We start from the raw sequence: 288358 nt of genomic DNA, 5'->3' as shown, positions 1-288358 counted from the left end.
CTCTTTCCAATCCTCCTGGCCCAGCTCTGACTTCTAAGGATCTTGCCTAAGGGCAAGCCCTTCCACATCCTCCCAAATCTGATAAGGGCTTCTTCATCTTGTCCTACTGGCCTGAGGAGCATGGCCATCCTTGCAGCCGAGGGAAGGTCTCCAGGGCAGAAAGCCCTCTGCAGCCTGATCCTGCCTATCTTCTTTAGGCCAAGGCATTGTGCCTCTGAGCCAAAACATTTCCCCCCTCAAAGTAGGAACAGAGTCACTGGCCCTGGAAACCAAAAAATACAGGTGCTCTGAACTTTGCTGAGAAGAAAGGCAGAGGGTACATTCCTTTCAGTGGGAATCTGGCAAGATAACACTTCAGCTGAGATGTCACAGATCTGTAGAGAAAGTGGCCCGCCCATCTATGTTCAAAAAAAGTCCCCACAACTTTTGTCCCAAACCACCCAGGAAAATCAATAGCTGCAGCCAGTGTTAGGGAATGCAGCCTCTCTTCTGGAGCCAACTTCAAGGATGGAACAGCATGTAAGAGGGCTCCCTCTAGGCTGAACACTCAAGTATTTCATAAACCCCTTAAGACCATTCTGCTCTTTAAACAGATGTTTTTGGGGTTGTTTTTTTTTTTCTTTTGTACTTTTAGGGCCCCCCCTTGGCATGGGGAGGTTCCCAGGCTAGGGGTCTAATAAGAGCTACAGCTGCCGGCCTACACCAAAGCCACAGCAATGACAGATCCGAGCTGCATCTACAACCTGCACCACACCTCATGGGACTAAATAGATCCTTAACCAGATCCTTAACCCACTGAGGGAGGCCAGGGATCAAACCCGCTACCTCATGGTTTCTAGTCAGATTCATTTCTGCTGTGCCACGATGGGAACTCCCTAAACAGATGTTCTTGGAAGGAAATGTGTGCATGTGTGTGTGTGTCATTTACATGGTTACCTTTAGATTATCAAAACACATTTGTATTATCTTTTCTGATTCAAGAACACTGTAAGGTAGCGTGAGGATTACCTGTCCCCTCCTGAGCTGGGGCTCAGAGAAACAAAGTGACTTCTCCAAAATTACACAACTGGCAAATGACAAGCCAGAGCTTGTGGCTCTGTGCTCCTGCCCTATCACTGAGCTGTTTCCAACACTTGTCATCACTTCCCCACTTGTAAATGTGCCATGAGGTGCCCAGCCCTTGGTGGATCCTATGTGGTCCTTTAAACTATGCCAACATGGGGAGAGCTGGCTGGCAACACAGCATAACTCAGCCCAGGAAATGGTGATCCTGAGTTCACTTACTCTCACAACAAATATTTATTGAGCCAGGTGCTAGGCAAGGAGAAATACTGGACAGAAGCACACAAGGAGACATGGGCCCACGGAGGTGGGACAATCAAGCAAATAATTATAATGTGATGAGTTTTTAAGAGGAAGTACATTGGGGAAAGAATACCATCTCCAAGTCCACCAGCAAGTCCACAGCAACCACTAGCATACAGGTGTCTGTATAAACCACCTTAACCTTGAAACAGCCCCCTAGTCACAGCTCATTTAACCTCCTGGCAGCTGTCCCTAGAAGGGTTAAAGCTTGAGGCAGAGAGCCAGCCTGCAATTCTGCCACTGCGAGATGCCTCTAACCCTTATTTCTTTACAAATGAGCATCTCAGCATCAGAAGTAAGATTCAAGGCTGGGGAAGAGGAGAGAGGAGGCTGGCAAAGAACCCTCTCCAGCCCCTTCTTGGCAGTATAACAGCAGTGAGGAGATAAGCTGGCTGGAGCCCAAGGAGCATCAAAGCGTACACTGGCCTTACTCACATTTGGCTGAGCACCGCAAACCCCTCCGCTGGGCCGCCTCATGATCGCAATGCAGCACCAAGAAAGGGGAGGTCTGCACACGCAGTCAGCTGATTGGCAACGAGGGAGGAAAAGGGAGACCACACAAGGAGGGCAAACCAGAGGGCGGACTAGAGGCAGCTGGCCCGATCCCACCCAGGCCGGGAGACTGAGGGGAAAGGACTGTCTCCACCCCCACTGTTCCTGGGCTCCTGGCTGGAACCCCAGCCTCCTCCCCTCTACTGCCTAATCCTAAAATCCCCTCCCTCCAAAGCCAGACTCCTCCGTGCAAGCTTCCCTCCGAGACTCCCAGCCCAGAGGAGCAGTTCATACCCTGAAGGAGAATCACCTGCTGGCCAGACAGATTTCCAGGCCACACCCCCTGTGATTCTGATGACGAAGTTCGGTGGGGGCCCTGGGAATTTGCCTCATAAATAAATTCCTCCCCCCACCACCCCATCCCCAACACACCCCTGCCTCCACCACAACCACAAGTGATGATGGGATGCAGGTGATACTCAGATCACATTTTGAGACATCCAGCCTTGGGGGTCACTCCTTCTCCTGAAATCCCAGAGCTTCTTTCTGTCTTTTATGTTTCTTTTTAGGGCCGCACCTGCAGCATATGGAGGTTCCCAGGCTAGGGGTCGAATCAGAGCTGCAGCTGCTGGCCTACACCACAGCCACAGCAATACCAGATCTGAGTTGCATGTGTGCCCTACACCACCGTTCTCAGCAACACCGGATCCTGAACCCACTAAGCAAGGCCAGGGATTAAACCCACATCCTCATGGATACTGGTCGAGTTCTTAACCTGCTGAGCCACCATGGGAACTCCTGGAACTCTTTCTGTTATTACATTATCATTTCTTCTTTGTGTGTACATCCTAACTACCCACCTCAACCATTAGGCCCTCAGAAGAGGAAGTAGCATCTCCTAATTCTTTGAGTCCCCTGCAAACAGCACTGAGCGCAGTGTTCTTGGCTGGGGAGCTCAGGAAATGCTGCAGGTGTAAAGTAGTCATGGTGATAAGAGGCCAGGGAAGAAAAACCGCAACACAGAAGGCAGAGCTGCCAGGCCCCGCTGGAGGGAACTGTGTTTAGTATGCCTACGTGTGCCAGGCTGGGACAATGGTTGGCTTTACCTTCTTTTCCTTTTTCGATAGTATTTGCACGACTCGCCTACCCTCCCTCCTGAAAGTCAAGTCTGAGCAACATACCTCCCATTGGAAACTGTGCCAAGAAATGCTGCCAAGAATCCTGGGTGTGATGTGGCTTAGAGGAATGGCCAGGAGTGCTTGAGGCCTGTGACCCATCAGGTCTCTGTGCCGGGCAAAGCACAGAGCAAAGCACGAAGCTGATGTAAAGCTTAGGCCCCTCCATCTACCCCGCTAAACACCAGCAAGTGTCATGGTCCTTCTGCATTCAGCACATCTTTCCTGAGTGTGTCTGCTCCAACCCAAGAGTGGTTCTGGGTGCTCATGGGTCTTAAGATACCATATGTAGGAGTTCCCACTGTGGTCCAACAGGATTTTGCAAAATCAAGATGCAGATTCAATCCCCAGCCTGGGCACAGTGGGTTAAAGATCTGGCATTGCCACAGCTGCGGTGTAGATTGAAAGAGGCTTGAATCAGATCCCTGGCCCAGGAACTTCATATGCTGTGGGGCAACCAAAAAAGAAAAAAAAAGATATGTCATCAGAAAGTATTTTATTGTATTTTATTATTATTATTATTTGTATTTTTAGGGCTGCACTCGAGGCATATGGCATTTCCCAGGCTAGGGGTCAACTCAGAGCTGTAGCTGCCAGCCTACACCATAGCCTACAGCACACCGGATCCTTAACCCACTGAGAGAGGCCAGGGAACAAACCCAAGTCCTCATGGACACCAGTCAGATTTGTTTCTGCTGAGCCACAATAGGAACTCCAGAAAGTATTTTATGGTGACTGGTCTTCAAAAATTTACTTTAAAAGTAAGACCCTACATAGTACTGGGCAGCAGAACCACACACACAAGCACCAAATGGACATTCTCAGGCAAACGTGGCCATAGGACGAAATAAAGGTCAACTCTCAGGCCCTGGCAGAGGGAAATTCTATTCTTACCAACATAAGCAATTCTTGGCAGCTCCAGAGTTCATTCTTCAATACTCAGACGCTCTGCTTTGTCCAAAAAAGCTAACTGCCACACCCAGTCTCTTTGAATAAATAACTCCTTAATTTTCAGATATCAGCTTAGAGGTCACTCCCTTCAGAAAGCTACCCCTGACTCACAGGCTAGACTAGGTGCTCCTGCTTCTAAGCCCACCTGTTTGATATTCCCCCTAGTAGAATACATCTCTACATTCTGCGACTGCCTGTTAAGCTTTCAGCTCCAGTAAGGCAGGAGGCCTCTAATCTGTCTTGCCCATCACTGCACCCCCAGCACACAGCACAGGGTCTGGAAGGATGCAGGTATTCAGGAAACACTGGCAGAATGATTACATGAATTGATGAGTGTCTCATCCTCTCCACCAGGATGGAAAGTGAACCAACCCTCCTGGACTCTTGCCTTAGCTTTATCCGCAATGCCACCAAGAAACACCCAAGGTGGAATAGCATCTTTCCTTCTACAGGACCAGCACCTTACGGACAGAGAATGGAGGCTCACGGGATCACCCCAATACAGATTCAAGGAGGCACTTCTCATGATCAGCAATGGACACAACCCTCCAAAGTCAATGTAATGTCACCAAGAGCCTGAGAGTTATACCAGCCAGAAGCCACGATGCCACCTGTCCCAGACTGGAGGGTAAGATCTCATTCAAGTCATTCAACTTCTCAGAGCTCAGAGTTTTCAGGAAGATATCAGGTCCTTCAGCAGCAGCCATTCTCTTTAGGTAAAGAAATGATGACAGTAAAAAGCTACCCACACCACGATGCTGCTGGGGGGCAGCATTGGAAAGGAGGCATCTCTGCGGTTAGGAAGGGGTTAAGCACACGTCTGTCTGGGATCTCCTCCCCTCCCCATAAATCAGCCTTGACTGCTGCTCAGGCTGAATGAAGCCCCACCAGGTTGGCCTGTCAGGAAGGAAGCCCATGCGTCCAGACTTTTGTTGTTCTAAGGATTTTTTTTTTTTTAATTTTACTGCTCAGGAAGGAAGCCGAAGCCTAGGCCCTGACTGCAGTCCTGCTGATTACTTACCCCGACTGCACTGCCGACTTTCCCTCCCTGTCCACCTCAGACCAACTCTCTGCTTTCCTAGAGCTCCTTCCTAACTCTGACTTTAGCATCTGGCCTAAATCCTAGACTTTCCACCCTTCTTTAAAAAATGAAAATGGGGAGTTCCCGTCGTGGTGCAGTGGTTAACGAATCCGACTAGGAACCATGAGGTTGCGGGTTCGGTCCCTGCCCTTGCTCAGTGGGTTAACAATCTGGCGTTGCCGTGAGCTGTGGTGTAGGTTGCAGAGGCGGCTCGATCCCACGTTGCTGTGGCTCTCGCGTAGGCTGGCAGCTACAGCTTCGATTAGACCCCTAGCCTGGGAACATCCCATATGCCGCGGGAGCGGCCCAAGAAATGGCAAAAAAAAAAAAAAAAATTAATTAAAAATAAATAAATAAAAAATAAAAAATGAAAATGAAGAATATTCTGCATTTCCCTTCTTGCCTCTCACACACCTCTTCATCCATGAGCGGGCAGGACTGCGGATGGGGAGAGAGGAGGGGTGGGTGCTCCGTGATCCACAGAGATATTCTGCCCCCTAAAGTGTCCCCAAGCGCTTCTCTTAAATGGAGAAACTGATGAAGGAAGGCATGGGGATTGAGGTATTGGATAACTGGCTTCCAATGCGCTATTTCTGCTATGTATGTATGCAAACAGGAGACCCTTCAAATACAAGCCTCTATATTTAAATAGCAGACTCAAATCCAAGGTCCTCAGGCAGAGGGACAGGCTTTCCCACTCCCATTCTCTGACTCCCCACCACTCCCACTGACGGGCGGTCATTCTCTGGTGTTCCTGAGACCCCTGGGGCTTGCTTTCTATGAAGAGAACAACACTGAGTTTATTTGTGTGCTCAGGGTAATGGACAGCCCTCTTGTACTCCTAGGAGAATGCACACAGATACAATGGAAGAGGCCTGTCCCTGCCCAGCCCTGCCCTCCCCTTCCCTGGCTAATCCCTCCCCAGCAGCAACCCCCCCAACTCAGTCCTGCTGCTGCATTTCTCTCCTGACCTACAAGGCCCCTTCAAACCCCGTCCTAAGCCTCCCCATAAGCAGGGACAAACCATCATGCTGTGGGACTGTGACACACAGATGGGGGAAGGTTCACAGATTTCTCTCACACAGACAAGAGGGGAAGAGTGCCTGTATAACTTAAAATCTGAGGACATACTAGAAACTCCATGACTCTGAATTCTAATACTAGTCAAATACCACTACAGCAAACCTGATTATATGTGGCCCAGATCTCTATCACACACAAATGCAAATGGCCCATTTATTTCAAATAATATCTGATAACGCAAAATTCCAGGATCAGAAAATATGATGAAATTCAGATTCTCTAACCTCGGTCAGGGCCTAGATAGCTAATGCTAGTCAAGTCCCTTTCTGATGCAGGGACTCAGCTTCTTTTACTCTGATATTACCTTGCTTCTCAATAAAATGAAGGTAGAAAGAGGTCAGAGGGCCACCAGGGCTAATCCTGGTGGATGGATAATAATGGACGGAGGTGAAGCAGCTGTGATTGCGATCACAGAAAAGGGCTCTGAGCCTTTCTCTCACCCCAAGTACCTGCTAGTTATTAATGACCCTGTGTTTGGCTACATCAGTGCCTCTAACAATGAAGATGGTACCACCAGATTTTCCTTGAAATAATAATAAGTCATCATGTAGTGAACACTTGGTATGTGTGAGGACCTGTTCTGAGCATGATCAGCATGCTGCATCTCATTCAGTCCTTCACAATAACCCTTTCAGGCTGTATAAGTCCCAAATAACAGGTGAGAATACTGAAGCCCAGAGGAGTTAAGCAATTTGCCCGGGGTCACAGAGCAAGTAACCAAAAAGTGTAATGAGTTTACTCCAGAGACCAAACTCTTAACTGTGATGTTACAGTGCCTTCCCATCTGTGATCTGAAATACCTTCCAGTGGAGGCTCAAAGGGGCAAACTCAGCATTTATTCCCCTAACAGGTATTTATTATGCCAGGCCACTCTGACTCAGTTTAAACCAAACCCTGAGAAAGTGAGGTCAAGTGAAAGCAATATCGGATTAGCTGACACCTAAATGGGAATCATATACCTGAAAATAAAGCAAAGATCTCTCCAGGGCTGGCCCTTGCCCCATCCCTGCAGCTCTCTGATGGTCTGCGGCTCTAAGATGGATGCAAAGCCATAAGTCTCAGCCAGCAAATGAATTTCAGTGGAAAAAGACAACCCTCATCTGGTGAGTCATACTCAGGCTTACCGGGCTTGATTTCTCAAGAGACTGGATCAAAAAGTTCCTTCTTCACACGTGCAGCTCTAGACTTTCCTTTCTGTCCTGAACAGAATGTACTGGACACAGCAGCATGTCTCCCCCTCAAAACACAACTTTCATTTCCTCTAGGTCATCTTCAATCAGAACACATTCCGCAGAGAAAATTCACGGTCAAATGTCTGAACTGCCAGATGGTTGTATGTGTCTACAGAACTCCGACATGACTTGTCTGTTTCCAGCTCCAACCAGGATTGAGGGAGAAACTTTTCTTCCTAAAACACACACTCAGAGAGATCTGTAGTTGTGGACTCCATGAGAGGGGATGTAATGGGGTGGGAAAACATGTGGGAAAGGGTTCGAATCCAGTCTTAGGTTTCTAGAGAGTGAGGAGAGAAAAGCAAATTTTAGATGATTTGTTGTTGTTGTTGTTATGAAATGTTTTTTAATCAAAATAAGCCACAAAATAAATCTATATTTGAGGAAGGTAATAGCACCTATCTCTTGAGAAACTCCCTACCTACCTTTGTCCTTTTCAAACCTCAAGACGCTGTAAATTCTTCCTTTCTTTCCTCAAACCTTTACACCTTTGGGATGGGGCAGAGTCTTACAACGAGTGCAAGACTGAAGAGTGGCAAATTGATGAAAATGTAAAGTACAAATTAGATTTTAATCACACTATCAATCTGTTCATTACTCAATTAACACTTTCTGAACCCTTTGCTGTGACGGGCACTGATTTAGTGCTAAAATTTTTTAACATTAAAACTAAAATGTGATTGAGATAACAGAAGAGTCTGAACTTCTGGGTAAGGTTGGAAGGGAATGAAATACTCCTGTGTACTTAGCATCTGCCAGTTTTACTGATTCACACCACAGTGTCTCATTTCTCCAGGCCCAAACCCTTCATCTCAGTTCAGGATCTTTTCCTGGAAAAGGCATAACAGAGAGACTGTAGGTGAAAGTTCTTTTGCAGAATCTTCTTCTCCTTGCCTCAAGAAAGAGAGAGTTAGAAATGTCCACCCTGCAGCAAACATCTTGAGGTTCCAAAGTATAAAAAACACACTCTGTTGAACCACAAATGCCACAACTTAAAGGGCATTTAAAAAATTTTTAAAGCATTTTAGCTGCTCCATAGCAATAAGTAACCCTTAGGTCTGCAGCTCACCCCTCTTTAAGAGGAATAAAATGGCATTAGGAAATGCTATCACACTGTCTGAAGAGAATATTTAAATTCAAAAATTATGTTATTTTGTTGTTAAAATCATGTGGGTTTTACAATAAAATGTATCATCACCCTGAATCTGAAGTATTTGTAAAGAGTACATTCAAACATGTGCTGATAGTTATTGACCAGATGGATGTGGTTAAAGAGTTAAAATATGAAAAACCATCATAAAAATATAACTATTAAATGTCTTGTCACTCCAAATCCCAAGTATTTACAAAGGCTATATTTCAACTTGTGACAACATTTATTAACCAGATGGATTAGTTAATAAGGGTTAAAAATAAGAAAAACCAATATAAAAATATAATTCTATTTTTCAGTTTCCTCTTCCCTACCTAATGAGGAAAGGGGGTGGGGAGGGAGAGCAACTTTTCTTATTTGGACACAATGTGTGTTTTTTGTTTTCAAACAAAAAAGGGCCACCAAATAATCAACCTGGGGCCGCTGACCGGAAGGCAGCCCCGGAAAACTTCCCGTGGGAAGAGTTCCAGAAATTGCCGAGACATTAACGAGTCCCGCTGTGCTGGTTGCAAGCCTCAGATGGTGGCTCAGAGGCGACCGTGACTCGCCTTGCCCAAATACCAGCCGTCCTGCCTATTCATGAACCCCAGGACTTGCGAGACATTCTCCGGACTTGAAAAGCAAGACGGGAAAACATTTCGAACCGACGTGAGAAACCTCAAAAGTCCTGGGTGCGGAGGGCGACGCTAGATCCAGATGCGCGTGTGCACACGTTCATCCTCCCTGTTCTCTGTGCGAGGCCCCCTCCGTGGTCCCGCGCAGGGTCCCCTCTCTCCTCACTCCACCGCCCGCCCATCTGTACCTCTCGCCAGGTCCCAGATCGCCCCGACCTCCGCGTGGGCGCGCCCCCACCTCGGTCACACCCCCTCCCACATCCTCACCCCATCCCACTCTCTCCGAGGCTCAGACGACATGTGGGAAACCCGCCCGGGGCTCAGTTCTCTGTGCAACTTGGGGATGCTGGGCGTGGAGGGTGGGGCGGGGTGGGGGTAGGGACCAGGCAGAGCTTGGGTCCGGGTCGCGAGCGGCTGCAGCGGCATTGGCGGTGCGGGGCTCGCTCCGCCCCGGGGCGGCCGCCCAGAGTTCTCCCACAGCTTCCGAGTCCAGCCCAGCGACAGCGAGGTCACCGGCATTTCTGAAACCAGTTGGACGCCATCTCCGTGGCGGAGGCTGGGGGGTCCTTTTCAAGGAAGCCAACGGGACCCGCTTGGTGGTCCTTCCTCGCCCCAGGGGTCCCCACGCCTCCTCCCCCAAATGATCAATTACCAGCCACCCTTCTGCCCAGAGCGGCGAGAGGCTGGCCGGCAGCTGCGAGGAAAGGGCTGGCAGCTGCGAGGAAAGGGCTGCCCGGATCACTTCTGCGTGACAATTGATGGGAGGGAGGGCACGAGGGGAGGAGGGAGGGCTGCTGTGGTTTTCTCACCGTGGTGATTAGGCATTCTGGCCCCTCGAGGAGGCAGCCAACCAGGGCGGTGCGGCGTGGAGCGAGGGCAGGAGAGGAGAGCAGGAGCGGGAGCGGCGAGCCAAGCCAAGCCAGGCCAGATGGCTCTGAAGCCATCAGGGACTGCTCTGGTCCTGCCCGGCCCCACTTTAGCTGTGTAAACATTTCTTTATCCCAACAAGACAATTAAACCCATTAGCATGAAAAGGAGTCTCCCTGGAGTTCCCGTCGTGGTGCAGTGGTTAACGAATCCGACTAGGAACCATGAGGTTGCGGGTTCGATCCCTGCTCTTGCTCAGTGGGTTAATGATCCGGCGTTGCCGTGAGCTGTGGTGTGGGTTGCAGACGCGGCTCGGATCCCGCGTTGCTGTGGCTCTGGCGTAGGCCGGTGGATACAGCTCCGATTCAACCCCTAGCCTGGGAACCTCCATATGCCGCGGGGAGCGGCCCAAGAAATGGCAAAAAGACAAAAAAAAAAAAAAAAAAGGAGTCTCCCTGACTGTGTGGGGAGTGGACAACCAGAAACAACCACACATACCACAGGAGTTCCCCCACCCACCCCAGAGGGGGAGGGAAAAGGGACTGCTGGAGCCGCTGAGCCCACAATCCTGCAAGGTCTGGGCAGTCAGTACAGTCAATACAGAGGGAACCATCTGACCCATCTCTCTGTTGATTTGCTCACCCTTTCAGAGCAGTCATCTGCTCCAGCTACAATCCAGAAGTTGAGCCCAGTGACCTGAGAACTGCCCCCAAACAGGCTCTCCAGCAAGACCAATTCTCCTACAAGCCCAGATCAGAGTCCCCACCCAGCCCAGTCCCAGAGCTCTTAGGAAGTAGCCCCCCTAACACCACCCCCAGGATGGAGCCAGCCTTTCTCACTCCAGACTGCCCTGGGCTCTATGTAGGCTCAGCTGATTTGATTCTCAGGACATAGGGTCTGCAGTGATAAGGGCCTTTGTAAAGACACATGCGAGAGTACAAAATACCATCTCCGACTTTCAAATTGGAATGACTTTTCAAATACATCAAAATTGAGAGCAACGCAGAACATCTGGGAACTGCTGTGAGCCACCTGCCTACCTGTGACTCTGCCTGACCACAGGGAAGGGGTCAGTGCCCAGTGCCCATCTCTGAAGTGAACCAGAAGGCAGGGCCCACCATCACTCTCCAGGGACAGTTCTGGTCCCTCTCAGCCCTCAGGGTGAGCAGGAATTCTGGCCAACTCCAATTTGGGCTGAGTGGATACACTGGTGGGCCAGCCAAAAACTGTCACCCGGACAAGAATTGGGCATAGGAGTGGTCTACAGAGAACAATCAGGAAATGTACATGATAAGAGCCAGGGTGCTAAGGGGGTAATAAATGTATATAGATTCTAGCACAAGGCAGCAGACAATACTTATTTTCTCTTTCATTGTAAAGTTTCCTTAATGAGGAAACGTTTATTTTTAAAAGCCCTGGGAAACATATCTGTAGACACTTCATATGTAAGACACACATGGACTATTTGTAATTGGTCCATAAATTTTCACGTCATTTCCCTGGACAAGGAGACTTGGAGAGGGTTCAGGGAATGACAATAAACATGAGTTACCTCAGTCCCTTTCCTGGGGAATTGTGCATCCTCCATGCATGGCTTCTCACAAAATACTTCTCCCCTTTTTCCAGGGCACATTTAAGTCAGTCCTCTTGAGTAAAGGCTTCTTTTTTTTTCCATAGAGCCCAACACCGACCTCAGGACTTACCTGGGATGCCAGGGACATGAGCAGGCAAGCAAACCGGAGTCATCCACTAGGAGAGATGATACTTTACCCGAGTAGCTACATTTCTTTCTACAAATATGCATATTTAATCACAAAAGAAATCCTGCCTCTGGGTACCCAGATTGAAGGAAAGAACACGTGTGCATTACACCACGAATGCAGGCCCCTCTTTCAAATGCTCTCAGATGTGGACGTATCTGCATATGGTCACAGTGTGTGAGCAGAGGGTGGCTGTACAGTAAAAACTGTCAGTGTTTCCACTGTAAAACTGATTTTTCATTGACCTAAAACTCAGTCATAAAACTTCTACTCTAAGCAAGGAACACACACACACACCCACACTCACCCCCATCCTCCAACAAAACCCTAAAGCTACATGCTTATTTAGGAGTTTTATTGTTGTATTTAATTACAACTTTTAAAATATATTTTATGAGAAAAATATTTTATTTATATAAGGAGACTGAAAAATGAGTCAACCATTTCAAAGATGAAATTTAAAGAATTACAAAGCCTAAGATATACACGGTTAATTGCGGCCATGTGGGGAAAAGCCTCTGTATGCTGTCACTTGGCTCTTCTGAACACTTTCTATCCTCTCTCTTCTCATCTCCCCACCCCCCACACTGGCCCCTCTGCCCCTTGAGCTCTCCCTTTGGAAGCAGGCTTGTATACTGCCACTCGATTATTTGAGAAATATTACTTATTTCAAAACAATTCTGTAGGGACAACCTGAAAGGCATCTAGTGGGAATAATCAGGCCTTCTAACCGCCCTTAAATATGTGTTTACATAAAACAGACCATAAATATTCTGACACACATCGGCATATGACAGGAGCCAAGAAAGCTGTGGCAGACTTTGTCGCAGTGCCTCTCTGACCCTTCCCCACAGAAAAATGTTTCGCCAGCCTTCCCCAAACTAAAAATCCACAGCACAAATGCAACCCAGTACAACCCTGCAAAGGCTGCTACACCACCCAAGTCCAGGAGAGGAGGAAGGAGCACAAATCCAGGCTTATCACAGGGTAACAGCCTCCTGTGCACTTTGTACCTTTTATTTCTCATTAAAGATCAGTCAGATAATAATGTGAGTGGACAAACATCCTACATGCACAGACACGCCCATGGCTCTAATGTTTGTGGGAGAGAAAAAAGAGAACACAAAATACACACGAAGGGAAGGATATTTTAAACAAATGAGAGGGGAAAGGGCTCCAATTTTTACAATGCTACATTTTGACATAAAGAAGTTTCTCCACCCTTCTGACCAGAATCTCATTAATTTCAAGGTCAGAATCCCATTTCACTTTGGGAGGCAGACTCATTTAATTTTTCTCCACCCAGGCATATTCCTGGGTGAGGGACCCATCTCCAAGGGGGATGACACCCCCACACAATGCACACCAGGCAAACAGTAGAGTTATGGCTTTGACACATGGAGGGGAATGGATATCCACATCTATGAGTTCTGACTCAACTAACAAGCTTTCTACCACTCTGGGAGGTCTGATAGGGGTTTGGGCTTTAAAAAAAAAAATTGGAAAAATGGAGACAAGCTGGATTTGTTAGGGGAAAATAAAGGAATCTTGATCTCCACGTGCTACTTGGTGGCATGTTAGTTTTGAGAGGGTTTCATTTTCAACTTTCATTTGGAGAAAAGAAAAGGAGCAGCATCTAACACACCCAAACCCCAGGCCATTTTGGCCAGAGGTCAAATTAAAGTTAGCCTTGATCCCCTGTACCCTGACAAACGAAAACTAAACCAAACTAAACCAGACCAATACAACACCAGTCCCTGTTCAGCAAGTATAACCCCCAAACAGGATCACCTCCCTCTCACTCTCTCTCAGACACACATACACACACACACACACACACACACACACACACACACCAGCTGAACAGACAGAGAAAAGGTGGAATAGGGGCTAAAGCAAGAGAGAGAGAACACCGGCAGTTGTGCTGTCAGATAGCAAAAGCAGCCTTCTCCCTTAAGTGGGGAGGTCTCAGGCTTATAGACGCTGACATAAAAGACACCCTCACAACATATTTCAAAACCAAAGAGTGATGCATTTACAAGGCAGGTTGATTTTATGATGACTTTTATTCAAAAGGTACGCTGGGTTTAGGCAGATGCCTTTTAGCACAGGAAAGTTAACACAGTGCCTAAGTCAAGGAGACAGCCTGAGGAAGCAGTGCCGACAGCGCAGAGAGCTGCAACTTCTCTATTACTCTCCTTGGCATCAAAAGGGAAGAGAAAAAAATGGCATTCGTGGTGGTGCTTATAGAGTGGATGGGAGCACAAAAAAATAGAGAGGAGAGTCAAGCAAACCAGGTATAGTTTGCTTAAGAAAATAAAATGAAGCAAATCTCAGAACAAAGGGTTGGGTGGAAAAACACTCTCAGTTCATAAATTCTCACCAGGCTTGAAGAAAACTGCTCAGCGGGGGGGGGGGGGGGGGGCATGTACCCAGAGTCCAAGAGCTGCAATTCTCATCTGATTACATTAGAGAGGATGGCAGAGGTCAACACTCCTAGTCTACAAGTTTCAAATTAAGGTTTAGCTCCAACTGTTAGTGAAGGGAGCCAGAACCTGACAAGGCATTTGGAGAACATGAGAAAGCTGGTCCAGGAGCAGAAATGAACGGTAGCTGTGAGCATCAAATATGGAGCAGACACACAGGCCAACCATGCTTAGTCCTGAACGCGAGCCCTGGGATAAGCACCCAGCAAACTTGTTAAATCCCCATAGAAGTTGGCTTTCCAGTCCTTATGACTGCAAGGAAATGCTTTATGGTGTTTGACGACATCTTCGTCCATCTCCGAAAAATAGCCTGATTTGGACAAGGGCTGAGAGTTGTGAAAATAAAATCACATGGAGTCTGTTGGCTGTGATACAATAGAAAAGCTAAAAAAATAATCCTGAGACCAGAGACACAAATGTAATGAGGCCAACAAAGAGAGGAGGCCTGTGCAGGCTTCTTCAGGCCCCCCAAATTCTTAGGAACCTACCCTTACTAATGAAGTGATATTCCCTCTGGTGCAGACACAGCACCCCTCTCCACCCCACAGTCCCCAGAGAGGAAGCCAATGGTGCACTGGAGGGAAGGGCAGTGCAGGCCAACATGCCTCTGGCTACCCTCAGAAAAACATTTCCTACAAGGACCATCAATGCTTATTGACAAGAGACAAGTAAATGTCAGCACTCCACAGCTACGGAATGGGACGGAGTCGGCCCTCCCCATTGCCAGGAGCAGGAAAAAACACCACGACCTGTTGAACACACTGCAAGGCAGGGCTTACTGGGGTTTGGGAAGGGTGGCACCAAAGTACTTAGATCTGTCATTCCAACCCTCTGGGCTAAATGAGGTTTCCCAATCCGAAATGAGGCCAGAGACAGCAAAAATCTTCCTCCCAGTGTCATCAACCTTAAGTGAACTGGGGGAGCTAGATGGCAGCTGTGTCCCAAAGTCATATTCCTTGACACCTGCATCTGAGACTCTGTGTCATGGCAGTTTTTAAGTCACCTAACTGATAACTCTCCTGGTCCTCAGCAGAAGCAAAGAGATGGAAAGCCCCCACTCCACTATGATTCAGCATACTGATTGGGGTGCAATCTAGATTGGAGGGAGCAAACTGTGAGTGGAGGTATAGTAAATAAGGGGGGAAATCACGGTTGGCAAAAGTGCCCGGCACCCCACCTTGCCGATGGTACATAGAGGCAAAGGTGTAGGAACCATTGGTGAATGGAATGTGCACGTCCTTGTCTACAGAGACAGGTACACCGAAGGGTCGTGGCTGCTGGCAAGGGATGGAAGCATCAAGGCTGGTCTTGGCCATGGACCCCAGGACCATCAGTGCTGGGGATGCCAGCGGGTTGGGGAGGCAGGATGAGTTCTCCATCTTGAAGGCTGCCTGGTGTAAGTCCATCGGAGTCTCTCTCTATGGCTGGTGTCACACAAGAAGCAGTCTTCTCTGGGAGGGAGTGGCACCTGGGATCAGGGCAGGGAATGTCACTGGGGAATCAACGTTGTCTAAGACCTGTAGAAACAGCAAAGAGAAAAAAAAGAGCAGAGGGGTGGGGAAGGTCAGGGGGAGGGAAAAAAAAAGAGAAACACCCAGTGATCAAACACTATTCTTCTGGCTTACGGATGCTCGGGCAAGAGACACTACAGGCTTTAGGAGCCAGTGGGCAGCAGCATCAGACCGTTTTCATTCAGGAAAATCAATAGACAACTTACTGTGATGTACGTGTAGCTGACTTTGGTCCCTACACATTCCAGGTGAACCGCTCCTGAGCCCAGCAATGGGAAAAAAAATCATAAAACCTCCCAATACAATATTCCCTGAGCAAATGAGCTTTGGAAGGCCAAGTCACCCAGTAGATTAGGTGGAACCTGTATTTTAAAGAGCCTGCACCTGCATGCCCCACTCATGGCAAGGCTGACGTTCACACAGAGGCCAGGTTCTACCCAGAGGACCCCCCCACATCCACATCCCCTCTCCATCATCCCTAACAATGCCCTGAGACAGAAACACCCCCTAAATCAAGCACTTCTAGACCCTGAACATCTCTGCGTGGTAGTTGGTACACACTGTACATGTAGATAAACTACACACATTGGCTGGCGCGCACACACACACACACACACACACACACACACATCATGAGTCATCTAAGACTGTTTCCAGAAAGAAGTGTGGTGCCGGAGGCCAGCTCCAGCGGCCAGGAAGTGTACACTTTTTCCCAAAGGAGAGATATAGACATCAGCCTTGGCAACAGAGACAGCCTCTTTGTCCCTTCTTTCAGGGCGCTGGACTGCTCAAATTTTATTGGCATAAGTGGTTGATTATATAGACAGCTTTTCACTACAGATTACATCATAGTGTTAAAAGTACATTGGTTAACTTTTACATGGTACAGCAGCTATACATCACGTTCTAACATCTTTGTCTTAACTAAATTTAGTGAGTACAGTTTAAGGGCAGTTAGGTACAATACATCATGTGGAAAGGAGGAGACTCAGTACAAATCATCCCATGGCCAGCAAGTCTCCACAAGTTGAAGAGGTCATGGACACAAGAATTTTGCATGTACAAATCTTGTTTTTAGACTGGTGCTTGTCTTTAAAGTGTTATAACAAGGAGACAGTGTAAGAAAATATAAACCAACTAAACTAGCTATCACTTAAAAGCTTCTATAACTCATAGCTAGGTGTCTTTTGGTCAAGAATAATATATGCCTAACTTCTATGAACTTCATTAAAATCCTAACTCTAAAGTTCACTGTAACTAGTTAGTAGATAAACACCATATATTAATTAATATGGATATGAATAGGGAAAAGTCCTTCAGGGTGAAATTTTTATTATATTATTGTTGTAATTTTGTTAAATCACAAATCACCACAGGAAAATAAGAATGGAAAATAAGAATAATAAGTAAATAATCAGGAAAGACTGAGGAAAACTGAATAACAAATAAAACAACAGGAAAGACTAGGTCACCCGAGAAACAATCCATGTTCTCCAGCGCAAACATGCAAACTGCTTTCCCAGGAAAGCCCCAATTCTTCCACATCAATATCAAAATGAGAGCTGTGTAACCAGGCAAGCTTTCATCCTGACCAGAGGCCCACCTTCGGCTTGTACCGTTCAGGTGAGCTCCCTTTCTTGGTTAGGAACCTGCCTTTAGGGGTTTTTTTGCCATCAGGTAAGGTCCTTGTTTTGAGTCACTGCATTTTCTTGGCTCCCCGCAGAAGTGCTCTGTGAAGAAACAACAGCAGCATTATTTTTGATCCACAGCCCTCTCAAACCACACAGGCATTCTCTCTTCTGAGAAGGAACAAAACCTGCATCAATAGTGTCTGGTGTCTCTGACAATGTTTAAAAACATTACGGGTGCCTTTGGCATATGTTCTCTAGAAGCATCTGTCTTCCTGGGGCAGCGAAGAATGCATAGGTCCCTTCAGTTACTGATGCACTCACTCTTTTTTTTTTTTTTTTTTTTTTGTCTTTTTGCTATTTCTTGGGCCGCTCCCTCGGCGCAACGTGGGATCCGAGCCGTGTCTGCAACCTACACCACAGCTCAGGGCAACGCCAGATCCTTTAACCCACTGAGCAAGGCCAGGGACCGCAACCTCATGGTTCCTAGTCGGATTCCTTAACCACTGCACCACGACGGGAACACCATGATGCACTCACTCTTAAGCAGATTTGTAAACCGCCTTGCATTTTGCCATTAACATTTAGAGCAAAATGTTAACAAAATTTCTGACTTATTTTCCTCCACTTATTGGCCCAGACAGAGTTGATGTCTGCTAAAGGCCGCTGGAAGAAATTGGAGTTCAGAAAGACTTCTTTCAATTTCCCTTTTAAATTTCACTTGTACATTTTCATAGCCACTGATGCTGTTTCAAAATGTATTTTGAGTTGGGGGTGGGGAGGAAGGGTTGTATGGGTAAGTCAGGATATCATGAGATGAATACTAGGACTCATTAGCTTAAAAATATGCACTAAATAAAAACAATGAAACGCAAAGTGTAACCCCAAAGCATCATCTGCTGCCAATTATACCCTCTAATTGTCTCAAATAAAATTTACCCCCTCTCTTAAAAAAAAGCACCCCACCCAGATGGGGTATCTTTGCTGTTCCTTCAAATAGGCCTCAGTTAAACAGTGGATGAATCCTCCCCACTTAATGCAGTGCCCAGAGTATTTCCTTCTCCCATCCTGTAGCCAACGTGTCAATGACTGTTATTAATTGGGAAGATGAGTGCACACCATCAGACTGCTTCCTCATTTGGCATTTTTCCTTATAGACGTCATTGCTAAATTACCAGATTATGTAGCTCACATTAAAGGATTTTTCTCTCCTCCAAATTTTAAATAACTTTCCTGTCAAGTTATAGCAGTGCAGGGAATGATCTGCCAAGGACAGCCAGTGAGCCTGACGAGTCTGGGAATCCTGTTCCTGGCTGTTTCCAAGTCAGATTAATGGTCGTGCCAACATGGATGCTCCAAAAGTGGGTCCAGGGCTGGTTCCAAGGCTCCTAAGCAGCTCCTCACTGACAGGCATAAAACAAGCAGGGCTACAGGAGGCAAGCTGGAGAAAGAGGTAAAGGTAATACAGGGGGGTGTGAGGGGAGGAATGTTTCCCCCCAAAATAACCATCACCCAAAGGATTCACTTTCTAGTTTTACTTCCTGGATCACCTCATTATGTTCAATGAGTTTCATAAATTAGTAATCTGGCGACAGCACCCGACACTCCAACATGGTGAATCGCTCAAACCTGGTTATTCATTTGAAACTTCATTATACTGAAAAGAAATCAGCAATATTTTCCCAGGCCACAACTCTTTTACTCCCCTGTGTGAGTGGTGGTCTCTGTGGGGGGGGGGGAGTGCTGTTTTTCTTTTCCCTTTTCTTTCTTACCCCCTCCTCACATTAACAACTTGTATAGAAGAAGCTTCAGCAGACCACAGTCATTATGAAAATCTATAGTTAATACACTCCCAATGTCAAAATGTCATGGGTTTAAACACAGAACCCAAAATAAGAAAACTAACTAATCCTCTTAATTAAAAAAATACGGATTGTAAGATAATCAGCTTGATGGATCATTTGGGTGAATGTAAAGAACTGGGCAAAGGGAAAGTGTTGCTTTTCTGCTTCTATGCTGATTTTTTTTTAATTTAGCACTTCATGCAAATCCAGATTAAAACAACTCCAGCTATTGATCCCAGCAGTGGACTTGACATTAATTTTAGTTCACTTCTCACATTGCAAAGGGATCAATAGGAAGTAATAACAGCTGACATCCCTGCTGAAAGGAGGAGAAAGAAGGACTGAAGACAGAAATCAAAAAGCAACCAAATAAATCATCAGCTACTTTTCCACGGCATCAGACAAACTCCAAACAGATTGCAAAAAGTCTTTGTTGAATTAACTAAACAAGGAGGAGGGATCAATCCACGAAGCTAAATAAATTGTCTGGCAGGCGGTGAGGTTAGATGGAGGAAACCAACAAATACTGAGTTTTTAAAAATTTCAAATCCTTGACGTGATGGGTTTGGTTCGGGGCTGTATGTGTGGGAGTTTGTTAAATCACACACCTGACCCTGGTTTAAAGTGATTACAAAATGCCAGCTAACTGAAAAATTAAGGAGATTACTAATCGCGTGGTTAAACTTGCCAGAACCAAGACAAATGGAATGAAGGAGCTAGTGTTTGGAAGGCGAACATGTCTGAAGCTGGGCTGATGCTCAGCGCTCCGCGCTCTCCGGCACGGACTAGCCACTTTCGCCCTGAAAAACCAAAAGCCAGAGAGACAGTTTCAGAGAGCGGGCAACCTCCCACCCCTGCCTCGGACCATCCCTGTCCAGGATCTGGACTTCCTGACCCTCGCCTAGGGATCTGAGTAGAAGGAAGCGGCGCCGCCGTTGCCCACCAAACTAAGATTCTGCTGGCAATTAAAACTCACGCACCACACTCCTCTGCTTATTACAACAGGTGACATTTTTGTGGTCTATGTACCGTTTCCAAAAGGCAAGAATTAAAATAATAGAACAAATGATTTTTTTTTTTTTTGTGGTATCTGGAAACTCTGCTCCAGCAGAAATTCTGAGCACCAGAAGCACGAGCTCAGGAAGCAGAAGGCTGGGGTCAACGCCAGCGATTTAGAAGTGGCCGGGGGCCGCTCCCAGGTTTGGATCCGGATTCAGGCCCGGCTTGGCCAGCGGATAAGAAGCCGAGACCAACCGGCCTGTCGGAGAGTGAGGGGCCGCAGGGCTGCAGCTCAGCGAGCGCGGGCACAATTCAGCCGCCAAGAGTATTCACCTGGAAAACCCAACTCTTTCAGGGAAAACAGAGGGAGAAGAAGTGAAGGCGAGACCTACATAAACTTAGGGCCAGTGCAGAGCTGTACCCATCAGTCCTCGGCCTGACCTCTCCCTCCAGCTCGCGGTGGCTTTGCATAAAGAATACTTTGGTTCCCAACGACCTCCACTTGGAACATCTGTTTGTAACTTTGGGGAACCAAGGCGCCGGCCGGGGAAGACCCGCTAAGTGTGACGCGCCCTGGTCGGCGGCCAGGCAGGACCCATGAGGCAGGGGCTCAGAAGAGGCTGCCTTCAATCAACGTCCACGGACCTCGTGCCCCTGAACAGCCCTGCCCTGAGGGTGACCCGGGGCCCGTCGCCGCGTGCAACCACTTCGGCGGGTAGCCACCCAGCTCCCAGATCGCAGGGTTCCTGCATGAGGGCCGGCGCGGGACAGCCAGGCCCTCCCGGTCCCAGGACAGCGGGCCTGGGGTTTGGGAGGGAGGGCTCTGCATCTCCAGTCGCAGCCGCTCGGCCGCCGCACACTACGCAACCTGCACAACAGGTGTGTGCCCTCGCTAGCTCGCTCGGCGCCCAGCCCCGTCTGTCACTGGCAGTGAGGCGCTGCCCCGACCTCGGCCTTCCCGCACTCCCCGGTGTACGGCAAGCGAACCCACGCCGCCTTCGCCAGGTTTGCACGGGTCGGAAAGGCCAGGCACGTAAGACGCTTGCATCCTTTTTCCTCCACGCTCTTTCTGCCTTTCCCCCTTTGGCTCCCTTTCCATTTGCAGGAAGAAGCCCGGAGCCGGGCAGAGGAGGAGACCCGCACCCCTGCCTGCTCTGTTCCCTCCAGCCTACACGCCGCTTCCCCCCAGCCCGCCCTTTTTTCTCTGTATTTTTCCTTTCTTTCCCCTTTCCCCTTCAAGCAGAGTCCGGAGCGGAAGCAAGAGGCGAGACTTGGTTGGTGGGCATCGTGGGCAGAGAGAGCCCATGGGCAGACAGCACCTCTGAGCTGCTCCTGGGCAGGAGGTGGCATAGGCCAGAGACCCCGGACTGACCGCCTGGCCCGGCAGGCCTGAGTGCCATTCCAAGCTTCCCCACTCTACGCTTCCGAGTGGTGTGACGCGTGGCTGGGTCAGGGCTCAGGCCCTGGTCCTCCCCTGGAACCGCGGCCAGGGCCCGAGTGAACATGTTCTGAACAGAAGCGAGAGCTCTTCCCCTGCCTCTGGGCAGCCAAAGCCCCAGCTACTTCGGGGTTCCCACGGGCGCTGGCTGGCCGGGGTCCACCCGGGACTGGAGCACTTGGAGGGTCTCCTGGAGTGGAGGAAGAGTCCGGGCATCCCCTCAGATGGCCTCATCGCCCCGGGCGGCCTCACTCGGGGGCCACACGGAAGCTCTCTGCCCAAGTTTGATGTGCCCTGGAAGAAAAGGCTTTCCATTATCAAGCACAAAGGCGAAACGCTCAGGATGAGCCCTGAAAAGCCCGGGGCTGGGGAGGGGGACGGCCAGAGCCTCGCGAGCGCGGTGGCGGGGCTGGTCTCCGGGCAGAAAGGGTCGCTCCGCCTGGGCTGACAAGCGCGGCGACGGTGGCCGCAGGACCTCAGCGCCCAGCGTGCTCGCTGAAAAGTTTTGTTCTCAGGTCGGAGAAAGAGAAATTGTTACTCAGTTTAAGGCTGATCTAAGCTAAAAACAAAACTACGAAAAGAGCCACGCGCTGCTGTCTGTACGGAGATCCTCACACCCTGCTCCGTAGAACCGCTGGGAGAGAGTCCCGGAGCTGAAAATCCCGGGAGACCCCCCCCCCCCCCACCGGCCGGCTGCTCTGAGGCCAGGCAGGCAGGCCCAGCGGAGCGGGGAGTTTATCCGCTTTGTTTGGAGCAGTCCACCTCCCGTCCAGCACCTGCCTCCTTCCTGCCCGCGGTGGCTTCTCCCATCCCACCCCCACCCCTCCACGCCTTTCACCCCCCATCCCCTCCAGGAAAGTAAGCCGAGCCCCGGCGGGCCCCTGGCTTCCAGCCTCTCTCAGGCACCCCGCCGGGCCAACCGGGTGTGGTGCGTAGGGGGTCCGGGTCCTTTCTCATTCGGATATCCCCTTCCCGGTCCCGCCAGCCACCTTGGGCTCCCCGCTGAGTACCACCCAGCCGGGGCCCCAATGGGTGGGATCCACAGGGGAGCTGGGCGAGGGGGCATTCTCGCATTGGACCCAAGCAAAGTGGTAATGCGGCTTATTAAAGGATGGAGAAAAGTTCCGCTTCCTTCCCCTGCTACCTCTGCCCCCTCGACCTCCCCACTTGCCCAATTCCCGCGTCTGGTCCCTCCCCCTCTCACCCCCCAAATAAAACACATTAAGGAAAACTCAAGAGGAAAGTTTGAGTGAGGCAGCGCAAGGAGTGCGCAGGGCACAGATGGCAGGAGGCACCGTCGCCAAGATCTGAGACGCACCTGTTCAGATCTCTGCTCCTGCTCCTGCCCCTGCCCCTGCGCCTGCCTGGGGGCAGCGGTGGGGGGAGCTGCCCGAATCCCCAGGAAACGGACCTGGAAAGTTAGCCAGGTTCCTGAGCAACCGGCCACACTCGCACCCACCCATCTGGCGTCCACACACACATCCACACCCCTTTCTGGTCTCTACTTTCCATGGAGATTCCTTCGGAGACCAGTCGCACTTTTCAGGACGCAGAGCGAAGGAGGCGGTGAGTGTGGTGCATAAAAAGTACTGGGCGCGCAGAGGCGGCGGCAGCAGGCAGCTGGCCCAGGCTTTGTGCTCCAGAGCTGCCTGGGATTGCACGTACAGATCAAGAGACTCGGTTGGTGTGAGAGAAGGAGCAGTGCTGCCTCTCAGCGCTGGCTCTAATCGGTGAAAGAGCCTCCACTCTCCCAGGGACACGCGTGCGCATGCACATATTCTCTCTCTCACACACACAGGCACTCTGAGCACTGAATACATTAGGGCACTAAGGGACTCTGGGAAACGGAGTCCAAACCCAGGACACTGCTGGAGAACAGACCTGCTGGTCTTCACAAAAGAGCTGGAAAGTCTTAGGGTCGCCAGACATTGTGGAAGCTGAAGAGAGCGCCTGCTTTTGTTTACATTTACCACCAACCCCCCCCCACACACACACAAGGACTCAATGGATGGTTTGCTGTTCTTTCTCTCTTGAACTAAAAGTGAAAAGAATAAATGGCTAAATCTCTAAGACTGACACCCACTGCCTCCCAAATGCTGGCTCCCTCATAAACTCTGTCTTTTTCCAGAAAAATCTGACCTATCACTTTGCTCTTGAAATGCTTCTCTGGAGCTTTGCCTATAATAAGATAATAAATGAATATAAATAAAACTATAATTTGCAGAGGGGATGGAGAGGGCCTCATTCAGCACTCAGTTTTGAGACTAAAAAAATTATATTGGTATGAATAGTTACAGTTCTTTCTTCTCAAATAGTTCAATATCATCCTTTAAGTTACCACACACAGAAAGATAAATAGGGAAATGGATGGAAAACTGGCATTCCCTGAGTGTCTTCTAGAATTACATGATCTCATTTAATCCTTAGATCAATTTTGGAGATAATATTATCACTAGTTTATACATAGAAGAGGAAACTGAAGTTGAAAGGGTTTTGTAATTTGCCCATGGGAACATGGTTAACTAGACTAGGATAGCAGGGAGTCCAAGCTCTGAAAGTGAAACTCAACTAAAATCTAATCCTGATTTAAGAAATCACTCCTTTCTTTCGTGGCTCAGTTTCTAAAACACAGATTTCTCATCTCAAAAACAAACAAAAAAAATGGGGGGGCTGAGGAGTATATACTGATAATTGGCCCCCAGAAGAACCACATGGGGTTACAAATTGTTTATCTAAAAACATAGAGTCCTCACGGTCTCAATCTTGCTCTAATTTTATGGTCCCTTTTTCCTTAAAGTTAACATAAAGCATCTAAATATGATGTATGCTTAGGTACACATGTGTTGTATGTGTTTGTATTTAAAATTTTTAGCTAGCAACTAAGGAAATAGTTAATTTGATCAACCCAGAGTTCTATGTTTATGACTCTGTCTCTGTAATTCATGGGATTGGGGTTGTTAAGGAACCTCGAAATCTTTATCCACATTTAGCCATGCATTCACACAGCAGCATTTATTGAATTAGGTACTATTCGTCCTGCTAGATTATTCTTTCCTGCTAAATTGTATGCTCTGTGAAGGCAAGAATCATCTTTGTTTTATTCAACATTATACCTTAGCATCTAAAAATGTCAGTCTCTTAGTTGAATGAATAAATGAGGATATAAAAGTAAAATGAACAAAATTTCTGTCCCCAAAGAGCTCATAGTCTAGTAGGTAAACCCAGAGTTAGAAAACAATTCAATGACTGCTGTAATTAGGGTGACCATGTATTTATTGGTCTGAGACAAACTGGGTAGTGAAAAGGAGCATTATTAACAATTATGCTGGGGTGGCAGAGGTAAACAGGGACCATTTGAGCCAAGCAGGTTGAATGGCCATTCTAACAACATAAGGTGTTGCATTCATTCATTCACTTAACAAGCATTTATTGTGAACTCTCTTGTGTGCTGAAGGAACTACAGCCACTTGATTTCCCTAGAAATTGAAGTGTGAGCATTGAGTAGCATGTGAAAATCAGGAGAAGTGAGGCAAGTCACAAGAAGGCTATGTATACTAATTTAAGGAAAGTGGACTTTATTCTATAGATGATAAGAAACCATTGGAGGGTTTTTCAGGAGTGTGAATGGTAGAATTTCTGTTTTAAAAACAGCACAAGTTATTGGGTGAGCAGGATGGAGTTTAGACTGGAGGCAGGGAGGCCAATCAAACAGTCTGTTACAAGCAATTCAGTTGGGATATGATAGAATCTGACCCAAGGTACTGAGGCAGTGGGAATGGAGAAGAGAGGGCATGTTACAGTGAAATCTAAAAGGTAGAATTAACAGGATTTAGCCACTTACTATAGTAGATAAAGGCAGAAGACCCCATATAAATCTTAAACAGGATTTTATTATTTATAGGACAAGATGCTGTCACTACTTTAATGTTCATTGGTAGTAAAAAGCTTCCTCAGATCAGTTTATAGAGTTCCCATAAATCCAGTGCACAGGTAGATGATGTAGATAAGAAGTCCCATGTCAATCACCAAGCCAAATATTTTAATTGCTACCATATGCAATGGTCTGTACTCACTATGATGCAAGTACTTAGGAATTAGAAAAAAATAATCACTTTCTATAAAGACACTGTAATTTGAAAATTAAAGGCAACCCCCCCCCAAAACCATAGCATAATCATATAATCAATCTAATATGCAATATCTCACTTAGTCACAGATCCTACGTCCAGGAACCTCAGCTGTCCAAAATGTAATGAACCAGGAAATAAGCAAAAAGAGTCCCAGAGTAGCCAAAATAAACATTACAAAGACCATGCACTAAAGTTAACACATTTTACTCCTAGGAGAATTCCTCGAGCCTTCACTCAGAGCCGATTTACTCTGTCTTAGGTACAATTCTAATAAGCTTGATTGTTTGGCTTTCCCATTCACAGCTGATTAAGATTGTCAAATTAAAAGGGGGCATCCATTAAAAAGAATAAGATGGACTTGGATGTACTGACATGCAAGTATACTTACTGTATATTGTCAAGTGGGAAGAAGACCCAGTCGTAAAGCAGTGTGCATATATGATTTGATGTCTGTATATACACAAGTGTACATCCACATTTACTGACAATGGCCCATGGGGGTATACATTAGCCTGCCGACAGTGGTTATGCCTAGAGAGTGGGCGCGTGGATATGGGAAGGGAACAAGAGAGACTTTGACTTTTTCCCTTGGAACGCTTCTGTTTGTGTGTCAGTGAGCATGTATTAGTCTTGTCGTTTTAATATCCATTAAAAGGTAAATTACAGGAGCAAAGGGTCTGTGTTGGACAGTGCTGTTAGAGTGGGCACACTGACACCAAGAAGGAGTGACCAAAATACAAGAAGAGAGCACAAGAGCTCGAAAACCAGGAGTTCCCATTGTGGCACAGTGGAAATGAATCTGGCTATCCATGAGCATGTGGGTTTCATCCCTGACCTTTCTCAGTGGCTTAAGGATCTGGTGTTGCTGTGAGCTGTGGTGTAGGTCACAGCCATGGCTCGGAGCCTGAGTTGCTGTGGTTGTGGTGCAGGCCATGGGTATGGCCCTAAAAAGCAAAAAAAAAAAAAAAAAAAAGGAAGAAACAGAAAACGACAGAAAGAAAAAAGAACTCAAAAACCAGAAGAGAATGGAGTTACTTGGTGTGGAGGCAAAAAGTCCCATCCCATCAGTGGCCCCAGAGGATGTCATGCATTCCAAGCCAGCCTAAAGCTGGTGCTTTCAGGGATAAATCAACAAGGAACATATTGCACTTAGTATATTTTACTTAGGAGAGGGAGCGTGTAAAAACTTAAAAAAATAAATACCCACCAAAAGCAGATTTTGATACTTTAGGAAGTAAATTTCAGGGGTCTGGAAAATAGATTTTTGTGGAAACTGTCACTCCCTCAAGATCAGAAGGAAAGGAGATAATAGTTTTTGTAAGAGCAGAAAGGATGCAGATTAGGGACCGTCTATAAACTCGACATTCAACAAACATTGATCGAGAGTCCACCAAGCGCCACTAAGTGTCCACCAAGTGTCACTAAGGATACAAATTTAAAAAATGGTCCCTGCTTCAGAGAAGCTTAAGTCCAGCAGCAGAGGCAGATAAGGAAACAGATCGTGAGCAACGCTGTACAAAGTGAGCAGAGCTGTAGTGGGAACACTGGATAAAGGTTGATGGGAGCCCAAAAGCAGGCAGCCCTAACTCTGTCTCACACTATCAGCAAAGGTGCAGAGACATAAGTGAATGTTCAAAAAATAACTGTTATAGGAGATGCCATTTATGTATTTATTTTGTCTTTTTGTCTTTTCTAGGGCCACTCCTATGGCATATGGAGGTTCCCAGGCTAGGGGTCTAATTGGAGCTGTAGCCTCCGGCCTACACCACAGCTCACGGCAATGCCAGATCCTTAACCCACTGAGCGAGGCCAGGGATCAAACCTGCAACCTCACGGCTCCCTGTCGGATTCGTTAACCACAATGGGAACTTCGGAGATGCCATTTAAACTGTGTTAAAGACAGCCCCTTGGGATGACACTTAAGTTGGGCTTTGAAGATAAGTAGAGTTTACCTAGGGAGACAGTGGGAACAGCGCTCCAGGATGAGGAATAGCCTATGCTGAGGCGCAGAGACCTGAAAATTCTTGGCTCATTCAGATCGCGCATTTCAAATTTTTTCATAAGAAAGGGGTGGTGGTAGACGGTGGTGTCTAAGGACTAGTCTGAAATGACTTGCCATTAGCTTGGAATTTATATATCCTCTTTTATCTTGAAAAAAATCAGTGGAAAATTTGTCTTCAAGTCCACAAATGGATGGTGCTTTAGTATAAAACAATATTCTAAATTGTTTATCATCTGGTAAAACATGCTCCAGGAAAATATATATTTTCACATTCCATGTATAACACTAAATGATCCCGGGTTCTCATTCCTGATTTGAAAAACACATAGAAGATTGTAAGGGTGCCCTGGGAAAGTAGAGCAATAGGCTGTGAAGGGTCTTGATTGTCACGCTAAGAAATTGGAAGCTTTCTCCATCAGGATTCGGGTTCAATCCCTGGCCTCGCTCAGTGGTTTAAGGATCCAGCATTGCCGTGAGCTCTGGTGTAGGTTGCAAATGCAGCTCAGATCCCGTGTTGCTGTGGCTGTGGGTTAGGCCGGCAGATGCAGCTCCGATTAGATGACCCCTAGCCTGGAAACTTTCATATGCTGCAGGTGCGGCCCTATAAAGCAAAAATATATAAATAAAAAGGTAAAAAAGAAATTGGATGCTGTAATGTCTAGCTAACTCCTATTCATACTTCAAGACTTGGCTTAGGCATGGTCTCCTCCAGGAGGCTTTGTTGCCTACCAGTCCTCTTTTCTCTTCAAGCTCTGTTATCTAACATCCTAGGCATTTATGTATCCACTTACCACACTGTGCTGGACTTAAGTTCTCAGCCTCCTCCACTAGACTTTGATCTGCTTAAAAGCAGTTGTTTTGCATAGTACTTAGCACAATAGATACTGGTATCTGTTGGACTGCATTGATTTAAATCTGAGGACCAGGAGTTCCCACCATGGTGCAGCGAAAATGAATCCAACTAGGATCCATGAGGTTGTGGGTTCGATCCCTGGCCTCGCTCAGTGGGTTAAGGATCCGGCGTTGCTCTGAGCTGTGGTGTAGGCTGCAGATGGAGGCTCAGATCTGGCATGGCTGTGGCTGTGGTGTAGGCTGGCAGCTACAGCTCCGATTTGACCCCCAGCCTAGGAACCGCCATATGCCATGGATGTGGCCCTAAAAAGACAAAAGGACAATAAATAAATAAATAAATCTGAGGACCAGATTCAGGAAGCACTACCTGATTCAAGACAAGACAAGGCGCTCCTTTGTACACACCCTCAGAATCGTGTGCTTTCTCTCTATAGTACGTAAAGCTAGTATGAAACTGTCTGTTTACTTGTTTGTCTAGACTATAAGCCTCTTGAAGGGTGGGACGGTTTCCTCGCCATTGTATCCCAAACATTTTGTATTTGCCTGAAACAGCCTTGTAGGTGATGGATGAATATATAGAATGACTGATGGGTAGCCATGAAAAATTCTCAAGACGGGGTCAGATCAGGGTTAAGAAAAATAACTTTGGAGGCAATTCTGAATGTCGACTGGGGAGTTCCCTTGTGGTGTAGTGGGTCAAGGATCCAGGGTTGTCACTGCAGCAACTCAGGCCACTGCTATGGCACAGGTTCGATCCCTGGCCTAGGAACTTCTGCATGCCACAGGCACAGACCCCCCAGAATAAAATATAAATAAATAAATAAGCACTAAAAACAAACAAATTAGGGAAAAAATACAAAAGAAACACCAGACGTGTGGGTAACAGAGTGTCTTGATAAATGGCCAACTTGATTGGATGTTTATATTTATTTTACTAGGCTGATCTCTTTATTCTCTAAGAATTTCTAGACAGAGGATATTCAGTTACCATATTCAGGAAGCCTTCCCTGACCCCAGCCCCCACCAAGCTGGTGCTTTCGTGTACATCTGGAGGTCACTGAGGGCAGTGACTACGTCTTATTCATCTTCATATCTCCAATGCCTAGGACATGCCTGCTCAATAAATGTTTGCTGAATGAATGAACACAGAAATTGATCTATTAGTATACTGTACTCCAGCTCCGACCAAGACACAGAGGACCTAACGATCCCCAGTGTGCAGCTTTCTGGATTCAGGAAACAGAGCAAATAAAGCAAGACTGGATACAGAGGTACACCGATTCCACAGGTAACACAGGGTAAATTTCTCTCTCTGACCCCTCCATCCTCATTCTGAAGAATAACTCTGAGTGAAAACCAATAAAAGTCATTTTAAGGGAAGTAGGTTTCGAAAAAGCCTCTGCAGGAAGAGAAAGGAGGAGGGGCCCTTCGAGTTTGACCAATTTGGACTTTTTTTTTTTTATGAGAACTTGTAAGCTTCAAAAAACCTTTATGAAATAAAAAGTCTGCTTTTTCCTACTCTCTCTTTCGAGAGGAACCCCCACCCCACCCCACGCATACATGCAGACCAATAGTCTTTTTTGAGATTCCCGGTTTTATAACCAAAGAGGAAAAACTAAATCCACAGTGGAAATAAGAGCTCCTCCATTTCTCAGACTGACAGCAATAGGAAACTTTCTGAAGTGGCTGCAGACAGCTCTCAGAGACATTCAGCCAGCATCGATGATGAGACTGGCCCAGCAATTGAGCAACACACATTTACTGACTACATGCTACAGACAAGGCACAAGGACAAAGTTTTAAAAGATACCCTTCCCTCCAAAAAAGACATAAGAAGCAGTTCCTATCCTCTAAGAAGCTTATGGATTTGTGATGTTAAGTCATAATCAGAAGAAAATTTAAATAATATCCAATTCAATTGTAGTGCAGATAAAATTTATCAAATGAGTAACACAGGCAGACGGTTACAGGATTTTACAGGCCAGAGAGATCATCAGTATTTGGGATGGCCCAAGTGTTTTAGCAGAAGGTAGGAGTTAAGTAGGACATTAAACATGTAAGATAGGATTTGAATATTAAAAAATGGAAAATCACCCATGATATGTCAGGAAACAATTTACTCTTGATTACACCATGAAGAGTATTTGCAGTGGTAAATAAGATTCATTAAAATTTGACATGGATATCATGTGGTATTTGTCTTTGTCTTTCTGGCTCATTTCACTCAGGATGAGAGTCTCTAGCTCCATCCATGTTGCTGCAAATGGCATTATGTCATTCTTTTTTATGGCTGAGTAGTATTCCATTGTGTATATAGACCACCTCTTCCGAATCCAATCATCTGTCGATGGACGTTTGGGTTGTTTCCATGTCCTGGCTATTGTGAATAGTGCTGCAATGAACATGCGGGTGCACATGTCTCTTTTAAGTAGAGTTTTGTCCGGATAGATGCCCAAGAGTGGGATTGCGGGGTCATATGGAAGTTCTATGTATAGATTTCTAAGGTATCTCCAAACTGTTCTCCATAGTGGCTGTAGCAGTTTACATTCCCACCAGCAGTGCAGGAGGGTTCCCTTTTCTCCACAGCCCTTCCAGCACTTGTTATTTGTGGATTTATTAATGATGGCCATTCTGACTGGTGTGAGGTGGTGAGGCTGCCTGATGGGAGGGGAAGGGAGTGGGAGGGATCGGGAGCTTGGGCTTATCAGACACAACTTAGAATAGATTTACAAGGAGATCCTGCTGAATAGCATTGAGAACTATGTCTAGATACTCATGTTGCAACAGAACAAAGGGTGGGGGAAAAATGTAATTGTAATGTATACATGTAAGGATAACCTGACCCCCTTGCTGTACAGTGGGAAAATAAAAAAAAATTAAAAAAATTGACATGGAAATACAGAATTGCAGTTAAAAATGCCTGAAGGCAGATCTGGGTTTGAATCCTGTTTCTACCACTTATTGGTTGAGTAACCCTGTCATAGTTATCTTCTCTGAAGCTCAGTTCCACAAGCTTAAAATAAAGATGGTATTAATTACACCTACCTCATAAAATTGAAATGAAGAGTAAATGAAAGTTACTCTCCACAGTTCTCAGCAAATAAATGCTCAGCAGGGAGTAGTTCCATGATCCTCTCTCAAGGTTAATGTCTGTAGCCTGAAACTTTTGGATATTGAAAAATGATTTTTTTAATTAAAAAGGTAAAACAAAATAGTCCTATATAGAACAGATAGCCAGGCCTTTCACTTTCACTTTGTCCAGTATAGTAGCCTTTTCCCTGCTGATTTCCACTTAGAGCAAGACTTTAGCATCCTTATTATTGATTTTGAAACATCCCTTCCAAAACATACTCTTCCTAAAGGTATTCTTCCTAAAAAGTGCTCTGAATTCCACTCACCTCCATTGTCATCCCTATGCTTTTCTAGACAATAGAATGCTTCTGGTGGAAAATAAGGAACAGTGCAGACTTCAGATTCATGTTGCTCACATTTATTCATTCATTGATTTAATAAATATTTATTGAGCACCTATTTTAAGCTATCAAGTGGAAACGGACTTCATTTCCCACATCCTACTTGCACCTGTACCTTTCTCTCTTTGTTCTCTCCTGTTGTAGAACAGGAAAGACAGGGGCTCCCCTCCCCTCCTTTTAAAGGCTGGACCTTCTTCACCTGTGCTTTGTAGCCCTGACCCTCTTTGAGGACCTTCACATTGCATGTCTCTTTCCTGTTTCCAGTCTTCCTCTTCAATAGTTCTTTTCTACTCTATTTAAACAGTCAAGTAGCTCTCATAGAAAAGGAAAGGAAGAGTTCCCTTGTGGTGCAGTGGCTTAAAGACTCAACATTTTTACTGTTGGGGCGCAGGTTCAATTCCTGGCCCAGGAACTTCAGCATGATACTTCCACAGGCTGGAAAGAAAAAAGAGGGAAGGAAGGGAGAGGAGAGAAAAGAGAAGAACAGACGCTTCTTAGTCCTTCATCCACATCTTTAGCTCTCACATGCTCCCTCCTCTCTCCTTCCCAAACTTATGGCAAGCGTTACCTACAAACTCTGCCTCTATTTTCTCACTTCCCACTTACTTGTAAACCTGTTATCTGGATTTGTGCCTGCCATTCCTCAAAAACTGTTCTCAGTAAGATCATCAGTTTTTATTTCTCATTTTATGTGATCATTCCCTCTTCAAAATAGATCCTTCCTTTGACTTCTGTGACATCACGTGTTGCTGATTTTTCTTTTTTCTCTTTGGCCATAGCAACACATGTAGAAGTTCCCTGGGCCAGAAATGGAACCTGAACTACAGCAGTGATATGGCCACTAGGCTGCCAGGGAACTCCTGATTTTATTCTTTCTTCTCTAGTTGCTCCTTCTTGACCATCTTTTACAGATCTCATTTTATGCAACCATTAAATGTTTTTCACTTTCTTTCTTTCTTTTTTTTTTCTTTTTTTTTTGGCCACACCCTGGCATGTAGAAGTTCCCAGGCCATAGATCAAATTCGAATGGCAGCTGAAACCTACACTGCCACTACGGATCCTTAACACACTGTGCCAGGCCAGGGATCCAGTCTGCACCTCAGCAGTGCCCTGAGCCATTGCAGGACAGCACTGGATCCTTAACCTGCTGCACCACAGCTAGAACTCCTCACATTCTGTTCTAATGCACAAGTTCTCATCCCACTTTGATTTTTTCCTAAGGTAAATGTACACATTCTCCTGACTTTATTACCATTGATGTACCTAAAACTGTCAGATCGATCCATCCAGACTCACACATCCAACTGCCTACATAAGCTCTCCACCTGAATATGTCTCTGGCACCTCAAGCTTAGCATGTCCAAACCTGAACTCATTATCTTCCTGCTCAAACCCCGTTCTTCTCTGATGTTCCTTAACTCAGGAAATAACAGTACCAGCTGTTTGGGGAATCATCCTTGTCCATTCGTTCCTCACCGTTCATCACCCATCAATTATTCATTTCATCATTGTATCTTCTAGATATTTCTAAATACTGTAATTTCCTCCATTTTACCATCATTATCTTTATCTAAGCTACTTGAACCACCCCCTTCTAAAAAGGGCAAGTCCATTTACATCACTTTCAATCTTTATACTATGACTGCTTGTTGACCTGGGGATAAAGTCCATGGTCCTTAATATGGTCTGCAAGGTCTTGTGTGTTCTGACCCCTGCCTACACTTCCAGCTTCTCTCCATGTCATGTCCCTTTCCCACTTTTCTCTCCTCTCCAGCCACATGGGCTACATCATGCTCTCTCCACCTCAAGATCTTGCTCTCTTTTGCTCTCCTGCCAATCTCTACCCTTTACCTAACTACTCCTATACATCCTTTCAGGTTTCAGCCTACCCGTTCTGGACTTGGAGGCGGAGTTGGTTTGGTCCCCCTTTCCATAGTCACATGATGCCCCTTTTGTAACAGTCTGCCTTCCCTAAGAGTCTATAAGCTCCAAGAGGACAGGCGCTATACCAGTCATGCTTATCAATGTATTCCCAGGGCAAGGCATAGTGTCTAGCAAATTGTAGGGGATAAAATATTTATTAATTAATTCATATAATAAGCAACAAGTCAACTTCATCTCTATTTCTGCAAAGCCTTCTTTGACCCATCCAATCAGATTTGATAATTTCCAAGTTACCATTATCACGTTATATTTTTGCACTTAACACAATATGTGGCAATTATTTACTTACATGTTTATTTGTTTATAAGCACATTGGGCTCCCTTTCTAAAATGTGAGCTAAAATTGTATGTCAGGATTGTATCTCATCTTTTTATCCTTAGGACTTCACTTGGTATCTGGAGCAAAGTACATTCTCAATAAATGTTTATAGAATTGAAAGACAAATTCTGCCAACAGGCTGCATGTGAAGGAATACGGAAAGCCAAAGATCAACTCTGAAGTGTGGTCTAGCCTTTCACAGAAATGGAGAAGTTGGTAAAGGAAAATGGTTTAGAAAATACGTATATGGCAGTTCTGAACATAGATATTGACAGCTGTGTTGACAGAGGGGAGAATTTACACTGAGTAAGGTCAGTGAAGCAATTGAGTCTTGAAAGAACAACATGAAGATAACTCTCAAGGTGAGAAGCAGTCTGCTGTAGCCAAGAGAGGGCTAATGAGTAGGAAACATTTTTTTTTGTCTTTTTAAGGCCGCACATGATGTTTCCCGGGCTAGGGGTTGGATCAGAGCTGTAGTCACTGGCCTTCGCCACAGCCACAGCAACGCCAGATCTGAGCCACATCTGCAACCTACACCACAGCTCACAGCAACAACAGATCCTTAACCCACTGAGTGAGGCCAGGGATCGAACCTGCCTCCTCATAGATACTACTCAGATTTGTTTCCACTGAGCTACAATGGAAACTTCTTTTTTTTTTTTCTTTTAAGATAACTTTTAATTTGCCTAGGACAGTCTGAGTTTATACCTGTAGACCTAGCATAATTGAAGGTTTCTGCCCCATTACATTCTCAAAAGTGTCGAAATGAATTAGATGGCTGGCCTACTAGAAGACCACATGAATTTGGAAAAGTTGAATGAGTTCTGGGCAAGAACATTTAGGACAAGAACATGGCAAGAAATTAGAGTGATTTCAAGTTGCACTGAACTGAGTGACATTTTCCAAAAAACTATGGCATTAAAGGGCTAGCCACTCTTAAGTAAGTGATGATACTTAACGCTTACAAACCCCTTGCTTATAGGCACTTTCATCTGTATTTTACAGATAAAATAATTGATACTCATATTAGGTAATTTTTGAGGTTTTTTTTTTTTTTTTTTTTTTTTAGTTTTCTACTCAAATAGTTAGAGTTAACTTCAAAAAGTTAGCTAAAACATAGCTAAACTGGCGCAGGTGAGTTAAGGATCTAGTGTTGTCACTGCAGCAGCTTGTGTTGCTGCTGTGGCACAGGTTCAGTCCCTGGCCCAGGAACTTCCATATGCCTAAGGCACAGCCAAAAAAAAAAAATTAGTTAAAAAGTAAAACTAAATATAAACAAATAATTTTAAAAATAATTCAAAGGGGAAGAAATATCCAGAAGTCATCCAAGGTCCCTTCTCTGATAATTCGCAAGCAGTTTGAGCAGAAAGAGAGAAATAAGGCATCAGTACATTACTTTCCCCATGATGCAAGACAGCCACCACTATCCAGATCCCTCACTGAAATTTGTAAAATCTGCCTCCTTTTTTCTGGAATAGTGATCATCATTGAAAGCCACTTTTATTTTCCCAAGAGAGAAATAATTCCAAGAAGTAAGTTCAGTGTAATTGGAAAATAGATACTTTCATAATGGGACACACTGGACTTTAAAACAAGTTTGTAGGTAAAGAAAATTCAAACATTCAGGGGCCAGAGGAAGTTAGTCGTGGCTAAAGTGGATGTCGGGGGAGTTCCCTCATGGCTCAGTGGGTAACAAATCTGACTAGTACCCATGAGGACACGGGTTTGATCCCTGGCCTTGCTTCAGTGGGTTAAGGATCCTATGTTTTTGTGGCTGTGGTGTAGGCCAGCAGGTGTAGCTCTGACTCAACCCCCTAGCCTGGGAACCTCCATATGCCACGGGTATGGCCCTAAAAAGACAAAAATATAAATTAAAAAAAAAAATGGATGTTAGGAGTTCCCCTCATGGCTCAGCAGTGATAAACCCAAGTAGTGTCCATGAGGGCTCGAGTTCGATCCCTGGCCCCACTTAGTGCGTTAAGGACCCAGTGTTGCCATGAGCTGTGGTCTCAGATGCAGCTTGGATCTGACCACTGTGGCTGATTAGACCCCTAGCCTGGGAACCTCCATATGCTGCTGGTGCAGCCCTAAAAGACCTAAATAAATAAATAAATAAATGGCTGTTAGATAGCATTGCAATGAAGCGAAGGCAGGAAAGGGATAACCTAAGGAGACCCAGACATGTATGTGTAGAGGTAAAAACTACGCAAAAGTCTAATAGAAGCTGAGCAGTGGGGTGACCTGCTAGAGGAGTGTGCAGAAGGGCCACCCGAGCCAAAGGAATATCAACACTTTAAAAGGATGACCTGAAGGTTCTAAGCTGGAAAGCGAGTTGACTCTTGGGATGATTCCTTCCAAATGAGTGAAAATGGCACCTCGGCAGTGAATCTCCTTCAGGCGCCCCCAGGAGCTAGACAAGGTGCTCTTTACCATGCAGTAATAGTAGTTCCACTTTTTACTGTTTCCCTCATTGAATGATGCCTCATAAGCAATTATGCTTGAGCTCTGCCTCATCTTTCCCCACCCTTTCCTCTTTACTCAGAAAGAGAAGGTAGCAGTATATATGCAGTTAGAATTTCACTTTATGGCAAAGCAATTTAAGAAGCTCTTTGCAAATGGTGGTCTGTGTTTAAGAACATTTTTGGTCCAGCTGTCTTTCCATGGAGCAAAACCAAGTACCATGTCTTAGTAAGCCAAGAACCTAAGACATTGATGAGTCGTGGAACTTGGGTAAATCATCGACTTTCTCTATTATTCACTTAGTCTTTTTTCTACCTTTTACAGCAGGTTGTTTCGTTTTTTTTTTTTTTTTTTTTTTTTTTGGAGTGCCAAGTTTTTCACAAAAGGTAGGGATTATTAAGTCTTTTAAGTATTAAATCTGTGTTAAAATCATTATCAGAGCTGTAACTAATTATACCTTCCCATTCCCTACCTCTATATTTGTAACAATCTAACATTTTATTCAATAAAATCTTAGGAACTTTTAAGAGTTTGAAGAAATGCTGGAGGTCAAGTTAAAGTTTGTGTTTAAGAAGAAATTCAAAGTATGTGGCTTCTTTTTAAATTACATATTAGTCAAACAATAAACAAACATATCTTCAGTGCTCCCTCTGTCCCAGGAATTATATTAGGTTGTGTGGGGGAGTGCTACAAAGTACTATATCTCATCTAATCAAAAACAGTTTGGGAGCTCCCGTCGTGGTGCAGGGAAACAAATCCAATTAGCATCCATGAGGACAGGTTCGATCCCTGGCCTCACTCAGTGGGTTAAGGATCCTGCGTTGCCATGAGCTGTGGTGTGGGTTGCAGATGCAACTTGGATCTGGCATTGCTGTGGCTGTGGTAAAGGCCAGCAGCTACAGCTCTGATTCAACCCCTTACCCGAAGCCTCCATATGCAACAGGTGTGACCATAAAAAGCAAAAACAAAAACAAAACAGTTTGGATTACAAGAAGCATCCAATGGAGTTCCCTGGTGGCCTAGTTGTTAAGAGTCCAGCATTGTCACTGCTGTGACTCAGGTTACTATTGTGGCTGGGGTTCACCCCATGGCCCGGGAACTTCAACACACCACTGGTGTAGTCAAAAAAAAAAAAGAAAAAAGAAGAAGAAAGCAGCTTCTAATTTCAGAGCTGTTAAAATGCGGAAAAATATGTGTCTAAGAAGTCATTTTATGTGGTAAAAACCAAAATGCTTCCACAGAAAATAGTGGAATATACCCATAAAATCTACAAGCATTAGAGACAAAAGTATCCCAGAAGTCCCCTGGAGCAGGAAGTCACAAGGGGCTGAGTGGTGAGGGAAGGCCCTGGGTATAATTCTGGCCTCGTTCTGCTAATGCATTTCCAATTGATTCGGTAAGGCATTGGCAAGAAAAGAACAAATTAAAAACTAAGCTTTAGACCTTCCCTTCTTACATGTGACAACTTTAAGTTTTGCTAAGACTTCTGAACCTTGTCATTATACCAACTGGAAACCATGATTTCTCACGTTGGATAATTTAACTTAAGAAAAAAGTTATGTAAGTTAAAAATTAAATCAATACATAATATGCTAAAATAAGAATGAAATTTGGGGGAAATGTCCCAAATCATTAAAAATTTGAGCCCTCAGCAGCGTGTGTAAATATTTTGAAATAATAGTTTAGATATCATTTCTATATATGGAGAATGAAAATAAAAATTGTGCTCCAGTGGAAGATCTAATCCTGGAGATCTAGGCTCCATTCCTGGGCCACTACTAAGTCCCTCCTTCCACACACCCCACACCAAGCTACAAGCACCAAGAACTCCAAACCCTGCTTAAGCAGGACACCAGTAGCTACTGAGGCTAAGAATTTAATCTTAGGACCACTGTTCATCCCTCCCCTCAAAGAACCTTGAACTTCAGGCTTCTTTGCTCCCAGTACTGTCCTCTGCCATATCTGTTTTGACTAATCATCCCTCTGCATGAAAACAAACACTATGGAACCTTCCAGACCACAACAACTTTTATTAAGCCCTGTGTCCACTGTTTTCCACAGGTCAGTTGGGACTGAACCTGCCAAGCTTCATTCCTATTTTCACAGGTCAAAGCCCACATGTAAGTATCTGCTCCCCTCCTAAATTTGTCCTCTATGGAATCATCATTCCACATCAAATCCCTTTCTTTTCTCTGCCAAAATTTTCCATTATCCCTCTGGACATTCCAGTTCCTCTGTGCCTTCAATCACTTCCCTGAACCTTCCTTCTGCATCTTGCCTTATCTAAACCTGGCTCTCTCTCGCGCTTTACAACTTTCCCTGCAGCTCCCTACAGTAAAGGCTGCTCATAGGGTCACATCCACATAGTATTGGGAGAAGAGGATACCCCCCTACCCCACCCCCACCAGTGGTACTCAGAGCCCAAAACTTCTCCACCCTTTTGTAAAAACCCCTACTACCCTCTCCCTGATTGGTCATTGTAATGTACCTCAAAGAATGAAAAATACTTTGAAGACACAAAGTAGGGGCTTTGAAAAAGTAACTAGAAAGTGGATAGCCTTAAAAAGAGTAGTCGGAGGAAACGTCTCTGAGGAGGTGACACTAGAACTTGGGTTTGTTTTTCCCTAAGAGCTACAGTTTAAGGATGGACTAGAATCACCCTTCTCTATATTTGTAGCCCGAGAACATACAGTGAGGATGAGGGATGCTTAGCTGCTATGATTGCTAACCCCAGAATTTCCCTTTTTTTCTTTATCTTTTATTGAGGCATAGTTGATATATAATGTTATATAAGTTTCAAGTATACAACATAGCAACTCACAGCTTTTAAAGATTATATTCCATTTATAATTATTATAGAATATTGGTTATTAACCTCAGTGTTTTATAAAATACTCTTCTGATAATTCAAACCAAAGCAATAAAATATAAAAAAAGAAGCAAGAGGCATCCCTTTATCAATTGTCTTAGAACTCTGATTGGCCTCGATTGTGTATTTGCCCACTACTTGAACTAAATAGTGTTGGGTAGGTATCATGAAGGAATTCCTCTACAACATTGGCATGGTAAATGTGTAATTATAACATGAAAAATAGAAAAGAAAAAGAAACAAAGAAATATGGTATGCAAAAAATAAAGAATGCACTGTTGGAGTTCCTGTTGTGGCTCAGCAGGTTAAGGACCAGATGTTGTCTCCATGAGTATGCAGGTTCAATCCCTGGCCTTACTCAGCCTGTTAAGGATCCAGTGGTGCCATAAGCTGAAGTGTAGGTTGCAGGTGTAGCTCAGATCTGTTGTTGCCATGGCTGTGACATAGGCCTCAACTGCAGCTCTGATTCAACCCCTAGCCCTGGAACTTTGACATGCCACAGGTGCAGCCATAAAAATAAAAAGGGGGGGTGCACTGCTGAAAAAAAAATAACCAGAGGAAAAGAACATTGTAAATTGTCCGTGAATGGCTATAGAATAATTTTTTAATGTGGATTAATTAAAAAACTCAAATACAACATGATAAAAAAACAGAATGATATGAAAAGAGATACTGTAGATCTGAGAAAATGAATTAGGGACTCAATGAAGTGAATGACTTATACACTAAATAAAACAAGGAACAAAGTGATTCTTGGCTTAATTTCAGTGAATCAGAGAAAAAAGTCAAATTCTAAAAAAAATTGAGAGAAGCTTTTATTTATTTTGTTTTTTTTTAAATTTTTTATTTCATATTTTTTTATTACTCAAGAGAATTTATCACATATGTAGTTGTATAATGATTGTAACAATCTGATTTCACAGGATTTCCATCCCACAGCCCAAGCACATCCCCCACCCCCCAAACTGTCTCCTCCAGAGACCATAAGTTTTTCAATGTCTGTGAGTCAGCATCTGTTCTGCAAGGAAGTTCAGTCTGTCCTGTTTTCAGATTCTACATGTCAGTGAAAATATTGGATGTTGGTTTCTCATTGTATGGCTGACTTCACTTAGCATGATAGTTTCTAGGTCCATTCATGTTGCTAAGAATGCCAGTATTTCGTTCTTTTTAATGGCTGAGTAATCTTCCATTGTGTATATGTACCACCTCTTCTGGAACCACTCCTCTGTCAATGGACATTTAGGTTGTTTCCATGTCTTGGCTATTGTAAATAGTGCTGCAATGAACATCGGAGTACATGTGTCTTTGCGTGTCATGGTTTTCTCTGGATAGATGCCCAGGAGTGGGATTTCTGGATCAAATGGTACTTCTGAGTTTTCTGAGGAATCTCCATACTGCTTTCCACAGTGGTGGCACCAATTTCCAATCCCACCAACAATGGAATAGGGTTCCTTTTTCTCCATACCCTCTCCAGCACTTACTGTTTGTAGACTTTTGGATGATGGCCATTCTGGCTGGTGTAAGGTGGTACCTCATGGTGGTTTTGATCTTCATCTCTCTAATAATGAGTGACACTGAACATCTTTTCATGTGTTTCTTGGCCATCTGTATGTCTTCTTTGGAGAACTGTCTGTTTAGATCTTGTGCCATTTGTTGATGGGGTTGTTTGGTTTTTTGGTATGGAGCTGCAGAAGGTGTTTATAAATTTTGGAGATTAATCCCTTGTCAGTTGATTCACTTGCAAAGATATTCTCCAATTCTGTGAGTTGTCTTTTTGTGTTGTTTAGGGTTACCTTTGCTATGCAGAAACTTCGACGTTTGATTAGGTTCCATTTGTTTATGTTTCTTTTTATAGTCAATACACTAAGAGGGGGATCTGAGAACATGTTGCTGTCATTTATATCAGAGAGTGTTTGGCCTGTTTTCCTCCAGCAGTTTTATAGTGTCTGGGCTTATATCTACGTCTCTAATCCATTTGGAGTTGATTTTTGTGTATGGTGTTAGGGAGTGTTCTAATTTCATCCTTTTCCATGTGGCTGTCCAGTTTTTCCAGCACCACTTGTTGAAGAGGCTGTATTTTCTCCATTGTCTATTCATGCCTCCTTTGTCATAGATTAGTTGGCTGTAGGTGCGTGGGTGTAATTATGGGCTTTCTATCCTTTTCCACTGATCTATATGTCTGTCTTTGTGCCAGTACCATGCAGTTTTGATGACTGTTGATTTGTAGTATAGTCTGAAGTCTGGGAGCCTGATTCCTCCAGCTCCATTTTTCTTTCTCAGCATGTCTCTGGCTATTCCGGGTCTGTTGTGCTTCCAAACACACTTTAAAATATTTTGTTCTGTGAAAAATGTCCTTGGTAATTTGATAGGGATTGCACTGAATCTGTAGATTGCCTTAGGTAGTATAGTCATTTTGATCATATTAACTTTTCCACTCCACGAGCATGGTATGTCTTTCCATCGATTTGTGTCATCTTTGATTTCTTTCATCAGTGGCTTATAGTTTTCAGAATATAGGTCTTTTGTCTCTTTAGGTAGGTTTACTCCTAGGTATTTTATTCTTTTGGATGTGATGGTAAAGGGGATTGCTTCCCTAATTTCTCTTTCTGATCTTTCATTGTTAATGTATAGAAATGCCATCAATTTCTGTGTATTAATTTTGTATCCTGCAACTTTGCCAAATTTGTGGATGAGCTCTAACTGTTTTCTGGTAGAGTCTTGAGGACTCTCTAGGTATAGTATCATGTCATCTGCAAATAAGGATAGTTTTACTTCTTCCTTTCCAATTTGGATTCCTTTTATTTCTTTTACTTCTCTGATTGCTGTGGCTAGGACTTCCAGAGCTATGTTGAAGAGTAGTGGCGAGAGCGGACATCCTTGTCTTGTTCCTGATCTCAGTGGGAATTCTTTCAGCTTTTCACCATTGAGAATGATCGCTGTGGGTTTGTCGTATATGGCCTTTATCACGTTGAGGTAGATTCCTGTTATGCCCACTTTCTGAAGGGTTTTCATCAGAAATGGGTGTTGGATTTTGTCAAAGGCTTTTTCTGTGTCTATTGAGAGGATCATATGGTTTTTATTCTTCAGTGTGTTAATGTGGTGTATCACACCGATGGATTTGCAGATATTGAAAAATCCTTGCATCCCTGGGATAAATCCCACTTGATCATGATGTACAATCCTTTTAAGGTATTGTTGGATGCAGTTTGCTAGTATTTTGTTGAGGATTTTTGCATCGATGCTCATCAGTGAAATTGGCCTGTGGTTTTTTATTGTGTGTGTGGTATCTTTGTCTGGTTTTGGTATCAGGGTGATGGTGTCCTCATAGAATGAGTTTGGGAGTATCCCTTCCTCTGCAATTTTTTGGAATACTTTCAGAAGGAGAGGTGTTAGCTCTTCTCTAAATGTTTGATAGAATTCACCTGTGAAGCCATCTGGTCCTGGACTTTTGTTTGTTGGAAGTTTTATAAGCGCAGTTTCAATGTCAGTTCTTGTGATAGGTCCATTCATCTTTTCTATTTCATCTTGGTTTAGTCTAGGAAGATTGTACTTTTCTAAGAATGTGTGCATTTCTTCTAGGGTTTCCATTTTATTGGCATATAGTTGCATATAGTAGTCTCTTAGGATCCTTTGTATTTCTGTGATGTCCGTTATTAATTCTCCTTTTTCATTTCTAATTTTATTGATTTGAGTCCTCTCTCTCTTTTTTTTTTTTTGTGATAAGCCTGGCTAGGGGTTTATCAATTTTGTTGATCTTTTCCAAGAACCAGCTTTTCGTTTCATTGATCTTTTCTATGGTTTTTTTGTTTCTATTTCCTTGATTTCTGCTCTGATCTTTATGATTTCTTTCCTTCTACTCACTTTAGGTCTTGTCTGTTCTTCTCTCTCGAGCTGCTTTAGATGTAAAATTAGCTTGTTTATTTGAGATTTTTCTTGTTTCAAGAGGTGGGCTTGTATTGCTCTAAACTTTCCTCATAGGACGGACTTTGCTGCATCCCATAAGTTTTAGAGTGTTGTGTCTTTGTCGTAATTTGCTGCCAGGTATTTTTTAATTTCCTCTTTGATTTCTTCAGTGATCCAGTGGTTGTTTTGTAGCATGTTGTTGAGTCTCCACGTGTTTGTGTTTTTTGCAGTTTTTTTCTTGTTGTTGATTTCAAGTTGTATAGCATTGTGGTCGGAAAAGATGCTTGATATGATTTCAAGTTTCTTAAAGTCACTGAGGTTGGACTTGTAGCCCAGGATGTGATCAGTATTAGAGAATGTTCCATGTGCACTTGAGAAGAATGTGTATTCTGTTGCTTTCAGATGGAATGTCCTGTAAATATCTATTAACTCCATCTGTTTTAATGCATTGTTCAGGGCCTGTGTTTCCTTATTGATTTTCTGTCTGGTTGATCTGTCCGTTGCTGTAAGTGGGGTGTTAAGGTCCCCCACTATGATTGTGTCATATTCGATTTCTCTTTTTAAGGTTGTTAGCAGTTGCCTTATATATTGTGGTGAACCTATGTTGGGTGCATAGATATTTAAAATTGTTATATCTTCTTCTTGGATTGGTCCTTTGATTGTTATGTAATGTCCTTCTTTGTCCCTTAAAATATTCTTCATTTTAAAGTCTATTTTGTCTGATATGAGTATTGCTACTCCAGCTTTCTTTTGATCCTGTTTGCATGAAATATTTTCTTCCATCCTCTCACTTTCAATTTGTATGTGTCCCTAGACGTGAAGTGGGTCTCTTGAAGACAGCATATATATGGGTCTTGTTTTTGTATCCATTCATCCAGTCTATGTCTTTTGGTTGGGGCGTTTAGTCCATTCACATTTAAGGTAATTATTGATGTGTTTGTTCTTATTGCCAATTTATTAATTGCTTTGGATTTGCTTTTGCTGCTGTTTTTCCTTTCCTTCTTCTCGTGTTCTTTTCTGCCTAGAGAAGTTCCTTTAGTATTTGTTGTAAGGCTGGTTTAGTGTTGCTGAATTCTCTCAGCTTTTGCTTCTCTGTGAAGGTTTTGATTTCTCCTTCAAATCTGAATGAGAGCCTTGCTGGGTCAAGTAATCTTGGTTGGAGGTTTTTTCCTTTCATCACGTTAAGTATATCATGCCACTCCCTTCTGGCCTGCAGAGTTTCTGTTGAAAAATCTGCCAATAACCTTATTGGGGGTCCCTTGTATGTTATTTGTTTCTTTTCCCTAGCTGCTTTCAAGATTTTCTCTTTGTCTTTAATTTTGGTCAGTTTGATTAGTATGTGTCTTGGGGTGTTCCTCCTTGGGTTTATTTTATATGGTACTCGTTGTGCTTCCTGGATTTGAGTGAGTGATTCCTTTCCCATGTTAGGGAAGTTTTTGGCTATTATCTCTTAGAATATTTTTTCTGTCTCCTTCTCTCTCTCATCTCCTTCTGGCAGCCCTATAATACGGATGTTGGTGCATTTAACATTGTCCCACACTTCTCTGAGGCTCTCTTCATTTGTTTTCAGTCTTTTTTCTCTTTTCTGTTCTGCATCCCTAATTTCCACTAATCTGTCCTCCACCTCACTTATTTGTTCTTCTGCCTCGTGTTTTGCTGTTAGCTGCTTCTAGTGAATGTTTTATTTCAGTTATTGTATTTTGCATCTCTTCTTGTTTAAGTTTTATATCTTGTATCTCTTTGGTCAGTGTTTCCTGTAAGTTATCCATCTTTGCCTCCAGTTTCTTTCCAATGTCTTGCATCGTCTTCAGCATCAACAGTCTAAAGTCTGTTTCCTGGAGGCTGAGAATCTTCGTCTTGCTTAGCTGATTTTTCTGGGGTTTTTCCTTTCTCCCTCGTCTGAGTTATAGTTTTCCGTCTTTTCATTTTTATAGGTTTTTGGTGTGGTGACCTTTTGACAGATAATAGAATTGTAGCCTCTCTTACTTCTGATGTCTGCCCCCCGTGGCTGAAGTCGGTATGGGGGGCTTGCTGTATGCTTCCTGATGGGAGGGGCTAATGCCTGCCCACTGGTGGGTGGAACTGATTCTAATCCCTCTGGTAGTTGTGGCTTAGTCTCTAGATGGGATTAGAGGCAGCTGTGTGCCTGAGGGGTCTTTAGGTAGCCTGTTTACTGAGGGGTGGGGCTGTGATCCCACCTGGGTTGTTGTTTGCCCTGGGGCTTCTCAGCAGCTGACTGAGGTGTGGGGCCAGATTTTCCCAAATGGCCACTTCCAGAGAAAGGCACTGCTGCTGAATATTCCCAAGAGCTTTGCTTTCAATGTCCTTCCCTCACAACAAGCCACGTTCACCCCTGTTTTCCCAGGAGGTCCTCCAAGAACTGCAGTCAGGTTTGACCCAGATTCCCATGGAGACTTTGCTTTGCCCTGGGACCCAGTGCACGTGAAAGTCTGTGTGTACCTTTTAAGCATTGGGTCTCTATTTCCCTCTGTCCCATGGAGCTCCTGCACACAAGCCCCACTGGCCTTCAATGCAAGATGCTCCAGGGGCTCTTTCTCCCAATGCCAGATCCCCACATGTGAGAATTTGATGTGGGGCTCAGAGCTCTCACTCCTGTAGGTGAGTCTCTGTAAACCAGTTAGTTTTCAGTCTGTGGAGCTTCCCACCCAGGAGGTATGTGGTTGTTTATATCATGAAATCGCCCCTCCTACCTCTTGACGTGTCCTCCTCTTTTTCTTCTGGAGTAGGATATCTTTTTTAAGGTTTCTGGTCCATTTGGGTGAAGAATACTCAGTCTTTAGTTGTGAATTTTGTTGTTTTTAGGAAAGAAGTTGAGCTCCAGTCCTTCTATTCTGACATCTTAATCCCTCAAGAAATGGTGTTGACAATAGCTAGGACTCCTCTGCTTTCCCATGAACGCCTGTAGGAATTTCCTCAGCTTCCTGACATCTCAGCCTGTGTACAGGATGGAGTAGGCAGAGCACCACTGCCTCAGCCCCATGGGCTCCGTCCCTGCCGCAGCTCCAGAGAGCTGGGGGAGGACGAGAGAAGCTTCTAAAAAAAATAAGGAAGACACAGAAAAATTATACAGCCTATGGAAAATTGGTTTCATCAGAGAATGCAACAAATTAAAAAGAAAAGCTGTTTTGGAGTTCCTGTTGTAGCTCAGTGGGTTACAAATACAACTAGCATCCATGAGGATGCAAGTTCAATCCCTGGCCTCGCTCTGTGGGTTAAAGGATGCAGTGTTTCCGTGAGCTGTGGTGTAGGTTGCAGATATAGCTCAGATCCCAAGTTGCTGTGGCTCTGGTGTAGGTTGGCAGCTACAGCTCCAATTCAACCCCTAACCTGGGATCTTCCATATGCCACAAGTGTGACCCTTTTAGGAGGGAGGGGAAAAAAGCTGTTTTAATGTATAATAGAGGAAAATTTTCCTGATATGAACTATGGAGAACTGAATCTGCTTATTAAAATGCTGTACTGTGTTGCAAGAAGAACCAACTATGAACATCTGAAACCAAGATATATCTTGATTAAGTCCTCAGCTTTAAGGAGGAAGATGAAATTCCTCAGTCATTCAGGCAGAGAAAGCAGGTCACTTAAAAGAGGGAAGAATTAGGCTGGTCAGAGACTTCTCCCAAGGGATTCGGTGCCTGAAAATTTTCCAGAGAAATAAAATGAGTCCAAAAATATCAAATCTGGTTAACATATCATTTAAGCAGAGAAGCCCAAGACAGACAATTTCCATTAAGCAAGAATTTAGGGAATAAAGAACATAAGATCCATTCTTCAAAACCAAAACAAAACAAAAACTTAAGGTGAAATCAAACCAACTAAGAGATTAATGAAAATAGATCTAAACATCACTCAACATCAGAAAAACAGTGGAGCCAGGACTTCAGATTCTGAAACGAGGGGCAGCGGGGAGGGGCTGGGGGAGGGGGGATGCAACCTATTCTTAGCCAAATGTCTTTCAAGTATAATAGCAGGTCACATTTTAATGGATACTTCCAAATGATCCTCCAAGAGAAGCTGTACCAACATCCCATTAACAATAATTGCCTTCCCATTGTGGCTCAGCATTTATGAACACGATTAGTATCCAAGAGGATGCAGGTTCAATCCCTGGCCTCACTCAGTGGGTTAAAGATTGAGCATTGCCACGAGCCATGGTGTAGGTCGTAGATGCAATTTGGACCCGAGTTGCTGTGGCTGTGGCATAGGCAGGCATCTGCAGCTCCAATTCAACCCCTAGTCTGGGAACTTTCATATGCTGAGGGTGTGGCTCTAAAAAGAAAAAAAAATTCCATATCTGTTTCCCCACACCCTCATCCATCATATTAAGGACACTATCAAGTTTTCAATTAAATAGCAGTGCTATATCCCTTTCGTGTATCTTTTAAATATTATATCAATCTTGGCAAAACATTCTCTGACATAAACCTGCACAAATGTTTTTTAGGTTAATCTCCCAAGGCAATAGAAATAAAAATAAAAATAAACTAATGGGACCTAATCAAACTTACAAGCTTTTGCAGAGCAAAGGAAACCATTAAAAAAAAAGCAACAAAAAAACAACCTATGGAATGGGAGAAAATTGTTGCAAATGATGCAACTGACAAGGGCTTGCTCTCCAAAATAAACAAACAGGTGCAATTTAACAATAACAACAACAACAAACATTTTCAACTGTTGTGAGACACACGCATACTGGACATATTTTCTGTGACTTTCCTAATTCATATCTTTGCCCATTTTTATATTGGGTTGTTTTTCCTTATTCATTATTAGGTTCCCTTTGTATATTGTGGGCATCAATCCTTTATTTACTGCATATGTTGCAAATGTGTAATCCCAGTCTCTTTTATAGAAGTGTAAAATTTTTCCTTAGTTAAAATTTTTCCTTTACATATTCTAGATGTTAGGTCTTACTTAAAAGGGACATTTCAACCACAGAATTTAAAATTTTTTTCTGGGGTCTGTAAGTTTTATCTTTTTCACTTAGATCTTTACCTAATTATCAGATTCACATAGACTAAGATGACCAAATTTTGATTATCAGACTCACATAAACAATGGAGATAGGAGTTTCCATTGTGGCACAGTGGAAATGAATCCAGGAGGAACCATGAGGTTGTGAGTTCGATCCCTGGCCTTGCTCTGTGGATTAAGGATCTGGTGTTGTCATGAACCGTAGTGTAGGTCGCAGACTTGGCTCAGATCCTGCATTGCTGTGGCTGAGGTATAGGCCGGCAGCTGTAGCTCTGATTTGACCCCTAGCCTGGGAGCCTCCATATGCTGTGGGTGTGGCCCTAAAAAGAAAAAAAAAAAATGGAGATATAATTTTTCACTAACCAGAATGATACTGCAACCCTAAAAGATGCCTCTGTCTCTGTCTGGGAAGCAGAATTAGTGAGCCAATACCCTGATGGTGCACAACCAGTATAGTTGATCCTTGAACAACATGGGTGTGAACAGCACAGGTCCACTTACATGCAGATTTTTTTCAATAGGAATAGGAAACACTACACCATCCGCAGTTGGTTGTATTGTGGGGGTGGAATCTTGGATAATGGAAGAGCCATGTAGCTGGAGGGCCAGCTATGTTGTGCACAGATTTTCAACAGCACAGAGAGTTGGTACCCATGACCCCTGTGCTGTTCAAGGGTCAACTGTAATTAAAAGGGGAATATTTCATCCAGCAGGTCAAGGATGAGGAGAATGCTGGCTATCTTCACGAGAGAAGGAGGAGGTATGATGGAGTGGGCCCTCTCCTGGACAGAGGAAAGAGCAGCCCTGAAGACCAACGACTGGAGTGCTCGACTTCCCTTGTGTCCAATGATTTCCTCCCGGGGACTTTGCTGGATGTGTTCAGCTAAAGTTTACTCTCCGTCTTCCTTTTCTGTCCTTTGTTGCAGGCCGCACGGAAGCTTTCTTTCCTTCGATGTGTTAATACCATGATTAGTAGTCAAGAAACTGTTCTCAGGGCCTGGGAGACCTTGGGTTCCTTTCCTCTCCTGCTGATTAAGTTAAATGCTCTCAAGGGCAACCTGATTTTCCTCATTGGTGAGTTCCAAGTATGAACTACAACAGTTTTATCTGAGAAAAGAAGTCTAACAAAGAAAAATTACCAAACAATAGAAGACAGTGTACTGGAAATGAGTGATAAGGAATATTGGTTTGTCAGTCCAGTGAAAGGGGAAGCTGGAGCCAGGGAACAGTAGGCAACAATGAAGGGAGATTAATCGGGAAGCTGTTGTACTTATCCAGACAAAGCTAGCTCCAAATTCTGGACCACAGGGTCTATGCCAAATCCATCTCTATGTCCTCAGCACTGAGCCCAAGGTGAGCGGGAACTTTCAGGTACTTAAAAAAAATGCTGTGCTGAAACATTATTTATCCTATTAATTTGTTAATCCTCTTTTTTTTTTTTTTTTTTTTTTGGTCTCTTGCTATGTTTTTTGGGCCTCTCCCGCGGCATATGGAGGTTCCCAGGCTAGGGGTCGAATCAGAGCTGTAGCCGCCAGCCTACGCCAGAGCCACAGCAAAGCGGGATCCGAGCCGCATCTGTAACCTACACCACAGCTCACAGCAACGCCAGATCCTTAACCCACTGAGCAAGGGCAGGGACCGAACCCGCAACCTCATGGTTCCTAGTCGGATTGGTTAACCACTGCGCCACGACGACGGGGAACTCCTGTTAATCCTCTTAATTTAGCTTACCAATTATCTTTCTTTGTGATAATGCCAACCATTTATTAAGGAAGGACCCACAATGTGGCGGACATTTAAACATTTTTAATGTAATTCTTAAAACAACTCTTTTGAATAATTTTTTACATTTTTATTCATGTATAGTTGATTTGCAATGTTGTGCCAATTTCTACTATATAGTTTTCTAAATAAGTTTTTGCTGACTTCTTGTCAGATCTGATAATCTGACTACAAGCTCCTACTAGGAATAGAAGTGACTACTTGGGCTTGCATTTTTGGGGGTATTTTTTAAAAGTCACATTTTCTTTGCAGGAATCTTTTTTTTTTTTTTTTTTTTTTTTTGTCTCTTTAGGGCTGCAATTGCAGCATATGGAGGTTCCCAGGCTAGGGGTCGAATCAGAGCTGTAGCTGCCAGCCTACACCACAGCCACAGCCACACCAGATCTGAGTCGTGTCTGGAACCTACACCACAGCTCACAGAAATGCCGGACCCTTAACCCACTGAGCAGGGCCAGGGGTTGAACCCGAAACCTCATGGTTCCTAGTCAGATTCGTTTCTGCTGCGCCATGATGGGAACTCCTGCAGGAATCTTTTAAAACCATCTGTCCATTCTATGAAGATGCTCAATGAAAGCTAGTTAATATAATCAGTAAATCCTTTAGCTGGACTCGTGTCAACCACAATGTGTCATAAGCACCCCAGCCACCCTGTGTTGAATTCCTCTCCTCCCCTCGGATGCCTCGTGTCCCCTACATGACAGGTGACCAAGTGACTTACCAAGCGAGGGTTCCCATCTCAATATGTATGTCTAATAGCCAAGGAATCCAAATTTCTTTCTTCTTACATTAAAAATACATCTAAGCCAGAAAGCTCTGAAACACAAGAAAAAAAAAATACATCTAAACTGCAGTTCAAATATTTTCTTCCTGAACTTTGAAGACCCGTAGACCGGAAGGTTGCCTCAGGTAACAAAGGTTAGAAGTTTTCTTGTTGGCTTTCTAATTCTTAATCTAGAGTCCTCCTGAAAACGAAATTCCAAAGAAGAATCATGTGCGTCGGGGTTGCTTTGTTCACCTCATGGTGGGTGAGCCTACTCTGCCTGGAGCACAGGGCAGGGGGAGGACTAGGCCTGGTCATCTCAATTTTAAGGTCCTGGAACCCAGAAAACTCAGAACAAAAGCCTAGAACTGAACTCTGCTCCCTCGTTTTCCTGGTGACAGCCTCAAGAAGACACAAAATCTCAAATGGAAGAGGTTTAGGGGAAACTTGTCCACCTCCGCCTTGTTTAACTGAAGAGGGAGATGTGGTGCCCAAGGTCCCACAAGCCTGTAGACCTGGGGCTTTCCATGACCCAGCCAAGGGCTGAGAATCCTTGCTTGCCAGGCTTATCTTATCTCCATTCCCACTTTGGGTCTGGTCGGGACCGGAAGCTGGGGATTAGCTCCTGAGTAGAGAAGGGCAGGCAAGGGGAGCAGGACTGCCTGCCCGCCACACAGATGTCCCGCCTCCACACTCCCCTTCCCCTGCCCAAGAGGTTCTCCTGCACCTTCCCCCCTCCCCAATCATTCTACACCAGATTCCATAAGCGTCCCAGACCATGATCAGAAAGACAGCAGAATACTCATACTCCCCATTACTTGTAAGTACAACATCTAGTCCAGTTAAAGAGGGTGTCAGGCAGCCCCCACCACAGCAAAAGGCTGAGGCTCTCCCATCACCTGGAGCCCAGCCCCTCCCTTTCATGACCTCTTTGGAGATGGAATTCTCTCGACTTTACCAGGAGCCTCTTCAGCACCGCACCGGACATACCATGCCTAGCTTCAATCTCAACACCCTCTCCTCGCCTCCTCTTCTCTCTCACCTCCCCTTCATGCTGAATGACTTAGAATTTACTTCCTAACACCTGGTTTGGGTGCTACAGGCACCTCAGGCCTTCCAAAATCTTTTCCCAATAAATAATAGTAGCTAACCCTTAATGAGCTCTTACTATACGCTAAACACTTTATATGGGTTAACTCCTTTAATCCTCACAACAAGTCTGGGAGGTAGATACTATAGTTAACCACATTTTATAGATGAGGAAATAATCCCAGAGAAGCTAAAGCCCTTGCCTGAGGTCACCTAGCTGGTTAATGGTCAAGGTGGAATTTGAACCCAAGTAGTTCTGCTGGAGTTCTGGGCTTAACCACCGTGCTCGTGTACTAAGATAAACTTTATATAGAAAATGGATTTTTTTCTCAACTTGTGTAAAGTAGGACTGAAACCATGTTAAGAAGTAGTGTTGGAGTTCCCATCATGGCTCAGTGGTTAACGAATCTGACTAGGAACCATGGGGTTGCAGGTTCGATCCCTAGCCTTGCTCAGTGGGTTAAGGATCCAGTGTTGCCGTGAGCTGTAGTGTAGGTCGCAGATGCGGCTCAGATCTGGCATTGCTGTGGCTGTGGTGTAGGCCAGTGGCTACAGCTCCAATTGGACCCCTAGCCTGGGAACCTCCATGTGCTGAGGGAGTGGCCCTAGAAAACAAACCAACCAACAAACAAACAAACAAATAGTTCTGATCTACATCCTACAAGCTCCACAAATGCAGCTTCAAGGTAAGTCCCTCCAGCTGCCTTCTGGCCAAATTGCTGCTACCCCAGAGAATTTCCTACATAGAAATTCTGGAACTCCTATGGCAATGCCCTTCATTCTGCTCCCCCTTGAGACCCCCGACATCCCTGTGGACACCTCCATCGGTGGTGCTGTCTGCTCTCAGTGATATTCCTTTCCACTCCTCAAGGGAACACCTGCAGTGCTCACTAGCTGGATGTTTACTCCTCCTGCTGGAAGGATGATGAAAGCGAGCAAGGAGAGCTGGGTACACAGCCATCCATCAAGGGGGCTTTTGATCTCTATGCCCGGGAAGCATATTTCACACCCAGGCCAACTGCAACAAGTTTTACTGATGGTTTCCTGCGATATCCCATCCACTGTGGAATTGAATCTGCACAGAGGTGAGTCCCCCTCAGGCTGTGCCCACCCAGCACCCCCTAGGGCCCCAGGCTTGCTGCAGTGTGGGTACAGGGAGGACTCTGCAAATGACAGGACATGATGTCAGCTCCTATAGAGCTTGGGGGACATCAGGCCTCAATCTCCTACCACATGCCGAGCCCACTGTGTGTCCTGATTTGCAGCCATAGCCAGCACTGGAGAGAGACTTGTCAGACACCAAGGCCAGCCCTGCCCCCTGGGGCTGCCCTCAAACCCTCTCGTGCTGATGCAGGATCAGGTAACATGAACCCAAGTGAAGAAACAATCTCTGTGAAGTAAAAGGGACTCAGTGAACAGATGAGGGGGCTGTCAGGAAGAGATGCCAGGTGACAGCTGGAGAAGAAGAAAAGCAATCAGGGAAGGCAAGAAGGGCAGGGGACCAGCTGTGGCAGATGCCTGACAGCTGGCTGGCCAGAGGAAACCCTTCAGGAGGTCGTTCAGGGCCTGAAATGCACCCTCAGCCGTGGCTGTGGCATAGGTCTGAAGATTCAGCTGTGATTTAACCCCTAGCCTGGGGACTTCCATATGCTGCAGGTGCCTCTGTAAAAAGAAAAGAAAATGATCTGGAGTTGGAACAAGTGGGCTGGATCTTTATATCTCAGTGCTGATCAGTTATTGATGTGAATTGTCCCTGGCAGGGGTGGGACCTTGGGCAAAGGAGTTTTATTCAGCTGTGGCAGTCCCCCGCCAAGGCTAACTGCCAGCAGCACTACCAGCAATTGGAGGAATAAGTCCTTCATTCCTGAAGAAGGATCTAGGCAACAGATCACAGCAGCCACTGAAATCTATCCCTGGTACTACTTGGATTTCCTTCATATAGATTCTGAGATACCTCCTCCAGGATGTTAATGCACCTCTCTTCCTAGGGGAAACGTGGAAGAATATTTGCAGAATGAACGGCAGACCCCACTGTTGCAGCTCCTCTTTGGGTCACAACGTACATCCATTAGATTCCTCTTCTACTCACAAATCTAGATTCCTTTCACCCTCACCTAGCACATCGGTTGGTCTTGATAGCTTACCTAGTGGTACGACCTGGACTCTCATCCCTGAAGGATCTCAGACTGCTCTCCATGCCCTCCTCAGGCTGGGGCTGTTGATCTTGATCTTGTTCTTATACCTTTAAAAGGGGGAAGGGAGCACCAACAGATGCCCAAGTATCAAGTGAGTCACCTGGGGCCCCCGTTTTGATCTATTATCTCCTGATGATTGGAGTCAGTTACCTCTGCCAAGATATGGTGACTTTTCTTTTTGTCTGTTAGTCCTTTGGTATGAAGCACCTGAAGAATCCAGGCAGTGACCATATCACATAGTTCAATGGGACTCTTGTTCTGTCTCATAACAGAAGCATTTCCCCTTTGAGGATCAGCTCCTCTAAGTTCATGAAGCTCAGAGTTGCACATATTTCATAGTGGATCACTGGGAGTCACGGTAAGTGGGGCCATTCTGGCTTCTAGACCCAACTGGGGACACATCTCCATATAAAGATCTTTGATTTGAAATGTATACTGTGTCCTAGAACAAAGTTTCTCAATCTCTGTACTACTGACATTTGGGACTAGATAATTCTTTATTTGGCTGAGAGTGTGAGGAGGGGGCTGTCCTGTGCATTGTAGGCTGCACATCTCTGGCTTATACCTGGTGGATGCCAGGAGCACCACCTCTCCCTCCCCTCTCCCCCAGTCATGAAAATAAAAAGTGTCTCCAGCCATTTCTAAATGTCCTCTCAACTGCCCTCAGTTGAGACCAGTATCCAAGAAGATGGTGCCCCAGTCTCATAAAATACCCCATCTCCCTGGTGTTTCAGCCATGCCTTCAACTGCTCAGATAGGACAGGAGCTTCCAAATATTAGAGCGTGTGACACAACCAGTGGGTCCTATGTGATGGGCTCCCTCTTTGTACCTCCTATGTTGCAAAGTGGGTCCCTTCATCTCATGTGGCAGGTTTGGTTTTTTTGGTTTTTTTTTCCTTTTTTACAGTTGCACCTGCAGCATATGGAAGTTCCTGGGCCAGGGGTCGAATCAGGGCTGCAGCTGAGGACTGTGCCACAAACATACCAACGCGAGATCTGAGCCACATCTGCAAACCATACCACAGCTTGCGGCAATGCCAATGCTTAAACCACTGAGCAGGGCCAAGGATCAAACCCACATGCTCATAGAGACAGCATCAGTTTCTTAACCCACTGAACTACAATGGGAACTCTTCACAGGGTAGATTTTATATGGAATTCTATGCTGGTAGATCAAACACTCTGTAAACCTTCATTTGGTGGTGCTGACTAAAGCCCTTCAAATAGGAAAGGCAAACTCATAACTGGAGGAATATATGACTATTCCTGTCAAAGTGAGTTTCTGCTCCCTCTAGAAGGGAAAGGGCCCCAAATGTCAACTTGCTACCAGTTGGCCACTTGATTTCCCCAGTGGATGGCACCATACTGGGATTTATTGTTGATCTGTTCCTGGTGGGTAGGACATTATGCAGTGGCAGCTGCTAGATCAGCCTTAGTAATTAGCAACCTATGCTGGTGGATGCATGCATAACTTCCCTCCATCCTGCCATCATAACCACTTCATCCATGAATTCACTGTGCTGACTGACGTTGGGGTCAGCTGGCATCAATGGGCTGAGTCATTTTGTTTACTTGATGGTTTAGTACCCCTTCCATGGGTAATACTCTCCAGTGGGCATTAGCATGTGATGCAAAAATTATCACACTCTGTGCCCATTCTCACAGATCCAGTCACTGGCCACTACCCCAGGGCCTTTTGTCTGTGGCCTTCCAATCTTGCTTCTTCCAGGCCCCTGACAAGTCACTTATCCACCGCTATTGAGTCCACATATATTCTATCCTTAAACCGTTTCTCTTACGACACAAAGCGCATGACCAGTACTCTGCCTATTGGGAACATTTTCCCTTACCACTGTCTTTCAGGGCAACCACTGCGTATTTTCAGCTTGGACCCCGCCACCGCCCAATGAGTCAACCCATCCAAGAACCAAGGTAGGGCTTTTCCCTCCTACTCCCTGGTCATTCCTCCATGCAAGTAGGTGTGAGCAGAGAGGCACTGGTACCTGTGGTAGCTGATGTGGGAGAGCCTGGGATGTGTGCTTGGCAGGTTGCTCGTGCCCTCCAGTCCTGCTCATGCTTATCTCGCACCCAGCTCTTCCATCTGAGGATGGATTGCTACCGGACCTGCTCAACCTTACAACTTGGTGGGTCTCAAAACTCAGTTTTTATTAAAGAATATCGTTAGAGGACCTGACTTAAAAAAAAATGTAGCAACAGGGAAATAACAGCCCCCTCCCTCCCCCCAAGAAATTTTGAAGGGATACAAGGTGGAGGTGAAGGGACAACACTACTGTTTTAATAGTAGTGTTTTCTCTACTGTTTTGATTTTATTGAATCCAACCCCATCTATATAACAGGTAATTTCTGTGTGCCAAGCATGTCCTAAGCTCTTTACATGAATTACTACGAATTATTAATTTAATCCACAAAACTATGAAGTAGGTATTATTATTATCTTATGCATTTTATGGAAGAAGAAATTGAGACTGATAGGGATTAAGCAATGTCCTAAGGAGCATAGAGTTGGTAAGCAGTGGAGCAAAGTCTGAATCCTAGGACAGACTCCAAGGCCTTTTATTTTATTTTATTTTATTTTCTATCTAATTTTATTTTTTTACTTTTTATTTACTTATTTTTTGGCTGTACCTGGAGCATGCAGAAGTTCTTCGGCAAAGGATCAAACCCACACCACCACGGTGACCCATGCCACAGCAGTGACAATGCCAGATCCTTAGCCGATAGGCCACCAGGGAACTCCCAGGAGGTTTTTCTAGTATGATTGTAATGTACTATGCCAAAGAGCTTCAAGATTTTTACTGATTGATTTGGTTCTTGCTCCAACAGTCACTGAAGACCTAGTCAATACTGAATAAAAGAGAGTGAAACGGATGTCCTGCTGCTATACACTTGCCACTTCCCTAGGGGAGGGTTCTCCTTTGGGTGGTGGGTTGCTGATTAGGACGAGACTACAGAAGGGAGGACCTCTGTTGGCAGTGCTGCACTCCTCTGCCCGGGCCAGCCCTGAGGGCTGGAGGAAGGATAAGACCGCTTGGCTCTGAGGCCTTCAGATGCAAGCTGCTCTCCTCTGCTTCCAGACCCTGTGGAGTTTGGGCAGAGGTGTTGACAGTCTGGCCCTCAAGTTCTTTCCAATAGCCTAGTATCAGCCTTCCCACTTCTAAGGGATCTCTGGTCCCTGATGTCTCAGCAGCACCATGTCCCACCTCATCACTAGAGTGATGGATTCCTTTCTGTCTCATGGGCCCAAGTTCCTCCTTATTAAGTAGCCACTTTTCTGCTGGCTCCCTGAGTGCCTTTTGGAGCTGCAGCCCCACCCTTGACCCAGTTGTAAAGTTCAGCCTGGAAATATTAACAACCAAAATAAAAATAACGTGTATTCAGTAAGTACTTACTATGTGCCAGGCCTTATGCCAAATGCTGTATGGATGTTTGACTTCATCTTTGTGTTAATCAGTGATGGAGGTAGGGCATGTAGCTGGCACACAGACGCAGCTCTTGGGAGCAGGATTCTGCCACCCACGTGCCTGCCCTGACACACAGACTGCCATAGGACTTCAGCCTGCAGCTCTGGCATCACACAACATTGCTGGGCCCCAGCTAGGCCTGGTGGTGGTTGGGGTGCACAGGGCTGGTGGCTGTTCCCCCCCCCCCAACTCCCACCCCCTTGCCCATTCCCTCCCCTGAACAGACCTCTCTGCTGGGGGAGCTCCCTTTCCCTCAACTTCCCTTACGTTTTTCTTGGCCTTGGCTCATGCTGTTCCTTCTGCCTTGAATCCCTCTCTTCCCATTTCCACCTGGTAAAATCCTTATTTTTCAAGCCTTGTTTTAATGTCGTCCTGACCTCCCTGCCCTCCCCTGTCAGAATTAATTGCTCCCTCCTTTGTGTTGCTCAACAGCACTTATCACAGTGAATAGTAGTTACTTGTTTTGCGGCTCCGCCTGGGGGAAGAGATGGCAGAGGCCCCGTCTGATCCACCTCCTCCTTTCGGGGCGCAGGGGCCACCCAGTGAGTGTTGCTAAAGCCCAATGGGATTGGGGCAGGGACTATGAAGCTTGACTGGGGTCTGTGGGATGGGACCTGGCTTTTCCCTGCCTCCCTGCTGTCTGTCTGAGCTCTTTCTCCCTGGCCGGTCAAAACCAGATTGCAGGGACTATGACAGGATTCCCCTCAGCCGGAATGCGTCTGTCTTCTTTCCCCTCCACGCAAACCTCCCTCTTCAGTTGCCAGCCTGCCCACCTGCCTGCCTCCCGCCTGGTAACCGCTCTAGCCACCCAGCTCTCCCCATTTAGCAGCATCGGTGGATTTCATTAACTTGCTACTTAACCCCTCTCGCTCAGATCGGCTCTAAAGATGATAAATCAGGCCCAGGGCTCATCCCTGCAGCGGTCGTCCTCTCCACACCCCTCTAACGAGGCTCTGGCTGCCCCTATTCATCACTGGCTGCCCTCTCTTTCTCCTCCAGTGTCATTGCCTGTGCCTCACATGGACCGTGTCACTGTTGTTATAGCACAGACACTTTGGATTGAATCCTGGAACCAGATTTCAGGACAGCCCTTGGACCACCTCTGTCCTCCTGGGGGGCTGTGGGCCTTGGCTTCCCTGGAAAGTGGGGTTGGCCCAAAAGCAGCATCAAAGACTACAGGGGAGGATGGATGCCGGCCTGGGAAAGTTGGGGAGGGGAGGCACAGGGCTCTCTTCCTAGCCATGGAACCATGTTCATTTGTGCATGAGAGGAGGCAAGAGGTGTTCCCGTTGTGGCTCAGAGGGTTAAGAACCCAATGTAATGTCCGTGAGGATGTGGGCTTGATTCCTGGTCTCACTCAGCAGGTTAAGGATCTGGTGTTGTTGCAAGCTGTAGTGTATGTTGCAGATATGGCTCAGATCTGGTGTTGCTGTGGCTGTGGCATAGTCTGGCAGCTGTAGCTCCAATTAGACCCCTAGCCAGGGAACTTCCATATGCTGTGGGTGCGGCCCTAAAAAGATAAATAAGTAAATAAATAAATAAATAAGATTTTTAATATACTCTTTAAAAAAAACAGGGGGAAAAAGATGGGGCATGGGTGGGGCTTGAGTGGACCTGCATTCTCCCTATCTTACTTTTATTATTATTATTATTTCTGCTTTTTAGGGCTCCACCCATGGCATATGGAGGTTCCCAGGCTAGGGGTCTAATCGGAGCTACAGCTGCCGGCCTACACCACAGCCACAGCAATGCCAGATCCTTAACCCACTGAGGGAGGCCAGGGATCAAACCCAAAACCTCATGGTTCCTAGTCGGATCCATTTCCACTGTGCCGTGATGGGAACTCCATCCTTCTGCTACTTTCTTACTCAAGACCCTCCCTTCCCTCACTGCCTAGATCTTCCCAAGAGCCCAGCTTTAAATTTCTTCTGTGACCCTGCTCATCTCACAGGCACCCGCTCTGTCTCCACCTCCTCAGAGAGAGTGGGTGGGATGAGTATTTATTGCTGTACCAGTGCCCTGGGGACTTCACCCTTTCTCTGGGACTTCTTTATCATCCTCATCTTCCTAGCTCACCCTTCTTTTATTTTTTTCTTTTCTTTTCTTTTCTTTTCTTTTCCTTTCTTTTTCTTGAGGGCCTCACCCGTGGCACATGGAGGTGCCCAGGCTAGGGATCCAATCAGAGCTACAGCTGCCAGCCTACACCACAGCCACAGCCACGTAGGATCTGAGCCTCGTCTGTGACCTACATCACAGCTCACAGCAATGCTGGATCCTTAACCCACCAGGGATCAACTGGCAACCTCATGGTTCCTAGTCAGATTCATTTCCACTGCACCATGACGGGAACTCCTGTTAGGATCCTCCTCAATCTTTCCATAATCAGGAACACAGGCTCTGAGCCCAGACTGCAGGGGAGGCCCAGTTGTGCACCCGCTACCTGAAGCCTGTTGCTGCCTGCAAATTCCGGGTGAGTGATGAGGTGGCCAATGAGGACAGTGATCCCAAGTCAGGGTGTGGGCCTCACACAGATAGCCTCAAGGACCCCTGGGCTGCCATCATCAAATGCCAAGTCATTCTCTTCTCTTTAGATATGAAAGCTCTGAGTACGCCCTTAAAAGATTCCCAGAATCATCTTGCCTGACCTGGAGGTACAGCTACCCTCCAGCAGCAGTAGCTGGGAGCAGCAGCAGTGCCCGGTAGGAGTCCCTTGGGGCCAAGCCCTGGAAGCCGTGTTTTTACACTAAAAGACCTTGTTTCTTGTCTCATCCTGGTCATAACCCTGCTTAATAGAGACATTAAGATGAATGATTGAAGCTGCCTCTCTCCCTGCAGCCAGAAGGAGGGGCAGCCTGGGTGACCCTGGACAGAGGGGACCCTACGGGGAAGGACTGAGGTAGGAGGGAATCTGCAAAGTGCCCCCTCCAACATGGAGCCTCAGCTTTGGGAGGTTAAAGCCTCCTGTCCTGTTAGTCTCCCCAAAATCTGCCATCCACTGGGGCTTCTGTGCACTGATGGCCTTGGGCTGTGTCCTGCCTCCCCAGCGTTAGGGAGGGGCTGATGCAAGCAGGAAGAGCTACTGTAGCTGGGGGTGGGGCGGGGGAACAACAGGGACAGGGACTATCCTTTAGACAGGCTCTCTCTCTCCCTTCCTTCCTTCTTCTTTCTTTCTTCAGGGCCATACCCACAGCATATGGAAATTTCCAGGCTAGGGGTCCAACCTGAGCTGCAGCTGCTGGCCATAGCCACAGCACAGCCCCACATCCTCATGGATACTAGTCGGGTTTATTACCTCAACGCGAACTCCTCTTAGCCTTTCAAAGCTCTTTGTAAGCTTTTTTTTTGTCTTTTCTAGGGCAGCACCCATGGCACATGGAAATTCCCAGGCTAGGGATCTAATCAGAACTGTAGCCGCCGGCCTAGACACAGCCACAGCAACTCAGGATCTGAGCTGTATCTGCAACCTACACCACAGCTCACGGCAACGCCAGATTCTTGACTCACTGAGCAAGGCCAGGGATTGAACCCTCAACCTCATCGTTCCTAGTTGGATTCATTAACCACTGAGCCACGATGGGAACTCCTGTAAGCTCTTGTACATACAGGTTTTTGGATTTATAAAAACAGTAGATGGATTTCCTGTTGTGGCTCAGCAGTAACAAACCCAACTAGTATTCATAAGGACTTGGGTTTGATCCCTGGCCCTGCTCAGTGGGTTAAAGATCTGGTGTTGCCATGAGCTACAGTGTTGATTCCAGATCCTACGTTTGTAGACCTGCAGATACAGCTCCAATTCAACCCCCAGCCTGGGAACTCCCATGTGCTGTGGGCGTGACCATAAAAAAACAAAAACAAAATAAACAAACAAAAACAGTAACCAACACTTATGGGTGCTCTCTGCTTGTTTTAGGGGCTGTGGTTTACAGGCATTGCCCCACCCGACCCTCAGAGACAGCTCATGACACAGGAAGAGTTACCATCTCCAATTTACAGATGAAAAGACTAAAGTTTAGGGAAGTTAAGCCACTTGCCCAAGGCTGCCCAGCTGATAAGTAGTGGAGTTGGGCTGTGAACCCAGCAGTCTGACTTCAGAGCCTGAGCCTGTAACTCCTGTCATCACACACTGCCTCCAGTTTTACAAACTGACATAGCCTGGAACTGGGAGGAGGGTTGGGGAGGACTGCGGGTTTTGTATCAGATGGGGAATTGATTTAGAGGTTGGAGACAACCGTTAGGGATAAACAGGCTCATCGCTGGATGGGGCTGCCAAGGAGGTGGGGCCCCAGGGAGCACCACCGAGACGGGCCTCATTTACCATGTTTATGACATGTCTGGCAGAGGGCAGCTCAGGGAAAACCACCCCTTCCTAGATGCTGCTGAACACTTTTGGGCAGAAAAATGTCTTGCTTTTTGTCCTCTTCCAGCCCTGTGCCCCCTGCACTTGATCCTTGGCTAAGTGTGGAACAAATATTTAATGAATAGCTTCTAAAATATGGAAGCTGGAGTTCCTCTTGTGGCTCAGTGGTAACAAACACAACTAGTGTCCATGAGGTTGCAGGTTCGATTCCTGGCCCTGCTCAGTGAGTTAAGGATCCGGTGTTGCCTTGAGCTGTGGTATAGGTTGCAGACACAGCTCAGATCTGATGTTGCTGTGGCTGTGGTGTAGTCTGGCAGCTGTAGCACCAATGTGACCCCTAGCCTGGGAACTTCCATATGCTGCACCTGTGACCCTAAAAAAAAAAAAATTAAAAAATTAAAAAATAAATATATATACACACACACACTAAATAAATGTGAGGAGCCACAGTAGCCTTGAACCATTTTCCGTGTGACTAAAAGTATGCTCTGTGAGTGGACACATTGGGGAAGGCGGGAGGTTAGACCAGAGAGATTACACTAAGACCTGGCTACTTCTTGTGTGGTCTGAGGAACAGCAAAAGCAGCTTCAGCAGGGAACTTGTTAGCAGTACAGAATCTGAGGCCTTGCCCAGAACCACAGAATCACAATTTGCATTTTAACAAGATCCCCAGGTGACTGGAATGCCAGCACATGAAAAGTTTGAGTTAGCACCACCGTAACTCAGAAATGCCCTAGTCACTGCCCTGCTTTAAACCCTTCCTTGGTGCTCTACTGCCTTCAAGATCAAGTCCAAACATTTTGAGAAGGCTTGCTTAGAAGACTATACATGAACTTAACTCTTGCCTCCTTCTTCAAAATCTTTTTTCACACTCTTTGCCATGCTTTCTGCTCCTGTAGTACTGAGTTTCTCCCTGTCCACCTGTGGGCCTTTTCTTTGCCTTGAGCCTTTGCTCATTTTATTCCCTTTGCCGGGATTACCCTCTCCTCTTCACTCTTTTCTTCCACCTCTCTTTGGCCTGGGAAGTTCCTACTCAACCTCTAAGACTTAAACATTACCTGCTCCGGGAACCTTTTCCAGCTGTGACTGCCCCTCGTCCTCAGACCTTCATTGCAACTGGCTCTATGACCACAGTTATCATCCTGAGGGACACTTGTGTCCTTACCTGTGTGTCCCCTTCATTAAAGTGTAAACCCCGTGAGGGCGGGAGCTGTGTCTGTTGCTCATGACACATAAGCTCCAGTGTCTTCAAGGAGCTTAGCACAAATCATGTATTCAAAGAATGTTTGTTGCGTCTTGAAAAAGTATACACTCACGATCTTAGTTCAGCTGGGGTTACTGGAGGAGATCCCCTGAAGGCCTCGGATGCCCTGCCAAAAGCCTACTGCATTCTCAGGTCCTGGGGGCTGTGGTCAGGCACTGCCTAGAGATTAAGAGTGCCAGGTAAGCCCCGCCTGTGGGTTGGTGAGTGCAGTTCAGGGCAGGACAGGGAGATAGGGTTTGGGGACTCAGGGAGGGGGAAGAAACAGCCACTTGAGGATGAGGAAATGCATTCTGAGACAGGGTGTATTTCTCCAGGAGTCTAGCGGTAGAAATGGGGATCCAGCTCAGAGAACACCACCAGCAAAGTCTTGGAGGTAGAACAGTGCAAAGCACCTCAGTACGTAACAATCAGTCCCTCTGGCCTGGAAGAGAAGAGTTAAAGAACTATAAGGAAATGAGGCTGGAAGCATCGGTGGGGGCATAAGTGCAGAGCACTCGAATGCCCAGACCAGGAAGGAGGAACTATGAAGCCACAAGGGGCCCAGTGTAAGGACAAGGCCCTCCTAGTTTGGGAAGGTAGGGAAAGGTGGAAGGCAGTGACAGGGTTTCATTCATTAAATCCTGGGGTGGGGTGGGGGGAGGAAAGCAGTGCAATGGGGATCCTAGTGGGTTTGGAGATGACGCTTGGCTACATCCAGTGTGGGGAGTCAGGCAACATGTCCTGACCCAAATATCTGTTTGAATCCACTGTTTTACATGGGGCTGAAAATCCTCTCAGAGGAAAGCAAATTTGAACCAAGCCTATAACTAGATCTGCAGGACTGGATAACCCATTGGACACTATATTGCTGAAAGGGCCAGCAGAGCTTCAAAGAGAAACTTAATATAGAGGCAAAGGGAGCCTGGCAGATGAGCTGGGTTCCACAATAGGACTAAGGGTTGAAGGGGGCTCATGGCTCTGGTTCAATATGGTGACTCTTATTCAACTCACCCCATCTTTGCTCCTCTGGTGGTGGCAGTGTGCACAACGAGAAGGAAAAGATCAGTTCAACTGGTGGAAGGAGCTGTCTCCGAAACACCCAAGAGCTCAAATCCTCCTGCTGTGGGGCTTCCTGTCCCCCTAACTGCATGTGATATGGAGAGAGCCTTTCTCCTTGTGAGAGAGTATGATGCTCTCACATTGTCATGGTGCCATGAGAACTGAGCACATCAAGCAGAGGCATTCAAGGCCAGCATCCGTGGTCACTTAGCAATGAAGCCAGTGGAACATAGTGGCTTAGCCTGCTCCATGGCACAACTACAACTGAGGCTTTTTTAGGGGAACATTGCCAGCCAGGTAGTGGTATTCCTACAGGAGCAGGTGGGGGCCTAGAATTAGCAAGATTGGTTAAGGTAAACTCATTGGTACCACCAGCTGGTATAGATGGTAGGGGCATCTGCATTGCCACAGACACACCACAAGGCAGTCCAGGGCCTAGAGCCACTGGGTGATGGCAGTTTGTGGATAGATCTGAAAAAAAAACGGAGGGAGCCTGGTCTAGAGGAGAGAAATACCACTTTAAAGGGACAAGGATGAGTGCTGGCATCTGATCAGTGATGGAAGAGATCCAGCAGGCAACAGGAGAGGGCTGAACTTGAAGCTGAATGGCAACGGGCAAAAGCTGGGAGGGCTGGTGGCTGATGACCAATCTCAAGGGAAAATTGATGAAGGAAACTTCACTCACTGGGCACCCCCCCCCGCCCCATGCTGGTTGGGTGCTGTGGTAGGTGCTTTTTTCATTTTGTTTATGTAGGTATTATCTCCATGTTATAGTAAACAGTCTTTACTTATTCATCAAATAGACACACGTGCACTAGAAAGATGATTAAAACACAGCTTCTTCCTTGAGGATCTCAGAATATTTTAGGTGAGAGATACAGAGTGGGCCACTTAGACCAGAGGAGAGGTAAGCACAAGGTACCATGGAGCCACAGAGAGACTCCCCAAGTCACTGTATCAGCATGTGTCAGAGCCAAGCTTCACGTCCTGGACTGTCTGGCACCCTTTCACTCCAGCTGCACAGCTATAGGACTCTGAGTCACAGTCCGAGTTCTGAGGAGGAGCAGTAGCCCCTGCTGCTGGCATGGAGTGTTTAAGAGCAAGGAGAAGGTGGAGTTCCCTGGTGATACTGAAAAGGAGTTTTAACTAAAGAACAACCCCCCCTTGGCTAAGAAGGCAGCTGCAAGCCTTATCCAGCTGTGCTCATCACTATGCCACCCTTCTTGTAATAATGTAACAACTGTGTGCCCTCTGTCCAAGCCAGCAGCCCTGCTAATCAGGTACCCAGCATTGCTTATCAGTTCTGCTTCTGTAACCTTGCTGGCTCAGTTTCTTAGGGAGGAACACTGTCTGCTTGGGGGTGGGGGAGGTCCGGGATGCTTACATGGGAAAATCAAGACCTTGTAGTGTATAAAAGTTACTGAGAACAAAGACCTGGTGGTGCTCAGACTCTGGGGGTGACTCCTCTGAGCCCGCACCGGTGCTGAATAAACCTTGCTTTTCCATATCTCCCAGTGCTGTTCGTCTCCTTCCGTTGCCACAGTTTTTGCGGTTTCCGCAACAATAGAGGGGGTTAAGGAGACAGCGTTGTCACTGCTCTGGGGCAGGTTGGATCCCTGGCCCGGGAACTTGTGCAGGCCGTGGGTGTGGCCAAAAAGAACAAAGCAGGGGGCGCAAGGAGAAGACACTGGGAATTGGGATGCGCATGTACCAGGGCCCCGGGAGCACCTCAGGCCCAGAAGAGGTGATGATGACCAGGAGAGGAGAGGTCACCAGATCATGAAGACCCTCCCCTGGGACAGCATGGATTCCAGGTGGCAGTGAGTGGTTCAACCTATATAGGAATCACCAGGGCAAGCAAGAAATGGGGCTGTTCTCAAAGAAGCAGAGTGGTACCAGCACATGGAGGGTTTCAAAAAACAAGTTGGGATTGAGAGGAGGGGCCACATGGGGAGTGGCAGTGGGGATGTGAGACTGAAATCACACAGTCCTTGGGCTGGAAGGAAAATCTGCCCCGTCTCTAGGATTATCGTCTCCTTTTTGCTTCTGTTGAGTTCAGTGGATTTGACAGGACTGTCTGCCTTTCAGAAAACAGGTTTTTTTTTGCTTTAAAAACTGTTTTTTCCTCCCTTCTGAGCACCATATCTGGAAGAAGTTCCAATCTTTCCTGGGGATTCTTTACCTCTGACTAGTGGCTGGATAGCCTACACCAACCTTCCACTGTTGGGACAGGCCTGTGGGCATACCTCTGGGGCATGTGAATCACAACTCTTTCTGGAACAATGGGCAAGGCAGGGAGAAGTCAAGATGAGAGGGGAGGGAGGCTAGGGCCAGGGGAGAAAACATGAGCAGCTTGGGCAAGAGAGGCTCCCTGGGCAGGTGGCTCCATTTGATTTCTCCATTTGATTTAAAGGGGAGGCTTAGATAGCCGAGAAGAAAAAGGCTAACAAGAAAAATATTAAACTGCAGTGCATGCATCCCCAGGGACTTCCTGTTGCCATGACTGACCTCCCGGAGAGCGCCATTCGTTCCCGAGCATGGCAGCTTTATAGGCACTTGTAGGCCTGCAAAGAACACCAATTTGCTGCTACAGTTTGTTTTGATAACTGCAAGTTTCAATAAATCTATACTAAAATCAAAGGGAAAATTAACTAGGCCCCAGTGAGGGGCACAGAGATAAGGGAGCACATTACCACCCTGGCCTCAGCCACCCCACATCTGTCTCTTGGTTCAGATTCAGGTCACCAGGGAGATGAATGGCTCAGGCTCATGGGAAGAGTCCTGGGGAAAGCAGGGCAAAGAAGGCACGGTCGGGTCTAGCCCCCACTGCTCTTGGAGTAAAGACTGTGGCATGGGAGTGGGGGGTGAGAGGGTGGTTATGGTGGGAAGAGGAGTTGGAAAATGGATGAGGGAGGGGCAAGAATAACAGTAATAGCCAATATTTACTAAGTCTTTATGCAGGATGCTGCACTAAGCATTTTAATTCTAATAACAAGTAGGTCCCATTATGATCCACACTATATAGAGATGAAGCCACTGAGCCTCAGAGAATATGTCACTTGCCTAAGGTCACAGGGAGAGCCAGGACTCAAACCTTGGTGGGCTCTCTCTGAGATCCCACTCCTCATAACTCTCTTATGTAGCTTACAGGGACTGAGAATGGCAGCAGTTTTTCCAGTTCTCAGATAAAATGATTTCAGACCCAGTCTGGGTTCTCTCAGTTGTGACAAGTTTGGGGGTTGCCATGTACTGTCCTTGATTCCTGGGTTCCCTGCCCTTCACTTGTTGATTAAGGTCTCAATTTTGATGGCCATCTTGCTGTTTTTCTAGTGGTTTGATGGGACAGTAGAAGAACCAATGAAGTCCTCTTTGGCCTTTGCTCTCAGGGTTCACTTTAGCTCAGCCACTTAATCCAGCAGCCAGGCAGTCTACCCAGGGTGTATCTGTGCCTGTATTGGACTCAGTTCACCAGCCTTCAAAAACTCACTTGCCCCATCTGCATGCTGTACCCAGGGCCTTGGCCCCCTGTTTTTTGGACAGGCCAGGGGCTACTATTATTATCTCATTTACAAACACATCTGGTTGTTTTAGCTTCCCTTGGGAGGACAGTTAGGTCTTGACAGAGCTTCTAATGTGCCCACGGTGGTGAGACGGCAGTGGCCTAATTTGACTAAATATAGGTTCCTCTCACCATTTTTGGTCTCAGATGAACCACTACGCTTTGGGTGTCGGATGTGGTCAGGGATCGAATCCGCAACCTGATGGTTCCTAGTCGGATTCGCTTCCACTGTGCCACAACAGGAACTCCCTAGCTCTCTCTCTCTCTCTCTCTCTCTGTGTGTGTGTGTGTGTGTGTGTGTGTGTGTTTAAGCTTTGGTCATACTATTTATGTTTTCTTTCCTTCCTTCCCTGACTCACTTCCCTTTCCCCTCTTATTCTTGTGGTCCTGGGATTATACTTCCTGATGAAATTTTACCACCTCAGCTTTGCTTCAGGCTCTGTTTTCTAGGGAACCAGAGACCACGAGCAACCGCAATATAGCCAAAGGCTTGAGGGAGCCAAATGCTGGGTTAGGCAGCAGTGTGAGGCACCAAGTATATACTGAGCTCTTAAACTGTTCTATTATTTCAAAGCCTTTCGCCTGGTCTCTGTCCAAAAGGAGCTTACATTCCGGTGAGGCCCTGGACATTGTTCAGATGAACTCTAGAGCACCAAGGAGGAAAAAACACATTTTGGAGAAGTCAAGGGGACCATGGAAGGCTCCATGGAGGCCACTGCGGATGGGCCTTAAAGAAAGTCTCCAGTCCTCGCAGTGTAGGTTTACATCATTCTTACAACCAAGAAGGCTGGCTGTGCCCGAGACTCAGGACACACTCAGGATGTAACAAAACCAGAGAGAAGAGAGGCCATCTTCGGGCCTCTTACTTGTCTAATTTCATTTACCTATTTACTTATTTGTTTATTGTTTGTTCTTTCTCCCCCTCCTTGATGTACAAGCTCCTTGAGGGTACAGGTTTTGTCTTATTTACCCGTGAAGCCTCAGCAACAGAAACAGTGCCTGACACTTAGCAGAGGCACTATAAATATGTTGACTGATTCGATCATCTGGGATTAACATCCAGATAACTTTGACGGAGGAAAAATGTTATCCAGCTCCAAGAGTCAAGGAATAGGCAGATGTGCCTCTACCGTACTGACCTTAGGTTTACTGACTTTGGGTTTACTGATCTTGGGTTAAGTGACACTTGTCCCTGATGTTTATTCCCTCATTTCTTCACATTTGTCGTGTGCCTGCTTTATGCCTGGCACTGTTGTCGGTATTACTGTCACAGCATGAAAAATACGGAAATAACGCCTACCTTGAGGGAGCTTACAGACTTCAGAGAGCGACCATGATAACACACAGACAATTGTAAAACAATGTGATAAATTCTGTAGCTGCTGAGTAGAATTAGCTAATTCATCATGTGGGATTGAGGAAGGTAGGCCCTGACTGGGGGGTCACCAAGCTTTCCCAACTCAGGTGGGACCCATTCATTACATTAAGGTCAGACCTATCTCAGAGGTGACAGGGCCCAGAAATGGCATTAGCTTCTCATGTGAAAGTAGGTAGATGGCAGACAGAGGGCTTGGGAACGGAAGCTGGGCCCAGAAGATGGGGCTGATGCGGAGGCCGTGGCGCCGTCCCTGGCTTGGCCGAGGCTGGGCCTCCCAGCCCGGGACCTGGTGCCTATGATTTCCCAGAGGCGTAACCAAGGTGAGGACACCCTTCTCCGGCTTTGGCTGAAGTTACCTCCAGCTTCTGCAAGAGGCTGAGGGCAGAAGCGCCCACAGCTGAGGCCAGAACCCTCTTCGCCACGAAGCTTCCTGTGCAGCTGCCCCAAGCAACGCAGCTCCCTCTTCCCTGGGAAGCCCTTCAGGAGTCTAAGCATTTTCTCCTTCGCCTAACATCCCCCTCCTCTCAGGTCTCCCCCAGGCCCACCTGAGACGGTGGATGCTAATAAGGACTTGTTGAATGACCTAATCATTAGAGGATGACGTCTAAATACATGTCACCTGGTGAGACTGCGCTCCCCTCATGAGAACAGTGGAAGGTGGAAAAGCGGAAGTGGGCGCCTTGGGTCCTTCTAGGCCTTTAGGAAGTTTCATTCATCCATCCATTCATTCATTCATCCATCCATCCATTCATTCATTCATTCATTCTTCATTCATTCATTCATTCTTCATTCATTCATTCTTCATTCATTCATTCATTCATTCATTTCACAGCTGGGAAGTGAGGCCGCCTTCACCGCTAAGTACGTGCAACCTCGAAACTGCAAGTCCCACAGGCCGGCCCGGGGCGCCACCATCTTGACACAGCTTAGCGCGCACGTCGGCGGGAGGGAGAGCGTTTGGGGAGGAGAAGCCCCGCCTCCCTGCAGCCCATTGGTGGAGGGAGCCGGCAGCGGGCTCAGCGGTTGGCCACCGCGCCCGCCCGTCCGTCACGTCGGCCGGGGTCCGAGTGCGCGGAGCTGAGTCGCTGTGTTGTGGACTGGTGGTGCCGGCTGCCGCTGTTGAGGCGGCGGGGAACGGGCGGTGGGGAGCGGGCGGAGCTGGCCCTGCTTCTGCCTGGCCGGCGCCGCAGTCGGCGCGGGCCGCGCCCGCCGCGGAAAAACTGCGCTGAGCGCCAGCTCAGGCCGAGGGAGACGTCGGGGCCTGCACCTGGAGCGAGGCTGCCGCGCTGGCCCTGAAGAGGGGCGTTGCCATGGCGACAGCCTCTCCCGCAGCTGACGGGGGGCGGGGGCGGCCCTGGGAAGGAGGGCTGGTCTCCTGGCCCCCTGCTCCTCCCCTTACTCTCCCCTGGACTTGGATGGACCCGAGCTGGGGGCAGCACCCCGGGGTGGGTGATGCGGAGAGGCCCCCCAGATTGGGCCCTGGTCATGCATGCGGGGTGAGGGTCGCGGCGCGCAGTTTGTGCAGCCTGGGGTGCTCGCCCATGTGCTCACCCTGGGTGCACGATCTACTGAGTAACGTTCTGGTGGAGAGGGAGAAGGGCAGGGTTTTGCAAGACAAACCGGCCAAGGTGATTAAGGGTGCTGACTTCTTTCCTGGGATTACTTAGGAGGAGGAAGAGGGGTTTGACTGAAGAGGTGAGAAACCCAGCAAGTAGATAGTAGATGGAACATCCCCTTTACCCACTCCCCATCCGGTAGGCAGACACACAAGGCTAGCTGTTTACTTCTTAGTAAGTCTGTAGCGATGGTAGTGAGGGTGGAAGGAGTGAATAAGGAGGCTAACCTGGCTAGCTTTCTGTTTGCTTTTCCTGCAAGTGTTCCAGCAACAGCTGTTTTCTTAAAAAGGCATGAATTTGGATTGGGGCTTGACTGTGAACTCTTGTGAAATATAACTGCGACTTACTGACTTGGGACATTCTGAATGTGGCCCCTCATTGGGGACTTTTAGGTCTGGATTTTGCAAAATGGTAGTGCCCATCATTGCCTGTGCTGTAAGTCGCTGGCCCCCTCTCTGGTATTAGTTCTTGTCAGACGTTTTATTAGTCTCCCTGCGGAAGGGCAAAAAACCAGGAATCCCATTGGCTAAAGACTGTGTACACTATTTGACCTCTAGTGAGTTGTGATTGGTTGGATGATTTTTGTTTGTAGAGTTCCTAGGGGAAATTGGCTTCATCAAATTCTGCTTTATTCTGACTTTATTATACACAGCATGCCTTGTTTTAGTGGGTTCATGCCTGGAGCCTAAGTATGTTATACCTGAATCCCCTACCATTTAAAAGGCAATTTATAAACAGGGTCTTGGAATGTGACTCCACTAACGTGTGTGTCTGTGGTCTTGGTTAGAAACCCACTTGGCTGCCTTTGTCAGAGAGGTGGGGGCGGTGGTGGTGGGGGAAGGTAGCTGCTGGGAGGTGATTGATAAGGTTTCTTTTACAGATTCTGTGCTGCTTCTCTGGAGCTCAGAGCACTTTGGCAACTTAAGCACTCCAAATTAAAAGCTCATTAACAATTCCTGCCCAAAGATTCTGTAAATGATAATCGGCTACCTAGGTCACAGAGTTTGGCTGAGAGCTTTCCTTCTAATTTGAAATTTCCAAGTAAACGTGCTTTTATTCCCTTTCATTTTGGAAAGTGTTTTCTTTGGGTTGGGGTAGATTGGTGAGTGGCATTTTCCCAGGGGATCTGAGCAGGATAAAATGTTAAGAATGTAGAATGGTGGACAGGAATAGATTGCTTTCAAACCTAGCAGTTTCTTTGTTCAAAGGATGTTGCTAGCTGTAAGGGCACCTTTGCAACTTCTAGTCCTTTGGAAGATCTGATTGGTAAAAGGCATTAAGATTTGTGTGACCTCAAGAGAAACCAGAGCGTGGAAGATTTGTGAATTAAGTGATAAAAATGATAGGTATCCCTTGATAATTTGACCTGGAGTTTGGCTATCTTGACTTTTTTAGAACTTGAGGCAGACCTTAATGTATCCTGCAAGTGTTTCATGTGTGGCCATTTGCAGTATGGCCTGTAGCTTTGTGGCACCCAACCCTTCCTCCAGTCCTGGCCTCAGTTCCTGACTTCTGAATATTGTTAGCCTTTACCTGTGCCTCCTCTTTGACTAGACTAGGATTCTGGATTATTCTGAGAGCTACCACTTCATGGTCATCTTTCTCAGTCGAAGCTCAGATGTTTTAAATGTTCAGTTTCTAGGTTAAGATAAACTCCTTAGGAAGAAAAGTATGCCAGTAGAGTGCATGAAATTCATCATTCTTAAAATATATACAGTTGACCATTGAAAAATGCAGGGCTTAGGGATGCTGACACCGCCCTCCAGTAGTTGAAAATCTGCTTATAACTTTTGACTTTCCCCAGAGTTTACTAATTGCTTACTGTTGACCAGGAGCCTTGCTGATAACATAAGCTTGATTAACATATTTTGGAATGTTAGATGTATATCTACATGTATTTAAAGCATTCATGACATCCTAACTTAAATTTTTTTTTGGTATTTCTAGGCTATGTGGTTTAGCTGCAAATTTTTTCAAATTGTTACAAATTTCCAAGAAAATGTCCATTATATTTATTGAAAAACATCTGTGTATAAGTTGACCCACAGAGTTCAAACCTGTGTTACTCAAGGGTCAACTCTAGTACCAGTAGCTTCTGAAAGCTCTGTACCAGCCCTGTGCTTCCACATAGATAGCTGTTGCACCAAAGTAGTTTGACTTTAGGAGTTTGAAGTATAGTGTGGCCCTTCAATTATTTCAAACAGCATCCTCCTGGGGATTTGATCCTTTCTATTGAAATAGACTTGTTGCAGAGATGTGTATTTATCCACAGCATTGGGGCTTTCCAGCTCTAACAGAACCTTCAGCATCCCCGGCGGCCAGTCTTGGCATCTTCAAAGTAAGGAGAGGTGAGAATCCTGCTGCCTGATCAGCAGGCTTGACTTCTTCCTTATGAGTATATGGGCTTGGAGGGTGGGGAGTGGGGACTGGTGCAGATTGTATTTTCTGTAACTTTTTTTGGCAAGATGCCATATGCTGAAAGGCTACTGAAACTTAACCTAAAGTTTATAAAGTGGTGAGGGTTGGAGGTGGGTTGTCTAGACTTTCAAGTTCTGTCATGATTGCTTTGTGGGCATTACATAGGAGGGTTTACTTGAAGTTCAGGAAGCTTGAATACAGCTGGAATAATCCTTTATCCTGAGAAATGCACATCTTAAGGTAACAGGAGGATCTTGTTCATTTGACTCTTGATAAATGCATTTGACCAAAGCCCTTGGGATCTTGGTTTAATTTGGGCAGCTCACCTTTGGGTAGATGGTCAATCCCAGTTTAACTCCATTTTGCAAGGATTGGGGCTGGTTAAAACGTGGACTCTGATGATTGATATCCAGGATCTCAGAGGCTGTTTGTTGAATAACTAAGGTCCAGGCATTTTGCTAGGTCCTGGGATTGTGGTGGTGAACAAGACAGCCACTTCCCTGACACCAAAGAGCTTACAAAGTCATGGGAGAGACAGATAGTATAGAGGCAGTTATGAAGCCTCTGAGAATGCTAGAACAAGGTAGATGTATGTGTGTTAAGCGTACTTAAAAGGACCTCCAGCCCAGACTGGTGGGCTCAGGGAAGGCTTTTCAGAAGAAGAAACCTTCTCAGCTAGAATTTGATGAAGACATGAAGGTGTGTGAAGTGTGAAGGTCAGAGCGTTGTTGACTTTGAGAAACTGAAGTTCAGTGGGATTGAGATATAGAGTACTCAGTGGGCAGAGGGCAGGCGAGAATGGTGAGAAATGAAGGAGACAAGGTGAGCAGAGGCCAGGGCCTTATAAGCTAGCTCTTAGGATTAAATGGTGAATAGGAAAAAAGACTAGGTCAGCAAACCTTCTGTAAAGGACCAAACAGTAAATATTTAGTCTTTGTGGGTCTCTGTAACAACTGTTCATCTCTGTTCAACTCTGCTGCTATAGCATGAAAGCAGCCATAGTACAAGAATGAATGAGCTTGGCTGTTCCAGTAAAACTTTATAAAAACAAGTGGCAGCTGGATTTGGCCTATGGACCAACCATTGGGTCAGACAAATCATAGAAACAAGGAGATGCCATTACAAGGTTTAAGCAGTGGACTGATAGTAGATTTGTGTTTTAGAGAGTTTGCTTTGATCTCAGTGTTAAGAATGGATTGAAGGGGACAATCCCTGAGGCAGAGAGACCAGTAAGGAGGCGGCGGCAGTTATATGGGTAGCATTTGTTATCTTCACCTTTGAGTCAATGTATTGACAATTAAAAATTGAGTATTCCTGACTTTTTTTTTCCTTTTTTTTTTTTTTTTTTTGCCTTTTCTGGGGCGACTCCCGCGGCATATGGAGGTTCCCAGGCTAGGGGTCGAATCGGAGCTGTAGCCACTGGCCTATGTCAGAGCCACAGCAACACACGATCTTAGTTGCGTCTGCGACCCACACCACAGCTCACGGCAATGCCGGATCCTGAACCCATTGAGCAAGGCCAGGGTTCGAACCCACAACCTCATGGTTCCTAGTTGGATTCGTTAACCACTGAGCCACGACGGGACCTCCTGAGTATACTTGACTTTTGACATCTGTGTGTATACTGGCTCTTTTTCTAATTTCTTGGCCGTCTAGGTGAGCTTAGACATTGTCTGTCAGAGAAATTCGGTGATACCAGCTCCTTTTACTGAGACTAGAAAAGATGTGGGAAGGAGAAGTGGGTGTGGAATAGTTGAGAAGTTTTGGGGACCTCTTTTCTATTGAAAGAAGTAGGGAATGGAGCCTGGGAGAGATTATGGCCTTTGGGGTTGTAGCTTAATGTCAGTTGCTTTGAACTTCTTGAACACTACACTAGGAGAAGGACCCATCTTCCTAAGCTTACCAGGTATTGTCTCGTTCTATGTATGTCCTACTCAGCCTCTCCTTGCTTGTCGGATGATCTTTTTCTTGTTTTGGGAATGTCTCCTACTTGTGTATGATGGTCTATGTCATATGTAGGGATCAGAGACAGTATTTGTTGAGCATCTAATGGATTGTCTTTCTCCTCCTACAAGCCCCTGTGTACAGGGCTGGAGGGAAGCCTACTGATAACAGTGCTTATGTGACCTTGGACAAGTGACTTACCTCTTTGAGTTTAGCTTTTTTTTTTTTTTTTTTTTTTTTTTTTTTATTTTCCCACTGTACAGCAAGGGGGTCAGGTTATCCTTACATGTATACATTACAATTACATTTTTTCCCCCACCCTTTCTTCTGTTGCAACATGAGTATCTAGACATAGTTCTCAATGCTATTCAGCAGGATCTCCTTGTAAATCTATTCTAAGTTGTGTCTGATAAGCCCAAGCTCCCGATCCCTCCCACTCCCTCCCCCTCCCATCAGGCAGCCACAAGTCTCTTCTCCAAGTCCATGATTTTCTTTTCTGAGGAGATGGTCATTTGTGCTGGATATTAGATTCTAGTTATAAGTGATATCATATGGTATTTGTCTTTGTCTTTCTGGCTCATTTCACTCAGGATGAGATTCTCTAGTTCCATCCATGTTGCTGCAAATGGCATGATGTCATTCTTTTTTATGGCTGAGTAGTATTCCATTGTGTATATAGACCACCTCTTCTGAATCCAATCCTCTGTCGATGGACATTTGGGTTGTTTCCATGTCCTGGCTATTGTGAATAGTGCTGCAATGAACACGCGGGTGCATGTGTCTCTTTTATGTAGAGCTTTGTCCGGATAGATGCCCAAGAGTGGGATTGCGGGGTCATATGGAAGTTCTATGGATAGATTTCTAAGGTATCTCCAAACTGTTCTCCATAGTGGCTGTACCAGTTTACATTCCCACCAACAGTGCAGGAGTTTACACATTTTTTTAAAAGAGCCAGCAATTGGGTGATCTGGCCTTTGGCTTAGTAATTTTGGGGTCCTTGCAGTTGTCGTTGTGGTCATGTGATAGAAACCTAGCCCCTGGCTGAGGCAGCAAGCAGACAGGAGGAATTTAGAACTAAAGCAAGATGCTGCTCTTCCTAATGGAAAATTTTCAGAGAGCAGGAGTCTCATGCAGAATTCCAGACCTTTTTCCAGGGTGAACCTCAGCCCCAACACCATCAGTGAAACAAACTAAGTGAACAGCTACCCAAGGAAATTCAGCAAAGTGTGACCAGTCATTTCTTCTGGTCTTTCAGGGTCATTTATCAGTGTTGCTACCCTGTGGCCCTACGTCTGTGTAAAATGCCTCTTGAAATTTTTTTTTTAATTACTTTTTACCACCACTCTGGGAAGTGGGTAAGGTGGTCAGCATTATTGTCACTGCTGTGCATGTGAGGAAACTGAGGCCTAGGCAGGTTAAGCGTGTTGTCTGAGGTCATGCTGTGAGGTACTGTTCGAGCTGGTGCAGAGTTGCTTCCAGATGAAGTTGTGTTAGTTTATTGCTGGTGCAGAGTTGCTTCCAAATGAAATTGTGTTAGTCTCTTCCTTTGGGTGAGGGATGTGTGGTCATTACAGAACTGCAGTCGGAGGCATGCCTCGTCCGGATCTGCTAGTCTTGATTTGGGTCCCACTTCATCCACTTGGTCCTGTTGGGTTTTAATTGATGACTGCTAGGGACAGGCCTGCTGGGAAGCAGATTCTCTTTGGGTCATTGTTTTTAGTCCATCCTCCTTTGGGGACATTCTTGGGGGAGCCTTGGGTTACGAGAGATTGCTTTGATATGTTCAAAATTGTGCCTTGTGCCCCACAGCTACAGGTAAAATCAAAAGGCGGATAATTTATGGGAGTGTCAGAGCTGGCCGCTGGCACCTCAGGAGGCCATTAGTATGCCTGTTCAGACCCTCTGTGTCCTTGCAATTGATTCCTCTTTGCATGAGCCTGATTTGGGAAGCTGTAGATCTGTGGGTAGTGATTGGATCTGACAGTCCAAACACCGGTCCCTAAATGAATCCTTTTAATAGTATTCTGGCACCAAGGCAGTGCTCACTCACTCTCTCTAACCGGGAAGGACAGAATCTATATGTGTGTGTGGCGGGGGAGGGGGGGTGGGAAGAAGGAGCAGGACAGAAGAAAAGAAGCTTTTCCTGGTTCTTAGGCCCTGCTCTGTTTAGTCATGTTCTGATTCTAGAGCAGTTGACATCATAATTCATTCAGCAAACATCAGCTTCCACTCCCTTGGTGCCTGGCCCTGTGCTGGGAGGACAGAAATGAATAAAACACGGTCCTTGCCCTTAGGGTCTTTGTCTAGCGCCGTGTTCCTCAGACTTTGTGAGCTCATGCACTCTTCAGGTGGAGAAAACTCATCTTCTACTTTTCTTTAAGGCTACTTGGAATTTTAAAATGCACTCAAGGGTCTGACAAAAAACAAGTACAAGAAGTAATTTCTTCAAATATGCCTTTGACGCACACATACATATACACACGCCACACACCCCCGTACCTGCTCTATTCCATCCTTCTCACCTGACTCCCTGAAAATCACTGGTAAGAGGAGAAACACATAAGGAAAATCTTACAGTATAGTGAGACGGAAGGTATGAAATAGGAATAGACTGTGCTCCCAGATCACTTAGGCAGTTAACTTTCTGATGAGGTGTCAGAGAAAGCCCCCCAAAAGGGGGGCTTTTGAAGAAGGAGCAATAATTTGCCTGGTGAAAATGCATTTTAAAATGGAGAGAGTAGCACTTGCCAAGGCACAGATTTGCCAGAGGAAATGTCACATTTAGGGGCTTGAGCAAGAGCAGGGCTAGTTGTCACCCTGCTTCCTGCCAGTGCTGCTCTGTGAGATGGGAAGATTTGCTCCCCTGGGTTTGAGAAGAGGCTTTGAGTTGCTTGTGCTGCGGTTGTTTTAATCTAAGACACTGCTTCCTGTTTCCAGGGCTGTGATTTGTTTTTCTCGTTAAAAATGAATTTGGGTGATTTGGACAGACTTCATTATTGCTTATGGTTGAGTTTCTTTTAGTTAAAGTCATACCTTAGCTCAAAGGAAAAACAGAAGTTGGTATGCATTGTTAACCCTACGGCAGATGGGACAACCAGCCAAATGGAGGAAGGTGGGCCCTCAAAGGTGGGAGAGAACAGGATCCTGAAGGGCTGAGTACCTCTGGGCCTTCGTGTTCTCTTGTGTGAAATGGGAATTCTGGTGCCTGTTTTGCTTGATCGTTGGGAGACTTAGATAAGATGGCATATGTAAATCACTAATACAGTGCCTGGTTTATAGTTGATTTTCAGAAAATAGTGTTTCACTTTTCTCTTTCTAATGTATTAACAACAATTGCTCCCTTTTACTGAGAAACTGCTATTTTGTGTGTTGTATGGTTGAATCAGACCCCTGACAAATAGATTATTATAACTATTATTACAAAGAATGTGTGGTAGAGTCAGGATTTGAACCTGTGTTTGTCTAATACCAGCATTTTAACCACCAGCTGTATGACTCCTTGTTTCTGCTCCAGTTGCCCATCTTGGAAGCAGGGGCAGAGGAGGTTCTGGGCGCCTCCCTGCTTGGGTCAGATGCTGTCTGCAGTGGGAGAGGGATGAGAGTACCGCACCATACCCTGTCCCGCCTCCATTCCTGTCCTATTGATGGTGTGTTAGGAGGCTAACCTTTGCCCCTCGTGTGTGTGATGGGGTCACAGCTGATGTGCAGGTCTCTGCAAAGAGATGCTTCCCTGCCCCGGCCCCTTGGAGTTTGCCCCGGCTTCTGGGTATGGCTGATGGATTAACAGACAGCAAGCACATCCCAAGCAGGTACTTGTTTTTCTGTGCTGCCTTGAGCTGTTGAGACAGGTTAATCAAGGGTGAGAAGGCGCCTCCTATGCCTGCGGTGTTGCCGTCAGAATTGGGTGTTCTTGAAGGTCTTCAGTGACTTCAGCATCTGCTGCTGATGTTGGGCAGGTTCTCCCTAGCCCTGCCTTGGGGCAGAAGCCACTGAAGCTGCAGGCCAGTGGGGTGACAGGGTGTAGCGAGGAGGAGAGTGTTTTAAGGGGAGCACCCGGCTTTAGGGTGCTTGCTTCCGCTCCACTTTGGAGCCATCAGGAATTGGCACAGAGGTTCCAGGGCACGTCAGACTTTGTTCCCCCTTCGGCAGACTGGGCAGAGCCCTCAGATCCGAGGCCTCCGCTGTGAGACTGCGGAGGAGCTTGGGGGAGAGTGGTGGCGCCTGCTCCTTGTGTTGGGGCATGGCCAGGGGCTCTGAGCTGGGAATCAGGAGCCCTGGGGTCTGTACCCTTACTTGCTGTGTGAACCTGGGGCTGCCCTTTTCTCTTCCTGGGGCTCATTTTCCCTGGCTGGTTGGACTGTCTCCTCTTGGGTTTTCTTTCACCTTTGACAGTCTGATTTTCACAGAAAGTGCTCTGGCAGTAAGGATGCATTCGTCAGTTTGAACATTATGACTTTTGAAGGCATGCAGTTTATTTATATTTTTCCCAGGCTATTTCTAGCCACCTGAGACAGGGCCTGTGACTGAGCGAGTTCCAGACAGGTGTTCTCTGTGGATGCTTCTGTGGCTAGGGTGCCTGAGCCCTTGTGCTCCCACAGTCAGGTTGGGACAGGGACTTGCCCCAGGAATGGGACCTGGAGAAGCTGCAGGTGTCCCATGTGCTTCTCGTGTGCTGAACCCAGAACCTGCCTCAGTGCCCTGGAGTTTCTCTGGCATGTACCCCTGCCTCCCAAGCTGGTTTTATGGAACAGATTGAATCCAGGGATGGTAACTTACACCCTCCCCAGAGATCCCAAGTACATATAGACAGGGAGATGGGTGGGAATGGGCTCCCTATTTCATGATGGGCTGCTTTTCTGTCCCCCAGGCTCCCCTGGCCTGTATGTGGATATTAAAAGGTGGCCCCCTCCCTTCTCCCTTCCTTACTCCCTCCAGTAATGGAAGGCTATAAAATGTCTATTTACTCAAGAAGTGTAATGACTCCTCTGTGGTTTCGGTAATCTGGTGATTTGGTGCTTCTCTGGTCTCTCAGGTAAATACAGATGAAAGCTTTTTATAAAGGCATATCATTTTCCCTCATTAAATGTGTGTTTTGGCACATGCGTTATTTACCTGGCGGACAGTAATGGCTGCAGAGGAGCCATTGTGTCTGTTGTGTAAATATTCTGCACAGAAACTGTCTTCCGGGGGCTGTGGCACAGACCTGCTCCTCTGAATCTGGCTGGCCCTGTGGCAGTCCCTGTTTTCCCCTCTTATGCCCCACTGAGGGGTTGGTCCCTTTATTTGGAGGAGAGAATCATTCATTTTCCTCTTTGCCACAGGCTGCTTACTACCTTTAATTTGCTAGGAGGAGGAAATGGATGTTAGAGAATAAATGTGTGTAAATGTTGGTCTCTGGTGAAAGATGGCGTGCAGATAGATAGATGCCGAGCCGTAGACTGTTGCTTTTGAGTTCTGCCCCTCAACTAGATTCTGAGTCCCAGTGGATGATGTAAGCCATAGACTTATATTCTGTGAACTTGAGACCGAAGTGTAATGACATCAGTAGGAAGGGGAAATCCCTAAGATGTCAGAGGGTAGACAGGCAGTGGAGAGCCTCTGCCAGAGTGCAGGAGTGTTTCCCGAGCAGACTCTGCTGTTAGGAGTGGCCATTGAGGGGCGCTGGGCGGGGCTCTTAGGGTGGAGACTGCACACTTTGAGGGCTGGCTTTTGCTGGCCTCCCTACTGGAGGAGAGTGTGCAGCCTCCTTTTGTGGGCAGTACTGGGAGATGGCTCCTTTGTTTACTGTTTTCTGTTTCTTTTTTTAAAAAAAAAAAAAAACAGCAAAAAACACCATTCCATGTGGATTAAAAACATTTTAAAAAAAGTTTGAAATAGGCCAAATTTGCATAAAAGTTGGAAGTAGGGCACAAAGAAATTTTTTCCTGAACCGTTTGTGAGTTAAGTTGCTGACCTAACACCGCATCACAGTAAATACTGTGCATGTATTTCCTACGTGCAAGGACCTTTTCCTGCCTAACCGTAATGCAACCATTACATCCGAAAATTAACACTGATAGTGTTAGTTACCTCCATCTAATCCTCAAACCCCATTCAGGTTTTGCCCATTGTCCCAGTAATGTTCTTTGTAGCAGAGTGACCCAGTCCAGGATGGTACGTTGCATTTAGCTATGAAATTTCTCTTTATTCTCCCCTAGCCTTTTTTTAGTAAATGTTCCTCGACACACATCACCTTGATACTTTTGAAGGTTACAGGCTGGTTGTTGTATAGACTGTCCCTCAAAATGGTTTGTTTGATATTTTCTCATGATCAGATTCAAGTTATGCTTCTTTAACAGGAATGTCACAGAAATGATGCTTTGTTTTTCTCATTGCATCTCGTGTGATGCATGATTTTGATCCATCCCATTACTGATGATGTTCATTTCGTTCACTTGACTAAAGTGACGTCTGCCCGGCTTCTCCTTTGTAAACTTACTCCCTGTTACAATGATGAACTTTGAAACTTGTGAAATCCCTTACCAAACTTTAATTTTAAAAATTTACTTATGTATTCATTTACTTATTTATATCTTTATGACCTCATGGTTTCCCTTTTTATTCAGTGCATTGTAGTCCATTATTTACTTACCAGTGGGAACCCCTTCAAGCTAGCTTCTGGGTCCTTTTGATGTGTTCCCATCATTCTTTGAGCATTTCCTTGCTTTCTGGCACAACAAGATGTTCTAGGGTCATCTTGTGCTTCCCCTGCCACAGCCCTGGAATCAGCCATTTCTCCAAAGATCTGAGTCGTTCAGTGGAGAACGTTATTTAGAAGACAACTAGGTGTCAGATGTGCTCCTTGCTATTGAGTGTTGCTGGTTCCTGGCCCATCAGTAAACAGAGCTATAAAATATATATACATGTGTGTATATGTTTGTGTGTGGATATATACTCTTCCTCACATTTCCATCTAGCTTTGCTTTTATATATTATTTATATATATCAGAAATTGTGGTTCACACTGTTACCTCCAATTCCAGTTCGACCCCATGGATTTTGATTTTCCCTTTCCGTATTTTAATTCTATCCTCTGAGAAACCCGGCCCCCTTACCCTTAGTATACGCCCTCTTTGGATCAATCCCTCTGTCTGTAACGAATCTCCTGTTGTTTCCACTGCCCTTTCCCCTTCGTGGGTGCTTCTTTTGCTCTGCCCACAACTCTCCACATCAGGCTCCCCCTCCATGTCGCCAAGCAGATGCCCTTCATACCGTACTTGGGCTCTGGCATGCTGCATCACACCTTCCTGCCTCTGTGGATGCCTCCCCACCTGCTGCTCTCCCACTTCAACTGATGTAGAACCGACTTTCCTCAGCCACGACTAATGGCTCTAGAGCTCTTAGAATTTCTCAGAAAGGGAAGAAGAGCTTCCTTCTGTTTCTTGCATTGAACTTGGTTTTTAGAAGTAAGGGGAAGTATGGAACCCAGTGACTGCTGATATAGGGGGCCTGGTCACCTAATGTCTGCTTTCAAGAGATATGGGTGAAATCACCTGAGAAAGCAAGGCCTACAGGCATGAGGACCTCTGGCCGTCCATGTGTTGTCCACTGGAAGAGATATGGCCTATATAGTATGCTCTATGGCAGGTCCAGAGCAATCTGGGGATGCAGGAGACATTGATGTTACCCTCTGAGGTGGCCTTATGCATTAATTGGATTTATAGGCCCAAAGTATGGGGGTCCAGCTTGGCCAGGGGGGCATAGGCCAGTAGGATTATAGTACTAGTAATGGTAAGCTAGTATTTATTGAGCTGTATGTGTCAGCCCCTGCTTGAAGTGCTTTACATGTGTCCTCTCATATATTCTCACTTAAGGAGTAGGAGCTGCTATTATTATTTTACAGGTGAGGAATTGAGGAACAGAGCTTGCCCAAGGTGCCATGGCAAATAAATGGTAAAATAAAACCTGGAAACCCTCCTAACCAAGGCACTTCTTTGCTTGTAGTATTTGGCAGGTGGGGTCTGGTTGACCATAGACACTTTATACGACATACATACACACTGGAGAACTTTAAGACTTTCAAAAGTCCTTACACATGGCCTGACTTTGAGGGGTTGGAGGAGAGTTCTAAGGCCCTGAGGGACTCTAGATCCAAACTAAAATGTGTCACACTGAGCAGACAGGTGTCTTCTTTCTTAGCAAGGCTTCCAGTACTGTTCAGGAGTGGGTGATGTGAAGAGTTATTTTGGATTCCAGCTTTCAAAGGGATGTTGGCCCATTTGCCTTTCCAAGGGATTCCATAATGCAACTCAAGCCAACCTTTGTCTGTCCTAGGCTGAGGAGTTTGGTTGCATTTTTGGAGAGGCTGTAAAACTTCGGTGAAAACAAGTACTGTGCTTGTGCTGGATCCATGAAGAACTTAAAATACTTTTTGGTCTTACTTCACAGGGGATCTCATCATAGGGAGAGGGAGATTGCGGACCCACACAGCAGGCAAGTTATTGTAGGTTGTTGCGTTGGTCCTGGGAGAGCCGGGACAAGAAGTGATACTTGGCATTGTCCATGTCCACTCAGCTAGCAGTGACCTCCTTGCCTCTAGTGTGCTCTGGATTTCACAGGCTGCCAGCTTCCTCCACCTGTAGGAGGGAGGGAGTCTTTCAGAGGCAAGCTTTTGGCTCAGAGTGATGCTTCAGAAAGCTTAGACTGTGGCCATTTCCATTCTGAGCAGCAACATGTCTTGTTAGACTTTGAGGATTAAAGTGGAGGGAATTTGAGTGTTGTGTATAAAAGGGGGAAAACAAAATTTCTGCTTTATTCTTTTTTTTTTTAAAGGAAACTTATTTGTGAGTAAAACTTAGGCTTTGATTTTTATATTTAGTTAGCCCTCTAAGGAGCAGACATTCTGCAAATTTAAAGGGAAAACTTGAAAAGTGATTTGGATTTTTTTTTTTTTTTATTTTGCACATGCCCACTCAGAAAACCTTACCAGCCTTTCAGCAATGCTCCCATTACTGCCACATCTGGGTTTTCTCTTTTTCTTCCCTATTTAAAAAAGTCCTGCAGTCATTCAAGGCCTCTGGTAGAGAGTGAGTCTAAAAGCAGCAAGTGGAAAGGCCTGAGGCTCTGAGGCTGTTGCCAGCTGTGCTTTGCAGGCTTCGTTTATTCCCCCAGAGCGCTGCTTACTGGCTGGGGGCTGGGGAATCACCAGTAAAAGGTGAGCTAGCTCCCTGTGACTGGCTCTGCTCCTTTCATGCTTTCACATTGGGAGAAGGGAGGGGGTATGTGGAGAGGTCAAGACATGGACGGGAAACCTGGGGCAGATGGCTGGTAAGGGAGCTGAGGAGAGACTCCCAGGCCTTTTCTGCTGTCTCTCTGAGTCTGCTCAGCTCCCAGGCCTCATTGTACTACTGGGTCACTCAGGTTACTTGGGAAACTTAGCTGTAATGTTAGCCATTGCCACCTGAGGAGTGACCACAGCCTTCTCTCTCCTCTCTTTTGACCTTTGGAGCTCCACTTAAAGATGAAGGCCAGTGCTGCGTCTGGCTTTGAGAAAGATCTGGGAGACTCGGAGCTGTCGTAATGCTGCAGGGCCAGTATGAAGGGTCTTGAACTTCAGCAGTGAACCCGGGGATGTAGGAAAGGGGCCTGAAACACTGGGGCGGGGTTCATGTTGTGTGACTGTTCCTGAAGCCTAGATGAACAGGCCGTGATAGGAGGGAGTAACCCAGGCTCTCTGTTCTTTTCTCCCCCCGCCCCGTTTTTCTTTTTAACTTTCCTCCCCTAAGTTTTAGATGCTTCTGGATGGTCAATGCTAGCACCTTTACAGACTGGAGCAGCTCGATTTTCATCATACTTACTTTCAAGAGCAAGAAAAGTGCTGGGCTCCCACTTATTTTCTCCCTGTGGTGTTCTGGAGTTCTGCTCCATATCCACCAGAAAGCTGGCGGCTCATGGCTTTGGCGCATCCATGGCGGCAATGGTGTCCTTCCCTCCCCAGAGGTATCACTACTTTTTAGTGCTGGACTTTGAGGTAACTGTTGCATCATTGCTTCAGAAGAGGTGGGGTGGGCAAGGAGGGAGGGAGCGTAGACTTGCTTTCTGGAACCCGAAGGACCTTTCTCATGTTTCCTTGGCTTTTGGCTACTCATCCGGAGTTCCTCCCTTTGAAGCAGGACCTGATTCAGGTATGCCAGGTAAGGTGTACCTTCGAGGTCTCACCCAGTGGGCACACCGTTTCTCCCTGGTCTCCGCCTTTGGGAATCAAAATATTTCCTTCTGTTCCATGCTTACTCTCCCATTTCCCTTCCCGCCTTCCTTTTCCTGTGGCTGCTGCATGTTCTTTTAAGGAGCACAGTGATAGTCAGCCTCCAAGGCGGCCCCCGGTGATCCTTGCCTCCTGATATTCATCCCTTTGGTAGTTCCCATCCCACACTGCAGCAGAGCCAGCCCCGGATAACCGAGAGACTATAGTGGAGGAAACCTTGTGTGACTTTGAGGCTACTTAAAAAAGCATTGCAGTCTCCCTTGCTCTGTTGGGTCACTTGCTCTGGAAGAAGCCAGCCACCATGTTTTTTTTTTTTTTTTTTTTCTTTTTGGGGCCACACCTGTGGTATTTGGAAGTTCCCAGGCTAGGGGTTGAATCAGAGCTGCAGCTGCCAGCCTACACCACAGCCACAGCAATGCCAGATCCTTAACCCACTAAGCGAGGCCAGGGATCGAACCCGCATCCTCATGGATCCTAGTCAGGTTCGTTAACCACTGAGCCAGGAAGGGAACTCCCAAGCCACAGTGCTTTGAGGACACTCAGGCTGCCCTGGCGAGAGGCTCATGTGGACAGGAACTGAGGCTCTTAGCTCAAAGCCAGTACCAACCTGCCAGACATGTTCTTGGCACTGTCTTAGAGGTGATAACTCTAAGCCTTCAGATAACTACTGTCCCAGGGGACATCTGACTTCAACCTCAGGAGAAGCCCTGAGCCAGACTGACCAGCTGAGCTACTCCTGAATTCCTGGCTTGTAAAGGCTGTGGAGAGATAATAAATGACTATTGATGTTTGAGGTCACTATGTTTTGGGATGATTTGTCATGCAGCATTAGGTAAACTGAACAGATACCATTGTTGATGTGTCGGAAAGGAAAATTTCTTTGCTTGCTTTTTTTTCTTAGCTGCCGACTGTGTTCAGAGATCTTTTTACTTTTTAAAGTAGTGCTGCTAGGAAGCTGGGTTAGCAGCAGAGAGGCACCTATGCCAGGTGATATCGGGGTGCTTAGTTTTTACTTTGGGGGTGTGATTGGGGGCAGATGTGGCAGTCCATTATACACAAGTGGGGGACTTGGGTATGCTTAACTCTAGGACTATAACTTTTCTGTGTCGGGCTGGTGTCAGGTGTGTAATTTTGGGCTGCGTAGGCCTGTTGGTCTGGGAGCAGCTTTCAGTAGTGAGGAGGAGGAGGAGAGGACTGTATAGAAGCAGGCACTTGGGAGACAGGGCGAAGATGAACTGGGTTTCTTTCTTTTTTTTTTAATTTTTATTTTTTGTCTTTTTGCCTTTTGAGAGCCGCTCCTGCGGCATATGGAGGTTCCCAGGCTAGGGGTCTAAGGAGCTGTAGCCAGAGCCACAGCAACGCGGGGACTGAGCCGCGTCTGCAACCTACACCACAGCTCACGGCAACGCCAGATCCTTAACCCAGTGAGCAAGGCCAGGGATTGAGCCCACAACCTCATGGTCCCTAGTCGGATTCATTAACCACTGAGCCATGATGGGAACTCCAAACTGGGTTTATTTCTCATGGTTATTTTTCTTCTAGGAAGTGGTTCTATCTTTAGGGTATTTCCATAAAACCAATAGATACCACACACTTTTACCCTCCTCCTCCTCCTCCTCTCCTCTTTCCCATTCTCCCTTAAAGTAGTGGTCTGCTTTGGGGGAGGATTGGAATCAGGCCTGCTGAGGCTTGGGAAGACAGGAGCTGGATGAGGAGAGTGTCCTGGGGAAGGAACTTTGCAAGAAAGGGAAGTCGGCTCCGGAGCTGCCGAGCCACACGTTCTCAGCCTCTTGCTCCTACCCATGCTCTAGAGGCTTCTTCTCCACCTCTCAAACTACTGGAGATTCTAGTGGGTGTGCCTGGGTAGCAGGTGGGAGTTTAAAACGTCTCTCAGATTGAGAATGAGGGATCCACATCCCAGATGCCACATTATTTCCCTTCCTCATGATCTCATTCATTGAGTAAAGCCCTAGTAGGACCTGAACCTAAAAGCCAGCACGTCCCTGTTGCATAGGATTCATCCTTTTTTTTAATTTTTTTTTATTTTTTGTCTTTTGTCTTTTTAGGGCCGCACCTGTGACATATGGAGGTTCCCAGGTTAGGGGTCTAATCGGAGCTACAGCTGCTGGCCTACGCCGGAGCCACAGCAATGCCAGATCCGAGCCGCATCTGCAACCTACACCACAGCTCATGGCAATGCCCGATCCTTAACCCACTGAGCGAGGTCAGGGATTGAGCCCACAACCTCATGGTTCCTGGTCGGATTCGTTTCTGCTGTGCCACGATGGGAACTCCTCATCCTTCTTCTAAAAGTCTCACAATTGCTTGGCACCATCCTTGTGACATTTCCTGCTTTCTGCTTCCTGGTACATGCGTCCATATGTTTGTTTCTGAATTTTTCAGTTCGATTATAAGCTCTGATAATTATGCAGCTCTGTTCTCTTGTCCTACAGAGAGTCCTGCCAGTATTGCTGAAGGTGAAGCTTGATTCATGTCTCCATTTGGTCTGTCAATATCACATTTCATCTGCCTTTCAAGGGCATTGTTCTTTTTATTTTTTGTTCTTTTAATTTATTTATTGCAGTGCTGAAGACTTAATGCAGTATGGTTTTAAATCACGTGTATCACCAACTTCCTCCCCAGATTTAGGCACGGAGGCCTTCCAGACCTAGGCTGAGATTGGGCTTCCTGCTGTCTACCAGGATCTGAGCCTGATTAAAGATTGTCTCCAGAATCAATGAATCCTGATGATGTGATTCCAAGGGCACTTAAGGAATTGGCTGCCCTGGTTCATTATTAGCAAAGCATTAGCTGTTGCTTTAGAGAACTCAGGAAGAAGCATTTGCTGTCTTGCTTATCTTTAAAAGGCGAATACGAATGATCTTGGAAATTATAGACCCGTTAGTTTACTGTGATTCAGGAGAAGACACTTGACCTGATCGTCAGATAATCAATCAGCAAACAGCTAGAAGAGCATAGGGTACTGAGTAATAACTTAACATGGGTTTGTGAAGACGAGCAAATCCTGTCAGATCAATCTAACTTCTTGCTGTGACATAGTGATGGATTTGAGTGGATCTAGGGCAAGTGATGAATGTAATGCATCTCTACTTCATTAAGCCTCTACGATGCTGTGAGCAACAGGTAGGAAGGTGAGTTTGGGGCCAGTCAGCTCTGTGGTTGAACTACCCACTGGACCATTCAGAAGAAAGGGATGGGCAGCTCAGAAGTGACTTGAAACATTGTTACTGTCAAGATTAAGTCCCCCCCACTCTCTCTTTTTTTTTTAAGATCTTCCTGAAAGTTTGCAGGTCGCAGGGTCCTGATAGGAAAGGTTGGAGGATGGATCAGAGAAGTTGTCAGCCCAGATAGGACATTGTCCTTCCACTGAGGTCATCCAGGTCAGGTTATCGTTGTAGCCTTGGTACTGTTTAGGTCTGTTGGTCAACAAGGGCAGTGGAGAAGTTGGAAAAGCTCATGAGAAGAGGAGCAAAAACCATCAGAGGCACAAAAATAAAACTTAGAAAAGAAATTGAATGTAATTTGTGTCTGATTTTTTTTGTCCAGACAGACGTAGTTGTTCTTAGGCATATGGTAGTAAAACGTGCTCTTCTTTTATTAATTAGGACAAAAAGTAAATGAACTTAAATGGAAGCAGGAGAGATCTGAGATTCGGGATTAGAACCAACTTTTAGAAGAGACAGTAAAAGGACCAGACTCTGGTGTCAGCTGAGATAAGCCCTCCCGCTCTGTCAGTGCAACCTGGTGATTGTTCACTTGATAGCGGTGCTGTATGGGCAAGGTCTGTGTGCCTCCTGGGGAGGCGTTTGGGCCGTGAACCACCCCAGCTCCTCTCCTGCCCAGCTCCCAAGTGTTGAACACTTGAGACCTCTGTAGAGTGCACTTCCGCTTCTTACGGGAGTGGGTCATGCCCCTCACTTGTGTAGGAGGCAGGGACAAGTTTGGGGTCAGGGGCTCTCAGGAGGCTTGACATGGGGTTCATTTCTCCATCTGTGTCTGGTTTTCAGAAGTCTGTGTGTCAGCTCGTTGGGACTCTCCTAAAGGAAGGCCACCACGGAAGCACAGGTTGCAAGCTCTGATGTACTTGAGTGACAATACTGGTTATAAACATGGTAGAACATCTGGTTTCTTCCATTTATCATGATTTTTGCTATTTATTTTTGTATTTTGTTCAGCTTGGTGAAACTGGAGTGTTTGGTTTCCAGAAACAGACTTTTCACTTTCTGGTTTTTGCACTCACTTTGTTTTACATGTTTTGATTGAGATTAATATGATAGGTATTCGTTGAATAGGAGACTGTTTTTCATTTGAAAAATATTTTTTCACTTAAATATTAACTTAGGTGGCTTAAAATGTTTTAGAGGGAGTTCCTGTCATGGCGCAGTGGTTAACGAATCCGACTAGGAACCATGAGGTTGCGGGTTCGGTCCCTGCCCTTGCTCAGTGGGTTGACGATCCGGTGTTGCCCTGAGCTGTGGTGTAGGTTGCAGATGCTGCCCGGATCCCGCGTTGCTGTGGCCCTGGCGTAGGCCCGTGGCTACAGCTCCGATTCGACCCCTAGCCTGAGAACCTCCATATGCCGCAGGAGTGGCCCAAGAAATGGCAAAAAGACAAAAAAAAAAAAAAAAAAAAAAAAGTTTTAGAGCCTGAAAATTTGAGGCATGCAATTCCTTTCTTGCTTTAGGAGTTGTTTCCTGACATGGAAGTCGGTTTTTATCTGGTTTGGAGAATCGTGGCTCTTTTGTCCTCGCCAGCAGGAGTTCATGTTGCTCATTTTTTGTGTGGATGTGCATCGAATGATGGTGGCTGTGACCCTGAAGCCCAGGGAGCAGCCTGAAAGCTTTGGTGGGAACTTTAATTGTGCAGCTTTATCCTGGGGGCAAGTTCTCTCACCACCTCAGTGTTCAGAAAAGTCCAAAGCAAATGTAAGTGAGGAAAATGAGGTACAGGCCACAGGGCACAGGGAGGAGGAAGTCACCTCAGCTGTCCAAATGGCCAGGGAGGGGCTGCCTGGGAGCACTCATCCTGGCTGCCGCCTCCCTCCCTCCCTTCCTGAGGCCCCCTGTGGCTGTCAGATCCGAGGCCTAGTCTCTCTCTCCTTGCTCTGCAGCAGCCGGGCTGACTGTTTTCCTTCTCATGTGTGTTCAGGTACCTGTAAACTTGGGAGAAAAATGACCTTTGGGGGTGAGGATTTCTGGTGTTTGGTCTTTGTCCACAGGAGCTTTTTTTTTTTTTTTTTTTTTAAAGGAAACCTTGAAGAGACTCCATCTGCATTTTGAGTTAAAACTATGAGTGAAGGAGTTTCTCTTTTATAGAAAACTGTCCAGATGCTGGGTTATTTTGAGGAGGGGAGGGTAGCGGTGGCGGGGAGGGCTGATGGTGCAGAAGGAATCATATAGAAAAGAGGCATTTGGAGGATTTCAGTATGACTTGAAGCTGGCTCCTCATTATTAGTCTTTTGTGAGAGAAACGTTTTGGAAAACTTCACAGGAAGTTGATTAAGATCCCTACAAATCACACTATGGATTCCCTTCTCTTCCATTCAAGGCCGAGAGGCAGGAGCACCCCCTACTCCCTGCCAACCCCCACCCCCACCCCCATGCACACACATTGCTCTCCTACCAGATTCAGCCTCTTTCTCTCTCTGCACTCTCCGAATGGATGAAAAGGCCATTCCCTAGAGAAAGAATCTACCCTTTCCTCCCCATTCCCTTGGCCTGGTCTTGGTTCCTCCAGGCTGGAGGGGTTGGGCCTGGCTTTTTAGCAGGAGGGCCCAGTTGTTGGTCCATTTGCCTGTGGCCCCAGTCAGCCCGCCCCTTTTTCTGCACAGACAGGTGAAGGCGCTGACGCTGTTCTTCTAAACTGGAAAATGAAATGCAAAACCGAAGTTAATGTAACATGGTTGAGATTAAATGCACCCAAATCAGGAAATTCAAAGTTATGCTTCCCATAGCAGCTATAACTCAGCCTCGTGTGGTGTGTGTAGTATTTTGTGTTAGTGCAGATGGTGTTATATGTTAAGGCGTTAAAGTTAACACCATAAGCAGAGCACAAAATGCTTGAGGGGGGCTGAGTTATGACTACCGTGTGAGCTGTAAGTGTTCTTGCATAGGCTCTCGACTCCTGGAATAATTTTTCCCCTGCCCATCAGGCCAATTATTGCCTTTCTTTTCAGTTATATCTCTGCTTTAATACATCTCTTCTTCCAGGGTCACCATAAATGAATTCTTCTATTGGTGGGAAAGGGGCAGCCCGCTAGGCCCTTTTGTCCTTTTTGTTGCTGCTTCCATAAATGTGGTGCTTCTCCCTCCCCATCCCCAGCCCCCTTGGCAGGTTGCCGTCTGGCTTTCCCTGTGGTCCCCTCATAGGGATGGGCCTCCCCCGGCTCTCACTGTGGCTCCTCCCCAGTGCTCCCCATATGGGAACAAACGTTTGCTGTGTCCAGGTCTTGGCCCTGTTGTAACTTCATGTGAAAGCTGAAGGGCCCTTTTCTATTTGGAGCAGACACAGCAACATAAAAAGTAAAATATACATCTCGGGGAGGGGAGCACTGCTGCATGGTGGTGCTACCTTGTGTTTTCGGCATATCAGAGGTACAATCGAAGGAGTTTATTTGCTCTATTTGGACGGCTTCTCTACCTTCCCCAGGGTTTATACCTTTAAGCTGCCATAGCGTGGGGTTAGGCTGTGGAGTTGCCTGGGGGTGGCACCAGGAACTTTCCTTGGGGAGTGTTCGGTCACTGGTAACAAAATCACCATGTAATTTAGTGCAAATCGGGACACATTCCCCCCGCCCAGGCTCTTCTTATCCTGGTGGCCCCTCCAGAGCAGAGACAGCTGTTGGAATGCAGATTTTATTAGATACTAGGCTAAGGTTGGTGGTGGAGAAGAGCTTTAAAGAATAGCGCCATTGCTAAATGGCGAATGAAATCAGGGACTGTAAACTAACAGAGACACTGAGCTGCCTTTCAGGGTTTTTGACGGACACAACAAAACCAAACAAGTTGGTAAAGGGAATGGGGAGGACCCGATGGCAACTACTTTAGAGGCACAAAAAGACTTCTTTTGGAGTTCCCTGGCGGCTCAGTGGCTTAAGGATCCAGCGCTGTCACTGCTGTGGCGCAGGTTCAGTCCCTGGCCTGAGAACTTCTGCATGCTGCAGGTGCTGCCCCCCAACCCCCCCAAGTCAAACAAAAGCCCCCTCTTTTTACTCTTTGGATAACAGCTTCAAGCTCTGAGTTAGATGATGGCACGTAAAGGCCAGGAAGGCTCCCTGCCCTCAAGGGGCGCCTAGTCAGAGGGAGGGCGTCTGTGTTACACCATGAAGCGGTGTGGTAGCTACCACTGCCTGGGTAAGTACTTAGGACAGTGGGTGCTTGGTGGAGGGGCCAGTCAGCCCCTCTTGCAGTGTGGGGGGGTGTTGCATAGTCTTAACATTAAGGGAAGGCCAAGAGGGCCAAGTGGAGGCCTCTCGGAAGCGCTGTGGCCGGAATGAAGGAAGGTGCTCACAGGGTAAGCCAGAGCCAGCCGACCAAAGGCTAAGAGACTGACCTGGATGGCCGGCTCATTTGTGGAAATGTTGAAAATGAGGTGGGGGGAGCACATTATTTCACCGATTGGCTCGTAGGGCTGTCAGTATCGGTGCTGTGCTATTTGCCATGTTCTAGTAGAAAGTGTTATTGGGGTGCTGCAGGTGAGAGTATGAAGGTGGCAAGAGATTTAAGAGAATTTTTGCCAGTAAAATGTGGGCCAAAAAGGGTGAGGGTCCGGGTAGAAAGAGGAGCTGAGGCCCTGAGGCCTTGTGGGTTTGGGGGGGCCGTCTGATACCTCAACTGCCACTGAAGGGAGGGCTGGGCTGGGCTGGGCTGCCAGGTCACTAGGGAGAGGCAGGGGCTGGGGAATGAGCTGACACCTCCCCCCACCCCACTCCACCCACCCAGAGTGCTGGCAGCTTGGATCTGGGTCTGCTGGGCATCCCCTGGGAGGACCTCCTTGCCTAGACTGGGGAGGCTTATGTCCTTCAAGCAGATGAACAGCTGCTGACTAACGTGGAGAGACGGGAGGAGGGCCTGGCTGAGAAGAGATGCTCCAACTGAGGTGACTGGGGGGCGTGGGAGGGGGGTACGAGCTGTCCCCCTAAGCAGCAGCAACAGGTCCACAGCCACGGAGAGAAAGCCAGTAGGGGTTGGCAAGTGGGGGCAGGGGCGTGAAACCCAGAGGAGCGTTGAGGGTAAGTCCATGGGCTTCACGTCTCCCTGCCCCCATCCTGTCTTGTTTTTTCTCCCCCCTCTGAGGATTCCATTTCTTGCTTTGTAGACTGAACTCGGTTGTCTGACATGAGGAAAGTGATTTTAGGAGATGCTTCCTCCATCTTTGTGTCTTATTGGGAAAAAGGATCCCGCATCATTTTGTCTTTTTTTTTTTTTTTTTTTGCTATTTCTTTGGGCCGCTCCCGCGGCATATGGAGGTTCCCAGGCTAGGGGTCTAATCGGAGCTGTAGCCACTGGCCTACACCAGAGCCACAACAACGCGGGATCCGGGCTGCATCTGCAACCTACACCACAGCTCACGGCAACGCCGGATCTTTAACCCACTGAGCAAGGACAGGGACCGAACCCGCAACCTCGTGGTTCCTAGTTGGATTCGTTAACCACTGCGCCACGACGGGAACTCCCCGCATCATTTTGATTAAGATGCCATTGGAATGATTATTTTTTATTCTCTTATCCTGGGTGTTCACAATACTTAAAAAGCCTCCACAGTCATACATTTATGTGATGAGTTTTGAACTCTAGCTGTGAAAATTGAGTCACTGCCTAAAATCCTGAAACAAGAGCGTTCCCAGATTGACACGCGCCCCCGGGCTGGCAGGTCTGCAGCAGATGGGTGAGCAGCCTAGGACAGGCGGAGAAGGGCTTGTGTGTGTTGAGTGCCGCCATGAGCAAAGCCTGGTTAGGTGCTGGCGGAATCAGGCGGGGTGGGTAAACTCCAGAGGGACAGTCAGACATCAAGGAAGCTCTTAGCCTGAAGTAGAGTTGCCCCTGTTTGTAGCTGGCAGTGGGTGATCTTGGTTTGTGGCAGCAAACTTCTGTTGCATGAGCTCCACACCCATTCCAGTGCTGTGGTCAGTGTCTCCTTCTGGCCGAGGACTCATCTGAAGGCTGAACCCTGCCAGGGGCTCTCACTGGGAGATGCTGATGTTGCTGAAAGGACGGGAAGTGCAGAGTCCATCGCAAGGCTGAGGGCGAAATTGGCAAGCCAGAGAAGGAGACGAGAAGGTGCTGTTGAGTGGTAGAGAGGAATCAGAAGTAGATGCTGGAAGCCAGAACCCCTGGGAGTGTAGGAGAAGGCGAGCCACGGGTTCAGTGTGGACATAGGGAAACTGTTAGGAGGCATGACTTGAAAGTGGGTTTGTGGATTGGACTGAGGGGGTGACGGTGGGGATGGAGAGGAGTTTTGTGCTGTAGCCCTTAGATGTGCTGGGAAAGAAGCAAGCTTGAGAACCATGCTCTTAAGTAGCTCATAGCTCTTTTGGATACTCATGGGCTCTGGTAGTCTCTGGTGATAAGACTCGGCAAGGAGCAGAATGAAGGAACCCGTGGTTGTTGTAAATGGAGGCAGGGAGACCTGACATAGGTGAGCGCCTTAGTGGTGCTTAGTTGCTCCTCTAGGATCTGTTTGAGGAATTGAAGACCATTGGCTTTTGAGAAGTAGGTAGTGATGGTTGGGTAGATAGGATGGTAACTGGCTGAAAATCTTGGAATCTTGCTCTCCAAAAGTGCAGTGCAGACTGAGGGCCATGGCTTGAGATTTCGATGTCGGAAATGGAGATGGTGAGATTGTGGTGAGGCATCTCCAGCTTGGGGCCTCTGGGTATCGTAGGAATTGCTATGATCCCGTTTGAGGTCTGTGGCTAGTGTCAGGCCTTTCTCAGGACCAGGGGCAGAAAGATAGCTCCTGCCTTATGTCTGTAATGAGAGCTGTTAGGAGAGGTATCCATTCTTGCTTCTTGGTTCATTTGTTCAGAAGGAAGGTGTTTTTCTGGGGCAGATAGTAGGTTGAGTGCTTTGTAGGTAGTGATGCCCTGGGTCTTGGCTGCATTCTTAAAAGGAGCAGGTGTTGCCATGGCAAGAAGACCTCTTGCTGGCTTCCTGACAGAGATGTGCCAGCTTGCTCTACAAAGCTCTGGGCTGTGACATGCCAGTTTCTCCCACCCTGGATCTTGGCAGCCAGGAGAATGAAATGTCTGATGGCAGGAGGCGGGGGTGCTTGGCAGCTCTAAAGGGCTCACCCGAGGGCTTGAAAGTGGGCCAGGTAAGGGTTTGTTCTGAGAGAAGAGCTGAGACCCTTGGGCTCCGATTCTCACTTGGTCAGCATCTCTGTGACAGGGATTAGTCACATGGATGTTCTAGCTACACATTTGCTATTCAAAGTGTGGTCTGAGAACCAGCAGCACCCCGTCCCCCGGGAGCGCGTTCGACATGCAGACCCTCAGGCCCTTTCCAGCGCGAATTAGAGTCTGTAATTTGACCAGATCTTCAGGTGATTTGAAGTCTGAGAAACACCGCTCTACTCTAGACCAGTGAGTCTCAATCTTCAGCAAGTATCAGAATCACCTGGAAGGCTTGTTAAACCACAGACCACTGGTCCCACCCTCAGGGTTTCTGGCTCAGAAAGCCTGGGGTAAAGGCCAGGAATTTGCATGTCTCATAAGTTCCTGGGTGACGGAATGCTGCCTGTAAGGGACCATGCTTTAAAGCACTGGCTGCCTTAGCCGGGTCTATAAAATAGGGCTGTGATACCTATCTGCCTCCAGAGATGCCGGTTCAGATGAGCCGGTGTGTGAGAGAGGTGTGCAGGGCACTGTGGGCAGGATGTTGGTTTGTGTGTTGCTTGCCGTGATTTTGAAAATCTGCCGTCATGCCAGCACAACTCTTTCCCTGTCCTGGATTCTGGCTGTCAGATTCAGGAAGAGAACAGGGAAGCTGTGAAGACACCAGGAGCCCCTGGGCCTGGGGCTGGGGATTACTGAGTGGGCTTCCTGAAGCTCAGCCAGCCTCTGGGCCTCTGTCCAAGGTGCCTGATCAGAACCTGCTGTCTGCCTGAGTGAGCCTATCATGCCTTGCTAGTGGGTCTTCACTTATTTGTACTTATTGGAAAAATGATCCTTGTCAAGCCCAGCCTCTGATTTATCTTTTGATCCTGAGTATGTTCCATCTCTTTCCTCACCCCACTGGGTGATTAACTGGTCCCAGAATGTGGCCTCTCAGTCTCCAAAGTGAGGGGAATTGAGGCAGAGTCTGTTCTGGTGAGAAGCAATATTGCAAAGTGGCTCAGAGCACGGACTCCAGAACTGGACCCTCTGGATTTTGATCTGGTCTCCACCACCTGCTAGCAGTATGATTTACCTTGAGCCAGTTCCCTGTACTCTTTATGCCTTAGTTGCCTTATTGGCAGAATGGGGTTAATAGTGGTACCAATCTTACAGGACTGTTGGGAGGATAAAATGCAAGAGCTTAGAACAGTGCCTGGCATGTCATAGCTGTGTGTGTCAGGTCTTGTTAGTAGAATTACTGCTAGTATTATTTTGACTCACGGCCTCTTAGAAAGCTGTTGAGATACAGCAGGTGGCTGGGAGGCAGGCCCTGCCTCTCTGGGGAGCATAAAGAGAGCCTGCAGGCCCTCTGTCAACATGTAGACAGAGCCACAGAGCTATCCAAAGGGATTTTTTCCCCCACTAGAATGGTTAAGTTGGGCTTGGCGCCCTTCCACTTGCATGCCTTCCTGTAGTGCTGCCTCTGGGGGACCTCTCCTGCACACAACCTGAGATTTGTTTAAATTAATTCCATGGCAAATACGTGTATACAGGTAGCTACAGAGAAACCATTTGGTTGTTTGCTGCCCTGAAGAGTCAGCTTCCCTGAGGCCACTAATACCAGAAGTTATTTACAATTGAGTATCTAAAAATGTCTGAACTGAGGCTGATTTGGAGTCGTGTGTGTAGAGGTGGACAAAGACCCATATACCCCTGGGTGAGGATGCCGTTTCTAAGACTTTCGGTCTCCTTCAGTGATTCGTAGTATATATATATATTTTTTTAAATTCAGATTCCAGTAAAAGTAAATTATAATACACTCCCCCTTTCAAAAAAAGAATAGCAGTGTCTATTTTCAGCTTCTTTTCTATATTTTAATTGCTTTGGGGTCTGTGGAAATGGATGAAGAGGGACATGTAGGTGAAATATCAGCCTTTTAAAGCTCTAATTTTTTACCCTTCCTTGTCCTGAAACTTTGAGCATAAGCTCTCATCTATCAAAGTGTAAATCAGCAATTAAAACCCAAACAGCCAAATGCCAAAGATGACCCAAAGCGCAAAGCAACTGACAAGTCCGGACAAATCGACGGGTAATTTATAAGCCTTACCCTAAAATCTAATTATTTGGCAATTCGAATTTGCAGCCAGCCAGGGCTCGGCAATGAATTTAACCTGCCGTAAATTATTTAGGAGCATACTGTGGTGTAAATCAAAACCACGAGTATTTGTTTAGGAAATAAGTTCCTTGTGCATAAAATGTCTTTTTCCCCCCTTTTCCGAAGGAGAAATTGTTGAGCAAACCATGTTCTCATTGCAGCCCTCACTTCTCCCTCTCAACTTCTCCTCTTCCTTTGGCCAAGAAGCTCCTTGATCCCCTGGAGAAAAGGACCTGTCTTTGCATGAAACTTGCATCCAAAAATCATGGTTTGGATAAAATCCATGTTTTTGCCATCACATGATGAGGTTGCTTTTTGGGTTTTATTAAGCCTTCTAGTGCAGGGTGCCCACTTCGTGGACTTTGCGCCCATGGGTAGAGAGAAGGGACAGATTGGTTGTTACTGTCTCTGAAGTGGAAGAGTGCCAGTTCCTAGGTTCCTGAGGCGGGGGGAGCGTGAATAATGAACTGCTCATTTTCAAACAGGACCATAGACACATCAGCTCAGTCTAAGAAGGCTCTGTGCTTTGGGAAACCAGTGTGTGAGCATAGCTACACTGTTAAGCCCTCTGACCCGAACCCAGGGCGCTTCTGCTTAAAAGCCCTTTGTTGTAGTATCTTCCACTGTGATCTTATCACTGCACACATGTTAGTTTAAGGGAGTTTGAATACACAAAAAGCAACCTATTCCTTTGTTTTTTGTAATCTACTGATCTTGGGTGAAATTTCGTTTGAAATGCTGTTGTGGTTTTGTCCTCAGTTTATCACGAGAATCACTGGGGTTCCTACTTAAGCAATTAGAAAATAACTGTATTTAAAACCTCTGCTTCAGCTGAAACCTACTCATTTAGAAAGGTAAAAAAATATTTGGTGCTTCCTTTTTATCTCTCTGTCTTTCCTCCCCTTGAATTTTTTTTTTGAGTGAGCAGATATTATAGGTTTGGAACCAAGGATGCTTCAAAAAAATCCAAGTTTTTAGACTTAGGGCCTTGATTGTCATCTTGAGGCCAATTCCCATCCACCATCAGTAGACCAGTTTTTTGGGATTATGATGCTCTACCCTTGGGCAGCCTAGTAGTGCAGGTAGCTGTGGCTGGTGTAGGGTGACCAGCTGTCCCAATTTAAGCAAATTCGTGGTCCCAGGCAAACAGAATGTTGGTGGTTTGCAGCAGTTGAGGGAGAATGAGAGACCGCTTGGAGCAATATTTGTCTGCTTTTGAATCCTGGCTCTACCACCTACCCTCTTGTCACTTTAGGTAGATCCCTTCACCTGTCTGGTCCTAAGGAGAGCTCTATGAAAACAGAGTATTTTCTGTTAGAGCCATGCACTTGGCTTCTATCTTGCCATTTATCAGCCTCTTGTAGTTTACTCGCCCAAAGCTGAGAGTGAGGTCTGGGTGCTAGAACAGACCTGGTGCTGGAGATGCAGACTTGAAGGCTCATAGTTCTCGACCTCTCGTGCCCAGAGCTCAGCACCATCTGTGTCACTGCTTCCGCAGTGGAGGCTTTTCAGGAGCAGTCCTACAGGACTTTCTGCCGGGACGGTCTACGTTCATTGCTCTCCTAGGAGATGGGAGACTGAGCTCCTTGAAGACAGCCTTTCAGACTGAAAGATTCAGATCTTTCTCGACCCTTCAGATTTTGAAAGCCGTTAGTCCTGCTCTCTTTAAGACTCGTTTTCCCTATTTGGAGTCCCAGCTCTGTCCCTTCCTAGCAGCGTAACCTTGAGCAAGTGATGACTGCCTCTTGGGCCTTGGTGTTACAGTAAAATAGGGATAATGGTGATGCCTGTCCCAGCAGTTGTTAGACGGGTTCAGTGGTCATTCCTGTTTATTATTTAGCAGAGCGTCTGCCACATAGTAAAACAGTAAATGGAAAGAATGAAATGATTCTGTTTTTTGTGCATCTCTGAGGGTGTGGGGTCAGCTCCTCTCTACCCCTTGCCCAGACTCTGAGCACCTCAGACGGAGGAGCCCCATCTCATTGTATTTGCTTGTGTGTCCACATCCAGCCCTGCCTGGTAAATAGTAGGTGCTTAATAGTATTATGACCCAGTGATGGTTATGCTGTGACTCATCTTCCAGGATTAAAAGGGTTGAGATCAGAAGATGTGTTTCAAAGCACACTGGAATGAAAATCCTTACACTGGTGTGTTCCTCCACCAAGGTATTTACCATAGTGCCTTGTTCATTATTCACTTCCATATGCGCTTGTTCTCATACTTCTCCAAAGCAGACTACACCTTATCTCTAAATCCCACTTCAGCACCCACCCAGTGTCCTGTGCAGAGTAGATGCTCAGGGCAAATGTCATATAAAAGTAAGGAATTGTGGGAGTTCCCATGGCGCAGTGGGAACCATGAGCTTGCGGGTTCGATCCCTGGCCTTGCTCAGTGGGTTAAGGATCCGGCATTGTGGTGAGCTGTGGCGTAGGTCGCAGATGAGGCTCAGATCCGGCATGGCTGTGGCTGTGGCATAGGCCGGCGGCTACAGCTCCGATTAGACCCCTAGCCTGGGAACCTCCATATGCTGTGGGAGTGGCCGTCAAAAGACAAAAGACAAAAAATAAAAAAGTAAGGAATTGTGAAATTATTATTAGGGTTTGGAAAGAGGGCTAGTAAATACAAACTGGTTCTTCTTTCTTTCATGGCACTACCTTTACACAAGCAGACACTCAACTGTTCCTTAAAAAAAAAAAAAAGCCTTTCAGGGGAAGGATGAGATTGAAGGAAGGGCAAAGGAGGAAGAGCAGGAATAAGTTTCATGATCTGAGCACCTGGCCCTAGAAGCTTGCACATAGGGCACACATCTTCCCAAGCTCTTGGTTGGAATTAATCAACCTTTGGCTTTGGGGTTCCCTCTCTGATCATTATCAGCTGAAAGCTGTTGAGGTGTTTGGCGTACCCCCTGTGTGCTGGCTACAGAGTTGTGCCAGCTAGCGCAGATTGAGGCTCCTCTCCTGTGAATGCGCTTTTGGGGCCAGTGTTTTGAGGTTCTGGGCTTGGCTGGGCAGTATGGGAAAGTAAGAGGTACCTCCGTGAAATTCTTTCCGTCCTGACTCCCCAAAGGGTCTTCTCTCAGAAGTTCCTCTTTTTCATTCTCAGTGGCTTAAAAGAATACGCCAGTGTGCAAGGTCATTGTTACAGGAGCTGATGGCGATGCTGAGGAAGGGCCCCTGCAGAGTCATGTTCTGTGACTGACCTTCTCTTTGGGCTTGGAGAGAAGGCTTGGCTGATGGGTGAGCAGCTTTAAAGAGATGTTTAGGACAGATCCAGTCTGCTGGTTCATGGTTCCAGGGCATCTCAGGGGTTATCCCTCTTCACATGGAGCTGAGGTTGGCTTGTCCTCCCTCTCTGGGAGGGTTACACTGTAAGCATTTAGGCTGGCTTCATTTCCCCAGGGATGAGGAAACCAGCGAGAGGAAAGACTGAGCTGCAGTGGGGAACCCAAAGGCCAAGTTTAAGAGTCCACTGGGGATGCTGACTTGGTGCTGGTCAGAGTGGGAGCTGAAGCGCTTACTATTTTATGATAAAATTCCAGATCTATAATAACATTTCACATATCTAAAACAAACCATGGGCTTGTAAAGAAGTGGAAAGAGATCAACTTTAAGCCATAAATTCTTGGTAATAGAGGGTTTTTTCCCTATTTATGTTTGATAGATATTTTTGTTTCCAGAGGAATGTCACCTCCTAATTTCATAATGTATCATGGACTTAAGAAAATTGAATTTAATAAAAGCCAGAGATGAATGGCATCCTTAAAGGTCCCAACACTTGTCTTTATTAGCAGGACAAACTGCAGGTCTCCAAACACTGCTTCTCTCCAAGTGAAAGTTTAAATGAAATGTACGGTTGTGTCCCAGGTTAAATCTCATTGTGGGCCCAGCTAACGCTGTTAGCGGGGAGCTGGCTGTGTTTGTGTCCTTAGACGCCGGGGCAACCCAACTCACCAGGCTATGGAGGTCTTTTTTGTTGGGAAGGAAAGTGTTTCTTCTACTTAGTGGCGGAGGAGGGCTGTATCAGGAATTTGGGAGTCAGATGCACCTGACTCAAATGAGCCCCACCTTCGAGGCAGCACTGGGAAATCTGGAGGATCTGATTTTTCAGGGGGACCAATGTGTATTTTGTGTGTGTGTGTGTACCTCGGTGTTGCTTTTCAGAACAAAACTCTTTCTCTGGCCTACTGTGTAGTGCTCTGGGGGGAGAGGTATTTGAGTTTAAGCAGGAGCCTGGGCCTCCTCCTCTGTCCCACCTCAGACTCAGTCTTGCAGTCTTTCTGCCGTTCCTATCTCTGCCCCATCTTCAGGGCAGCCTGGGACACTGTGCCCCCAGAACCTTTGCCTTTCTCTGTCATGAAGTGTGGCTGCCGTGATTTGGTCTTCAGTCCTGCTGTGAGGTGTTGGATAAAGATGCTCTGAAAACGAGCCCCATAGGGCAGGTATGTTTGGTGGGGAGACAGCTGGCTGCCTTGGAATATCCGGGAGATGGGCCATTGCTCCTGTCTCCCGCATCATCTGTTTCCCAAGGTGCTGTCAGGTGTCAGCAGCTTCGGTGTTGCTTGCCCAGCCATCCCTGGTGAGAGCCACTTGGTCTTGGCTTTAGCGATACTGGAAAGATCCACACAGGATTGGAGAGCTGGGGTAGGGACGCCACTGGAGCTGGTGGCTGGGGCCACGGAGTGGGCCAAGCCCCCCTCTTCTCTCTGCAGCGGGGGCCTTTTTCACACGCTAATTTTCCTCAGAGGATTTTGCTTTTATTTATTTTTTTATTATTTCCTATTTGTCTCTTCCAGATGTTTTCAGGGCCATTTTTTTTGTGTTGTAAACTAATTCCATTGATGTTTTAAAAATTTATGAAAGTGCTAATAAAAATGTCGAAGTGGTAAAAATGTTAGCTTTTCCTCTGCTTTGATTAAATTTTGCAAACTTTTTGCATATTAAAATGCAATCCTTTTTTTTATTCTCTCTCCTGGCTTTCCCTCTTTTCTCCGGCACATGCATGCGTGCTCTCTTCAGTCCCCCCACCCCTGGCGTGTTCCTCCCTTCCCAGGAGCGATGTATGAGGCGGGCTGCACAGCCGGAGTGCTGCAAGCCTGTTTACACACCAGGACCTTGGTGCCGTGCATCTCTATTAAATAATGGAGACAAATTAATCTTAGAGACACCAAATTGTCACTCCTCCTTCTCTTCCAGTGGACTGGGAAGGGCTGGCTAGGCGATGGGGGGGCAGGCTGAGGAGAGGGTGTACTGCTCAAAAGAAAGGTGGGGGGCACCAGCTCTTAGTGCTCTTACTCATTTTTCTCCTCTCCAGTATCCCCTTTGGCTTTATTAATCATTTATCTTTTTTTTTGTTTGTTTTATGAAAACTAATGAAACTCATCAGCTCTTGTTTAAACTTCATATGTGGAAATCTGTGCATTAGTCCAATGGCTGCTTGTCTATGTGGCTGGAGACCTAGGCCCATTCTAGGGTGAGGGAGCTGGGCAAGAGGAAGAGGGGCCTACTTTTCGGGGCTCCAGGGAACAGGCCTCTGCTGGAGAACCAGTTGGGGAACCTGGGCAGATGTTACTGTTGTCTTCCTTCCCCTTTCCAGGGGCACTGGGGATGGTGGGTGTGTGGAGTCCCTGGAACTTGTGAGGACGTTGACAGTGGGAGCGTCAGGAGTCTTAACTAAGCTTGAACCATCTCACTCAGTCTTGCATTTGGCCTGGCAGGAGCTCGTGAGTCCAAGACACCCCCTCATTCTTGACTCCAAGTTATTAAAAAAAACTTACTCCTCCTTTTTCTGTGCCTTTGCCATTCCAGGAAATCATCGAGTTCCCCATCCTGAAGCTAAATGGCTGGACCATGGAGATCGAGTCTACCTTTCACGTGTATGTCCGGCCTGTAGTCCACCCACAGCTCACTCCCTTCTGTACAGGGGTAAGGGCCCTGGGGCTGGGCAGCAAGTGCTGCCGGGACAGGGGCTTGGGGACCATTGCTGCTCTTAGGGAAAGCTTATGTCTTCTCAGGGGTTAGGGCAGGTACGCACTGGACCCAGCAGTTGGCTTTCTACAAAGCCTGCCACTCCCCTTGGACTGCACTGGTTACTGGGGAAGCCAGGGAGCAGTGGCACAGTCTGTCCCAGCTTTCCCCAACTTTGCCTTCCTTGTCATCCCTACCCTTCCTGATGACAGGTACATGGAGTCTAGGAGCAGGGTGGTGCCTCTGGGGTCAGCTTTTCAGGTTCATTTCCCTTGGGATCCTTGGCAAGAGGTAGAGTGTCAGCTTCTTGGAAGGACAGGTTCTGTTCAGGCTTTCTTAGCTTTCTGGTGGTGCTTTTCTGTCCTCGAGCACAGTGGTCCTGTGTGAAGCACTGATTGAATCTGTGGGAAGCACAGCTCTTCCATCCCTGAGGAAGGGAAGGCCAGTCCAGGAGGGGTATGAGGACTGCTTGGCCGAGGCTCACATGTCCTTAGCCTTATCCCAAGCTGATTCTATATGTGGCCGCCTTGCCAGCAGGTGAGCGTTGGCTCCATTTTACAGATTTTGAAACTGGGACTGAGATCTCGATCTTTGCTGGAGGCTCCAAAGAGTCATTGGTGAGAGGAAGCGCCCCTGAAGAGTTTGACTGTCAGGGCGACATGGAGAGGCCTTCTGTGGCTACTTTTCCCTGGGGTGCATCGTGTCACACGCTACAGTGGCCACAGGCTGTAGTGGAATCAGGTTCGGGTGTGTGTGGCAGCAGAGGTGAGGGGAAAACACAAGTGTTTCTGGAATTGTAAGCATTGGGGTCATTTGGGGTCCATTAGAGACTTGGTGCCTTCGTTTAGAGACCTGATTTCTCCTTGAGTGAAACAGGAAGAAAGACATTCTTGAGTAATCCTGAAACGGTTGCTTTGCTTTGGGGAGGCTGTGAAAGGGCAGTAGAAGGAAAATCCCCCTCGTCCGGACTCGGAAGAGGCGACACCCCAAATCACTCACGAGAAGGGGTCTTGATGCAAACAGCAAGAGGATTTTTATTCCAAGCGCGCTGGGGCCCACAGTCGTACGCCACGCAGGGGTAGAGGACTGTGGCCACGAGTGCGGAATCGGGGCAGCTTTTATGGGGTTCACAACAAAGCCTGCGCGTCGCAAACCAATCATTTTAAAACATCGAGAGCCCGCGCTCCGTGGACCAATCATTTTTTATTTATTTATTTATTTATTTATTTTTTTAATTTTCCCACTGTACAGCAAGGGGGTCAGGTTATCCTTACATGTATACATTACAATTACATTTTTTCCCCCACTCTTTGTTCTGTTGCAACATGAGTATCTAGATATAGTTCTCAATGCTATTCAGTAGGATCTCCTCGTAAATCTATTCTAAGTTGTGTCTGATAAGCCCAAGCTCCCAATCCCTCCCACTCCCTCCCCCTCCCATCAGGCAGCCACAAGTCTCTCTCCAAGTCCATGATTTTCTTTTCTGAGGAGATGGTCATTTGTGCTGGATATTAGATTCCAGTTATAAGTGATATCATATGGTATTTGTCTTTGTCTTTCTGGCTCATTTCACTCAGGATGAGAGTCTCTAGTTCCATCCATGCTGCTGCAAATGGCATTATGTCATTCTTTTTTATGGCTGAGTAGTATTCCATTGTGTATATAGACCACCTCTTCTGAATCCAATCATCTGTCGTTGGACATTTGGGTTGTTTCCATGTCCTGGCTATTGTGAATAGTGCTGCAATGAACATGTTGGTGCACGTGCCTCTTTTAAGTAGAGTTTTGTCCGGATAGATGCCCAAGAGTGGGATTGCAGGGTCATATGGAAGTTCTATGTATAGATTTCTAAGGTACCTCCAAACTATTCTCCATAGTGGCTGTACCAGTTTCCATTCCCACCAGCAGTGCAGGAGGGTTCCCTTTTCTCCACAGTCCCTCCAGCACTTGTTATTTGTGGATTTATTAATGATGGCTATTCTGACTGGTGGGAGGTGATAGCTCATGGTAGTTTTGATTTGCATTTCTCTTATAATCAGCGATGTTGAGCATTTTTTCATGTGTTTGCTGGCCATCTGTATATCTTCTTTGGAGAAATGTCTATTCAGGTCTTTTGCCCATTTTTCCATTGATTGATTGGCTTTTTTGCTGTTGGGTTGTATAAGTTGTTTATATATTCTAGAGATTAAGCCCTTGTCAGTTGCATCATTTGAAACTATTTTCTCCCATTCTGTAAGTTGTCTTTTTGTTTTCTTTTGGGTTTCCTTTGCTGTGCAAAAGCTTTTCAGGTTGATGAGGTCCCATGGGTTTATTTTTGCTCCAGTTTCTATTGCTTTGGGAGACTGACCTGAGAAAATATTCATGATGTTGATGTCAGAGAGTGTTTTGCCTATGTTTTCTTCTAGGAGTTTGATGGTGTCCTGTCGTATATTTAAGTCTTTCAGCCATTTGGAGTTTATTTTTGTGCATGGTGTGAGGGTGTGTTCTAGTTTCATTGCTTTGCATGTTGCTGTCCAGGTTTCCCAGCAATGCTTGCTGAATAGACTTTCTTTTTCCCATTTTATGTTCTTGCCTCCCTTGTCAAAGCTTAATTGACCATAGGTGTCAGGGTTTATTTCCGGATTCTCTATTCTGTTCCATTGGTCTGTCTGTCTGTTTTGATACCAGTACCACACTGTTTTGATGACTGTGGCTTTGTAGTATTTCTTGAAGTCTGGGAGAGTTATGCCTCCTGCTTGGTTTTTGTTTCTCAGGATTGCTTTGGCAATTCTGGGTCTTTTGTGGTTCCATGTAAATGTTTGGATTGTTTATTCTAGTTCTGTGAGAAATGTCATGGGTAATTTGATAGGGAGTGCATTGAATCTGTAGATTGCTTTGGGTAGTATGGCCATTTTTACAATATTGATTTTCCCAATCCAGGAACATGGAATATCTTTCCATTTCTTTACATCTTCTTTGATTAAAGTTTTATAGTTCTCGGCATATAGGTCCTTTACCTCCTTGGTCAGGTGTATTCTGATGTATTTGATTTTGTGAGGTACAATTTTAAAAGGTATCGTATTTTTGTATTCCTTTTCTAATGTTTCATTGCTGGTATACAGAAATGCAACTGACTTCTGAATGTTAATCTTATATCCTGCTACTTTGCTGAATTTATTAATCAGTTCATGTAGTTTTGGGGTTGAGTCCTTAGGGTTTTCTATGTATAGTATCATGTCATCTGCATACAGTGACAGTTTTATCTTTTCTCTTCCTATATGGATGCCTTTTATTTCTTTTGTTTGTCTAACTGCTGTGGCCAGGACTTCCAAAACTATGTTGAAGAGCAGTGGTGAGAGTGGGCATCCCTGTTTTGTTCCAGATTTGAGTGAGAAGGCTTTCAATTTTTCCCCATTGAGTATTATATTTGCTGTGGGTTTATCATAAATGGCTTTGATCATATTCAGGAATGTTCCCTCTATACCCACTTTGGCGAGGGTCTTGTTCATGAATGGATGTTGAACTTTGTCAAATGCTTTTTCTGCGTCTATTGAGATGATCATATGATTTTTGACTTTTTTTTTGTTAATGTGGTGTATGATGCTGATTGATTTGCGAACGTTGAACCATCCTTGTGAACTTGGGATGAACCCAACTTGGACCAATCATTTTAAAACATCGAGAGCCCGCGCTCCGTGGACCAATCATTTTTTCTACAGTTCCGGAGGTCTGCATTTGCGCGGGCTCCTGGGCAGAGTGCCAGATTGCAGTTGAGATAGGTCACTAGGGCTTTCAATGTGTAATCAATTCTTCTATGGCGCCAGTCAGTTTTACAGAATCCAGATAAGCGATTAGTCAACTCATTTCCTGTTATCTTACTTAGGCCAGGATAGCAGGCCCTGGAACAGCAAGAAGTGTGACCTTCTACCTATTTACTGGCAGCGAGCAGGGTCTGGAATTCGGGGCATCTGGGGCTTTTTAGGAAGCTGGAGTTAGGGCTCTTTACTACCTTCTTGGGGTCTTGGAGGGTTAGGCGGCATTTTCATCCTTTCAGCTGGGGAAGGGCTTGCCTGCTCTTGCTGGGAGGGCTCTGTGGGCTCTGACCTAGCTCAGCTATGAGGTCTGAGGGTCACTCCTGGGCTTGATCATGCCGGTGACCCAGGTGGGCCTTTTGTTGGTAGGCATCCAGCTGCCCAGGTGTCTGGTCTCTCAAGCCTTTTGTTGTTCCAGCCAGCGATGTTGAGGCTTTTACTCCCTCTGGGGTCAACTTCTCCCCCCCACCCCCCACCCCTTTCCCCTGGGAGTTATCTATACCACCAGGGGGCGCTAATCTGTCCTTTTTGCCCCTTTTGGAAAAGAAAAAAAAAAAAAAATCACCATTTTAATGATGATGAAAATCCCCTGGGGAGTTCCTGGTGTGGATCAGTGGAAAGGAATCTGACTAGCATCCATGAGGATGCAGATTCGCTCCCTGGCCTTGCTCAGTGGGTTAAGGATCCAGTGTTGCCCTGAGCTGTGGTGTAGGCCAGCAGCTACAGCTCTAATTTGACCCCTAGCCTAGGAACCTCCATATGCCATGGGTGCAGCCCTAAAAAAACAATTAAAAAAAAAGAGAGAAAGAAAATGTCTTTCCTTATGGGAAGGGTAGGGAAGACTTTCCTTAAACCAGTCAGATACCTGAGGCCTCCGCTGGCTCAAAAGTATAATGTATTCTTCTCTTCTTTCCTCCTCTCCTCCTCCCTCTGCCTCCCCTTGGGGGCTCCAGCTCCAGCTGCCTGTCATAGACAGGTAGGCCTAAATGTGGGGAGGGTTGCTACTTGTTTTGGAATGGAACAGAGCACTGCTGGAGCTCAGCCCTTGGCAGGAAGGTGCTTGAGAATATTGGGGAAAAGCTTTTTTTTTTCTCTCTTACCCCCACAGCAGGCATACTACTGCTTCTCTTTTTGGGAAGGGGAAGGAGGGATTGTGAGACTCTGATGAAAGCTGTTTCTTTTTTTCTAGAAAGTTTCGCCCAAGGACATACATAATTTGGAGCGTAGTAGGCCCGGGGGTGGTGGGATCCTTGTCATGAAGCCTCTTCCGAATGTAAGGACGTAGCTGTGCTACAGACGTGATTCTGCCATTTTGTCTCAGGCTTTCAGAGCTCAAAGCACTTCCTGACCTGTCCAGCCTCATGTCTCCCTGCTTCATCTCCCCTCACTTCCCTTACCCAAAGTTTGCCCTGTCACAGTTGGCCTCGGTGTGTGATGGTCCTCCTGCCTGTGTGCTGCTCCTATCCTCCTCCTGGTCCTTCAGCACTCCGCTTAGGGTCACCTTCTCCGGGAAGCCTTCCCCGAGTCCAGGCTGGTTGTGCTCACCCCAGCCTAGCACCAGTCATTGCATTAAACTTTAATTATTTCTCTGTCTCCTTACTAGACTGTGCATTCCTTGTGGGCAGAAACTGGATCTGATCCATCTTCATCATATCATTAGGGCTTGGCACCAAGTAAAAATACCTGTTTCTCGAATGGATATTGTCAGACTCCCTCTCCCCAGAGCAGCTGTACAGTTGACTTGCTCTTTTGAGTAAGTAAAATCTTCTTTCGAAGACCTCGGGTCATAAATATTGCCCCATTTCTGTACTGAGTGGAATTGAGGTGCAGAGAGAGGCACAGGATGGGGCTGTCACCATTCTGAGCCCTCATCCAGGCCAGGAGCACATGCCTGTGCCGGGAGGAAGGGAGGTCGTTCCAGCCAGAAAGGGCCTTTCATTAGTAAGCACGAGGAACAACCCCGGACCTCCAGATTTTCTTGAGCAGCTCCTTCGGGAGGATTTTCTCTCTTGCACAAGAAGTTTTTAAGAACCTTGGCTGTGCGTGCTCGTGTACACACAGGAGCACATGCTGGTGTTGGGGGAGCGTGCTGGGCGGCAGGAAGAGGGCTCCTGCCTTGAGTGAGTCTGTAGCCCACATGTAGACATGCTGTTTAATGAACGTGTCTTAGCCTTCTTGAGTTCCTTTCTTAGTTCCAGTTGACAGTCTGCTTGGAGACATGGTTCTGCAGAGATAGGATGGGCTGTGCTTCCTTCCTTCTCACGCCCTTCCCCTGCCACCTCTAGAATCTGGTCCAACCCAGATCTCTGTCTCTGGCAGCTGGGCTGCTGCACAGTCCTTGACCATGTACAGTCTTTCGTTGTTGTCATTATGAAAAAAAAAATAGGAAAAATACTGATTTTGGTAAATGCCAGTAAAGGGCTTTGTCTTGCACCTGTACTTATAAAGGATGAGATTTATTGGTCTCTTTGTCTGAGGAGAAAGAGTGGGTTTGATTATCAGATTGCACACCAGAGACAAGTGCTTCTGTAATCAACAGACTGTCTTGGGGTCAGAATATGATTGCGCTGGAGATAAACTCTGAATGGAGGAAGCACTGGGTGCTGACGTGCTGTTGGCACTGAGTGTCCTGGGTTGCTTCCTGGCTGGGCTGTTTCTGAGGAAGCCAGCACATTCTTGGATAAAGCCCTTGTGCAGGTGGGGTACCTCAGTAACCAGCCATGTTATCAGTCAGGGTCAAAAGCCCCTTACCTTGTGGTTTCCAAGTCTGGAGAAGTGGGAGTTAATCTGTAATCCTTCAGTGAAAGGAGCCACAGAGCACACATTAATTCTTCCTCTCACCTCTCCTGCTTTAAGTGGTTGAGGTCTTTGAGTGCTATGTAGCCTGTGAGCCCTGGTTCTCAGCTTAATAATACTTGGCTTTGCTCTAGTACCTTTCATTGAAAGGATGTGAAAGTTCTTTACAAACATACATTAACCCAAATGGGAATGGACTTAAATAGCAGCATGAAACGTTTAGGTTAGGCCTAAGGTAGACCTTTACAAATTTTTTCGTTGTTGTTGTCGTGTCTCGCTCACAGTTTCATTCCTTTTTTTTCTCTCTTCATTTCTTTCTTTCTCTTTCTTTCCTTCCTTCCTTCTTTCTTTCTTTTTAGGGCCACACCTGTAGCACATGGAAGTTCCTGGGCTAGGGGTCGAATCAGCTGCAGCTGCTGGCCTACCCCAGAGCCACAGCAACACGGGATCCTAGCTGCGCCTATGACCTACACCACACCTCATGTCAATGGCACATCCTCAAACCCACTGAGAGAGGCCAGGAATCGAACTTGCATCCTCATGGATACCAGTTGTATTCTTAACCAGCTAAGCTGCAACAGGAATGCCCAGTTTCTTTCTTTCTTTTTCATTTTTGGCCTCCCCGAGGCATATGGAGTTCTCAGGCCAGGGATCAGATCCAAGCTGCAGTTGTGACTTGCACTGCAGCTGTGGCAATACCAAATCCTTTAACCCGCAGTGCCAGACCAAGGATTGAACCTGTGTCCTGGCATTGCAGAGATGCCACTGATCCTCCTTCCTCACAGTTTCTGATATGTCTTACAGGTTGTCAGTATCAGGTTCAGGGACTAACTTTAGATTTCACCCCCTATTCCTCCAGTGCTGCTAAGATGTAGTCTGTTGGAGACATTAATGCAGAGGAGTGAGGCCTCCTCCTGAAAGGATGCTTCCATTTAAACCAGTAGCTCAAGTACCTATGTCTCTGGGGGTTGCGTTCGAGTCCTTTAGCTGTAAGCTATGTCTTGTTGGACCATAGGTGGTCTGGGAAGTGTGGAGAGGAAGGGAGCTGAGCTCACTAGGTTCCTCCTGCACTGATGATGCCAGGACTGCTGACCACTGGAGAGGGGTGTGAGAAAGCCCCAGGATCCTGGGGCCACCCCCTTCCCTCCTAGAGCAGCAAGAGGTGGGCCTAGTCTGTAGGGAGAGACCCTGCAGAGAAGGGCCCTAGTTTTCCTTTTTGGTGTAGTGCTTTTTCCTGGAGCCCAGGGCAGGTGCATGTGCACCTGTACAGAGGCTGACCTAAATCCCATCTCCAGGGAGGGAGGGAGGGTTCTTGGCAGGGTTGCCAGTGGTTTCCTGTGTAAGTGAGACTTTCTGAAGGCCCTTCAGTATGCATCTGAGTGAGCCAAGAGAAGTAGACCTAACTTGGCCCCAGGGAACTCAGACTGGACACGAGACAGCATGCAGACCCTGGAGCTTTCCAAGGAGCGTGGCTGTGGGCCCTCTTTTCCAGGATAGTCCTGCCCCAAAGCCCCAGCTCTAGGCTTAGGGATGTGACTGCCATGGAAGAACTGAGCAGGAGAGAAACTAGGCGAGACAGGGCAGTGGCGGGCACATGGTGCCAGCCAGTCATCTGGCTGTTGGACCTGGTGTTGGCACCAGGCCTCCTCTGGACTCTGGCCCCTGCTTGAGACAAAACACAGATCTCAGGCTGCTCAGTGTCTGGCCCTGGGTGGCCGATGGGCCTGGATGCTGGCTGAGCTGGGACAGGATGGGACTACCAAGAAAACACAGGTTCCATGAGGGCAGTGTCCATGCTCCTTTTCGCTGCTGAATCCCTGCATCCTGAATGGCGCAGACACTTGTGGTCTCCGGGAGTAGCTGTTGACTAAATGAAAGGAGGAGTCTGAGCACTTCAAGGTGAAAGCTGCAGTCTCTGCCCGCCCCCGCCCCAGCCTCCGGGGACAACCTTTTCTTCTCTTTGGCTCAGGCCCTCCCTCTGCTGGGCAATTCTTTGGTCTCCCAAGCAAGGAAAGGGTGTGGAGGTGCCAGCCGGGTGGCATGCTGTGGGTTAAAGCCTCGAGGAACAACAGTGTAGTTAATCTTTCTAATTTATTTTCCTTTTAGACCATGGGAAGTCTGTAGGCAGCAGCTGTTACCCAATTAAAATACAGGTTAATATAAAAACAGTTTCTGGAATATAAAAGAGTTGCTGTGTCCTTACACTTCCTTAAAATACCATCTAATAATGACGTGATGAACTACAGAAGCCCACCTAGAGGAACCCAGCATTCTTAAAATGAAAATTTCTTCCCTAAAAGGTGTGTATTACCATTCCGTGTAAGTCACTATGAGAAAATAACCTTCCCTCTTAGAGCCAGCGGGTTCTGTGAGTTGGGTATTTGGTATTCATTAAATGTAATTATAGTTTAATTGGAGTCTAATCCCCATCCCCAACACTTAAAAAAAAAAAAAAAAAAGGAAGTTTCCAAGCAGGCTTGAGGTGCTCCTCTGTGTAGAAGTGGCCAGGGGCACCCTGGCCCTGGTGATTTCAAGCTGAGTCACGTCTTTGCGGGGGGCCTTCTGCTGCAGACCCTCCAGGCAGCCTGTCTAGTCTGCAATTGAGGGATATTTTCACTTCAAAACAAAGACAAAGCAAAGCAACAAGCTCGTTTGAACCTCAGCCTGACCTAGGTGGAGCTGAGGCCCTTGAGTTCTAGAAATTCTCTAGATTAGGTTTGTGGGCTTTTTTTCTGCTGAAGGTGCCTGTTTCCTGCCCGGCTAGCTGGTACTGAGGGCCCAGGCATGCAGGGTGAAGGGTGGATGCCTGGGGGCTCCCCCAGCCCTTCAGCACTGTTGAGGGGAGGTGCTGGACATTGGGGCCCAGAGAGGAGGTGGACTTGGAAGCCAGGGCCTGTCCTGTGTGAGCATTCCCCAAGTTCTACAGCAACTTCTGTGAAGCTTGGAGATGAATTGACTTCAGACTGTAATTTGCGGGGACTTACCGAGCCTCTTGAATACGAAAGGCACGTAAAAATCAGGTTTTTTACGAAACAAAAGCTAAAACAGTGGTCAGTGTAGCTGTGCATGTCCATTTCCGGACAGGACCTTGTGGGGAGTTCACCCTGTGTCCTGGGACTCGATTCCCAAGGCTCCTGTCAGATTCAGAGTTTGCAGCTGTGCAGTTCGGAGTCTTTCAAAACAGAAGGAGAAAGACAGAAAGGAGAGGATCCCGTCCAGCTCTGAGTGGCTGCGCCCAGGTTTTCCACCCATTGGCTCTTTCTCCTTCCTTTCAGCTCACCGGTGTTATTCAAGCCATGGTGGATGGTCAGCCAAGCCTGCAGTAAGTGCTGGAGGTAGGTTGAGTGACCTTTAATTCCTGACCTATGACCTTCTTCCTGCTGCCCCCCACCCAGAATGTAGCCATGTAATTTGACTATGATTATGGCTTGATTAGAATAACATTTGCTGTCACATCAGTGACATGCTCTTGAGAGTATTGAACCATTGATCTGTCATCTCCAGCTGTTCCCATCAGGGTTACTGACAAGATGTCCAAGCGCCACTGGGAGTGGGTGGAGCCCCTGCCCGTTCCTAGCCCATGGCCTGTGCCACCAGCTCGGGCACCATATGCTGGGTGGGTTGGGAGTAGGGGAGCCGAGCCCGGGGACCGGCAGTGTTGTTTAGCTTGAGTGTTGTTGTTTAGCTTGAGTGTTGTGGCATGTGAGCACTTGATTAACTGGCCCAGAACTCCAGGTCAAAGGCTTTTGTTTGCTGTCAGCTCCTCCAGGAGCCGCGGCTGGGCCTGCCTGCCTTACTGCAGCTTGCTGCTGGATGCATTGTTCCTGTCAGGGGTGCAGAGGCTGCCCTGGGTAATGATTCCTGATCAGAATAATTACAACAATTGCCTTTGTGAGGAAAATCAAATTAAAGGCTGTAGAACCCTTGGCAGAGACCACACCTGTGGGATGTTCTCCTCGGGGAGCTGGAAAAGGTTAAGATGCTGCTTTTTGTGCTCCAGCCTGAGGGAATAAGGAAGCAGTGCTTGGCCTCAGCCTGTCTCCCACCCCTCTCTGGCCAGGGGTTTTCAGAGAGGGGGAAGGTCCCGTTCCCATTCCCTTCTCTCTAGGGGGGAGGGGAGAAGAGAAAAAGCCTGTGGGTCTCAGTAGGTGCCGTATTTATCTTTAAGAGCCATAAGCCCAAAGCTTGGCCCCTGTGACCGGAGAGGGCAGAGCATATGGACAATAGCGGGGCACCTCTGCATTGGAGGTACAGCCTAGAGGAGGTGGGGAGGTGGCAGGAGAGGAGGGAAGAGCTCTTCCTCAAGCCCAGAGGGTCTGTCCCCTGGGGGAGGGAAATGAGGACTGGATTCCCTGGGGCTCCTTGGGATGGAACCAGGGCCAGAGAGACAGATTTAGGCTCATCTGGTGGACGGGCGTGTTCCCTGTCCCTGGGATTGTGCAGGCCCGGGCTCTGTAAGCGGTCAGGCTCCGGTGGGCCTGGGAGAAGATGACCCCTGAGGTGCCTCCTAGCCCCACTGATCCTCTTTTCGGGTGAAGAGATTTGCCCTTATGACTAAGAGGGCTCCTCAGCCTGGACTGCTCCAAGACCAGACTTGAGAAGAAGGGACCCTTCCATCCCTGTCTCTCAGCCAGCACCTTAGAACAAGGCTGGGGGACAGGCAGCCTTTTTGTGGCGTGTCTCTGGGTGGGGTGCTGGGAGGACGATGTATATTCTGGGCTAGCACCAAACCAGGGCTGTTGAGGTTATGGAGGTTCCCTCAGTAGCGCTGGTGGGAGGGGAGATTGGTCTTTAGGAGTCTTCCTCCTGCTGACCCCGGGCCAGCCCTGGAGCAGGGTGCTCAGTGGATACCCAGGCTCATCCAGGAAGCTACTTTCTGCTACTTGCTCTGATTTTGTGGGTGAAGAGGGAAGATTGCTGGCATTGGCCCAGAAAGGGAGTCTCAGGTAGGATAAGGGGACCAGACTGGGCTCTGCTTTGTCCCATTAGCTCTGAGTCGGTTGTTGAGCTAAAGAGCTGGTCCTTTCCCAGCCCAGGCCCTGAGCAGATGGCCAGCTGGATGTTTGCCTGACACTTTTGTCCTAAGCCGGGCTCAGGCGGGGCTCCTCTAGACCTTCAGAGCTGGGAGGGCTGCCTGGCTGATTGGGGGGTGTCTTGGTGGTCCCACCGATCCTTTATCCACTCAGAGAAGGGAAGGCCTGACTCCAATGTATCACGTCCTGGGACAGGCCCATAGCAGAAGCTGCTCATTAAATGTCTGCTGCATGAGTAAAGGGTCTCGACCCTGAGCTTCCAAGGACCCCAGTGAGCAGTAAGCGCTTCTCACGGGGAAGGCCTGGTCTTGCTGGGCATTGCCTCCTGACAGTCCTGTCCTGTTCTGCTCTCTTTTCCAGGACCCTGTGCAGGAATTGGGGCGTTGGGGAGCCCCCTAGCATGTGGGGCACTTACCTTGGGGATTTAAGGCCAGTGAACTGGAGCGTGATTAGCTGACTTAGGGAGCTCCAGGTTTGCCTTACCTCTTTTCTTATATAAAGTCTACCTTATATTCTTTAGGTGACTCTTGGGAAGGGATGTGTGCATGCATGTGTGTGTGTGTGTCTGTGCAAGGGGTGGAGCCAAAATGGCTGGGAGACAAACTGTTCAGTAGTGCAAAGCTCAGAAACTAGTTGCTGGGGCGACCCTTGAGTTGAGGATTCTGTGGTGGACATGCTGTGAAGAGGTTGTGCAGAGTCTGGCATTGGGGAGCAGCCCCGATGTCCCAGGAGGTAGGGCTCTTGTAGCCGTGAAACTCGATGAGATGCTTGGCCCTGCTCAAGGACTGCTTCGGCATGGGCCACGGCCTCCAGGATTTCGGAGATATCCAGGGAGCCCAGGATTCCCATGGGCTCTCTGTTGCCTGCTGGGCACACGAGGCTCTTCACAATCTGGCCTAACCTGCTCCCCCAGCCTCAATTCCTGCTTTTCCTTTCTGTCACCGACTCAGCTACACTGCTCTATACTCATATTTTAGTGAATCAGCAAATATCTATTGAGAAACCATTGTGCTGGGTTCAGGATTAAGACAGTGAAAGAACACAGATGTGCGTCCCTGCCTTCATGATGCCAATAGTCTGGTGGGGAAGGCAGACGGTACACAGTTGCTTCTCAGATACCAAATGTCTATGTTGCCTTTGCCTCTGCCTGGAGTATCCTTTCCTGTGCTCCACCCTGTCAAGCATACTCAACCACCAGGCTTGGAGTCTTACCATCCTCTTTAGGAAACCCTTCTGACTCCTTTCCCTGTAAAAGGTAGGGCTGGCCTCTGCCTCCGCTTGGTCCGATAGCATTCTGGGTGCCTCCCCACTGCTGCCTCTATAATGTCATATTACGATGATTTGTCTGTCTCCCCCCATCCCTAATCTGCTGTCTATTTTTAGGTAGGCACTTAGTACATTATTGCATATAATTCTCAAAACAACCCAGTAAGGTTAGTCATCCTACCTCATTTTATAGATGAAGGCAACTGAAGTTCAGAGGGGTTAAATGACTTTAAAATGACTTCCCATCATGACGCAGCCAGGATATGGAAGAGCCAAGGTTAGAACCCAGATGCGTCTGACTTTTCCAAGGCTCTAACAACTACGTGCTACAGCCTTTAAAAATAGTCCTCCTGTGTGAGTGAAGTAGCAGTGTGATCTGCTGTGCTCACGCCCCATGCCCAGGATCTTCTGAAAAATCGGCAATGATTCATGAATTCTTTATGATAATTCTCTTGTTATATACTGACTTTAGTATTTGTACTTCCAGTGTGAGTGCAAATAGTAAAACCGATCAAAGGGTGAAGGGAAAGAAAGACTTAAAGTGTGTTTGGGAGCAGTTTCTTTCCCTGTCTAGGCATTGAGCTCAGCTTTCAAAAGATTCTGCTGAATTTGAATCCCCAACCAGGAGAGAAGAAGCACAAAGTCTGGGGCCAGTTTATGAGTTTCTGGCACCTGGAGCAGGCAGTGCTCTCCCAGTTGTCAGGATGGGGCTCCAGCCCGGCAGAGGAGTCTCTTCTGTTGACTCACGGTGAAAATTAACTTCCCCTTCATTTGGCGAATACCCAAGTTCGTAAATTTGGGTAGTGAACACTGGGTAGGAGGGTGGAATGAATAAATGAGTGAATGAACCTATGAATTGGAGTTCCCTGCTTGAGGCCCCCTTCCAGCCTGTTCTCTTGGCCCAGGATAGCCTGTGTCGTGCTAGGCTGGGCTTTCGTTTGAGGACTGAAGGCATTTGGATGCACCGACTGGGATCTGTCCGTATCCCGTCCAGGGTGGGCTCCCAGGCGGTGGGGGAGTGGAGGGCCTCCCTGCCCACCACCCCCCACACCCGGGCTTGTGGGATCTGCCCGCAGGGATAGCCCTGCGAGCGCCCCCATAGTTCTGAGCCAAGGCTGAGAGCCCAGAGTGGAGCTGTGGCGGGTTAAAATTACAATTTTCTCTGCTCTGATTACAAGCAGCTTATCTGCGTCTCACTGTTGTGGCTCTTCACAGACTCAGGGAAGAAGAAAAGGAACATCTCATCTGTTCTTGTGTACTTTTCAGAGGGTCGATGAGTGGATGGCGAAGGAAGGCCTCTTAGATCCAAACGTCAAGTCAGTTTTTGTCACCTGCGGAGACTCGACTTAAAAGTCATGTGAGTATGAGCAGGACTCCTGTGCCAGCAGGGTTCAGAAGCTGCAGGACCAGGTTTTGCCTTTCACAGGCTCCAATGTTCAGGCCCACAGAGCAGCGGGTTCAGGGAGTCCCTGCATCTTGGGGGCCAGCAGGTAAGATGAGGGCTGGGAGCCCTGCCTTCTGCCTCTGGAGCTGGGAGTGGATAAGCCGAGGACCTGCCCAGCACTGCTGTTGCCTTCTGGCCTTTGCCAGGACGGGTCTTCCTGTGGTGGGGCTACCGGTTATTGCCCTGAAAGGAGGGAGTTAAAAGGGGGTCTTTCATTTCTTTTTAAACCAAAAACATAGTGTTTACTGTTCTAAATGCTTTAGAAATAGTAACTCATTTACTAACCCTAGATCCTCTTGTTATTCCTATTTTATAGATGAGGAAATTAAGGCCCAGAAGGTTAAATAACTTGCCCAAGAACACACAACGCCAGGATTCAAACCCGGGCACCCTGGTTCCAGGGCTCATTCTCTTAACCCTTCTACTAGGCTGGGCTCTCATCTGGTATATGAGGCCTGATGACCCCATGGAGAGCCTAGTGGTGGGGATGAGAGAGGGCTGCTTCTAGGAAGCTGCCCAAGTCCCCAGCCTCTTCTTTCCTCCTTTGTCTTCACTGCTTGTTCTCCTTTGTCTCCTGATCCTGCCCTGGTTGTAGAAGACAGAACTGGTTCCTTCTTGGGGCTGATGCTCCTGCCTCTTGTCTGTCCTCATGGATACCTGGCTTCAGGCAGCCCCTGGGGAAGGAAAGCGGAATGGAGGTGGTGGGGGCACTGTTTGCTGAGGATTGATAGAATTGATACTTCTGTGTTCTTTGTGACTGAAGGCAGCAGCAAGCATTGTGTGTGTGTGTGTGTGTGTGAGCGAGCTTTTGAGCATAGGGTGGGGTACTGGTGGGGGTAGGGAGTCGAGGCTCTGGAGTGACATTTCCTACCAATTCAGGCATTGTTTTCTCACCAAGGTCCTTTTTATGTGCCTTTTGGAAGCTGGGTGAAGTTCTGTACCCAGGTGGCTGTCCAGCCTGCTGTTGGACCCCACCCTCGAGGTGAGGTGGGAGGAAGAGCAAGGCCGAGTCCCATGACCACCCGCTCGCCTCGTCTCCCCGGTCTCTAAAGTTGTGCGCGCCTGCTGGCTGCTGGCTGCACACCATACAGCCCCAAAGCTTCTGGATAACGTTCACTGTCAGGGAGATTGTAGGGGCTGGGCCTGGAGGCAGAGTTGAATGCAGGGTGGGGGGATGGTCCTGTGGAGAAGATGAGGAGGGGGAGGAAGGCTGGTGCTCTCCTTGAGGGTATCCTGGGCAGCTTTGAGCGCTTGAAGTGGGGAAGGAACTTGGTGTGGAGCTCCAGCACAGGAGGAGCCATCTGCGGTGGGGCGGGGTTCAGGCTGACACCCAGAGTGCTGGTGTTTGGGCTCTGGTGGCCCAGGCCAGAGGCCCAGTTTCTCCAATTTGCCTTCAGAGACCCCTCTTCTCCCAGTGGTGTTTTCTCTTTGGCGTGTTCATGGCCCAGGCCTGATTTCACCACCTTCTGTGAGAGCTGTGAACAGTGTGATGCGTGTGGGCAGAGGAAAGCTTCCCTGTGCGTGACGTTGGGGCCTCTCTGGCTGGGCCTCCTAAGCTTGGCGTGGGTTTCTCCAGGAGAAGGAGAGGAATTTCAGAGGCTGCTGTCTTCTTTGGGTCTGGCCCTGCAGCACCAGTTCAGGCCTGGGCAGATCCGGGTGACTCAGGAGGCTGCTTTGCATCTTTGTGGGCACTGATGTAGTCAAGAAGAGGCTTAGGGTTGGAGAATCAAAGAAGATGTAAAAGGAAATCAAGTTTTAATGAGCATGGACCATAGCTCACCCAGTCCTCCTGACTACCTTCTTGGGTAGGAGGTGGTATCTCCCTTTGGTAGATGAAACAACCAAAACAAAGCAAAATTAAACACTGACGCTCCAATTGGTAGGCTCAGAGCTAGGCAGAAGTGAATTCTCAAGGCCACACAGCTTCCAAAAGAGGTGGTTCAGGCAGACTGGTGGCCAATTTGGGTCTGGGTCAGGAAGGCCAGTGAAGCTCTGAAAACCAGTGTGCAGGGAGGAGGCAGGAGGCAGGTGGCAGGGTTGGGGGAGGAGAGTTTATGGCTGCTTCTTAGGAGCAGGACTCTGCCTAACTGCTGGGAAGGCTCTTAATTAAATTGTAACAAAGTAAAGCAGCCAGAGAGGAATCTAAGCTGTGCTGCGTGACAGCACACAGCTTCTCTGTGGTCCTGGAGCCTCTCATTGGATGGCTCTCATCAGAACCATCACCTTCCCAGGCGCTCAGCAAAGCCTGTGGATGAGCCTGACAAGGGTGGTGGGGAATTGACACCCACTACTTGTTAGGATGTGGCTTGCTTCCTATTTTGACATCCATTTCAGATTTAACTTAACATCGGGCATTCAGCAAATATTTTCGTTTCCCACCCTTGTTTCTCAGAGCCATGGTTGCTTCCTGTTGCCGCCCCCCATCCCCACCCCCAGCCAGTTTCATGTCACCTTTGTTGGAAAAAGTCTGATTTAGTGAGGCTCTGAGAAACAGGGACTGAAGTGGCAGCGGAGATCCCACTGGAAAAAAGAAATCTGCTTCCATCCTGACAGAATCATTTTGTGTCCGTCTTTTGTCAGCCTGGATGGGCTGAGATGCAGCTTTACATGGGCTTTGATGCTGTTGTCACAGATCCGGCCAAGGTGGGTTTTAATTTTGTGGATGCAGATTTGATTCTCCTTCGAAACTTGTTTAAGAAATGATACTTTGGGAATTCCTGTTGTGGTGCCGTGGAAACGAATCCAACTAGGGACCATGGTGTTGTGGTTTCCATCCCTGGCTTCGCTCCGTGGGTTAAGGATCTGGCATTGCCCTGAGCTATGGGGTAGGTTGCAGATGTGTTTGGATCTGGCATTGCTGTAGCTGTGACATAGGCTGGCAGCTGAAGCTCCAATTGGACCCGTAGCCCAGGAACCTCCATATGCCATGGGTGCGGCCCTAAAAAGACAAAAAAAAAAAAAAAAGAAAAAAAATGACATTTTTGGTTTTGGCTCAGTTGGCTTGCCTTCCCTACTTGACCTACCTTTCCTTCACCTTCCTGGGTGTTTCTTGAAGCTTCTCTAGAGTTTAGCGTTCTTTCACCAATTTCCTCTTTTCTCTGCTTACCTGGCCTTTTGGTTCTCTGGTTCTCTCGGTAAAAGGCTTCCATCTTTGGCCTGGTGGGAGCGTGAGGTGGAGGCAGCAACACCGGCACAGGTGCTGCCTCTGAGGAGCTCAGCTTTTCGCCAGTAGCTTGAAGACCTGGGTTTACCAGCTGAACACACAGGTAGACCAGAGGCTTTGCCAGTGGCCTGGGAGGCTTCGAAGAGGGGCAGGTTGGGGAGACGGGAGGGGTGCACTGGCGAGGGGTCAGGAAGAGCTGATGGGAGTGTGGATGTGGTCGGCAGCGCTGTCCGGGAAGAGGCCCTTCAGAGAGGGTCTGGATTGTCAGACACTGCTCTGGGGGCCGGGGCCTGCTCAGAGTCTATCGAGAGGACCCTCATCCAGCTCAGCCTCAGCTTTGGAATGGGAAGATGTCCCTTCATCAGAGGTTGAACGTCAGAACGCTTGGCTGGCATTTGACTTGAGTGTCTTCCCTACCTTCCTCCTGAGGCATGTGTGCCACACCCCTGATGACACTGTGCCGATGTGGAGCAGAACATCTGGAGATCAGAAGATACTTGCTCATCATTTAACATAATTTTGTGTGAGCCCATTTGAACTAATTTTGCAACCCAGGGTAGAAAACTATCTGAAAAAAAAAATAACGATAATTTATAAGACTGCCAACGGGGAAAGCACTTAATACTATGCTGTCTGGCCAAAGAAAATGAGATCTAGTCATTTACTTCAGTACTCTGACCTGAAGTTGTTTGTATTATATGTTCTTAATTCATCATGAAGAAGACCCAGTCAGGAGGCAGGTGGGAGCATCTGTGTGAAAGTCACACCTGAGTTCACACTCTTTTTTTTTTTTTTTAAGATGACTCATCCTTTTCCACATGACATAAGCCTCGCTCCTTGTGGTTCCAAGTACAAATAAACATGATGTCTCAGACTTAAAAAAGCAAAAAGCCCCTAGACACTTGCTCAGATTACCCTGCTCACTGTTTGATACAGGGCCATGTACTCAACAGGGATTACAGAGGGTCACACAGCCAAGACTGTTGAGAAGCAGAGACTGCTGCTACCTGGAGTGGAGTCCCATGGCAATGGGACCTCACGCCTGGGAGAGCACGGTCGGGCAGGGCCGGTCCCGAGTCGGGGGAGGTAGATGAAGGCTGAAAGGGTAGCCAGTGACATGCTCGCCGGCGCCAGGCTGGGCCCTCTTGGCATCATTCAGCAGAGTTGACCACTTGAAGCATTCTTTAGCTCTACCAGTGTTTCCTGATTCTCTGACTTTGCCGCCACATTCCTCTTTGCAGAGGCTTCTTTCCTTTTTTTCTTAAATTTAGTGTTTCTTAAATATTGGTGTTTCTTTGATCTCCTAGCTGTCTTGTCTTTTTATGCTACACACTCACGCTTCCCAGGGTGATCTCATCTATTGCCCCAGCTTCACCTCATCTCTGCGTGCTGTCTTCTCATCTTTTTCTCCATCTGAGAAATGGGAACTGACATGGCAGCAGTGATGCCACTGGAGAAAGTGAATCTGCTGAGTCTGCCATCTGAACTCCAAGCCTTCTTTTCTAGCTCCTAGTCTCTGTCTTACCTAGATATCCACAGACCCCTTAAAGCTCAGGTGGTATTTTTCTCCTAACACCTTGTCCTCCATCATTCTCTCAAGCAATGGTTGGTACCATCTATTCAGTAGTTCTGTCAGAAACCTGGGCGTCATCCTTGGTTCTTCCTCTGCCCGTAACCAGTTAATTGTCAGATCCTGTTGACCTTTTCTCCCAGAGGTTTCTCACAGTCGGTGCCTTCTTTCTAAACCCACTACCACTGCCCTAGCTCAGGTCACCATACTCTTCTCGAGTTCTTACGAAAGTCTTCTAGCTGATCTCTCTGTCTTGTTTGTTCTATTCTGTCCTCTTGATTGTGGCAGATTACATCACACCCGCTTCATACCCTTCACAGCTTCCCGTTGCCCTGGAGGCAAAGTCACACTGCTTATTGAAGCTTTCAAAGCTCTTGTTTATTTCTCCAGCCTCATATCTTGATGCTCTCTATGTATTGAGCCCCACCCCAGCCAGAGAGCTCCTGGCCAGTTCCTAATGGTCCCTCTTAACCTCTTTCTCTTGGTGCCTTCTTATGTGTTCCTGGGCATGTGTACTTACTCATACAAGAAATTGTATTGTAGCTGCCATGACTTGTCTCTTTCCTTAGATCGCGGGCGCCATTATAACCCTAGACAATGTTTGACTTGTAATAGTTGTTCCATAAGTATCTGTTGAATAAATGACAACCAAGCCATGGAGTGGGTCTGTGGACTCTGCTCAGGAAGATGGCAGAGGGTCCTGGTGGGTAGATTCAGGGAAAATGGAACGGAGGAAGGACTCTCAGGCCCTCCTGTACCAGCCTGGGAGTGAGAGGCTAGAGAACTGGACTGTTAGTGCCAGGAAGCTCCTGGGTTTTCCGCTGCCAGCTCTGGGTGTTGGGACCTCCACACGGTGGGCACTGGATGAGATGGCACATGGGTCTGGGCCAGGGAGGAGGAGTTTGGTGCTAGGCACCATGTGAAGGGCTTTCTCTGAGAGATTTGTGCTTCTAGGTTAGAGGGCTGGGACTGCTGCAGAAAAGTTTACATAAGGATAGCCAGCATTTATTGAGCACTTACTGTGTATATATATCAGGGGCCTTGCTGTGCTTTTTCTTTTTGGTCTTTTAAGGCCTGCCCCCATGACATATGGAGGTTCCCAGACCAGGGATCAAATTGGAGCTGCAGCTGCTGGCCTACAGTATGGCCACAGCAGCACCAGATCCTTAACCCACTGAGTGAGGCCAGGGATCAAATGCACCCTCTTATGGATACTGGTTGGGTTTGTAACCCTTTGAACCACAATGGGAACTCCCTTGCTGTGCACTTTATACATGAGACATGATCTTGTTTAATCCTTACTACAATCCTGTGAAATAAATCATATTTATAACCATTCCCGCCCCCCAACAAATGAAGAGCCTCAGGTGTTCTCTGACATGTTCTGCTTCCGGTACCTGGTCTGGTGTTGGCAGGGGTCTGGACTGTTAGGTTCCCTTTGATGTGTGGGTGTGGTTGCCCAGGAGGGGTGGTGGGGGATGCTTTGGGGCTGAGAGCCTCCTTGCTGAGCTACAGATGAATGACTCCTTGGGTTTGAAGGAAACCACTGCCAATATTACTTTGGTCACCTCTATCCTGTAGTTCGTTTGGAAGCACATGGGACATCTCATCGTGTCACTAAGCTCATGAGAACCTTGTCCATGGCTTTGCCATTTGGTCCCAGCACTGAGTTGTATCACCTTTGATTAGCAGCCTGCTGGGGGAAGGGGCCGGAGTGACAACTCCCTGGCAGTCTGACTTGTCTCATTTCCTGATACTTTTATCTGTCACTGCAAGGGCTCCCCTCCTGAACTAATTAAGTTTGCATGTGTTTAGACACGTTGCCAAATAGGGCTTAGCAAAGTGGAACTGAGCTACAACTCTTTCTGAGTAGGGAAGGAAGGGTCTATGAATGCTCCACCACAAGGGCCAGGAGAAGCCTTGATGACACGGAGCGGGCACCTGCAGATGATAGGCATTCTGCCCTGGACTCCTTGGGACACAGCAGCCTGCAAAGCAACCTTCTAATTGGCTGGCAGCAGCAGGTGAGCCCTTCTCCCCCCCCCCGCCATCTCTCAGAGAACTGGGCATTCTAAGAGGGCTGGGGAAGGATCGAGGGCAGGCGCTAAAGTGGGCTTTCTTTCCCAAGCACAAGTGACACTGAATGTTCAGTGGGATTTGCAGAGGGAGTTTTTAGGCCTGTGTGCTGTGTGCTGCTAGCCTGTACCTGCCCAGCTCCTAGGCCTTAAACAACCTGTGTGGCTGGTGGAGTGCAGACTGGCCTTTTTGCTAGGTCTGTGAGAAGTGCTTTGGAAATGGGGCCATGTTTGCCTTTTTGCCTAGGAGACCCCAGACCACGGTGCTCAGTGTCATGATCCTGTGAGGTGGTGCCAGGAGGAGGGAGGGGGAGCAGTACTGCTCAGGATCTCCCACCCTGGAAGGGGGTTCAGCCTAATGGACCATCACAGTGAGGTGCTGGCTGCCAGCATGTTCCCGTGTCAGACTGATGCCTGCCTTTTCTCTAGTGCAGGTGGCCTGGGCTCTGAGATGCCCTGTGGCAGAACATACTTAGTTCTTGCCCACACAACAGACATGGAAGGAATCTCTCATATGTTATGATGGCTCTCACTGCTTCACTGGTCCTGAGATGAGTGAGGCCGCCTCATTTCTGGTCCCCATTCTGATGCAAGGAGCGCCCCTCGACCCTCCATGAGGTTCTTGCCACGTCTCCTTGCTGGCAGGAGGGGCTGTAGGCACTCAGCCCTTGACCATTGCTCAGAGTTGGGATAATTCAGCCAGTCTCTGCTGAGCTTGTCAGGAAGACAAGTTAGTTCGCTGTCTGGGCTCTTGCAGGCAGTCTGTGGACATCCAGTCTGTGCCCCATGGGGGAATTTGACAGGCTGCTTCAGAGGGCGCCAGGACCAGCGGCACTCAGCTCGGCCATGTATGCCAAGCTCTGCTTCCTTGGAGCTCATGTGGGCTGGAGGAGAGGCTGCACGCAGCCTCCTGCAGGTCACCACCTCCCTGGCCTAAGACTCAGGCTGCTCTCCTTTGTGTTTGGAACAGTTTGGGGCTTTCCCAGGCCTTGGCCATTTGTTTGGGTCCCTCTGTCCTCTGGCAAATAGAGAGTGAAGGCTGGAGGGCTTATGTCCTAAACTCCAGGAAGAAAGAGCCACTGTTAATCCTGAAAAAGATTCTTCTTTGGGGAAGGTATTTCTGTGTTTTTTTTAAATACTCATTATGTTAATCTTGAGACCCAACTTTTTTTTTTAGTTTGTTTTTTTAGAAAGGGAGGTTTGAAATAGGTATAGTAGGGTGCATACAGTATACAAATGTGAAATGGGCAGCTGGATATATTTTTATATAAGTATATTCCTGTGTAATCAGCCCCCAGATCAAGATGGAGAACCCTTTCCACCAATCTAGGAGCTTCCCTGGTGCCCCTTCCCCCATCAGGTAGCTACTGGCTCTTCTATTTTACTTTTGGTTCCTTTGCCTGTCGTTGACTTCCACATAAATGGAATCATACAAGGTGTACTCTCTTGAGTCTGATTTCCTTTGCTCAACATAACATATGAGAGATTCCTTCATGTCATTGTATGTATGTATTGGTAATTCAGCCTTTTTATTGCCAGGTTGGATGCCGTTGTATTATTCCACTGCAGTTTATATCTGCTCCTTTTGTTGGACTACCTTCCTTCTTTAGCCCTTCAGTACATGTTTGTTCCATGACTATGTGAATATCCAATCTGGTATAAGCAGCTCCCTAGGCCTATCAGCATGTCCCAATCTCCCCCATCCTTTCAAACCGAATTGTCTGCCCTGTCTCTCGTGGCATCTGCACTGGCTGCCTTCTTCTCTTAACTCCTGTGATAGAGAGGGGCTGGCTCTAGGCCTGTGAAGTGGCCTTTGAGCCCTTGTGGCCCATTGCTTTATTCTTTCAGCAAATGTTTATTGAACACCCATTTCGTGTCTTACACTGTTCTAGGCATTGAGGATTTAGCAGTGAACAAAGAGATAAAACTTCCAAAACATCCTGCCTTCATGGGGTTTACATTTCAATGCAGGCAGCCAGCACTGCCCTCTGCCTTTTGGACCCTGATGCCAGGAGAATCTTAGTCTTGTCCAGGCTCCTCTGTCCCATGAGATTCTGTGGTGGTGCAGGGAGAGCTGGGTGGCAGTGGTCCTTGGCACCTTGACGGGGCCTCTTTAGGGCTTCTGTGGGCTTTCATCTGCCTTTTCTGCTGCTGCTTGGCAGTGAAAGGGTTTCTCAAGATTGGTGCTTCCTTGAAAAACTTAGGGTTTCCGGAGGAGACAGTTTTGGGGGGTGGGGGGATGTGCTTGGGCTGTGGGATGGAAATCCTGTGAAATCAGATTGTTATGATCATTATACAACTGCAGATGTGATAAATTCATTTGAGTAATTAAAAAAAAAAAAAAGATTGGTGCTTCCATCCACTATCCAGGAGTCTGATTCCCTCTGTGACAGGAGAGAATTAACCCCCATCTTCCCCGGCCTGTAAGATGAGTGACCTCTGTTTTGTCAGTGCTTGCCAATCTGTCCTCTTAATTCCCAGCCAGAGTAATGGAGACATTACTTTGTGCTAAAGAAAACCACCAGCCCTCTCCTGGGTTCTGTCCTGATCTGGGAAGCTCAGTGAGGATCTCCTTACAGCCGCTCAGGCACCTGGGGGTGACAGGGGAGTTGGCACCTGAGCAGCTTTGCTCCTGAACAGTGGCTGGCAGATTCACAGCTGCCATCCAGGCCAGTGGGGTGGTGCTTCTGAAATAGGTTTCTATCATTAGGCCCCTAAGAGCATGTGAGAGGCTGTGAGCACCCTAGGGAGGAAGAAGAGTCAGGAAGGAGGGGTCCTGGAAGGTGAAGGCTGGGAATTTGAGGCTGGGGCTGGTGGTGTAGTGGCCTGTGCCTGAGTGATCTGTGGACTCTGGGGACTTAGCTCTGTTGGGCTTTGAGAAGGGCACCTGTGAGCAGGTGGGATAAATTCTGTGTACCTGACTAAAGGGTGACACGACTTAGACTTGGTAGTTCTGTAAAACTGTTTCTTCCAAAGCCTGCAAGGATGTTGGTTTGAGGAAGAAAGCCAGCCAACCTAGAGAATCCCGGGAGCCTGACAGACCTTTTTCTCTGCAATTCTTTCTTGCAGGCAGCCCGAGGCAGCCTGTCTCTTTGTAAACAGAGTGATAGCAATGTGACACCATGGAAATAATTATTGACAAATCACGGTGCTGACTGCAAACAGCTCCTTGTCTTCAGAGGCATGTCGGTGCATTAGAGCAGGACTGGAGGAGCAGCACGTGGGGCTGAGGCACAGCCTGCATTCAGACGTTCTCCTCTTCTTCCCCCACCCTGACCCCTTTCTGCTGTCTGCCTTTCCTGCTCATGGCCTTTTCCCACTAGGTCAGCTAGGGGACCCGCTGGGTGAGTGGCATGTCTCCAGTCCTGTTTCCCCTGGGCAGGTGGCTAGGACTCCCGTCTTTGTCCAGGAACGCCTGGTTAGTGATGAGATCCAGGAGTTTTTCCACTATGGGGCCCCGAAAGGTGGACGGATGCTCCTTTTTTGATTTACTCTCTGCTGTTGGTGATGCAGAGTATGTGCACCAGCTGGATCCAGAATGCGGGGGAAGCCTTGCGTCTCAGCGTTGGCTCAGCTCCCTTCCCCCACAGCCCTGGATTCTTCTTCAATTGCCATAGTCAATTTTTGGCAAGTTGACTTCCTCCATTTCCTCTTGGTTAGCAGGGAGATTGCGCTGACTGTCAGGGCTGTAAATAATGTTCTTGACGTGTGTGGCTGGAGGCAGCCCTGTGGGGTGGGAAAGGAGTGGAAGGAGGAGGAGCACTCTGACAGCTCCATCTCCATCACTTGGCCCTCTCCTCACTCATACAATATTTATCCAGGTGTGGGAGTCAGATGCAGCGACCTCAGGGTCACCCAGTCAAATAGCTTCGGAACCTCCCTGCATTGTAATTGCTGCAGTTGTCCTTTGCTCTGGAGACTTCTCCCCATTGTCTGCTCAGGCACACACTAATGGCTCTCCTCCCTGGCCCTGCTGGGAGGCATATGTGGGGTGGGGGGGTGTGGAGGGAGGGAGAAGGCGCATTGCTACTCCCCCCCAATAAGGGGATCTAGGACTTAATAACAAGTGTCTTTGGCTAGGAGGGGCACAATCCCACTACCCCCCCTCCCCAAATCTGGCTGGACAAGGAGACCCAGGTGGTTGATGGGCCCAAGGGGCTTCGCCCATTTCCAGCTCAATGAGCAAAACTGTGGGATAGTGACGCCTCTCCAGGGGAGCAGACCCTTGAGTACTTGGCTGAAGAGCATCATCCTGTATCCTCATGGTCAACGTTCATGGTTTGGAAACTTCTAAGAGTGATCATTCCTGTTGGTATAGACTGTATTTTGCCCAAAGACTGGACAGATGCAAAAGTCTAATTGGTCCCCCAGAGGGTGACACAGATGATTGATGATGGTAGCAAGTGTGCCCCACTTGGTGATTTAAGAGTGGCACGTGCCACGTGTCTTGACTAGGATTTTCCTATAAATATCAGTCACCGTCCACTGCAGTTCTTCTCTTCCAAGGAATCCTGTCGGAAACTGCCATCGAAGGCACACCCCACTGTGTGTCCTGGGAGGATATTCTAGCAGGACCCTGAAATAAGCCCCTGTTGAGAGTTGCTCTGGGCGCAGTAAGTACTGTGCTGAGGACTGTAGGGACCAGCAGGTGATGAGGACAGAAGGAGCAGCACGTGTGTAGCCAATTGCAGGCTAAATAATAAGTGTGGTAGAGCATGAGGACACTACAAGGAAGATACAAGCTGAATGTCATGAGAACCACAAGCAGCACAGTAGAAAGACCAAATGGGTAGGATTTATTTAGCAGGAAACTTTTTGGAAATAAAATGCATAAGCCCAATATAATAAAACATAGAAAAGTTGAGCTGTTCTGATTGAAGCTGGGGCAGGTCCCTGTCCATTCTTCCTCCTCTTGCCCCATTCCACGGAGTAGCCCGATGTCCCTCCTAGAACCCCAGAGCTCCATGGAGCATGGTTTAAAATGCCAATCAGAAGTGTGGTGCTGTAGGCCAAGGGTTACACATCCTATAGGAGTCAGGGAGCTGGGGTCAGGGCAGAGATCAGTGGGGTAAGGGGAACAGCCATGTCCTTGAAGCAGAGGTCAAACTGTATCCCACATCCTGAACGCCTGCGTGATGCTCTCCATGGAGCCTCCAGAGGGCATCATAGGCCACACAAAGCAGCCCAGGCAAAGGGTCAGGATGGCCACAGGCCATGTGGAGACTCTCATGGGCAATGAGTGCGGTGTCTTGGAGACCACACAAACCGCTTCGGAGCTCCTGAGCCAAACAGAGAAGAGCTCCCCAGCTGAGACATGGACCCGCATGCCCTGGGAACCTGTCACCTGCTCATCGTCCTCCCCGGGCCCACTCCTTGCTGCCCACTGGGGAAAGAGCGCTGACCAGGTCCTGGTGGTAGCTCCAAGCAGTCACCCAGCTACAGCAGATGGGGCACTGTGCCCTTTCCCTGGAAGAATTCTGGTGGGAGGGACTCTGGAGAGGCGTTGATCTTACTGTTTCAGTAGAGAGGGGCAGGGAGATAGAGTCTTTGATTTTGTGAAGTATTTGTGGCACTGGGGATGTGCATCTTGTGCTGTTCCACAGGGTGCTTGTGGCTCTTGTGTCCTTCATGTGGTCATTTATATGGACTCTGTGGGAGAAATGGGAGTAGAGATAGTTGGCAAGTGGACCATAAAGCATGGAAGTGCTCTAAGCATATACAGTGCCTTTTGGAGGCTTCGGGAAACTGCTTGCCAATGGGGATTTGAAGCTGGTTTTCTCTGGAAGGCCGGGTGGCTTGGTCTTCGGGGCATCCCTCTGCTCCCACCTGTGTTCTGGTTTGTTTGGGAACTCTCCAGAGAAGCATGTCTTGGAACATTTCCAGCTGTGCTGCCAGACCCAGACGCAGGTGACGACCTTTTGTCTGTACCATAGTGAAACCAGGAGGAAATTAAATGTCATTTGCCCCCTGAACATCAGGCTGCTGCCAGATCAGACACTGCTGATCAGAGCTGTGCCGAGGGTACCCAAGGGAAGGTGTGTGCTTTCAGCCATGCCCTCTAAGCTGTGGAGACTCCCAGGTGATGGCCTGGCTCATGCCCAGGGCTTTCTCTGCCAGGCTGGGTTCACCCTGGCCTGGAGCCCAGCCCTGTGCTGCATGGCAGCTGTGGCCATGCCAGGCCAGAGGTGCATGTGTATTATGGTGGGAGGGAGTAGAAGCGCAGGACAGGGACACACAGGTGACAGGGAGGTGATCAGCCCCTCCTCAGAGAAGCTGTGTGCCGTTGCGGAAAGAGCAGGACCTTGAGGGTTAAGAGTGACCTGGGTTTCAGTCCTGGCTCTGCCACCTCCTCGTTGCAGGATCTTGGGCAAGTTGCATTACCACCCTTGAGGAACCTCTGTTTCCTCATTTGTCAAGTAGGCAATATAAGCAGCTGTGGCCCCTGACGTCTATGGGGGAAGTAGCTTCCTATTGGGACTGGTGCCAGAGGTACCCCCTCCCCAGATCTGGAAGGATGGCCCAGAGCCCCTTACCCATGGGTCCTCAAGTGAAGGGAGTTGGCTAAGGTTGATGGGAGGTAGGGTGGGGAGTGTTCGGCCAGGGAGGCCCGGGTGATACTTTCTCAGTGCAAGAGGCCTTTCCTTCTTGTTCGGTCCTCTCAACCAAGCAGTCCGAGGCCTTTATGAGAATGATACGGGTGATTCTGGTCCCCCTTCTAATTGGGGGATTCAGCTGGCTCCCTCTAGCCTCACAGTTGCCCTCCTCTTCCTATCTGGGGTGACCTCGGGGCTTGCCTGGAAGTCCTAGTGCCAGGTGTAGTTCTCAGCTCTGCAGTGACATTTTATTTTATTTTATTTTATTTAAATAATTTTTTTATTATTCAAATGAATTTATCACATCTGTAGTTGTATAATGATCATAACAATCTGACTTCACAGGATTTCCATCCCACAGCCCAGGCACATCCCCCGCCCCCCAAACTGTCTCCTCCGGAGACTATAGTTTTTCAATGTCTGTGAGTCAGCATCTGTTCTGCAAAGAAGTTCAGTCTGTCCTGTTTTCAGATTCCACATGTCAGTGAAAGCATTTTATGTTGGTGTCTCATTGTCTGGCTGACTTCACTTAGCATGATAGTTTCTAGGTCCATTCATGTTGCTAAGAATGCCAGTATTTCGTTCTTTTTAATGGCTGAGTAATATTCCATTGTGTATATGTACCACATCTTCTTGATCCACTCCTCTCTCAATGGACATTTAGGTTGTTTCCATGTCTTGGCTATTGTAAATAGTGCAGTAATGAACATCGGAGTACATGTGTCTTTGCGAGTCATGGTTTTCTCTGGATAGATGCCCAGGAGTGGGATTGCTGGATCAAATGATACTTCTATTTTGAGTTTTCTGAAGACTCTCCATACTGCTTTCCCCAGTGGTGGCACCAATTTCCAATCCCACCAACAGTGTACTAGGGTTCCTTTTTCTCCACACCCTCTCCAGCACTTACTGTTTGTAGACTTTTGGATGATGGCCATTCTGGCTGGTGTAAGGTGGTACCTCAGAGAGGTTTTGATTTGCATTTCTCTAATAATGAGTGATGTTTAACATCTTTTCATGTGTTTTTTGGCCATCTGTATGTCTTCTTTGGAGAACTGTCTGTTTAGATCTTGTGCCCATTTGTTGATGGGGTTGTTTGGTTTTTTTTGGTATGGAGCTGCAGGAGGTGTTTGTAAATTTTGGAGATTAATCCCTTGTCAGTCGATTCACTTGCAAAGATTTTCTCCAATTCTGTGGGTTGTCTTTTTGTGTTGTTTAGGGTTTCCTTTGTTATGCAGAAACTTTGAAGTTTGAGTAGGTCACATTTATTTATTTTTGTTTTTATTGTCAGTACTCTGATAGGTGGATCTGAGAAGATGTTGCTGGTTTTTATGTCAGAAAGTATTTGGCCTATGTTATCCTCTAGGAGTTTGATAGTGTCTGGTCTTATATCTATGTCTCTAATCCATTTGGAGTTGATTTTTGTGTATGGTGTTAGGGAGTATTCTAATTTCATCCTTTTCCATGTGGCTGTCCAGTTTTCCCAGCACCACTTGTTGAACAAGCTGTCCTTTCTCCATTGTCTATTCATGCCTCCTTTGTCATAGATTAGTTGGCTGTAGGTGCGTGGGTGTAATTATGGGCTTTCTATCCTTTTCCACTGATCTATATGTCTGTCTTTGTGCCAGTACCATGCGGTTTTGATGACTGTTGCTCTGTAGTATAGTCTGAAGTCCAGAAGCCTGATTCCTCCAGCTCCATTTTTCTTTTTCAGGATGTCTTTGGCTATTCTGGGTCTGTTGTGCTTCCAAACAAACTTTAAAATATTTTGAGTTCTGTGAAAAATGTCCTTGGTAATTTGATAGGGATTGCACTGAATCTGTAGATTGCCTTAGGTAGTATAGTCATTTTGATCATATTAACTCTTCCATTCCACGAGCATGGTATGTCTTTCCATCGATTTGTGTCATCTTTGATTTCTTTCATCAGTGGCTTATAGTTTTCCGAGTACAGGTCTTTTGTTTCTTTAGGTAGGTTTACTCCTAGGTATTTTATTCTTTTGGATGTGATGGTAAAGGGGATTGCTTCCCTATTATCTTTTTCTGATCTTTCATTGTTAGTATATAGAAATGCCATCGATTTCTGTGTATTAATTTTGTATCCTGCGACTTTGCCAAATTCGTGGATGAGCTCTAACAGTTTTCTGGTAGAGTCTTTAGGATTCTCTAGGTATAGTATCATGTGATCTGCAAACAGTGATAGTTTTACTTCTTCCTTTCCAATTTGGATTCCTTTTATTTCTTTTACTTCTCTGATTGCTGTGGCTAGGACTTCCAGAACTATGTTGAAGAGTAGTGGCGAGAGTGGACATCCTTGTCTTGTTCCTGATCTCAGCAGGAAATCTTTCAGCTTTTCACCATTGAGAATGATGTTCACTGTGGGTTTGTCATATATGGCCTTTATCATGTTGAGGTAGGTTCCTGTTATGCCCACTTTCTGAAGGGTTTTTATCAGAAATGGGTGTTGGATTTTGTCAAAGGCTTTTTCCGTGTCTATTGAGAGGTTCATATGGATTTTATTCTTCAGTGTGTTAATGTGGTGTATCACACTGATGGACTTGCGGATATTGAAGAACCCTTGTATCCCTGGGATAAATCCCACTTGACCATGATGTACAATCCTTTTAATGGATTGTTGGATGTGGTTTGCTAGTATTTTGTTGAGGATTTTTGCATCGATGCTCATCAGTGAAATTGGCCTGTGGTTTTATATTGTGTGTGTGGTATCTTTGTCTGGTTTTGGTACCAGGGTGATGGTGGCCTCATAGAATGAGTTTCGGAGTATCCCTTCCTCTGCAGTTTTTTGAAATAGTTACAGAAGGAGAGGTGTTAGTTCTTCTCTAAATGTTTGATAGAATTCGCCTGTGAAGCCATCTTGTCCTGGACTTTAGTTTGTTGGAAGTTTTCAATGTCAGTTCTTGTGATGGGTCCATTCATCTTTTCTATTTCATCTTGGTTTAGTCTTGGAAGATTGTGCTTTTCTAAGAATTTGTCCATTTCTTCTAGGTTTTCCCTTTTATTGGTGTATAGTTGCATATAGTAGTCTCTTATGATCCTTTGTATTTCTGTGATGTCCGTTGTTACTTCTCCTATTTCATTTCTAATTTTACTGATTTGAGTCCTCTCTCTTTTTTGCTTGATAAGTCTAGCTAGGGGTTTATCAATTTTGTTGATATTTTCAAAGAACCAGCTTTTTGTTTCATTGATCTTTTCTATGGTTGTTTCTATTTCATTGATTTCTGCTCTGATCTCTGTGATTTCTTTCCTTCTACTCACTTTAGGTCTTGTTTGTTCTCTCTCGAGCTGCTTTAGATGTAAAGTTAGCTTGTTTATTTGAGATTTTTCTTGTTTCCTGAGGTGGGCTTGTATTGCCATTAACTTTCCTCATAGAACGGGATTTTGCTGCATCCCATAAGTTTTGGAGTGTTATCTTCATTGTCATTTGCTTCTAGGTATGTTTTAATTTCTTCTTTGATTTCTTCAGTGATCCATTGGTTGTTTGTTAGCATGTTGTTGAGTCTCCACGTGTTTGTGTTTTTTGCAGTTTTTTTCTTCTTGTTGATTTCCAGTTGTATAGTGTTGTGGTCCGAAAAAATGCTTGATATGATTTCAATTTTCTTAAAGTTACTGAGGTTGGATTTGTAGCCCAGGATGTGATCACTCTTAGAGAATGTTCCATGTGCACTTGAGAAGAATGTGTGTTCTGTTGCTTTTGGATGAATTGTCCTATAAATGTCTATGAAGTCCCTCTGGATTAATGCTTCATTCAGGGCTTGTGTTTCCTTATTGATTTTCTGTCTGGTTGATCTGTCCATTGCTGTAAGTGGGTTGTTAATGTCCCCCACTATGATTGTGTTATTGTTGATTTGTCCTTTGAAGGTTGTTAGCAGTTGCCTTATATATTGTGGTGAACCTGTGTTGGGTGCGTACATATTTAAAATTGTTATATCATCTTCTTGGATTGATCCTTTGATCATTATGTCATGTCCTTCTTTGTCCCTGAAAATATTCTTCATTTGAAAGTCTATTTTGTCTGATATGAGTATTGCTACTCCAGCTTTCTTTTGATCCCCGTTTGCATGAAATATTTTCTTCTGTCCTCTCTTTCAATTTGTATGTGTCCCTAGAAGTGAAGTGGGTCTCTTGAAGACAGCATATATATGGGTCTTGTTTTTGTATCCATTCATCCAGTCTATGTCTTTTGGTTGGGGCGTTTAGTCCATTCACATTTAAGGTAATTATTGATATGTATGTTCTTATTGCCATTTTATTAATTACTTTGGATTTGTTTTTGCTGCTGTTTTTCCTTTCCTTCTTCTCGTGTTCTTTTCTGCCAAGAGAAGTTCCTTTAGTATTTGTTGTAAGGCTGGTTTAGTGTTGCTGAATTCTCTCAGCTTTTGCTGATCTGTGAAGGTTTTGATTTCTCCTTCAAATCTGAATGAGAGCCTTGCTGGGTAGAGTAATCTTGGTTGGAGGTTTTTCCCTGTCATCACATGAAGTATATCATGCCACTCCCTTCTGGCCTGCAGAGTTTCTGCTGAAAAATCTTTGATAGCCTTATTGGGGTTCCCTTGTATGTTATTTGTTTCTTTTCCTTAGCTGCGTTCAAGATTTTCTCTTTGTCTTTAATTTTGGTCATTTTGATTAGTATGTTGTCTTGGGGTGTTCCTCCTTGGGTTTATTTTATATGGTACTCGTTGTGCTTCCTGGATTTGAGTGAGTGATTCCTTCCCCATGTGAGGGATGTTTTTGGCTATTATCTCTTGGAATATATTTTCTGTCTCCTTCTCTCTCTCTTCTACTTCTGGCACCCCTCTTGATGTGGCGTCCTCTTTTTCTTCAGGGGTAGGGTATCTTTTTTAAGGTTTCCGGTCCATTTGGGTGAAGAGTGCTCAGTCTTTGGTTTTGAATTTTGTTGTTTTTAGGAGAGAAGTTGAGCTCCAGTCCTTCTATTCTGGAAGTTATCTTTTTAAGCAGAGTTTCTAGGAACTAAGTGTTAAGACATGATAGTAAAGATGTCAAGACATCTAGGTCCTGGATTTATATAGTATTAAAATTGTACTGAACTAGTTAGTATTGAATAGTTCTGCTTGAAATGGTATTACAGTCAAATAGCACTAGCCCTAAAAGAAGTATTCTCTTAAGACACCAGGTTATAGAATATATACAAATGTTAGAATTGGAACACATTTGATACTTCAGATTTAAGTGTAAAGGAAAAAAGAGCATGAAATTGTTCACACAAAATTTGGGAGTTCCAGGGAGTTCCCTTCGTGGCTCAGCATTTAATGAACCTGACTAGTATCCATGAGGATGCAGGTTTGATCCCTGGCCTTGCTCAGTGGTTTAAGGATCCAGCTTTGTCTTAAGCTGTGGTGTGGACTTCAGATGCAGCTCGGATCTGGCATTGCTGTGGCTATGATATAGGTGGGCAACACCAATTCTACCACTAGTCTTGGAACTTCCATGTGCTGCAGGTGCGGCCCTAAAGGAAAAAAAAAAAAGAAAAAGAAAGAAAAGGTTGGAAGTTCCACTTCATTGTGTTTAAGGGTAAAAAAAGGGTGGGAATGTGCATTCACCAGATTTGGAGAGAGATTTCGTTTTTTAGTAAGAAATGTTTCCCTTCCATATGCTGTTAGGAGACTTACTTTGGATACTGGGGCTCAGGAATTCTGTGCACTGGCCAGAATTGAATAGTGGAAATATTCTAGGCCATGCCGTGAGTGTCCATTGCAGAGTTACAATTTAAGCACTGTGTTATGTTTCCATGGATAAGATAAGTAAATCTTGGTTACTGCTAGGAAACATCCCATTTTTAGATATAGGATGGCAGTCTCAGTTGAAGGAATTAAAACACAACTTGAAGAAAGCTTTCCACATAGGACAACCTTCCCTTGGAACAAAAGGTGGGGGGGAGGGGCAGGACTCACCACAGGCCTACTCATCAGAGGGGTCCCCACAGTGGTTGATGCCATCACACCTCCAGCTGTCCAGACAAACACCTTGTTCCCGCACTGCCACTACCCAGTCAGACAATGGTTCCAGGGGCAGCAAGATTCTCCAAATCCACCTCCACAGTCCTTATCGCCATCACATGGTTCCCAAACATTGCAACACTTGGGATGTCCTAGACACTGGATTTTTTGGTCTGGACACACTATCAATCTCTCTAAAAGGCAGGAGCTGGCTCAGTGAGATAGTACTGCTGTAGCATGGCCTTGTTTGTTGAGGGATTTCTTGTTTGCTCGTGACTGTAATCCACGAAGAACCAAGAACTGAAAGGATGGGAGCCCTCCGAGATGTGGCCACAGCGTTGTATTTTTTTTTTTAATTACTCAATGGATTGTATTACATTTATAAGTGTACAACAATCATCACAAGCAATTTTATTGTCTGTCTTTTCTAGGGCTGCACCTGCAGCATACGGAGGTTCCCAGGCTAGAGGGTCTAATTGGAGCTGTAGCTACCAGCCTATGCAGAGCCACAGCAATGTGGAATCAGAGCTGCATCTTTAACCTACACCACAGCTCATGGCAATGCCAGATCCTGAACCCACTGAGCGAGGCCAGGGATTGAATACAGAACCTCATGTTTCCTCGTCAGATTCCTTGACCAGTGTGCCACGACAGGAACGCCACAAGCAAATTTTATGGCATTTCCATCCCAAACCCTCAGTGCATCCCCCCACCCAAACTGTCTCATTTGGAAACCATAAATTTTTCAAAGTCTCTGAGTCAGTATCTGTTCTACAAAGAAGTTTATTTTGTCCTTTTTTTAGATTCCTCATGTAAGTGATAGCATTTGATGTTGGTGTCTCATTGTCTGACTTCATTTAGATAATTTCTAGGTCCACCCGTGTTACTGCAAATGCTGTTATTTCTTTCCTTTTAATGGCTGAGTAATATTCCACTGTGTATGTGTACCATGTCTTCTTTATCCACTCCTGTGTCAATGGACATTTAGGTTGTTTCCATGTCTTGGCTATTGTATAGGGTGCTGCAACGAACACTGGATTGTATGTGTCTTTTTGAGTCCTGCTTTTCTCTGGATACATGCCCAGGATTCCTGGATCAAATGGTCATTCAGTTTAAGTTTTCAGAGGAAACGCCATACTGTTTCCCACAGTGGTTGCACTAATTGACATTCCCAACAACAGTGTAATAGTGTTCTTTTTTCTCCACCCTCTCCAGCACTTGTTGGTTGTAGATATTTTGATGATGGCCATTCTGGCTGGTGTAAGGTGGTACCTCACAGTGGTTTTGATTTCATTTATCTAATAATGAGTGATATTGAATGTCTTCTTGTGTGTTTTTTGGCTATCTGTATGTGTTCTTTGGAGAATTGTCTGTTTAGATCTTACGCCCACTTTTTGATGGGGTTTGTTTTTTTGGTATTGAGCTGTAGGAGGTGTTTTTTAATTTTGGCGATTAATCCCTTGTCAGTCACTTCCTTTGCAAATATTTTCTCCTATTCTGTGGGTTGTCTTTTCATTTTGTTTGGGGTTTCCTTTGCTGTACAGAAACTTTTAAGTTTAATTAAGTCCCATTTGTTTATTTTTGTTTTTACTGCCATTCCCCTAAGAGGTGGATCTGAGAAGATGTTGCTGTCATTTATGTCAAAGAGTGTTTGGTTTATGTTTTCCTCTAAAAGTTTTATAGTGTCTGGTCTTATATCTAGGTCTTTATTCTGGCTTTATTTTTGTATATTGTGTTAGGAAGTGTTCTGGTTTCATTCTTTTCCATGTGACTGTCCAGTTTTCCCAGCACCACTTATTGAAGGATCTGTCTTTTCTCCATTGTATCTTCTTGCCTCCTTTGTCATAGATTAGTTGCCTGTAGGTGTGTGGGTTTAATTCTGGGATATCAGTAAGTGGTGCACGGCTTTGATTTCTGAAGTTTCACCCAAAATAAGTTTTTTTAAAGTCAATAAAAGTAATCATGTTTCCAATTTTAGGTTGTTTTGAAAAATGTTGGAGTGGGTGAAAATAGTCGCCTGTAATACCAGAGACGATGTAACATCTGGGTTTAGCTCAGATGGCACAAGGCTATTTAGTGACAGGTTTGTTTCATGTGATACTGCTGATGCTAATCAAGGCTGCTAATGCACAGAGTGTGACTGATGGTAAAACTACATTGTACATGCCCCAGTCAACCTCCTCAGAGACATGTGAGCATCAGCAACACCATCACTGTGTCAGCTAATGGCAATACATCTCCCATCATCACACTGCCAGGCCTGAGAGTGTCCATGACATAGTTCCTCTGAGGGCCAGCAGTGGTGTCCAAGAAGAGGTCTAAAGGAAGAGGTGTTTGTCAGGGCACTAGTAGCTTTTAAATTTGGACTTCATATTAAGTATTGTCCCTAGCAGAGGAATAATTAGTTCCTGACTTGCCACTGGAGTCAACCCTAAACTTGCCTATCCTTTTTCATGTTACTTCTGAGGATAAAACTAACTACTTCTACCTTAGGGACAATCCCCTAGCAGATCAATAAAGCATATCCCCCAGACCATCATTCATCTGGACCACTGCTGGCCAGTAAAACCTCCTGTGACAACGGAATCATTTCACAACCATCGATGCTGTCCAAAATGGCAGCCTCTGTGTGTGGGGGCAGAGAACAGGAACACAGCATTCCCCAAGTATGGTGGGGGTTTTCCCTTTTTAATGAGGGATGTTCCCTTCCATAATCGCTGCACTGGGGTGCAAGGCATCCAGGAGAGACTTTCCTCGCACGTAGGTGTTCCTGGGTCCCTTCTGGGGCTTTGAGCTCTGTTGGCAAAGAGAGGTACTTGAACACCATTTCAGGAACGTTATTCAGGGAGACACCAAATGGATAACTGACTTCTAATGGTTTTATAGCTTTTGATCCCATTTGAAAGCTGTTTTTTTTTTTTTTCAGTTGTATAAAATCTCTAAGCATAGAAAAGTTGGACTCGTTTATTGTAAATAAGAATAATTGTGTGCACTAGGATCTTCAAGGGTTTCCTATAAAGGACTTTCTGTATTATTCCAAGTAACACTGTCACAGACATTTATGTCTGCATTTAAGATGAAGAGTCAGACTTTTCGCTAGATTTTTTCATCCCAATTGCACTCCGCACTTGTCTGGACAACAGTGTTGCCAACATTTAAAGAAACATCCCTGGCCTTCTCCCATTGAAAGCCTGCAACAACTCCCAACACCCATCATTTCTGAACACCCTCTAAATGGGTGAAAGCCACAAGAATGGACTTTCAACCAGACTTTTAGCAATAAGGGCCAGGTGTCAGTAAGTGCATGCTACAGAACAAGGCCCAGGTGACACTGCTTACTTCACTGCTTATCCACCCCATCTGGGTACTCCTCTCTGTTGCAGAGCCAGGCCACAGGAAATCACAGGAGAATCCCAACACTCACAGCCTGCCTTGTCATGTTACACTGGATTTCATCTGCATTGGACAATGGAGAGGCAAAGCCATAAGAGCTCCTGGCTTCCTGGGGTCTTGCTTTTCATGGTAAGCTGCAGTCAACATTCTCTTCCCTCAGCTATTACTCATAATACCCTAAAACGCACGCAGGGTGTTTAGTACCCTAAAAGCCACCCAGATTTGCCAGTGACAATCTTGGGAACCACTCTTTCTGAGACTCTGGAGTTGTTTCTGGAGAGCTGTCATTCACCTCCCTACTGTCTTGTTAGACTGGCTGAGACTTAAAACTTGCAGTTGAAAAGATACACCTGCCTTTAGTTCTGATTCAGGTGTTTTAAAAAAGTTTGATTGAAGTATAATTAATTTATAATGTTGTGATAATGTCTACTATACAACAAAGGTATTGAATCACACATATACAGGCATCCATTCTTTTTCAGATTCTCTTCCCATACAGATGATCACAGAATATTGGGTAGAGTTCCCTACGCTACATAGCAGGTCCCCATTGGCCAATTATTCCATATATCAGAGTGTTGCAAGTTTAGAGGTCTAGGCTCATAGCACATGGCTTACTCTTCAGATGTGTAGCTAAAGGTTAAAATGAATTTAGGTTTGGGATCTCACATACCATCTTTGTGAGAATCTCAACAGCCTGGTCACAAATCTTTGTTTTCAGTTCTTTGTGGGTCATTTCTTTTTTTTTTAAGCTTTTTATTAATTTATTTTTCCCCCCACTGTATAGCAAGGGGATCAAGTTATCCTTACATGTATACATTTTTTCCCCCACCCTTTGTTCTGTTGCAGTATGAGTATCTAGACATAGTTCGCAATGCTACTCAGCAGGATCTCCTTGTAAATCTATTCCAAGTTGTGTCTGATAACCCCAAGCTCCCAATCCCTCCCACTCCCTCCCTCTCCCATACTGGCAGCCACAAGTCTATTCTCCAAGTCCATGATTTTCTTTTCTGAGGAGATGTTCATTTGTGCTGGATATTAGATTCCAGTTATAAGTGATATCATATGGTATTTGCCTTTGTCTTTCTGGCTCATTTCACTCAGGATGAGATTCTCTAGTTCCATCCATGTTGCTGCAAATGGCATTATGTCATTCTTTTTTATGGCTGAGTAGTATTCCATTGTGTATATATACCACCTCTTCCAAATCCAATCCTCTGTTGATGGACATTTGGGTTGTTTCCATGTCCTGGCTATTGTGAATAGTGCTGCAATGAACATGAGGGTGCATGTGTCACTTTTAAGTAGAGTTTTGGTTTTATTCAAGTAATGAACTTATGTTATGGTCAAAATAAACCTATTATGGAATGTGGCACCCAGAGGAAAATACTTAGAAGGCCTGACTGTACTTAGTTTACTATGTTGTCCTAACTTTCAAAGAGAAAAAGCCAATCCTGGGCCCCAAGAAAACAGGCCACATGGCCCATTTAGCAGCAGACTCTGCAAGATGCAGTGAAGACCCAGCAGTCCTTCCCCAGGGAAGATGTGTGCATAGGAGGTAGAAAGTCATGTGCAAAACTGTGATGGGAGTTGACAATGGAAGCTCACTGTGTAGACCACACCTTCTTTGCTAAGGAATCCGATGTTAGTCACTTGTGTCCTTCTAAGATAGTGCTTTTAGCATGGTTCTCAATGTCTGATTTCTAAAGGCTGGCTTATAGAAAGCATTATGAATGAAAAACTCTGGACATATTGGTTATTAACAAATGGCTAACAACTCGGCCATTGAGTCACATACCACCCAGGCAATCCCACTTGACTTGACCAAACGCATTCAACTGAGAGCAGCTGAGGTCATAAACCCTTAAGATCGGATCTCAGGCTCAGCTGTCAGGCTGCTAGGTTGGCGTTTTGGTTAGACTGCTTACTAACCACATGACCTCAGGAGCATTACCGCCTCTCTCTGGATCTCCGTTTTTCTTGTCTATAAAATGAGGCTAGTAAATGAGTGATTCTAAGAGAAAGATACAAGGATTAAATGAGTCCAAGGCCACTTGGCACAGTACCCACCACATACATACTCATGACGTCTTAACTCTTTTGCTGGGCACCTCCAGAACCTGGCTAAGTCACAAGCCACTAGCCACTGACCTTTGAGAACAGAGAGTGTCTCAGTCACCCGGGAACCCCTAACCTCTTCCTTGAGCTCTGCCTCCACCTTAGTGATATCAGTAAATGCTGCTGGAAGTTGCTTGCTAACTGCATCTCCCAGCCAAGCTCCATTTCTCCTGGGCTATTTCTGGAAGGAAGCTTCTCTTCCCCATGTCCCTGGACTCGAAATGGCTAAATTTGCTGCCTGGTGGAAGCTGGGTGGTGACCCCAGCAGAAAAGAGGGCTAGAAAGCCAATCCCACTGCCCTTCCCTGGGTTAGGGAAAGAAAGAGCCTAGGAGGGAGAGTGTGCCCTGCCTTCAGGGGCTGAAACATCTTCCAGTCCAACCACTGAGTACCAGAGAGAAAGACATCAAAAAACATGAATTTCTCCACTGTGGCCACCCACCCAGCAGGCTTGTTAATGAGTCAGGGTGCAGAAGTAGGTGGGCCCTTCCAGATGACCCTGCCTCACCTGCCTGATGAAACGTGGCCGCAGGCTGGGGAACATGCAGCTCTCACCCAGCAAGGGCGCCCCAAGCTCTCTGCTGGTGCCCCCAGCCTCGTGCCTGCTGCCTGTGGGGCTGGAATGCAGTCCCTCCCAGGATGGCCTGCTTTTGGGCCCTACTCATTGGCCACAGATTCCCTTGGGCTGTCCAACAAGGCCAGCATAGGCAGCAGGAGCAGAAGGAGCACCCGGCATCCCATGGGCATGAGGGGACGGCACTGGGAACCTGACACAACAAGCGCTATGAATGGATGCCAGGGGTGAGCAGGCATAGTGCATGAGAGCCCAGGTGCTTTGATCTCGTGCTTCTGAGCCACACCAGTAATGGCAGTCGCAGAGTGGGCAGCCTGCATGAGGAATTTGCTTTGCCAGATCTCCAGACAGAGCCATGGAGGATCAGTGGGGCTACAGATGGAGCCACAGAGTGCTTCCCCTCCTTCTCCCAGGGGATGCTTGGTGACCTGGAGTGCTTGGGACTCCACGCCCCTCCTGCAGTGGGACAGCAGACTCACAGCTACCTCAGGACCCTTGCCAGACTTCCGTTCAAGGTGCACATGGTCAGCTATACGTAAGGCTTGTCAGACTTCATTTTTAAGTGGAAGTGTTATTGAGTTACAATGTGTTCATCTCTGCTGTACAGACACACGACTCAGTTATCCCCATATGCACATTCTTTGGAAAATACTCTTTTCCATTAGGGTGCAGTACATGGTATTGAATAAAGGTCCCTCTGCTAAAGGGTAGGACCCTACTGTTCAGCCATTCTGTATTTCATAGTTGGCTAGTCCTGAACCCAACTGAGCCCTTCCCTGTCCTGGTCGTTGGCAACCACAAGTCTGGTTTGTTTGTGAGTCTGTTTCCTTGATGAGTTCATTTGTGTCATATTTTGGATCCCACCTATAGGTGGTATTATATGGTGTTTGTCTCTTTCGGACTTACTTCACCTAGTAGGATCATCTCTAGGTCTATCCATGTTGCTGCACATGATACTCTTTCTATTTTATGGCTGAGTAATATTCTGTTGTGTATATGTACTACATCCTTATCACCTATAGATGGAGGTTAGGTTGTTTTCATGCCTTGGCTATCGTGAAGTGTGCTGCTATGAACATAGAGGTGCATATGTCTTCTCAAATTACAGTTTTCTCCAGATCAATGCCCAGGAGTGAGATTTCCAGGTTAGAAAACCTGTTTTTAGCTTTGGGAGGAACCTCCATACTGTTTTGCATAGTGGCTGCAGCAACTGACATTTCCACCAACTTTTCTCCACACCCTCTACAGCGTTAATAACCGATCTGACAAGTGGGAGGTGAGTAACTTAGAGATGTCTTTCTCTAATCATTCAAATGTGTATTTAGTTTGGCCTATTTTTCAATAGGGTTGTTTGGTTTTTTGTTTTGTTTTGTTTTGAGTTGTATGACCTATCAGTATATTTGGGAAATTAAGTCTTGTTGGTCACACCATTTGCAAATATTCTCTGCCATAGGTTGTCTTTTCTTTTTTTTATGGTTTCCTTTGCTGTGCAAAATCTCATAAATTTAATTAGGTCCCATTTGTTTATTTTTGCTTTTATTTCTATTGCTTTGAGAGAGACCTAAGAAGAAGTTGATGTGATTTATGTCAGAGAAGGTTTTGCCCCTACCTACTCTTCAAGGAGATTTATGGTGTCATGTCTTATGTCTAAGATTTTAAGCCATTTTGAGTTTATTTTTGTATAGGGGGTGAGGGTATGTTCTAACTTAATTGTTTTACTTGTAACTCCTTCACTTTCCCAACACCTCTTGCTGAAGAGACTTTTTCCTATTGTTCTTGCCTCCTTTGTTGAATATTAATTGACCATAGGTGTGTGGGTTTATTTTTGGACTGTCCATTCTGTTCATTAATTCATATGCCTTTTTTGTGCCAAGACTGCCATTTTTATTAGAGTTGTAGTTTTGTCTGAGGTCTGGGAAGGTTCATGCCTTCTGCATGAGGTCAGAAGTTTATGCCTCTTTCTTTGTTCTTTTCCACAGGATGACATGGGTCTTTTATGGTTCCCTATAAATCTTAGGATTCTTCATTCTAGTTATATGAAAAAAATGTTTTGGATCATTTGATAGGGATGACACTAAATCTATAGCTAGCTTAGGGTAGTATGGCCATTTTAACAGCATTCTTCCAATCCAAGAGCATGGAATAGCTTTCCAGTCCTTTGCATCATCTTCAGTTTCCTTAATTACTCTTTTATAGTCCTCGGCATATAAGAAATTTCATCTCTTTGGTCAGGTTTTTTCAGTGCAATTTTTTTTTTTTTGATTCATCCACAAAATCCCTGGAAACCTGCTGAAAATGCAGACTCTTGTCCTGCAGGTCTGGGGAGGAGTCTGAGATTCTAACAACTTTCAGGTGATGCCTTGGTTGCCTGCCCTCAGACCTCACTTTGAAAAGCAAGGGCTTGAGAGCCTCAAGCTGAGGGCACCCCTATGACTGCGGACCTCTGGGCTCCTGTCTATGTGGACTCCTCACTGCCTCCTGGCTTCCCACTTGCGCAATGTCAGTCTTCTGGACCTTGGGTCAGTGAGGACAGCTCTGAGACGGCAGTCCTCTTTGGCTTGAGATTCGTCCATTGTAAGTCCAGAGGAACAGCACAGAAGCCCTGGAAAACACCATTCACCTTTCAGTCTGTCTCACTGCCCAAGGGGTAATGCTTTCATAAACAGGTGGAAATGGATGTGTATCCCATGGAATGGGTCCAAATCAGGGTCCAACCTCATCCCTGTAGGATGGTGGATTGAGAGGACTCGAAGAATTGAGAGGTCATTTTCTCCAAATGTTGCCATTTAGGGATGAGATGGTGACACATTCTGAGGATGCCCAGACCACCCTCCCACCCGCTTAACTAAGCTGCAGTATTCCTCCTTTCTAGTCCACCAGGAGAAGGAAGTGACAGATACTTGTAGAGAACAAGGTGGAGTTTGAATTTTGAATGGAAACTGGCGAGGAACATTTCTAGTGTTTGGGAATGAAAGGCAATGGCAAAACACCAGGAAAAATGAGAGAAACGAATTGCAAAGTGCCTTGTCAGATTTTATTTGCAACATAGTACTCCAACACAGCTTTCTTTCAAATCATATGTCCTCTTCATGTTCACTGTGTTTCGCATCAGACCATCCTTTGAAGACATCAGAATGCCGTCTGCTATGGGATTTTCTTTAAAAGTCATTACATGCTTGCATTTCCTAAGCCAATTAAAAGGATCTTTCTGCTTTTAGCAAAAATCTAAGGTATATTGATTTCTGCTGAAACATTGCTGCTTTGTGCCAGGTTATTTGAGATGCTTAATGATGTTAAATGATGCAATAGAGTAGCTCAGAGGTACCAGACTATAGACCAGTTTTCCTCACTGGTCCTCAGGAAGGCATTGAAGCTAGTGGTAAGGTACCTGGGACTGGGGTGTGAGAGACCTGGGTTCAAATCTGAACTCTATGAGACTATGTATATGTATGTATGTATGTATGTATGTGTGTGTATATATGTATATAGAAATAGCAGCTTTATTATTACATACAGCCAGCTTCAGCTCTTAACCCATACCAGTGGAGGATAGCACATGTGATATAATTTAAATGTTTATGTTTACTTAAAATCTGTATCAAATATTTGAATGCAGGTCCTACAACAACAGGCGTGAAAATTCACAGCTTCCTTGAATTCAGTGAAGTAGGTAAAAACATTTCCTATGTTCCAGGCACTGTTCCAGGCACATCAGTGAACAAGACAGACAAAACTATGCTCCTTCGTGGAGCTCATATTCTAATCATGGGGGGGTGGGCAGTGGTATCTGTAGTTTGACAAAAAAGCAGAACAATAAGCCTAATGATGAAAGCAATCTACCTAGTTCTCTGTCTTCCAGATACCTAGGTTAAAGAGCCCTCTACCTGGAGGCATTATCAAGCCTCAAAAGGGGGGTGGGAGCAAAGCAGTCTCAGAGCACAGAGGAACAGTACAGCATCCAGGGAGCCCGAAGCAGCTGGATTATGAGGGACAGAGATCTGCAGAGTAGGGAGCTACACAGAAAATGGGCTTCTTCTATAGAGGGGTTCACTGGAGTCACTGGCCAAATTCTAAGCTGCACACGTACATGGTGAGCCTCATAGGTCCAGCCAAAGAGTAACTACTAAAGAGTTATAAACTGGACAACTCCTGACCTTGACAGGTTCAAAGGTATTTGTAGCAAATATGGAACACTTGGAATATTGCCTAGGTGCCCACAGTCCACTAGCCCTTAAGGGTGGATTATACTCATAAAATTATTAAGGTCCCCATCCCCCAGTCCTCCAACCAAAGAGGTTTTATTTGTCAATATTTACCCTGTCAATATTTACTATATGATAAATGAAAACTATTTTAAAGAATATTTACTCATTCAAAATAATAAATCTATTATATGTTCACATAAATGACAATCACATTTTCTAAAATACAAACAATGAACGAACAGAGGCAGTATTTTATATTTTCCAAATCTCTGTAATTACATTAATAGAAGAAGGTAGCTATATTCTTATATGTGGGTTTTGCATTCCTTCTGTTATGATATATTGTATTGGCACAGTATATGAAGAAAACCTGGCCTCACACAGATTATGTGTCAGTCACAGAATTCTTTCCTTAGCTTTTTTAGATAATTGTAGGTCTTCTCCTGTTATAGGTTCAGTTGTGTTCTCCCTGAAGAAGATATCCACTTATGTCTTAACTCAGAATACATCAGAATGTTGACTATTTGTAAGGAGAACCTATAGAGATTTAATCCAGTTCAGGTGAGGGCATTAGAGTGGGTTCTAAGCCATGATGACCGGTGCCCTTAGAAAAGAGAAATTTGGGGAAGTTCCTGTCATGGCTCATCAGATGATGAATCCGAATAGAATCCATGAGAACATGGGTTTGATCCCTGGATTCACTCATTGGGTTAAGGATCAGGCTTTGCCATGAGCTATGGTTTAGGTCACAGGCATGCGTCAGATCCCGTGTTTCTGTGGTTGTGGGTTAGGCTGGCAGCTTCAGCTTCAATTCAACCCCTAGCCTGGGAACCTCCATATGCAGCAAGTGCAGCCCTAAAAAGACAAAAAGAGTGAAATTCAGGCACTGACTTCTATGGGAGGAAACAACATGAAGTGACGCAGGGAAAATGTTATCTGTGGATGGAGGCCGAGATAGGAACCATGCTACCACAAGCCAAGGAACGTCTGGGGCTGCCAGAAACTGGGAGAAGAAAGGATGGCGCCTTCCTCTAGCCTTCAGGAAAAGCATGTATGTACTGTCACCTTGATTTCAGATTTTTAGTCTCTACTGTAGTATAACACAACTTTTTTCTAAGCCACCAAGTAGTGGTAGCTTGTTTTGTTAGCCTATGAAATTAATACAGATACCAATAGCAAACACAATAAAGGTCATATTGAAAAAATCCACAGCAAACATCCTATTCAATGGTGAAGGTTTGAAAGTTTCTCTGCTAAAAATACAAACAAAGTCTGTGTGAACTCACCATTCCTTCCCAACATAATACAGGAAGTTATAGCCAGAGAAATTAGTCAAGAAAAACAAATTAAAGCAGTCTAAATTAGAAGGAAGGAAGTAAAACGATTTTTGTTTGCATTTATAATTTTTTTTTTACATTTTTTTCTTTTTAGGTGCACACCCTTGGCACATGGAAGTTCCCAGGATAGTGGTCGAATCAGAGCTGTAGCTCCTGGCCTATACCACAGCCACAGCAATGTGGGATCTAAGCCACATTTGAGAATTATACCACAGCCCACAACAATACTGGATCCGTAACCCATTGAGCAGGGCCAGGGGTTGAACCTGTATCCTCCTGGACACTAGTCCAGTTCCTTACTGCCAAGGCATGGTGGAAACTCCCTCTTTTTGTGTTTAATACAATCTTATATATAGAAGATCATAAAGATTCCACCAAAAAAAATCTATTCCAAGTATTAGACAAATTCAATCAAGCTATAGGATACAAAATCAGCATGTGAAGAGCAATTGTGTTTCTTTATCTTAACAAACAATATGAAAAGCAAATTTGAAAGCAGTCATATTTGGAGGTTCCCTTGTGGCTCAGCAGATTAAGACTGCAGCATTGCTGCAGCTGTGTCACAGGTTACAATGGCACTATAGATTCAATCCCTGGCTGAGGAATTTCCATATGCAGTAGGTATGGGGGAAAAAAAGCTATGATATTTGAAATGGCATCAAATAAAATGGAACATTTAATAATAGTTAAGTCAAGTAGGGAAAACATCCATACACTGAAAACAACAAAACATTGATGATAAACCTGAAGAAAATACGAATAAATGGGAAAAGGTTTCCATGGTTTTCAACTAGAAGAATTAATATTGTAAAAATGCCTATGCTACGTAAAGCTGCCCATAAATTCAATGCAATCCCTATCAATATTCCTATGATTTTTACACAAAAATAGAAAAAACAATTCAACAATTTGTATGGAACTCCAAAACACATCCAATAGCCAAATCAGTCTGGTCTGAGAAGAACAAATCTAGAGGCATCAAAAATCCTAATTTCAAACTCTATTACAAAGCTATAGTAAGAGTAGACACTGGCAAAAAATAGAGACCCAGTCCAATGAACTGGAATCAAGGAGCCAGAAACAAACCCAGTCATATACTATCAACAACTATTTGACAAGGGAGCCCGGAAGATGCAGTAAGCAAAATATAGTCTCTTCAATAAATGGTGCTGGAGGAGTTCCCATCATGGCTCAGTGGTAATGAACCTGACTAGTATCCATGAGGATGCAGGTTTGAGTCCTGGCCTCACTCACTATGTTAAGGACCCAGTGTTGCCCTGAACTGTGGTGTAGGCCACAGACATGGCTTGGATCTAGCCTTCCTTCGGCTGTGCTTTAGGTCTGTAGCTACAGCACTGATCCTACCCCTACCCTACCCTAGGAACTTCATATGCCATGGGTGTGGCCCTAGAAAGACCAGAAAAACAATGGCACTGGAGAAAAAGAAAAGAGGATAATGGCCTACAGAAGAATAAAATTGGACTCCTTTCTTATACCACTCACAAAAGTGAACTCAAAATGGACTGAAGTCTTAAATGTAAGACCTAAACTGCAAAATAACTTGAAGGAAACATAAAGAAAAAGCTCCTTGACGTTGTTGTGGCAAATATTTATTGCTTTAACACCAAAGGTGCAAGCAAGAAAAGCAAAAATAAACAAGTGTAACTAGAGCAAACTAAAACATATTTTACTAACAAAATAGCAGACTAAAAAGCAACGATAGACCAGGAGGACATATGTTTAAAACATTTTTGAAAGGGGGTTAATACACAAAATCTATAAATAACATAAAATAATAGCCATCAAATGAAAATAAAATTTAAAAATAGGCTAAATAAGTTTAAAAGGCTTTTGAAAAATCATGCAAATGGCCAATAGGTACTTGAAAAGATGATCAACATCTCTAAGCATCAGGAAATGCACATCAAACCCACAATGATGTACATATAACCTCACACCTATCAGAATGGCTATTATAAAAAGACAAGAAAAAATGTAAGGATGTGAAGAAAGAGTAACCCTTATGTTCTTTTTTTAATTACTCAATGAATTTATTATATTTATAGTTGTACAATGATCACAATCCAATTTTATCGGATTTCCATCCCACAACCCCAGGGTATCCCCCCACCCTCCAAACTGTTTCCTTTGAGACCATAATTTTTTCAAAGTCTGTGAGTCAGCATCTGCAACTCTTATGTTCTTTGGTGGAAATATCACCTGGCACAGTCAAATATAAAATAATTAAATTGGACCCCTATCTTATGCTACTCAGAAAAATTAACTCAAAATAGATTAAGTGCATGACTTGAAAACCTAAAAATCCTTAAAAAATCATAGTGGAAAATATCCCTGTCTATGGTCTTGGGAATAATGATTTTTTTACTATGACCCTAAAGGACAGGCCACAAAGCCAAAGTAAGTATAAATATGTAGGAGTTAGTCAATGTAAAACTCTGATGCAAAGCCAGGAAAAAAGAGAGAAAGGAAGGAAGGAAAAGGAAAAGAAAGGGAAGAAAGAAGAAAAAGAAAAGAGAAAAGAAATGAAAGAATCACCAAATAAAAAAGCAGCATATGGAATGGGAGAAAATATCAGCAAACTATCTTTTATAAATCACACAATTTAATTGCAAAAAAAAAATTAAAAATGGGTGGAGGATATGAATAGAATTTTTTTTCCAAAGACATAGATCTAAAGCACTAGACCATCTCAAACCTGTTAGCAAGGTACATTCAAAAGACAAGAGATTCCAAGTGTTGGAATGGATGTGGAGAAAAGAAAATCTTTGTGCACTATTGGGAAAAAGGTCAATTCAGCCACCATGAAAAGCAGTATGGAGGTTCCTCCAAAACTTAAAAGTATCCAGATGTCCCAGTATCATTTGCGGGAGAAACATTTCTTTGCCCAATGAATGAGCCTTACTCCCATTTCAAGTATTACTTGATTATTCCATGCAGGTCAACTTCCAGGCTCTCTGTGCTCTTCCTTTAGCCTATGTGTGAATTTTAATGCCAGTATCGTAGCATCTCATAAATATAGCCTTGTAATACAGTTTTAAATCAGAAAGTGCGAGGCACCCAATTTTGTCTTTCTCAGGTGGGCTGGGGCTACTTGGGCTCTTTTATGATCACAAACCAAATTATTAGGAATGATTCCTCTCTATCTGGAAGAAGATATTGCGTTGGCTTTGGGTAGTGTGCACATTATAACAACATTGATTCTTCTGGTCCATGAGCACTGTCCATCTTTGCCCTTGTTTTGTCTTCTTCCAAAGTCTTGCATTACAAATTTTTCACTTTTGTAGTGCTTTGTTCCTAGGTATTTATTGGTTTTAATGCAATTTTGAATGGGGAAAGGATGGTATCTTCAAGAAATGCTGTTGGGAAAATTGGAAAACCACACACATGCAGAAAAATGAACCTGGAACTTATCTTATAGCACTTACAAATATTAATGTGAGATGGATTAAAGACTGAAACATAAGACCTGGTACTATGAAACTCCTCGAGGAAAACAGGAAGCTACATTACACTGGTTTGGGCAAAAATTTTGGGATATGACCCAAAAACACAAGCCAGAAAAACAAAAATCAACACATGAGACTACATACAAACTAAAGAGCCTGCATTCAAAGAAACAATCAACAAAACACCTGCAAATTTATATTGCACAGGGGATTATTTTCACAGTGTATTTGGAGATGATACACATAAGAGCAAAAAAAGGTGCCAACCCCCCAAAAAGCCAATCCAATGTAAAAAATGGGCAATGCAACTAAATTTGTATTTTTTCAGAGAAGACATCCAAATGGCCAAAAGGTACATGAAAAAGTGTTCAACATTAGTAATCATCAGAGATGTGTAAATCAAAACTGAACTGAGAGGTCAACTCAGTCTTGTTAGGATGGCTGTCATCATGAAGACAGATGAATTTGCCCAGGATGAAGACAAAAGGACACCCTTGTTCACTGTTGGTGGGGATACAAATTTGTTCAGTCACTGTGGAAAAACTATGGAGGTTATTCACAAAGTAAAAAATAGAACGACATTATGCTCCAGCAATCCTTCTTCCTGGTATGTATAGGAGGGCCTTCCTCCTGCCCCTTTTGAAGTGCTGAGGGCTTTGGCCTGATGGGTGAACCTGTTGGTGGGGAGAGAGTTGCAGGAAGCCTAGCACCCAGGGCTGAACTTTCTGGGTCTGTTGCTCTGGGTCCATGGGATGTACAATCTTGGCTCCACGAAACCCCCACTCTATCTGCAGTCCATGGCCTCCCCCCTGTATGGTGTGCTGCAGGCACCGCAGTCACTGGCCATTCCCCCCACCCCACAGCTGCCTTCCCAGTGGAAACCCTGAGTGTGGGCTGCTGTGCCAAACTGGCCAAGGTCATCACAATGAGGTGCTGGTGATGCACCAGGAGGTTCAAGTCCTGCACAGCTAACTGCCTGGGCAGTATGAGGACAGCAGTGAGATGTCTGAGATGGAGATGCCCTGTGACCAGGTGTGGGCAACACACTGGAGGTGCCTGTGGGCTCCAGGCTCAACCTCACAGGCCTGGGCTACTTCTCCTGGCACTGCCACCATGGTCCAGGAATACCCCTATTTCTTCCTCCTCAGGTGAGCCGTGTACATTGTGCCCACCACCCCTTTGGCCTGTTGGCATGACCAGCCGAGGTCACCTTTATCTGGAGCACGGTGGCACCCTACTCCATTCTTTCCTGCTCTTCCTGGCATCTCTACAGAGATCCTGGCTCCCTCTGTCTGAGGCTGTTGGATAAACAGGGATTATTCCTCTGCTTAAAGGACAGAAGAGTGTTTTAGGCATAAGCTCAAGGTGGTTGTATACAACAAACAGCCAGGCCCTTCCCAATAGCAAGGGTTTATGGGCGGGGGAGCTGCTGGGGGAAAACCCTGGACAGTGTGCTTTAAGGAATGGAAAGGTAAATCCAGCAGGAGGCCCTCTCTGTTTGAGGTCCATGAAAGCTGGTTTGTGCTCCAGATGAAATGATTGTGGATGAGAATTCAGGCAATGGGTTGGTTGCATGGAAGCTGACTACCAGGTGGAACCCTAACATCTGTGGAATCATATTTCCAACTGGATTCAGTGGGAGTCATTTGGGATGGATGATTGGCAAAAGAAAACAAAAACATTTTGAGGGGTTCCCGTGGTGGCTCAAAACAAACTAGTATCCAGGAGGATGCAGGTTTGATCCCTGGCCTTGCTTGGGTGGGTTAAGGATCTGGCATTGTGGTGAGCTGTGGTGTAGTTTGCAGATGTGGCATGGAACTGGCATTGATGTGGCTGTGCCATAGGCCAGCAACTCCAGCTCTGATTAGATATCTGGTCTGGGAACTTCCATATACTGAGTGTGTGGCCTTAAAAAGGAAAACATAAATGAAAAGCAAGAACACTTTGGAATCACACCATTGTTGTAATTAGGGTTCTGCTCTTCCTGTAACTTTGAGCAAGTTACCTTATTGAGAATTTAGTAGCCTCCCATTTGTAGTGGGAAAAAGAAGGTTGGTTGAGACTAAAACCTAGGACCTCGTGCAGAACATCAGGTGCAGGTTCGATGCTGAAGGAATCATCACTCTTCTGCTCACATGTTTCAGTGTCAAGCTGGAATGTGTGGAATGCAATGCAGCTGTCCTCTTGTTTTCACTTATTTGAGTACATATCTCCTGCCAACAGACCTCAGGGCCAGGCTTTTCCTATCGCAAAACTTCGAGGGGCCTTGGGGGGTGGTTAGGGCCTGGGTGGGTAAGACCCTGTGTCATGGGGCTTTGAAAACTATGGGGATGAGTTAGGTAGGAGCCCTCTCTGATTGGAGATTCCTGGAACATTGTACAGTTCCATGAAATTTGGCCTGTGGCCATGATGACATGCCTGTGGATAAGAATTCCTACAATGGGTTTCACTGAAGTTTGAGATAAAAAGCAGGAAGTGGAACCCTAAATGGAAAGATTGTCTCCAGTTGAAGGGGCAGATTGATGCAGAGTGATGAAGAGGAAGCTCAGAATGGAATCCCCAGCTTCTGTCAAGATAGCAAATGAATGAATCCACAGTTGCAATGGGCAGTAGTTCCATTCTTCCCAGTTCTTTGAGTAGCATTAGGGATATTGACCATGGCATTGGCCTGCATACTCGCTTTTGGCTCTTGAGATCTCATGTCCCTGAGAACAAAAACAGTAAATTCCACAGAGGGATGTCATAAGCTCATGGCAACATATGTTTTCCATACTGAAGACAGAATGTCTAAGTTTAGAATACATGGTGTGTTGCGTGTTAACTTGGGTAGTTTACCTAGATTAAGTTGGAGTTTTAAAAACTTGATGAGAAGTAACAGTTTCTAAATAAAGTCATTGAGAGGTGAGACAGTACCCTTCTTGATAAAGAGAAACTTAACTGAGATTTTTTTCATGGTTTTCTTTAGATAAAACACTGGGAACCCAGATATAAAACTACTCAATATGAAAACTTTATTTTCCAAAGGAAAAAAAAAAGAGCTGGAGAACTTGAGAAGACATTCTTTTCCAGTTTTTTTCATGGAATACAGTTGTGTCCACCTGCTCTGTGGAGGTTGGCCACCTCTTTCCTCTTTTGCTCTGACACATTTATCAAATGTTAGGGCAGAAATAGAGAGTCAAATGGGACTCTGACAGATTTCTCCCTCCCAGGGCTGGAATGCCCTGAAATGTCTGCATGAGGGCTTACATGTCATACCTCCTGTGTTACTCTGGGACCCACTGAGAAGTGGACAGATTATGGTTGGTGTCACAGGAGAAAGCTTCAGTGGAGCCTCACCAAGGAGCCTCACATGCCCTCTCTGGGCTAGAGTGTAACTCCATCCCTTCCTTTCCTTTCCTTGATGGCTTTCTCTTGCCAACAGCCCTTTACCCCAGGCTCTGTAAAAGTGTTGACTTTGTACTGCACTCCCTGTGTGCCATACACCTTACTTTTATTTATTTACTTATCTTTTTAGGGCCACACCCACAGCATATGGAGGTTCCTGGACTAGGGGTCAAATGGGAGCTGTAGCTGCCAGCTTGCACCACACTCACAGCAACACCAGATCCAAGCCATGTCTGTGACGTACACAGAAGCTCTCAGCAGCACTGGATCCTTAAGCCACTGAGGAAGGCTGGAGATTTAACCCGCACCCCCATGGATACTAGTCAGGTTCATTACCACTGAGTCACAATTGCAACTCTTAACACCTTACTTTTTAAAATGCAATCCTTCAAAGTTCCCTTGTGGTCCAGTGGGATAAGTTTTGCCACAGCTGTTACACAGAGGTCAGAACGGTATGGGTTTGAATCCCTGGTCCAGGAATTTTCACATGCCATGTGTATGACCAAAAAAAAAAAAAAAAAAAAAATCAAAAGCAATCCTTACACCATCATTGGATATTTAGGTTATTCCATGTCTTGTAAGGTGCAAGACATGGAATAACCTTAATATCCATTGCCAGAGGAACTAAAGAAGAACTGGTACATATATGCAATAGGATATTAGCCAGAAAAAAGAGTGAAAACTTGCCATTTGCAGAAACATGGATAAATATAGCTACTAAATGGATAAAATAGAGATACAAAGTATGGTAAATCAGACAGGAAAAGACAAGCATCATATGTTGGGATTTATATATAGAATTTGAAAAAAGATTCAAATGAACTTATTTACAAAATAGAAATAGGCTTACAGACATAGAAAACAAACTTAGGGTTACCAAAGGGGAAACAGTGGAAAGGATAAATTAGTTCGAGATTAACTTATGTACTCAACTGTACATGAAACACAGTGGACATACGGCACAGCACAGAGTACTATATCCAATAATCTTATAGTAGCCTATATATATACAGACACACACACACACACTTTGCTGTACACCTGAATCACTCTGATGTACACCTGAATCACTTTGCTGTACACCTGAAAGTGACACAACATTTTAAATCAATGACAACAAAAATTTGTAATTAAAAAGTTAAGTGCTGTGGCCATCCTCTTTTTATACATTGTAATACTGAAGCTTAGAGAATTTAAGAAATTCATTTTGTGTCAGAAGATAAGTAACAATTACAGGACTGGTCTTTACAACTGCCTTTCCTTTCACCAAGAAATAAGAAACACTTTTCTATGAGTAGGAAGGCCACTTGGGAGACACACAAATTAACAAACATGGACATTTGCACACACTCGCCCCTCTTCACTCACCCACTCACCATTTGGAAAACCTTAGGGATAGGCTTATGCTGTGTGAGGCAGAGAAACAACTAGAAATAATGAGAGCTGAAGGAAGCAGTGTTGTGTAATTGGTGACACTGTCACAGGCTCCTACTGACTCTGGATTCAAGATGGTAGACTCCATGGGTGTCCAGTCTACAGCTCTGCTTTTTCCCTCTTTCCCATTAGGATGGACTCCTCTTGCCTCGTGGAGTCAGTTTCCAAGACACCATCTTCCCAGACGCTCAAGAAAACAGAAGAAAGTTTTCCTCTCTATCCCATTTAAACTGTTCCCAAGGTCAGCAACTGGTGACTTTCTCCAGGGACTGGGAGATCCAAGAAGATAATAAGGTAAGAATCGGCTGTACCCTGAGCCATAGCAAAAGGAGAGAATAGGTACATGGTGTATGAATGTTGTGACCAAGTCAAGTGTACTCTTCCAGAAGCCCAGACCTAAGAGTATTCCCTTCCTTCATCCCCTCCCTTCCAGCAGGTAACAAACAGTCCTCATAAACTTGAGATTCCTGAGGCTTTATGATTTGGCACAGGGGTCCGCACAAAGTGAGGGTACAAGATGGAATGAAGGTTGGCACACTGTGCCTGAGTGCCCCCTTCTGTAAAGTGGAAAGAGTTGTGTGTGTGCCCTATGACCGATGCACTAGGATTTAACTCTTTAGGAAATGTAAACATGCAAAGCCCTCAGTGTAGCACTTGACAGAGCAAGCAATCAATGTGTGAGCTACTGCCATTACTATCAGTAGTCCTATTACTTCTAGAGGTATTTGTATGATTGTTGTGATTGAGAGCATAGGGCTGTAAGGAATCTTCTAAGAGGAAAGCCAAAGTGCTCAAGGGAATGAAATGAAAAAATGGCCGTAGTTAACACCTCCGTGATTCTTATCTACAGTTATTGAGGTGTGGAGGTATAGGGGAACCAAGCTCATTGTAGAGCATGGGGGGAAGATAACTTGGGTCGTGAATATATAGAAAGGATCGTCCACCATGGGGCAGATGCAGGGACATTGTGGGGACTGTCACGTTCCCAAGGCAGTGGCATTGCCATGGCTGGGATGATTGTGGGACCAATGGAGGTGAGGCGGTGGCCCACCACACACAGTCCCTCATCTGAGATGCTTTTGGGGCCATGTGACAGGAGGCTGAAGAGAGTTCTGATGTATGGATGTGGGTGTCCTTTTTTTAAATATATAGGTTAAGGAGACATATTAGGAGGCCTTCCTTTTTTCTACCTGGGGGAAGTGTCTCTTTTATCGGGTGGGTTGGCCCGAGGTGGTGACCTTGTTCTTCCAAACCTCCTCATCCTCTCCCCTGGGCCTCCTGGATCCCAGAGGCCATCTTCATGTTCTTTGCAGAGAATGTTTCCAGATGTGCAGGAAAATCATTGATTGTTGAATTTTTCTGAGTGCTTGCCCTATGGTTTGTTTCCGAATTGGTTCTAAGCCTCTGGTTTTGGTAGTGGTGTTTGTTTGTTTTTTCCCTCTTCATCTGTATAAAGCACCCACTCCACAGTGAACAGGACCCACCAAGTGTAAGCCTGAGTATCCCCAGCCTGAGTAAGACCTTAGCATGTTCCAAATGAAATCATTTTAGCTTTGGTCCTTTGGCTGTTCATTTTGTAGGAGTTCATGTAATATTACTAAATCCTCGGTAGCAATAGACATATCAAGAGATCAGACATTGTTCCAAAAATACCTTGTGGCTACCCAGTTGGGAATTGAAGATCACAGAGTGAGATGAAGAGTTACGGACAATCACTTACTCTTTACTTAAAAAAGAAAAAAAAGAAAGAAAATCTAAAAATTCTCTGCTTGTTCTGTGTGCAGAGGTGCATCCTATTTTCTCTCCGACCAGGGACAAATATATCATGTTATGTCAGACACTGTCGGTGTTTTGTTCTATGATGGCGGGTGCTCAGTCCTAGGAGGGATCGGAGCAGCTGTTCAGGGTACCTTAAATTTTTTTCTTTTATTGTATTGAATTATAGTTGATTTACAAAGTTTTAATTTCTGCTGTGCAGCGAAGTGATTCGGTTATACACATATGCCTTCTTTTCCATATCCCTTTCCATTATCATTATCACAGGGCACTGCATGCGGTTCCTTGTGCTGTACAGTGGGACCTTGTTACTTATCCATCGTGTAGGATATACTCGTGTGCACTTGCTAATCCCAAAGTCCCACTCCATCCTTCCCTCAACACAAGTCTGTTGGCAACCACAAGTCTGTTCTCCATATCCATGAGTTTGTTTCATAGATACTGTTTATTTGTGTGATATTTAGATTCCACACATAAGTGCTATCATATGGTATTTGCCTTTTGCTTATTTCATTTAGTATAATAATCTCTAGGTCCATCCATGTGCTGGAAAGACATCATTTCATTCTTTTTATGGCTGAGGAATATCCCATTATATGTGTTTGTGTGTGTGTGTATCATATATGTATGTGGCATATATATCACATACTCTTTATGTATTTATCTGTGGATGGACATGTAGTTTTTTCCATGTCTTGGCTATTGTGAATTCTGCTATGAACATATGGGTGCATGTATCTTTTTGAAATTGTCCCGATGGATGCCCAGGGTGGGATTACTGGATCATATGGCAACTCTATTTTTAGTTTATTAAGGAACCTCCATACTGCTTTCCTTAGTGGCTGCATCAATTTCCATTCCCATCAACAGTGCAGGAGGGTTCCCTTTACTCCACACCCTCTCTAGTGTTTGTTAATTGCAGACTTTTGCAGGGGGTGTCATCCCCATGGTATACAAAAGTTCCCCAGACCAGGGATCAGACAGGGCCACAGCAGTAACCTGAGCCACAAGCAGTGACATTGCTGATTCCTTTACTGTTAGCCCACCAGGGAATTCCTGTTTATAGACTTCGAAGGATGGTCATTCTGACTGGAGTAAGGTGACACCTCATTGTCTTTTGATTTTCATTTCTTTCATAATTAGCATCATTGAGCATTTTTTCATGTGCCTGTTGAGCTGTATTTCTTCTTTGGAGAAATGTCTGTTTAGGGGTCTTCTGCCCCCTTTTCTTTTTCTTTTCTTTGTTCCTTTTTTGGCTGCCCTAAGGCAGATGGAAGTTCCCTAGCCAGGAACTGTTCTAAGTCCCTGTTATGACCTGCAGGGCACCTGTGGCAACACCAGAGTCTTTAAAACATTGTGCTGGGCTGGGGATCAAACCTGCATCCTGGCTCTGAGAGATGTGACTAATCCCCTTGGCCAGAGCAGGAACTCCTCCCAGTTTTCTGCGGGGATGTTTGGTTCTTTGTTACTGAGTTGTATGGTCTGTTTGTGTATTTTGGAAGTTACTACTTTGTCGGTCATATTATTTGCAAATATTTTCTCTCAGCCCATACATTTTTTTTCCTTTTGTTTATGGTTTCCTTTGCTGTGCAAAAGCTTATAAATTTTATTATTTATTTTTGCTTTTATTCTTATTGCCTAAGGAGACTGTCCTAAGAAAGTATTGGTACAATTTATGTCAGAGAATGTTTTGCTTATGTTTTTGGACTGCTTTTTAATGCCCTTTTCATCTACTCATTACAATAAGAAATTTCGGCGGCCAGATCAAACACAGAGACTTCCTGCTCATTCGAGCTTTTCTCTTATTGTGTCCTACACATCAACTTGACCCCTCCCACTTTGATGTCTTAGATTGCTTTTCCATAGCATGTTTTAGTTTTCAAAGACCTTCCATACACATACCCTTGCATGATGTGATCCCCAGTGCCATCAGACTGGCATCAGGGCTTTCCTTCAAAACATAATGAAGCAGCTTCAAAAGGTAAAGTCTACCACCTTGGTATCAAGTGGTGGTGGAGTGTCTTAACGGGGTCAGTTTTGAGGTGTGTTGGTCTTTGGACTCGTGGAGAAGGGGTGAATACCAGTCCCAGGGACCATGAGTGATGAGGGCGTCACTGCGTGCTCAGTGACATGTGATGGACAGTGCTGGAGAGGGTCCCTGGCAGAGAGGGGCAGAGTGGGCTGCATGCCCCATGGCTCCAACCAGCATGGGGGTATCCATGTGCCCTCCATCTATTCAAGGACTGGGCTTCCCAGGGAAAGCAAAAGAGCCATTTGAAGAGGTGCTTCATCACACCTCATATTCTTAGCTCTGTTTTTGTGACACTTGTTCATCTGAGTCCCTCACAGCCTTTGCACCCCAATTTTCATGACCTTATGAAGAGGCAAGGAAGCTTGGGTATTTTTTTGAACATGATGGGGCACAAGACAAAACCCAGGGTTGGGCAGGGCTTTTGTTTAGGCAACAATCTCCTGTTGTACTCCTGAGTCACCTTTCAGGCTGATGGGCCCAGGTAGCCTGGAACCTCACTGTATCACTAGGAGAAATAGAACCAAGAGGATCAATCTAGAAAAATGGAAAGACTTCTCTTGACTGATTAACTCACACAGTGTGTGAGCTTGAGGTCCAGGAAAGAGAGTGGTGTAGTTTCAGTCCACAGTGAAAGGGCTATAACCAGGGGGCCAGTGGTATGAGTCCTGGTTTGAGTCTGAAGGCCCATGGAAGCTTCTGTCAAGGGGCAGGAGAAGGTGCTGTCCCAGCTGAAGCAGAGGGTGAGAATTCACCCTTCCCCAACCTTGTTGTTCCCTTCAGGCCCTCAAGGGATTGGATGATGATGCCCACCCCCAATGGGGAAGGGCTTCTTCTTTCTTCTTTCTTTCTTCTTCTTGTTCTTCCCTTCTTTACTCAGTCTGCCAGCTGAATCCTGATCTCTTTCAGAAACACCCTCCAAGTAACAGCTGGAAATGCTCTCTGTGCATCCCTCAGCCCGGTTCAAGTTAACACAAGAAATTAATCAGCACACTCACCTGCAGTTGAGGTCAGCCAGGTGCCTGCAAAGCTGGTCTTGCTCTCTTTGGAGCATGTGTCACAGAGGCTCCTTTGCCAAAGATCCTGAGATAGAGACCTCTCGGTTGCTGCAATTTTTTTCTTTATATTGCCACACCTGTGATATATGGAAGTTTTCCAGCTAGGGTTCAATTTGGAGCTGCAGCTGAGTCCTAGGCCACAGCCAAGGCAAAGCTGAATCCAAGCAACATCTGTGACATAGGCCATAGCTAACAGCAACTTGAGGTGAGAAAAAAAAATTATATAGATGCTTATGACTTCAATTTTAAGTGTGAGTAGGGCATGAAGGTTGTTTTTCGAAAGGGTTCTAACTTGATAGAGATTCTTATGCAAGTATTTATAGGTTAGATGATGTGATATCAGGGATTTCCTTTAAAGTACTCTTTTATTTTTTTTAAAAATACTCTTTTAAATAATAGTTGTGGAAGGGCCAGTGGGTACATGAAACCAGAAAGGCAGAAAGCTGGGAATTGTTGAAGGTGAGCAGTAATGGGGAATGTGCAGGTTTACTGTACCCACCTCTGGTTGAGTGTGTGTTTGGTAATTTTCATAACAGCAAGAATCCTTTTATATGTGAAGAAATGAAAATAGGAGCTGGCAAACATGACATCAGCTAATAGGAAGACCAGGTTGCTGCTAATATGGACTATGAAAATAAGGAAATCTGGAGTTTCCATCCTGGCTCAGTAGTTAAGGAACTGGACTGGCATCCTGAGGTCAGAAGTTTGCGCCCTGGCCTCATTGAGTGGTTTAAAGATCCAGTATTTCCCTGAGCTGTGTTGTAGGTTGCAGACAGACACGGCTCAGATCCCACATTGCTGTGGATCTGGAGTAGGCCAGTGGCTACAGCTCCAATTGGACCCCTAACATGGAAACCTCCATATGCTGTGGGTGCCACCCTAAAAAGACAAATGAAAAAAGAAAGAAAAAGAAAAGAAAGAAAAGAAAATCCTGAAATCTTTTATAGGCCAGTAGGGACCATGCTACACAATGCCCTACACTGGCCAAGCTGCATGGCGCAACAAACAGTCCTCTTGAAGAGAGATGGAGCAATATACAATACTTTCTTCTTTTTTTTTTGTCATTTTAGGGCCCCACCTGGGGCATGTGGAAGTTCCCAGGCTAGGGGTCTAATCTGAGGTGTAGCCACTGGCCTATGCCAGAGCCATAGCAATGCTAGATCCAAGCCACATCTTCAACCTACACCACAGCTCACAGCAATGCCGGATCCTTAACCCACTGACCGAGGCCAGGGTTCTAACTGCAACCTCAGGTTCCTAGTCGGATGCATTAACCACTGAGCCATGACTAGATCTCCAACACTTTCTTTATTCCATAACTTATTCCCATATCTTTATATAAGTACTTAATTTTCCCTTGTTAAATTGTTTTTATAAAAATCCGAAATATGTTACAAAATGGAGTATAACAAACCCCTAGGTACCAGGTATTCCGCTTCAATAGCCATCATCACTTTGCCATAATTGTTTCATCAATTGTCTTTCCTTTTTTAAAGCTAAGACATATCAAAGCATTCAAGCAAATCCAAGTTTTTGAGTCATGATGCCATGGAGTGCTTCATTAGGCACCTAAAAAGAGGAAAATATTCTCTCACATAACCATAATGCCATTAACCCACCTAAGAAAATATGAAAGCCAACTTTATAAAAGTTCCTCAAATCCCTAAAACAGTCTTTCTTACTATTTTCTTTCTTATATACTTTCTTATGATTGAAACACTATATAAGCTGATGTGACTTCGATCTTTTTAAGTTTCATTCACACACAAACCTTCCCCTCACTCTTCCCTTTTTTTTTCCCCATGCCATAGGGGAGCTTAAAAAACTGTGTCTGAAGTCCTGAAGAATTTGCCACATTCTGAATTTGGTTGCAAAGCCATTTCTTAAGCTGTAAACCCCATGGCCAGGTTTTCCAGGGGAGCATCCTTTGATCTAGTGGAGCACCCTGTACTGCCTCATTTGGTGAGCCTGGTGGGTTTATACCTGTGTCCACATGACCCTACTCCTCCCTTGGATCCAGGTGAAGAAAGTAACTAACCACTTTGATCCCCAAGAAACAGGTTTTTCTCCAGGGGAGGTCCCTAATGGATTTCCAAGAAGAGCAGTTCTGCATCATCCAGTTAGAGAAAGAGGAGCTGGGAGGGCTGTGTAGGAGCTCTGCCTGGACAGAACACAAATTGATTGTTGAAGGAAAACAAAACAAAACAGTATTTGTGTTCCAGAAGAGGAAACTCCATCACAAAGGACTTGCTGAGGCTTATTAGCTGAAGAGGTTTCTATCTCTTATTGCAAGGCTTATAGAAAGAAGCAACCTGGGTGCTCAGATGTACTAGCTTAATAAGATTTTTATCAATTTTCTCTTCTACATGGAAAGAAAAGTCTGTTGTTACGGTCTGGATAAACGGACAAACATTTTCCAGGCCTTGGGGGCACTTGAAAATGTACCGAAAAACTTCTCATTCTCTTGTCTGCCTAAGTTATAGCAGAAGACAAAAACAGAGCAGGGCTGCTGTTTAGTCCAACTACACATTCATTTAGCCATCACTGGTAATTCCTCTCAGGTTATTCCTATTCATATACACTGCTTACTTCTTGAGAAAGGGCCCACTCTTGCCTTTAAAACATTCCTTATATCCCCCATATTTTAGTGTTGTAGTTAAGCACATGGAGTCTGGATGTTTTATTAGGTTTTATTAAAATTTTTATTTTTCCTTTTAATTGAAGTTTAGTTCATTTACAGTGTTTCAAGTATACAGCAAAGTGATTCATTTATATGTATCTATGTAGGTTTGTGTGTGTGTATATATATACATACACACATATATATGTGGCCTTTTTCAGATACATTTCCATTATAGGTTCCTCCAATATATTGAATATAGTTCCCTATGCTCAGTCCCCAAGTGGGTCCTTATTGTTTATTGTATATCCAGTAGTGTGTATCTCTAATTTCCAAAGTTTAAATTTACCCCTCTCCCCTTTCCCCTTTGAAAACCGTAAATTTTCTTTCCATGTCTGTGTGAACTTTGGAATCTGATGCTGGGCTCTAAATCCTGGCTTAGTCACTTTCTGGCCCTGTGATCTTGGGTAAGTCAATTCACTTCTCTGTACCTCAGTCCCTTGTCTCCAGAATGAGGATAACAGTAGTACATACCCCTTTTGAAGTATCGTTTGGAGACTTAATGAAGATAACATATGCAAAGTCTTTACAGCAGGCCTTGGTCCACAGTACCCAATGCATAAATGTCAGCAGTCGTTAATATAATTTGGTAGCCTTTGCTCTAAGTCAGCTTGCCAGGAATATGAACTATTTTAATGTTTCTTTCCTTCTTGTTCTTTTTTTTAAATTTATGCAGCATAAGGAAATTCCTGGGCCAGAGGTTGAATCGGAGCTCCAGCTGTGACCTGTGCTGCAGGTGGAGAAACACTGGATCCTGAGCCAGGATCCAGGGATCAACTTCACCTTCACAGTGACCTGAGTCGCTGCAGTCAGGTTCTTAACCCACTGTGCCACAGTGGGAACATCTACCATTTTATATCCCCTCTCTTTTTCTCTAGCAAATCTGCATAACCCCTGGGAGGGACATAACTGTTGTGGACTGAAACGTGTTGTCTTCCCTGCTCACCTTGCCCCCTGTCCCTCACTCACCGCTTTCTCCCTGCCCTGAATGCATATGTCAAAGCCCTAACCCCGGTATGGCTGAACATGGCCTCAGGACTTTTAGGGAAGTCACTAAGTTTAAGTGAGTCACAGGGTGGGGCTCTCCTTGTCCTTTCAGAGGAGGACTAGACACCAGGGATTTTGCTCTCTCTCTCCCATTCACAGAAAAAAGGCCATGTGAGGACACAGGGAGAACACAGCCTTCTGTAAGTCTGGAAGAGCGACCACACCAGAAACCAGTCCTGCTGGTGTCTTGATCTTAGACTTCCAGCCTCTGGAACTGTGAGACATCAAGGATGCTGGTTTGATCCCTGGCCTCCCTCAACGGGTGAAGGATCTGGTGTTGCCATCACAGTGGCGTAGGCTGGCAGCTCAAGCTCACATTTGACCCCTGGCCAGGGAACTGCCCTTTGACACAGGTGTGGTTGTTAAATGAAAAGAAAAAACACACAGGAAGAAGTTTTGAGGGTCATGGGAGGTGAGGCCCAGCGTTGGAATTTTCTCTCCTTTTCTTCTTACTTTTCCTTCCATGGTTCCCTAACAGCTCTTTCCCTTTCAGTCCGTGTTATAATCTAGCTGGCTTACAAGGCTTTCAATTTGCACAAACTCTCATTAATAAGATGCTTGCAGAACAAAGGGCCTTCTATTTTATGGTGGTTTTACTTGTAAATTATTATAAATATAAGTTATCTATAGTATGTATGATATATATATGATATGCATATTATAGGAATGCTATTATGTATGTATATGCTAAATGTATGTATACACACACACACACACACACACACACGTTATTATCCCTATTTCGAAGTAATACCCTGTGTGTTTCCTCTTCTTACTACATCAGTAACAATTAAAGCAATATGGAGATAGAACAACTCCTGAATTTAGCAAGGAAAATAGAATGGTGGAGTTTGGGTCTCAGATTCACACATTGACTTGTGAAAACCTGTTTGAAATTTATGTGTGAATTTATTTCTCAGGTGTAAGGTGTTCAGAATCTGGAAGTAGAAATTACTTAAATTGTGCAATCATGTAGATGTAGGAAAATCAGGGCAATCTGGCTTTGGCTTTCAAATCATTTATCAAGGTTTTCCTAAAATGTTTTTTTTTTTCTTTTTAGGGCCACACTTGTGGCATGTGGAGATTCCCAGAAAGGGATCTAATTGGAACTACATCTGCTTGCCTATGCCACAACCACAGCAACACAGCATCCAAGCCATGTCTGCAACATATACAAGAGCTCACAGCAATCTCAGATCCTTAACCCACTCATTGAGGCCAGGGATTGCAGGGTTTGAACCCACAACCTCATAGTTACTGGTTCGATTCATTTCCACTGAGCCACAATGGGAACTGCTAGACTATTATTTTAAAAAAAAAGGCAGAAAGAGAGAGGCTAGAAAAGTTCCCAGATCAATAAATTTCCTAAGTAACTTCTGTGAAGGTACAATCTACCTCGAAAGTGCAAATGAACTGCAAAGAAAATGCAGAAACCTACAGAGTAATCAAGGCAGTTGACAAGCGTGGTTTTAAGGATGCCATGTCTGGAATAGGCTTTAGCCTGGAATGTGGAGAAAGTGGGTCGGTTGAGATACCTCCCTGCCTAGGGCTGCTTTTCTCCTGGGCCCCATGCATGAAAAAAACACCCTGCCTGAGGCGACCAATCCAGTGCAGGCATCTTCCTAGCATCTTGTGCTCTGCCTCCAGCTGCCCCTCCCCCTCCAGGCCTCATGTGCCTGTGTTGAGAGGTGTTGCCTGGATACCTCTCTGCTGAGCTGAAAGATTCTAAACTGCCTACTTTGCCAGTTGGCTCTGAGGGAGACAGTGGTGCTGACCTAGAGCACTTGTGTTGGGCTCAGGACGCAGTGAAAAGCCAAGAAGGAGGTGTGGTGTGTCTGAAGCCCATTGACTGGAAGATGAAGAAGCATTTTGGCTTCAACAGTAAGAAGCCTGTATTGTTCCGGGACTCCTCCACCAGCCCCTGCGGGGAGGGTGGTAATGGAGTCAACCAGCAGTCCGGGTACCACATCCGAGACAAGGATCTCGGGAAGATACACAGGGCAGCCTGTGAGGGCAATGTGGCCAGAGTCCAGCAGATCCTGCTGCTCAGGAAAAATGGCCCCAATGATAAAGACAAGAGGAACAGGTAACCTGGTGGCTGGGAGGGGGGGTGAGGGTGGGGGCAGTCCTGGGAGGAGCCTTCCTGTCAGTTTTTCCTCAGGGGCTCCATGGACACCTACGTGGCATCTAGTGCCCAGTAGGTTTATAGGCACCAAAAGCAAAAGCTTTAGCTGGTTTCAAAACTGCCCATAATTCCCTTAAAGATCACTTCACTGATGGTTTTAAAGTGATTTTACTGAATGAGTACCTGCAGTTATAGAAACAGAGTTCAACATAAACGGTATTTCATTTTTATTTTTTATTCTTGTCTTCTTTTTTTTAAGAGCTTCACCTGCAGTATATGAAGGTTCCAAGGGTAGGAGTTGAATCAGAGCTATAGCAGCTGGCCTATACCACAGCCACAGCAATGGTGCATCGAAGCCCTCTCTGTGACTTACACTATAAATTAGGTCAATGCTGGATCCTTAACCCACTGAGTGAGGCCAGGGATCAAACCTGCCTCCTCATGGATACTAGTGGTGTTTGTTAACCCCTGAGCCATGACAGGAACTCCAACAATATTTTAGATTTAATGTACACAATTTTATATCTGTAATTTTATTTGTATTTATTCATTTATTTATTTTATTTTGGTTGCATCTATGGCATGTGGAATTTCTTGGGGCCAGTGGCAGCTGGACCAGAGATGCCTGCATGTTGCAGGCATGGCCTAAGAACACATAAGGAAAGAGGGCCCTAAAATAGAGGCGTTCCCTGGTGGCACAGAGGACTAAGGATCTGGCATTGTCACTGCTGTGGCTCAGATCAGTGTTGTGGCATGGGTTCACTGCACATCATGGAGGAGCAGAGAAATAAAAATATTTCAATATGGAAAGTGAGGACAGTATCAGAAGAAGACACAAATGCCTATTCACACCTTTTTTTATGCTGACAAAGACCTTCCTAAGAATGACTCCAAATGCAAGAATTTTAGAGGTTAATTTGATAACATAAAAAATTTAAAACCCTCTCTATCAGAAAATAAGATTAACAAAAGAAAACACAATGGCCTTTACAAAATTTACAACAGAGTAGTATCAGACAGATGTGTGTGTGTGTGTGTGTGTGTGTGTGTGTGTGTGTGTATCATCATTTATAGATAAGTCATTGAAATCAAGGGGAAAAATCTCTAAGTTGCAGTTGGGCAAAGCAGCTTTTTTTTTTTTACATCTATAAGTGACCCTTGGATATAGGAAAAAAATATGTAATGTTGCTGGTAAGAAAAGGAATTTAAGTTAAAAGAGGAATGAAATACCATTTTCCCTTCACAAAGTATGTGAAGAAAAAGAACTGTGGCTCTTGTACTTAGTGGTGCTTCAAGTTTAAGTCACTTTTTGACTTTTCTTTGTCTTTTTCTTTTTTTCTTTTTGAGTGTGCCAGCAGCATGAGGAAGTTTCCAGGCTAGGAATCAAAACTGTGCTATAGCAGCCACCCAAGCCACTGCAGGATCTGTGCAACACCAGATCCTTGACCTGTTGCTCCACAAGAGAACTCCACTTTTGACTTTTCAAATAAGCACTTTGGTGATAAGTATTCCATTATAGAAATGTATATCCCCCTTACACATCAATTCTGTTCATACTCAGTAGAAGTAAATCCTTAGAGATAACTAGAGATAAATTAGAGATAAATAACATGCAGTGTGCTTTTTTTCAACACCGCTTAAAATAGCAATGTATTAGGAAGAATTCACAAAAAGGACTTTGTTTTTTTTTTTTTTTTTTTGTCTTTTGTCTTTTGTTGATGTTGTTGCTATTTCTTGGGCCGCTCCCGTGGCATATGGAGGTTCCCAGGCCAGGGGTTGAATCGGAGCTGTAGCCACCGGCCTACGCCAGAGCCACAGCAACGAGGGATCCGAGCCGCGTCTGCAACCTACACCACAGCTCACGGCAACGCACCAGATCGTTAACCCACTGAGCAAGGGCCGGGACCGAACCCGCAACCTCATGGTTCCTAGTCGGATTCGTTAACCACTGCGCCACGACGGGAACTCCACAAAAAGGACTTTGTAAGTAAAATGCAGTGCATCTGGTGTGGAGTAACATGTGACCATGGAAGGTGGCTTAGATAATGGCTGTACGTTGACCTGGCAAAGATGTACTTTGGTAAATCATTGAGACAAAAATTAATTGGATTACATATAAACACAAGAAGACTGTGGTCTTATCGTAATCAAAAATATGTACCAAAATGGAACAAAATTTACTTCTGAGCATTTGTATTACACATGAAATTTTCTTTTGCTTTTTAAAAATTATGTGATTTCTTCAATCAACCTGTAAAGAATTCTAGTAACTTCTTGTGATTAATGAAATAACCTGGGAGAGAGCAATAATATGAATCTTGCATATAGAAACATAATTTCTCCCTTGGCATTTGTTTGCTCATTTGTTTTTTCTGAACTTTTTGGAGGATTGCTGTCTTCTGACCAGTCTTAGTCTCTTCAGAAGTAGAGGCAGGAGTTCCCTTGAAGTGCCACAGGTTAAGGATCGGGTTTGATTCCTGCCTGGGAACTTCCACCCACTGTGGGTGTGGCCAACAAGAAAGGAAAGGGAATCTTTTTATTTGTAGATTTTACTAGGTATATATTTAATTATATATGTGTATTTTCAGTCATCTTTGGCTTTGTTACATATGATATGTAAGTGATTATAGATTAGTCATTTTACTTTGTGTTCTTTGGAAAATAAAACATAGTATAAGTGATGAGTATCACTATTGCAAGAGTTTATAAGGTATTAGTCATGTGCTTATGAAAATAAAAAGTAAAAATAAGCATGTATAAATGGTTATTAATATGGAAAAAATGTTGCATTACTTTTCTAGATGTTTTCCTTAGAAATACTGAACACTCCATTCATTCTTTTAATCTGTTTGTTAATCAAGTGTGACTTGAATACCTATTTTGTAGCAGACGCATTCTACTCAGGGCCCTTCATCTACCTCTTAGAACCCTGTCCTCCTTAAAGGCTTCATATTGCCTCCTATGAGCAAGGAGAGAAATTTAAAATTAAAGCATTGACTTAATCTCAGCTGAAGCTTATCCTCCCTTCTTGCACACAAAAGCTTTTCCAAAGGTAGGAAATTGTAAAAGATAACCTCTACCTGTCCTTTTGAAAGCTGATAAAGTTATTAAATACTAATAATGATCTTTGGAAATGATGGTTTTCATAAATCTATAAATCCAAATGATGAATAAAATGAGCCATGCCTATGCACTGGAATCCTGAATTTTCTGGGGCTTAAAGTTCCCTGAAAAGCAGAATAAGAAGTACTTTTTTAAAAAAGTTCTTGGTTTGTTTAGTTATTTCTCTTTCCCCATACTGCTTTTGTTTATCATCATCATCATCATCATCGTTGTTGTTGTTGTCCTTTTTGGGCCACTCCTGTGGCATATGGAGGTTCCCAAGCTAGAGGTTGAACTGGAGCTGTAGCTGCTGGCCTGCAGCAGAGCTACAGCAGTGCAGGATCTGAACTGCATCTGCAACCTACACCACAGCTCACAGCAATGCTGGATCCTTCACCAAGGCAGGAATTGAAACTGTGTCCTCATGGATGCTAGTCAGATTCATTTCTGCTAAGCCACAATGGGAACTTCCTGTTTTATTAGTTTTTAAATTGAAATATATTTGATGCACAATATTGTCCATAATGCTTTTAGGAAGTAAAATGTATTTCAGTGCCAGCTGTGGGACTAGAACTGCAGTAGACCTGTTGTATAGATCATTATTGCACTTAATCCATAAGGCACCATGGACTGTATGACGCCCTACTCTTTTATGTACCAATAAGAAATTTTAGGAGTTCTATTATGACAGAGTAGGTTAAGGTTCTGGTGTAGTCCCTACAGTGGTTTGGCTCACATGTGTGGCAGGAGTTTGATCACTGGCCATGGAAATTCCACCTGCTGCAGGTGCAGCCAACAAAACAAACAAAGAAAACCACCCCAAAACCCCAAAGAAATTAAGAAATGTTGCCAACTCACAGATCTAGAGAACAACCTGCTGGGTACCAGGGGACAAGGAACGGGGAAGGGCTAATATAGGGTAAGAGGACTAACAGGTACAAACTATTAGGTTTAAAATAAATTACAAGGGTATGTTGTACAATAGGAGTATTGCCAATATTTTATAATAAGTATAAATGGAGTATAGACTTAATATTCTGTGAATCCACAGGTTGTATCAGTATACACATATAACATCTATTTACATTAACTCTACTTCAATTTAACACACAGAAACTGGAGTTCCTGTCATGGTGCAGTGGTTAATGAACCCGACTAGGAACCACGAGTTTGTGGGTTCAATCCCTGACCTTACTCAGTAAGTTGAGGATCCCACATTGCTGTGGCTGTGGCTAAGTGGGCAGCCGCAGCTCCCATTTGATCCCTAGCCTGGGAACCTCCATATGCCACAAGTGCGGCCCTAAAAAAAGACACAAAGACAAAACAACAACAACAAAACAAAAAAAGGCAGAAACTTCAGACAAAAGACATCAGGATAATTAAAACAGTAGAAAAACTGAGAAATGATTAAAAAAACATACTGCTGCTAATTATAGTTCTAAGACATCGTGAATTATTAATTGTATTCCAAAGTCAGAGATGCTTTATTCAGATTTTGTTGATGGGGAAATGGAGGCACAGAAAGGCTAAGTGACGGTTGAGAAGTGACAGAGTTCAAGTAGAATTCAAACCCAAGTGGAGCTGAATTTCTAGGTCATGTTCTTTGTCTTCAGAGATGTAGTTCTTTCATTAATGTGCTTGCTGAGTGATAAGAGCTAAGAAGTATTGCTCTTTCTTCAGAAGCAAAGTAAGTATTTCTCTTAAAGGGATAGGAACAGCATGTTACTGAATGTTTACTTCATTGTATGTTTTGAAATAGGACAGTGCAATGTCCTAAAAAGCCCACTCATTTTGATAGGACTGCTCTGCATCTGGCCTGTGCCAGTGGCCATCCAGCAGTGGTGACTCTACTAGTAAAGTGGAAATGCCAGCTTAACCTCTGTGACAATGAGAACAAGACAGCGCTGGTAAAGGTATGTAGTGGCCAACGATGTTACCAGGAAATGCATTTGATTCATGACTTAGAGTGAAAATGTGCTTATCTTCTTTCAGTCTAAGGCTTTGGTGAAACTTGTGGAATGTTTCCTTTGAATTCTCAGAACTTACCACCTGTTTCTTGGCATAATTACTGACAGGCTGTCCAGTGCCAGCAAGAAGAATGTACCAGTATTCTGCTGGAACATGGTGCCGACCCAAATCTCGTGGATGTCAAGGGCTACACGGCCCTCCACTATGCTGTCTTTGGTCAGAATATCTCCATCGCAGCAAAGCTGCTTTCGCACAAGGCTAACATTGAAGCAAGAGACAAGGTATGGCTCAACTAACTTCATTTTTTTTTCTTTTGTGTCTTTTGTCTTTTGTTGTTGTTGTTGCTATTTCTTGGGCCGCTCCCGCGGCATATAGAGGTTCCCAGGCTAGGGGTCGAATCGGAGCTGTAGCCACCAGCCTACGCCAGAGCCACAGCAACGAGGGATCCAAGCCGCGTCTGCAACCTACACCACAGCTCACGGCAACGCCGGATCGGTAACCCACCGAGCAAGGGCAGGGACCAAACCCGCAACCTCATGGTTCCTAGTCGGATTCATTAACCACTGCACCACGACAGGAACTCCCTTCATTTTCTTAAATACAAGTGGTTGTGGGGTTTGACGTACACGTATTTTATTTATAATGCTATGTATACTGAGTACTATGCATCAGGCCCTGTTACCTGGGAAACCACATCAGAGGCTAGAGAAACGTGGTGCCCACAGAAAGGGAAGAGCTTGGTCTTCCAGCCACCCTTGACACCAGAAGGAAAAACTTCCACTTAGGCGGGAAGGCTCAGCCTCCACCCATTCATTGGGCCATCATGTAACATTTAGGAGATGGATGCAGAAATCTGCATTTCTGGCCGCTCTTAAAGCATCAGTCTGGTCCCCCTTGAGCCCTTGGGACTGTTTGGTTTGCAGTCAGAGGCCAGCCCTTCCAGGTGGGGCCTGAGTTCCCTGTGTGCTCTGCTCCACTGAGGTCTTCACATACTTGAGTCACCTACTTTGCCTCCTGAAGCATTTAGGAGTTGACAATTCCTCTTGGACAGTTTCTTCTCATAGAAATTTGAAGATTGTAATGCCTGTCTACATTAATTTATAGTTGAGTTTTTATTTTACAATTATCTCTCAAGAATGGGAAGTTAGAACTTATACATTGTTATTTGTTTTTTTGTTTGCTTGCTTGCTTGTTTGTTTGGGGGCATATGGAAGCTCCTGGGCCAGGGATGGAATCTGAGCTGCAGCCATAACCTAGGTCATAGCTGCAGCAATGCTGGATTCCTAACTCACTGCACTAGCCTGGGGATGGAACCCTCCCAGTCTCAGAGAAAGCACCCGATCCTTAACCCCCTGGGCCACAGCAGGAGCTCCATCAGCTGCTTTTAAGAACTCTCTTTCTTTCCTTGTACATGTAAAGAATCAATTCCATTTGGAATATCTAGCAACCTTAGGTTAATCATGGCAGTCATTGGTTAGGTTAGGCATACTGCAGACAGCATTAGATCATTCTCAGCATTGTTCCTTAAAAATGCAATTGATTTAAGGGCTATGTTGTGTTATTATCTTGGAGTATTGTTTAGAGTCCTGGTAGAGCAAGAAAATAACTACACTTATGGTCTACCTGAAAAATACTGTGAGAGAAGCAAAATGCTCAGAACTATTGGAAGTGAGTTTTGGAGACTGACTTTGCAGTTAATCTTTCAAGGGGGTAGAGGAGGAGAATTTTAAAGAGAAGGAGCACTGAGGAGGAAGGGGGTCCTTTTTATGGACTTTCTGTAGTATCCACTTAAGTTCAGAGACTCTTTTCTATGTTTTAAATTCCATTTAGAAATGTGTCCTCTTGTACACTATAAATTGTTTTTGCTGTTTTACAGGATGACCTTACACCACTTTTACTTGCTGTCAGTGAAAACGAACAGCAAATGGTGGGATTTTTATTAAGGAATCAAGCAAATATACATGCGGTTGATAAGATGAAAAGGTATAGTAGTTCATTCTGAAGGAAAAAAGCATGGTGCTGTTCTAGAGTGGTAAGAGATGAAATTAATAGGTATAACTTATCCTCAACACGTCATCAGTGAGGGAAACAAAGCAATTATTCTGACTGGGTAGCATGAAAATCACTAGATCACAGGATATTTGTTTTTCTGTATCATATCCACTAAGGTCACATTCAACCTGATTTTTTGGTGTCAGATAATCTTAAAAGAGCTGAGGGATTTCATATTAGTCAACTTAAAAAGTTTGGACTCAATTTTTAATTTACACAGTATTAAATTTCTGAATGCCTTTATGATATATCTTAACCTCTACTTTGTATATATTTTTTCCTTAAAAGATGCATATGAAACATAAAGGAGTTGGTTTTGACTTTTTAAATTTTTTTCACCATACCTGTGGCATGTGGACATGCAGATCCAGGCATCAAATCCTCACCACAGCTACAACCAGGAGCCATAGCAGTGACAGTGCCCGATTCTTAAGCAGCCAAGACACAAGGGAACTCCTGAATTTGTCATTGGAATGAATCTTTGCTTTACATTGCTTTCTTTGAAGAATAGTGGTGATCTTACGTTATACTAACTGCCTGTTAATCCCTACTACCAGATATTATGGACTCATCACTTTTATCCTTTTTTATTTCTAATATAATTTGGTGTTTTTATTTTTTAAATTTTAATTGATAAGGTTAAAAGGAGGAAAGATAGCTTTGATCGAATAAACGTTTCCCTTAATGAAAACAAGTCGTAGGTGGGTGATGAAGGGGGAAGAGATGGGCTTTAGTTTAAGACTGGGTTTAAGTCCTAACATGCCTACTTGTTAGATGTATGACCTTGGGAACCGTACTTACTGTCAAGGAACATGTTTCCTGATAAGCAAAGGGAGGATAGTAATATATCCTTCAGGCATGGATGTTTATAAGAAAGATTCTATATCCTGTTTTTAGGGCCCAGCACATTCTTAGTAGCATCATTAACGATAACCACGACTGCTTTCATTGGCATTATTATTATTATTACTATGACTATTACTATGACTACTACTATTACTATTACTATGACTACTGCTATTACTATTACTATTACTATTACTATGACTACTGCTATTACTATTACTGTGACTACTACTATTACTATTATTATTACTATTACTATGACTACTACTATTACTATTACTATGACTGCTACTATTACTATTACTATGACTGCTACTATTACTATTACTATGACTATTACTATGACTACTACTATGACTATTACTATGACTACTACTATTACTATTACTATGACTACTACTATGACTATTACTATGACTACTACTAATACTATGACTACTACTATTAATATTATTATTACTATTACTATGACTACTACTATTACTATGACTATGACTATGACTATTACTATTACTATCACTATTAATATTACTATTGTTTTAAGCCTACAAATAGCTTTTTCTTAGCCTGACCTCTAGCTGATTCAGAAGCAAACGGTATGAAATGGAAGGAAGAAATGGGAAGAAATGGGAAATTCTTCCTTTAAATACTCACTCACTTCAGATAAGTGACCTCAGCATAATTTATTGTCCATCAGTGACTTTAAAGTAGCCACTTCTCTCACATGCTATTCCAGCAGGGCAGAAGACTTCTTTTTCGGCCCTTCATTCTAGCTTTGGATGTAATTTACAAAGATGAACCCTTGAGCATGTAAATGGTCAATTCTACATGGGTGGGCAAGATATTAACTTGATAAAACATATCAAAATAGCTGCTTAATTCAGTTAGCTAGAGTTCTGAAGCTTGAAGCTCTCTCTCTGTATTTTAGAACAGCCCTCATACTTGCTGTAAATTTTGCATCATCAAGTGTAGTCAGGCTGCTTCTTGAGCAAGGCGTTGATATCTCTCCTCAAGATCGCTATGGACGGAATGCAGAAGACTATGCTGTTATCAAGGGTCATCATATGTAAGTGTTTATATTAAATTACCATTTATATCCCTAAACTGAAGTGACAAATCACTTGCCAGTTCCTTGTTATGTGACAGGTGAGCGAGCATTCATAGTTTGATGCAGGTGGCTTGGGAATACCTGGGAAGTACTCCCCATCATCAGCTGGACACCAGGCCAAAGGCCAGACTAGTTTGATGTGGCCTGGGCACAGGATTCTTATTTCCAGTGCTGATCCTTAGGATGCTAACATTGTCTGTTTCATTCCAAGTGTAACCCCTATGTGTGGAGGACAAAGTGTGTCCCATCTCTGATTTTTTGAACTAGCTATCTGGGTCTGAAGTGTTCAGTTTAAACAGAAAATCCTATTTTTTGGTTTTCTTGGGGATTTCCTTCTCTACTCTCCCACTTGACTTTTCCAAGAACCTAAGTGATTCCCTGAGATGAAGGAGACAGTCCTCATCCACAGTCATTAGGAGGGAAAAAGTGATGTTCCAATCATTCCATTGTTTCCATTGATTCCATTGCTGCAGCATTGCTATGAAAACTGGCCTACACAGGGTCTCCTTGGCAGCTGAAACTCTGGAGTCTGGATGTTCTGTAAAGACCTTTTTTTGTCTTCTTGCCTTTTCTAGGGCTGCTCCTGCGGCATATGGAGGTTCCCAGGCTAGGGGTCTAATCGGAGCTGTAGCCACCAGCCTTTGCCAGAGCCACAGCAATGTGGGATCCGAGCCGCATCTGCGAACTACACCACAGCTCACGGCAATGCCGGATCCTTCTGGATCCTTCACCCACTGAGCAAGGCCAGGGATCAAACCTGCAGCCTCATGGTTCCTAGTCGGATTTGTTAACCACCGTGCCACGATGGAAACTCCTGTAAAGACCTTAATTAAAATCATTTTAATGGAAAAGGAAAAAGAAAGTTGTCCTGCAGTAAGGTCATGATGGATCTCTTCTCCCAGGATGCCCTTGTTTATCCTGGTTCCTCTGTCTTCATGGTGACTCACCCTTAGCCTGGATAGTGACACCATTTTCATTCCTCTCACATAGGCTTATGGCTCAGCCACTGCTCCACAGCATTAGCACCAAGTCTGGCAGCTCGGCCTCCTACCTTTAACCATGCACACCCCGCACCCTGCTGCCCAAGCTTTATGTGGAGTGCACATCGTAGCCCAGATCTTCACAAGGAGCTATTCTTGGAGGCTTTTGATTGTCTCTTCTCCTAGCAGATGTTAGTGGGAACCATTTAGGCTGTCAGAGAGATTCCAGTGATGCTGCAGGGAGAGATCAGACTTTGCTTTCTCCTTTAGTACCAGACATGAACCTTAAGGCTGCATTCTATCCTGTGGAGCATCTTAGGTTGTGGAAGGCCCCATGCCATCCTTCCCAGACTAGTAGGTGCCAGCTGGCCTGAGAGTCCATAGTTAAGCTCGGCCCCTCCAGTCATGTTTTCCACTGTCCTCAAAATCTTCCAGATGCTTTCCGTAGGTGTCAACCTTCAACATACTTTCAGATTCTCATTCCTAAAGATGCCATTCACCAGAAATCGCTGAATCTTGAGTAGGTTAGTGGACATTAGCAGAGGGAAGCCCTGGCCATGACTCATCAGTGCCCACCTACAAGTAGGGTTATGTCTTCCATGTAAATTGGAGATGACCATGGAGCTGAAGCATCCTTCTAATACAGACCTGCTGGTTCAGAGTTTGAGCAGATAGAGAAGGAAACAGTAGTGGTCCAAGCCAGGTCCTGACTTCTGTTAGGTTTCTGCTCTTGGTGCGATTAGCTACAATAATGGGGGACCAGGATGTTCTCTAATTTAATGAGGCCATATATTTATAGATAAATTCACTTACAAATGATCTCATAGCTGAGATCCCTAAATGGCAAACCACAAAGAGAGAACAGCTAATCACCATAATTAGAAACATTTTTTTCCCCTGAAACCTGCAATGTTGGACTATTATACCTATGAAAAAACACACATTGGGTTTTCTTTGGGGTTCCAATATACCTCTAGTGATAAAGTTCAAGAAGGAATGATTCTATTCTTTCGGTCTCTCTATGACGTTTTTGGGGATCTATTATCTCCTCAAATCCTCCCAATGCCCTTGTGAATCGAGGCAGTGAGACTCCAGTGTCATAGAAGAAGACGTTGAGCTGAAGAGATGCAACTTTTCCAGGAAAAAATAACAGTTAGTTACAGAGCTAGGATTTCTCAGCTGCAGATACTTTCCATGTACCAAGCTTTCCCTAGTTAATTTATTGCACTTTCCTGCCCTCAATTCAATGACTACTTCACCGTGCTTTATTTTACTCTGTAATTAGATGCTAAGTAAAATACTTGTAAAACATACAAATTTGAAGTATATGGGACAGCTGAAGTTTTCACATTAGCTCTGGTATTGTCAGACATCAAAGAATTTAATATATATGGTAACTGGGTTTTACATGAATATTAAATAGTAATGCTATTTACCATATTCTTTTGTACATAGGAATCACCACATGATTTTGGAGTATAAACGAGAAATGGGACCTAAAACTCCTGCTCAAGATAGTAACCTAGGTAAGACTGCTGATAGGGAATTACTTTTAGTGATCTTACCATAGAGAAAGTAAGAGTGAGGACATTATGAGAATGAAAGAGCAATGAAAAGAACCTTGTGTAAATTGCTTCTGGACTTTTTTAGTTAATTAAATTCTTAATAGTTTAGCATCCAGAATTGTTTAAGAAATCAATTTACATAATTTAATATCAGAGACAGTGTTATTGAAAAGAAATGAATGCATTTAGCTATGGAGCTTAAAATCCTGTAAATAAGAAAAATGGTTTTTTTGTTTGTTTGTTTCTTTGAAGGCCACACCTGAAGCATAAGGATGTTCCCAGGCTAGGGTTCAAATCAGAGCTGAAGCTTCTGGCCCACACCACAGCCACAGAAATACTGGATCTGAGCACATCTGTGACCTATGCTACAGCTTAGGTCCATAACCTGATCCATAACCCACTGAGTGAGTCTAGGGATGGAACTCACATCCTCACAGAGACAACATTGGGTCCTTAGGCTGCTGAGCCACAAGGGAAACTCCTTTTCTTTTTTTGCCTGTTCTAAGGCCGCTTCCGCAGCATATAGATGTTCCCAGTCTAGGGGTCCAATCGGAGCTGTAGCCACCAGCCTTCGCCAGAACCACAGCAGCATGGGATCCGAGCTGCGACTGCAACCTACACCACAGCTCATGGCAGTGCTGGATACTTAACCCACTGAGCAAGGCCAGGGAATGAACCCGCAACCTCATGGTTCCTAGTCGGATTCGTTAACCGCTGAGCCACGACAGGAACTCTTTTTCTTTTTTTAATGGCTATATCTGGCCCAGGGATTGAAACAAAGCTGGAGCTGCAGAAATGCCAGACTCGATAACCCAGTGTGCCAGGCCTCAAGTTGAGTCTGCACCTCTGCAGTGACCCAAGCTGCTGCTAAATAAAAAAGAATTCTATGTTAGTGTGTTGCATTTGCTGTATAATCACATCATAACAAGTCGGTCTTGTTATAAAAATGGCCCTTTACTTTTTTACAACACACGGATTGCGTTTCATAGATGAGTACTAGTCATCGCATGGTGATTAGTCTCCGTACAAAAGTTACCTTCTTGGACTTCCCGTGTGGCTCACAACAAAAAAAGTTACCTTCTTTAAAACTGGGAACTTAGCAGTTGATTCCTGGTACTAGAAACAAATGACAAAAAACAAGAACTGCAGAACTGAGCCAGTGCTCAGCATACCAATAAGATATTATTTTTTAAAGCTACCTGCTAATAATACAGAAGTCTTGCCTGGCCAAGAAGTGCTGGTTATTTTGCATATTGTTACACCCAGCCAAGAGGTCTCGCTTTTACCAACTTCATTCCTCACAAGTCCAAAGAGAGTGAGATGGAATGACTTCATTGGAACCAGATATTTTCTTCTGTTTGTTGGATAAATGTCATGACACTGTAATTTTGTGTGAACAAGATTCTTCTTTGCCATTCGTTAAAGGATTATCCTAACAGTTCCTCAAGTAGCCCAACTTGGGACTCATCCAAATCTTAAAAAAAAGCAGAAAAATACCTCATGTGGTCAAAAGCACTACCATTCCCTGGATGTAGCACCTGGCACAGGGTGCCATCTGAACTGTATGGGGACACCTTAGTATTCCTCTGTCAATCAACGAACTTCCACATGCTGATGTTACAAGTTATTGGAGATAGAAAGATGGTGGTTGTCCTTCAAGTTGCTGATCATAGAGTTGTCCCTGCTTAATGTCTGTATTTTTCTAGGCAGGATTTTCAAAGAAAACATTTTTATTTCTTTGCTAATTGTTCCCTTAACAAATATCTGTCAAGTGTCTAGCAGGTATTAAGCACTATTCTGATGCTCTTGAATGCAATCATTTGAAACCCTGCTCTCCAAAACCTTGTTCGTATCATTGCCACGTTTATTCTTTACCAGACTTGATCTATGATAACTGTTTCCCAAAGCTACCTGGAGTTGATCACTGTCCAGATTTTTCCATTGTTTTTATTGGTGTTGGATAAGTACCAGCTATTTTAAGACCATGGTTAGGAAACAAGTTTTTAAATAGTGGGTGGTCTTTAAGGTAAGCATGCAGAATGAGGAGAAATTGGGCAGCTAGAGAGGCAGAAGGCCAGTGTTTGGTAGGAGAACCATCTGTTAGGATTATCTGTCCTACAAGAAGAACAGCCATGAAAAGCTTTAGATGCACGAGTGAGCTTAGCAGGATTTATAAGCAGCTCTGTTCCACTGGGGCACAAAGGGTGCTATGGGAATGGTTAAGAAAGAAGGCTAGTAGTTCCCGTCGTGGCGCAGTGGTTAACGAATCCGACTAGGAACCATGAGGTTGCGGGTTCGATCCCTGCCCTTGCTCAGTGGGTTAACGATCCGGCGTTGCCATGAGCTGTGGTGTAGGTTGCAGATGCGGCTCGGATCCCGCATTGCTGTGGCTCTGGCGTAGGCCGGTGGCTACAGCTCCGATTAGACCCCTAGCCTGGGAACCTCCATATGCCGCGGGAGCGGCCCAAGAAATAGCAACAACAACAACAACAACAACAACAACAACAACAACAACAACAACAACAACAACAAAGACAAAAAAAAAAAAAGAAGACTAGAGGAGAAGCTAGAGGAAAGTAGGAGAGGCTCTTAACTCCACAAGGGGACAATGTGAAGGTCTCTTGGAGACAATCTGGGACACATTCTGCAGGGCCCCTCCCCCAAGGAATTTGAGTACCAGCCAATTACAAAAATGTGTCTCTGGAGAGGTCCCTGGTGGCTCAGTGAGTTGAGGATCTGGCATTGTTACTGCCATGGCCCTGGTTACAGCTGTGACACAGGTTAGATACCTGGCCTGGAAAAATGGTCACACCTACCTTTATAACTCTTTCATGACTGCAACAGGTGCCCCATGGAGGGGCAGGGAATGTGGTCTGGCCTGGTGAGGACATCTACTGGTGTTTGTCCAGAGATGGTCAAATCCTGGAGGCCAAGGGTGAGGAAAATTCTTGTCTTTCTTCCCTGCTTCTTGTGGAAACACTTGACAGTTTTTCTCAAGTGCTTGCTACGCTCTTCTAGATGAACCCTGGAATGAAATCTGGCAGCATCAGAGGCAAGCCATTGTCAGACCCCTGACTCTGATAGGGAGTCACCATGGCATGTTTTGATGGGAGTCTCTCATTTTGATCATAAGCTATTTAGAGACTAGCAGTGTGGGAAAAGTGACGTCTCATATATCTCATTGCAGAAAACTAAGATAATGCCACAGAGAAAATAGAAGGTGATATGCTGCATATCCTAGTTCTCAGTAGTTTGGAAATTTGGGTGATACCAGTAAAAAGTCAGTATGTGACTGTTTCTGTCACTCTTGATTCTCTTTTAAGTTGCCTTCTAATATCTCCACTTTTATTCCTGCCTTCTGAATCTCAACCCTAATGACAATTGTCTTGGGCTCTACTACTATTAGAGCACATTTCTAACATAACTTATGATCGACAAATGGGTCCAGTTCTTTTAACGTAATTGGCTGCCTATCCTAAATTTTTCTTGTATTGCATTAATTTCCTGTGCTAAACTGCTTTACAACTGTACCACAGTGACAGTGTTGCCGATGATGATCACTCATAATTTTAAAGTGTCTCCTGAATTGTCAAATACGAATTAAGTCTTACCCGGCATAGTTTTAATGTGGAATACATTTAAAGGATTGTGTTTTTTCAGAAATCTGTAACCTATGGTTTAACCAGAATATACTTTCCCTTTTCCCTTCTAAGAGAGTTTAAGAGTACTATTGATTTTTTTTATTTTATTTTTTTATTTTCCCACTGTACAGCAAGGGGGTCAGGTTATCCTTACATGTATACTATTGATTTTTAATAATCAAGTTGACTATTTTTGAGATGGAGTGGCTAACTCACCCTTCATCTCACCCTTCATCTTGGATGCAACTTTTTTTTAGCTTTTTGACTTTTCTGGTCAACACCTGCCCTCAATAGGTGCACCAAGTATTTAGTTTCATAAGATTAAGAAAAATAAAGAAATAAAAAGGACTCTATAATCAGAAGTACATTATTTTATTCTTATGCTAGTTATATGGTTTCACTTATCCCAGTTCATTGATGATTCCTGATTTTATTTTACTTCATTTCATTTCATTTCATTTTTGGTCTTTTTGCCTTTTTTAGGGCCATTTCCCATGGCATATGGAGGCTCCGAGGCTAGGGTCCTAATCGGAGCTGTAGCCACCGTCTATACCAGAGCCACAGCACTGTGGGATCCGAGCCGCATCTGCAACCTACACCACAGCTCACAGCAATGCTGGATCCTTAACTCACTGAGCAAGGCCAGGGATCGAACCCACAACCTCATGGTTCCTAGTCAGATTCGTTAACCACTGAGCCACAATGGAAAGTCCCCTGATGATTTTAAGAATGAATTAAACCCTACTTATTTGGAGAAGATTCACTGATGTTTTCATTTTCTTCATAGGAAAATTCATGCTATAGAACATGTTATTCATCATCAGGATGCTCTCTCTTTTTTAATTCTGTTTAAAATGTGGTTGTTGTTTGAGTCACATTATTTTCTGACATTACTGTTTCATCAATCCCTTTATAACTTTATTGAAATAGATCTAACAGCAGAGGAGTCTCCAAGGCAGATATCAAGAGAAACAGATTCAACACAAGGTATTCTGTGAAAGGACCTGGCTGTAATTCCACATAACACATTCATCCCAATCATAGCAATTTCATGTAAATAATGCAAATGTTTCAGTGGTTCTCCAAACCACACCAGGCAGGGTCAGGCATTTGCTACAATTCCCAGGATTCAGTGTGTGGTTGTAGTCAGGCTTGGGACTGATTACGGTGAAATAATACAAAACAAAATCAGCCCAGGGAAAGATGTGGGGAGTGAAGTCTAGGGGAAAGACAGGTGCACACTGGCAGGAGTCCTCTCCCTGTGGAGTTACCACATGGGCATCATTCCTCCAACATCAGGGGATGACAGGTTTCCTTCCACAGGCTCATCATTCAGACATGCTCTCTCTAGCATATGCCAAATGTCCAGACCCCCAGAAGGAAAGTAGGTGTTCTGCCTAATCCCCATTGTTTGTACTAACTGTGTAGGCACAGGAGCCACTCTCATCCCTGAGAGCGTGGTGGGAACTCTTTCCCAAATCAAGGTCTGCAGGCCCCAACCACTGGCTGGCCATTCAAGCAGAACTTTGCAAGGATGGCAGTCTTAGACCTGCTGTACAGAATCATTTCTACACAGCACTTATAGCCCCATTGTAATTTTTGGTGTTGTCTTAATATTTTATCTTCATAGCAAGTCATACAGGTAACAAGTAATAGCGAATGTTGCATTAGTTTCAGTTGCATCATGCATATGAAGGTGCAGTGCTGTTTTTGGGTTCATTTTGTACTTTTGGTAAATATTTAACATATTTATACAGCAATTCCTGTGACACTCTTAATTAGACTCTATTATAGGTAATTAGACTCTATGCTATTAAGAATTATACTCTTATTTATCTAGATATATGTCTTAGATAAAATAAGCATAATGATTTCTATCTTATACTTAGAATAAAGTTGTCTTTGAATTATATGGATGGCCCAGCTTGGATTCCTATTTGCTACATCCCTGTTCTATTTTAATTAGACATCAAAAAGTCATGACCCTAAGTCTAGTTTCCATCCCTCACCATCCAGGTGAACACCTTTACCTATTTTCTCTCCCCCATCCCCCTTTTAAGAGATTAGGTTTTGTAAAATCATCATCACATAGTCTTTCCTGCTTGTCTCACAAGTAGCATAGGGACAGAAAGAGTTCGTGCCCTAGGTTTTGCCATCCTTGTGATAGGGTGTTTTCATCTGAAACTGGAGAGCCGGAGAAGTTGTGTTATGTCACAGCATAACAGTGCAAGTGTGTTCTCCTCCAACTGCTCCAGGTGATGGAAGTCCAAAAACGTCCTGCTGTTTCAGTTTATAACACTGATTCTACTAATGCTCTCCTCTTCTGTCAGTCTCATAGAGTTTGGGTAGACCTATGGTCATTATAAAGAGCAGTTCACTTTTAGGCAACAAATAGAGATAAAGACCACTCTGTTTTTGCATTTGGTGAACATAAAGGAAGGGAAGTGGTTCTTGTGCATTAATTGCATATTAACAGAGCATATTTTGAATATTCCATAAGTTTTTGGTCACTTACAATATGTTTTCCTTTTTTTTGTTCCATAGTGCATGAGAGTTCTGAAGAAGACTCTTTAAGCAGGTAGGATTTATGGGTTTTTAAGAATAACATGTTTAGGGCACACAGAGGAAAGAAACTAACATCTGTTGTGTGTTCTCCTCTGGGTTAGGCACTGTGGTGTGTGCTTAATTGTTGTTACCTCATAGAGTCCTGACAACTGCTTTGTCACATGGCTGTACTATTATAGTTTATGTTTCATTAATTAGGTAACTGTGGTTTAAGGAGCTTGATTAACTGATCTCTGATTCTGTAGTTAAGAAGTAGCTTATCTTGTTTTGATGGTTAGCCTGGCTGTCTCCCAGACCCCCTCTCTCATCCGTCAGCAGAGACTGAGAAGTCCATGCAGCACTAGGGCCGAGATAGAGACCCCAATCAGATCAGCTCAGAAAGCCAAACCTAGTTCTGTAAGAGCTCTGATTTAGAGTTTTCCTAAGAAGGCTAGTTTGTCCAAGGCTTTGTCCTGATGTATTTGACAGTCACAGTGGCAACTAGTACCTTATTTTGACCATGAAAGTGTTAGGGCAGAACCCAGGTAGCTGTGGCCACAGAACCATGGAGTTTGACACAGGCAAGACCTTACTAGGCAAGTCTTCTTAGGTAGAATGATATCGACTTGCCTTAAGATGAATTTTTTTTTGAGGAGGAAAGTATCTATGTAGAGACCATGTTATTGAATTAAATTCCACATCTGTAGAGAGCAGATTTCTATTCAGTGTCTCAACTTGCTGACCTCCAAGTCTGGTTTTCCCCTCAGGTTAGGACCCTTGCCTGGTTCTCTGAAATTTTCTCTTTTGTTCCCAGAATCTCTTTTCTTCTTACATATCAGTCATAGACCTCAGTTGGGTGGCTTGCTCCACACCTGTGTTGGGAGTGGATGACAGAGGCTCCAGTAACCCGTTGGCTAGGAACAGGGAATTAGGGAGTTCCTGCTCATGGTTCTCTGAGCCCATCATTGTTGTAGAAACCATTGCCTTCATGGGCTGAAACCATAAAAATGGGCGACTGACCCTGAGGTCTGCAGAAGTGTGATGTGGGAGAGCAGCCCATAGGAAGGGAGATATTTAGCAGTCCATAAAAAACAACAGAAGCCTAGCTCCCAGGACTCTGTTTTTACAGCCCTCTCTCTCCTTGGGTATCTGGGTGCCTGGATAGGATTTTTGAGACCTGGCTAGTTTATGTGGACCTGAATAACCAGGTCTTGTATGGGAATACTAATTAGACTTTATAATTTTTATTTATGCACCCCTCTGGGAATAGTTTAGCATATGAATTTAACATATACATTTGTTCTTTGACTTTCATCTTCAGCCGCACCTTTGGCATGTGGAGGTTCCCGAGCCAGGGTTTGAATCCAAGCCATAGCTGCCACCTATCCAACTGCTGCTGCAATGCTGGATCCTTAACGCACTGTGCCATGGTGGGAACTCCTCTCTTTGACTTTTGTACATTCCACTTTCAAACATTTCAAGGAACTCCCTGTACTGTTCTAGAGGAAAGGCAAGGAATGGGGCCTTCTTGATAAGTGTTTTCGCTGCTAAAGAACCAAGACTGCCTTTTTTGACACACACAGATTAGTCTTTGAACCAAGGACAGACAATGGAGAAGGAACAGTGCATCTTTCTACTTTGTTTTAGGTCAAGTGTGTTCCAGTTTAACCGAACAAAAGATAAGCCCCTTGTAAACAGGATTTTCAGTTCCGCTCTTAAGATGTTTGGTGCAAACACATTAGTCTCAGGGTCTGCTGGCATATTGACTTTTACTCTTTGTTATGGGAATGAAGATTGGGTCTTTACTAGATATTTGATATGTCGGGAGTGATGGAAGCAGACATAAGTAGCAAAAATCTTGTTAAAAACAGAGGCCACTTTTTAATTATGTCAGGGACCTTTATTTAATACATAGAGACCCAATCCTCAACTTAATTTTGTTGGTGGTATTGTTTAAAGAAATGAACTCAACTCTACCCAATATTCTCAGTTAATCTATATAGGCAAAGAGTCTGAAAAAGAATGGATAAGTGTATATGTGTAATGGGATCATTTTGTTGTACATCAGAATTACCACAACATTGCAGAGCAGAAATGACCCCAGCATTGTAAATCAACTATACTTGCATCAAATGTCAAAAAGTAACTGACTCAGTTTTCTTGTATGTCTTTGCCATAAAGTTTTTCCAGCAAACCTCATGTTGATGATACATGGCCTACATCAGATACAGTCACTGATTTTGATCTCGAGGTAAAGTGCTCTTGTGAAATGAGTTTTCCTGCTGAATTTAATTTTGTGTAGTATTTACTCTGTAAAATGTATGAATGTTCTACCTGTCATTATTTTATGTTTGTAATGGAAAGCTGGTTAGAGGAAACCATTTTATAAGTATGACTAGGTGAGGTTGTTTGGTTTGGTTTGGTTATTTTCTTTGGTGGGGCATGAAGAAAAAACGAGCTGGAAATTATATAATGACAGGACAGTTGTGTTGGGAAAAGCTTTCCCACAATGCAGGGACTGTGAAATTTGTCCAAGGATAAGTGTTGTTCTGATGACTTTTCAGCCACACTGACATGACTTTTGGGATGCTCAGGTCTCAATGGAGTCTTTAGTGGATACAGTTCCTTGGTGGAATAATTATGAGCTGCTCCTGGGGCCTTTTACTTTCAAACCTTTATAGCCCGTGTCATCCAGGTTTTTTCCCTCCCTTGGACACCTTTCATTTTAGAATCAAAGAGTTGTTTGGAGAGTATTTGTTTTTTTCTCTGTTTCTATCTTTGGTTCCTCATTAAGACTAAAAGAATGGAGTTCCCTGGTGGCCTAACAGTGAAGGGTCACTGCTGTGGTGAGAGTTTGATACCTGGCCTGAGACCTTCCACGTGTTGAACTCCCACATGCCCTGAACTTGGCAACAATCACAACACCAACAACAAAGACTAAAAAAATATTTGAAATTTTGGAAATTGAGGAATTAAAATTCGGTTTCTCAAAATCATAATTACTATAGGGATTCCACCCTGTTTTCCACATCTTTTCCTTAATAGACTGTTCAAAATTCTTTATCTCTTGGAAGAATACATGTTTCCCCTTTAAGAAAAACAAGTTTTAGAAGCAGAGTCTCTTAACATCCATGTGGTAAAACCTACAATTTCAGAATTATAGTTTTTAAAACTGTCTACTCCTAGTCCTTGTGTCACATTCTAACATTGCAGATTTCAGATATTTTGTGTTGTAGTTATTTAAATATTCATTTCTATTTATTTAGTTTTCTGTCTTATGTCTTTTTAGGGCGACACCTGCAGCATGCAGAGCTTCCCAGGCTAGGTGTCTAATCGAAGTTGTAGCTGCTGGCCTACGCCACAGCCACAGCAATGCCAGATCTGAGCCGCATCTGTGATCTACACCACAGCTCACGCCAACACTAGATCCTTAACCCAGTGAGCGAGGCTAGGAATCGAACCTGCAACCTCATGGTTCCTAGTTGGATTTGTTTCCTCTGCAGCATGATGGGAACTCCTAAATATTCATTTTAAAGCCCCTGCATCAGTATAAACTGCTGGAGATTAGGAAACATAATTGTGCACCTCCTGGAGCACCTAGAAGAAAATCTTGAAAGGAAGAAGCATTTGAATAGTTTTTTGAATATGAATAAATGAATAGACAGCTGGAATTCTGTAGATGTTACAGGTAATATTATATGCATAGTCTATCAGGATTAAATTCTTTTTTTTGTCTTTTTTAGGACTGCACCCACATCATATGGAGGTTCCCAGGCTAGGGGTCGAGTCAGAGCTGTAGCCACTGGCCTACCCCACAGCCACAGCAACACAGGCTTGTAAGTACATCTGCAACCTACACTACTGCTCACGGCAATGCCGCATTCTTAACCCACTAAGCAAGGTCGGGGATTGAACCCATGGCCTGATGGATGCTAGTCAGGTTGGTCAACTGCTGAGCCATGAGGGGAACTCCAGATCCTTTGGAATTCTGAGAAGGGGACTTAAATTTATATTCCCTTTTAATGTTTATATTGTATAAGTTCAGTTGAGTTATATTGAGCAAGTATGTCATAAATGACAAGGGAATAAATAAGCAATATGTGGTAAACAAGAAAAATATTACAGTATATTTCTCAGTATCCAATTGTGAACTTAGAATTTTAGATGAAAATTCTTGGTCTTCTTTTTAGCTCCATCTCATGTTCCATTAATATATCTTTTAAGCCATACATTCTCTGTAGAAAACTGGTTACCAGTTCTTCCTCCAGGTGAAAAATAGATGTGTTAGGGACATTTCTCTCTTGATTTTTCTCTCTCTAGTACTAATTCACAACATTCAGGGAGTGATAGATGATCATGTTCAACTACATGAATGAAGTACTTTTTTCACAGTGATAAAATTGAAGTCCTTATTACAGCAGCATTTATTTTTTAAAAAGCAACTTTTTTTTCCCTTTTAGCACCATACCTGAAGCATATGGAAGTTCCCAGGCTCGGTGTCATATCCGAGCTGCATCTGCAGGCTTATGGCAGAGCCACCACAATGCCAGATCTGACCTGCATCTGTGACCTAGAGCACAGCTTGCAGCAATGTGGTCTCCTTAACCTACGGGGCAGGACAAGGGTTCCAACAACCCGCATCCTCAAGGATACAATGCCAGGAACATAACCTATTGAGGCACAAGAGGCATTGCAATAGGAGTATTTATAAACAAGTAGTTGTAGAGTAATACAAATCAGTATTATTAGGAATATACCATGAACACCAATCTATATTTTATATTTAATATATTTTGATAATTTTGTCAAGTTTGCTAGACAACAATACATTTGTATACATAAATCACTTATATTTTTATATATAATGAAAACATATAAACCAGAGGCTTTTGATTTATAGCATATTCCTAACAGCATTGACACATTACTGATCCAGTATATATAAATACTTTAATATATGTATAGATTGAATATTGAATGAGGGTCAAGATGAGAGATGAAACAGAAGGAGTGGAGTTAAGTGAGAACAGGGAACTCTGTATTTTATTTTATTTTATTTTTTATTACTCAAATGAATTTATCACATCTGTAGTTGTATAATGATCATAACAATCCGGTTTCACAGGATTTCTATCCCATGACCCAAGCATATCCCCCACCCCCCAAACTGTCTCCTCCAGAGACCATAAGTTTTTCAATGTCTGTGAGTCAGCATCTGTTCTGCAAGGAAGTTCAGTCTGTGCTTTCTTCAGATTCCACATGTCAGTGAAAGCATTGGATTTTGGTGTCTCATTGTATGGCTGACTTCACTTAGCATGATAATTTCTAGGTCCATCCATGTTGCTAAAAATGCTGGTATTTCATTCATTTTAATGGTTGAGTAATATTCCATTGTGTATATGTACCACATCTTCTTGATCCACTCCTCTGTCGATGGACATTTAGGTTGTTTCCATGTCTTGGCTATTGCAAATAGTGCTGCAGTGGACAAAGAAGTTCATTACATAATGATCAAAGGATCAATCCAAGAAGATGATATAACAATTTTAAATATCTATGCACCCAACACAGGTTCACCACAGTATATAAGGCAACTGCTAACAACCTTAAAATGATAAATCAACAATAACACAGTAACAGTGGGGGACTTTAACGGCCCACTTATAGCAATGGACAGGTCAACCAGACAGATCAATAAGGAAATACAGGCCCTGAATGAAGTATTAAACCAGATGGACTTCATAGATATTTATAGGACATTCCATCCAAAAGCAGCAGAATACGCATTCTTCTCAAGTGCACATGGAACATTCTCTAAGATTGATCACATCCTGGGCTATAAATACAACCTCGGTAACTTTAAGAAAATTGAAATCATATCAAGCATCTTTTCTGAACTCTGTATTTTAGAACATGGAAATTATTTCACATTCAAATTAGGAAAAGAAAGCTAAGTCCTGAATGAAGTGCTCAGACTCTTCTGAATGCCATATCGCTGATGTTGATGAAGAACTGAAAGAAAATTTGATTGTCACTTTTTTTTTGGTTATAGTTATCAGTTTTAATTTAAAGATGTTAGTTTTTTAAAAAATCCTCACTTTGAAATGAATAAAATGATGTGTCATATTTAGTCTAGCAAAACCTATATTCATCGATAATGCAAGTTGAGCTCAGTTTTATGCCTTGTCATATTTATTGTGACTCAAGATGTTTGGGCCTTTCTGTTTCTTGTGGTTTCTAACTTACCATTTGGTGTATACTTAACTTACCTAACTAATTGTATCTGACTGTTTGATATCATCTTAGTAGGTGTTTTTAATCTTTTGAGAAGAAAGAGGACATAAATAAGTATTTTACTCAGTCTTTCCACTAAGAGTATAATTTCTAATTATGTAAATTAGGTTCTTAATTTCTATTCGTTACATGAGAACATTTGAACCTGCAACACTCTTATTAAAGAAAAAAGGTATAGAAGTTATTTTTTTGGTGGAGAGTTCTGATTTATCTGTTCCTAATAGTATCTCCACATTATGGACACATATGAACACATCAAATGAATGAAACCATAGTTTATGATATTTTCTATGAACTACTTATTGTAATCTCATAGAAGGAAAAATGACTAGCAGAAAATATTAAATCATTTCTGGAAAATCATTTTTTACTTTCAAAATATCTCTAGCAATAGGTATATTTCACATAATTCTTCAAAACTTTATAAACTTCAGTATCTCTAGTCATTAAACTAACATGTAATTTTTTTTGTATATACATGTGAAACAAACATGTAAATTCTTTCACATCAAAAATTCAGAAATCCTCGTGACTTGATATTTCATTCCCTTTGTTCCTCATGTGAAATCTAGGTCCGCTTTGGCAATCATAATTGTATTCTAAATCTTTTAAATCTGCATCTTAAACAATCATAGACATTAATTTTTATACTAAATCATTTCTCCAACCATTAACTTGCATTCTGTAAGGTGTGTTTAGGATATTGGGGTTATTAGAATGCTGTCCCAGGAGAAGTCATGATATAGTGTGAATTTTATTCATTTCATTTCATTTCATTTTGTTGTCTTTTTAGGACTTCACTGGCAGCATATGGAGGTTCTCAGGCCAGGGGTTGAATCACAGCTGAAGCCGCCAACCTATGCCACAGCCACAGCAACACAGGATCTGAATTGCTTCTGTGACCTACAGCACAGCTCAAAGGAAGGCAAAATCCTTAATGCACTGAGTGAGGCCAGGGATTGAACTTGTATCCTCATGGATGCTGGTCAGATTCGTTTCTGCTGAGCCATGACGGAAACTCCAAAACTAGAGTGTGAAATTTAAAATATGGTTTTTTTTTATTTTTTCTTACATTATATTACTACTTAAGAACACCTCATCATTCGATAATCATGTAAGCCATTGCAGTTTAAAACTTTTTAGGATTCTTTTTTAAAAAGATATTCTTGTAGCATCTTGAATTGACATTTTACAATTAAAATTTTGGTAAAGTTAAAAATATCTATTGCTGTAATGTCCTAAGATGAGTAGTAGCACAGATTCAGGAAAGAGTATTTTTTATATCTTTGAAACAAAATGTTGACGTCAATCATTGAAAAATTGAATTTCAGTACTTCTGCTCTTGTACTTCTTTTCAGAATTTCAGAATTCTGTGTAGGCTTGCATTCTTTAATTATACCAGGTTAGCATATTTGGCAGATATTTGTCTTAATGTCATAACCTTTTCCTGAATAATTTTATCTATTTTGATGCCAAATGTGTTCATCCAGATCTTTCTTATAGGTCCCCTGTGTGCCTCACATTTGGAATGCCCCAAACTGAAGACACTGCTCCTTTACTATATATATATATATAACATTGGTGACAAACAAGATAGTACTGCATAGCAGGGTACTATACCCAATATTTCATATAACCTATAATGGGAAAGAATCTGAAATTATATATATATATATATATATATATATAGAGAGAGAGAGAGAGAGAGAGAGAGAGAGAGAGAGAGACAGAGAGAGACAGAGATAGCTATCTGTCTCAATCATGTCCCTGTAAACTTCAAACTAACACCACATTGTAATTAATTATACTTTAATTTTAAAAAAGCCTTTGTCCCTGACTCTTTGTAGGCTCTCTGTCATTCTGTCATCTGTTTTCCCCATCCTAGTAAGTAGCATCACTGAAAAACTGGAGCAAGAAATCTCAGAGTCCAACCCTCCCTGAAATCACCACAGCCAGTTACCCAGCAAGTTCAGGATTTTCCACCTGCTTGCATTTTTCATGTCTTCTTTCCATAACTTGCCTTCTCACCTATCCTTGTGAAAACCCTTCTAAAACACATCTGTGATGATGTAACTCCTCTACTTATTTATGGATTCCCATCCCATAAAGGAGACGGTTCATGTTCTAGGAACGGTACCTGCTTTTTTCTATTTGGTTCTGATCCTTCAGGTTTGTCTCTCCCTACCAATTCCCAGTAACTGGGTTCCGGTTGTCCACATGACTGGTTCTGTTGTGTCATGCCTTGTCCTTTTGTGCAGGCTGCCTTTACTAGAAATGGCTTTCCATCCCAGCTTGGCCCCTCGTCTGTCTTTGAAGATGCAGCCCTGTTGTGGCAGCATTTCCTGAGCTCCCCAGATCCAGCTGAGTCGTCTCTCCTTTATGCCTTTACTGTAGTCTCTCCACTTCAGCTGTAGAGCTGGTGAGGGATGCTTTTCTGTGCTTCTTTGGTTTCAGGTAGCTCTGCCTCACTTGGAATGGAGAGCAGAATCTGTCTTTTATTGCTATTTCCAGCACCTCCCCGGACAGTGCCTACGTTTTCTAGGTGGAGTCAATGTGGTCTTCCTGACTGGTTGTTTGAATGAGGAAGTGAGTGCGTATGACGTTTTCTGAAATTGGGTTTTTGTGTCATTGTGTCTTCTTTTTACAGGAAGGAGACAAAAAGCCGGGAATGGAGCCAAAAGAAACTAGGACTGATGTTATGGAAAGTATCCCACAAGAGCCGCCAAATCTTGACCATTTTACCTCTGTTGATGGAGCACACAGAGAGAATAGAAGTGGTGAGTTAGTGACTATGGATTTTCTTTCCATGCTTAAAATCTAGTATAGGATTCTCTGGGTTAAAGATCTGGCTATCATCACTGCTATTGCAGGGGCTTGATCCCTGGCCCAGGATCGTTTGTGTGCCAAGGGTGCAGCTTTAAAAACTTTAAAATACAGAACTTTAAAAAGCTAGTAGAAAATCTTCAAAGTGTGTGAACCAAATACAATACTTATTTCTTTTCAAATTTTTTTTCTATCAAAAGTTTCCCAACAACCACCAACTTTATCTTCTTGAGAATGCTTCAACCTTCCAAACACTTTTCTGTTAATTTAACTTACTGACATATTCATGAATGGAGATAGATTTATGTGTATTTAACATTCATCCATTAACCCCAAATTCCCAGTCCATCCCACCGCCTCCCCCTTCCCCTTGGCAACCACAAGTTTATTCTCTTTGTCCATGGCTTTCTTTTCTGTGGAAAGGCAGGTTCATCTGTGACACATACATAGTAAGAGGAAAACATACAAATAAAATTCATAGTAGTAACTGTTCTCAATTATGTATCTGTGGCTGTATTTTATAGGTGTGTTGTCAGCGTCAGGATTAGAGGAGGAAGATATTGCATCATCTTTGGATACTGAGGTACTGTTTTCTAATATTACTATTGTGATTTTTTTAAATAGAAGGCCTGAGTGATGGGAAAACACAAGGGAGTGGGTGCTTTGTCTTGCCTTTCTCACCTTTGCGTTTGTCCATCAGATAGTTTTCATTTATAATTAATAAAATAATTCTGCGTGAAATATGATACTACCACATAGTACACTGCTATTAATTGGCAAGATGCAACTAATGAAGCCCCAGTAAAGTGCAAAACTAGGGCTAGGAAGCTATCAGGACTCAGTTTTTGCTCTGAATTTAAGTTGATCTAAAAACCAAAGCATTATTCCAGGTCAGTCTATGGCCACATTTATATATATAAATAAATATATATATTTGGAAGTGTAAACGTCCTAGTGTGATTCAGACAGAAACAGGTCAAATTGTAGTTTTTTTACCACTTCAACATTGAAAAGAGAGTTCCTGATACTTGAAGCTTTTTATTACATTTGAATTATGCACTAGATTTGCAAGGAACATTTAATGGGAACAAAAACATGGGGATGCAAATAAATATGTGGTGTTATGATAACAGCAGGTTGGTTTACCTATGTTTGAATAAGTACAAATCATTTTGGATAAAGCAGTGTGCACTAAGTTGCTTTATGACAGCCGCACCTGCGGTAATGCAAGGTAGCTGAAGGATTCAGCATTGTCTCTGGGGTGGCACGAGTTTGTTGTCTGGCCCAGGAACCTTCATAGGCCTTGGGTGCTGCTGTACAAGAAATTAAAAAGGATCACAGTGCCAGTTAGTGGTTTACTAAATGTGGAGGGTATTTTCTGCTTGTTTGGGTATTTTTTTGACACGTGGAAGTTCCCAGTCCACAGATCAAACCTATGCCACGGCAGGGACCCGAGCTGCCACATTAACAATGCCGATTTTTAACACGGTGAACCACAAGGGAACTCTGAGGATACCTTTTTAAAACCTGAAGGGCCGCAAGGTGAGAGCAGGGTTAAGAATGTGACAGGTAGAACAGGCATGTGGATTTCTGACTTGGGGTGTGTTAAGTTTCAGTAGACTGTGATCAGTGGTCTCCTACAGGTATATTAGTGCTTTGGTACTTGCGGCCCTCTCAAGATCTTAAATGTTTTGACCTTAAATAAATTCCTGTTGTTGAATACCAACTGTGGGCCTGGTCCTTAGACAGCGAATGTACCAGCTGAGGGGTTAGGCTGTCGTGGTAGGAGCAGAAAAACAAGGAGGCAGGAATCCTTCTGATATCACTGTAAGTCCCTCATGGGAAGGACCTGACAGGGAGACGGTTAGGTTAGACACCCGTGGGGGAGTTTGGTGGTGGACGGGAGTGAGGCTGGAATGGAGGTTGTTAGAAGAGAGCTGAGGGTGACGAGAGCTGCCACGGGAAGGATGGGAAGGAGCCAGCTAGGTGAAGGTTTAGAGAAGGGACCTTCTGGACAGAGAGAAGACTGGGTTCCTTCTGCACATCATTTCCCTCTCACATCTTGGAATGACCAGGAAACAGGTCATTCTTATGATCACTTTTTTCCCAGCCACACCTGGGGACACCCGCCAAGGCCCCAGGCCCGAGGCACAGGCCCAGGGCAAGCACCGGGTACCCCAGTCTGTTTCCCGCCTTATGATCATTTTGATTATTATTTTTGCACATAGAAGAGAAAATGTGCATAATAAGGCCTGGCACATTTGGGTGGCTAGTAAGTAAATATCCTCATTCTTCTCTTACGAAAGCTTAATCTCCTCTTTTGAAAAATTACGTAATTATAGTGACATTTTCTTGCTATTATTTAAACTTGAAAGTTTTCCTTACTGTTTTGTTATTACGTTTTCCGTTCAACTGTTTCTCCCATCAATAAACATTTTTATCAAAGAATCGATCCTTCTAAGCCCTGGTATAGCTAAATGAAGCAGCTTGTACAATATTCTGTTAATACTCAACAGGGTTTATATGCCAAAGTTTCGTTTCATGCCAAGTATGTTATTTTAGTACTAAAATGTTTCTGTCCTTAGAAATAGTTTAAATTTATAGCAGGTATACCTCTTTAAGAACTTGTTGAAATATGTGCGTATTAATGTATATATGTATTTTAAATATCCTCTTCTTTTGGTTGAGAAGGCAAAGTCGAGTTATGTGCTTTGAAGTTAATCCTTGGGTGAAATATGTTATTGTAATTCAGTATTCTGTGAGTGAAAATATTGACTCAGGCTTTCCATGCTCTGTGTACACAGTCAATAGCCAAAGGAGGGGATAAAAAGATAGAATTAATCTGGAGAGCATATATGAAGTTTTCAAATAAATGTTTGAATTTTCAGTCCGTGTTCTGTTGTTTTTATGTCTGCTTGTTTCTAAAGTAGGAAATTAAAAATAAAGTAGGAAATCATGCAGTTTCTTAGAGACTGGAAAATTTTATGCAACTTCTATTAATTTAAATTTTAACAGTGTGCCTCTGAGAGTCTTTCACAAAAAACTGTGTATCATATATCCAGAGCTGCAGATGAAAGAGGGAAAAAGAGAGGAAATAAAGAAGTTGAAGGTAAGAATGTTATTTTCTAAAATGAATTTAGACATTATGATAAAACAGGAATTCTGATATATGCTTTTTTTTCTTCAAACATTATTCTGTGTTGGTCATTTATGACTTCCTTGATTTAATAATTAATTAATTTCTCTTTATTTGTTTTTTGACTGCACCTGCAACATGAGGAAGTTCCTAGGCCTGGGATTGGCCCTGAGACACTGCAGTGACAAAGACAAATCCTCAACCTCTGGGCCACCAGGGAGCTCCCAGATATATTCTCCTAGCCAATGGAAGGCACCTGTTGAATGCACAGGGAGGAAACCGATGAGAAAGGAAGGAACCTGTGTGGCACGTTGGGTGTCAGCAACCGTTTAAACCACAAGTCCCCTTGAAGTAGCGAAATGATTCATTAGTTCCATTTCAGGATGCTCTACAACCTAAGGAAAGTCAGGAGACAGGGAAGCGGAGAAGAAGAACGAAGGATGAGAGAGGCAGAGACTACAGGGTGTGAATGAAGGAAGAGGAAGCAGGGTGCTGTGGTGTGAAGGTGGCAGAGTACAATGGTTCCTTAGAAAAAGGAGGGAGGAGGGTCTGAACTGTGAGATGGATATCCAGCAGCAGAACTTGTCGGCGAAGTACAGCCTAATATTCCCAGTCTTATGTTCTCATCGTGAGGAAGCATTCAGGACGGAGTTCCCTGGTTGAGCAGCACTGGGTGTTCCCCTCCGTGGGGGGTCATGGGCATATGTGGTCCACTGTGATCGCAGGTACATCCATGTCATAGGACAGGTTGCTGTTTTAGGGGATGGTGTCACATGGGCCCAAAGGGGAGGACTGGAAAGAAGAAGAGACCAGGGCATGGTACGGGTGGGATCAAGGAGACTGTAAACTGACAAAAAGTCCATTGGAAACTTACAACTTCTAATACATATCAAGGTTTGGGGAAGTGTTATAGTGAGGACCTTGAAGCTAGTTTTCAGAAGGGTTAATTAAGTTGAAGTAATGGAGAAGCAGACTCAATATAGACCAGACCTTCTCAGACTTAATGAGTGACTGGAGATCTTGTGGAAAGTGCATCTTCTGAGCCACAGGTGTGAGATTCTGCATTTCTCACAAGCTCTCAAGGGATGCCCAGGTTGCTGGTCTTCAGGCCAGGGTGTAGACTTGTGTTAGAGAACCCTGAGAGACAAGCCATTGGCCAGTTCAAGATCTGACATGATTAAGGAAAAGCATTCTTTTCTGTTCCTTTTTGGTTTTCTTCTTGCTTGCTCTGGCCTCACTGAAGGCGTGGGGATGTTCCTGGGCCAGGGATGGAACCCACACCACGGCAGCGACCTGAGCCACTGCAGTGACGATGTCTGATCCGGAACCTGCTAGGCTGCAGAGAACTCCTGTTTTCCTTTCTTTCTTCCCTGTTTATAGCTAGAGGGAAGCAGAGTTGAAGGAGAGATTATCCATGTGAGATACTACAGCCAAGCAGGGAGGAAAAAAGACGTGGTGGGGATGATCCTTCAAAAGCACGAAAAAGGGGCAGAAGGGAGACCACAGATCTAGAGATTGCCTTTGAAGAGGGGGGGACATAGTGAAAGGAAGGAGGGAGGAATGAAAAGCGTTAAGTGCATGATTGTGGAGTGAACGAGGAAGTTGGAGAGAACGCCTTACAAGTGGCTTCAGTGTACATGCACTGAAACCCAGTCAGATCACTGCTGCTCCATAGAATCCTGGAAGCAGGAGGGGTGCTAGCCCTGGGGTCCACCACAGCCACTCCTCATCACCCTCAGGCATCAAAGATAGAGGTGGTATTGGCATTTGTTATGCATGTGAGATTAATTGGAATATGGAAGCATTGGCTGCTGCTGTGTTGTTTAAGATAGCTAATATTTTGTTAAGATCCTTTTCAACATTGGCATGAGATGCCAAACCCAACAGATTTTGGAAACAGAAGGAATTAATAGGATTCATTCCCTAAATGATAAATTGGGAGTATATCAGTAACTACTACACTGATTTTAAAGTAAAAATATCATTGATATCTAATAAGGCTGTTGCATTTGAATTTATTTTGTCCTTCTTGGTCATCATATTTCAATATTGAATATTTTCTATACATTATTCCTAAGATGTGCCTTATATACCTTCTTGCATGAGTGGATCAAGCAACTTTAAGAGGGCTCAACAAGAGGATCCAAGACATGGAGGCCTAGCAGTGGCCCACATGGGTACGGAAAATTGAATATTTCTATGCAGTATTACTCTACAAGTAAATATCCAAGGTGATCAATTCCAAACACTCTCTCTGATGAGAAATGATTTCTACCTTCAACTGAACTGACACCCCAAATGGGTACTTCCCAAATTAGAGAGCAAATTGAAGGTAATGCTAAACACTGGCAGTATAGTGGAGTCCATGCTGCTGCGGTATTGCAGGAAAGAGAGGCCACTGCACTGTCCCGTCAGCCTTCACTTTATCCTCTTGGGGTCATGATCTCTTCCTCTGATTAGAGATGACTTTTCTCCTCATCAGTCAGCCTGTTCACGTTGATGTATGTGCACTTTTCTATTGCACGATCCTTTGAAACATAACATTCCTTCCTTTTGAAATCTTACCTGCATGTCTTGTTAGACCTATATGCCCCTTTCTTTTTCAGGATCTATAATGAATTCATACTTCTCTCAGGTTCCTGTCCTGACTCCCCCCACCCAAGGGAGAACACCAAAACCTAACATATTCCTTGCCAAGGCCAAGCAGCAGAATTCCACGTGGTACTAACTCTGCACAAATGAATACCTAGCTTTTGTATTTACAGCTAATTGATACACGTCCATTTTGCCTTTTAGCTTCTCCTGAAAAGTATCCTCACTCGAAGGTAAATGCTTTTAGACTTTTAGCTTGAAATAATAGCTACAGATTGTATCACCTGTGTGTTATTTTTTAATCAACTCTAATCCAAACCCATTCAGCCTACAGTTGGAGTGAAAGATGCTGTTCCTAACAAAACAGTTGGAACAAAGGATTTACAAGCGTCCAGATCAGGTAAATTTTGCAATACAAATGTAACTCTGAAAAGAACACTAAAATGTTTGACATGGTCACAGTTTTCTTACTCATGATTCTGTTCTTATTTTTTTGAATTTAATGGAAGGATTTGACATAAATAAGGTAGATGTTATTGTTGGTATCTATGCTTGGAAAGGTATTTCCAAGCATAGGAGAAATGGGTTTCATTGTCCATTTATTTCTGCAGTTTTTGGTTGCTGTTATTAAATAGAGACAAACAGCAGCATGCCGTTTTGTGGCATGCTGGTTGAAGTGGATTCTCTTTTTTTAAATGTTTTTATTGTCGTTGACTTACAGTGTTCTGCCAAGTACAGCAAAAGGACCCAGCCATGCACACATAGGCATTCTCCTTCACATACCATCGTCTGTCATGTTCTGTGACACATGATTGCATGTAGTTCCCTGTGCTGTCCAGGCGGACCCCACGGCCTATCCATTCTAAAGGCAGTCATGTGCATGTACGAACCCAAACTCCCAGCCCCTCCCACTCCCTCACCCTCAACACGGGAAGATGTGAAACAGGAAAACTAGAAAATAAATAGGAATAACTTCAAGCCATTCCTGTAGATAATTCCCCTTCTCAGTTGCTACCATTCGTAAAATATTAAGCAGAGCCTTGTCCTCCAAGGACCCAGGATTTATGCATTTATTCATTAACAGTGATTGATTCTATGCATGGCCCCGATCATTTTTGTCTTTTGCCTTTTTTTTTTTTTTTTTTTTTTTTTTTTTTTTTTTTTGGGAGGGCTGCACCCACAGCCTATGGAGGTTCCCAGGCTAGGGCTCTAATCAGAAGTGTAGCTGCCAGCCTACGCCAGAGCCACAGCAATGTGGGATCCGAACTGTGTCTGTGACCTACACCACAGCTCAGGGCAACACAGGATCCTTAACCCACTGAGTGAGGCCAGGGTTGGAACCTGCACCCTCAGGGTTCCTAGTCAGATTCATTTCCACTGCGCCATGACGGGAACTCTCCCGATCATTTTAGATGTTACGTATTTCTGGAAACATCCCCTCGGTTCAATCCTGGAGCAGCCTTTTTGCTAATTAAAGCCTTCAGACTCCTATCCCTCCATTTATTTGTATGTCCTTCAAATGCGTCCCTACCGTGACCCTTCGAGTGATCCGTCTCAAGGGCATGTAGGACCATGAAGCACTCTAGGAAGCACATGAATGCCCAGGCATCTTACAGTGACACATGAGGCATTCATAGTCTGACTTTGGCCTGACCCTCTATCTCCAGCCTTTCCTGGCTGTCCTTTGCTCCTGTCATCTGAGCTGTTGCTGAGGCCCTCCTCACCTCTTCCTGGAGTGTAGACCAATATTTACCTGACTGTATGCTTCTCTTCCTGCCTCGGAACAGCCTTGCCTGCCCTCTCTCTTTCCTGCCCTCTGTTTCTTTGAATCTGACTGATCTCCCTGCTGACTGACCTCAGGCATTATCACTAGAAAGCCACCCCTGACACCTTTTATCTACCTTCTTCTTCTTCTTTTTCTTTCTGTGCTCACTATTGAGCAGGAACTCAAGAGACAATTACTGAGTAAAAGAAATAAGGACTGCTTATACAAAGATGATGTTTAAAAGCAGGTCCTGGATTTCCCAGTACAGCCCAGTGGGTTAACAATCTGACTGCAGCTGCTCAGGTCTTTTGGGAAGTGTGTGTTCAATCCTTGACCCTCAGTGCGTTAAAGGACCTGGGCTTGTGGGATAGGTAGATCTGAGCTATGGCTCGGATTTGATCCCTGGCTCGGAAACTTCCAAATACTGTGGGTGCAGCCAGAGAACCAAACCAACCAAAAACAACAAGCACCAAAAAGAACTTGTCCTCTACAGTCTAGAAGATAAGAGACATGTAAAAAATGATTTGCACTTCAGGTGGAAAAATTGACTACAAAAATCGGTAAAACGCTAAGGTAGCTCCAGGGGATGAGATCCTTATTTGTCTGGGAAGGATAGCCATAATCAAGGAGGCCTTCTCAAAGCAGGCCGAGTTTTAAGAAACATGAAAAGAAATGTGTCAGAGCAGTAGAGGAACATGTTTCAGAATAAGGAGCTGAGAAAAGCGTGGACATAACAGTTTTTGGAAACGCAGAATAATTTTGCAGTTGAAGTTTAGTGTGTTGTTGAAAAGGTGCACTTATCTTTTCTGTAGAGCAGAAATTGACAGAGCATTTTAAATCAACCATACTAGAAAAAATAAAAATCTTTAAACCATGATTTCAGTTGAACCATAAAAGCAGTGCAATTATGATGCAAACAGAGGATACTGTGACTTTGTCGGCTTGTCCTGGTTTTTTGTTTGGTTGGTTGGTTTTTGCTTCTTAGGGTCGAACCTGCAGCACAAGGATGTCCCCATGCTAGAGGTCAAATCAGCTGCCTACACCACAGCCACAGCTATGTGGGTTCTGAGCCATGTCTGCGACCTACAGCATAGCTCATGGCAGTGCCTGATCCCCAACCCACTGAGTGAGGACAGGAAGTGAACCCACATCTTCAGGGATACTAGTTGGATGTGTTTCTGCTGGGCCATGACGGGAACTCATGCCCTGTATTGTTACTCTTCATTGTGTTCCTTGATATTTGGTGGATGAATCTGTGAAGGAATGTTTGGGGTGTTTGTCTAGTACTGCACATGAGGCATGGATATGCTATTGTGCTGTTCAAGTCTGAGACAAAAGATTTCTATGAAAACATAATGAGTTGTTATATGCTGTCAGCCAAAGGGCTGCGATACTTCCCACTCACTGTGTTTTTCTGTTGGCGTGGCTTCTCGCCTGTGCCTTCACCCAAGGTCAGTTGATCACTTGCCTCCTAGAATGCTGAAGTAACCTCAGGACTTGTTGCTCTGCATTTCCACCTCCTGGAACTTTGGTGTACATTGTAACCACCATTATTAGGTATTTTTTTTAGAAAATTCGGTCTTGTCATGTTTGCCCCTTGCTTACAGTCCAGCTGCTGCTTTTCTTTGCCGTATGGCGAAAGGCCACAGTCAATCCTCTAGCTTCCTCTTGTACCCATTTTAGACCCTTCTTTCCACGGGAACTTTAGAATCAACATGTCTATTTCTTTAAGAAAAATCTGCTGGTCTTCTGCAAGTGAGTTCTGGATTATGTTGCATCTACAGACTTCTTTGGGGGAGAATTGACTTCTTTACCAATAGTGAATTTTCAAGCCTTGGAGAAAGACAATTTCTCCGTTCATGCAGATCTTCCTTGAATTTCTCTGTAATATTTTGGAGTTTTCAGGGTATAGATGTCTCCATCTTTTATGCGGTTACCTGTATGTCTTCTTTTTCAGGGCAGTTGTGATTAGTATATTTTAAATTTTAATTTCTGAGGGTCTATTCTGATGATAGGAACACGGTTGGATTTGGTGTATTCACTCTGTATCTTCCAACCTTACCAAGCTCATGTATTAGTTCTTGTGGATTTTTGGTAGACTCTCTCAGATTTTCGGTGTGACCAAAGGTTGGGAAGCCTCTTCATTCTTAAATGACTCTCTTACTAAAGACAGTTCATCTTGAAGACTTGCAGCCAGCACCTTCTCTGTCCAGCTAACCAGCTCATGAAGTTGTGCTATGAGTGTCGCCACAGACAGCGCAGAAATTCATGGAAGTGTCTGTGTTTTGGGAGAACTTCACCAAAGCAAGCAGCCTGACCCACAAGGTGGAGTTCACTAACTCCTATGATGTAACCATGCTGCCTGCTGATTCACAGACAGTTTTACTTCCTCATTGCCCATCGGATACCTTCTGTTGCTTGACTTTGGCCATGGCACTGGCTGGAACCTCTGGTATTGTGCTGAAGAGGAGCAGAAGAAGCTGTTCCTGTCTTAGTCCCTGTATTCCGGGAAGAGCATTCCGTTTCGAATCATCAGATACAGTGTTGGCTGTGGGTTTAATCATAGGTCTCTATCATTTCGGAGAAGTTCCCTTGTATTCCTGGTGTGCTGGTAGGTTTTCTCAGGAAGATGCGGAGTTTTGCCAAGTGCATCTTTTTACCTACCGACAGGATCATATGATGTTTCTTTTTAGTTTGTTAGTATGGGGATTGACATTAGTTGATTTTGAAAGAGCAAAACAGCCCTGCATTCTGCATTCCTGGGATAGACCCCATTTGGACGAAATGTCCTTTGAAGGTATTTTTGGCTTTAATTGGCTGATGTCCTGTTTAGAATTTTTACCCCCGTTTTCATGGCATAGCTTTCTTGTAATACCACTTACTGGTTCTGGTTTGAGGATAATGCTAATTTCATAGACCGAGTGGAGAACTGTGATGTGTCTTCCTTGTTTGAGGAGAATTTGTGTGGAATTGGTATTGTTTCTCCCCAAAACATTTGGTAGATTTCACCAGTGTAGCCACCTGGGCCTGGAATTTTCCTTTGTGGGAAGGTCTTTACCTGTGGCTTTAGTTTCTTCTTCAGATACAGGGCTATTTTGCTTGCTTGTTCTTTCTGCCTTGAGCTTTGGTAATTTTTCTCTTTCAAGGAACTTACCCATCTCATCTGAGTTGTCAAATTTGTTGACCTAAAGTTTATGATATTACTCTGTCATCCTGTTCATATGGGTAGACACTGTAGCACTGCTCATGTTGGAAATTGGTAATTTGTCCGCTCTCTCTTTGTTTCCTTACCAGCCTGGCTACAAGTCTATCCCTAGTGGTCATCCCCTGAAAACATTTGGTGTCACTGAGTTTTCCACATTGTACTATTTGTCCTCTTTCTCATTGATTTTTGCCTTTGATGTTTCTTATGTCCTTTCTTGTGATTTCTTGGAGTTTAATGTGCTTTTTTCTGGTTTCTTTCTTTCTTTTTTTTTTTTTTAAACAACCCAATTTTATTTTATTTATTTATTTTTTGTCTTTTTACCATTTCTTGGGCCACTCCCATGGCATATGGAAGTTCCCAGGCTAGGGGTCTAATCGCAGCTGTAGCTGCCAGCCTACACCAGGGCCACAGCAACGTGGGAGCTGAGCCCCGTCTGCCACCTACACCACAGCTCACGGCAATGCCAGATTGTTAACGCACCGAGCAAGGGCAGGGATCGAACCTGCAACCTCATGGTTCCTAGGTTATTTAGTTTCCAAATCTTTGAGGATTTTCCAGAGTTACTGTCATTCTTCATTTCCAGTGTCATTGCTTTGTCATCAGGGAACACACTCGGTATGACTTAGATCTTTTTGGCTTACTCCATTTATTAAGCTTTATTTTATGACCCAGAATATAGCCCTTTCTGGTAAGTGTTCTCTGGCTGCTTGAAAAGAATATTGGTGTTCAAGTCTGTCACATGCCTGCTGCTGTGCGGCCTGTCCATTCTGTCACTTTATTGAGGGAGGGCTATTGCCATCTCAGAATACAATGGTGTATTTGTTTCTCCGTGCAGTTCTCTCAATTTTTGCTTCATGGGTTTTATGGAAAATTCAGTTATTTATTTTTGACTTCATTTGTTTTTGGCCCTGCTGGTGGCATGTGGGAGCTGCCAGGCCAGGGAGGGATCAAACCCACACCACTGCAGGAACTCAAGTCACTGAGGTGAAAACACGGGATCCTTAACCCACTGCACCACTGGGGAACTCCCTCTTCTCTCATGTTCTGCCCTATGCTCTCTGTCTGCTTTGGTCCCACCAGACTCTCAGTGTCATCACATCCACTCAGGGAGCCTGGCGGCCTCCAGGTCAGCTCCTTCTGCCTGTGTTGTGGCCTGGACATTCTCTCAAGGCAGTGAGCTGGGGTGTTCTTCAGGCTAACCTCATGCGTTTTCAGGGAACATTGTCCTTCCTTGCCTGAAGCCCTTGGTCTGGAAAGGCATTTGTTATGTGTTCTGTTTGTGTTCCTTTTGCTTGTTTCAGGCAGGAAGGGAAGCTGGCACCTGTTCCTCTGTCTTGGTGAGAAGCAGGTTGCAGGTGGGCATGGGCACAGGCTGTGCACCGTCTACAGTGTTCTTCTTCCTTCTTTGCTCTGTGCTTCCAGCTCAGCCTTCATTTCTCAGTGTAGTCACCTCCTCCTTGGGAAATCTTCCCTGGTCCCTGTCTAAATCCAGTTATGTTATTGATCATGGACCTCTCTTGCCTCATAGTACCTCTCTGAGTTTTTCTCTGTTTGTCTTTCTCTTCTACTAGACTTTAAGCTGAGTAAGAGCCAGGCGTCTCCTGGGTTTTATTTGCAGAGCTTATTTGCATGCTTCTGCATTATACATATCCAATATGTATTTTCTCATGTTATGGAAGAGTGAATGTTAAAAGCACACCTTCCTTTATCCACAAGAATTACTCATGTGTTTTATTTCTGTTCTTGTTCTTTTTCTCCTGTATACAGATTCTGTTCCCTTATGTAAAATTCAGGGTGCAGTTCTTTCAAGTGAAAGATCACTGAAAGTTAAAAACAGCCAATGTGAAGTACTTGAAGGAAAAATCAAAAACATGGAAAGTAAGATCAGTGGCCTACAAGCAGAACTATCAGAAACAAAAGAAGTGCAATCCCAATTAGAGCAACAAAAAGTGGAGCAGCAACAAGAGCTCTGCAGCTTGAGGTACTGAGTGTCTTGGTTTTCGTATTAAAAGACATTTGAACTGTTTTCATGATGCAGATATAGAAGAGGTGTTTCATAAGTACTATATCTTCTAGGATTTTAGAGGGGGAAAGTCTTCATTAGTATTTTGGACTATGAGTTCCTAAAGATAAATCAGCAAGTTCTTAACAGTGAAAACTTCTAACAATTTAATGTATATTTTCCAAATAGTCATTTTCATGACTGAACTATCCTGCACTTTATGAAAGCCTCGTTGCTTGTTTATAAGATTGAATTTTGGTTGTTTTTCACTTTTCTGTATTGTATTTGATGATACAAGGAATACCTTTTCTATGAATTCATGTCCATTTTTAATTATGAAATTTGAAAAAATTCTTTTTTTTTTTTATCTTTTCGGGCCACCCCTGTGGCATATGGAGGTTCTCAGGCTAGGAGTTTAATGAGATCTGTTGCTCCTGGCCTACCCTAGAGCCACAGCCACAGCCATGCCAGATCCCAGCCACATCTTCGACCTACCTCAAGGCAACACCAGATCCTTAACCCACTGAGCAAGGCCAGGGATCGAACCCACAAGCACATGCTTTGTAGTGGGATTCATTTTCACTGTGCCCTGACAGGATCTCCTGAATAAATTCTTTAATCTCATATTATTTGGATAAAGTAAAAGAACTGTTAAAAAAAGTCTTCAGTCCATAGTTCTGTTGTTGTTTTCTTGTTTTTGTTTTTTCCTTTTCTGGTTGCACTCTTGGCATGTGGATGTTCTGGGGCCAGGCATCAAACTGGCAATGCCATGGAGACAAGCCATGTCCTTAACCCCCTGTGTCACAGTGGGAACTCCTCGGTCCGCATTCCTGAATTGTTCTCAGAGAAGATTATATTACTCTAGGTTTCTGCCCACAGGCATATGAAATGGCCATTTTTCTCAAGATAGAAGCTTTAAACATCTTTTGCATGTTTCTTCTTAACATCTGTGTGGATGTGGATAGAAGAAAAGTAAAATGGGAAGTGATTATTGATTAGTCAATGTATTTCTCACACAAAGATGAAATTGCTTCTGCGGTCTATGCTGAAAGCACATATTTTTCTGTATTGTTTAATATGGATCGTGTCTTGTTTGGAAGAGGGTTTGAAATAATTTATTAAATAGGTCGTATTTAACATGATAAGTTGAGATTGCCACAGAAGAAAAAAATCATAAAAAGCACAGGGCAGGGAGTTCCTGCTGCGGCTCAGCAGGATCACGATCTGGCATTGTTTCTGTGGCAGTGAGTTTTCGATCCCTGGCCTGGCACAGTGAGGTAAAGACCTGGCGTTGCCTCAGCTGTGATGTGTGGTATGGGGCCAGGAACTTCCACATGCTACAAGTGTGGCCCAAAAAGAAAAACAAATAATACGGCCATAGATATTAGACTCCTTAGCTTAGTTTGATTGTAGTAATCCCCAGATAGATGTTCTCTATAAGATGTCTGCAGATGATATCGTGCCCTATAGATGTGGGGACTTGTAGATGCAGAAGACATCTCCAGATGTTACCTTGCACTAGAAATCATTTGGGGGTACACGGAATAGTTCAGGAAGCTGCACGGACATTTCTAGTGAACTTATAAACTTGGTTCTAAACAACAGCTTCTTTTAGTTAGTAACTGCATTCTCTCTTCTAATGGAGAGTCGTTATGACTGTGTGGGAACAAAGGGTAGTTTTCACCTCTAATTTTCTGAATAATTTCCTGAATAATTTCAAATTTCATTTTCCGACACTATTCACTAGTTACTATTGATTAAAACTTACTCAGTAGCAGAATGTTTTTTCTTGATTGCTTTTTTTTTTTTTTTCTTTTTAGTGCTGCACCCGTGGCATAAGGAGGTTCCTAGGCTAGGGGTCGAAATAGATCGATAGGCCCTGGCCACCACCACAGCCGCAGCAATGCCAGATCCGAGCTGCATGTTTGACCTACACCAAAGCTCATGGCAATGTGGGATCCTTAACCCACCAAGCAAGGCCAGCTATCGAACCTGCATCCTCATGGATACTAGTCAGATTCATTTCTGCAGAGCCATGGCAGAAACTCACTCACTGCTATCTTTTAAGTATTACTATCTCTGTGAAGAAACCAAAGTGACAATTAACAATAGGAGACCCACTCACTTGCGAGAGAACATTTTGGAAGAGAATAGGAGAAAAAGATTGTATATACATGTATGTCTGGGTCACTTTGCTGTAAGGAGAAATAGTACATTCTCATTTAACTGTAATAAAAACTTTAAAAATTAAAAGCATGCGATGTAGAAGTGAAACATAGTTGGAGAACAGAGACAGACATATCATTAGACTGTTACACCCGTGTGTGAAGATCCAGATCATCGATAGAGCTTTTTCTTTCTAACAAAATTTTAAGGTAAGCATATTTATCTACAGATTATACTTAAAGCACGAAGAAGAGCAAAGAAAAAAGGCAGATATGTTATCTGAAGAAATTAGAGAGCAGTTAAGAAGAAAAGAAGAGCAATGTAGTAAAGAAACTGAATTGAAACAGCAACTTGAACTCACTCTTGAAGTACTACAAGGGGAACTGAAGACTGTGAGAAATAAGGCAAACCAGGTAAATTAATCCTTGGTGAAATTTTCACATTTCTAACACCATGTCACCAGTATTATTTATCCTGTCCCTTTGATTTAATATGTATCATTTAGGTCTGAAACAAATAAAATGTCATCTCTTCCTAATTATGAACCATGCCATTTACAGCTAAATTATTCACTTGCACTTCTTGGCTTCTAATAGCCCTGTATATATTTTATGAATGGAGGAATGCTAAGTAAATTGAGCTTACTCATGAAAGTAATGTTTGTCACTTTTGGTCGATGCAACAAAGTAATATTCTAAGCTGGTACAACCGCTATGGAGAACAGTACGGAGGTACCTTAGAAATCTATACATAGAACAACCATATGACCCAGCAGTCCCACTCATGGGCATATATCTACTTTTTTCTTTTCTTTTTTTCCTTCCTTGGCCATCCAGCAGCATATGGAATTCCCAAGCGTCATTTGCCAGAGACCAAACCTGTGTCCTGGCCATGCAGTGATGCCACTGATCCCATTGAGTCATAGTGGGCACGCCAACAAAATAATGTTCTTACTTCAAATCCATGACTTCATTTTGGCTTTTTGTTTGTTTAGCTCTGTTTGGCCCAGAGCATGCAGAAGTTTCTGGGTCAGGGATTGAACCTGCACGGTAGCAGTTACCTGAGCCACAGCAGTGACAACCCTGGATCTTTAATCTGCTCAGCCACCAGGGAACTCAAATTTTGAGTTTTTTATGTGAAAATACAAGCTAAATTAAAATATGATGCCTTTAGTCTATGATGGAATGAATGGCTCATAAAGGAGTTTTCCTTCACCGGACCTTACCTGCCTGTATTTTTGCTCTGTGATTAATTTAGCTATCATTTAATTTAAAACTTGAATGGTTCGTGTGGGATAAGTATCTTTGTGCTTAAAGAAGGCCACTTCCTTTCAACATTTTCTTTCTTAAATTTCTGCCCTTAAGCTTTTGACTCCTTTTAAAAGGTATGAGGCCAAAAACCTAAAGAAGTGTGTTGCCAGGTTGTAGAAGCCAAAATGTGTGTGTATGTACTTCTGTATGTGTATATTTTAAAGGCCAGCACTGAGTATCCCAGAAGCTGTACAGGATTTTTAGAGCCTATGTAAGTATATTTGTGGAGGCAGGTGGCATTTCTGGCCCTTTGGGTAAAGTGACGTTTTTTGGAATTTTGATGGCTTCCCCCACAGCACATGAAAGTTTCTGGGCCAGGGATTGAGTTTGCGCTGCAACTGCAGCAACACCAGATCCTTGAACTCACTGCCCCTGGCTGGGGATCAAACCTGTACCTCCACAGTGACTTGAGCTGCTGCAGTCTGATTCGTAACCCACTGAGACATAGCGGGAACTCCTAAAGTAACATTTTTAAGTCACATCCATTTGTCTGCAGCAGTCATGTCATGACATTTACGAAAGCCTCATCCAAGGAGAGGCCTTTAATATTTTCCATAGGAATTGATGAACTGTCTGTAATTGCAAAGCTACTACTAGTCATAATAGATATTCTTGGTTTTGCCAGTGATTTTGCTTCCTTGATAGATTAACAGAGACATTATCACTTCCACTGATGACAGGGAGGAAGCGGAGAGCCAGTTCAGAGACCTTATTTTGGATGTCATTCTCCCTGTGAGAATCTTACCACTATGCTCCATGTGGTATCCTATTTCAGTGCAAGGAACTTTTGAGAATAGTGACAGATATGCCATAATATACACTTAGTTACAGGGTAATAGTAAGTATTTTATTTTTAGTGAAAGAGTTCAATTGAATGCCCCACCTATTTGCCATAAATTAGTATTTTAATCTTAATAAGAGGAAATAAGAGTTATTGCTGCAGCAAATACTCTCATGATTTTCTAAGAAGAGCTCTATACATTTGACCTGATTTACCATTAGTGTATTCACCATTAATGAAACCTAAAGCTTATTTTGGGTTTCTGTGTGTTATACTCCAGAAGTACTTGTGGTTTTGTGTAAGAGGATTCACAGTAGAAACAGAAGACCTTGCTTATGTTTTTAATCCCTTCATTCTAGAAATGTCATAGAGAGGGAATCAATGTTTGCAGAAGTGCTTAGTACAGTGGCTAGATTTGTTAGTTATCAGTAGATGTAATTCTTGTAACTGACTGTAAAACATGTTAGGAAGTTTAAATATTTATGAACAATTCTCTGGAAAAACATTTTAGGAAGTTTGGTCTTTTCAAAGCGTGTACAGAGATAAGGCTCTTCCTGTGGGGTGGCTGGACACATTAGAGATCAGAAGCCATGGTTAAGTGGAGTCAGATTCATTCATCTTTTATTAGATGCTTTCTGGGCTTCTTGCAATTCAGAGAAAGTCCTTTCTAATCCCGAGCATTTTCAAACTTCTCTTGCAGTTTCCATTTTCCTTTCCATGGAGTGATTGTCTTCCATTCAGTTTTTGAACTTTGGGGGATTCCTGCTTGTGGAAAGTCTGAGAGATGTATGCAACCTTTATTTGTGTCCAGTTAGATTTCCACTCACTGCAGCCACTTCATTGTATAAACACATAGACTACTGTTTCATTTCAGAGGAAAGTATGGGTCAGTTTATTGAGTACAGGCTAAAAATCTCCTTTGCTTTTGCTTAGGTTTCTGATAGCCACAAAAAAAGTGACAAATCTGTTGCATGAAAATCTCATGATGCAAGATTAAATTGCCACATTAAAACCCACACCACAGCCCCAAACCACTGCAATGACAACACTGGATCCCTAACCTGCTGGGCAGCAAGAGGACACCCTTATTCTATTTCTTTTTCACACCCATTTCTTTATGAGATTTCAGGAGGTGGTAAAACTCTGCCAATTCATTGGTGAGGGTGGAGGAGTAGGTGGCAGGGCTGAATCTGTCCCCTAAGTAACTTAATGTTGATAAGACAAGAGGGTAACACCTTCTGTATCTTTCACCAAATTCAGTGAGCTGGAAGGTGTACATGTGAAGGGAAGAACGTGAGTCGATGTCTGTGGGGATAGTTTTTGAATTACCTATGTCGGAGTCATCTGTCATTAATATACATAATAATAGGGTGATTTATAAGATCAGTGATAGAGTATCTTATTAGGCAGTTATGGGACAACATCAACAGGAACTGGCTGGGAGTTCCCATTATGGCGCAGTGCAAATGAATCCAACTAGGAACCATGAGGTTGCAGGTTTGATCCCTGGCCTCACTTAGCAGATTAAGGGTCCCACATTGCTATGGCTGTGTTGTAGGCTGGCAGCTGTAGCCCTGATTGGACCCCTAGTCTGGGAACCTCCATATGCCGTGAGTGCAATCCTAAAACAAACAAACAAACAAAAAAAGAATTTAAAACATGATTACTGGCTGATATCCTAAAAAACCTAAAAAAAGCTGTCCAGGTCAGAGGCTTTGCTGGAAGTCAAGTCATGTTATCATGCTAATTTAGAAGATGAGGCAAGAGATTTAAAATAGAAATTACAAATTGCAAGTCAGGTATGTTTGAGATTGTTAAATGTGAATGTCCACAGTTAATGTATAAGACAAAGTGTTTCAGGAGACTAATTTTCAAGGACAGCCTTCTCTTTTATTTTCATTACCATTATTTCATTACCATTTTATTGTTTTATAATGCACTTATTTCTTAAACTCTGACTTTTATTCTGCTGTTTTGTATTATATAATTTTTCTTAGACTGTTTCCCCTTGGGGAAGTAGAGAGAACTTGAGAGTCTGTTTTTTTCTATTAAACAGTAAGTTTTAGTGATAGATCTATGACCATGATGAGGCAAGCCAGATAAAATTCAGAAGATAATGTTTAATGGAATGTTCCAGAAAACTGTCATTTCTCATCTTCACTTTTGTGAAAGAATGTAGAATGTGTGTCTATTTCTTTCTTGGATTTCACATCATCTTGTGCAGTGAGGTCATTATAAAAACCAGTTCAAGTTAGGGATTGCTTTTCTTTTCTTTTCAGATTAACTGTATTGTAAATGCATGGAGATATTTAGATCTTGTATAGTTGTGCAGCCAAAATAAAGAATTAGGAAATTATCTAGATGCTACCATTGGATTAAAAAAAAACTTTATGGAGATCTGCTTCATATGTCATATAATCCACTCCTTTAAGATGTGCAGTTCAGAGTTGTGGAACTTTTACCACAATCAGTTTTGGAGCATTCCCCCCAAAAGAAACCCTGTATCCCTTCAGGGTTGCTCACAGCCCCCATCTCCCTCAGCCCCAGGCAACCACCAGGCTAATTCCTGTCTCCACAGCTGTGCCTATTCTGGGGGTTTCATACAAATGGACTCCATGGAATTTTGTCCTTTTTGATTAGCTTTTTTATTTGACATAAAGTTCTCAAGGTTCCTCCATGTTAGATAGAGCCCATTATCAGCCCTTCCATGTCTGTTTGTTGTGGAATAGTACACTGTTACATGGTTAAAACATTCATCCATTCATCAGCTGATGGGCCTTTGGTTTATTTCCACATTGGGGCTGTGAATAATGCTGCTGTGAACATTCCTTTTCAAGTCACTGTGTTGACTTGTTTTATTCCCTGCTGTTGGATTTTCTCCTCTGAGTTAACTGGCTGATGTCACCTTTTCTTTGCCTTTTCTCATGCTGTCCTTTCTGTCTTTTGCCTTTCTTTTCCTGCCACCTAATCCTCCATTCATTCAGACAGGGCTTTCTGTCTCTCCTTCTGCATGAAGCTTCCTCTGACTATTCCTCCTGTCATTGACCCTATTCTCTTCATCCCTTGTCAGCTGGTCTGTGCAGAACAGTTTAGCCCATCATTTTTGCACTGTTGAAATTTTTTTCATAAGAGATAATCTTGTCTAAGTATAAATTTGTCTAACAGGGAATATGAAAGTATATAATGCATGGCACCGGTCCTTGCATAAATTGAAAATATTTTAGCTTAAGTGTTACTAGGATAAGTTTAAGCACTTTTATTACCATATGAATAATTTCCTTGTGGAGATATTGGTAAGACAAAGCTTTTATTAAATGGTATTTTAATCCATTAAATATAAATTGGAAAGTACTTGAACTAATAGGGAAGAATTGTTCAATTAAATGTTCATTTTTGCCCTCACTATGAAAAAAAAATCTAATTTTCCTTCCTTTAGTATACAGCTAAAAGTGGAATTTACAGATTGATAGCATTTCACTAATTGTAAAGTTCTGAGAATAGTTTTTCTTTTCTTTTTGTTTTGGTTTTTTGCTTTTTTTAGGGCTGCTCCCATAGCACATGGAAGTTCCCAGGCTATGGGTCAAATCAGAACTGCAGTTGCACAACCAGAGCAACTCAGAATTGGAGTCACATCTTGGACCTGCATCACAGCTCAGGGTCAATGCTGGATCCTTAACCCATGGAGTGAAGCCAGGGATTGAACCCAAGTGCTCATGGATACCAGTCAGATTTGTTTCCAGTGCACCACAGTGTGAACTTCCAAGAATAGCTTTTCTGAAATCCATTCTCCATAAGAGTCCTTGCTAGAATAGCTCGACAGAAACAGTTTCTGGGAATAAACTGATTCAGAACTTTGACCTAATAGCCATGCCAGTGGATTGATTCCTCCAACGGTCATGCAAGTCTTGTACACTCAGTCCAGGAGGTGCTCTTTGCATTGTAGTCCATGATCACTGCCCACTGAGTAGTAGAGAGAGGAAGTAAGTTCCAAATGACTGTAAGTGGAAAAAAGTACTAGTTGGAGGAATTAATGTAAGGTTTTGAAGTACTGGGTGGTATATTCTGGGCCTCAAGCTCCCCACCGACAGCCACTTTCACTAAAATGAAGACTGATTTTTGAGGGTGACTTGTATATGAGACCATGTCCATTGGCATGCTAGGTGCCTAAATATTAAATTGTTGAGAACATACAGTATAGCGAGAGTAATAATGCTGATGGCAAACCCTTAGCACTTGCTAGGTGCCACCCAGTCTTCTAAGTACATTATGTGTATTCCCCAGTTGAATCTTCCCAATAGCCCAATGAGGTAGATGCTATTATTATCTCCATTGTATAGATGGAGAAACTGAGACAGAAAATTTAAGTAATTTGCTCAAGGACACAGGGCTATTAATGGATGGGATTGGGACTGAGAGTCATGCATGCTGGCTCCTGAGTAGATACTGTCTCTAACTAGTCCATGAGACCTCTGGTTGTCACCAAAAGCAGTGTTAACATTCATAATCACTAGAAGAGCCACAGTGACTCACCTATGTGGATATTTAATGTTATAGTTGGGTATAGCTTAGAAGACAATAATATACATGTGGAGTTCCCACTGTGGCACACTGGAAACGAACCCAACTAAGAACCATGAGGTCACAGGATCAATCCCTGGCCTCGCTCAGTGGGTTAAGGATACAGCATTGTCATGAGCTGTGGTGTTGGTTGCAAACCTGGCTTGGATACTGCATTGCTGTGGCTGTGGCATAGGCAGCAGCTATGGCTCTAATTAGACCCCTAGCCTGGGAACCACCATATGCCGTGAGTGCAGCCCTAAACCACAGAAAAAATACATACATAGACACACATGTGTGTGTGTGTTTGTATGTGTGTGTATATATATGTTTGTGTGTATATATATTTACATATACCTGTATGTATATGTACATATATGTGTGTATCTGTGTATGTGTGTATAAGTACATGTGTTTTGTGTACATGCATGTGCATATATGTGTATGTGGATGTGTGGATGTGGATGTGTGTATATTATTTATATGTGTGTGTGTATATTTACACATAAATTTTACACATAAATGTTTCCTGTAAGGAAATTCTCTCTTTCCCTAATCCACCAACTTATAAATGTGAATATTTACTTGATAAAATAGAATTTAACACATGAATAATATGTTTAATACTAGAGGAGAGGTTGATAACGTCTAAAAGACCAGATAGCAAATACTTCAAGCTTTGTGGGCTAGAATGTCTCCGTTATAACAGCTCCTGTCTATTCTAATGGCATAAAAAGTAGCCATAAACAATATGCAGAAGAACAAGACAAGAAAACAGGTGTATCTGTACTAGATTATGAGTAGGTGAAAACATTGTTTTCCTTTATTTTAGTTGCAAGAAGCACAAGATCGATATATGGAGGCCGTGAAATGTACTGAGAAGATGCAGGATCAAATGCAAAAGTAAGATTTAAAGCAGCACAGAGAATAAGTAGGGATTAAGTACGAAGCACCTAGGCAGTACAGTGTAAGAATTATATCAGGAAAGACGACAAATAATACATCATTGGGAAGCTGGGTAAAAATTTCAGTTTTGTGGCGTTGTGAAATACAAGTTTTTCCCCATTATTTCTAAATTTTTCACATTATCCACAAAACACTACTAGAAAAACACAAAATGGCCAAAACATCTACCTTTCAAAATTTTCAGAATTTATGTAATGGAACCTGTGGGTGTTTGTTTACAATTGGTGTTTTTTTTTTTAACACTCTATGTGTGAGAATAATTATTTTAAAATATACATTTTAGGCTTCAAAAGGAAAATGCCGAGTTAAAAGATACAAACAAAATGCAAGCGGGCACAATTGAAGAGCTTCAGAGAAACCCGCCGGGTCCAAGTTCGGTAAGTCGGGTTTTTTCTGTCATAACCGAAAAGGAATTTTAATTGTGTTACTAATATTATATGAGACTATTTTAGAAAATAGGAAGAGTCTCATTGATGAAAAGCAGTTACGGCATCGATAGTGGCACTCTTTGCTACGAATAGCATAATTCCTCTTTGTAGAAGACATTAACTGAATTCATAAAATGAATGATTGTCGTAGGAAGATTTTAACTAGAAAGATTGTGGAAGCGCTCCCGTTGTGGCTCAGCGGCTTATGAACCCTACTAGTATCCATGAGGATGTGGCCTTGCTCAGTGGGTTAAGGGTCCAGTGTTGCCAAGGCTCTGGTATAGGTCTCAGCAGCAGCTCTGATTCAACCCCTCGCCTGGGAACTTCCATATGCCATAGGAGTGGCTTTAAAAAAAAAGGAAAGAAAGAGAGGAATTGAAAAGTTGAGGACTGAACATCCAGGGTTAGTGTCATTTAGAAATGAAATAGGCTGAGAGGAGGGCCTGTTCAGGTTTCATTGTGTAAGTTCAGTTGAGTTCTGTGGAGGAAGTATGTCATAAATACCAAGGGAATAGATCATCACTATGTGATAAATAAGGAAAAGGTTACAGTATATTTCTCAGTATCCACCAATTGGGAGCTTAGAATTTTAGATGAAAATTCTTGATCATCTTCTTGATTTTCTTTTTAGCTCCATCTTATGTTCCATGAAGAATATCTTTGAAGCCTTATATTCTCCTTAGACTTCCGGTTACCAGTTCTTTCTCCAGGTGGAAAGTAGCTGTGTTAGGAACATGTCTCTCTCAATTTTTCTCTCTCTCTAGTAATACTTCATGGCATTCAGGGAGTGGTAGATGATCATGTTTGATTACATGAGTGAATTATTTTATAGTGATAAAGTCAAAGTCTTTATTACAGTAGTATTTTTTTTTAAAAAAACAATCTTTTTTTTTTTTTCCTTTTAGGGCCATACCTGCAGCATATGGATGTTACCAGGCTAGAGGTCGAATCAGAGTTGCATCTGCATGCTTATGCCAGAGCCACCGCAATGCCAGATCCGACCTGCATCAGTGATCTAGAGCATGGCTTGTGGTCATGTGGGCTCCTTAACCCACTGAGCAGGGCCAGGGATAGAATAACTCACATCCTGATGGATACTATGACCAGTTCTGAACCCACTGAGCCACAAGAGGCATTCCAATAGTAGTATTTATAAACAAATATTTGTAGAGTAATACAAATCAGTATTATTAGGAATATACTATGAACACAAACCTTTGTCTTGTACTTAATGTATTTTGATTTTTTATAAAGTTTCCTAGACAATAACACATTTATATATATATAAAGTATATATATATGTATCTTTTAATATATAATGAAAATATATAAAGCAGAGGCTTTTGATTATAGTATATCCCTAACAGTATTGATACGTTACTGATCTACTATATATAAATGCTGAAATATATTGTATAGATTGAGTGAGGGTCAAGACGAGAGATGTAACAGAAGGAGTGGAATGAAGTGAGAACAGGGAATCCTCTATTTCAAAATATGGAAATTACTGCAAATTCAAATTAGGAAAAGAAAGCTAAGTCCTGAATGAGGTGTTCAGATGCTTCTGAATGCCATATCGCTGAAGATGAAGAAGAACTGAAAGAAACTTTGATCTTCACCTTTTTTTGGTTATGGATGTTAGTTTTTATTTGACGTTGTTTCTTTTTTAAAAAAAATCCTCCCTTTGAAATTAATAAAATATGTGTTATATTTAGTCTAGCAAAACCCGTATTCATCGATAATGCAAGTTGAGCTCAGTTTTATGCCATTCCATGTTTATTCAGATGGAGATACTTGGACCCTTCTGTTGCTTATGGTTTCTGAGTTACTGCCTGGTGCATACTTAACTGACCTAACTAATGGTATCTGACTGTTTGGTATCCTCTTAGTAGGTATTTTTAATCTTTTGAGAAGAGAGAGGACATAAATAAGCATTCTACCCAGTCTTTCTATTAAGAGTATAATTTCTAATTATGTAAATTAGGTTCTTAATCTCTATTCGTTGCATGAGAACATTTGAACCTGCAACACTCTTAAAGAAAAGCGGTATAGAAGTTATTTTTTGTGGAGAGTTCTGATTTATCTGTTCCTAATAGTATCTCCACATTATGGACACATATGAACACATTGAATAAAAGAAACCACATTTATGTTTTTTTGTAATATCAACTGTTTGTTATAAACTCACTAGAAGGAAAAATGACTAGCAGAAAATACAAAATTATCTCTGGAAGATCATTTTTTACTTTGAAAATATCTCTAGCAATAGGTACATTTCACATTATTCTTGAGAAACTTTATAAACTTCAGCATCTCTAGTCACTTAACCAACATGTAAGTTTTTTGTATATGCATGTGAAACTAATGTGTAAATTATTTCATATCAAAAATTCAGAAATACTTGTGACTTGATTTTTCAGTCCCTTTGTTCCTCATGTCAATACTAGGTCCTCTTTGATAATCATAATTGTATTTTAAATCTTTCAAATCTCCAACTTGGTCAATCATAGTTTTATTAATTTTTGTGCTAGATCATTTTGGCAACCATTAACTACCATAAAATACTAGGTAGGCAACTGGAGTTATTAGAGTGCTATTCACAGGAGAATTAAAAACAAAGTGTGAATTTTATTTTATTTTATTTTACCTTAATTTGATTTAATTTTATTGTTTTGTCTTTCTAGGGCTGCACCCATGGCATATTGAAGGTTCTCAGGCTAGTGATGAATCAGAGCTGCAGCTGCTGTCCTATACAACAGCCACAGCAACTCGGGATCCCAGCTGCATCTGTGACCTACAGCACAGCTCACAGCAATGCCAGAATCTTTAACCAACTGAGTGAGTCCAGGGATCAAACCTGCATCCTCATGAATGGTGGTCACATCCATTTCTGCTATGCCATGACAGGAAAAACAGTGTGACATTCTAAATAGGGTTTTTAATTTTTTCTTACATTATATGACTGCTTAAAAACACCTCATCATTCAATAATCACGTAAGCAATTGTAATTGAAAACTCTTTTTTTAGGATTAACTTTTAAAAAAATATTCTTGTAGCATCTAGAATTGGTATTTTACAATTAAATCTTCTTGTTAAAGTTAAACATGTGTATTGGTGTAGTGTCCCAAAATGCATATTTGTACAGATTCAGGAAAGAGTATCTTTTGAATCTTTGAAACAAAATGTTGACATCAATCATTGAAAAATTGAATTTCAGTCCTTCCTCAGTTCTTGTTTTTTTCAAAATTTCAGAAGTCTGTGCAGGTTTGCATGCTTTCATTATTCCAGGAGAGCATATTTTGCAGATATTTGTCTTAATGTCATAACCTTTTCCTGAATAATTTTATCTATTTTGATGCCAAATGTGTTCATCCAGATCTTTCTTATAGGTCCCCTGAGTGCCTCACATTTGGAATGCCCCAAACTGAAGACACTGCTCCTTTACTATATATATATATAACATTGGTGACAAACAAGATAGTACTGCATAGCAGGGTACTATACCCAATATTTCATATAACCTATAATGGGAAAGAATCTGAAATTATATATATATATATATATATATATATATATATATATATAGAGAGAGAGAGAGAGAGAGAGAGAGAGAGAGAGAGAGACAGAGATAGCTATCTGTCTCAATCATGTCCCTGTAAACTTCAAACTAACACCACATTGTAATTAATTATACTTTAATTTTAAAAAAGCCTTTGTCCCTGACTCTTTGTAGGCTCTCTGTCATTCTGTCATCTGTTTTCCCCATCCTAGTAAGTAGCATCACTGAAAAACTGGAGCAAGAAATCTCAGAGTCCAACCCTCCCTGAAATCACCACAGCCAGTTACCCAGCAAGTTCAGGATTTTCCACCTGCTTGCATTTTTCATGTCTTCTTTCCATAACTTGCCTTCTCACCTATCCTTGTGAAAACCCTTCTAAAACACATCTGTGATGATGTAACTCCTCTACTTATTTATGGATTCCCATCCCATAAAGGAGACGGTTCATGTTCTAGGAACGGTACCTGCTTTTTTCCATTTGGTTCTGATCCTTCAGGTTTGTCTCTCCCTACCAATTCCCAGTAACTGGGTTCCGGTTGTCCACATGACTGGTTCTGTTGTGTCATGCCTTGTCCTTTTGTGCAGGCTGCCTTTACTAGAAGTGGCTTTCCATCCCAGCTTGGCCCCTCGTCTGTCTTTGAAGATGCAGCCCTGTTGTGGCAGCATTTCCTGAGCTCCCCAGATCCAGCTGAATCGTCTCTCCTTTATGCCTTTACTGTAGTCTCTCCACTTCAGCTGTAGAGCTGGTGAGGGATGCTTTTCTGTGCTTCTTTGGTTTCATGTAGCTCTGCCTCACTTGGAATGGAGAGCAGAATCTGTCTTTTATTGCTATTTCCAGCACCTCCCCGGACAGTGCCTACGTTTTCTAGGTGGAGTCAATGTGGTCTTCCTGACTGGTTGTTTGAATGAGGAAGTGAATGCGTATGACGTTTTCTGAAATTGGGTTTTTGTGTCATTGTGTCTTCTTTTTACAGGAAGGAGACAAAAAGCCGGGAACGGAGCCAAAAGAAACCAGGACTGATGTGATGGAAAGTATCCCACAAGAGCCACCAAATCTTGACCATTTTACCTCTGTTGATGGAGCACACAGAGAGAATAGAAGTGGTGAGTTAGTGACTATGGATTTTCTTTCCATGCTTAAAATCTAGTATAGGATTCTCTGGGTTAAAGATCTGGCTATCATCACTGCTATTGCAGGGGCTTGATCCCTGGCCCAGGATCGTTTGTGTGCCAAGGGTGCAGCTTTAAAAACTTTAAAATACAGAACTTTAAAAAGCTAGTAGAAAATCTTCAAAGTGTGTGAACCAAATACAATACTTATTTCTTTTCAAATTTTTTTTCTATCAAAAGTTTCCCAACAACCACCAACTTTATCTTCTTGAGAATGCTTCAACCTTCCAAACACTTTTCTGTTAATTTAACTTACTGACATATTCATGAATGGAGATAGATTTATGTGTATTTAAAATTCATCCATTAACCCCAAATTCCCAGTCCATCCCACCGCCTCCCCCTTCCCCTTGGCAACCACAAGTCTATTCTCTTTGTCCATGGATTTCTTTTCTGTGGAAAGGCAGGTTCATCTGTGACACATACATAGTAAGAGGAAAACATACAAATAAAATTCATAGTAGTAACTGTTCTCAATTATGTATCTGTGGCTGTATTTTATAGGTGTGTTGTCAGCATCAGGATTAGAGGAGGAAGATATTGCATCATCTTTGGATACTGAGGTACTGTTTTCTAATATTACTATTGTGATTTTTTTAAATAGAAGGCCTGAGTGATGGGAAAACACAAGGGAGTGGGTGCTTTGTCTTGCCTTTCTCACCTTTGCGTTTGTCCATCAGATAGTTTTCATTTATAATTAATAAAATAATTCTGCGTGAAATATGATACTACCACATAGTACACTGCTATTAATTGGCAAGATGCAACTAATGAAGCCCCAGTAAAGTGCAAAACTAGGGCTAGGAAGCTATCAGGACTCAGTTTTTGCTCTGAATTTAAGTTGATCTAAAAACCAAAGCATTATTCCAGGTCAGTCTATGGCCACATTTATATATATAAATAAATATATATATTTGGAAGTGTAAACGTCCTAGTGTGATTCAGACAGAAACAGGTCAAATTGTAGTTTTTTTACCACTTCAACATTGAAAAGAGAGTTCCTGATACTTGAAGCTTTTTATTACATTTGAATTATGCACTAGATTTGCAAGGAACATTTAATGGGAACAAAAACATGGGGATGCAAATAAATATGTGGTGTTATGATAACAGCAGGTTGGTTTACCTATGTTTGAATAAGTACAAATCATTTTGGATAAAGCAGTGTGCACTAAGTTGCTTTATGACAGCCGCACCTGCGGTAATGCAAGGTAGCTGAAGGATTCAGCATTGTCTCTGGGGTGGCACGAGTTTGTTGTCTGGCCCAGGAACCTTCATAGGCCTTGGGTGCTGCTGTACAAGAAATTAAAAAGGATCACAGTGCCAGTTAGTGGTTTACTAAATGTGGAGGGTATTTTCTGCTTGTTTGGGTATTTTTTTGACACGTGGAAGTTCCCAGTCCACAGATCAAACCTATGCCACGGCAGGGACCCGAGCTGCCACATTAACAATGCCGATTTTTAACACGGTGAACCACAAGGGAACTCTGAGGATACCTTTTTAAAACCTGAAGGGCCGCAAGGTGAGAGCAGGGTTAAGAATGTGACAGGTAGAACAGGCATGTGGATTTCTGACTTGGGGTGTGTTAAGTTTCAGTAGACTGTGATCAGTGGTCTCCTACAGGTATATTAGTGCTTTGGTACTTGCGGCCCTCTCAAGATCTTAAATGTTTTGACCTTAAATAAATTCCTGTTGTTGAATACCAACTGTGGGCCTGGTCCTTAGACAGCGAATGTACCAGCTGAGGGGTTAGGCTGTCGTGGTAGGAGCAGAAAAACAAGGAGGCAGGAATCCTTCTGATATCACTGTAAGTCCCTCATGGGAAGGACCTGACAGGGAGACGGTTAGGTTAGACACCCGTGGGGGAGTTTGGTGGTGGACGGGAGTGAGGCTGGAATGGAGGTTGTTAGAAGAGAGCTGAGGGTGACGAGAGCTGCCACGGGAAGGATGGGAAGGAGCCAGCTAGGTGAAGGTTTAGAGAAGGGACCTTCTGGACAGAGAGAAGACTGGGTTCCTTCTGCACATCATTTCCCTCTCACATCTTGGAATGACCAGGAAACAGGTCATTCTTATGATCACTTTTTTCCCAGCCACACCTGGGGACACCCGCCAAGGCCCCAGGCCCGAGGCACAGGCCCAGGGCAAGCACCGGGTACCCCAGTCTGTTTCCCGCCTTATGATCATTTTGATTATTATTTTTGCACATAGAAGAGAAAATGTGCATAATAAGGCCTGGCACATTTGGGTGGCTAGTAAGTAAATATCCTCATTCTTCTCTTACGAAAGCTTAATCTCCTCTTTTGAAAAATTACGTAATTATAGTGACATTTTCTTGCTATTATTTAAACTTGAAAGTTTTCCTTACTGTTTTGTTATTACGTTTTCCGTTCAACTGTTTCTCCCATCAATAAACATTTTTATCAAAGAATCGATCCTTCTAAGCCCTGGTATAGCTAAATGAAGCAGCTTGTACAATATTCTGTTAATACTCAACAGGGTTTATATGCCAAAGTTTCGTTTCATGCCAAGTATGTTATTTTAGTACTAAAATGTTTCTGTCCTTAGAAATAGTTTAAATTTATAGCAGGTATACCTCTTTAAGAACTTGTTGAAATATGTGCGTATTAATGTTTATATGTATTTTAAATATCCTCTTCTTTTGGTTGAGAAGGCAAAGTCGAGTTATGTGCTTTGAAGTTAATCCTTGGGTGAAATATGTTATTGTAATTCAGTATTCTGTGAGTGAAAATATTGACTCAGGCTTTCCATGCTATGTTTACAGAGTCAATAGCCAAAGGAGGGGATAAAAGGATAGAATTGTTCTAGCGAACATATAGAAGTTTTCAATTGAAATGTTTGTATTTTCACTCCCTGTTCTGTCATTTTTAAGTCTACTTGTTTCTAAAGTAGGACATTAAAAATAAAGTAGGGAAATCCAGGTATTTTCTTTGAGAGAGATGAGGAGAACTTTATGCAACTCATTATTAAACTAAATTTTAACAGTGTGCCTCTGAGAGTCTTTCACAGAAGTACGTTGATCATTTATCTGGAACTTCAGGTCAAAGAGGTAAAAATAGAGTAAATGGAGAAGTCGAAGGTAAGAATGTTATTTTTTTAAGTCGAATTACATATGATAAAACAGGAATTCTGATATTTTTTTTTTCTCCAAACATTATTCTGTGTTGGTCATTTATGACTTCCTTGCTTTAGGTGTGAATTTTAATTTATCTGAGTTTTTTTTTTATTCCCCCAATACATTATTTTTTTTCCTACTTAACAGCATGGTGACCCAGTTACACATACATGTATACATGCTTTTTCTCACATTATCATGCCCCATCATAAGTGATTAGACATAGTTCCCATTTCTACACAGCAGGATCTCATTGCTAATCCATTCCAAAGGCAATAGTCTGTATCTATTAACTCCAAACTCCCAATCCATATCACTCCCTCCCCTCCACCTGGGAACCAGAAGTCTATTCTCCAAGTCCATGATTTTCTTTTCTAGGGAAAGGTTCATTTGTGCCATACGTTAGATTCCAGATATAAGTGATATCCTGTGGTATTTCTCTTTCTCTTTCTGAGTAACTTCACTCAGTATGAGAGTCTCTAGTTCCATTCATGTTGTGACAAATGGCATTATTTTGTTCTTTCTTATGGATCTGTCGAGTTCCATTGTGTAGATACATGACATCCAAGCAAAAAGAAAGAAAATGCTAAAATGTATTTATTTGTTTTTTGACTGCACCTGCAACATGAGGAAGTTCCTAGGCCTGGGATTGGCCCTGAGACACTGCAGTGACAAAGACAAATCCTCAACCTCTGGGCCACCAGGGAACTCCCGGATATATTCTCCTAGCCAATGGAAGGCACCTGTTGAATGCACAGGGAGGAAACCGATGAGAAAGGAAGGAACCTGTGTGGCACGTTGGGTGTCAGCAACCGTTTAAACCACAAGTCCCCTTGAAGTAGCGAAATGATTCATTAGTTCCATTTCAGGATGCTCTACAACCTAAGGAAAGTCAGGAGACAGGGAAGCGGAGAAGAAGAACGAAGGATGAGAGAGGCAGAGACTACAGGGTGTGAATGAAGGAAGAGGAAGCAGGGTGCTGTGGTGTGAAGGTGGCAGAGTACAATGGTTCCTTAGAAAAAGGAGGGAGGAGGGTCTGAACTGTGAGATGGATATCCAGCAGCAGAACTTGTCGGCGAAGTACAGCCTAATATTCCCAGTCTTATGTTCTCATCGTGAGGAAGCATTCAGGACGGAGTTCCCTGGTTGAGCAGCACTGGGTGTTCCCCTCCGTGGGGGGTCATGGGCATATGTGGTCCACTGTGATCGCAGGTACATCCATGTCATAGGACAGGTTGCTGTTTTAGGGGATGGTGTCACATGGGCCCAAAGGGGAGGACTGGAAAGAAGAAGAGACCAGGGCATGGTACGGGTGGGATCAAGGAGACTGTAAACTGACAAAAAGTCCATTGGAAACTTACAACTTCTAATACATATCAAGGTTTGGGGAAGTGTTATAGTGAGGACCTTGAAGCTAGTTTTCAGAAGGGTTAATTAAGTTGAAGTAATGGAGAAGCAGACTCAATATAGACCAGACCTTCTCAGACTTAATGAGTGACTGGAGATCTTGTGGAAAGTGCATCTTCTGAGCCACAGGTGTGAGATTCTGCATTTCTCACAAGCTCTCAAGGGATGCCCAGGTTGCTGGTCTTCAGGCCAGGGTGTAGACTTGTGTTAGAGAACCCTGAGAGACAAGCCATTGGCCAGTTCAAGATCTGACATGATTAAGGAAAAGCATTCTTTTCTGTTCCTTTTTGGTTTTCTTCTTGCTTGCTCTGGCCTCACTGAAGGCGTGGGGATGTTCCTGGGCCAGGGATGGAACCCACACCACGGCAGCGACCTGAGCCACTGCAGTGACGATGTCTGATCCGGAACCTGCTAGGCTGCAGAGAACTCCTGTTTTCCTTTCTTTCTTCCCTGTTTATAGCTAGAGGGAAGCAGAGTTGAAGGAGAGATTATCCATGTGAGATACTACAGCCAAGCAGGGAGGAAAAAAGACGTGGTGGGGATGATCCTTCAAAAGCACGAAAAAGGGGCAGAAGGGAGACCACAGATCTAGAGATTGCCTTTGAAGAGGGGGGGACATAGTGAAAGGAAGGAGGGAGGAATGAAAAGCGTTAAGTGCATGATTGTGGAGTGAACGAGGAGGTTGGAGAGAACGCCTTACAAGTGGCTTCAGTGTACATGCACTGAAACCCAGTCAGATCACTGCTGCTCCATAGAATCCTGGAAGCAGGAGGGGTGCTAGCCCTGGGGTCCACCACAGCCACTCCTCATCACCCTCAGGCATCAAAGATAGAGGTGGTATTGGCATTTGTTATGCATGTGAGATTAATTGGAATATGGAAGCATTGGCTGCTGCTGCTGTTGTTTAAGATAGCTAATATTTTGTTAAGATCCTTTTCAACATTGGCATGAGATGCCAAACCCAACAGATTTTGGAAACAGAAGGAATTAATAGGATTCATTCCCTAAATGATAAATTGGGAGTATATCAGTAACTACTACACTGATTTTAAAGTAAAAATATCATTGATATCTAATAAGGCTGTTGCATTTGAATTTATTTTGTCCTTCTTGGTCATCATATTTCAATATTGAATATTTTCTATACATTATTCCTAAGATGTGCCTTATATACCTTCTTGCATGAGTGGATCAAGCAACTTTAAGAGGGCTCAACAAGAGGATCCAAGACATGGAGGCCTAGCAGTGGCCCACATGGGTACGGAAAATTGAATATTTCTATGCAGTATTACTCTACAAGTAAATATCCAAGGTGATCAATTCCAAACACTCTCTCTGATGAGAAATGATTTCTACCTTCAACTGAACTGACACCCCAAATGGGTACTTCCCAAATTAGAGAGCAAATTGAAGGTAATGCTAAACACTGGCAGTATAGTGGAGTCCATGCTGCTGCGGTATTGCAGGAAAGAGAGGCCACTGCACTGTCCCGTCAGCCTTCACTTTATCCTCTTGGGGTCATGATCTCTTCCTCTGATTAGAGATGACTTTTCTCCTCATCAGTCAGCCTGTTCACGTTGATGTATGTGCACTTTTCTATTGCACGATCCTTTGAAACATAACATTCCTTCCTTTTGAAATCTTACCTGCATGTCTTGTTAGACCTATATGCCCCTTTCTTTTTCAGGATCTATAATGAATTCATACTTCTCTCAGGTTCCTGTCCTGACTCCCCCCACCCAAGGGAGAACACCAAAACCTAACATATTCCTTGCCAAGGCCAAGCAGCAGAATTCCACGTGGTACTAACTCTGCACAAATGAATACCTAGCTTTTGTATTTACAGCTAATTGATACACGTCCATTTTGCCTTTTAGCTTCTCCTGAAAAGTATCCTCACTCGAAGGTAAATGCTTTTAGACTTTTAGCTTGAAATAATAGCTACAGATTGTATCACCTGTATGTTATTTTTTAATCAACTCTAATCCAAACCCATTCAGCCTACAGTTGGAGTGAAAGATGCTGTTCCTAACAAAACAGTTGGAACAAAGGATTTACAAGCGTCCAGATCAGGTAAATTTTGCAATACAAATGTAACTCTGAAAAGAAGAACACTAAAATGTTTGAAATGGTCACAGTTTTCTTACTCATGATTCTGTTCTTATTTTTTTGAATTTAATGGAAGGATTTGACATAAATAAGGTAGATGTTATTGTTGGTGTCTATGCTTGGAAAGCTATTTCCAAGCATAGGAGAAATGGATTTCATTGTCCATTTATTTCTGCAGTTTTTGGTTGCTGTTATTAAATAGAGACAAACAGCAGCATGCCGTTTTGTGGCATGCTGGTTGAAGTGGATTCTCTTTTTTTAAATGTTTTTATTGTCGTTGACTTACAGTGTTCTGCCAAGTACAGCAAAAGGACCCAGCCATGCACACATAGGCATTCTCCTTCACATACCATCGTCTGTCATGTTCTGTGACACATGATTGCATGTAGTTCCCTGTGCTGTCCAGGCGGACCCCACGGCCTATCCATTCTAAAGGCAGTCATGTGCATGTACGAACCCAAACTCCCAGCCCCTCCCACTCCCTCACCCTCAACACGGGAAGATGTGAAACAGGAAAACTAGAAAATAAATAGGAATAACTTCAAGCCATTCCTGTAGATAATTCCCCTTCTCAGTTACTGCCATTCGTAAAATATTAAGCAGAGCCTTGTCCTCCAAGGACCCAGGATTTATGCATTTATTCATTAACAGTGATTGATTCTATGCATGGCCCCGATCATTTTTGTCTTTTGCCTTTTTTTTTTTTTTTTTTTTTTTTTTTTTGGGAGGGCTGCACCCACAGCCTATGGAGGTTCCCAGGCTAGGGGTCTAATCAGAAGTGTAGCTGCCAGCCTACGCCAGAGCCACAGCAATGTGGGATCCGAACTGTGTCTGTGACCTACACCACAGCTCAGGGCAACACAGGATCCTTAACCCACTGAGTGAGGCCAGGGTTGGAACCTGCACCCTCAGGGTTCCTAGTCAGATTCATTTCCACTGCGCCATGACGGGAACTCTCCCGATCATTTTAGATGTTACGTATTTCTGGAAACATCCCCTCGGTTCAATCCTGGAGCAGCCTTTTTGCTAATTAAAGCCTTCAGACTCCTATCCCTCCATTTATTTGTATGTCCTTCAAATGCGTCCCTACCGTGACCCTTCGAGTGATCCGTCTCAAGGGCATGTAGGACCATGAAGCACTCTAGGAAGCACATGAATGCCCAGGCATCTTACAGTGACACATGAGGCATTCATAGTCTGACTTTGGCCTGACCCTCTATCTCCAGCCTTTCCTGGCTGTCCTTTGCTCCTGTCATCTGAGCTGTTGCTGAGGCCCTCCTCACCTCTTCCTGGAGTGTAGACCAATATTTACCTGACTGTATGCTTCTCTTCCTGCCTCGGAACAGCCTTGCCTGCCCTCTCTCTTTCCTGCCCTCTGTTCCTTTGAATCTGACTGATCTCCCTGCTGACTGACCTCAGGCATTATCACTAGAAAGCCACCCTGACACCTTTTATCTACCTTCTTCTTCTTCTTTTTCTTTCTGTGCTCACTATTGAGCAGGAACTCAAGAGACAATTACTGAGTAAAAGAAATAAGGACTGCTTATACAAAGATGATGTTTAAAAGCAGGTCCTGGATTTCCCAGTACAGCCCAGTGGGTTAACAATCTGACTGCAGCTGCTCAGGTCTTTTGGGAAGTGTGTGTTCAATCCTTGACCCTCAGTGCGTTAAAGGACCTGGGCTTGTGGGATAGGTAGATCTGAGCTATGGCTCGGATTTGATCCCTGGCTCGGAAACTTCCAAATACTGTGGGTGCAGCCAGAGAACCAAACCAACCAAAAACAACAAGCACCAAAAAGAACTTGTCCTCTACAGTCTAGAAGATAAGAGACATGTAAAAAATGATTTGCACTTCAGGTGGAAAAATTGACTACAAAAATCGGTAAAACGCTAAGGTAGCTCCAGGGGATGAGATCCTTATTTGTCTGGGAAGGATAGCCATAATCAAGGAGGCCTTCTCAAAGCAGGCCGAGTTTTAAGAAACATGAAAAGAAATGTGTCAGAGCAGTAGAGGAACATGTTTCAGAATAAGGAGCTGAGAAAAGCGTGGACATAACAGTTTTTGGAAACGCAGAATAATTTTGCAGTTGAAGTTTAGTGTGTTGTTGAAAAGGTGCACTTATCTTTTCTGTAGAGCAGAAATTGACAGAGCATTTTAAATCAACCATACTAGAAAAAATAAAAATCTTTAAACCATGATTTCAGTTGAACCATAAAAGCAGTGCAATTATGATGCAAACAGAGGATACTGTGACTTTGTCGGCTTGTCCTGGTTTTTTGTTTGGTTGGTTGGTTTTTGCTTCTTAGGGTCGAACCTGCAGCACAAGGATGTCCCCATGCTAGAGGTCAAATCAGCTGCCTACACCACAGCCACAGCTATGTGGGTTCTGAGCCATGTCTGCGACCTACAGCATAGCTCATGGCAGTGCCTGATCCCCAACCCACTGAGTGAGGACAGGAAGTGAACCCACATCTTCAGGGATACTAGTTGGATGTGTTTCTGCTGGGCCATGACGGGAACTCATGCCCTGTATTGTTACTCTTCATTGTGTTCCTTGATATTTGGTGGATGAATCTGTGAAGGAATGTTTGGGGTGTTTGTCTAGTACTGCACATGAGGCATGGATATGCTATTGTGCTGTTCAAGTCTGAGACAAAAGATTTCTATGAAAACATAATGAGTTGTTATATGCTGTCAGCCAAAGGGCTGCGATACTTCCCACTCACTGTGTTTTTCTGTTGGCGTGGCTTCTCGCCTGTGCCTTCACCCAAGGTCAGTTGATCACTTGCCTCCTAGAATGCTGAAGTAACCTCAGGACTTGTTGCTCTGCATTTCCACCTCCTGGAACTTTGGTGTACATTGTAACCACCATTATTAGGTATTTTTTTTAGAAAATTCGGTCTTGTCATGTTTGCCCCTTGCTTACAGTCCAGCTGCTGCTTTTCTTTGCCGTATGGCGAAAGGCCACAGTCAATCCTCTAGCTTCCTCTTGTACCCATTTTAGACCCTTCTTTCCACGGGAACTTTAGAATCAACATGTCTATTTCTTTAAGAAAAATCTGCTGGTCTTCTGCAAGTGAGTTCTGGATTATGTTGCATCTACAGACTTCTTTGGGGGAGAATTGACTTCTTTACCAATAGTGAATTTTCAAGCCTTGGAGAAAGACAATTTCTCCGTTCATGCAGATCTTCCTTGAATTTCTCTGTAATATTTTGGAGTTTTCAGGGTATAGATGTCTCCATCTTTTATGCGGTTACCTGTATGTCTTCTTTTTCAGGGCAGTTGTGATTAGTATATTTTAAATTTTAATTTCTGAGGGTCTATTCTGATGATAGGAACACGGTTGGATTTGGTGTATTCACTCTGTATCTTCCAACCTTACCAAGCTCATGTATTAGTTCTTGTGGATTTTTGGTAGACTCTCTCAGATTTTCGGTGTGACCAAAGGTTGGGAAGCCTCTTCATTCTTAAATGACTCTCTTACTAAAGACAGTTCATCTTGAAGACTTGCAGCCAGCACCTTCTCTGTCCAGCTAACCAGCTCATGAAGTTGTGCTATGAGTGTCGCCACAGACAGCGCAGAAATTCATGGAAGTGTCTGTGTTTTGGGAGAACTTCACCAAAGCAAGCAGCCTGACCCACAAGGTGAAGTTCGCTAACTCCTATGATGTAACCATGCTGCCTGCTGATTCGCAGACAGTTTTACTTCCTCATTGCCCATCGGATGCCTTCTGTTGCTTGACTTTGGCCATGGCACTGGCTGGAACCTCTGGTATTGTGCTGAAGAGGAGCAGAAGAAGCTGTTCCTGTCTTAGTCCCTGTATTCCGGGAAGGGCATTCCGTTTCTCCTCATTAGATACAGTGTTGGCTGTGGGTTTATCATGGGTCTCTATCATTTCGGAGAAGTTCCCTTATATTCCTGGTGTGCTGGCAGGTTTTCTCAGGAAGATGCGGAGTTTTGCCAAGTGCATCTTTTTACCTACCGACAGGATCATATGATGTTTCTTTTTAGTTTGTTAGTATGGGGATTGACATTAGTTGATTTTGAAAGAGCAAAACAGCCCTGCATTCTGCATTCCTGGGATAGACCCCATTTGGACGAAATGTCCTTTGAAGGTATTTTTGGCTTTAATTGGCTGATGTCCTGTTTAGAATTTTTACCCCCGTTTTCATGGCATAGCTTTCTTGTAATACCACTTACTGGTTCTGGTTTGAGGATAATGCTAATTTCATAGACCGAGTGGAGAACTGTGATGTGTCTTCCTTGTTTGAGGAGAATTTGTGTGGAATTGGTATTGTTTCTCCCCAAAACATTTGGTAGATTTCACCAGTGTAGCCACCTGGGCCTGGAATTTTCCTTTGTGGGAAGGTCTTTACCTGTGGCTTTAGTTTCTTCTTCAGATACAGGGCTATTTTGCTTGCTTGTTCTTTCTGCCTTGAGCTTTGGTAATTTTTCTCTTTCAAGGAACTTACCCATCTCATCTGAGTTGTCAAATTTGTTGACCTAAAGTTTATGATATTACTCTGTCATCCTGTTCATATGGGTAGACACTGTAGCACTGCTCATGTTGGAAATTGGTAATTTGTCCGCTCTCTCTTTGTTTCCTTACCAGCCTGGCTACAAGTCTATCCCTAGTGGTCATCCCCTGAAAACATTTGGTGTCACTGAGTTTTCCACATTGTACTATTTGTCCTCTTTCTCATTGATTTTTGCCTTTGATGTTTCTTATGTCCTTTCTTATGATTTCTTGGAGTTTAATGTGCTTTTTTGCTGGTTTCTTTCTTTCTTTCTTTTTTTAAACAACCCAATTTTATTTTATTTATTTATTTTTTGTCTTTTTACCATTTCTTGGGCCACTCCCATGGCATATGGAAGTTCCCAGGCTAGGGGTCTAATCGCAGCTGTAGCTGCCAGCCTACACCAGGGCCACAGCATCGTGGGAGCTGAGCCCCGTCTGCCACCTACACCACAGCTCACGGCAATGCCAGATTGTTAACGCACCGAGCAAGGGCAGGGATCGAACCTGCAACCTCATGGTTCCTAGGTTATTTAGTTTCGAAATATTTGAGTATTTAGTTTCCAAATCTTTGAGGATTTTCCAGAGTTACTGTCATTCTTCATTTCCAGTGTCATTGCTTTGTCATCAGGGAAGATACTCGGTGTGACTTAGATCTTTTTGGCTTACTTCGTTTATTAAGCTTTATTTTATGACCCAGAATATAGCCCTTTCTGGTAAGTGTTCTCTGGCTGCTTGAAAAGAATATTGGTGTTCAAGTCTGTCACATGCCTGCTGCTGTGCGGCCTGTCCATTCTGTCACTTTATTGAGGGAGGGCTATTGCCATCTCAGAATACAATTGTGTATTTGTTTCTCCGTGCAGTTCTCTCAATTTTTGCTTCATGGGTTTTATGGAAAATTCAGTTATTTATTTTTGACTTCATTTGTTTTTGGCCCTGCTGGTGGCATGTGGGAGCTGCCAGGCCAGGGAGGGATCAAACCCACACCACTGCAGGAACTCAAGTCACTGAGGTGAAAACGCGGGATCCTTAACCCACTGCACCACTGGGGAACTCCCTCTTCTCTCATGTTCTGCCCTATGCTCTCTGTCTGCTTTGGTCCCACCAGACTCTCAGTGTCATCACATCCACTCAGGGAGCCTGGCGGCCTCCAGGTCAGCTCCTTCTGCCTGTGTTGTGGCCTGGACATTCTCTCAAGGCAGTGAGCTGGGGTGTTCTTCAGGCTAACCTCATGCGTTTTCAGGGAACATTGTCCTTCCTTGCCTGAAGCCCTTGGTCTGGAAAGGCATTTGTTATGTGTTCTGTTTGTGTTCCTTTTGCTTGTTTCAGGCAGGAAGGGAAGCTGGCACCTGTTCCTCTGTCTTGGTGAGAAGCAGGTTGCAGGTGGGCATGGGCACAGGCTGTGCACCGTCTACAGTGTTGTTCTTCCTTCTTTGCTCTGTGCTTCCAGCTCAGCCTTCATTTCTCAGTGTAGTCATCTCCTCCTTGGGAAATTTCCGTCTTGATTTCCTCATTGACGTGTTGGTTTCGTAGTACCTAGTAGTATGTTGTTTAGTCTCCATGTATTAGGTTTTTTCTCACTTCTTTTCCTGTGGTTGTTTTCTAGTTTAATGCCATTGTGGTCATAGAAGATACTTGAAATTATTTCTATACTCTTAAATTTGTTGAGGTTAGCTTTGTGCCCCAGTATGTGATCAATTCTTGAGAATGTTCCATGTGCACTTGAGAGGAATATATATTCTGATTTTTTTTGGTATAATGTCCCAGAAATGTCAATTAAGTCTAGTTTTTCTATTGTGTCCTTTATAATTCCTGTTGCTTTATTGATTTTCTGTCTAGAGGACATGTCCATTGATGTCAGTGGGGTTTTAACATCTCCTACTTGATTGTACTGCCATCACTTTATCCTTTTATGTCTGTAAATGTTTGTTGTAGGTATCTGGATGCTCCTATATTAGGGTCATATATATTAACAATTGTAATATCCCCTTCTTGTATGGATCCTTTAAGCATGAACTAGTTTCCTTCTTTGTCTTTCTTTATGGCCTATGTTTTAAAGTCTATTTTGTCTGATATGAGTGTTACAACTCCTGCTTTCCTCTCTGGTCCATTGGTTTGAAATATCATTTTCCATCCCCTCACATTCAATCTATAAGTGTCCTTTTCCCAACGATGAGGTGCTTGTAGGCAGCAAATTGAAGGTTTTTGCTTTGTCCAATCTGCCCTTCTGTCTCTTTTGATTGGAGCTTCAGTCCATTGCCATTGGAGGTGATTTTTGATAGATACGATTTATTGCCATTTTAAACCTTGTTTTCCAGTTGATTCTATGTTTCTCATTTGTTACATTCTTTTTTTGGTTGGTTGACTTCCATTTATTTTATGGTTGAATACTTTTCATTTTTTGTGACTGTAATATTTGGTTTTGATTAGTGCTTGCCCTGTTTTTTACTTATGTTCGTCCCTTCCTGTCTCTGCTTACTTTAGCCTGATACTCATATAGGCTGAAACACATCCTTATAAAAAAATGATAAAGAATCTTATTTTTCTTACTTCCCTTGCCCACACTGTATGAAATTGATGTCTTTTTTTTTTCTTTTTCTTTCAACATCGTCATGTTTAGATCTCTATGCTGGTTTATTTACATGACTGCTTTCCAATTGTGGTTTCCTCCATTCCTGATTTTCTTCTTTTTTTTTTTTTTTAATTTAGAGAATCCCTTTCAGTATCTCTTTTAGAATGGGTTTTGTATTGCTCTACTCTTTTAGCTTTTGTTTGTTGGAGCAATTCTTTATTTCCCCTTCTGTTTTAAATGATATTATTGCTGGATTGAGTATTCTAGGTTGCAATTTTTTTTCCTTTCAGTGCTGTAAATATCTCTTGCCACTCCCCCTGGCCTGAAGTATTTCTGTAGAGAAATCAGCTGATAGCCTTATTGGGGTTCCCTTATAATTAGCACTTTGCTTTTCTCTTGCTGCCTTTAGAACCCTCTCTTTACCTTTTTCCATTTTTATTATAATATGTCTTGGTGTGAGCCAATTTGGGTTCAACTTGTTTGGGGCCCTCTGTGCTTCCTGTATCTTGATATCCGTGTGCTTTAGATTTGGAAAGTTTTCAGCCATAATTTCTTCACATATATTTTCAATCCCCTCTTGTTTTTCTTTTCCTCCTGGAATTCCTATTATGTGTAGATGGGCCCACTTTATATTATTCCATAGGTGTCTTATATTGCTTTCATGTTTCTTCATTTGGTTTTCTGTCTGCTGTCCTGTTTGGGTGAGTTCCATTATTCTATCTTCCACATCACTAATTCATTCCTCTGCATTGTTCATTCTGCTCTTTATTGCCTCAGTTTGTGTCTCTGAAATTGATTTTTCTAGTTTTTCTTGGCTCCTCCTCATAGTTTTTAGTTCCTTTCTGAGGAAATCTGCATTACTGTTCATATCCTCTCTTAATTCCTTCAGTATTTTCATTATCTCCCTTTTGAACTCCAAGTCTGTTTCATTGTTGGCTGCTTTAGGTGATTTTTCCTGTTGTTTTAACTGGAAATGGTTTCAGAGCTTCTTCATCTTGCTTGTGTGTTTTTGTTTTCCTTCTATGAACTTGGGGAAGTCAAACGTAGCCTTGTAAGTCTATTTCTATGCAAGAATACCCCTTTGTGTTTTTTTGGGGAGGGGTTGCTATTTCTTTGTTGTTGTTGTGGGAATTTGAATCTTTGCTGTCTCTGCCTTTGGTGTGAGCAGACTGTTATCCCCAGGATGCCAGCATGTTTTCAGGGAGAAGGGGACAATGGGTAGGGCCAGCATTCAGTGCTTGATCATTGGGCTCTCAACAGAAGCAGAGACCTGCAAGAAGGTGGCACAGGTTACTCCTATTTGCAGGGCTCTGAGCAGTGGTAATGAGCTCTAGAGGGATCTGCAATGTGAAAAGAGAATTTGGCCATAGCTGCATTAGGGTGCATGAGTTTTGGGGGGTGGGGTGAGAGCAATAAAGGCTTGTGTTGGATTGCAGTGCCCTCCTTTGAGGTGATTGGAACCACAGATGGTGCCTGTTCAGGGATCCCTAGTGGGGGTGGGCCATGGCCATCTCTAGCTTCTGTGATAACTGTGGTGGTTTGCTTCCACCGTCTGTAAACCATGTATGAGGTGATCCATCTTACTTAGCCCACATAGGAGGTCCTGCACAGACTGTTCCTAGTTTTAGGATCCTTGGAAGTGACAGAGCTCTGTCATATGGTTATTGCCCTGAGTAGTCAGCAGTGGCAACAGCAGGGCCAGTGTGTTCCCAAGGGTGCATGAGCACCAATAGTTGATTTGGTCACAATGCCTTCCTCTCTGATACCCTTGAGGTGAATGGGGTGGCAAGTGGTGCCTGTTCACTGACCCCTAGTGGTGTTGGGCCACTGTCACCTCTGGAGCCAGAGATAACTGCTGTGGCTTGCTCCTGCCACCTGTAAATCATGCAAGAAGGACCTTGCCCTGCTTAGCCCCCAGAGGATGTGCTGCACAAGGCCCTCTTAGTTGCAGGGTCCTAGGAAGGGACAGTGATCCAGCATCTGGGCCCCTCCCAGAATGTTTGGCAGTGGCATCTGCAGTGCATGTGTGCTCCCGGGGGAGCGAGATCAACATCAGGTGGTGTTCCGTTGTAGTGTCCTTCTCTGTGATGCCCTCTGAAGTAGTTGGAACTGCAAGTGATTTTTGTTCAAATATCCCTAGCTGTGGTAGGCCCCACCCACTTCTGGAGTCAGGGATAATTGTGGTGGTTTTCTCCCATCACTTTCTTGTCTGATCCACTTTGGTCTAGCAAGTGGCTTCCCACTGCTGGAGACACCAGGTCTGTGGTGGGCTAGAAAGTGACTTCTGGTCACAAGGGGCTGAGCCTGAGAGGCACAATCTAGGGTGGGTAGAGGGGCTTCCTGCAGGGCAGGGCAGCCAGAGTACTGTGGAACAACCAGAGCACAGTGGAGTGGTACTCAGTGTGGTGGCCTGGAGCAATGTGGCTCAGCACAGGGCTTCCCATGGGTTGGGCCTGGGCCTAGAGCCCTGCAAAGTGTGTGTCTTCCCACAGAGTGGGATGAGGTGGCCCGGAGTGATGCAGAGCTGTGCATGGTTTCCCCAGTTTGGTGCAGGCCCAGAGTGCTGCAAAGCAGCAGGGCTTGCTTCCTGGGGGGCGGGTGGGGTGAGGTGGCCCAGAGCAATGCAGAGTGGCCAGTGGCTTCTTGTGGGTCAGGGCAGGGCCTGGAGCATGGCTTCTGGGCTTCTGTGGGGCAGGGTGCTGCGCCAGGATGCTCCTCCCTCTGTGATAGGGGGCAGGTTCGCTCCTACTGGTGCACAAGGAGTTTTCTGTGGCAGTGACCCACCCCTTCTCCTTCCCCTCCCCAACAATGGCACCTTCTCTCTCCTGTGGGTCTGGACCTTCTCCCGGGTTCCCTTGGCCATGGCTTTCCACTCCCCAGCCCTTAGTGTACTGCTTCCCCCTCCCAAGGTGTACCACTCCCTAGTCCCTTAGGCTGTCTCCACACCACCAACCCCAGCCCTCTCCCAGGGACTGACCTCCAGAGTCTAAGTCTCAGTGCCCAGCCCCCAGCTGAACTTCTCAGGCTGTGGTGTCTGCACCAGTGGTTCAGATGATCTGTGCTTCTCTCCCTATGCTTTTCAGTTCTCAGACCTACTGCTGCACTTTCCTTGGCATCTTGGAGATCCCTCTGACTCGGCTGATCTTTCCACCAGTTAGATGGCTTCCCAGGGTGTGGGTTGTCTTTCTACTTCACACCTCCCTCTTGGGAATGCTTGTCCCATCCTGATTCCTTTTCTCTCTCTCTCTCTTTTTTCTTTTGTTCTACCCAGTTATGTCAAGAGTTTCTTGTCCTTTTTGGAGGTTTACATGCTTCTGTCAGCATTCAGTTGATGTCCTCTGTGAGTTGTTTTACATGTAGACGTGTTTTTTGATGGGTTTGTGGGTGAGGGTGAGCGTGTGCTCTTACTCTTCTGCCATCTTGCCTCCCATCCCCTCTTCTCTGAATTTTATGATTTCCTTCCTTCTGCTGACTTTAGGTTTTGTTTTTTCTTCTTTTTCTAGACCTCCCTCAGTCTAGTGATCACAAAAGCCCTTTTGATTTGCCGCTTGCCTACTCCAAGGAGATGAACGCCATGATTCAAAGAAGAAATCATGATATTTCTGCTGTTAAAAAAACTTCTAATCAAACCAAACCAGTACAGGATTGGTCCAAGAAGCTGTGGTATGCAAGTAATTTCCATGCTAAAAAAAGGAAAAGCATCAAGCCCAAATTAGAAACTTGGACTTGTCCACCAAATAGTAACAGAACATCCAAAATATATTTAAAGGAAGAATTACAGCAATCTATGCAAAGGTGTAAGAATAAGGTAGGCATATTACGTGTAAAGTTCCTGGCTTTGGACAAGAAAAACATCAACTGCAAAAAGGTTAAGCTTCATTTGTTTTGACTTTTTTTTTTTAATCATTATCAGTTTTGCCATCCATATCTTCCACTTATGAAGATAGCTTATGTATAAAACAAGGTCATCTAAATGTGTAATTGGGTGGAAAGAGGTTATTTCTGCCATCTAAATAACAGGAGTTCAGGAACATATTTTTGTGGGTTTTTGTTCCTTAACCAACCTAAGTCTCTCTTTGTCAGTCTTCCTTATGGACTATGAAACTATGTTAGCTACCATGTGACCTTCCAAGCCAGAGTAAGCACAGTAGAAATTGCTTAAGAAATATAATACGTTGGAGGTTTTTTCCCCTTTAAAATGCTGTGGCTTAAAAATAACTCGCACTTCCATAGAATGAGAAGGAATCAGTGGCTAAGAGAAGGGACATAAACACATATTTTGTACCTCTTCCTTGTGTTTTAATGTGTGCAGTCTTACCTGATTAACTTAGTCCCTCGGCACTTAGAATTCCAATGCATCCACTTTGAAGCATTTTGAATAACAAATCCATGTACGCTTACATGTTATGTAATTACCACTTTCAGGTGTTTCTGTTGAGCCAGACTTTTACATTATGTTGTTTCATAAAATATAATAAGGTTTGCTACATTTTGCTCCCATATGAGTTTATCATATAGGTAGTGTAACCCTCAGCAAAAAATCCAGTGTTCATCTCAAAAACAGAAAAGCGAGTATTGAGTTACATTGAGGTTTTATTTTCCCCCAGCAATAGATTTTTTAAATTTGTTTGGTTGTTCTATTGTATAAGAGGTGCACTGAGTTTTAAAGATAGACAAATCTAGAGATATTCACCTTTAAAAAATAAAGGAGATGAGCCCTGCCCCCAAGGAAGACATTAAATTACTTTGCCAAAGTCATACTTTTAACTTACCTGATTAATTTGATGAGTTTATTTAGTAATTCATCAGATTGGGTGTTATAGAATTGTATCATCTCTTGCTGCCATAAAATGCTAGGGAATGCTCCATTAGGGCCTTTGGGCAAATCATTTATCTTTCTTGATTTTATTCCCATTATCAGTAAGGAGAGGGGCTAAAGTAGATAATTACTTCTGTACCGTCTGTTAGATTTTATGGTTATTGAATATGAAATTGGGGAGCATTACTCATTTTCCAGAATTCTATAGTGACTAGTTAACAGTTTATCAGTTTCACTCTGCTCCTCATGTTTTGGTAAATGTTGGTTCATGTATTTTGGTGAACATCTTCACTCTTGCTTATCCCCAGGACCCAAATTAAAAACAGAATTATAAAAGGCATTGGAGGAAGCATAGATTTAATGTGGAAAGAAGAATGTTTCCTCTTTGTTCCCAAGTGGCACAGCCTCTAAATCTGGCTGATTAATACGACATCCAGGTGGGGAAGACAGAAGAGGACAAATTCTGTGTCCTGGCCTTGTTACTTCTCTGTCTCTGCCCATCAGATGGGGAAGACCGGATGTGACTAAGAAACATAACACCACCTTAGAAAGCTGTTTTTGAAATTTTGGAAATTCTATTTCTTTTCCTCAAACAGAACAAAATAGAATTTACAAAAGTTACTCTGGCTTGTAATGATACAGTAAACATAAAAATATTTTTAGCAGTTAAAACTAGAGCAGACTCTGAGGTGAGTAGCAAATAATGAAGACACAAAGTTCTTTATAATGAATAAAGTAGTAACAGTCATCCTTGGTGTCAAACTTTCATGGAAGGCTGAGAAAGAAAAGAAGCAGCACAGAAGCAGTGTGATGGCAGTATCAGAAAACAATCATGGCTCTGATGATGACAGTGGATTAATGCAACAGGGAGAGAGAGGAAAAACTAATCACCAGTGGTTTCCTACTGTGGAGAATGGAGATTCTGATAGGTAACTATGTATATCAGTATTTAACAGTAGGTTATTGTTATTTTCTTGTAAACACATTCTATTTGAATTAATGTTCATGATTAACAAATTTTATACAACTTCTAATACTCTTGTGTCTTAGCCTTCATATTAAATTGTTTAACACTCCACCTTATTACAGTATTAGAGTATTCCATATTGACTATATCTTGACCTTTTCCGTGTGTTGTATATTTAAAGATGTTTAGTGTTACTGATTAGCATCCTTTCATTTCAACTTGAAGACTCCTTTCAGTATTTCTTGTGAGGCAGGTCTAGTGGTGATAAACTTCATCAACTTTGGTTTGTCTGAGAAAGTGAATCTCACCTTGATTTTTGAAGGACAGCTTTTCTGGATAGAGTATTCTTGATTGGCATTTTTGGTTTTCCTTTTAGCATGCTGCATATGCCATTCTACTCTCTTGAAATCCATTGAGGGATTTAATGGGGTTCTCTTATAATTTAAAAGCTTCTTTGCTCTTACTGCTTTTAATATTCTTTGTCTTGGACTTGACAGTTTTATTGTAATGTCTCTTGGTGAAGGTTTCTTTATGTTGAGTTTGGTGATCTATGAGGTTTAGGAACTTGGCTGTCCAAATCTCTCCTGAGGTTTAGGAAGTCCTCAGCTATTTTTTTTTTTTTAGATAAGCTTTCTGTCACCTTCTCCCTATCTTTTTATCTGCCTGTCTTCAACTTTCTCCCTATCTCAACTGCATTAATTCAGGAAGTGTTGCTTTTGATGGTACCTGGTAATTCACATAGGCTTTCTTGGCAATTTTCATTCTCTTTTACTTTGTTCTCCTCTGATCGGATCAATTCAAAGTTCCTGTCTCTGAACTCACAGGTTCTTTCTTCTGCTTCGATTCTGCTGTCAGTGCTCTTCATCGTGATTTGCCTTTTATTCATTTTATTCTTTAGCTCCAAAATTTCTACTTGGTCCTTCTTAATTATTATTATTATTATTTGTTCTTTTTAGGGCTGTGCCTGTGGCATAAGGAGGTTCCCAAGCTAGGGGTCTAATCTGAGCTGCAGCTGCCGACCTATGCCACAGCCACAGCAATGCCAGATCCCAGCCACATCTGCGACCTATACCACAGCTCATGACAATGTCGGATCCTTGACCCTCTGAGCGAGGCCAGGGATTGAACTTTCAACCTCGTGGTTCCTAGTCAGATTCATTTCCACTGTGCCACTGTGGGAACCCCTAATTACTGTTATTTCTATCTCTCTGTTAACATTTTCATTTCATTTATTATTTTCTGATTTTCTTGGGTTGTCTTTCTGTGTTTTAGCTCCCTGAGTTTCCTTAAAACTGCTCTTTTGGCTCTTTATCATGTAGAACGCAGATCTTCATGTCTTTGGGATTGGTTAGTGGAACATTATTGTGATCCTTTGGTGGTATCATGCTTTCTTGATTTTTCAAGTTCCTTGAAGTCTTGCACTGCTGTCTTTGCCTTTCAAGTAGCAGTCACCTCTCCTAGTCTTTAATAAATGCCCTCTCCAGTGTGTCCAACCTTGTATTTTTTGCCCCAGTGGTGTGCTGGAACTTCTCTGCTGGAAACGTGGATTTCCACAAAGGCTCTCTAATCTATACAAAGTGTTTCCAGGGGCTTCCTGGAAGTGTCTATGTGTGGCTGCGGCCAGTTCATGGGTCAGGCTGGGTCCAAGGCTGGGATGTGCTCTGTATGTCTCTTATTCAATATACAAGATGGGCAGGGCTCTTTCTAGGACCTTTGGTGTCTTCTGATAGATCCTGTAACTTCCATGAAGCCAGTTTTGTCCATGGGTGGATTCCCCATTTTGGCTGGCAGGGGAGCAGGTTGAGGTACCTCTTTTTGTAGCGATGATGCCACTGTCACCCCAGAATGTGGATGTTATAAAAGTAACTTTTCACCTCAAGTCATTTCCTTGATTGCTTTTTTCAGGTTATATGTGCCCTGTGCTATTTTTAAAAAATCATTTAAATTAAGCATTATTATACTTGAAAACAAAAGAAAATATAGTATAAATGTAAATATTACTCCCATGTCTGAATCATTTGTTTTAACTATTGAACTCTAGATTTTTAGTGTAACATTTGAGGTTCTTCAGAATGTCTTTCCAGACCCATCTCTCTACTCATGTGCATGTATTTTGTACTTCACCATCCAGGTTCCTTGGAAACACCTAGATGTCATGTTCCTAATCATTGTGCTCACATTCTAATCTCTAAGTAGAAAGAGTTTCTCCCATTTCTCTTCCTCATGATCTCCTCTGTTTAATTTCACCTCCTCTCTAAAACCTTCCTTAGAGTCCCTCACAACTCTTCCGTATCACATTGTATCATCATTGTAAACTGTCTTTGAAGCAAGAGTTTGTGTTTCCTTGAATACGGTTGGTACTGCATAGCAATTTTTTTTTGAATTAATAAATTACTTAAGGTGGATAAGAGTAGGAATTTTACAAACATTGTTTTTTATTCTTTGTCAGTCAAATTATTAGACAACATTGTCTTTAAAATGGATTTTTTTTAAAGCAGCAGTTCTGGCATGCATATGAAAGAAGTATGGAAAAATGAAAGAGAAAAATGGTCATCAAAAGGACCTGTGATTCCACCAATATTTGAGAAGGCTGATTCACTGCCTATTGATTTACTACACGTGAATGATGACAGAAGCTTAAGTGAAAGAGATCAGGATGATGGCAGGTAAAATTTACAAGTTCTTTATTTCTAGGCGAAAAAAAGATTAGCATTGACTACTTTTTCTAGGAATAGAACAGCATAATATAATATGCGTGCTCAATTATTTCACTTGAACACTGCTGAATGGCTAAGATGAGGATGAGTGCCTTTGACTGGAAGTAGTTTCAGTGGCCCCATGGAAGCTACACTGGAGTGAATATGAGTAAACAACTCCTTAGAGAATATTGACTGGGAAAAGGGGTAGAGAACCTTGTGATAACTGAAGAGGAATGTGGAGTTCAAGGGAGTTTTCTTTCTTATGTTAAGATGGGTATTTCGGGAGTATTTTTGTATGTAGGAAATGATCTGGTAGAGGACGTTTACATTTGCAACATGAGAAAGCTTATTGGTTGTATTCCATTGCCTTTAAAATAGTATGGTGAACTAACTGCACAATCCTTCTGTTCATGTAGTTTAATGCTAAGGATTTGTTCACTGGCTGTGAAGTGTAATATACTTAAATAATTGAATATGCAGATGATTACTTAGAAGTTGTACTATCATACATATGTACTGAAATTATATAATCATAAATATGCAAACATCTAGGCCACACTGAATAGGATTTAATAATTCCTTGAGGATTCTAGATATTACAGGGTCTTTGCATCACTGATTTTGTGAGGTACTCTAAAACATCAGACTATGTTAACTTCATAATTGTTTGGATTCTAGGGAATAAGGGAAGATTTTGTTTAGAAACAACAGACAAGTAAACTATATAACAAGTCTATTGCAGATTACCACTTTTGGATGATAAAGTTCTAAATGGCATAAGCCATGCTTCCTGTGCCAAAACTGTCTTTTGACAGATATTGTTTGCTCAATAAAGATATAGTAAATGCATGAATAAACAGCTGAATGGGTGAATTAATGCCTGCTGATGAACTTCTTTTGAGAAAGCAAATCTTCATTGAAAGTAGATCTCTAGGAGTTCCTGTCATGGTGCAGTGTTTAACAAACCCAACCAGGAGCCGTGAGGTTGCAGGTTCAATCCCTGGCCTCACTCAGTGGGTTAAGGATCTGGCATTGCTGTGAGCTGTGATGTAGGTCACAGATACAGCTCAGATCCCATGTTGCTGTGGCTCTGGTGTAGACCAGAGGCTACAGCACCAATTAGACCCCTAGCCTGGCAACCTCCATATGCTGTGGGTGTGGCCCTAGAAAAGACAAAAAATAAAAAATAAAAATAAATTTAAAAAATGATTTCTAATACTGCCTAGGTCTAAAGTCTTTTTATTTTTAAAAACATGAGCAAGATTCAGAAATCATTTGTAATTATAGCTAGACATGGCATAATAATATAGGTTAATTTGCTATCCTATGACTTTAAAACACTTAAAAATAAATATTACTGTCTCAGCCTGCTCTAAAACACAAGTGTTGAAGGTTTCCTGGGTTTGAAATCTGGGTCTGTTACTAAAGAGCTATCCAGGTTTGGGCAAGTTGCTTAGCCTCTCTGTGCCTCATTTTCTCTCTGTGTAAAGTACCTATTGTATTACCTATCTCCCAGAATTGTTGTGAGGATTAAAATGCCTTTTAGACCCATAAAGTGCTTATAACAATGCATGGTAGTTGCTTCGTTAGTCCTTAAAAAATGAATACCATGATTTTTAAAAGGGTTTCTTTCAGAAAGTCTTAAGCGATATTTTCCAAATCGGTTAGCTTTTATTACAACAAAATAATAGCTAGCTTTCATTTAAAATGACAACAGAAACCCCTGATATACACCTTCCTAGCACATAATGCAAGTAATGTTATTAATGTTTTCCTCTTGTCAGCTTGATCTAACATTAATGCTTTTGTTAATATTATTATTGGTCTGTTGGCTTTGCCCTTAAATGTTACTCTTTCTATTTATTGTTCAATCCCTTTTGTAGAATCATTATTGCCAATGCAATGATTTTATATAAAAAATGAGTTTAGGTGTTCTTTGTATTTTAAGTATTTAATATTTGCCTGCAAAGAGTGTTTGTTTTTTTTTTGTTTTTTTTTTTTTTTCAGGCCTATAAAGAGAACACCTAATGAAGAGAACAAGGTAATGTAAAAAATTAATTATAAAAAATATTATCCTGTAGTAAAAGGTAGTTTATAAAAGGTATAGTAGAGGGAGTTGCTGTGTGGTGCAGTGTGTTAAGGATCCAGTGTTGCTGTTGCATAGGATGTAGCTGAGGCTCAGATGTGACACCTGGCCCAGAACCTTCCACATGCCATGCATGCAGCCACAAAAAAAAAAAAAAAAAAAGAAAAAGGAAAAGTAGAGAGGAGTTCATTTGCAGCCCAGCAGGTTAAGGACTCAGCATTTTCACAGCTACAGCTCTGGTTGCTGTGATGGAATGGGTTTGATCCCTGGCCAGGAATTTCCACATACTGTGGGAAGGATTGAAAAAAAAAAAAAAAAGAAAATCTTGCTTTGTTGCAGAGAGTGCCTGTTGTGGCTCAGTGCTGTCCCTGTGAGGATGCAGGTTCAATCACTGGCCCCACTCAGTGGGTGAAGGGTCCAACTTTTCCACAAGGTGCAGCATAGGTTGCAGATGTGACTCAGATCCCTCTTGCCCTGGCTGTGGCATAGGCCTGTAGCTGCCACTCTCATTTGACTCCTAGCCCGGGTACATCCATACACTATGGCGTGGCTGGAAAAACAAACAAAAGTTTAGAAACATTATTAATAAGGTTATCCTTTCCATAAAAGTTTTTTTAAAGAAGTATCTATGTTTTTGCTTTCATAAAATATGGATATTTATCATCTCTGTACACCTATTTTTTATAAATATTTGGGAGACATTGTGAAAGATTATTATTTATTTGTAGGTCAAAGAGCAAATTAATTCTGTGGATGACTTTGATGACTTAACTCAGTTACCTGAAACAGCTTCCAAGGATCGTGAGTTGCTTTCCTCTAAATCTATGAATGCTATGTTGCTAATTGAACAACTTGGCACGGAGTGTAAAGGTAGGCCTGTTGTATACATAGAAAGCCTTTTTGTGTATAGTGTAGTAATACATACATAGCTTGTCTAGTACTGTACATGGACTACAGGTATGTTATTGTGCTGTCTGTCTCAGAAAAATGATTTACATAATGAGTTATTATATGCTCTCAGGCAAAGGGCTGTGATAATTCCCACTCACTGCGCTTTTGTGATTCTCCTTTTCTCCTGGGCCTTCACCCAAGGTCCGGTTATCATTTCCCTCCTAGAATACTGAAGTGCATGACTTCCGTCACTTCCCTCCTAGAATATTTGGGTAACCTGGGAACTTTTTTCCTTGCCACTCCATCTCCTGAAACCATAATTACTGTGTATTTGGAAAATGTTGGCCTTATCATGGTACCCCCTTGCTTAAAATCCAGTTGCTGCTTCTCTTTGCTGTCTGGTTAAAGCCACAGTCCCTTAACTTTATCTTGTGCCCATTTTATAGCCTTCTTTCCCCATGAATTTTAGAATCAGTTTGTCAGTTTCTTTAAGAATAATCTGATCATCTACTGGAAATTAGTTTTGGATTATGTTGAATTGACAGATTTATTTGGGGGAGAATTGACTTCTTAATAACAATGTTGAATTTTCAACCCTTAAACAATTGTTTTTCTCCATTTATAGAGACCTTTCTTCCTTGATTTTCTCAGGAATATTTTGTCATTTTTAGTGTATGGATTTTTCCATCTTTTATGAGAGTAACTGGATTTCTTTTTTCTCGGTGCAGTTGTAGTATATTTTAAATTTTAATTTCTGAGTGTTTATTCTGATTATAGAATTAGAGTTGGTTTCTGTGACTCAATTCTGAGTCCTCCAACTTTACTGAACTCATGTTATTATTAGTCCTAGTGGATTTTTGTAGATTCTCTCAGATTTTCTAAATAAGCAAAGGTTGTCAGGGTTTTTCATTCTTAAACTACTATCTGACTAAAGAGAGTTCATATTTAAGACTTGCAAGCCAGCACATTCTCTGTCCATCTAATCAGCTCTGCCATTGAGCCATGGCACATAACCACAGACAACAGGTGAATTAATGGACACGGCTGCAGTTCAGAACTTTATTTACCAAAGCAAGCAGCCTGGCCCAGAAGGTGGAATTAACTGACTCCTATTACGTAGCCATGTTGCCTGCTGGTTAGCAGACAGTTTTACTTCTTCATTTCCCCTCCAATGCCTTCTGTTTCTTTATTTTGATCCATTGCACTGGCTGGAAACTCTAATATTGTGTTGCATAGGAGTAGAAGAAGCTCTTCCTGTTTGTTCCTTAACTCCTGGGAAGATCATTCAGTTCTTCTTCATTACAATATGATATCAACTGTGGGATAATGATAGCTCTTTATCACATAGAAGTTCCCTTGTATTCCTAGGTTGCTGGAGGTTTTTTAATCAGGAAAAGAGGTTGAGTTTTGTCAAGTGGCTCTTTCATCTACTGTTATGGTCCCAGGATGTTTCTTTTTCAGTTGGTTCATGTGGTGATTAACATTAATAGATTTTTAAATGTTAAAACAACCCTGCATTCTTGGGACACACCCCATTTGGTCATGATGAATTATCCTTTTAATGTGTTTTCAGATTTAATTTGTTTTTTGTTTTGTTTTGTTTTGTTTTGTTGGTCTTTTTGAGTGCTTCACCCATGGCATATGGAAGTTCCCAGGCTAGGGGTCAAAGCAGAGCTCCAGTACAGGCCTATGCCACAGCCACAGCAATGTGAGATCTGACTGGCTTCCACAACCTATGTCTCAGCTTCCAGCAATGGTGGATCCTTAACCCACTGAGCAAGACCAGGGATCAAACCCAAATCCTCAGGGATATTTGTCTCAGTCTTAACCCACTGAACCACAATGAGAATTCCTGTTTATTTTTAATTTAGAATTTTACCTCCATTTTCATGACATAGTTTTCTTTCTTCCAAGACCCTTGTCTGGTCTTGGTTTCAGGATAATACTAATTTTATAGAATGCTTTGGAACATATTTCTCATCTTCATTTTTTGAAGAGAGTTTATGTGGCATTAATATTTTTTTCTTTTACTTTTTCTTTCTTTTTTTTTTTTTTTCTTTCATTCTTTTACATATGGAAGTTCCCAGGCTCAGGGCAATGCTGGGTCCTTAACCCACTGAGTGAGGCCAGGGGTCAAACCTGCATCCTCATGGATACTAGTTAAATCTGTTACCACTGAACCACAACAGGAAATCCTGGAATTGTTATTTCTTACTCAAATGTATGTTAGAATTCATCAGTGTAGCTATTTGGACCTGGAATTTTCTTTGTGGAAAGGAGTTTAACTAGAACTTTCATTTGTGTTTTAGATTCAGGGCTCTTTATTTTTTTCTTTCTTCCATCCTTCCTCCCTCCTTCTCTCCTTCCTTCCTATCTTTCTATCTCTCTCTCTTTCTCTTTCTTTCTTTTCTTTCTTTTTTTCCTCTTTCTTTCTTTCTTTCTTTCTTTTCTTTCTTTCTTTCTTTCTTTCTTTCTTTCTTTCTTTCTTTCTTTCTTTCTTTCTTTCTTTCTTTCTTTCTTTCTCTTTCCTTCCTTCTTCCTTCTTCCTTCCTTCTTCCTTCTTCCTTCCTTCCTTCCTTCTTTCTCCTTTTAGGGTCCCACCCAGGGCTTATGGAAATTCCCAGGCCAAGGGGCTGATTCAGAGCCACAGATGCCAGCCTTTGCCACAGCCATAGCAACACTGGATCTGAGCCACATCTGCAGCGTCCACGGCAGCTGACAGCAGTTCCAGATCCTTAACCCACTGAACAAGGCCAGGGATCAAACCTGTATCATTATGGATACTATTCAGTTTCTGACCCACTGAGCAACAATGGCGACTCCTATTTGTTCTTTCTTGATTGAGCATTGGTAATTTCTCTTTCAAGCAAGTTACTCATGTCATCCGAGTTTTCAATTTTATTTACATAAGGTTTATAATATTACCCTGCCTTTCCATTGATATTTGTAGAATCTGTAGCAATATCATGTTAGCCATTTTGGAAATTGGTAATTTGTGCATTCCCTCACCTTTTTTTTCCTCACCAGCCTGGCTAGGTGTTTCTCACTTTTATTCATCCCCTGAAAACATTTGGTTTCATCGATATTTACACATTGTCTTATTTGTTTTCTTTCTCATTGAGTTTTGTCTTTGATGTTTATTGTTTCCTTTCTTCTGCCTGCTTGGGTTTAGTTTGCTTTTTTTCTAATTTTGCATGGTGGAGCCCAAGGTCATTGATTTGAGACTTTTCTTCCTTGGTAATATAGACATGCAGTACTATAAATTTTCATGTAAGTAAGCAGCATTTCATAAATTGTAGTGTGATGTGTTTTCATTTTTGTTCAGTTTAAAATACTTTGCAACTCCTCTTTTCATTGCGTCTTTGACTCGAGGGTTATTTAGATGTGTGCTATTTAGTTTCTGAATATTTGAGTGTTTTCCAGAGATAGGTTTGTTCTTGATTTACAACTTGATTGCTTGGTAGTCAGAGAACATACTTAGTATGACTTTGATCTTTTTGACTTACTCCTTTTGTTACGATTTATTTTATGCCCCAGAATAGAGTCCTTTTTGGGAAGTGTTCCATGGCTGCTTGTAAAGAATGTTGATGTTCAAGTCTTAATATCTCCATGCTGATTTTCTGCCTGTCTTTTCTATCACTTACTTGAGTGAGGGGTAATGAAATCTCAGACTATGATCACAAATTTGTCTGTTTCTCTTTGCAATTCTCTCAATTTTTGCTTCATGGTTTTTTAAAATTTTTCATGTATTTTTCATCAATTAATTCCCTTTTTGGCCATACCTGTGGCATAAGGAAGTCCCCAGGCCAGGGATAAAACCCACATCACAGCAGCAACCTGAGACACTGCAGTGACAATCCTTAAACCACGCACCGCCAGGGAACTCCCTCTCCTCTCATGTTCTGACCTAAGATCTCCATCTGCTTTGCTTTCACCAAACTCTCAGCATCATCCCTTCAACTTAGGGAGCCTGGTGGCCTCCACTTCAGTCCTTCTCCCTGTGTCATGACCTGAAAATTCTCTCAAGGCAGTGAGCTGGGATGTTTTGGGGCTAATAAGCTCATGTGTTTTCAGGGATCATTGTCCTTCATTGCCTGAAGCCCTGTGTCTTGAATGTCATTTTTAGTGTATTCTGTTTGTTTTGCTTTTGCTTATTTCAGGTAGGAGGGTAAATTGGTACCTGTTCCTCTGTTCCTCTGTCTTGGCTAGAATCAGATTGCAGGAGCATGTGGGCATGTGCTGCAGACTGTCTGCAGTGTTCTTCTTCCTCCTTTGCTCCGTGCTTCCTGTTCAGCCTTCTTGTCTCAGTGTAGCCATCCCTTCCTTCGGGAAATGTTCCCTGACCCAGTCTACGTCACATTTTGTGATGTGAGCCTAGAACTCTCTTGTCTTATAGTACCTATCTGAGTTTATCATTATGTGTCTTTCTCTTCTGCTAGACTTTAAGCTAAACAAGAGCCAGTGGTCTTATCTGTTTTATCTGCTGAGCTTAATATCATGCCTTCCACATTGTAGCTACTCAATATGTATCTGTTCAAGGTACAGATGTGTGGATGTACAAAGTACATGGTCCTTTTTCTACAAAAATAATTCTTATATTTTATTTCCCTCTTTCTTTTCTTCTGAATGCAGATTCTGTTAGCGTATTGAAAAAGCAGGATTCAGTTCTTTCAGATGACAGTTTACTAGAGATTAAAAAAAGCCACTATGAACTACTTACAGGAAAAATTAAAAAAATGAAAAGTAAGATCATTGGGTTACGAAAGGAGCTATCAGAAGCAAAAGAAGTGAAATCACAGTTAGAACACCAAATACTGGAGTGGCAACAAGAGTTCTACAGTTTGAGGTACCGAGCATCTTGGTTTTAATATTTGAAGACATATTTGAACTATTTTTATTTACTTTCATGATGCATACGTCGAAGCAAAGTTTTATAATTGCTAACTTACCTTCCAGGATTTATATGGGTGAAAACATCATTAGTATTGTGGAATATGGAATTCTTAGAAATAATACAGCAAGTTCTTAACAGTGAAAACTTGTAACAATTTAATGTATTTTTTCTAAATCATCATTTTCATGACCATACTGAAGTCCACCTTATGAAAACCTCATTGCTTATTTAACTGATTGAATTTTGGTTGTTTTTCATTTTTCTGTATTATACTTAATGCTCCAAAAGAACATCTTCTATAAATTCATGTCTTCATTTCTGATTATTTATTTTGAGTAAATTCTTTAATTTTGTATTATTTGGTTAAAGTATAAGAACTTTTTAAACATCTTCGATGCATATTTCTTTCGGTTCGTTTATTTGTTTCTTCCTTTTTCAGTTGCACTTAGAGCATATGAAACTTCTTAGGTCAGAGATCAAACTGACAATGCCACAGAGATAATCCTTACTCTTAACACATGGTGCCACAGCAGAAACTCCTCGATCCATATTTCTCAGTTTTTCTCAAGGAAGATTACTTTATATCTTGCTTTACATTCCCACACACAGACATATGAAATGGTCATTTTTTCTAAAGACAAATTTTTTTAAATACTTTTGCAATTTTCTTATGTGTGGATGGAGAAAAGATAAAATTGAAAGTGACTATGGATTAATCTATTCAACATCATTCTCTTACACAGATAAAGTTAAAGGATCTATGCTGAAAGCGCATATTATTCTTTATTTTTAAATGAATTAATGGGAATCCCATCTTGTTCCAAAAAGGGTTTAAAATGATTTATTAAGTAGATAATAATCAACAAGATAAGTTGAAAGGGTTTCAAAAGGAAAAACGTAAAAAGTGTAGGGCAGGGAGTTCCTGCTGTGGCACAGCAGGTTATGGATCTGCCATTGTCTCTGGAGTGCCACAGTTCGATCCCTGGCCTGGTGCAGTAGTTAATTAAGGGTCGGGTGTTGCCCTAGCTGTGACATAGGTCATTGCTGCAGGTCAGACTTGATCCCTGGTCCAGGAACTTCCATATGCTACAGGTGTGCCCCCGCCCTCAAAAAAATGGGAAAAAAGTGTAAGGCCACAGATCTTAGACTCCCTAGCCTGGTTTGGGATTATAGTAATGTGCAGAGAGATGTTCTGTAAAAGACATCTACAGAGGTTAGCTTGCACTATAAATCATTTAGGGGTACCTGTGATAGTTCATGAAGGTTCAATTTCATTTCGAGTTTGCTTGTAAACTTGTTTCTAAATAACACCGTTATTTAGTTTTTACTTAGAAACTAAATTGGCTGTCCTAATGGAACAGGAATTAGGACTATGTGGAGAAAAGGCCAGTTTTCAACTCTAATTTTACTGAATAGCTTCAAAATTTCTTTCCTACACTGTTCATTAGTTGCTATTGGTTAAAACTTACTAAGAAGCAGAACTTTTTTTCATTGCTATGTTTCAAGTGTTTCTATTTCTATGAAGAGACTGAAGTGATGAATTGAAGTATAAGACCTGGAAAGGAAAAAAAAAATGGAGAACATAGACATTTCATTAGTATACTATGAAGAACCAGATCATAAAATGAACCTTTTATTTCCTAACAAAACAAATTTTAAGATAAGCATATTTAACTACAGATGCACCTTAAAACAAGAAGAGGAGAAAAGAAGAAATGTTTATAAGTTATATGAAAAAACTAGGAAGGAGTTAAGAAGAAGAAAAGAAAGATATGATAAAGAAGCTGAAATGAAACAGCAACTTGAACTGACTGTCCAAGCACTGGACATGGAATTGAGGGCGGTGAGAAATAATCTGAACCAGGTAAATTAATCTTTGGTGCAAATTTCACATTTTGAACTCTATTTCACCCACATTATTTATCATATCCCTTTGATATAATATATGTTATTCAAGTTTAAAACAAACAAAAGTGATCTCATCCTAAATATGAACTATGACACAGCTTAAATGATCATTTTCTTGCAATTCTCGGCTTCTAGTAGATGCTTTGTATATGTTTTATGAATGGAGAAATGGAAGGTAAATTGAGCTGAATCATTAACATAATAATTGGCATTTTTGGTCCATTCAACAATGTAATCATCTTTTTTTTTTTTTCCTTTTTTGGTTGCCCTGCAGCATGTGGAGTTTGCAGGCAGATGCAAGCCACCACAGTTGCAGGTAACAAACCTACATCCTAGCACTGGAGAGACACTGCCAATCCCTTTGAGCCCCAGCGGGAACTCCAAGTAACATTCTCGATTCAAATCCCTGTGTGCATTTTGGTTTTTTGTTTGTTTGTTCTGCTTTGTTGGGGCTGCCCCTACCACATTCCTGGGCCAGGAACTGAACTCACACCATAGCAGTGACCCTAGCCATTTCATGTCTATTACTATTTAAAACATTTTAAAGAGGAATTAACGTTATTGTAGCAGCAAATAATCTCACGATTTTCTAAGAAGCGCTCTATAAATTTTACCTGATTTACCATTAGTGTATTACCATTAGTGAAATTTAAGGCTTCCTTTGTGTTTATATTTATACTACAGAAGTAGTTGTGATATAATGTAGAGGACTCATAGTAGAAACAGAAGACCTGGGGAAAACCCTTCAGCTTGCTTATATGTGTAAGTTCTTCATTCCAGAGTTGCCATAGTGAGTTAATTGCTGTTTATGGAAGTTCTTAGTATAGTGACTAGATTTGTCAGTTATCAGTGGATGTAACTCCTATAACTGTAAAAATATTAGGAAAGTGGAATATTTATGAAACATTCTCTGGAAAAAAGTGTTTGGGAAATTCAGTCTGTTCAAACTATGTACAGAGATAACGCTCTTCCTGTGGGGTGGCTGTATAGCTGAGATACCAGATGGAATTCTTCAATGTAGTCAGATGTATTCATCTTTTCTTTTAAGCCTTTTGGCTTTCTTGTAATTCAGAGAAAGGCCTTTCTAATTCTGAGCTTTTTAAAATGCTCTTGTGGTTTCTTTTTTATTCTCTTGGATTCATTGTCTTCAGTTAATTTTTTTTTTTTAATTTTGGGAGATTTCTGCTTGTGTAAAGTCTGAGGGATGTATCCAACTTTCATTTTTTCCTGTTGGATATCCATTTACTGCAGTCTTCTCATGGTATAAATATATAGTCTAGTCTTTGAGAGGAAATCAGGTGTCAATTTGAGTACTAGCTAAAAGTCTCCTTTGTTTTTACCTAGGGTGATGAGAGTCACGAAAAAGCAAAAGAACTGTTGCCTAAAAACCACATGTCACAGAATGAAATTGCCATGTTAAAACACGAAATAGAGGCAGTGGAAAATCATAACCAGGAAATGGAGAAGAAATATTTTATGGACATGAAAATTGTAAAAAAGAAGTATGCTGAAGTTCGAAAGACAATAAAACTTAATGAGGAAACATTAACAAAAATAATCTTGGAACGCAATGAACTGACAGCTGAGAATACAATGCTGAAGTCTGAACTGGAGAATGAAAGACAAAATAAAGAAAGACTGGAAAGGCAAGTTGAATCATACCGCTCTAGATTGGCTGCCACCCATGATCAAGTGCAAAGTCAGACATCAAAAAGAGACCTGGAACTTGCCTTCCAGAGAGGAAGAGATAAGTGCTTACCCTTACAAGATGAAATAAATTTGGATGTGTCTAACCTGAAAGATAATGAGGTGCATTCCCAGCAACTGTCTAAGTCTGAAGGAAAATCCAATGGCCTAGAAACCGAGCTCCATCACGGGAGAGATGCTCTCAGAGAAAAGTCTTTGGTGTTTGAAACTGTACCTGTACAGAGAGACCTAAGCCAAGCACAGTGTCAGAAGGAAATTGAACACATGCCTCCAAGTGAACAAGGCAAAGTGAAGAAGTACATGGACAAACAGGAATCCTCGAAGGGGAGATTATCCCAACTAGAGAGTGAAAACCTCTTGCTGCGACAGCAGCTGGATGACTTGCAAAACAAAAAGGAGAGCCAGCAGAAAAGGGTAATTAATATCCAGGACCAGTTTCAGAATACTGTGAAGAGTCTTCAAGCCAAAAGTGAAAAGCAATATCTGATGCTGGAGGAAAGAAACAAGGAGTTAACTAAGGAATATAGTCACCTAAAAGAGAGTATTAATCAGTATGAAAATGAGGCAATGGAAAGAGAAGTAAGTGTCCAGAAAGAAAGAGAATTGTCAGACTTCCTGAAGGAAAATTTGATGATGGCCACATTTGACTCTAGCTGAATATAAGAAAAATATAGGTTTATATAGGCCATATAGATATTTTATATGTGTGTGTGTGTGTGTGTGTGTGTGTGTGTGTGTGTGTTTAGGCTATAAATTAGCCTGAAAGCATAGCTTGTATCCAGAAACCAAAATTAGACCTGAGAGTGCTTGATGCTGAGTAAAGACAAGATGTCACCTAAGAAATTTTAAGAGATTAAGTTATAAATTGTTAATAGATAGAGACAGATATTAATTTATTCTTACACTGCTAGAATGATAATTTCAGTCGTTACGGTCACTCATTGTCATGTCACGGTGGAGAAGATCAACGCAATGCTCATACCTAGTATGAGTATTTGATATTAATATTCACGTGGACGGATGGCCTTGACAGCCCCATCCAGATTCCCAGATGGACTGAAGTGCAGGTGCTGTGTCTCATAGTGCTTTTCCTTCAGTAGGCTTTCATACCTGTTTCAATGGTACAATGTTATTCATGGTCATTGGAATTAAATTTGGAAATATTTGTCTCAAAACATGTGTTCTTATAATAACCTCTCTACTCTTTAAAGGCATCTGCTTTTCATTAAATCCTCATTTGGGACAAATGTGAGTTTTAACAAAACTGCATTTGATTTAATCTTCCCACTGCTACTGATAATTTACTTTGAACATGTGTACCAATGAGTTGCTCATATTCTCATTTTATGGCTCAATTACTATTATTTGGATATGAGTTTGTCCAGCACAGAACTGTAGCTCTCTGATTGATCAAATTTGCACTGGATTCCTATCCTCAGAGTAATGAGAGGTGACAGGGTTCTTGAGAGGCAGGAACAGAGTGGGTTGAGGCGAGGGCTGTAGGGGCTGTAGTCAGGGAGGCAGGTAGAGGCCAGGTTACCAAAGGGCCCTGAAATCCATGGGCGTGACCTCATTTGAGCACCAAATTGAATCTGTGAGGAACTCTGTTTTGGTTTTGTTTTGTTTTGTTTGAGTTTTATCAAAGTATATTTACAGTGAGAACTCTGAAGTTAATGGAAGCGAGGAGGGAATATGTTCAACAAGGTGGAATTTACCACTACCTGTTAGAACTGTGCACCTATTTTTTTTCTTTTTTTGTTTATTTGTTTCTTTGTTTGTTTGTTTTGAGGTGGGTGCTGCCTTCTGCATGAGTAAATTCCTGGGCAAGGAATCCGGCACACAACACAGCAGTGATCCCAGCCACTGCAATGGCAATACTGGATCCTTAACACACTGGGCCCAAGAGAATGCCTTTATTCTTTTTTATTCTTTCTTTTTTTTTTTTCACCTCCATTTCTTTATGAGACTTCAGGAGTTAGTAGAGCTCTGCACATTCATTGGCGGGGTTGGGGGAGTGGGGAGCAGGCCTGAATCTGTCTGCTAATAACTTAATGTCCTGAAGGCAGGAGGGTAACACCTGCTGTATCTTTAACCAAATTCAGTGAGCTGGAAGGTGTGCATGTGAAGGAAAGAAGAAGGTGGATTGATGTCTGTGGTGATAGTTTTCAAAGCACATATATTGGAGTTAACTATTATTAATGTAACTAATAATAAGGTGATTTATAAAATCAGTGACAGAGTATCTTACTAGGTGGTTGTGGAACAACTTCAACAAGAACTGGCTGATTCCCTAAAAAAGCAGTCCCTGTCTGAGGCTTCATTGGAACTCATGTTACGTGATTGTGCTAAATTAGAAGATGAGAGACAGGATTTAAAGAAGAAAGTACATCAAATGACAAGTAAAGTATGTATGAGATTGTTAAATGTTGATGTATAACATAAAAGGCTTTAGGATAGTAATTCCCATGGACAGCTTTCTTTTGTATTTTCTTTACAATTATTTTATTTCCATTTTATTAGCTTAATTACACACATTTCTTAAACACTGCTTTTGTTCTGCTCTTTGTATGCTGTATTTTTCTTATTCTATTTCCCCGTGGGAAAGTAGAGAATGATACATCACTCCTCAGAGAAGTTGAGAGACTTTGCTTTTTCTATTCAACAGTACTTTTTAGTGATATCTCTACAACGATGATCAGACAAGCCTGATAAAATCAGAGGAGAATGTTTAATGGGATGATCAAAAAAATTGCAATTTCTTACCTTCACTTTGGTGAAGGGTATGGCATCTGTGTGTATTTATTTTGTGGATTTCAGATTAACTTGTGCAGAGAGGTCATTCTACAAACCAGTTGAAATTAGGCTTTGCCTTTCTTTTCTTTTCAATTGAGCTCTGTTGTTGAAATATGGAGATACTCGGATCTCATGTAGTAGAGAATTAAGAAAATTATCTAGATCCTGCCACTGGATTTTTTTAAAACTTCAGAGACATAATTCATATATCTATAATTCACCCACTTAAATTGTATATTTCAGTATTTCCTATGTTAGAGGGTTATGCTACTATCACAACAATCAAATTTAGCATGTTTCCATCACCCCAAAAAGAAGCCCTGCATCCCTTAGTGATCACCCACAGCTCCCCATCTCCCTCAGCACCAAGCAGGTACCAGGCTAATTTCTCCACAGATGTGCCCATTCTGGGTGTTGCATATAAATGGAATCACATGGTATGTGGTCCTTCATGACTAGTTTTTTTCACTTGACATAAAGTTTTCAAAGTTTTACCATGTTTCAGCCCATTATCAGCACTTCCATTTTGTTCATTGTTGAGCAATACTCTGCTGTATAGTTAAAACATTGATCCTTTCACCAGTCGATGGGCCTTTGTGTGCTTCCACTTTGGGGCTATAAAGAATGCCACTGTAAACATTCATTTTCAAGTTAGGGTGTGGACCTGTGTGGATAATTTCCCTGCTGTTGGATTTTATCCTCTGAGTGAACTGGCTGATTTCACCTGTTCCTGGCCTTTCCTTGTGCTGTCCTTTCTGTCTTTTCAGTTTCTTTTCCTCTCGCCTAATCCTCCATTTATGTGGGCCTGCTCCCAGTCTCTCCTTCTGCAGAAAGCTTGTTTTCTCCATCATTCACCCTGTCCTCTTCAGCTGTTGTCATCTGGTCTGTGCAGGACAACTTAGCTCTTCATTTCACACTGCTTTAACTTGTTGTCATGAGCAATAATCTTGTCTAAGTATACATTTGTCTTTCAGGGAATGTTATGGGATATGCATGGCACCTCTCCTTGCATAAACTGAACATATTTTAGCCTAACAGTTATTAGGATTAGGTTAAGTACTTTATGCCAAACCAATAATTCCTTCTTAGAGATGAGATATAAAATTTTGTTTATTAAATTCTTTTTTAAGCATGAAATATAAGATAAAAACACTTAATCAAGAAGAATTGCTCAAGTGAATGCTCATTTTTCTCCCTCACTATGAAAAAAAAAAATTTCTAATTTGCTTTCCTTCATTATGTAACCAAAACTGGGATTTCCAGATGGAGAGAATTTCACCAATTGTAAAGCTCTGGGGGCAGCAATTCTGATTTTGATAGGCCATAACCTTAATTTTCTCACCCGAGTACTTGCTGGAGCAGCTGGACATAAACAGTTGCTGGGAATAAATTGATTCAGAACTTTGGGAAATATCCATACCAATGGATTAACATTTCCTCTAACAGTCGTGTAAGTCATGTACTATCAATCAGTACTACTCACTCAAGGTGCTATTTGCATTGTAGTCCATGGTCACTGACCAGTGAGTAGTACAGAGAGGAAGTAAGTTATAAATTATTATAAGTGGAAAAAAATAGTGGGTTGGTGGAATTAGCGTAAGTCTTTGAAGTTCTGGGCATCTGCTCTGGGCCTCAGGCTCCCCATTGTCCGCCACTTTCAATGGTATGAAGAGGGATTTCCATGTGACTTGTAGAGAAGACCATGTCCATTGGCATGCTATCTGCCTAAACATTAAATTGTTTAGAACATACGCTATAGCAACAGTAATAATGCTAATTGCAAACACTTAGCACTTCCTATGTGCCACCTGCTCTTCTAAGTACATTATATGCATTTCCCAATTTAAGCTTCCCAACATTCCAGTGAGGTAGATGCTATTATTATCTCCATTTTTCAGATGGGGAAACTGAGACAGACAGAAATGTAAGTGGTATGCTCAAGGGCACACGGCTAATAAGGGGTGGGATTGGGACTGAGAACCACACATCCTGGCTCCTGTGTAGATACTGTCCAACTAGACCAAGAGAATTTCATAATCCCTGGACTGGCCATGGTCACTCACATAGGTGGATATTTAATGTTATAGTTGATATGGAACTTGGAAGACAAAAATATAAATGTTTATTCTAAGGTAATTCTCTGACTTTCCCCCTTTGGCCAGTTTATCAGTGTGTATACGCATTTGATAAAATTGAATTTAAACCATGTTGTGTTTTAGTACTAGAGGAGAGGTCAGTGACTTGTAAAGGACCAGATGGCAAATATTTCAGGTTTTGTGGGCCATAAGGTCTCTGTCATAACAGGTCAGCTCCATTCTTATGGCACAAAAAGTAGTCATAAAAGACCGAAATGGGTGAGGGTGTATTTGTAGGTAAAACACAATTTTGTTTTCTTTATTTTAGTTGCAAGAAGCACAAGAACTACATATAGAAGCTCTGAAGTGTGCTGAGGAGACCCAGGATCACATGCAAAAGTACAATAGAGCAGCACAGAAAATAACTTGAGTATAAGTATAAAGCAGATAAGCAGTATAGTATAAGAATTATATCAGGAATGATAATAAAGAATGCATCGTTGTGAAGCTGGGTAGAAAATTCAGTTTTGGGGTGTTTTGGAAGGCCAAGTATGTCCCCATTATTTCTAAGTGTTTCACATGATCCACGAAACACAACTCGAAAATTGGCATGATTGCCAAATCATCTACTTTTCAAAATTTTAGAACTTACATAAATGACTCTGTAGACATTTGTTTACAAATTGTGAGGTATTTTTAAAATCTATGTATGAGAATAATTATTGTAAAATACACATTTTAGGCTTGAAATTCAAACTGCCAAGTTAAAAGTGATGAACAAAAAGCAAGTTGCCAAAATTGAACAGCTTCGGAGAAACTCACTAAGTACAAGTTTGGTAAGTTAGTCGTCTAATTCCTGTCATACTGAAAAGGAATTTTAATTTTACTACTAGTAGTATGGACGGATATTTTATAAAATAGGAAATGTCTCATTGACAAAATGTATTTATTGGATTTACATTGATGCTACTTACTGCTGTAGCATAATTTCCCTTTATCAAGGACATTAACTGAATTCAGAAAGTTAGTGATTTTTGTGGTAAGATTTTAAATAAAAAAATGTGCCAGAGCTCCCTTTGTGGCTCAGCAAGTTAAGAACCCAACTAGAATCCATGAGGATGCAGCCTTGATCAATGGGTGAAGGATCCAGTGTCGCCATGATCTCTGGTGTAGGTCTCAGCTGCAGCTCTGATGCACCCCCTAGCCTGGGAACTTCCATATGCCACAGGGGTAGTCATTAAAAACAAACAAACAAACAAAAAAAACAGGTACAGAAAGGTTTAGGACTGAACCTCAAGGGTTACTGCCATGTAGACAGGAAGTGGGCTTAGAGAAGCATGGTTTCAGCTTATCAGTTGCTGCAAGTAAAGCAGGATCAAAGAGTAAAGGAAAAGGTCATTGACGACACTCAGAAAATGGTGAAATTGCAAGGCAGACGATCAGATTTTCCTAATTAACTCGGAGTTCAGAATTCTTTCTTGGTGTAGCAATTTAAGGATCCAGCATTGTCACTGTAGTGGCTTGGGTTGCTTCTGTGGTGCAGGTTTGATCCCTGGTCTGGGAACTTTGACGTCCCAGAGGCACAGCCAAAAAAATCCTGTTTTAGGGTAAAAGAAGGGAATAATTGATGAAAATCTGAATTTGTGAATGAGACCATTCACTAAAGAATGCTAGAATCCAACGGAAGGGGAGAAACTTAAAAAGCTGTAAGAATCAAGGAAGAGTTATATTTTTATATGCTGTATAGAAAAGACTTCAACTTTAAAGAGAAAAATAGCTAATGAAAAAGGAGGGGAGTTTTCTTGTGGTGTAGCAGGTTAAGGATCCTGCATTGTCACTGCAGCAGCTTGGGTCACAACCATGGCTCAGTTTTGATACCTGGCCCAGGAACTTCCACATGCTGCAGGCCCAGCCCCCCCGCCCCCCCAAAAAAAGAAAGCAAAGAAGAAACCAAAACTTATGCAAAGAGGCTTACAGATGACATATCTAATCCCATAGCCATGTGATCCTAAAAAGAAATGTAAAGGGAATTGAGTGGGAATTTTTCAAAGATGATTTTAGTAAGATGTGATGAACAAAACCTGGAGTATTATGAACTATGGATGAAAATGTTGCCAGGGCATGTTTAGAACTGAATTGTAAATATAACTACTTTTTGAAAAAGATTTTTATCAATACTAGTCTTTTATGTGTCAGAACCTCTGTTTTTAACACATAAATTTTGGCAATTTCAGTTTCAGAAAATGAAGAAATCATAAAAATGAAAAATTGGTTGTTTTAAGAAAAGTCATTATTTCTGCATTCTGTACTTGTGACATCAAGTTTATGAACTGTGGTTCACTAGAAACACTTATGAACTCATAAGAAATATGTAACCCTAACCCCAACCTTAACCCTAATCCTAACCCTAATATATGTGCATATGTATATATTTATATGATATATAATATATGTATTTTTCAGACACTCTCCTGGCATATGGAAGTCCCCTGGCCAGGGATCCGAGCAGCACAACAGACCTACACAACAGACACAGTAACACTAGATCCTTAACCCATTGTACCAGGCAGGAGGTGAAACCCACAGCTCTGCAGAGATAACATCAGATCCTTGACTTGCTGCACCACAGTGGAAACGCCAAAAAAATAATATTTTTAAGAAAGACAAATAAGTGTCTAGATAGGAAAAAATAACTTTGCTTAATTTATTTTTCCAAGTCTGAGCAAGAAAAGGAAGAATTACAGCAACTTATGGAGTTAAAACAGTTTCTGGAAAGCCAGTTGGATCGGCAAAAGAAGAAAAATGATGGATTAGAAAAAGAGATTACTGGGTAAAATTTTAATATTTTAAATCATTTCAATGATTAATTATTATTAAAACCTAGAAACAAGCACATTTTATATATGCATTTTCATAATTAAAGAAATTTCCCTTTTGCAAATGTACTGTGGAAACTAAAAGCACAGTCTGAAACTTTTCCAGTGTCGTACTATTACGCTTACACGCTAAGGATTTCCAAAACCGTCAAGACAGTGCCTGTTGCTTATAGTCACGCTAGTCTTCATTGTCTACCTTGAGTTTTTATTGTTGCAGGATATCCTTGCTCTTTTTGGTGATCTTCCTTCTTTTAGTAGTGTTCTTCCCCTTCAGCATGCAAGTATTTTAATATCTAAAAACCCATCTGTGTCATGTGTAATAACATCAAAGTTTATCTTGATTTGGCTTATATTTTCTTTCTGCCCTTTGAGTTAGAAAACATACATACAAATATATATATAGTTATGTATTTGAAGTATGACTTAAAGTACAATAATCTTAGTGAGCATGTTTTGACCACTCAGAAAATAAAGAAACGACTAGCGTTTCCCAATGTCTGTGAAGCCCCCACCCATCTTCCTTTCTGTTTATTTGCTGTGTACACTTCACCCTCAACATCCCTGGATTCAACCAACTTCAGAAAAAAAATTCCAGATAGTTCCAAAAGCAAAACTTGGGTTGGTCTCAGGCGGCAACTATGTACATAGTACTTACATTGCATTTACAACTATTTACATGTAATTGACATTGTACTAGGTTTCAGAAGGGATCTAGAGAAGACAGAATGTGTGTACTTGAGGATATGCAGGGTATATGCAGATACAGCACCATCTTGTAGAAAGGACTTGAAGATTTCAGCATCCACAGCATATGTGAGGGTCTTGGAAGCAAAACTCCGTGGATACTGAAGGTTGATCCTACTTAGGGTTGAATCTACTGATTCTCAGCAATGTTGTTTTCTCATTTAACTTTCTCTGTGTCACTTTGCATATTGTTAACATCTCACTAACCAAGATTTCCACATCTCTTAAAACAGTCTTGAGGAGCCTGTTACACATTCTCTCTCTGCTGATTTTCCTTCTTCTAAAGCCTGGCAGGTTTTTTCCCCTCAACTCAGACTCCAAAGATTTTTCTCTCTTGTTTCTTTTTTCTATTTTGAGTGAGTGACTTGATGTTTTCTGTGTGTACTTTATTTTCTGCTTGTAGGCTGTGATCAGTAGGTACCCAAATGTATTCTTCTATCTTTTCTAAACATTCACATATAAGTTTGTTCTTCCTTCACCTTGGGTGCTAATCTCTGGTGTATTCCCAGTATTTAATAAGATACTAAGTTAATGTTCCATATTAACATACTAAAAATTGATATAAATAATACCTTATTTATAAGAAATCTATATGAATTGTGATATGTACATACCTCTACTAACACTTTACCTACTGTGTATGTTTGTAAAATTCTTGATGTTATTTATCTGAAATTATAATTTAGTTATATTTTCAAACAATATTAGATCAAATAAATGAGAAAGGATCATAATTTACAGGATTGTTTATGTTATATGATAGAAGATGTATCTGTTTAAGTCATTATTAATTATTTACTCTTAAAGAACTTGACTTCCTCATTCTATACATTTCTGCAGATTGAAGGAATGCTTGGAAATGGCAAGAAGGGAAGTAAATGAAAATGAAAAAGGAGAGCCTAGTGCCCATGGTGTTGTAAAAATCAATCCAACTGAAATGGATATTCAGATAGATACGCTAAAACATAAGGTAATTTGTATTCAGTTTGGGGGCCCAAAAACTCTTAATTTGGGGAATTATAAATCACTCGGTACTTTGAGCAGTGAACCACAGATTTTCCCTTCAATCTTATAGATGTAATACGAGTAAGACAGACACCTTTTTTCCTATGCAAAAGAGCACACTGTTAATTCTCTTCTGTCTTGAATGCTGGCCAGTGCTGTGAAGTTGAACAGCACACCATTCTTGACCCCAAAGCATCAGCCATTTTTTGGTGACAGCTTTATTGAAATATAAAATATTCATTTAAATTGTACATTCAGTGACATTTAGTGTATTCCTAGAGTTATACAGTTGTCAAATCAATTTTAGAACATTGTCATCACCCAGCAAAGAAACCCTATATCTTCTAGCCAACACCCTGTGCCAGTGTCCCCTTCCCCACTCTTCCCAAACCTGGGGAACCACGACTCTCTTCCCTGTCTCTGTAAGAGGATCTGCCTTTTCTGGGTGTTTCATATCAATAGAATCTCACAAGGTGGGGTCTTTTGTAACTGCCTTCTTTCATTAAGCATGTTTTCAAGGTGCATTGATTTTGTAGCAAGTTATTAGCACGTCCTTTCTTTTTATTGCTGAATATTACAGCATTTTAGGGACAGACCATATTTATTTATCCATTCATCGGGTGCTAGACCTTTGAGGTGTTTCCACTTTTTGGCTATTGTTAATAATGCCAGTGTGAACATTTATAACATAATACCAGGTTTTAGTATAAATGCATGTTTTCCTTCCTTTTGGGAATATTCTCATGACTGGTCTTGCTGTATCATGTGGTAATTGTTTAGCTTTTTGCGGAACTGCCATACTGCTTTTCAGAGTGGCTGCACCATTTTACTTTTTTTTTTTTTTTTTTTTTTTTTGTCTTTTTGCCATTTCTCAGGCTGCTCCTGCGGCATATGGAGGTTCCCAGGCTAGGGGTCCAATCAGAGCTGCAGCCACCGGCCCACGCCAGAGCCACAGCAACGCAGGATCCGAGCCACGTCTGCAACCTACACCACAGCTCATGGCAACGCCGGATCGTCAACCCACTGAGCAAGGGCGGGGACCGAACCCGCAACCTCTTGTTTCCCAGTCGGATTCGTCAACCACTGCACCATGATGGGAACTCCCTTTTACATTTTTATCCAAAGTGTGTAACCATTTCAATTTCTATAAATACTTGTCAACACCTACTGTGACCTGTTGTTTTGATTATAGCCGTCCTAGACAGTGTGAAGTAGCATCTCATTGTGGTTTGGATTTGCATTTTTCTGATGACTAATATTGTTGGGGATCTATTCATGTGCTTATAATCCACTTGTGTATCTTCTTGGAAGAAATGTCTGTCTAAGTTTTTGCCCACTTTTAAATTGGATTTGCTTTATTACTGAATTGTAAGAGTTCTTTTTGTATCCTGGTTAACAATTTTTTTTTAACCAGATGTAGGATTTTCATGTTTTCTCGCCTTCAGAAGATTGCCTTTTCAGCTTCTTGATGGTGTCTTTTGAAACACAGAAGTATTTAATATTGAGGAAGTTCAGTTGATCTATTTTTTGTCTTTTGGTGTCATATCTAAGAAATAATTGTCAAATCCAGTCATGAAGATAACACCTATGTTTTCCTCTAAAGAATTTTGTGGTTATAGCGCTTGGATTTTGAATTAATTTTTACATATGGTATGAGGTAGGGGTTTCATTTTATTCTTTTCTGTGTGGATACCCAGTTGTCCCAGTACCATTTGTTTAAATGGAATTATTTGTCCCTCTTACTAACAGTCAACTGACGGTAACTGTGAGGGTTTCTTTTTAGATCCTCAGTGGTAACGCACTGATCTGTACGCCAGTGTGCCAGTGCTAAGTGCCAGTACTGTCAGATTTTAAGGGGAGTCTTTTCCACTCATCCTTCAGGTTAATACTTGTTTGATGTACTATTAGAAGGTGAATGTAGTGGGATGATATTTAACTACTGCTGTGGAGATTTTCTGCTTCTGAAGGAAGTGTGGCTAGCTTATTAGGCCTGCTGACTCCATGTCATGATGGAAAGTAGGCTTACAAAGATAAAGTCCATTTCTCTTCTGCCCTCTATCAGAACTACTTCTCTAACCCAGTGCCTCCCACTTCACTCCAGCTTTTATCAAATCCTAGTCACAGGATCTGCTGCTTTGGTCCTCTATGTGTGCTCTTATGTTTAACTCATTATAATTCATAGACTCATCCATAAACTTCACCATCTGGGAGGAGGAGATTTAAGTCTGTGCTGTCGGTTTTCCTCGTGGAAAGTCTCTCTAATCGTCATCTTGCAGTTCACAACTCAGTCCTCTTCTGACTTGGTTCTGGTGTACACCACTCTTCCTGATCGTGTTCTTGGCTCTCAGAACTCAGAGATCCTTGTTTCCACCTCCTTTTACTTCAAAAGAAAGAGATGCAGAGCCGTATCTATAACTAATACATAATTAATGGAATAAATATTTCACGCCATCCAAAGAAAAGTATTCACGAGTGCAGCTGTTAAAAAGTCAGATAATATTGAGAATTCCCTTGTGGCACAGCAGTGGCCCAGGTTGCTACTGTGACACAGGTTCAATCCCAGGCCCAGATGCACTCCCCCAAAAAACACAGGCAATATTTAATCAATTTATCAGAAACAAATAATAAATCCATAATTTGTATTTCACAGTTTCAAAGACTGTTTGTATGATATGGAGAAGCATTGTGGTAGAAATAAGAGGAGACAGTGTTACCTCCTCATGCAGACAAGCTTTAAGTAGAGAGAAAATTGTATTTAACTTAAATACTACCAAAGGACACTACAAATGCTTTACTAGTGAGGAAATTAAAAATGCTTCCATAGGGTTTATTTCCCCCCTGGGGAAAGGAACATGAATGAAGATTGAGTGCTCGATTAATAAATACTCAAAGCTGCCTATCTCTAGAATTTCAGTTACATGAGTTAAAAAGTCTGATTATGAAAAAAAAAGTCTGACTTTGGTGATTATACTGACTATTTCTAGTTGTTTTTCAGGTACTGTATTTCAACTCATGTGCCTCCTTGCTTACAAGTTTTCCTTAGCCTCAATCTTGAGGAGACCTTTTAAGGTAGTGCACGTGCCTATTTATAACAAATTGTAATTAAAGGGCACCCTAAAAAACTTCCTTCTCCATAGTTCTTAAGTGTTTCTTCTATATATCTGCTTCTTCTCATCAGATTTTTCGTCATTGAGAAATTAATCTGGAATTTTTTTTTTTGTCTTTTTAGGGCCAAACACAGCATATGGAAGTTCTCAGACTAGGCGTCAACTCAGAGCTACATACAAATCAGAACAAGCCTATGCCAGAGCAACAACAATGCCAGATCTGAGCCATGTCTGTGACCTACACCACAGCTCTGAGCAACATCAGATACTTAACCCACTCAGGAAGGCCAGGGGTCAAACCTACGTCCTCATGGATGTTATATTAATTCCTGCTAAACCATGGTGGGAACTCCTTAAAGTAATCTTGACATTTATTAGAGTCTTGATTATAGGAGCCCAGTTTCTACTGTATTTATGAGATATTTCTTATCATCATTTTTAATCCAGTTTCCTGTGTATCTGTTTTTCCCTAACAACTTCCCAGAATGTAGTGGCTTAAATGAACAGCATGTATGTTGTTCATACTCTACACTGGGAAGAACATGGCCAGGACAGTGGCCTCTGTTCCCATGAACTTCAGCTAGGGGAGCAAGAAGGCCAGGGGCTGGAATCACTTGAAGGTCTGTTCACTCACTTGTCTGATTGGTGGTGGTAGTGGTTGGCTAGTTTTATGTTTCGTCTTCTTTCCTTGCCAAGAGAGAAGCTGTCACTGTCAGCCTCTCCAAGGGCCATCAGTCTTCTCTTAACATCTTGCAATGCCCTTGCATTTTTATCCTTACTCTTTACTACATCATTGTACCTACAGCCAATTAGTTTTTCCCAACTCAGTGTCACAAATGAAAGCCCAGAATTAAACCCATGCACTTACAGCCAACTAATCTATGACAAAGGAAGCAAGACTATGCAATCGAGAAAGGACAGCTTGTTCAATAAGTGGTGCTGGGAACACTGGATAGCCACATGGAAAAGAAGGAAATTAGAACACTCCCTAACACCATACACAAAAATGAACTCCAAATGGATTAAAGACCTAGATATAAGACCAGACACTATCAAACTCCTAGAGGATAACATAGGCCAAATACTCTCTGACATAAACGACAGCAACATCTTCTCAGATCCACCTATCAGAGTATTGACAATAAAAAGAAAAACAAACAAGTGGGACCTACTCAAACTTCAGAGTTTCTACCCAGCAAAGGAAACCCTAAACAACACAAAAAGACAACCCACAGAATGGGAGAAAATCTTTGCAAGTGAATCCACTGACAAGGGATTAATCTCCAAAATTTATAAACACCTTCTGCAGCTCCATACCAAAAAAAAACAAAAAACAAACAAAAAAAAACCCATCCAATAATGGGCAGAAGATCTAAACAGACAGTTCTCCAAAGAAGACATACAGATGGCCAAGAAACACATGAAAAGATGTTCAGTGTCACTCATTATTAGAGAAATGCAAATCAAAACTACTATGAGGTTCCACCTTACACCAGCCAGAATGGCCATCATCCAAAAGTCTACAAACAGTAAGTGCTGGAAAGGGTGTGGAGAAAAAGGAACCCTAGTACACTGTGGGTGGGATTGTAGACTGCTGCAGCCACTATGGAAAACAGTATGGAGATTCCTCAGAAAACTAAAAATAGAACAACCATTTGATCCAGCAATCCCACTCCTGGACACCTATCCAGAGAAAATCATGATTCGAAAAGACACATGTACTCTGATGTTCATTGCAGCACTAGTTTCAATAGCCAAGACATGGAAACAACCTAAATGTCCATCGACAGAGGAGTGGATCCAGAAGAGGTGGTACATATACACAATGGAATATTACTCAGCCATTAAGAAGAACGAAATACCAGCATTTTTTGCAACATGGATGGACCTAGAGACTATCACGCTAAGTGAAGTCAGCCATACAATGAGACGCCAACATCAAATGCTTTCACTGACATGTGGAATCTGAAAACAGGACAGACTGAACTTCTTTGCAGAACAGATGCTGACTCAAGACATGAAAACTTATGGTCTCCAGAGAGACAGTTTGGGGGTGGGGGGAATTTGCTTGGGCTGTGGGAAGGAAATCCTGTGAAACCAGATTGTTATGATCATTATACAACTATAGATGTGATAAATTCATTTGAGTAATAAAAAAATGAAAAAAAAACATACTGGTGATTATTTTGGTTTGTTTTGGTTTCATTTGTTCTCTTATTTTTTGGAAAGTTACAAAGAATTACAAACCATGAGGCATTGTTTGGTTCAGGAAACTTGTGTGCATCATCTCGCTAAACTTTGGTTGGGCCAGGCAAGTGCAACCCCTGCCTTGAACACCTGGGGTCTCTTTCTGGCCTGAGCTCCTTCAAAAGAGGGGTCTGGCATCCAGGGTTAAGGGCCAAGGAGAAGCTGTATTGTCTTTTCCAACCTAGCCTTGCCGTTCACACAGCATCATGTCCCCCATATTCTGCTCAATAGGAGCAAGCCACTTAAGGCCGCCCCACATCATACCTTTTTTACAAGATGGATTATAAGTTGGATTTTCTAAAACCTATCTTTACATTTAAAAACCAGCCTTATCGATTCACTGGCCACAATTTTTTATGGTCCATCCACACACACAAAAAGACACATGTTCCTACCCAGTTCTCCCACAACTCTCAATTATGATGCTGTCAGGCTCAGGCTCAAGTCCCAGATTGTACCATCTTCATCAGCTACAGATACAGCTGAGGTACCTGGGTGTGGTTTTTAGTGTTTAGCCCCTTGACTACAGTCCTCTCGCTACGAAGATGTGGGAAATAAGGGGTCAAGTTATCTACCACCCACACACCCACCATTCTTGGCTCTTGTAGTCCAATGGTGGTAGCAGTGTTTTTACTTCCACAGTTCTCTTTAAAACTTTGAGTTTCCTGTGAATGTTATTGGGGTGCATTCCATTGCAAAAGCTGCCCTTACATGAATCTTTTGGAAGCAAGCTCTTCACCTTGAGCTTCCTGTGAAGTTCTCAATTCTTATGCTTTAATATCTTCCATAGAATTTGAGGCAGACATGAAATCTTTCCAAGGTCTTAACAAGGGGATTTACAATCTTGGCTTCATCTGTAGACCATGGTTTCCTGGTGTCACCATAGGTGTGATCTGAGCCCAGAAGCCATTTCTTTATTTTCATTGTATTTCACAGCTGGACACATGGAAGTGCTGTAAATGGGATACAGATATTTGAACCCAGTGAGTCCTGGTTTCTTTATAGTTAATCATCTTTTTGTTGGATTATCTTTCTCATTGATTCACTTTCAAATGTTGCATAGCATGAGTCCCCTTTCCTCTGATTTTCTGTCTCATCTTCTTCCCTTGCCAAGAGAGAAGCTGTCACTGTCAGCCTCTCCAAGGGCCATCAGTCTTCCCTTAACCATCTTGCAAAGCCCTTGCATTTTTATCCTTACTCTTCACTACATCATTGTACCTACAGCCAATTAGTCCTTCTCAACTCAGCATCACTGAAATACCAGTGAGTGCTTTGGTTTGTTTTGGTTTCATTTGTTCTCTTACTTTCTGGAAAGTAACAAGTCTTACAAACCTCGAGGCACTGTTTGGTTCAGAAAACTTGTGTGCATCATCTCACTAAACTTTTACTCTGGGAGATATGATTTCTCCTTAACCCTGTGAAACATTTCTCCTTGGAATGCATGTCAAATGAGCATAAACTATTTGTAGTTCTGAAAAAGGCTTATGGCATTAGAATCCAGATGAAAAAGATTCATTCCTTAGAGTCTTGTTTTCCAAATCTTGTTTTGGGAGCCATTTATTTACTCAGCTCTAAAGAATTCAGTATCCCTACAACTTCCTTAAAAATTATGACAGCTAAGATAAGGGGGAAGTACTAAGAGACTTTTTACTAAGAGATGACTTATAGTCATTTTACAGAGGAAAGATTTGCAATAACTACAGACACATAAAATATAAAATCAAGTGTAAATGTTGTGTAATAGATGATGACAGGAATGCTTTTATTTTTGTGATTCTCAGTGGTTTGAAATTCTACAGTGTAGATAGAATTTTATTGTAACTGAATTTATTTCAAAATGTGATATTGGTTGTGGGTTAAGCTATTCTCAGCCCACTTCCCTCATTCCACTGTATTACTCAGTGTCATTATTATTCTTCACTCTGTCATGTCAGAGTGATGATCCGAGAGCACAGCAGTAAACTGCATGTTCCCAATGTCTACATCTGGATGCAAAAATCAAGTTCTTCAACAGGAATTATTATGTATGAAAAGAACGCAGAAGAGATGTGGACAATTTGAGGAGAATAAACAGACACTGGAACAAGCAGTAGTAAACCTCAAGAGTCACATAGAAATGAATATGGTGGAACGCAGTCAGGTAGAGCACTGTGAACAGGAGATTGAAGAAAGAGCAAGACAGGAGATAGAAGAACAGTTAACAAAAGTCAACTTATTCCTGCAGGTTAATTTATTGATGTTTAATGTGCTGTAATTCACTTCATTCTAAATTACAACATGGTTGTATACATTTTATGTGTTTCCTCTGCTTCTCTTCTAATAGTTGGTTTTGTAGATTTCTGAGTGGACGATGGCATTTTTTCTCCCTTAAATTATTCCAGTTTCCATCATTATTATCAGTAAGTTGGACTTTCAGCTTACAATGATTGAGATGACGAAATCACACCAATTGGTATAATACAAGGCTGTTTGGAGGATAAGAAATTATTGTGATTGAAAACTTGTACTGTACTCTTGGATCACTCATGCAGTGCATTTTTCAATTTTTTAAATTTTAAATTGATCCTATGATTCTTTATGTCATCACATGACATGAGTACTAATATAGCAGCAATCACCTTTAATTTTATACTTCAGATATAATTCAGTTAATATTGGTGATAAACACTTTAAAGCAGAGCTTCTTTTCAACACATTTACATTTGCACTCTCAATCATTGACTCCAAACTAAGTGAGTAAATATACTAGAGTTACTCAGGTTATAATTATTTTTTAAATGTTTCCTTTTAATTTGCTTTAGACACAAACAGCATCTCAAGAAAACTTAGCGCAATATCTGGAATCTGAACGCTCCAAAGAAAACACTTCTCATGAATCTTCTTGTAAAACAGAATTGGAAAAATATAAGCAACTTTACCGAGAAGAATTAAAATTGAGAAAGTCGCTGGAAAAAAAACGAAACAAGTAAGTTAAAACAGAATCCTAAGCTAAGTGCTTTAGAGGCTTTGCCATGTAGACAGCGATATAATTATAAAATTTCTTGTTGGATTTCCTATAAATAGGAATGTTATCAAGTTTAACTATTTTTTGGAAGATGATACCTTAAACCAAAAGGGTCACATTCTGGCTTTTGATACATTTACTTTCTTGATTATGATATTTGCTGTCATCCCTAGAGGGTGCTGTGAAGGCAAAGCTCTACTTTAAAGTGTTTATCACCATCTAAGGAAAATGAAGTGAATGAAATTTGCATTTTGCAGACTTCACAGGACTAATCGGAGGCTGGCTAAAACCTGTGTGAAACGTCTGATGGAGAAAGAGCAGAACAGGTCTTTACCCCAAACATTTACTACAAGTCCTGTCCTGGAGCCACCTGGTGCTGAAAATATTCATAATAGCTCTGGGTTCAGAGGAAATACTACAACAAGAGAAACCTTGTTGTTTTCTACCTCACGTTCACGGCCTTCATTTGACAGCATTGTGACTGCTTTGATGAAGGTTAGTTACGTTATCCTTTCTTGCTTACATTTCAGATTTCTGATGTAATTTGTGTTTTTAATTCTGACTCGACTTAGGCACACTTAGTAAAGGCCATAAATATTTGTGCTAATAAAGAAAACAAATTTTGTAATTTTTAAGTCCCTAGATTTCTCCTTTTAAGAGATACCTATCAACTTTCTTCAATAAATGTAACATTGACAAATTCAAATTTCTTGAAAAGCTGCATTTAAATGCTTTTTTTTTTTTTCTTTTTAGGGCTGTATTTGCAGCATATGGAAGCTTCCTTTGCCGCAGCCGCAGCAGTGCAGGATCCAAGCTGCATCTGTGACCTCCATCAGAGCTCAGGCAACCCTGGATCCTTGACCCGCTGATGGAGGCCATAGATCAAAGCCCTTCCTCATAGATATTAGTTGGCTTGGTCACTGCTGAGCCACAACAGGAACTCCTTAGATGCTATTTTAGAAATTAAATATTATTGCCTAATAACCAAATATATACTTTCAGATGTTTGGCATACTTTATTACAGCTTGGCCATAGTTGATAGTAAGTTTCAAATTCTGTTGCACCCTAGTTTTTCTACCCCTCAGCATAAGTGACTGATTGGCATTCAAGCACTTAACCACACATGGATGTTTCATGCTTAAAGGAAGCCATGATAAAGCCTTTGCATGAATCAAGTAAACTTTAACACTAAACTAACAGATTTAGTTCCCATCGTGGCTCAGTGGGTTAAGAACCCAGCACAGTGTCGGAGAGGATGCAGGTTAAATCCCTGGCCTTGCTCATTGGCTTAAGGATCAGGCATTGCCCCAAGCTGTGGCAGAGGTCACACATGTGACTCAGATCTGGTGTTTCCCTGCCTGTGGTGTAGCCATTGGCTTCAGCTCTGATTTGACCCATGGCCTAGAAACTTCCATATGCCCCTGGTGCAGCCATAAAAATAAAGTAAAATAAAAGGTTCATTTCTGTTTATGTTTTTTTCTTTATTTTTTTTTCCTTGTTGGTGACTCTGCAGCATTTGGAGTTTCTGGGCCAGGGATCAGATCTGAGCCACAGTTGGGGCCATACCACAGGTCAGGCAATGCAGATCCTTTAACCCACTGTGGGGTCCAGGGCTAAACCTGCATCCTGGCATTGCAAAGATGCTCCCCTTCCCATTGCACCAAAGCAGGAACTCCCTCATGTCTGTGTTTAACTTAAAACATTGATCATTTTCTTACATGAAAGTACATTCTTAATTGCTGTTTTGCTGGTGGCATTTTTATTTCAATTTTTATAAATGTCTTGCTGATGAGCAATTGTAGTACATTCCTAAATATATAGTTAAATAAAGTCAATATGTAAACTTTTTAAATGAAGTTCACTTACGTCTCTGTCTTGCCATGACTTAGATGAATGATGTCTAAGATGGCAATGATGGGGCATCTGTAAACTGCAAGGACATTTCATTGTGTATCAATGCTATTAAAATAGCCACTTTGAGCAGTGCCCATGGTTTATGGTTTTGAGGGTGTTTTCATGATCTTCCTGATATGAAGTAGCTTGGGCCCTCCTTAAATGATGTTTCAACTTGTTTCCTCACTTGGCTTCATGTCATAACAAATCATAGAAGAGCAAAGTTAAGATTCTTGGCACTGCAGCTAAGTTGTGTCTGAATGCTTCAGTGTTGAAACTGGACTCTAGGTTACAAAAATAAAATGTACATCATACACTTCAGTCAGTAGATAAGCAGGATACAAACTTAAACTTGTCTCATTAGTTGACACCCCAAAAATCATAACATGCATCATTTTACTGATGAAGATGAACGAGGGTTTGTGTGCAGAAGACGGAAGTCATGCAAGAGAAGAATTGCTGAGGAATTGTATGCTTTAATTTTTTTGGATGAAAGAGGTGTTTACTGTTTAGTATTTGTACTTAAACTGAAAAAATAGTTTATTTTAAACTTAATGTTGTATTTCTGAAGGTTACATAGCTCCCTTGTGGGGCCTTCTTTGTCAAATCATGCTGGAGTTAATAAGAGAGATTAATAAATATTCCTTCAGGAGTTCCCGTCATGGCGCAGTCGTTAATGAATCCGACTAGGAACCATGAGGTTGCGAGTTCAGTCCCTGCCCTTGCTCAGTGGGTTAACAATCCGGCGTTGCCGTGAGCTGTGGTGTAGGTTGCAGACGTGGCTGGGATCCTGCGTTGCTGTGGCTCTGGCGTAGGCCAGTGGCTACAGCTCCGATTGGACCCCTAGCCTGGGAACCTCCATATGCCATGAGAGCGGCCCAAAGAAATAGCAAAAAGCCAAAAAAAAAAAAAAATATTCCTTCAAGAGGCAAAGACATGTCTCCATAATCACTATAGATAGGATGCCTTAAAAAAGTTCTTATGCAGGTATTGTTTTCTGAATTCTCAGTCAGACTTAGAAGGAAGGGGCCTTCTAGAATTGCTAGGGATGTAACTGTTTCTACTGGAAAACCTAAAATAATCCTCTGAGAGGAGTTAACATACTGTCTCAAATGTCAGAACGGGGTGGGTTCTGATCAAGGAGCTGAAAAACGAAGTGGAGCAGGACCTCATTGCTCCTCCCCTCCAAGTGCCACAGTCTGGATCTACTAAGCCCAAAGTCCCCCCTCCATCACACTCCCTCCCCCTCCATCCTGGCAGCCACAAGTCTGTTCTCCATGCCCAAGAGTTTGTTTCTTTCCTATAGATGGGTTCATTGCTGCCATGTATTAGATTCCAGAGAGAAGTGACCTCATAGGGTATTTGTCTTTCGCTTTCTGACTTAAAGATGAACATTTAGCATGACACAACAACGTGTCTCAACAGAATCTTGAGTCACATTTCCTTGAAGAAATAAGCCTCCAGTTTACATCACCAAGGCAGTGCCTTCACGCTGAAGTTTAACTCTGATCACACAATCACAACAGTTAAGCTAGCTTCTCAGAAGTCAGAGGCAGAGTTCAGAAAACTTGTTTGTTTCGCTTCTGTACTCTATATAACCCTGCATGCCCACTTCATTTTGTCCACATGGACCAGTGAGCAGGCATTTTATCTTTTGAAAGATAAGGGTAATTACTGAATTTCTTCCAGTCCTTTTTCATTATTTTTGCTCCCTAGACTTCATTTTTCACAGCTTAATCAACAAAGTCTTCCCCAGTACTTTCCTCTGCAGCAAAATAGACTTATTTAGTGCTAACAAACTAACAAGTGTAATTTCCTCACATGGGAACCTACTTACAACTGGATAATGAAGTGGTTTACATGGCTTGATTTTATTATACTTCCCTAGCTGCGTTTACTTTTATAACTTTCAAAATAAGAATGACGTCAAATTTTAACTTAAAAGCATCAATAATTACAGAAGGTTTATTGGAAATGAATGTGTATGTCTCTGAGTATGGCATGTATGCTTTTCTCAAGTTGGTCTCAAAAAGAGAGTGCAACCTTATTTTCCAGCCCATTACCTCAAATTTCATTTAACAGGAATATGTTATGGTTGATTGAATGGACGTATATTTGTACTTGTTGTGCTTTGTATTGTGATTGACTCTATTATATTTCTCTGTCAAAAATACTCCTTCCTACTTCTCCCTGGCTCAGAATAGGGATTGGGGGTGCTCTGGATCCTTAACCTGAGGCATAGTTCCAAATGTGGCTCCAATTTGACCCCTAACCTGGAACTTCCATATGTCACAGCTGTGGCTCTAAAAAGAAAGAGAAAAACAAAACAAACCCACCAAAAACTCCAAGAAAACTAAGGGTTGTTTTGAACAGTGTACATTAATTACAATGTCAGGGAAGAAGAAAACATTGCTATGAATGTTTTCTGGTCATCGTCCTTGCTGGAACTGTGGTGAGGTAGCTAGCCAATGGCACTTCTCCTTGTAAGGACAGAATGTGAGAAGGAGTCAGGCAGGTGGTGAACAGCTAAGTAGCCTCATCACTAACACATATTGATGAATTGTAGGATGGAGTTTAGATGTGCAGCCACAGTGGGCTTTGGGATTCTTCCTCCCCAATTGGGCCCTTTGCCTCCCAGTCTTCAAGGGAGGAAGCAAATGCTTGACACCTCTACCAGGGGCATGCTGCTTCCTACAGATGTGAGACCCAAATTCAAGGTGCTCTGGGCAGACACATCTTTTCAAAGAAGAGATTCCTTCCTACAAACTCACCCACTAGGTAAATCTCCTTTCCTCTCCTGAGGAGGGTAGAAGAGCTGTAAGTCCTCAAGCGGAACCTTTTGGCCAAGGAAATGAAGTTTGCCTATAATTTCTGACTGGATTTAAATTGCAGTTGGGGTTAAGCTCCTCTCTCTTGTATATACCAGATAATGGTAGAGATTGGAGAGAAGGACACTAAGTAATCAAGAAAAATCTGTCTTATAGTCTAAATATGGCCATAAATTACCTCCAAGGTGGAAATTGATTTGATGACTGGCTTTGGTAAAACAATTTTTATTTGGAGGAAATGAATATTCTTTTATGGAAGAATCTCTGTTTCAGCTGGCTTAATATCATTAAAGATTTTCTCCTTCAAGTTCCCTGTCCTTTGGTTAAAAAAAAAAAAAAAGTGTGCGCTTTAGAAATTGAGTATATTGACCGCATATAATTTACTCTTGTCCATGCCTTTAAAACATAGGATTTAGTTAGAAAGTTACCATTTCATGTCCCATACCTCAAACATTATTTGGCTACATGACACTCTTCCATATCAATTTTCTCTAAGTTCTAGTTTAAAATCTGTGTCCTTTTCCCTAATCTGAGGAAGGAGCTGTCATACAACTCTAGACTGAGCAAGAAGACCTTTTGCTTTGTGACCCCAGGCAAACTGCAGTCTCTCTAAGCCTTCCTTACTTATCTCTTGTCAAATTAAGTTCTAACTAAATCACTTTCCTCCCTTAAGTTTTTTTCAAAAAAAGAAGCTTTCTTTCTGAAAAATGTTTTTTTTGCATGAAACTGTATTATATAAAACAGAGACAAGCATAGAGCTGTTCAGCCAAAGGAGGGAAGGAGACTCTGAAGCTGAAACTTCTTTGGCCCTCAATCCTGACGTGCCCGCCCTTCTTCTTCAATGGGGAGAGTATGGAAACTACAGGTTAAGAGGGCAGCCTTGTAGTTAAAAATCTTTACTTACAGCCTGCAGATTCCTTGTTTTCTTATCTAATTTTCTCACTTTTCTTTGGTTTTGTGAAATGAAAAGTTGAAAGAACATTGCAGGTATATTCCATTGATTAAAGTTGGACTAAACTACTTCCTTCATCTGAACACAGTTCTTATCTAGAAATCAATGTAAAGGTCTCAAAAGTACACACTGAGGACAAGAGCTTTGGGCAGAAAAGACAGGAATCTTACACTGGTAGTTCCCTAATCCAACATGTGTAAAATGTGATTTACATTTTAGCATAGTGTTTATTATAAAGTAATTTTATAAAAATATAAAAATTGTATAGGTGATATGAAATTATTTCAGTAAAGCTTTCTCCTTTCACCTGCTATCAGCTATGACTTTCACAAGACCTATCTAGGAATGCTGCAACATTACTTACTTTATTAGGCCTCTCTATAATGCTGTTGTAAAAAAAAACTGCTATGGAAAACAGTCTGAAAATGTTGGAAAATATGCAAGGTAAACATTTGTCTTGGCAAGTACACTTGATGAGGGCGTTGTCTATCATGTTATCCTTATCACCACAGTGTACTATTTTAGATCCTGTTGAGTGAGAGGGTGCCTATTGTAAGAAATATATAATAAAAAGAATGCTCTAGGTGGAGGCATGTGCAATATAATTTGAAATATCCCCAGGCATTTCAGAATGAAGTGGATAAATATAATTAGATGTTCCCAAAAGCCAGCCCTCATTTCTAGAATGGAAACAAAGTTCCAGAGTTATGATTCAAGAATTCCATATTTTTTTTCTTGTTTCTAATTCTAGAAAGTCATGATCAGAAACCCAGGGTGAAAACTGGCTTAGCCCCTCTCTTATGCCTTTCTTCAAGCAGGTGTTTGGGGTTTTTTGTTTTTGCCACTAAAATTTTCACATGACGTTATAACAGAACCACTTTCTTCATTTTAGGTATTTAAGATTCTATGTTGAAAAATTATTACCATGGAACAGACCTTAAAATTTTAGTTTCATAAAAGTATAAAAATGGAAAGCTCATTTTAAGGAAAAATCCATTGATTAAACTTTAATAAAGGGAAGTTTTTCTAAGAATGGCAAAGTAATGCAGTGTAAAATTTGATTTGAATTGTTTAAACATCTTTGTACCAGAATGATCAAGCATTAGCCTTTAAAATTATGTATATTCAATACACCAGTATTTATTCTACTTTTCATCAGATTAATGCAAATAGCATTACATATGTATGTTCTACATTAGCTAAAATCGAAATAGGAATTTATTTTATTTTCTTGATGTGATGATTTTTCTATTTGAGCAATCCCCAAGTTAGATCTCTTCTGAAAGTATTATTTACAGGCCACATTTCATAAGCTATATATCATTTGTACAATAATGCTCTTGTTTAACTTCAACATTATAAATAACATTTGACTTATTTCAGAGTCAGCGGGAGATGGAAGAAAATATGAATAAAGAACTAGCAGAAGGTATGTTGTCAAAATTTATGAATTAAATTTAGGCATTGATTTCTGAAATCAACTGTAAATAGTAAATGGCAACTCTTCCCATTGTTTGCGTAACAGATACTACATTAAATATTTTTCCTATGCACATCACATTAAAAGTATAAAATGATACACATTCATAATGAAAAATATACCCATTTGTTATTTATGCATCATGTTCCTTAGCTTTCAACAAATTCTCACAAAGTCTGTTTCTTTTTCTTTGTGTCTCTATTCTTTCTCTATTTCTGCCTTCCTCATGGCCCTGTCAACCTGCACACTGACACTGTTCTCAGAAAACATGGGGTCACCACCTTCTCAAATTTCTGGTACTGATTAAGGCCATTAAAAACCTGGACTCAGGCAATCACAGTTCATGCATGCAGCTTTCACTTGCCACTTGCGGGTGACATTTGAATTTCCTGTCATTAAAGTTGTCATTGGTTTAGCTTTTGCCCCCAGGAAAAGTTCCAAATTCCTTCGCATGGAATAAAAACACCCAAGTCAGTTTGGTTCCTGAGCAAGCATTCCACCTTACCTCCCTCCTCCCCTCCTCTGCCCCTTTCCTCTGTCTGGCATCTAGTCAAATAGACAGCTGACAATTCCAAACAGCTCTTCCTCACCTCTGCTCTTTGTGTCTGCTTCCCTCCAGTTCCCATAGTTTTGCTATGTCCTTCAGGTATCTACTTCCATATCACCTGCACACAAAAGCTGACAGTATTGACACCAAGTTGGATGTCCCTTCTCTGGGTTCTGATCATGTCCTTTTGTACCTGTCACAGGACTTACGACTCTGTATGGAAATGGCCTGTTTGTCTATTTTTCCAGTTTAGAGTATGTGACTATACAGGGTGGCCTGTGTCACCTTCCACTTGTAATTCCAGTGCTTGTCACAGTACCTTAGCACATGGCTGTTGACTGATGAATGAGGAGTGAGAAAACCAGAAGCTCTGAGAGTTGGCCTTCAGAGCAGTGAGCTCAGCATGTAACCATGGGCAAATGGTCAAATAGTCATCGTGTGTTTTGTGCTATAATCATATGTAGATACTTTTCTTTCTTCTTAACACTTAGAAAGGTCTGTGTTATTTTTAACTCCCTTATATTTATTTAACTAGAAAGGATTTTAGATAAAGAATGCCATTCTTTCCTTTTCTCTCCAGCCACTGCTGAACTTGATTCTGTGTACTGGAGAGCCTCTCGACTGAGATCTACCGGTGACCTTTTGAAAACATCACACAGCCATATGTACAGATTCTGAAGAAAACTTATGTTGTCTGAAAAATAAAGAGTGAAACTATCTACTGGACAGTTAACATAACGTCTTTGTTGGTTCCTATTAAACATGTTGTAGAAATCCTTATTGAAGGAAATATTGTTGTATCATATGTGTATGAGAATTTATATAGTATTTTCAATCATTTTTCTTTGTATCTAACTTTTAAGTAGATTTTGTGAATAAAACCCAGCCCTATTGAGTTTTTCATTCTCCAACTGAGGCCAGATACCAGTTATTTAATGAGCAGACAAACCACCAAACCTTTCATTAATATTTAGCTGAGTTGGGAGTTCCTGTTGTGGCACAGTGGAAATGAATCCAACTAGGATCCAGGCTGTCACAGGTTCAATCCCTGGCCTTGCTCAGTGGGTTGAGGATCTGATGTTGCTTGAGCTGTGGTGGTCACAGAATCGGCTTGGACCCCATGCTGGTGTGATTCTGGCTTAGGCCAAGGGCTGTAGCTCTGATTCAAACCCTACCCTGGGAACTTCCATATGTCATGGGTGCAGCCCTGAAAAACAAAGCAAAAAGAAAAAGTATATATTTAGCAATGGTGATTAGATAGCTTTCTTGTAGTTTCCAGGTTTTATCACTATATATAGATGCAAAGATCTAGACAGACATGATTTCAATACACTGAAACTGTGGCTATTATCAATGTGTTGATGTATTACAATTGTTGCAGAATCATACAACTCATTCTGTATACCTTTAAACTCTGACACATAGATCTTTCCTCATGCAGCAATAGGATTTGCCTAAGGGATTTTCCCCTTTCTAATTTTTTTAATTTACTTTTTGGAAACAGTTTTAAAATTAGAATTGTTCCAAGCACCTGACTCAGACATCATCACCAAATTTATATGGAACAACAAAAGACCCAGAATTGCCAAAGCAATTCTGAGGAATAAAAACCAAGCAGATGGCATAACTCTCCCAGACCTCAGGCAATATTACAAAGCCACAGTCCTCAAGACAGTGTGGTACTGGTACCAAAACAGATAGACCAATGGAACAATAGAGAACCCAGAAACAAACCCCGATACCTATGGTCGTGGGGAGCCGAGAAAATACAGGAGCCGAGGAAGGGAGCTTGCCTGAGTGGTGCAATTCCAAGGGCAGGCTCCTAATCAGAAAAAGGGGCCTGCCTGAATGGTGCAGTTCCAAGGGCAAGCTCCTAACCAGAAAAAGGGGGCCTGTCTAAACAGTGCAATTCCAAGGGCAGGCTCCTAAACAAGGGGATACCTACCGGTACGGCACAATTCCAAGGGCAGGCCCTAGAAGACAATAAGGCTCCCCTGCTAACTTTGGTGGGGAACTGAATTTTCTGGGAAACAATTTCCATTTTGCATTGCTGAGTGGGGATTTTTCCATGGATGACTTAGTCTTTTCTGCTATTCACTTGTTGTTCAGTTCTTCCTTAATCTTTCCTGATTATTTGTTTATTACCCTTATTTCCCATTCTTATTTTCCTGTGGTGATTTGTGATTTAACTGAATTGCAACAATAATATGATAAAAATTTCATTCTAAGGGACTTTCCTCTATTTAAATACAAAAATTAAAAACATAGTGCTTATCTACTAACTAGTTATACAGTCAACTTTAGAGTTAGGATTTTAATGAAGTTTATGGAAGTTAGACACATATTATTCATGATCAGAAGAAACCTAGCTGTGAGTTTTGTCCTAGATTTTAGAAACTTTTAGTGGTAGCTGGCTAAGTTCATTTACATTTTCTCACACTGTCTCTCTGTCAAGGACACTTTGAAGATAGACGCTAGTCTGAAGACAAGATTTGTTGTGTCTGTAGCCTCTTCAGCTTGTGGGAAATTGGCTGGCCATGAGATGGTTTGTGCTGGGTCTCCTCTTTCCCACATGAATGTTTGTGCCTATTTGTCCTTGAATTGTACTTACTAAATTTAGTTAAGTTAAAGACTTTAAAACATGACATTTGAAACTGTACCTTGTGATCAAAAAAAAAAAAAAAAAGCCTAATAGTTAACCAATGTACTTTTAACACTATGATGTAATCTGTAGTAAAAAACTGTCTATATAATCAACCACTTATGCCAATAAAATTTGAGCAGTTCAGCGCCCTGAAAGAAGGGACAAAGAGACTGTCTCCATTGCTTACGCCGACACCGTTCATCTCCTCTCAGGACGTATATGCCCCACCTGGTTGCAGGAGCTGGACTCCGGCAGATGCAAACTCTTGCTCATGGAGTGGATTTACAGTGAGATCCTGCCATGTAGCACTGAGAGCTATGCCTAGATACTTACAACACAGCATGACAATGGGAGAAGAAATTATGTATACATGTATATGTAACTGGGTTCCCGTGCTGTACAGTGGGAAAAAAAGTGTGCTGGGAGAAATAACAATAAAAAAATTTTTTTTTCAAACAATGAGTTTTATGGTTTCTGGTCTTACCTTTCACTCTTTAAACTGTTTTGAGTGGATTTTTGTATATAGCTTGAGTAAATGTTCTAATTTTATTCTGCTTTCTATTAGCTATCCAGTTTTCCCAGAGTAGTCTATCTTTTCCTCATCATATTTTTGCCTCATTTGTCATAGAAAAAAAATGACTATGGTTTCATGGCTTTGTTTCCAGGCTATCTATACTGTTCCATTTGTCTGTGTGTCTATTTTTATATGATACTATATTGTTTTCATTACTGCATCTTTGTATGAGTCTGAAGTCAGGCAGCATGATATCTCCAGCTTTGTTCTATTTTTTGTTTTCAAGACTGCTTTGGCTATCTATGGTCCTTTTCTGGTTCCATACATATTTTCACACTTTTTCTGGAAAAACTACTTTCAGATCCAACCCATAAGAATTTTACCATATGATTTAATAACAAAATTTCAAATTAAGGGACTCTTTTCATTTTATTCATTATGTATGCATATAATTAGTCAACCTTCTGAGAAAGGAGCATATCTGCACACTCATCAAAGGAAAGGGAAACCAAATTATCTTTGTAAACCCAGTCAAATTCAAGGTGTCTTGTCAGGGATGATTGTATAGCCTTGGAAGATAGAAAGAGGGGCATGCACTCGAGCAGAGGGCTGGGTTGCTCTGTCTTTGATACAACACAAACACCATCTCTTTCCCTCTCTCCAGGACAAAGGTCAGTAGTCATATCACCCCCATAGAAGATTTGGGTCACTTATGCTCTAGGATTTTCTCCCATAATGCAAAACCCTGCCTAGAGCAGAGTTACCTGACCCACTGGGCATCACCTTGCAGCAAGTGGGACTTCATGAACTGGTGCCAATGCTGATGCTCTGGCCACTGCAAATGCTGTGAGTAACTAAGTCCTTCGTCTCTGACCCAAGAGTCGCATGTCCATTGCCAGCATCCATGAGACTCTGGTAAGCTAAGTTGTTAGCTTGTAAGTAAGGTAAAACCACAGCCCTGTCAAGCAGTTCCTGACAGGCCCTTAAAACAAGTAATAGTCTTAGGAATACAAACTCCTGACAGAATGTCCATGTTGTGGGGAAAACACACTGGAGTATTTGGTGTGAAGTATCAGATGTGAGTATTTGAGTCCAGCTGCTGAATATTTTCTAGATGTTTGGTATGACTGGAAAATAAATGACCTTTGAAACAACCATGCCCTAAAAGGATAGAAAGGATGAAGGGACATCAAATTTGGTTAAAGAGGCCAAGTCCTCCCCAGATCCTGCTCACCCAAAGTGATGATGCGACTTGCCCTCGTAGGACTACATGGGTTTTTAAGGGGCACTGTGGGGAGACTGTATGAGGAACCATGAGGCCTTGGGTATCATGGATGCTTGGATGTGGTAGAAACAGTGAAATTTCCAATTCCAGTTTTCCATACAACAAACACACCACAAAACTCTTAGAAGTAAGAAATCAATTCAGGGAGATGGCAGGATACAAGATCAGCAGACAAAAATCAGCTGTGTTCCTATAAATGAATAATAAACCATCAGAGTGAGAAATTTAGGAACACCATCTCACTGATAACAACATGCAAAGAACAAAATACCTAGGAATTCAAAGACAATGAAAATGTTAAGATGTGGAGTTCATGCTATGACACAATGGGATCGGTGGTGTCTTGGGAACAGTGGGCCACAGTTTCAACCCTGGCCTGGCAGAGTTGGTTAAAGATCTGGTTAAAGATCTGGCATTGAGCCTGGCTCCAATCTGATCCGTTGCCCTGTAACTTCACATTCCCTTGGGTGGCCAACAGTGGAAAAAAACAAATGTCACCATTGTGGCTCAGCAGCAGTGAGAAGGAATAGTAGTAACGAGGATGCGGGTTTCATCCCTGGCATCACTCAGTGGGTTAAGGATTGGCATTGCTGTGAGCTGTGCTGCAGTATCTAGCAGCTGTGGCTTGGGTCTAGCATTTTTGTGGCTATGGCGTGTGCTCCAGCTGAAGTTCCTCTTTGACGCATGGTCTGGGGCTTTTATTCTGGGAGCTGGAATTCCTTCTGATCCAGTTGATGCCAGGAGGAAATGGTGAGGAGAAGGGAGGAAACATGGGGGGAAATGAGGTTAAGAGGGGAGAAGCTTCCTGTGTGCAACTGACTGCTGTGAGTGTCTGTCTTCAAAGGACGTGGCTAAAGCTTGGTGTGGAAAACTGGTTTGTAATCACTTGTATGTGTGGTGAAGAGTAAATATTTCACCAAGTGGAAATGTTTTAATTTGATACTGTACATGTTATTACCTTTTTTCTTTTTATGTGATGCCTCTTCCTGTTGTTTGTTAAAAGTCCAAGTCCGTGGTCAAGTAGCTTTCCTTCTAGGCTTGCTTCATAACTTTTTTCATACTTTTCTGTTTTAAATGTGTTTGTGGATAGTTTTGTGTATTTGTGTACAATTTAAAGGGTGTGTACATTCGTTTCCTTGCATCTGGCTCTCTAATTTAGTCAATTGTTCTCTGTTTTTTGAGAAGTCCTGGGATATTTGCCTCCATCCCTGTGGATTTCCAAAGCCAAGTGGATTCAGCAGGACTGCTGGCCAGGAACTGGGCCTCCACTGACCTGTGGTGGGGTGCAGCCTGCATGTCCCAGTTTGCCAGCAGAGGGCAACAACCTAGCTGTCTTGTTGGTGCATTAATTCTCCACCTAAATACCCCCCCATAAATGAACCTTGCCTGCCTGTTGGCGGGGCCCCCAGAGGAAAACGAAAAGTACCTAAAAAAAAGAGGACCCCACAATGTAAAAAATCCGTGCTGGCCCCGGGTGGAGTGGTGTGGCGGGGGGTGTGCTGGCGGGCGTGGTGTTTTGGCTACTCCCTCCCTCTTCGCACAGCTGACAGGAGCCTGGTC

The 288358-nt window shown here is 43.3% G+C and overlaps 2 protein-coding genes and 1 long non-coding RNA gene across 21 annotated transcripts; 2 read left to right on the top strand and 1 right to left on the bottom strand.

Annotated features, from left to right (window-relative positions):
• Positions 12232 to 25634, bottom strand: LOC110257412. Its single transcript, XR_002339975.1, has 3 exons — positions 22998 to 25634; positions 17374 to 18839; positions 12232 to 15776 (listed from the first exon to the last, which is right to left on the bottom strand). It is a non-coding gene; the product is annotated as an uncharacterized LOC110257412 (long non-coding RNA).
• Positions 70586 to 167550, top strand: LOC110257498 (ERI1 exoribonuclease 3-like). Of its 19 annotated transcripts, none has more exons than XM_021078347.1 (10): positions 70587 to 70973; positions 73417 to 73492; positions 85271 to 85515; positions 104045 to 104112; positions 114066 to 114125; positions 118356 to 118446; positions 125140 to 125290; positions 141289 to 141427; positions 157948 to 158109; positions 166035 to 166171. In XM_021078347.1, exons 1-6 carry the CDS (start codon positions 70839 to 70841, stop codon positions 118390 to 118392), a joined length of 621 nt encoding a protein of 206 aa, XP_020934006.1. In that variant the 5' UTR covers positions 70587 to 70838; the 3' UTR covers positions 118393 to 118446; positions 125140 to 125290; positions 141289 to 141427; positions 157948 to 158109; positions 166035 to 166171. The 19 variants fall into 19 exon arrangements, 16 of the variants coding, with proteins under 16 accessions (XP_020933994.1, XP_020933995.1, XP_020934000.1 ...); XM_021078338.1 differs by lacking the exon at positions 125140 to 125290 and adding an exon at positions 116184 to 116295; XM_021078340.1 differs by lacking the exon at positions 166035 to 166171 and adding an exon at positions 116184 to 116295.
• LOC110257476 (ankyrin repeat domain-containing protein 26-like) lies at positions 167619 to 285445 on the top strand. The gene is made up of 44 exons (XM_021078196.1): positions 167619 to 168491; positions 173431 to 173545; positions 173708 to 173881; positions 175477 to 175583; positions 177427 to 177564; positions 180042 to 180112; positions 182996 to 183032; positions 184577 to 184779; positions 186337 to 186370; positions 188518 to 188587; positions 195278 to 195407; positions 195978 to 196036; positions 198469 to 198562; positions 200668 to 200766; positions 201386 to 201414; positions 201509 to 201581; positions 207919 to 208132; positions 210549 to 210732; positions 217800 to 217870; positions 218217 to 218310; positions 222896 to 223025; positions 223596 to 223654; positions 226095 to 226188; positions 228791 to 228889; positions 229509 to 229537; positions 229632 to 229704; positions 240336 to 240640; positions 242426 to 242580; positions 245114 to 245284; positions 247325 to 247358; positions 248132 to 248273; positions 252927 to 253140; positions 254869 to 255052; positions 255371 to 255412; positions 256441 to 257382; positions 259055 to 259207; positions 262000 to 262070; positions 262414 to 262507; positions 264389 to 264501; positions 266132 to 266261; positions 274452 to 274615; positions 274912 to 275149; positions 281712 to 281757; positions 282936 to 285445. Exons 1-44 carry the CDS (start codon positions 168262 to 168264, stop codon positions 283031 to 283033), a joined length of 6006 nt encoding a protein of 2001 aa, XP_020933855.1. The 5' UTR covers positions 167619 to 168261; the 3' UTR covers positions 283034 to 285445.

The sequence above is a fragment of the Sus scrofa genome, chromosome 17 (assembly GCF_000003025.6).
Source record: "Sus scrofa isolate TJ Tabasco breed Duroc chromosome 17, Sscrofa11.1, whole genome shotgun sequence".
Taxonomy (NCBI): Eukaryota; Metazoa; Chordata; class Mammalia; order Artiodactyla; family Suidae; genus Sus; species Sus scrofa.
The sequence above is the reverse complement of the archived record's forward strand: the minus strand, read 5'-3'. Positions and strand labels throughout refer to the sequence as shown.

What these genes read in the sequence shown, in the direction of transcription:
- LOC110257476 (XM_021078196.1), top strand. Translation starts at nt 168,262, where the DNA reads ATGAAGAAGCATTTTGGCTTCAACAGTAAGAAGCCTGTATTGTTCCGG. An exon ending in ACAAGACAGCGCTGGTAAAG is followed by an intron (nt 173,546 to 173,707) that starts GTATGTAGTGGC and finishes AATTACTGACAG; the next exon opens with GCTGTCCAGTGCCAGCAAGA. An exon ending in ACACAGAGAGAATAGAAGTG is followed by an intron (nt 195,408 to 195,977) that starts GTGAGTTAGTGA and finishes TGTATTTTATAG; the next exon opens with GTGTGTTGTCAGCGTCAGGA.
- LOC110257498 (XM_021078335.1), top strand. Translation starts at nt 70,839, where the DNA reads ATGGCGACAGCCTCTCCCGCAGCTGACGGGGGGCGGGGGCGGCCCTGG. An exon ending in GCTGGGGGCAGCACCCCGGG is followed by an intron (nt 70,974 to 73,416) that starts GTGGGTGATGCG and finishes ATTTATCCACAG; the next exon opens with CATTGGGGCTTTCCAGCTCT. An exon ending in CATCTTCAAAGTAAGGAGAG is followed by an intron (nt 73,493 to 85,270) that starts GTGAGAATCCTG and finishes TCCTCCCCTAAG; the next exon opens with TTTTAGATGCTTCTGGATGG.